Source organism: Salminus brasiliensis, chromosome 10 (assembly GCF_030463535.1).
Source record: "Salminus brasiliensis chromosome 10, fSalBra1.hap2, whole genome shotgun sequence".
Lineage (NCBI taxonomy): Eukaryota > Metazoa > Chordata > Actinopteri > Characiformes > Bryconidae > Salminus > Salminus brasiliensis.
In genome coordinates this window covers 18,065,065-18,324,810 of record NC_132887.1, presented here as the reverse complement: position 1 = coordinate 18,324,810, position 259,746 = coordinate 18,065,065, and the positions used below count along the sequence as shown (strand labels likewise).

The 259,746-nt window shown below is 41.8% G+C and overlaps 2 protein-coding genes across 2 annotated transcripts; one reads left to right on the top strand and one right to left on the bottom strand.

The window, feature by feature from the left end:
- Positions 1 to 17,469: 17,469 nt before the first annotated feature.
- On the bottom strand, positions 17,470 to 147,932 carry crim1 (cysteine rich transmembrane BMP regulator 1 (chordin-like)). Its single transcript, XM_072689568.1, has 17 exons — positions 146,754 to 147,932; positions 136,289 to 136,462; positions 91,680 to 91,922; positions 89,243 to 89,363; positions 87,575 to 87,696; positions 61,553 to 61,735; positions 57,083 to 57,280; positions 43,302 to 43,430; positions 39,277 to 39,433; positions 33,808 to 33,929; positions 32,201 to 32,413; positions 31,186 to 31,401; positions 26,674 to 26,895; positions 26,236 to 26,424; positions 23,890 to 24,003; positions 22,712 to 22,899; positions 17,470 to 21,834 (listed from the first exon to the last, which is right to left on the bottom strand). Exons 1-17 carry the CDS (start codon positions 147,055 to 147,057, stop codon positions 21,658 to 21,660), a joined length of 3,072 nt encoding a protein of 1,023 aa, XP_072545669.1. The 5' UTR covers positions 147,058 to 147,932; the 3' UTR covers positions 17,470 to 21,657.
- Positions 147,933 to 171,529: 23,597 nt separating this feature from the next.
- On the top strand, positions 171,530 to 218,764 carry LOC140564795 (proton-coupled folate transporter). The gene is made up of 7 exons (XM_072690447.1): positions 171,530 to 171,763; positions 174,800 to 175,532; positions 178,059 to 178,156; positions 186,582 to 186,720; positions 191,174 to 191,257; positions 201,600 to 201,756; positions 218,615 to 218,764. The coding sequence occupies exons 1-7, from the start codon at positions 171,647 to 171,649 to the stop codon at positions 218,664 to 218,666; spliced, it is 1,380 nt and encodes a 459-aa protein (XP_072546548.1). The 5' UTR covers positions 171,530 to 171,646; the 3' UTR covers positions 218,667 to 218,764.
- The last annotated feature ends 40,982 nt before the right edge of the window (positions 218,765 to 259,746 follow it).

Genomic DNA, 259,746 nt, shown 5'->3' with positions numbered 1-259,746 from the left:
ATGCAAGCCAGTGTCAGTGATCTTGGTTGATTGATTTCTAGTAAGACTACATGGTGTACTTATCAACAATAAGACTTATTGGCCAGTGGTGGTTCAGGTGTTATAGCAAAGGGTTATTGATCAAATGGTTGTGGGTTCAATACTCAGATCTGCTAAACTGCCAATGTTGGGCCCTGGAGAAAGGCACTTGACCCTTTCTGCTCCAGAAGCACTGTAGCATGGGTGACCCTGCCCTCAGACCCTGGCTTTTCAAGCGGTGTGAGAAAAGAGAACAGTTTATGTGTGGGCAGTAGTGGCTTCGTAATTAGAGTGCTAGGCTATTGATACTCAGGTCTGCTAAGTTGACACTGTTGGGCCTGTGAGCAAGGCACTTAACCTTCTCTGCTCCAAGGGTGCTGTAGCATGGCGGACCCTGCTCTCTGACCCTGGCTTTCTGACCTGGGATATGCAAACAGAATTCAGAATTCAGTTGTACTATCCTAGTGTATAAGTATAATGACAACAAAGGTCTGCAACAAAGGGCTCATTCCTTCCTTTCACTTTTTAGGATGAAACAGATATGCAGGTCTGAAGAAAGAAATGCTGGCAAAATAAGCAATGTCATGGAAGAAAAGAACTGATGACACATATAGGGGACATTGCACCAATTTATTAGTTAAAAATGAGCTGACTGCAACATGACACTGAGTGTAAATAATGGTTTAAACTGCAGCATTATTACCCAAAATCACACACAAGACATTTTGTCATCTATGCTTTGTGCAACGACACTAAAACATACATCATTAAAATACTTTTTTAATTATGAATTAACCTGATAACCTGAACACATTAACACTATTCATCCATTTCTGTCTTTTCACTTTTCACAAATTTACTGATGTGCTAATTTAGTATTTTTGGCATCATAGCTATAGACTTTTTTAAACAAGCAAAATGAAAACTGACACCTACCTACCCAAAATAAAAACCCTTCCACTCCTATTTAACTGTGTTGGTATCCAGTTATTTACAGGTTTTCAGAGGTTTTAAGAAAATGTTGAGTAAAAAGTACAGCTTTGTCTTGTGAAATGTAGGAAGTAGAAGTAAGTATTAAGTAACTGACATACTCAAGCAAAATACTTATTCTTTGTTACTTGCCATCTCTGGTGCTAAGATGCTTACGTCTATAGAAACGTATGACCTATTTGGTCATTATTTCACCTGTCCACTGGGAGCGCAGTTGAGCAAATACATACAAAAACACACACAGGTCGTCTACCATGTACCCGAAGAAGAATTAAAAAATCAGCGCTGGAAGAGAGCGTCGGAGAAAACCCTGCTGTTTATTCATTTTTCTGGAGCTTGTAAAGGAGATGTTAATGGACAAGCGGAAAGAGTTCCTCATTTTATGAGGTTAAAGTTAGGTAAATAATAAGGGTTAAGGTTAGGTTTAGATGTAGATTGAGGTTAGTGGTTGCTAGATGGTGTGTTTCCTTTGAACTCAGCCATACCAAATGAACCAAGGAGGACATTTTAACTAGTAGTGTTTAATGACTCAAAGCTCACAATAATCACAATGTTTTTCGGATAAAGCACATGTGGAGAAGGGTGGAGAGAGCACAGAGGGTAAAGGGCCTTGTTCAAGGACCCAACAGCCTGGGAATCGAACCTGTCATCAATAGCCTGAAGCTTTAACTGCTGAGCCACCACTACCCAATGAACACATTGATAAGTATTATTATTATTTAAAATCACTACTTTTTGTATCCATGTATTTGTTAGAATAATATTGTTTTCTGAGCTGATAAACAATTACTGTCTGGCTAAACAGCTTCAAAGACCTTTGGGAATACTGTACCCTCCTGTTCCTTAATTTCATCAATTCCTTTAGTAAATCTAACATTCACTGTATAATGTATTATTACAACAGACCAAGCACTTGTGTAGAAGCTGTTTAGAGGATATAGATAGAGGAAATTCTTCTCAGCATGTGTCTTTCTTTGTTCCCCATACAAACACATAGGCAACATTAGATCAGTACAGAGGAAACTTACCCACACACTCTCTCCCTCACACCTTCACACAAACACACGCAATACATCATGTGCACATCCACAGTTTGCCAAACCCGAGACCAGCTCTCAGATGACTGGCTTTTCCTCACAATGCACATTAAATCCTTCTGGCAGTGACCAATACAGGGCAAAGTGTAGTAAAGCAGTAGGCAAACAAACAGCCAATAGCACTCCATTACTATACTGAGTAATATTCATAGCTTTATGAGTAATGATCAATTGCAAAAAACAAAATTTTGATTTCTAAACACATTTTCAACACACACACCTATGAATGAAAGTCATGATGATCTCCCGAGATGTGATTCTATACCAACTCATATTCAGTACCCACCTTGGACGATTACAAAAGATCATCCATATGGACAGTATTCAATAGATGTTGCTGGCCCTGGGGGGTAACGTTAATGTGACTGCCTGTATGAAATGGAAGAGTAAAAATATCAGCTCATATGATCAGCCATACTCCTGCCACAGTGTTTCTTCTGTATTAGCTCTTTGTTTGCACATTCTCTTAAAAAGGGCAAAAGGTTGAACAATGCAGGAATCAGGATGTTGAATGTACTAAAGTGAGATCTGTACACTCAAAATACAAAAATAGGAAATAAAAAAATTCAACACAAAATTAAGTTCAAGTAAAAAATTAGAAGCCAAATTAATTATTTTTGTTATTTGTATGGATGGTTTTATTCTTTTTAAATGCATCATTTTGCATAAGCGCAACAATGGACACATTGTTAGTTGTACCTGAGTTGTATCTGAGCCACCAGAACAAAAAGAGGAGTAGACTGTAATGTAGTGTAAAAATGTGTACTGGATCTACTTAAAAAAAAAAGCTGTGACATTTTGTATGTATATCTTTTATAAACAATGTTAGAATGTTGTTACATAAAAGCTACAACCCTTTCTTTGTTAGACTAACTCAGCTGTGTACATATTTAAGTTCAATCAGCGTGTAATAATTGAGTTTAGTCTGTTGGCAAATGATTGATTGGCCTTTGCAAGCTTAAGAACTTATGCTGTGTCCTAATTCTTTTCTAAGCTCAGTTTTTTGTGAATGTATATATGGAGCAATGTTCACTAAAATATCTAAGAATTTTGAGTACACTAAAAACATGCTCAAGTTGGAGGAGTCCTCTTCTTAATGTCATGTGTTTTTACATTAAATGTATTCAACATATTTTTTTGTAGTACACAGCTCCAGGGGGCTGGGGTTGTTGGTTCAAACCTCCCTCTGGTCTCTGTCTGTGAGGAGCTTATGTTCTCCTTATATATATTTAATATATATTCTCCCTCTCTCTCTCACTCTCTCACTCCCTCTCTCTCTGTCTCTCTCTCTCACACACACACAAATATATATGATTGTATTTATTTATATTTTGAACATTTACATATAAAACCTGGAAGCTTTGCTGATAGCTTTGGATATTAAATAAAATTCTAGAGACCACAACCACAAGAAATCGGTGTTCTACACTGGAGCAAATTGTATAAAATCTTTACAGCAAGGATGTTTTTGCTTGTTCACACACAAACAAAATTCACACACACATACACACTAGTGATCAAACACACTATGAGCACACATGCCCAGAGCAGTGGGCAGCCATTGCTGTGGCGTCCGGGGAGCACAGAGGGTAAAGGGCCTTGTTCAAGGACCCAACAGCCTGGGAATCGAACCTGTCATCAATAGCCTGAAGCTTTAACTGCTGAGCCACCACTACCCTACTTAATGAACACATTGATAAGTATTATTATTATTTAAAATCACTACTTTTTGTATCAATGTATTTGTTAGAATAATATTGTTTTCTGAGCTGATAAACAATTACTGTCTGGCTAAACAGCTTCAAAGACCTTTGGGAATACTGTACCCTCCTGTTCCTTAATTTCATCAATTCCTTTAGTAAATCTAACATTCACTGTATAATGTATTATTACAACAGACCAAGCACTTGTGTAGAAGCTGTTTAGAGGATATAGATAGAGGAAATTCTTCTCAGCATGTGTCTTTCTTTGTTCCCCATACAAACACATAGGCAACATTAGATCAGTACAGAGGAAACTTACCCACACACTCTCTCCCTCACACCTTCACACAAACACACGCAATACATCATGTGCACATCCACAGTTTGCCAAACCCGAGACCAGCTCTCAGATGACTGGCTTTTCCTCACAATGCACATTAAATCCTTCTGGCAGTGACCAATACAGGGCAAAGTGTAGTAAAGCAGTAGGCAAACAAACAGCCAATAGCACTCCATTACTATACTGAGTAATATTCATAGCTTTATGAGTAATGATCAATTGCAAAAAACAAAATTTTGATTTCTAAACACATTTTCAACACACACACCTATGAATGAAAGTCATGATGATCTCCCGAGATGTGATTCTATACCAACTCATATTCAGTACCCACCTTGGACGATTACAAAAGATCATCCATATGGACAGTATTCAATAGATGTTGCTGGCCCTGGGGGGTAACGTTAATGTGACTGCCTGTATGAAATGGAAGAGTAAAAATATCAGCTCATATGATCAGCCATACTCCTGCCACAGTGTTTCTTCTGTATTAGCTCTTTGTTTGCACATTCTCTTAAAAAGGGCAAAAGGTTGAACAATGCAGGATGTTGAATGTACTAAAGTGAGATCTGTACACTCAAAATACAAAAATAGGAAATAAAAAAATTCAACACAAAATTAAGTTCAAGTAAAAAATTAGAAGCCAAATTAATTATTTTTGTTATTTGTATGGATGGTTTTATTCTTTTTAAATGCATCATTTTGCATAAGCGCAACAATGGACACATTGTTAGTTGTACCTGAGTTGTATCTGAGCCACCAGAACAAAAAGAGGAGTAGACTGTAATGTAGTGTAAAAATGTGTACTGGATCTACTTAAAAAAAAAAGCTGTGACATTTTGTATGTATATCTTTTATAAACAATGTTAGAATGTTGTTACATAAAAGCTACAACCCTTTCTTTGTTAGACTAACTCAGCTGTGTACATATTTAAGTTCAATCAGCGTGTAATAATTGAGTTTAGTCTGTTGGCAAATGATTGATTGGCCTTTGCAAGCTTAAGAACTTATGCTGTGTCCTAATTCTTTTCTAAGCTCAGTTTTTTGTGAATGTATATATGGAGCAATGTTCACTAAAATATCTAAGAATTTTGAGTACACTAAAAACATGCTCAAGTTGGAGGAGTCCTCTTCTTAATGTCATGTGTTTTTACATTAAATGTATTCAACATATTTTTTTGTAGTACACAGCTCCAGGGGGCTGGGGTTGTTGGTTCAAACCTCCCTCTGGTCTCTGTCTGTGAGGAGCTTATGTTCTCCTTGTGTTCATGTAGGTGAGTCCTGGAAGGCTGTCAGTAAATAGAAGTGTTCAAACTGATGTTTTGTCTTATGTACATTTTCTGCTGAATGTCACTGGATTCAGTTTGTATTTTGACTTATGAATGGCCTCGTAATTCACAGGGGTCAAAATAGTCAAATGAGTCAAAATACAAATTGTGTGACCTAATAAACTGATATCATAAGACTGGCAACCTTGTAAATGGGCGCTTGCCGGCTTCCTCCATGTTTTTCAAGCCAGATAAGGATGGGTGGAGTAATGGGGCATTTGAGAAGTGTTTTATACAGTGACTGACAGGAGGCAACAGTGTAAAAATAGACAAGGCTCTAATTTCAAACAGGTCTTTCAATCAGGACCCTAATGCAAAATGATTCTTTTTTAAATGTGTTTTCATTTGGTAAGAAAAGGCAAAGGAAACTGATTGAACAATTGAAAAAATGTAGTCGTTGACTTTCCTTTGTGCAAAGTTATTTCTAGCTCTAGCTCTGCTAGTAGCATAGATTTAGCTATATTTGAATTTCAATTCATTAATGCTCTTGTAATTCAGAAAATCCATTCAATAACAGTAGAAAAGTTAACTCAGGAAACAGCATATTTGGCTTGGTACATTTTTGTTTACCACAAACAAAAATGCGACAGCAGTGATTTTCAGAACTCCAGCTAAGACTTCCTAATATGAGCAGCAGGGTAAATACAGAATGATGCAGGACGTCAGAGGCCTGTAAAGCACTGTTAGAAAGTTACAAATATGACTGGTGTAATTGTGAGAATGACTTTTACATAAAACGTTTAGGTGAGTGGCTGCGTGAAAGAAAGTTAATGCACAGTGTGTAGCACCGCTTAGCCAAACAGCTTACTTCACTACCTCATGTTTTATCAGCATTAAGTGATCTTTAGGTTACTGTGCATATTGTGCACTTACACTATTAAGACAAGTAGCCTCCACAATACATAAGGCACAGGCACAGTATAGGAATTGCCAGTATTGCAGTGAGTGTTGGCGTTCAAGGTGATATCACTTTAGAAGTCGGCAGCAGCCTTGAACTAAGCCCGTCCTGATGATATGTAACTATAAAGGTGCCTCAGTCTGACAGCTATATGTCATTCCCTCTCAAACCTCCTCTGATCATAAAAGCAAAACAGTCCCTGCTAGCAACAACTGCCTAGAAGCCCATTACACACATCAGTGTTGTTTATGTGTGCAGTTATGGATGAAGATATCTTCAACAAGACGTTCCTGTTATATTATCTACCCTTGTATTGACCTCTGTTGGGGTGTTTTTTGTTTTGTTGTTGTTTGACTGTAGCAGTATTTTAGAGTAGGGCTGAGCGATCACTTTTTTATTTTGATTAGACAGTAATACCAGTTTTAAGAACAATGTTTGTAAATAAGGAAGGTTTATTTTGTAAGACAGCAACTATATGTACAGTGAGTCCAAGAAGTATTTGATCCCTTGCTGATTTTCTTCGTTGGCCCACTAATAAAGACATGATCATTCTATACTTTTAATGGTAGATGTATTCTTACATGGAGAGACAGAATATTAAAAAGAAAATCCAGAAAATAAATCTAAGGAATATATATTAATTGATTTGTATTTCATGGAGTGAAATAAGTATTTGATCCCTTAGTATTCATTAGCAGTTCTGGCTTTTACAGACCAGTTAGACACTCCCAATCAACTTGTTACCTGACCTGAAGCCACCTGTTCTCACTAATCACTTGTGTGAAAAACACCTGTCCACAGAATCAGACAGATCACACAGATTTCAAGTCTCCAACATGGGTAAAACCAAAGAGCTGTCACAGGACCTCAGAGTCAGAATTGTTGACCTTCACAAAGCTGGAATGGGCTACAAAAAGATTAGTAAGGTGTTGGATGTGAAAGTAACAACTATTGGTGCAATTATCAGAAAGTTTAAAGAGTATAACATGACAATCAACAGACCTCGGCCCGGTGCTCCAAAGAAGATTTCGCCTCGTGGGGTGGCAATGATGCTGAGAACAGTCAGAAATCGTCCTGCAACCACTCGGCAGGAGTTAGCAAATGACCTGAAGGCAGCTGGGACCACAGTTTGCAAGGAAACAATTGGCAACACTTTGCGCAACAATGGATTCACATCCTGCAGTGCCCGAAAGGTACCCCTGCTGAAGAGAGCACATGTGGAGGCGCGCCTCAAGTATGCCAATGATCATTTGAAAGATGAACCAAGTTATTGGGAGAAGGTTTTGTGGTCAGACGAGACCAAAATTGAACTTTTTGGCCTCAACTCCACCTGCCATGTGTGGAGGAAGAAAAATGCTGCCTATGACCCCAAGAACACTGTGCCCACCGTCAAGCATGGAGGTGGAAGCATAATGTTTTGGGGGTGTTTCTCTGCCAAGGGTACAGGGCTACTTCACCGCATCACTGGGAAGATGGATGGAGCCATGTACCGCACAATCCTGAGGGACAACCTCCTCCCCTCTGCCAGGGATCTGAAAATGGGCCGTGGTTGGGTCTTCCAACATGATAACGACCCTAAACATACAGCAAAGGCAACAAAGGATTGGCTCAAGAAAAATCACATTAAGGTCATGGAGTGGCCCAGCCAGTCGCCAGACCTCAATCCGATCGAAAATCTATGGAGGGAGCTGAAGGTCAGAGTTGCCAAGCGACAGCCCACCAACCTTCATGATTTAGAGAGGATCTGCAAAGAAGAGTGGGCCAAAATTCCCCCTGGTGTGTGTGCTAAACTTGTGGTTAACTACAACAAACGTCTCACCGCTGTGCTTGCAAACAAAGGCTTTGCCACTAAGTATTGAGTGTGTTTGGCAAGAGGGATCAAATACTTATTTTCCTCATTGAAATACAAATTAATTAAAATATATTCTTTAAAATTATATTCTGGATTTTTGTCTTGATATTCTGTCTCTCCATGTTAGAATATATCTACCATTAAAAGTGCAGAAGGATAGTGTCTTTATTAGTGGGCAAACAAAGAAAATCAGCAAGGGATCAAATACTTCTTGGACTCACTGTATATGCCTATTTGGCCTATAGCATCAAGTGCTGATGTTTGTGGCCACATCAGTGCAATAAGGGAAGTCATTAGGCTGATAAAAACAAAAACAGCTCATCAGAGAAATAGCTAAAACTATAGAAGTGGCCAAATTAACAATTTAGGGAATGTATTTATTTATTTATATATTTATTTATTTTTAAAGGAACATGCTGGCTAGCTCAGCAACACAAAAAATCTTTCTTGGGGAAGAAAAACCAGCCACAACATCAAGTTAAGTCAAGAACACTCTCAAGGAGGTAAACATATAATTCTTAGAGTCTGCAACTAGGAAACATATGAATACAGAGGGTTTACTTTAAGATGCACTTTTGGAACAAAGTCAATCAAGATTACTTTGGGTTTTGAGAGAAAGACAGAAAGAAAGGGTTCATGGTCTAAATCATTCAACATCAACTGTCAAACATGGTGGAGGGGTAAATGGCATGGGTATGTATGACTACTAATGAAACCGGGTCACTGGTGTTTATTGATGATATGGCTGCTGATAGAATAGGAGGAAGTGTGTAAAGCTATACTGATCAGATTTTATTAATGTGTTCTACAAAACCCATAGAATGTTGCTTTACCATATTTACAGATTAATAATGACCCAAAACATGCACCCAAGACGGACAAACACTGAATGTTCTTATGTGGCTGGCCTCCACCCAACTGAGCGAGGGTATACTACCACCATAACTAAAAGTGGCTGCAGTAAAGGGCTGGGAACAAGTCATAAGCGGGGTCTGCACTTCAATATCATCATGCTTCATTTCAAATCTAATGAGGTGGTATACAGAGGCAAAATAACACATTTTATATCATTTTAAAATACTAATGGACCAGTGTGCATATGGACACATATATCGTCACTTTCATGCAAAACCTTGTATCGCCATTTTTGGCACATTTCACTTTTTTTTCACAATTACAATGTGCCAAAAATAATGATGTGTCATGATGAGTGGACCAATAGAAGTGCTGCAAAATGACTTGGAAGGGTTCTTCCTTCTCCTGTAAAGTTGCCATTTTGGAGATAACACAGTGCGTAACACCACCATCAATAAGAGTCCTTGGGCAAGACTCCTAATGCTACATTCCCCAACCTGTGCCACATGATTCAAAATGTAAGTTGCTCTGGATAATAATAAATTTTTTTACACCCCCCATTTTCTTAAATGGAGATGTCAGGGCTGTAAGTATCAGTATCACAACATTAATCCCCCCAGTCCTACACTGGAGGAGAATGACGGCTGAACTTCACTGAGTAGCACTAAAGTCCAGACAGAGGCTGGAGTGCCACTGCTCTACTGTGGGAAAGTGTGTTTCCAGCCAGTGGTTCAGTGAGGCCTGCTGACCGGCCGCCTGTCTGCGATCATGTGAATAGTCTATAGTCTGAATTCTCCAGGAGTGTGTGTGTGTGTAAGAAAGGCAGTGGAAAGTCTTTGACTCAACCTCAGTGGGCAGGGTCAGCTGATGGGGATTTGGGGCGTGAGGCACCAGGCGAGATGGTCAGCTGAGGAACTAAACACCATAGGGGAGAGAGGAGGGGTCATTTTGGGTGTGTGTGCATGTTTAAGAACGAGCTAATCACTCCGGCACAGGGATAGTTTTAAGACGGCTACATTCCATCACTGTAATGAGACATGTGAGTGAAAATAGCATGCACTGCTAACTAACAGCGGAGATTAGGCCACAAGTGTCCGATTCCAGAGTCCAGCAGACCAGACACACCTATTAACCTGCTAACTTACTGCTGGGTTAAATCTGGTGTGTTAGAGAAGAGGACTCCTCAAACTGGGCTGGACTGGTGTAACTGGGAATAAATGAGTCTACTGAATTGACTGATTTGAAGCACTTAGTAGATGAGCAAAGGCACGTCCAGTCGACGACATGGAATTAACGTAGAGAACTTAAACACTGAGTCAATTGAGAATTTCTATAATTGTTCATTAATCATAGTCGAGGTCAAATGTTCAATTAATCATAACATTAATTTGAGGTCATATCAGCCTGTGCTACTCTGTGATGCAGTGCTGGGTTTTTGTTTACAGGGTCTTGGGTTCAATACTCCAGTCCACTGTTTGTGTTAAGCAAGGCCCTTAACCTCTCTGCTCCAGGGTAACCATAGCATGGCCTCTAAACTGGAATATGCAAAGAGAAGAACTTATTCTGTGCAATGGAATAACAAAGTATTATTATTATTATTATTATTATTATTATTATTATTATATTTCTTACTATGAGACTTGCTGTTTGTAGACATTTTACTGATACAGTGTTCTTATCAAGACTTATCTTACTGCATTGGTAGATCTGATCAGTTTCTTCAAGCACACTTATCTGCCAAGTGCAGAAAGACTCTTTTTAAATGGCTTAAACATCAAGAAATTGGTATTTTGGCAGAATTGTTGGACTTGTGGGGCCTAGTCACTTACCTATGAAGATGTGTAATGTCAAGCTATGCAAATAGCACTAAAAATATATATATCAGCTGAACTGAGGGACCTTCAAAACAGGTGGAGAAAATGGCAATTTTTGGCTTCTGTGAAAAACCATTACCCTTTATTAACCATAACCCAGTGGCTGTGACCTCAGAAATCCAGTGGCCTAAACCTTTTAGTTCCCCTCCACATGCATGCACACACACACACACACACACACACACACACATGCATCAACAAACTAAAGGCCCATTCTGCAGCCTATACTGTAGCTAATGTCATTTAAGGCAAAAGCAACAGACGGAATGAAATAGTGCTGCTCCGGTGCTTCCTGTGGCCTCAAATGCAAAGCAGCCTAAACCAGTTAGTTCCATAAAAAAAACACTACACCCCCCCCCCCCCCCCACACACACACACATCACCCCACCCAGCTCAGTGCACAACCCAACAGCAACTTCATATTCCCCTGCGCAGGCCTTACCAGCCTCAAACGATGCGAGTAATTATCAATAATGGAATGTGATGATTAAACTTTAAAGGGCTGGCTAATTGAATCAGATGTAATGCGGCGAGCAGCTCTTGTTGGGGGTACTTTGCCGCTATAGGCCCGATGCTTGCCAGCAGGGAGCGTCAGGCCTTGGCTCCGTCTCGCTTCAGCCAGTGCTGAGCCGCTTGTTACATTAACATGGAGCTTCTGTGACAGAGCCGGCATTAGGGACAAAGTAAGAGGATTAGCTGATGGACATTTCTGGCATGCCTGGTCAATTATGAAAATGAAAATGGTCAAAAGGGTCAAGGCTGGCATACTTTCTGTGTCGCAAAATCTACTCCTGCCATACAAATACACATGCAAGCACACAGATGCATAAATAGGCATGCGCGTGCACTCTCTCTCTCTCTCTCTCTCTCTCTCTCTCTCTCTCTCTCTCACACACACACACACAAAAATTGGACAAAAATTGGGCACATACAGAGGAATATTGTAGGTGGTGGTGTTATTTGACTGTGGCTTGTGTGAATTATCTAGATATTCAAATATCACTGTTGCTAAAAGTAACCTTATACAACTGGGTAGAATTCATAGAAATGACTTGGACTATTGCACATGGCTTTGATTGTACAGACATCTAGTTTTGTCTTTCCATGCACAGAATGTTTCCCATTTCACATCGGGGGAACGTTTACTTTAAGTACATGGATGGCAGGAATCCTGACACAGTGGAGAACCCCCAAAGGCCTTCTAGGCCTATAGAGGAGACCTAAAGATTTCATGGAATTAGAACAGATACAGGTCAGTATCAGCTCTGTCCACTAATCACACCTCTCTTTCTGAATCTGTGAAATAACTCTACCACCTTCTTCCACTCTTCCGTAAAGCACCACACACTGTTCACTCTGTGAGGCCCTGTCTCAGATCACTCCCTCCTCCCTATGTAGTGCACTTTATAGTTTAGTATTGTGCACTATGTTCGGCGTATGTTGATAGCGTCTTCTCAGAAAGAGTAAACTGTGCAGGTTAGTCGGGACAGGAGACCCGACAGATTCTTTGTGGAGACTGAACTTTAGGAGTGTTTCTGCCTGCAGCTCGTAGCTGTTTGTAGAGACAGCACTCCACAGCAATGTGAATTACAATCTCCTTTCAGTTGATTCAGTCCCCCTGAACACATTCTGCCCACTTCTGTTTGACGCTTCCATTGTCACGTCCAGTGTCAATCATTTGACACTGAAAAACAGAGGATATTTAGCATTTTTGTCTTGTTTATTTGCGTCGTGTTAGGTGTGTAATGCATCTGATTACCGCAATTAGAACCTGACAGAAGGTTTCATAGATTTTAACATTCCTAAATGAATGCCTTTGATCCCTACGCATTTTCACACATCTAAAAGCTCAGAAACAACAGAAATGGTTTTCATAGGCATGGAAAATGTATTACACGCACTGGAGGGAGGCATCATCTGTGCCACCGTATTTTCCCCTTTTGGTCACGTCACAGTTCTGCCAGCAAATGAAAGCACAATTTCTTTCTTTTTTTTTTTTGCATACCTTGGCCTATATTTCTACCTTAGCGCTGTACGACAGCGAGAAATGGAGCATGAAACTGAGTCTAACTAACCCTGAAACACATGAGCCTAACAGACGACCAGCAGAACACTGCATGTCTGCACAGCCCGGCCTTATCCATCCACTCTACACACCTCTTCTATTATCACAGGAGACCTCAATTACCCACAGGTGTAGCTCTCTATGGATCAGTACACTGCTCGATATCGCACAGCATTAAACCGAACTTAATTAAGTCGTCTATAGCATGACCTTCTACCAAAAACATATATCCTGCTGTGGTTTCAATTCTCTCTGCACCGCAGCTCCTCTAAATGCCACTGTCACCCCAAGAAAGCGCACCCCCCCCCCACCCCACCCCTTTTCTTCCAGTCATCCTTATACTGCTAAAAGCAAACAGGGTGGAAAAATGAAGAAACAGTGGGACAGGTCACAGACATTCAGATGCACTGCATATGGTTCCTCTTCCTCATTCTTCAGCTGAAACGAAGACCTTCAAGGACAGTTCAAGACAAAAAAAATAATGTAGACAATTTCCTCTTCACATCAAATAGTGGCTTTGATATCTGAGGTTTGCTCTGCAGCTACAGTGATAATGTAGCTAACAAGTAATTCAAGCTTAGACCCTAGCAGTTAGCATCTAAGACAGGAATTGTCTTTATCATCACATAGGTGTGTGTGTGTAATCTCTCTCTCTCGCTCTCTTTCTCTCTCTCTCTCTCTCTCTCTCTCTATATATATATATATATATATATACAATATATATATATATATATATATATATATATATATATATATATATACACACATACAATCTCACCAACTATGGACATTGTGCCTGACTTTGAGTCGTTGTGCCCTTGAGATTTCCATACAAACAGTACACTCTATGGCCAAATGTTTGCAGACACCTTCTTAACTAATGTTTTTTTCATAATCAAGGGTATTGGCAGCAGAGGCAGGTGCCTTGAGTTGACTTGACTGGAGACAGACACATATTTTAGGACTTGAGACTTGCTTGACTATCAATAATAAAGACTCGACTTGACTTGGTATTAATGACATGAGACTTAACTTGGACTTGAGACAGACTAGAGACTCTAAATGACTCTGAATGTTTTTTTTAGTAAATATTTACATTGTTCTAGATTTGAAGGAGTTAGGGGGTTGTTTTTGTTGAAAAGTGTTTCAGAGGTTTCTGTTGCAATGCGTGTGGCAACCTGTTATTCCAGCGGAGCGCAACGTACAAAGGAGCTCGCTATCATGGAAGCGGCCCATCCAAAAGTGGTTAAGTTTGGATTCAAGGCGTTTGATAGCAATGCTACTAGTAAAAAGAGAACAGTGATCTGCAAGGCCTGCAGATCATAAATCAGTCCCATGACCACCGCATCCACCTTCATCTGTCACCACAAAAACCACAGAGAAGGGTGGCTATGGGACTTTGTCTTTTCAGCTCACTTATTGGCTAGTCGTGCTTTAGCAAGAAAGCTAATATTTAAGTTTATTGACAAAACTGGAGTTCAGGGTATGAAATGATTACTTCCATAGGAGTTTAGGCTTCTGACAGGCTGTAAATCTTTTGAGCACATGTCCTAATTGAGTCCTAGCTTTACTGTCTGCAGCTCCAGGTTCATATTATTTTAAGGGTCTAAAATAAGACTTTGACCACAACAGATCTTTAGTGCCCAGATTAAGTAAATGAATATGGACAATTTTATTATTTTTTTTTCTTCTCAAAATCAGCGCCAGTCGCATTCATGTTTGAGCAAGACCAGCATTTCTTACAGAAATATATTGGCCCACGACTGCATTGACTTACAGGTGGCATTTCTGCTGCATGAAGAACAGCACACATTAAGCCTGAAGTGTAGATCGATCCTGTGTGATTGATATAGCTGTTTAAACTTGAGGCCACTTCCTTCCATGAATTTTGAACCATTTGACTACTTCTGTGTCATATAGGAATCATGCTGATGCCTGTAGAGCTGCTCTGCAAGAGCTCCTCCAAATGGCGGTGAGCTGCAATGTTCAAGCACCACAGGCCTTATTTTTGGTGTCAAGTGTAAATCTAGGGCCTCAGTGTTTTTAACTGTACAGAGCTGCTGCTGCTGTTTCACCGCTGAGGAGAGTCACCTTCACACATTTAGTTGATGTGACAGTTGATTGTGGGAGATTCTAGAGCCTCGAAATCATCAGCTACCCGTAGATCCTGTGATGACATTTTAGGATTGTTGGAGACTTCTTTACATAGCCATTGTGGTCTGCTCTGGATGATGATAATTCCATGTACATATAATTCAAGTATAACCGTCCCTTAGCCTAGATTAGCCTTGTGGCTTCAGTGGAAGAACAAAGCAGTAGCCTGTGACCTCCTAGGGGGGGTCAAAAACCTCTTTGGTACCCTGCATGACCTAGTGCCCTGTCCATGGTGTATTCTAGTGCACTAGGTCTTGCAGGGTACCACACACACCCCATTCACTCATACCTAGAGGGACTGTAAAGCACAGACAGTCATTCTACAGTGTGTGTTTTTGGAAGGTGGGAGGAAACTTACGCAAAGAGAACACACCAAACCCCTCTCAGGCAGTGACTAGAGTGAGGATTGAACCCACAACCCCTGGCCTCTGGAATCATGTGGCGCACACAAGGTCATGCATCCATGTCTCTGCTTGTTTTATTAAAACTGCTACAGCCACAATCAATTAACAATGGTAGCATTTATTTTTTTATGTTCTAAAAATGAAATGCACTATATGTTCAAATGTTTGTGGACACCCCTTCTAATGCTCTTGTTGCTGCAAATGCAATCAAATCATCGCAGCAATGTTCCAAAATCTAGTAGAAAACCTTCCCTGGACAGTAGAGACAGTTCCAATCAGTGGGTGTCCCAATACTTTTGTCAACCAATCGCAAGTTACGGCCAGGCCACCCCATCTGTAATGCCAAAGAACAGGACCACAGTTTGTGCCTGCCAGGACAAGCCTTGGGTCAGTCATGTTACAACAGTCATGATGGCCTGGGGTGAGGGGTGACCACAGGCTGCAGTGGCACTTACTATCCACAAGGAGGCCTGAGTCTAAAATCATTCTGAGAGCTGCTGGAGTGAGGAAGCAATTTAGGATTGCGAGCGTGTCTTACTTGACTAACTACATCTGGGGTTAGGCAAACCTGTGTTAATTGGATTTTTTAAAAGCTCTTGAGGAATGTCCACATTTTTCAGAAAATGCAAAGCTGTCCATAGTTAGAGAATCTGAGCTCTAGTCCAGGAAACATATTCATACCCTAATACAGTAACTGTTGTGTCTGGCTGTAGGACACACAACCAGCCAGTCACATGGATGTAGGATGATTGTGCCGATGCTTGGGCTGAGATTTACAGGCTTTTCTTTCACTTCTGCAAACATTTCACAGCTCTCTGTCTCCCCTCTGTGGTTCATGTGGGTAATCATCACCATACTGTGCATTTCCAACCTGATAGTCCTGATCTTTACCATGATTTTTACCATCCAGCTGCTCCCATCCATAGTGTAAATATTACAGCCACTTCCATGAAAGCACCCCCTTCAGTCTAATCAAAATCCATCCACAACTGCAGCTAAACAATTTAATGCCCCATTTGAGCATAACTGAGTGTGCAAAATCAGTGGTTATGGTACTTTATAGCCTTTTCTTCCTATTCAAGCTGCATTTTCATTCAGTGTGGGCTGCACCACCATGACTAGACCCCAAGGTCTTCTCTGGGAAAATTCTCATGACACATATTTAGAACCGCAGAGTTAAGACAACCCCTACCAGTGACACTAGTGTGAAAATCCTGGCTACACTGATACAACGGCGCATACACTACCATGCCATCACTCAAAGCATAACTGATCATCGGCGGTCCTGTGGTCAGAAACTGAGCTAAGATGAAGTGGGAGGCTGACAGAGACTGACTAGCACAAGTATAATCATGGCATTTAGCAGATGCTTGTATCTCACAGTCAACTCAGAAAATGTTTCAAAGATCCAAGCTTAACTCCAGATACAAAAGTCTGTGTTGAGACCTAGATACAAGAGATACACTGAGCAATACTCAGCAGTTAGATATGTACACTAAACTGTGCCTGAATGCCACAATTCAAGAATTCAAAAATTGTGCAATCACAATATCAGTAATTGCTAGATTAGTGCCAAATTAAGTGCTCTTCAAAGAGATGGGTCTTAGGTCAACGTTTGAAGCCCACAACCTTGATACCACTTCAGCTGTGCAACAATTCTACATGTTCTTCTGAAAATGGACTTGTGTCCTCTCTAATCGTCCCCAACTGTTCGAAATATTGATTAAATCGCCCGAATGAACCCTTTAGACCCTACAACAAAAACTAGCCTGATTTTAAACTCCAGAGGTGCAGTGAAGAGAAGTAGATGGTAGGAATTTCTAACCGAGAGAACAGGGAGTGCAAACACCAGTGGGAGACACTTGTATAAACAGACCAGTGAAAGAAAATCAACTGTTTAAAAAGTATTTATTGTGCTGCAAAGAAACAAACAAAATAATACATGAAAACTGAAAAAAGATCTGCTGTGCTACGGGAATTCTGAGTCAAATCTTCATCTACCCTCTTTAGAAATCTGCAACATCATCACCAATATCGACAATTCTTGCATTTTTTTTACACAAGCATAAAACACCAGTAGTACACAAACTCGAGACGGGCTCTGTGTTTCTATTTTTCTTTTCCTGTGGATAGACTGAAGAGTGAGAAGGAAGAGGGGAGGTTAGGAGAGAAGTTTCTCCGAGTTCATCAAGCTTACTTACTGGAACGTAGGACTAGCTCCCAAACGTATTCCCACATGGAAATAGCAATGTTCCAAAAAAAAAGGAAATAAAAAATAGCAGGGGAGGAAAACAACAGCCTAGGTGTGGATGAGAAAAGCATGTGCTGTATCTCTGAACCATTGTGAAGCGTTCTTGAGAGACCAAGACAACAAAACAAGTTGCATGATTTCAGCTGTCTGTGTTTGAAACTCCTATACACTCAATTGCTCTGCTCATCAATAAATTATTAAGGTAATTAAAAACAATAAATTAAATCTTTCATTTTTTCTCTTTCTAACCTTTTTTGTCTTTTTTTTTCTTAAATTCTGTTTTGGCGAGTGACACTCAAGTATTTACAACAATACTTGGAGAATGCACTAAAAAAATAAAGAGTTCACCCTGCGAGACCCCTCTGGACGTGCAGATCCGCCCTAAGCGGAGGCAATCAGTGGCTTTCCTCAGTCATTGTCAGATAAAAGCTGAAACCTGCTCAGAAGGACTAAACAGGATAGGAAGTTGCTTTGTCATGCGCAACGTTACATTTGAACTTGAAAGTGAGCCGCTCATCCATTAGCGCGCTCCTCGTTAATTATGCATGCACCTCGCTAAAGTCTGTCGGATTTGCTTTGTAGAGGCAGCGTGGCTTTGTGGTTTTATTCTACAAAACAATCCTTCACAGCGCTCCATTACGCTGTTTGTTTACTGCAGATCCCGGTAATGCTTTCCGACCTGCCGTGACTGCGAGTCAACTTCCAATAAGTTGTCCTGTTTGCGTGGTGGGGAGTTGTGTACTCACAAAAGTGAGGCCTTGGCGGCCCTTTGAGTGCCGATAAAAGGGAAACGTCCCCTTTCAGCTTGCTCACATCATCCCGTCTGGACCTCTAGACAAAGCAATAACGCCTACCGTCACACCTGCTCGAGATCTGACCTATTCGTGAACTGTAGGGGGAAACTGTCCCATCCTGAATTAGTTTTGGAACCAATGAACCATCAATGCTCTGCACAGGGTCCCACAAGGTTCTTAGGAAAAACAAAAAGGGCAACTTTTTCTATGAAAAGGACTTTTTTTGTTTTTTTTTTAGAAAACTAAAGAAAAAAGGAAAGTAAGGAAACAAAGGTTTGACGTATTTCTCTATATAAAAGTGCCAAGCGGTATAATTCTACAAACATTATCAGACAGGAGATTTAAGGTACAACCAACCCCTCCCCACCCTCCTCTTTTCAACAGCTTATGTCTGCCAAGGTTCCAGTAGTTCAGAAGCCTGCGAGGGACCCGTGACCGAGAACAACGGAACAACTGGCGACCAGCAACTCAGACCCTGCGTTTCAGTTTCAGCATTTTTAACACACCCTCGTCTGCTTCCCCCTTACGACTCGGAGCTGCACTTAGTGCCAACTTAGTGCACTAAGATTGCAAACTGTGTAATTTGTGAGTTATTTTGGCACAAAAACGGTGGCTTCAGTGAATGATCATAAAACATGAGAGTCAAGCCAGCTCTAGACTATCCTAGGTGAGCTAATAAGGGAGATTTCAAACTGCAATATCATTCTTATCATTCTTATTTAGTAATGCCAATTCCAACCCACAAGTCTCGCCCGGTCACACGGTGCTATTAGCGCTGGGGAAGTGAAGGCTATATATGCATTCATGAAGCCTCGCCATTGTCCAACTGTCCTCACTTAGACAGTTGGACCACAAACCGATCACTATGTGATGATGTATAGAGTGTACTCTATAAGAGCTTTTAATCTGGCTCTGCATTTTATACATTCTATTGAGTTACTACCCCTAATTCAAGACATACTGTATTTACCTGCAAAACAACTAAAATTGCCATGAGCCATCAATTCCCATATTGGTGCATTCCTACTAATACAGTAGATACTCCCCCCTCACCCTTAGCCTTATAGTTGCAACGATGGAACAATGAGGGCAAGTAAACACAGGGGTGTTAAAGACGGTACTGAAACACAGGGAAACTGTCAGACAACAGCAGAGGGCCTGGGACACCAGAAGCAGAAGATAAGAGACCAAGCTGAAGAACACACCTTCCGGCCACATTCGAGCCCAGGGCCAGAGAAAAGTCGAAGAAAAAAAAATGCAAAAAATAAAACAAAAAAGAAACAAATAACAATAGAATGAGATGTTCGTCTTTTTCTTTCTGCCTTTTTCCATCAGTCTTTCTTTTGACTTTCTATCAAACAAGCAAGGCAATGGAATGCCTGTCATCATCAGTTTTCCATAGATAAAAATCTTTTTTTTTCTCAGTCATAAATACATTCAATAGGAAAATGAAACAGAACTTTACAGGTGAAGCAAAGTAAATGTGTGCATGCATGTGCGTTTGTGTGCACACACGTACATACATGCTAACACAAACATACACACATACGAATATACTCACACAACAGTTCAGGTCTGTTTTTTTTTTTTTTTTGTCGCAGCATTAATATGTACATAAATGTTCCTATAATGTGTGTGTGTGTGTGTGTGTAGGTTTTGACTGAAGCCAATTTTTGAAGTAGACTGCTTTTTTTCTTTTTTTTTCCAAGCAGGGAAAAAAAAACAGAGAACAAAGGTGCTTCAATAACATTCCGAAGCTTCCAGAGGAAGAGGCAGGTTCATAATCAGTAAAAAAACAAGGGAAAAGAAAATCATTAAAGAGCGTTTTGCGTCTCAAAACCCCCTAACAGAAGTCGTTTGATCATCTTCTCTGATTCTACGTATCCTTGCATCATTGTTTCCTAGAGGATGGAATTAATACCTACTATAGTTCAACCCCTAGAAAACAAGGCTTAGAGAATCAAAGCAACAAAAAAGCAGCACTTGTAGCATAGACTCATCAGAAACCAGTATAACTACCTGTTAGATTACCTTTATACCACGTAACAACCCTTTTGTCGCAAAATATACCGTTGCTTGGAGTGTGAGGAAGAGTGCGTCTGCACTTCGTCGCAAAATAAAGAAGCTGATGATTGTTATGTGAAAAAGGGGCGAAATGCTCGTACGTCTAAGCAGAACTACTACAAACAGACCGACATGAATCCATCTAGCAGGCAGAGCCATTGTCCACTGAGCTGCTCTCTCAGTCGTCTTCCGTTCGTCTTTCCGAGTGGCAAATAACTGCCATACTGGAACGCCGTGACGGGGCGAGAAAGGAGGGAAGGGTCAGAACTCGTCAGGCCTCGACTCTGCTCTGCTTTGCTTGTCTTCTGCCCTTCTTTGCCTCCATCCAACCCCGGGGGGCTCTCCCACCAGAGAAGCTTTGGTTCAGCGTTCGCACAAAGCACTTGCATCAAGAGTTTCTAGTGTCTCTCTTTTCCTCAAATGGTTTTCTAGTTTTCCCAAAAAAAAAGGAACAGAAAAAAGCAGGAATGCACAAAAAATATCACTTTTGGAAAAAACCAAAAACACCCCAGTCTGTCCTAATCCCAAATATGTACGTTTTGATCTCCTAAACCTCCAACCACGCAAACGCACACTCACTCACACCCACTCACACCCACACACACATTCTCTAATGCACAAAAATATTTCTGGGAAAGCTTTCAGCTTCTCCGGTTCAAATAAATACACTCCCCGCAGTGGCCGGCTCGGTAACGCTATCCCGTCCGGATGAGACCGTCTGTTTATCTGCGCACGTTTCGGAGTGACGTTCTATTAACATGGGTATTATGATTGTTCTTCTTTCCCAGGGCCGCCACACTGTCCTCTTTTCTGTGTCCATCACTGTAGTCTGTAGCAGTTGGTTATGTGCATATTTGGGCAGCAGACCCTGATGTCATTCTTCCTCTCTCTCTCTCGTTCTTTCTTACTTTCTCTCTCTCTTACTCTCTCTCTCTCTCACCCTCTTGCACTCGCTCTGGGTCTCTCGCGCTCACGCAGTCTGGTAGAAGTTGTCCGCCTGCAGGTTATTGTGTTTGGGCATGCTGTAGTAGCCGCTGTAGCGAGAGTCCGGGTCGGCGATGCGGAGCATGCGCTGTGAGCTGTCCACTTGAACCTTTGTCCCCTTCTGGCAGTCCACGTACACCAGCTGGTTATTCAGACACGTGGGCTGTTTCAAGTAGAGACAAACGCACACAAAATGAGCTCACACAACTTCCTTTTTTTTTTAACTCTGTGGTCAACGCTAAGGATGGCCTGATTCTATCACAGTGATCAGTTCCAGAGCCAATCAAGGCTTATTTTTAATGCAGGGGTGTGGAACTGATAGTCAGAGTCTAGATGAGTTTGGTGGTTAATTCCCTGCTCTAACACCCCATTTGAGTGTGGTAATTAACTGCCATAGATTTGAGCGCAGCGTAATAGAACAGCTTAGGCTCCAATTCTGTGAGCCCTTGTTAAAGCAATTTGACCTTACTGCACTCTGCTTGCACCCTAGATGTAGTGTTAGTCTTACCAGCAGAGTAAATGATGAAACTTTCCTAATTTTATTAAGGTTGACAACAAAATGAGCTAATCAATAAACACATTTATTAAATAAATGATCTTTATTTACATCAACTAAAACTACTTGACATTTTATTCGGGGTAAACTACACCAAGGTTAGCCTATGGCTAAAAATGGGCTAACATATGAATAGATTAAAGCTCTGACTAATTCAAAAGGAAGTAACAAGGACCTCATTCACAATTGGCAGCAGCAAAATGCATTTCCTTAAGAGGGTTTAAATGTCGGCAGTGTGGAACTACTTTTGAGTGGGAAATGAAAATACCAAAACCATTTCAAATGAACAATGGCAGTGTTTTAACTGCAGGCAACAGTAAAGTACACGCTGTGATTCTGTATGTAGACCCATGTATTAGATGCTTAGTATTAAATGACTTTGATTGACAGCTAACCTAGACAGTAAACAGTAGACAAACATAAGACCAAATGTGACTGAAATCTTTTTAAACAGATACTACTCTATAGGTTAGAATGGACCTACCTTAGTGGGTGTGCGGTAGCAAGGCACAGGGATCCACTGCTTCCTTTGATTGATCAGCAGCAGGGTGGCAATGGTGAGCACCATCATGAGGATGGGCAGGGCCACCCATGCCCAGTGAAGGCTGGGATCCTCACTGGGCAACGGTGTCTTTCCATCCAGATATGGCATCTGCAGGCTGCCGAAGTCACCTGCAGCGATCAGACATTCATTAGCATTCTCACACGTAAATGTGTCTACAGCAGAAGATTTTAAGCATCACACATGCTTTACGTGACTGGACAAACTGATGGAATTAGCACTTTGAAATAACACAGAATACGGAGTACAGGAATGTATTTCTACAGAAACTCTTCCCTATGGACAGTGTCTACTAAACACACTAAAGACACTCCTTCTAATAAATGCATTCAGATACTTGCACCCATTGTTGACACAGATGAGTCAATGCACAAACACACAGCTCGTCTAAGCCCTATAGAGAAGTATCGCCAATAAAATAGTACTCTCTGGAGCAGATAAACATTACCCTATTGGCAGCATATTGGCCAAATGCCAGGTGTGGGCTAGAGGGGAAATAAAGCCCCCCAGCATTGAGCTGTGGAGCAGTAAAACTTCTCTGTGGAATGATGGTGCTCCATCCAATACTTTTGGGATGAGTTGCAGAGTTAGGGATAAGGTGGAGTGGTGGTCATTCAATGTCCGGACCCAAGTAACACTTGTCACTAAATGCAATTAAATCCCCACAGCAATGCTCCAAAATTTAGTAAACAGCCTTTCCTGGACAATAGAAGCAGTTGCTCCAACAAAAGCAGGGTAATAAAATAAATCTGAATTAATGGACCAGGTGTCCCAATACTTTTGTCTGTACAATCTTACAGATTAAGGAGATCAACTTATTTATAATTATGGTAAATATGGGTGATTTTCTAATGTTATTCTGAATCACATCATACTGTAATGTCTGCACTGCCATAATCTTGGTAATAATGGCTCATGTTGTGTTATGTCTGTGGGAGTGCCTATTTAACATATAAGGAAAACTAAGAAGTGCCTTAGCATTTACTGTCAAATGCTGACTGGTGTATGAGAGTGTATACAAACATGAGAGTAATCACTTCAGCTCCAGGCTAATAATAGTTCGAGGTGTGACTAAAGCTAAAGAGAGTTAGAGCTCTGACCTCTGAACTGGGGCATGATGTCATTCTCGCTGTGTGTAGGCCAGGCCGGCCGATGCCTCAGCCTGTCTCCATGCTGGTCCGTCTTCTCTATGGGCACGTTGGTGGGGGCAATTTCTGTAAGGAAAACAAAAATGATTTTACTTTCAACTTTCAACAGTAACTTCCGACCATAAAAAAAAAAAAACGGTTGAGCTGAACCAAACTCCTTACCATAAGACACTGATCCTATTTCTATGTATGAGGAGAGACCGAATTACTGTTTCAGCAGTACGTTATAAATCATCAATGATGAAATCTGACAAAAACCTCATCAACAGTTTGCATTGTTCAGCTCAAGAAAGCAAGCAAGAGAACACTTGCGGTTGTGTAATTGTGAATAATATCATAGCTGTGATGATCTACGGCACTCGCCTTCAGATTCTGCCTGCGACTAAATCACAGCCTTGAGTGTATTTGTGATGATACACTCCCTCTCGTTACCTATTGCTTAATTAAAGGTCTATGGTAGTTTTCACAAAATGCTTATGAAGCTGTCATGTAGCCTTATGAGCACTACCCTGTGGCATGATTTAACTGTGTAAGTAATGAGAACATACAGTTTTAAACACAATTTTCCCACACACCAGATAATCATCGAGAACAGGTGAACCAAGTTCAAAACTAACAGCAGAGAAAGGGGGAAAGAGACAGTTTTGTGTCTGCATGCTAGCTAGTTTCTTTTTTTTTTTTTTTTGCAGTTAAGCATCTTTGAGAGATCAGTCTTCTATCGTACGTGGGTTGTGGGGTTAAAATTAACCCATATGAACCAGCCGATGAGCAAAATTAACCACCATCAGAAGACTCCTCTTTCATCTTCCAGTGTCATTCCCTTTTCTCCAGGCGAATCTGGATACTTGTGACGGCTCTGACCGTTAACTAAGTCTGTTAGATCAGGGTTATGTAAAAGAAACGATTTTTAAGCCACCACAGATAGGTAAAAAAACATGCCCAAAACAACATCAGTACAAAAGAGCAGCAAAAGACTGTCCTGTGTTCCCTTCTTTTCATTAATTGGCTTGAAGTAGGTTTGATGCTTAAAGCTGGAAAGAAAGCAGGGTCGCATATTAAAAGCACTGCGCCGGCCTCTGAGAGACGTGAGAAAGCCGCCAAAGGGTGTGTGTGCGCCAAGCAGGGCACACTCCAGGAGCACGCAGTGCCTCTCTTCAGCTCCTCATTGATCTCGCTGCGAGTGACACAGCAATAAAGAGGGCCATGATCAATGGTTTTATCTCCCAAACGCACAGGGAGCTAATTTAGGCCCCCCGACCAGACACATCTGAATCCCTTTAAATGATTCATCTTAATGAGCCCACATTCTGTAAAGCCCCACTCAATTAGAGTAAACACTACTTTATGAGAGGGTGAGAGAGTGAGTGAAAAGGAGAGAGAGAGAGAGAGAGTGACAGAGCGAGAGAGATATGAGAGAACTAAAAAAAAAATAGTGCAGCTGCATGGACTGGTTGGCCAAAAAAAAAAAAAAAAACAGTCTACTGTGCGGTTACAATGCCTGTTAAAAGGGTTAACTGAACAGCCAGGAAGTCTACTGGATTGTTTTTTTGTATAGTAATACCAGCACTGTGTTGTTATTTACTGTAACCCACTGTCATTGTAGCTACAACATTCATTTTAAATGTAGAAGATATGACATTCACAGTTTGTCGCTGCCTTCTGGGGCTGTGGGTTGATAGATCTGTAGTTTGTTTATGTATGACTTGACACACTGACGCCCTGAAGACTTGGGATGTGATATGATGCGATACTACATTTGAATGAATGTTTACTGTTAAGACATGGTGTAATAAGCTCAAGTCAGCCCTAATCCTCTACAGGCCCTTTAGTGTATAGTGTAGCTTTTCTGGCTGCCATTAGTGATATGCAGTCATCATCATCACATAATCCACCAGTTATTAGAATGATTAATAAATCAACATTAATCAACGTTCATCAACGTTCAGCCTTTCAATGATTCCTAAATACCTAACCTGAAAAACTTGCGCTTGAGTGTTGAACCTTCAGCATGGAGCTGAGGCTCTTGGCGACCTGCAGCCTGAAGTGTCTGTTATGTGTATATTGTCGTCTCTGATTTTCGAAGGCATGATATGCTGTGCTTGATGTAAATTAGGCAAAATATTTAAATATCTTCCCACATCCCTGATGGTGATGCAAATACAGCTCATTTTATTCATATATTTTCAGAATTTCAATAAATGCTCGTGACAGCCCAAGTTGTTTGGCCTGTAGTACAGATCCCAAGAGTGAACAAGTTTCCAGATGAACCCTGTAGTGTCGTGTGGGGGGGAAGCTGACCTGGGCACATGGAACAGCAGCTGCCCTCCACTGTGATGGGCTGGCTGCAGGGCAGGGCGGGGCAGCTGACGGTAGAGCAGAGCGTCTGGCCCTGCAGGCAGTAGCAGTGTGTGCAGCTGTCGATGTCCCAGCGCTCCTCGTCCACGTACGTCTTGCCGTTAAAGTGGCACACGGCCCTCGGTGTGGCATCTAGCCGGGGAGACGTGCGGCAGGAGAAACAGATGTTAAGTGTTGCCGCACATGGCGCCCACGTAAAACCCGGCCGAAGCCAGTTGAACACGTCTAAGCAAAGCGATTACAGCTCTGTCTCCGTCTTTGTTATGCCTCTCGCTTAGTGTTTGCAGTTTGACATACAGATGGTAATGCATATTGCCAGGCCGTGACAGAACATGGTGTAATGCACAGTGATGCCAGCCGATGGCCGGCATGTTAATGTACCTAGGCAGTAGGGGCAGCACTGGCCCTTACGGAGGACTGGCCGAGCACAGTTGACCGGAGGGCAGGATTCAGAGAAGCAGCTGATAACTCCGTCCAGACACACACAGCTGGAGCAGACGTTGGGCTTCCAGGACTCGGCGGCCAGGAAGATGTCGCCCTCCTCATTGCGGCAGTAGCTGGGCATGCTATCATTGCTAGGGGCCGGCGGGGTGACCGGCTCATCTGAAAGACAAGACAGAGGCACTTAGGATGGGCGTGGGGAGTACAACAAATTCAATAACTGACGTATCCATGCTCTGCTCAAAAAACAGTTCCTCTGTAGCTACAGTTGCCACAGTGGACCAGCTTTACAGAACGTTTACAAAAATTTGGGCACTAATGAGAAACGTTAATGTTTTTCCCACAGTTAAAATCCATCGTTTTTTTAGGCTGTTTACACTGTTTTTATGTGACCTTTATTTGACATTTGTCTGAACAGTTCATGCTCCTAAACTCACACACATGTGCCAAAGAGCAATGCTTCATATGAGATTTCAGTTTCATCTTTTTTCAGCATCACAGGAGCTGTCGAGTTGTTTCAGTGGCTGACAGCTGGGCTTATCACCAAGATTGCACCAAGATTATTCAGCCACGGCCACGTCTTTGGTGTGTGTCCTTGGTTTCTTTAAATTTCGCTTTTAAGCTTTTTATGTTCCTTTGACGCTGCAGCAGCGTCCTCCTGTGGCCGTGTTCGGACAGTTCTTTAGAAATTTCTTCAAACACAGAGCAGTTGCGGTATGTGCCTTCTAATTTTGTTCGAAAAGAGACATCACCCTAGATATTTATGAGGTCTGTTGCCTTGCTATCCCACCACTGAAAACCTCCCTCACTGCTGTCGTCCATTTTCCCTTCTCCTCACCGTTCACACTGCCACACAGATAACACATCTGTGCTACGTATGATGGAAAAGATTTGGGATTTGGGCCACTTTTACCTGCAGCGTCAGTGTTTTTTTAATGTATAATTAAGTAAAAAAAGACATGCTACAACTCGAGCAGATATATTAGGAACAAATAATGAGCACACACTTTCATATCTGAGGATGTGACTGCATCCTACTGCAAATGCCATGTTCTACAAAGTGCATACAGACATAAACAGAATCACAGTGTTTAAGTATATATCATCAACAAGTGAAAAAAATATGGCACAGCACTGACATTACCAAGAACCTAACGTACCTCCAAAATTGATGAGAAAACGGGAAAACTGGCCAGGGAGGCTGCCAAGAGGCCTACAGCTACCTTAAAGAAACTGCAGGAATTTCTGGCATTTACTGGTGCCTCCTACATCTAACAGCAATCGTATATATTTTTAATACATATTAATGAAATAGGGAGGCAAAACGGAAGCCTCTTCTCTCAAAAAAAAAACAAACCCTGAAAACATCCAAAACTGTCTAAACTGTGCACAGAGATTAAGTCAATCTCCCAAAACTATGTGGAAAACTGTGTTGTGGTCTGATGAAACCAGCATCAAGCTTCAGGCAACCTTTCTTCAGCCGGAAAATGGGACTTTAATCAAGGTGAGGGGAATCATGAAAAGTTGTTTTAGACGCAACACTGCAGGCATCCGCTAGGAAGCTGCAGATAAAGAGGAATTTCACAGGAACTTCAGCACGACAGCTACTCAAAGCATACACCCGAATCAACAAAGTAATGGGTTCACCATTCCAATGTAGATGTACACTGTGTGCAGAATTATTGGGCAAATGAGTATTTTGATCACATCATCCTTTTTATACATGTTGCCCTACTCCAAGCTCTATAGGCTTGAAAGCCAACTATCAATAAAGTAAATCAGGTGATGTGCATCTCTGTAATGAGAAGGGGTGTGGTCTAATGACATCAACACCCTATATAAGGTGTGCTTAATTATTAGACAACTTCCTTTCCTTTGGCAAAATGGGTCAGAAGAGAGATTTGACGGACTCTGAAAAGTCAAAAATTGTGAGATGTCTTGCAGAGCGATGCAGCAGTCTTGAAACTGCTAAACTTTTGAAGCGTGATCACCGAACAATCAAGCAAGAAACGTGTTGAAAAAAGGTGCAAAATAACTGCGCATGAATTGAGGAAAGTCAAGCGTGAAGCTGCCAAGATGCCATTTGCCACATTTCAGAGCTGCAACGTTACTGGAGTATCAAAAAGCACAAGGTGTGCGATACTCAGGGACATGGCCAAGGTAAGGAAGGCTGAAAAACGACCACCTTTGAACAAGAAACATAAGATAAAATGTCAAGACTGGGCCAAGAAATATCTTAAGACTGATTTTTCTAAGGTTTTATGGACTGATGAAATGCGAGTGACTCTTGATGGGCCAGATGGATGTGCCCGAGGCTGGATCAGTAAAGGGCAGAGAGCTCCACTCAGACTCAAGGTGGAGGTGGGGTACTGGTATGGGCTGGTATCATCAAAGATGAACTTGTGGGACCTTTTCGGGTTAAGGATGGAGTGAAGCTCAACTCCCAGACCTACTGCCAGTTTCTGGAAAACACCTTCAAGCAGTGGTACAGAAAGAAGTCGGTATCGTTAAAAAAAAACATGATTTTCACGCAGGACAACGCTCCATCACATGCATCCAAATACTCCACAGCATGGCTGGCCAGTAAGGGTAAGGGTAAAAAATGATGACATGGCCCCCTTGTTCACCTGATCTGAACCCCATAGAGAACCTGTGGTCCCTCATAAAATGTGAGATCTACAGGGAGGGAAAACAGTACACCTCTCTGAACAGTCTGCTGCACGCAATGTTGATCGTAAACAGATCAAGCAACTGACAGAATCTATGGATGGAAGGCTTTTGAGTGTCATCGTAAAGAAAGGTGGCTATATTGGTCACTGTTTTGTTTGTGGTTTTGTTTTTGAATGTCAGAAATGTTTATTTCTAAATTGTTATATTGGTTGACCTGGTGAAAATAAACAAGTGAGATGGGTATATATTTGTTTTTATTAAGTTGCCTAATAATTCTGCACAGTAATTCTACACAAACAGATATCCTCCTAAGACAGCCAAATCTAAAAAAAACCCACTCAAACTTCCAAAAAATCTTAAGCTTTGATATTGGAGTCTTTTGGGCTGATTGAGAACATAGTTGTTGTTCAATAATAAAAAGAATCCTCTCAAATAAAACTTGCCTAATAATTCTGCACACACTGTAGATGCCCTTGTACTTTTTTATGAAATTCTGTTTTTAGATTTCGATGTAAAATCTGTTTTTAACTGTTTTTTTTCACAAAGGTAAAAAAGTTCAATTTACTTTATCTTTTTTTATCGTTTTATTTTTTATATTTTACGCAGGAGTGCAGATTCTATCTACTGTACTAACTAGCTGTAATATAGACTGAAGCAGTTGGGCTCAAAGTCACATTAGAAGCTAGAATCACCTGGAACTCACTGGCTACGTGGGGTCTGCCAGAAGGACGCACACACTGAGTGGCCTTTAAAATGCTGCTGATTTGTTCCAGAAATGGGTGCCGTTAACCTTCAAGGATTTACAGCTGGTCTAGTACTACAAATAATAATTCCTTGCTGAAAACGTCATTCTCACCCTCAAGGTCACTTACAATAGGATGCAAAAAAAAAAGGCCATGAGGAAGAGAGGTGAGAAAAAGTAAATCTAACATTGGCTCTGGAGGAAGAACTGTCTGAAGGAAAATATAGAGGATTGTCATTCCAAAGGGATGTGGCACTGAAACACAACACTGCATTTTCTGAAACAAAGCCATGACCCTTCCTCCTTCAGCTTCCACAAGGCTGCTTCCTCACGCTCCACCTGGCTGCACGGCCCTGACTCAGGCACATCAATATTCATGGGCCCTTCCAACAAAGCACATCAACCTCCCCAGGTGTCTCCATTCTCCCACTCCAGCTGGAGACCGCGGGCTTATCTCAGTGTGAGGGAGGACGTGTCGAGCAGCGCCGGCCACCTTGGCGTAAATGAGTCGGTTCATGTGTTCTCCATCTCCAATGAAACGAAATGCAGTATTCTTGCCCCCTATAGTACTGTACTGACTCTGACACTCAGTAGGCGTACCATGTACCACTTCCTCCATGCACTATTCATAAGTAGCCCCACTGCTCTTATGCATTATGCACAATCTTCTTGCGAACTTTTCTTCATGCCATGGGTTTCCGCAATGCCAAATGTGTCCGGGAATAACAGAGACAACACAACACTGCCGGCTGTCAACAAACTGCGCCGAGCCATTGTGCTTTCACCCTTTTTGCTGGTAACTGTGACTGAGTCTGACTATTAGAACTTCCCCAGCCTTGCTGTGGTCTTGGTGCTCTTCTAACAAGCTTCTAAAAGGGCTTGTGGCAGAGCAGGAAAGCCTTGCAGCCATGCCTAGGGCAGGAGCAGTATTTCCAGGCTGCCCTCTAAAAATAACTAAAATTGCACTTGAATATAAAACAGCTGTGGTTTTAATATTCCATACGGGCTGGAGTGGAGCTAGAAGAAACAGAACGTCTCACCTGGACAATGTGGGCAGCAGGAGTCCTGTGTTCTTATTGGGCTCTGGCAGAGCAGCGGCGGGCACACCTCGGTCTCGCAGAGCACGCGGCCGACATGGCAGGTGCACTGTGTGCAGGAGTCGATGTTCCACGTCTCGCCTTCCACAAAATACTCCCCACCTGGCGCCAAGCATACGGACGCCTCGCTCAGCTCCGGCTTGCGAGAGCTGGATTCATCTGGATGAGGCATGGTGGAGAGGTGTTTTTAGAGCATTCCATATCAAATACTGGACCACAGGTAGAAGGGGGGGTGGCATAATGTAATTTTACTACAAAACAAATGACTGAGATGGGAGCGAGTACTGAATTTATGCACTGCTGTGACCTCCAACAAATGCAGTGTTAGTCAATCTTATAACCAACTTACAGTAATAATGAAATTAGACTAAAATCACAGAGAAACATTACAATACATTACAACGCCTCCTCATGTAAACATACTCCTGTCTGAATAGGGCTTTATAATGTAATTAATAAGACAGAACATGAACAGAACAGAACACAAGTCAAGTTGTTTAAGACTAGCTTATATGGTTTCTGACACTGTATGACACACGTTGTCCATAAAAACTATTTTCTTTTGCTATACATGTTACTTTTGATCATATTACTTTACATAAATTACTTTTGGACTAAGTGGGAAATGGTGTAAATTTGATTTTTCATTTCTCTGCCTTAAAATTAAGTTAAACAAGGTAATACACACAATTATTGTTCTGTTAACATACCAATAACATTTGATGTTTTAAGACCTTGCCTAGAATATAAGTAGACTTGCTCTTTAAAAGTTTACAGTAAAATTAAATGCTGTTTGTACCACAAGGTTGTAAAGTCTGGCATTACAGAAGTACAGTATGATAAAAAAGCCTATATAATGACGTAATGTCAGATAATTCGATCTGAGATGGCATATCAGTATTGATGGTTATCAGTATCCGGCTGATATATCAGTATCCAAAAAGAAAAAGGGGGCAACCTGGACAGGTGGGGCAGCACTGGCCCGCACGGATGCTGGGGTTGTCACAGGAAGGCACTGGGCACGATATGAGTGCACACATCTCTCGGCCGGCGTGGCAAAAACACTCCCTGCAGCCATCGTGCCAACTCTGACCATTCTCATGTCTCCGGCCATCCATAGAGAGACACGAGCCCAGTTTAACCGAAGGGCCGACAGAAGACGAGCTCTGGTCTGGAAGCACAAAACACACAGTCCATTGAGCAAATACTGAGTCACTAATGAGTGTGCTTGAATTAGGGCACAGTTCAGACATCTTCGGAAATCTCTGTGTAACAGTAAAGTCATTCATTCTAGCTCTTATTGAAGAACTTCTTCCCTTCAAAACAAATGCAACTGCAAGCTGCAAGGCTTCTGCCAGCTGTATTTATATTTAAATTCTTGCTATTTGACCTCATCAGCGAGGCGCCACCGCCAACAGGGGGCGGCTACACAATGTGTAATAAACGCCTTACACCCACAAGTCCCCGTCCCGGTGCGCTCCCTCTAATCTCACTGTATCTGCCAACAGCCTCTCCTCTAAGTGCTTCTCCATAACGGCGGCAGCAGCCAGAAAGCCCCAGATCAATACCACTGAGAGAACTCACCTTGATTAAAATCCTGCCTGCGAGATATGAGGTGGATGTGCTTTTTTAGTAATTCAAAGAGGGTAAGATTTGGGGAAAAAAGGGAAAAAAAAAAGTAATTCTTTGCTTCTCGTTAATCAGATCCTGGCTCTGTGCTCCTCATGAATATTTCACGTGCAGAAATCCATAATTTAGGGCAAATCAAACGAGAACACAAGGTACATGATAAGACGAGGGAGGCTGAAGCCGGCCTTTGCGCGCAACAGGAGGATTTGCCAAGAAAAAAAAATATGGCTGAGCTGAGACAGTACAAAACCTGATCTTTCTTTGATGTCTGCTCACAACAATGAGCAGTTCACTCTGCAATACTCTCTCAACAACTCTGACTGCGGCAACCGCAGCCGTTCAAATGTATGCAGCCATGACATCTCAATAAAAGAGCGTTGGGCCTGCACAAGGCCGCTACTATCCTCTGGACAATGAAGATTGGACATTACAAGGTTCTCGTAATGCTCGTTTTATTGGATTCTTACAAGCTTACATAAATCTCGGAGGACTGATTTGGAAGCTGAACCTCAGCCGTTATTTGTGTTGGCGACTTGCGTCATACAGAGCAGCACAAAGAAGAACTGTCTCCCATTAATATGGGCCGGCTCACAGCTGTGCTTAAGTTGCTTTTACGAGAGCTGTGCTGTAATTAAACTGGAGTAGACCTGTTTTCGGCACCTCTGCTGCACTTTCAGGAAGACAAATGACACTTCTTTTTTACTCCAAAAAATTTTCTGTAGAAACACTTCCAACAGAAAACCCCTCTAAGCTATGTTTGTCCACAAATGCAGCCAAAATGTAAATGGGCATTTTTGAGAATTTGCATATTCTCAGACGTGAATTGTAGTATTCACTGAGCTGTGCAAACTCGTAATTGCACGCATTTCAATGAAGTGCAGAAATAATTAACAGGTTTAGTTTCAGTTCCAAAAGTGCACACAAACAAAAGCTTACCTCGACACTGGCATATCAGGCAGCCCAGCTCGTCCTGCTGGAAGCCCATTGGACATGGCTTGTCACACGGCAACTCGGGGCACTTCTTACAGCGACAGGTGTCACAGCCGTGCTTGTTTTTACTGGCAGAGAAATGAAAGGGAAGATGTTCAGAGGGCTTTGAAATGTGAAAATCTCAGTAGTGAGCTGTTTTTTATACTATATATAACACTATATAACAAATATAGAATATATATAATAACAAATAAACAGACATTATTTGCAAGGAATTTCAAAGTTAATTAGATGTCCGATAAAAATGCATAGATGACACGGGACTGCCAAAACTAACTGCTGCAATGGTCTTTTTACAGTGTTATGCTATGCGTTTCTATGCTATGCAGCTTCTGAGGTAAAATAACAAGGTTATAAATGTTACATTTATACGAAGAACAACTCAAAATACCCAAACTATGCACTCTGATATCACAAGGCCTCATTCCCGTAGCACTCCGTATTTCCTAGCTAGCAGAGTCCGTGATGTGCTGCTCTCCAGTATTGCAGATGCAAATTGTGGCAAAGACAACACCAGCAACACTTCTCCCAAAGTGGCCATTGACTTTTATAGCGTCCAAGCTTTGACCAGGGCTTTCACTAATGGGTTGTGTTAATGTAAATTATGGGGACTAGTATGATGGAAACATTGGATACACCACCACCATGCTGCTTTTATATTACTGAAAATACTAATTATTTTTAAATTTCAAGGATTCAATTTAAATTCTGAGAATGTCAAGAGTATTCAAAGGGGCATCAAGGCAAAAGCTTCAAAGGCTACTTTGAAGGCACTTTGTGGTCACTGTATAATTTGATATATCGGTGCTGTCACGCAAAAACTGTACCTCCAAAATGTCAACTTTACAGGAGAAGAAAGAAGAACTTTCTTTCAAATGGAAGTCAATGTCAAAGGATTTTTTTCCAAGTCATTTTGGAGCATTTCTATTGGTCCATTCATCATGAAATTCTGATACAACTGCTAGATTTAAATGAAATCAAAAATTAAAAATGGCAAAATGGAGCTACATGTTTTTTGCAGGTGGACAATGACGTGCTATTTCAGTTTTGACATATTCTCACTGTTATTCTAAAATGTGTAAAGAAACAAAAGGAGTGGGCGTGTCAAAACATGGCGTTATAGCTGAACTGCTCAACCAGTCAGGGCATGGTCAAGTTTTGAGTCACTATATGACTTTCTAATAAACTGCTATAACATCGGAGTAGACTTTCTCATTGCTAATGTATACACTGATGCATTTATATTGTGCCTGCATAACACAGCAGGTGCTGAAGACACAGCCCAATGTCATCAGTTAAGACAGAAACCGAGAAAGAGAGAGAGTGAAAGAGAAGGGGGGGGGGGGGGGGGGACTTGGTGTCTTTGATGACCTTACATGTAGGCATGTCAGCAGATGGCACATTAAAAATGACTAACTAAAGGGACGTATCAAACGCACACTTCACCCGGGCACCTTTCTCCAGCCTGCAGTCCACAGGCTTGAGTCTCCACTGCCCTCCACACAAACACACACACATGCACACGCACATGCACGAACACACTCCCTGCCCATCCTTTCTCTTATCTCATGAATAATAGCCGTGAGAAGCAGCCATGTGCAATGTGCATTCCGTTTGGTGATAAGGGGCTATCAGGTGTGATTTCACTGCTGGGGAATATCAATAGACTGTGCAGGAATAGGTAGACAGCACGTCTCTTCATGCATTATTCACGCACTGCCGCTGTGCAGGCTTGAACAATGGCCATCACTTTGAGGGAGCATAAATAGATATCTAAAATTAGAATCTTAGATGCCAGCATCCCCGCTCACACACGTCGGCGGAATTGACAGGGGAAGCGGAGACGGAGCGCTGATGACGACACACTGATGACAAACAGAGGAAGCCTCACTTTTACACCACGGCACCTGAGATATTCACTGTGTCATCGGAATATCAGAATCATATTAGTTTTACCCAAATACATTAATCCTTTCATACATCAAACTGGATATATCCCACATATTACTCAACTATTTTGCCTTAGGTGAATATTTATGATCATTTACCAGATCAACTTAATAATTGAGAATAATAATTGAGTTTCGTTTGTTGCCACTGGACAGTAATTGGCCCATTCTGGCTTAGAAATGGCGCACACAAAAAATAAAATGCAGTGATGTTGGATTTACTCATTTTCCTCATATTGATGTTTCTCAACAAGTTTTTTTTTAATATAGTGGCTGGCAAGATGCCTGTTTCTGTACTGCTGAGTGTGACTATATGCTGGCTGAGGACTGCAGTGTTCACTCTTGCATTACCACAGGGTTATACGATCAGTGTTAGCGACAAGAAAAAAAAATCACTTAAGGAACAAAAAACTTGAATAAAACCTGATTAAAAATGAAGGTAAGTCACCTTTAGTTGAGATTGAGGGGTTATGGTAATTTAAAAGATTCTATTACTGTATTTAGATCTCATGGGTTATTCAAGCCTTATGGTTCTAATATGGTTAAAATGTCTAATATGTTAAGCAAACTTGTTAGCAAACAAAGCTTAGCTAAGCTCAGCTTAGACTTTTGTACAAACCTTAATTTAATTTATGTTTTGGGAAATTTAACCAAACTGTCATGGTTGGACCTCGCAGTGTTGTGCACACAGTTGTAAGCTACTGACAAAATGCGGTAGATGAAGACAGATGAACGCAGTGTAGAAGTAAATTTCACCAGCATAAATTCAAAACGGAAACCTTAAGATGTGAGCCTGTAAGAGTGGCCCACTTCGGTGACCCTCACTTACAGATGCTCTTGGAATGTTTGATATATCAATGCATTGACATGACTCAAAGCATGCTGATTATCTGCCAGTCACGTCAGCAGTCATATGTAGATTGTGATATGAACTGAGTTATTTAATTGTAATATGATATGATGTTCATATTGTGCAGCACACGTGGGAGTTTACAGAGACGATCAGGCAGTTAACTCTACCTGTGTTCTCTCGGCCTGTGAGAGCGCCTTATTCATAATTCTAAAACATCACAGGAGTCGTTACACTGCTTTGCAGTGCAGATTCAATTTATCAGTCATCTGAACGGAAGCTTAGACAGGGTCGGATTCCTCCTCCTCTGCATAATTATGCTCTGTGGATATTACGGGTTTGTAATAGGACTGATCAATGGAGCAGTGTAATCGGATAGCCGTGATGCTGATCGACCGTGTCGTGAAAGAGAATTGCTAGAGAACCGGCTAGGTCTAATTTCATTTTAAACAGCTTGCTAGATAATATGAAATAAAGTTTAAAGATAATGCTTTATTTTCCTTTATTGTTATTGAGTGCAATAGTGGCAGTAAAAGTCTCCTTCAGGAGTGGTGATTAGTTTTAATTGTTTTTAGATATCGCCTAGGTTCTAACAGGGCTGCACCGGTAGTGTCAGCGGCACCTGATGGGGGGCCAATTTCACATTAATGTGCTTGATCCTGTATTAGACTTAGTAATATTCATTTACAAGTTAGAGTAATAATTATATTGTCCTATGATGACAATCACTGATTATGTTCTTTTATAGTGGCATCTGTCAAGGAGAGGGATATATCAGGCAGCAAGTGAACAGTGAATTCTATGAAGTTGATGTGTTTAGAGCAGGTAGAATAAGCCAGCATAAGGATCTGAGCCACTCTGACAAGGGCCAAACTGTGATGGCTAGACGACTGGGTCAGAGCACCTCCAAAACATCAGGCAGGTCTTGTGGGGTGTTCCCAGTACGCAGTGGTCAGTACCTACCAAAAGTGCTTAAAGAAAGGACAACCAATGAACTGTCAACAGGGTCACGAGCACATAAGGTTTACTGATACGATCCATGAAGGGCAGATATCACAGGATATCTTCATAGGTATTGTGGAGTCCATGGGATCTGTTGTGGTGGCACAAGGGCGACTTACTCAATATTAGTGTGGTAGTGTTAATGTTATGGCTGATCTGGTGTGCACTATTTTAAATATTGTAGAATAGCTCATGTAGAGGTTCCTCTTTGGTTAACTTGCACTGGATCAGATCTAATTAATATGCATTACATTATAAGGCAATGAGTCACAATGGGTCATTAACAAAATTACAACAGCTTGTAATGTGCCTCCAAATATTGTTTTCCCCACAACTGAATCATTTCCTATCTGCCACTGCATCATCTTAAGCAGTGCAAAGTCACTGTACAGCTGAATGCACTTGGAGGAGAACACTAACTCTTACATCAGCTAACAGGCGCCTGCACTGGCTAGCATTGTGCTGAGTGATAAGGAGAGTGTGAGGCCAGTCATGCTCTCTTGGACTCCTAGCTCTCTGTGGCATTCCTCAGGGGCCCTCTCGGCCATCTGTTTTAGAACCACGTCTTAAGTCCACAGGACGGCACGAGAAATCTGTTGCAGGTACCAAAGAAGAAACGCTGCAAGGTAATTCTGTGTCTGGGCTGTATAGATGGCTATGATTTGTTCTGCACTCTTAGTTCAAACAAATCACAGTTGGAAGTGGATCGAGCCTGACCTTCTGAAGGCGCCTAATTGTGTGGCAGCATTGTCGCTTGTTCTAATGGCAGAACAATCTACACTAACAACTGCAGCAATTGCATCCACTGAGGTGCAGCGGGGCAGGGATGACTGAGGAGGCGGAATTCCAGCGAGGCTCTTTTTAAGACTTTTCAAGGCTTCATTCAGACGCTGGTATCAAACAACATTTTGGAATGATCAAACAGGAAAGTGTAGAGAGACAATTTGCACAGGGAAGCCTTGTTTAGTCTCATCAGACAGGTTTTAACAGTCATCCTCCTACACTCCCTCAGCTGCTAGTGTATGAGCCATGGCTCACTGTGAGTGTGTGTTAATGTATGTGTGTATAGCCCCCCCATTAACCTGTCGACAGAACGACTCTGTAAAAGTTTCTCAGAAATGCTTTGCTGTAATTGATATGAGCGTACACAGCAGACTGGCAACGGGTTTATTTGCAGCAGCGTAAAAACATGCTGTTCTGAAGATTAGGCCTTCAGTTCCACTATTACAGACCATCCTTTACCCGGGCCAATCGCTGGCGCTAATCTGAGCCCGAGCCTAATTACCTGTCAGATGCGGACCCGCAGCAGCCTGGTCCGAAACACGACGCCTGCACCGGGGAGCAGCGCTTAGTCATTCAAAAATCAAGCCGAGCATGCAGGCAAATTGCAAGAAGGCGGTTTAGCCTGCTGGTGACAGCTCTGCAGTTGCGCTTTACCAGGGGTGGCATGTCAAAATGAAGGTGTGAAACAGATTGAAATGTCTCCAAGAGGAGGCTTATGAGAGAGATAGTGGGGTTGACGGCAGCAGAGAGAAAGAGAGATAAGATATGGTGTGGGGAGGTAAAAGGTTTAAAGGCAAGTAGGATGCTATTTCTAAAGACCAGCAGTCTTACACAAAGCCAAAGGGGCAGTCCTTGGCGCAGGCCACCGGCTTGCACTTCTTGTGTCGCTGCCGGCACTCGCACACGGCGCAGCCATGGGCGTCTGTCTGAAAACCGAATGGGCACTTCAGACTGCAGTCCGAGATCAGGCCTCTGCACAGCTCCTCTCCTGAAGACAAGAACAAGCCAGACGTCAGGTTATTTAAGTGACTGACATATAACATACAGAGGCATAAAATACAGCTTTCAGCTCGTCAGAAATTACACTAGGTAAAGTACAACTCCGTAAAAAGGGCAAAAAAGTAATACACTATATTTTCCCCTCATCCTAAAGGTTAGCAAATTAGCACTGTGCACACTGCACCTAAACGTTCGCCTCAAACCAGGCCGACTTGCCCATCCTCTAAACCCAACATTGCTGTATAGTTTTATGCAACAAAAACAGTCACATCTCCAACCTGTCTTTATCCCTTAATGGCTTTTCACACAGCAAGTGACAATTTGCTCTGCTTGCATCTCTCTACTTCCTGTATTAAAGGTCAGAACTCAGAACCTGTTTGCATCTATCGTGTGGTAACCATGGTGACTGCAAAGCTAGTTCAGCTAACACACACTTTAAACACACACACAAAACATTTAATATGAAATAATTAAATTATAAAATAATAAGCATTAAAAAAAATATGCAAAGCTGAAATTCACCAACTTTTCCCCTCCACAAACCCGCAATCTGACTGGCTGACAGCAGCGTGACCCTCACGTCGCGACCACCAAAGCTGAAAACTTTTTAATTTGGAGGCGAGCAGACGTATTTTTGGGAGGAAGTGTGGTGGGTTCACGGGTCAAGCTTGCTTGCCGCACCACCTGCCACTCCACCCGCATTGCATCGCCTGTCGTCTCACTTCTTATTGAAACTGTAGAGGGAACATGCAAATATCACATGCCTTTTTTTTCATTAAACATGCTGTTTTTGTTACTCTTACAAGGGCCCTGAAAAGTCACGCTGTATTAAATTCTGCATACTTGAATAATGAAAGGCCATGCGCAACAGCTACTTTGAGTAGGGAAAAACAGTGCGTTTCATTTGGAGGTGTTTCAATAGGCTTGTTAAACCACATCTGAACCAATTTACTTTAGAGTCATATACTACCGACAACACTCAATACATTAAAGCATTCAATAAATAAATTTATTGGTACTAATATATGTAAACGAGCCACACTATAAGTCTAAATGTTTGTGTACACCCCTTCTAATAAATGCATTAAGATACTATTATGTGCTGCCCATTGCCAACAGAGTGGTGCAAATGTGCGCACACTGAGGTTGTCTAGTCTCTGTAGAGAAGCATTGCTAATAGAATAGAACTCTCTGGAGCAGATAAACATGAACCTACTGGCACCATACCTAATGCTAGGCATGAGCTGGAGGGGTATAAAGCCCCAGTACCAAGCTGTGGAGCAGTGGAACTGTGTTCCCTGGAATGACAGTGCTCTTTTTTAATAGACTTGATTTCATAAGAAACAATGAATTAGCAGCTGCCCCAATACTTTTGTCTGAATAGTGTATGCTTTAATAGGCTGCTTTGCATTACAAAAAGGGTGGGGTGTAGTTGTTGTAGACAGAAAGATGGATTATAAAAACTCTTTTTTTCTTTACATGCTACATCAAACTGCTTCCTTTCAAGGCTTATTTTGCATAAGCTTCTGGTACTTGTTAGCCACATTAGCCTTGTAGCTAGTATGTCTTCTTAGGGGTCACATAGTAAATTAGAAGTAAATAAACGGTGAAACAAAGGGCTTTGTCTCATACAGTCTCAACAAGCCAGATGAAATGCTGGAAATGTGATAGAAAGGGCGCGCAGCATTGGAAATGAACACCTGCTAGGCCTTTTCCTTTTAACAGAAGCACACTGTAAGAGTTGCGAGCCCTTGATGTGGCTAAAGAACATCAAACATACAGAGTTCTGTGCCACATATCTGGTTTATCAGCCCCGTTCTCCATCGGCTAATTCAGTACTATCCTCTTCTTGCCTTTGATATGTGTCAGCCTCACACACTCCCTCTCTCCCTCTCAGCATACTAAACAATGGGCTAATCCAGCATCCTTTATTGCGAGCACCTCTAAGCTGCTCTGCTGAATCCACTCCTGCCTTGAGAGTTTGCAGCTAAACACTCAGTGACAGCTGGCTCCCTTGTCTCCTTTGGCCCACCTTCTTTAGAGGTCCAAAATAAGGGGATGCTTTTAATTCTTTTAGACGCTCACAGTATTTTAGACATGAGACGACCCAGAGAAGATTCATCAGCAATTAAAATAAATGTTTTTAGATAAATGTATCCAGTTATTTAGAGCCAAAGTTTAGCAAATTAGCAATGTGAAGACAAACCGCATCAAGATGTTACAAAGTCTTTATAGGAAAGTCTGTTCACTTGACCAGTCTCTGATCTCTGAAGGGACACTAAAATACTCAAAATGCTGACAAAATGCTGACTTTCAATGCATTTTGTTGAAAGGCAGGACTTTATGCATAAACAGATGCCATGTTGAGTGTTTTGAGAGCCCCCGTTCATTTAACCAGGGACCAATCTCCTCATTTATAACGCCTCTGGTTGTTAATAGGCCAAAATGCTACATTTTCCACTTATAAGGTTAAAAAAGGTTAAAAAAAAAACAGTCTCATATTTTTCCTATGACCATTTCCAACCTCTGTTTATACTTGTTTGCACTCTGTTTATACTCTGTTTATACTGCAACTGTGTCTATTAGAGTGCTATAAGTGAATAACCTCAGTTATGAATGGCTCCTCAAGTTTGTGGTTGATTCAGAAAGCTGTCCAGGCTGAAACACTCCTATAACTCTGGTGTGAATGGAAAACACTCCATTCAAAACACTGGCTACTTAGGTTAACTTTTCTAGACTACAGCAGCGTTTTATCAGCATCAACTAGTGTCCTTATACTTTGGTCGTTTACATTTGACTCATGCCTTTAGAACCAGAGGTTCTATAGTGTGAGCCTTAAATGCCTCTGCCTATTTGAGCATTGTTGCTGACCATACGATTCAGTTCATGGCCTCATTTGACCCATCTTCTAATGGCTAGAATTTTATGAAACATTGAAAGGCTGGACTTTATATAATGCACCTCTCGGTCTCTGGTTTCATAAATATGACCCTGAGTTTAGTGTTCTTCAGTGGTCTTCCCAGTCACCAGACCTGAATCCAGCAGTGCACCTTTGGGATGTGGCAGTGCAGGAGATTCACAGCATAAAAAATCTGCACGAACTGTGTGATGCAATCATGTCATCATGGCCCAGAATCTCAAAGGAATGTTTCCCACATCTTGTGGAATCCACAATGACACTAAGAACTGAGGCTGCTTTGACAGCAAAGGGAAGCTCTACCCAGTGTTATAGTGTAAGTGCTTGATGAGTTTATGGAATTATGTATTTATGTTTATAACTGTGTAATGGAAATCAAATGAATAGCAAAATTAATTTAATTAAATCATGGAAATTGCTTGGTTTTGCATATGCTGTCAATATACCTGTAAAATGTGGGAGCCTATTTTTTAGAGCACAAGCTGCATAAACTTTTGAAATGAATGTGATAGTTTAAAGAGACAGTCTTTTAACTATCATACTCATTTGGTTGCATATATTTGTATGCATTTAGGCTGGGAAGCTTGTGTGTCTCAAACAATGCAGAACTGAATTTATGTTGCTTGTATCAATTAACCTGATTTTTTTAGCAACTGTTACAACTAACACCACCATCTGTTACAGTTAACCCTGCCTATGGGGTAAGCTGTTACGTGCACACACACTTTGTAGATAACTAATAGTGGGAGCTAGCACAATTTGCTGATTTCCTTGCTTTAACAGAGCTCCTAAACCTGCCAAATAACAGGTGAGTTGAATCAGGTGTGCTTGAGCAAGAAAAGCACAATACTGTGCAGGAATCCGGCCCCCCAGGACTGAAGTTCCACACCCTGCTCTAATGCAGTGTCAATCAAACATGGCTTGTAAAATTAAGGCTCACTTGTTTTGCAGCTGCAGGTGCGGCAGCCATCCTGGTCAAGCCGGAAGCCGTACGGGCAGTCCTTCACTGTCAGCGTGCAGTTCTCCAGTATGCCACAGGCAGGGGGCGCCATGGTGATGTAGGTGGGCTCTGAAAAAAAAAAAGAAGAAGAAAAAAAGTCATACACACAAATTCCCCCAGTGGAGGTGAGTCAGGCTGAGTAAGTCAAAGTGAGTGTATGTGCATGCTCTTGCGTATGTGTGTGTGTGAGAGACGGAGAAAGAAAGAGAAAGAGCGAGCTGTGAGGGAATGTGGAGACTCATACGGGACGAGGCTTATGAGTCATGGGAGTTGAAAGCAATTTTCCACACACCCCTCTTCTTAGCTTCTGTTAATGGCTGAGAGCAAGATGACAGAGAGCACAACAACGAGTGACGGGAGAGAGAAAGAGAGAGAGAGAGAGTGTGTGAGTGTGCGTGAGAGAGAAACAACATATGCTGAAAGGCCCTTATCTATTTTCTGCTTTCCTTTCGTGCTCCACATACCGACATCCCATTCTAATAGGGATTCCTGGTGGTTATAATTTATTTGTTCAAATCCATTAAAAGATTATGGGAGGTTTTTAATATGGGCGAGCGAGCGTGCTGTATATCAGCGGTGCACGACCCCGGCTCGCGGTTTTAGGTTATGACAGTTCTGACAAGCCGCAGTGCCGTGGCTGTCATCGCCACTCTAAATCACGGCGCGCTTCGGCCCAACACTGCCAGGGAGCCCGAGCGGCCGGCCCGCTAATACCACCAGAAAGAGACGAGGAATCAGAAGAAGAGAGACAAGACGTTAAGGTCACTATCCGTGAGATGCTTTACTGAACACATACCTACAACTGACACGTGTAGCTTTCACCACGAAGGGACGCAAACAAGGTGGGACACATCTGTCGCGCCTACGTTCTGCAGACTTCTCACCTCAGCAAAAACTACAGCATTAATACTTAATGGCCTCTTTCAAATAGTGCTGAACAGACACCTCTGAACAGGAAAGTGCTCACTTCTGGTGATTCAGATATAGGTTTTTTATGCTCATAAACCGGTAAAGACTTTTCTCACAGCAATATGAGCTAAACTACTGACTGACACTCAAAACACTGTCAGGGTTAAAGTAACAAACACATGTAAAATGGAACCCAGAGTAACATGTATAACACCAAAAACTAACGACAGCCAGTGCTAAAAAACAAAACATATCAGCTAATTAAAGCTGCATTATGTAGCATTTTTAGCTTAAAATAACTGGTCCAAAATCATTGACCTGTAATAGAGAGAATAGCATCTCTATCATTGCTACTCTGGGCTCGGCACAATGCTAACAGCACTACGTAAGTTTAGTGAAGTGCGCAGGACAAACTGCGTAATGCTGCATAACCTGAGTCATATTTGTGTAAAATCATTTAAGATCCGCCTCAGACTACATGCCTCTGTCACTTTCAGTGACGATTCTATATCTCTCAGCTCATCCAGAAATGCATGTGTACAACGTATCCTTATATTTGGGGCAGGGGTGGCTCAGAGGTTAGAACACCAGACTATTGATGACAGGGTTGTGTGTTCAAAACCCAGGCTCAGGTATCCAGGGCTCTGGTATAGCCTGGGCGCCGCAGTGATGGCCACTGGGTCACAAATAGTGTCACAAATAGTGAATATGTTTGGCTTTGTCTTAGGGGTGGTCACAAAAGGGGAATTCCACTTCCCGACTATAGGTGGAGTGCAGGAGCATGAAATACCAATTCTTGCATAATGCTGCATTGACAGAAGGCCTGTTTCACATGTCATTTGGGAGAGAGTGTGAACAGATTATAGCCTGTAGACGTGAAGCTACATCAAGAGAATACACATCTGTTCTGTGTCACAAAGCAAAACCAATTAGTAAACAAAAAATGTGAATTCATCTCATGCCATGCTTGACCAAGTAGTGATAATTACTGGCATACTCTTTCAATGTGCAAATGCTGTGTATTAGAAATGTGTATTGGCAAGAACCTGGTGGTACAATATGATGACGATACAGATGTCATGACTCAATATATTGAGATACTGTAAGCAAGTTTTAGTAAAAATGTTATAGGATAACAAACACACCACCTTTTTATACTTTTTATACAATCAGAACAGTGGGACCTGAAGACAGAGTACAACACTGCCATCTAGTGGTTGGGGGTTTAAATACAACACAAAATGAACCACTGTCTGCCACCAACCTTAACATCTAAACCATTCATTAAGAAACTGAGTTTGAGAGTTGATACAGTATTGCAAAGCATTTCACGATCCTTCAGTATTTTTTTACACCCTTCATGTATGAATGGCGAACGTGTGCAAGCTGCAGCGCCAATCATGCAGAGGTAGAATATGTAAAAGAGTCTTTAGCTTTCAGTGTTTATGCTGTGGGCTCATGCCAGAAACCCACACTTCACGAGATGTAAAGACATTGATCTGTCACTTTTCTCAGCAGAAGGATTATTCATTAAAGAGCACTTGTGTTTGGACAAGCCTTTAACGGCAGCAGATCTACCAGAAAACATGTCACATCACATGGTTAAGTAGTAATTAGTTTGATGGGTGCTATGCATCGCAGAACTCACATTTTCAGGTTGGTGTTCACAACTAATTGCTATGTTTTTTTTCTTGTCTCTGGGAAATTTCTGAAATGTTCCTGGTATGCATTGCATATTCACTACTGTAGGTACTGTACTGTTAACACGGGCTCTGAAATGAAAAGCAAGGCAGTGTGGGGCAGTTTGGGGAAGGTCGACACTCGAGAACTGGTAATAATATCTGCCAATTGACAGTAAACAACTGAAAGGCCTGTATAAAGGAATCTTTCCCCTTACTTTAAATGTTAATCTGCCGAGGCATGACATTTCATGTCTTCCAAATCCAAATTTTGGGGAATGTTTAATCCTGAAACTTGTTTAAATAATGAATAATAATAATAATTTATTGTTATTATTTATATATAATAAAACATTTGATTAAATTAATTTATCACAACAGTCACCACTTTCATATCAGTCAAATCCGACTTTTAAGTGGCACAAATGTAATTTTTTGCCTAAATGTATTATTTCTAGGTGCATAAACACCAAAATCAGATTTTTGCAAAACAGAATTCATTCCTTTTAAACTTAACTGCTATTAACAAATAAACTGACCGGTGTCCAGTGATCTACAAACATGAAACTAAATTGCTAAGGCAGAAAGATTAGATATAAGAAACAGATTGGCACTGTGCAATAAAGTCTAATGTGATTTTTTTGGAGCTGTGTGAACACACAAATTTGGAAATCAGTCTCGTTCCACCTTAATGTGAAGATAATAAGAGTAGTCAAAGGCTATTAACAAATTGCAGAATGTCCACTCAAAGTGAATCACCAAAACAGAAAGATGAGATGAAAACCACAATCAGAATGTAATGTGAACTCAGTCTTACAACAGAACACCTTTAAAACAAACGAGGTAGGAGCGCAGCGTGGCCATCCGTAGCGGCACGTCCTGGAGTGACAAAGCACTGATGTTATGCGGCGGCCGTGGCCGAGAGGCAGCTGAAGCATGCCGGCTATGTGGGCCAGCGGTCAGAGGTCGTTTTGTTGATAATTCCCACAGGCTGTTTTGTGCGGAACAAGTGGAACAAGTAAGGAGGCTGAAGGCAGAGGAATTGCTATTATTTTTAGGACGAGAAATTTAATTAAGCAAGATCAGATAGAGGCTCAATATGACAAAGCCTCCTCTCCGTTCCTCTTTTTCCAGACCATTTTTTTCTGTCCATGTCTCTCTTCATCTGCCTCTGCCCTAGGTTATTTTGTCTCCATTGTTTATGGACCTTTTTTTTTTTTTTTTTTTTTTTAAATGTACGGTTATTATGAATTAAAAATGAGCTCTCTTTCTCTCTCTCTCTCTCTCTCTCTCTCTCTCTCTCTCTCTCTCTCTCTCTCTCTCTGGCGCTCCTGAGGCAAAGCTGCAGAGTTTTTTCTCTGATTCATTAAAAGGGCCGCTTTTCATTAAGGCTTGGGGAACGCTCAATGCCCTTTCCTTGATGGAGGCTGAGTGAGTGAGTGACTGTGTGTGTGGGAGCCTTGAGCAAAAAACTGAGACAAAACAAACACACAAATAAATTAAGGAGCAGATGAAGAAATATTCTTGTGCACATACAAAAATAGAGCCTGCCACACATATATGCACTGCTTGAGGTGTAACTCAGGTGTGGATCCCTTGGCGTCTGCGGACTTCACTAAGCGAGGTGTGAGCTCATAGCAGCTCGTCCCAGTCCGACAGTGCTTAATTACACACCCGGCGTCTGGCGCGAAAACTCCCGTCGGACAGGGAGAGGGGGGGTGTCACCTTGAGCGAAATGAGGTCTCCCAACAAATAACATTCAGGGAATAAAAATGCATGAGCACAGAGTGACCGGTGAGGGCTGAGGATCAGGCCTGGCCACAGCCATACAGAGCAGAGCCAAATCCACCAGGGGCCAGGGTGCAGTTGTTATGGCTGTGGCCCTCAAATTGTGTACAGACTGATACTAGGAGTTTTTCCCCCCTTAACAGTCATACTAATTAATTTATTTTTTATAGTCTATATATGAAAATGTAACATTTAGCAACAGTTTTTTTTCTTTTATATTTCATTCAGGAAGCGAATACGCAAACCAACCAATACACTTTGTATAGTTTTTTCTCCGGTCTCAGACAATGATATTCTCTACAACACTGTCACCCAGTGGATATAATCAGCACTACACACTCTGTTCAATGATGGGAATAAGGTCAAACAGCCAGACGTAGGTTTTACTGAGTTTCAATTACAGCAACCATAACAAAGGTCTACCAAGCGGTCACAATGCCTGGTGAAGGGTTAAACACATTCTATTGGCCAGGTAAATGAGCCAGTCACTGTGAAGCCATTGACACCTTGCATCAATGTACACTTTCAGTGACTGAATCACGTTAACACACTCAAAAGTTTGCATTACGATCAGATCACTCGACGCATACTGACAGGTGAAAGGGAAAGGGACCTTGACCTCGTTCAACACAGACCTGCAGACAATTACATACGTAATGCAGCAGAATGACGGAGTGACGCACAGCAAAGTTAAACCAACCAGTCTTGACCTCTCTCTCTCCTGTGTCCTTTGGACAGCAGTGACACTGCAGAGACCACAGAAGCTGCACGACAGCCTTCTCTTACAGATGCAGACGAACTACTGCCTGTTTTAAACAGTTTCCAAGATATTTGTCCAACCGCACCTCATAGGGATGCATTTTAGTGAACAGTGTAAGTGGATTCTATCCAGTTCCATGTTCCATGATCCAGACACAAAACATGTGTTAACAAAAGTGTGAGCAGGCTGTATGTCACATGGCCTTTTCAGATTTCCTCTACTTAGTAAATGAATAAAGGGCTAAAGAAAAAATTTATATGATAATAATATAATAATATTTATGTATATAAATATAATATAACTCATAAATAGTGCAAGAAAATCCAGCATACCCAAGACAGAACAGTAAAACTGGCCAATTTCAACCCCCCTAAATAGTCTTTTCAGCTCATAAGAGAAAGCCCTAGTTAAAGCTGGCGTAGAGGTAAATATGGTGTTGTTAATACTGCATTGCCACCCATACCAACTTCTTTCAAACTTCCTTTAAGAAAATCTGGAGTACCAGAGTCAGCTGACCAAACTGGAGCTATTTTGCTATTTTACTAGTAGTATTTGAAAACTGGGGATGCAAAGTCGGCTCCAATCTCTTCAGCTTGCTAACAACACCTTTCGCTGATAGGACACAGCAAGGAGCAAAATCTGGTAAGACGTGTGTGTATATATATATTAGGGCTTTTAACACGAAGTTAACACGATAATAACGCATTAACGCAATCTTAATTTAATGCGCAAAAAAAAGAGGGACCATCTGACTTTGCAGTACAACAGAGTGTAGCAGAGAAAGCATGCAACTTTTCAGGGCCAGGAATGGGGAATCACTGACACAATAGCACTAGTAGTCAGTGGTTTCAAAAACGCTTGAGACTTTTGAGGTCCACACACTCTGTAATTCTCCTTCTTGTGTAAGTGCTTCTAGCACACAGCAGAAAAGTAACACTTTCAGAATTCATACCGAAGTCAATAGCCCCACTCTATGATGCTGACCTGGTCACAGCCACACAAATACATGCACACACAAAGGAAACACACCCAAACACACCTTTACTCACATTCTCAAGAGGCTGTGTGGATGCAATTTTGAGCAGCCTATCATTTCCCTCATACTGCCCTCTCTCACCTGCTCCCCAGGTGCCGGCTAATGTACAGTGCTGGCAGCCGGAGCAGCAAAATGGCTTTTTCGCGACATAACCACCTCCTCTCAAAGTGTCACACACACATGCACCCAGGCTTATGTAAATGAGCGAGGGGGAATGGACAAAGAGTTCTGTAGTCCTTGCCAACAGGTATGGCTATTTTTAAAAGACATCTGTCTAGGGGAGAACGGGCATCGTTAAGGTCCCGCCTCGTGCAATTATGGGGCCGAAAATGGCAGGCCTGCATGAATAGGGGCTTTAAGCGAGAGGCAGCCTTGGCTAGCAGTCTCCCTCCTCGCCTCCTCCATTCTCAACTCGCTGTTCTGGAATCACAATGAAGGCGCTAAAGCAGCCATTGCACTGGCCAGAAAAAAAAGCATGCAACAAAAAAGAACAGCAAGGTCAGAAGGGCACGGTGTAGCACACTGCATTCAATACACAGGTAACATAATACAGCAAACGCCCTGCAAATCAATACGCCCTCTGTCCATAAGAAAGCCTTTCCAGAAAGGAGAGCGTGCAGGGCTGAGCCCGGTGCAGTGAATATACTCTTTAAATGCAGCCAGGGTTATCATTATTTAAACAGCTGTCTTTAGCACAGAGCCGCGCAGAAGGAGATGCCCAAATACACACTGTCTTACACTGAAACATAGGGTGGTTCATATCAATTACCGAGCCGGGGAGGCTCCTGAGTGGGCCGCACCGCCGTGCAGCGCAAACGTGCAAAAGCACACTGGATTTCCCTAAGCTTCCACACGGCACAGTGATGAGCAGCAGCCAGACACAAGTCCCTTTGATCCAAACCAGACAGCACATATCAACCAGGTGGGGGGGGGGGGGGTGGAAAGAAAGAGAAAGAGCAGGTAAGAACGGGAAAGAGAGAGATTAAGAAAGAGAGAGGGGGAAAGAAAGAAAATCAGAGAGGTGGAGAATGAAGGTTAGAGTGGAAGAGAGAGAGAGAAAGAAGGAGAAATGGAGTATGAGGGAGGGAGGGACTCAGACTATACTGCAGTTCAAGTGTTCATCTAGTGTAATGGGGCGACGGGGCTCCACCTGCCTGTTAGTCTGGTTCTCAAGAACTGTGTGTGCATAGGTGTGTGTGTGTGTGTGTGTGTGTGTGTGTGTGTGTGTGTGTGTGAGTGCGTGCGTATGAGAATACATACAGTACATGTGCTTATGTGCTCTCCACAGTCCGTCAGACCCACACCTCTAATTGCTTCACAGGCAGACAGCCACATTAAAGATTAATTCATGTGAAAAAGAGGGAGAGAGAGAGAGGGAGAGAGAGAGGGAGAGAGGCAGTGCTGCTTGTGTACATGAGGAAGAAGGCCTGCGGGCACACTGCTGCCTTCCTTCATTTATCCTCCTTTCTTCTTTTCCTCTTCCATCCCTTCTTCCAGGCCCAAATACTCAGCAAAGCTGCCCCAGTCAGATGACCCCAGGCCATACGCTGCTGTAATTGGACCCTTTGCATCCTGATTATAACGGAAAGTTATGAACGGACAGGAACTGGGACACGGTGTTCCGCGCAGTGTAATATTCATTTTCCAGCTATATTTCCCTCTTGCTGATGTATTGATCTGTAGAGAGGGACGTGCTGTGCTGGTCTGGATGTTTAATTGGAAGCAGGCCGGAGGAACAGAGACCACAGCACACACCAGACACCAACCCCATTACACCTGCTCACAGATATTCATACAGGAGTAGTACTGATAGTCACATCTAACACAGCAGCGATCGAGGAGGTTTACACGCCACCACCACTACATCTCTCCAACCCTAACCATTACACTCTATAGCCATGTCAAAAGGTTAGGACACCCCATGAAAAGCTTTGTCTTCAGCATATTCAGTTGTGCTCTCCCTGGGCCCTGGCTGCTGAAGACTAGCAGTATGACTGGGATTAAAACCAGCGATCCTCTGCTCACAGTCACAGCGCCTTATTCCGCAGGTCCAGGCTGGGCCCTCCTGAAGTTTCTTTTATAATTATTGTAAAAAAAAAAATCTTCCAGTTTATTTGTTTATTTATGTTACCCCCATCTTTCAATACTGCTGAAATGAAGATCAAATGCTCATACGTTTAAATACCCTACATGGGCAAAAGTATTGGGACACCTACATATTACACCTACAGGACCTTTTATGACATTCTGTTCTGAAACCATAGAAATTAATATGGAGTTGGTCCCCCCTTTGCAGCTCTAACAGCAGGTTAGGAACTCTCAGCAGAGCATTGGAGACTTTTATACACAGTATGCGCACTCTGTGACACTGCTCTGTAACTTGCCTGAGTGGCTGTGTGTCTAGGAGGAACGACATTTCACCACCTGACTTGTTGCAATGTCTGCAATCCTATTACAGCACCACACTGGAATTCAGTGAGCTTTTTAGAACCACCCATTCTTCCACTAATGATTATAAAAGCAGACTGCATGGCTAAGTGCTTGATTTTACACACATGTGGCAATTGGACTGAATAAAACACCAGAATTACACGATTAAGAGTCCCAATACTTTTGTCCATATAATGTATGATAAAAAAAGACAAAGGTTTGCATCAGGCGTGCTAATATTTTCACATGACTATGCACATACTGCCTCACCCCCATTTCCTCACAACAGTAAGCCAGTGGTTCTCCATCTCAAGTATGAGGAGCCCCAGGTGGTTACATAATTGTCTGATTGTTGTTATTTGAGCTGATTGCAATCATTTAAGTTGACTGCTTTCATTAAAATTTTCACAGTGGTAAGCTTTCTCAATCAAATGTTTACACTACATTTGGATGTGTCTACATCCACTCGGTTAAGGCGAATGTGTGTGAATGTAAGCTTTAGCCAGTCACATCGATGTTGAGCAAGATTGAGGAGAAACAAATCACTACAAAGCTATACCATACAGCTCTAAAGGTCCCAAAGTACACGGCCCTGCCAACTGTGCTTGCAAAGGTCTATCAAGTTACTGCAGGTTCAAGTGCACACAGCAACTGCCAGCCACATTTGCTTACAATACCAATTCATCGAGTTTTCTTGTAAATAACTCACTCTCTCACTGATCTACATGTAGCAGGCTGAACGTTCTCCACAAGGGGGAGCAAAAGAGCACTATAGGCAAAACTATTTACATTATTGAAAGTGAGAAAACTGGCATGAACCCACACAAGCAAGATCTCTCTAATGCACACGTTTACAGTTAAAAAGCCTCAAAAATGAGGTCCCACTGTATTTGAAGTGTCTGTTATAACTGTGTAGTTACACATTAATAAGCCAGACAACAACAATTTATCTACTGGCGATGTCTTCACTGTTGGATGGCTTGTTTTGACTCATGTAATTACACGAGCATCTCTCAACAGCTGTCTCAACATGTGGTTATACATGTGTAATAAGATTAGGATAACTGCATTTATATGAACTGCTGCTATTCCTTTTACAGCTATCCAGATACACTTGTGTAATTACAAGTCAAAAGTGAAGTTATTTACATAAGGTGTACTACTGTAATGCGTCTGTAATAACACATTTATCACCAGTAGTTACATCGTTATTACATGGATTGTTATGTGTAAGAGACTTAATCTAAAGTAAGACAGAAAATTGTAAATTTTATGTTACTGCTGCTCCAAGATGTTTGCAGAGGTGATCACAAACTATGAAAGCTCCTGTGGTGCTTCACATCAGCGACACTGCGTGTTCTTGTTTAAACTGGGAAGACTTAATAGAAGCAGTAGCAAAGGTGAGCTGACTACATGATTCGCAGCATTTCGTTCTTTGAGAGGATCCACCCGAATAACTGAGGCAGCTGAGATTCCACATGGCATAAAACATCAAATCTATATCCTCCAGCTTGGGCTGAGAAAATGCGCCTCCATTTCTCTGGCTTTAGCCATTCCCAGAAGACATTCATCATCTCACATAACTGCCACTCACCCTTCAAATGATTTTCCTTGCTTGTGTGTGTGTATGTGGATGCCTCTGTGGATGCATCTCTGTGATCAGCCTAACTGAACCTTGCGTACAAAGTCAAAAATAAAAATGTTCACTCAAACAGCATTCCCAAATTAAAAAATCCATATCAGTGTTTGTTTAATTAAAGCTTATAATTTGCAGTCAAACAGCGCAAAGCTTGCACTCCCCCCCCTCCCCCCCCAAAGTACTTTGGGGACAAGTCAGGGATGAAGTGAGACGGTGATCATCCAACATCCTGATCTCACTAACACTCATGCCACTGAATAAATGTAATCAAAACCTCACAGCAATGTTCCAAAATCCAATGTTCCAAAAAGAAAGCCTTTTGTGGACAGTAGAGACAGTTACTCCAACAAAAGGATAAGCTAATAATAATAACCTTGTTTTCAGAAGAAACAATGAAAAAGCAGGTGTCCCAATACTTTTGTCTATATAGTGCATGTGTGCTCTTGTTTACATGAGAGTCAAAACCTTATTTTAGCAAAAATGATACGATTTGTGTGTGTCCCTCAGTTTGACTTACCACCCTTACCACAAACTTGTTTTGTGTCAAAATGTTGATGTAATTGACATCAAATAAAGGATGTGACATCATTCTAGCCATCGGAGCAGCCAGGAACTGCCTGACCTTTCTTTTACATTGTTTATTTACTGATTTTTCATGTTAGACAGGGTCTGTAAAGCTTATCCCAACCACTCTGTCACGTCAAAAAAGATAACTCCGACAAATTTACTCTAATGCAAAGCAAATGATATCTTAAATCGATTGGCATGTGCACTACGTCAACAACTTGCCCACATGAAGAACTGTGGCCATTTTAGGATAAAATTTACCACCCTGTAACAGACCGCCCAGTCACACTGTATTGTGAATATGGCTCCCATGTCTGAATGAAAAGGATACTATTAAAAAGGATTTTACACCTGAGGTGGGAATACTGTGATGAACCTATCTTTCATGTTTTGTTTGCACATTTTGAAAATTGCAACGTGCATATGGCACACATTTTGCAGAATGACTAATGCTCAATTTGTCAGCCATGTCAGCGTCAATGTCGTGCCGAGAATGGTCCATCGCCCCAGTAATATGTGGTCAGCAAGGTCATATAGTGGTTCCATTCCACTGATGGACGGGGTAGAGCGTGGCTGACAGACTGCAGCCACAGAAAGGCTACAGTCAGGAACCGCAAACCTACATGTTCGTGTTTCATACAAAGTCAGTAGGTGCAAGGTAGGTGTATGTAATAAACACTGTAGATCAGTAACACTAATGCAAACCTTCATGGATCATGGGGTAGGAAAAGAGTAGGTGTGTTCACTTGCTGTGACATGGTAGAAATATTTCTTTGTGGATGGACATTAAAACCCATTAATCTGCAGGATGTCCACATGCAGACCCAAACCTCAACTGCTCAACATAATAACTACATGTCTTACATAGTTTCACAGTAAGCAGCAGGTAACAGGCAGTTATGCAGTGTAGGGGGTTAACAACAGAAAGTGTCCCACAGAAAAAAAATAAACACACACACACCATGCACTTGATGCGACCTAGTAACAAATGACCCACATACATACGCACACACACACATACACTGACCTACAAACAAAGCCAAAATGAACAATGAACACATAAGAGAGGGAGAGGGGCACTGTAGGACATGATATAAGACATGATACAACAAACACTCTTAGACACACACACACAAACACACAATAGTTGTTCCAATACCAGAATTTGCGCTGTTGTAGTATCAATAATGAATTAATTATAATAATTAATAAGTGTAGTATTACAATGCACCATAGCCAGAACCAGCCAAGAAAACCTCTAATGACCTGAACCTAAAGCTGCCTCTACACGATGTGAAGTCAACAGAGGCATTTCAATATAGTGTAGTACTGGGCGATATGACCTCAAATCAATATCACGATTCATTGAACATTTTACTTCTACTTTATGCTGATAGTTTTTAGAAACACAGCACCAGCTGTCTTCCCCTGCATGTTTTAGATATGCAAACAGGCACAATTCTGCCAGCCAAGGGTTCTCCAAAATTAGCATTTACAATTCAAAATTAGCATGCACAATTTATTCACAAACACATACACTGCTGTTCTTAAGTTTGAAATCATATGTCATATTAGATCAGTTATTTATATTCAAAACAACTCTAAATATCAGAAACTACATCTATTCAACATTGTTTTTTTTTAAAGTAAGAAAATATCAGTTTATAGAAGTACTGTGATAAGTTTAGCTGTACTGTATCGATTATTACTACTCATAAACGAGTGGTTAACATGTAAAGATTAGTGACAGTGGTCCATAAAGTCCAAACACTTTTTTTAAATTTAGATTTTATGCAGATGATGGTGTGTTTTTATACCAGAATTTAATTGGATAAAATCCCAATATATCATAACTGCTGTATATTGAATCATAACATCTGTACCGTGATACATATATCACCAGATTCTTGCTGATACACAGCCCTATTACAGTAAATTGGGAACAAAAAGAAATTCTGAATGATAAATCATTTAATGTAATTAATTATCTAATTATTTTGAATCTGTAGATGGCATCACCTTTTTGGAAATGTAATCATTCTGAATATTTATTTATTACAATTATATTATAACAGTCTTGATGTAATAGATTTATCAGTCACGCTGGAATCATCCACAGCTCTGTTCATCAGTCTGAACACATCTCAAATATCAGACTCTACTTTCCTATTATATATTTAAAACCGGTGGAGGTGCACAACACTGCCTCACTAGAACTTTCCCTAACCAAATGTCTTTCATTTTTATTGAAGACATTCCTTCCAAACTTTTCAAAGGCTTTTAAAAGCATTCGTGCGAGAAGAGAAAATCACTACTTTTAAACTGTTCTTCTCTTCAAATGCTGAGATCTCTGAACATGATCATTCCACTTATTATGATGGGAAAACTGCACAAAGTATCAAAGCTGGAAAGACCTAGCCTTTTGTTATGATCTTCCACTGAAAGCAGAACGCTAATGCACAGACATAAACTTACTTGACAGTGTGTTTGTGTTTTGTTTTTCAAGCAAATTACCTCCAATTCAAGTTTTCTACCCCTTTTAAACAGCATCAGGTATCAATGTACTACCTAGAAAGTTCACATTCAAGAACATGAAAACACGGATTGCTGCCGGATGGAAAAAAAAATCTTACCTTTCAATGGAGGTCAATTAAAATTTAAGATTTAATTTCAACTCAATCTGGAGCATTTCTAAAGGTCCATTTATCATCTCAATAAGTTTCAAATTATGTCAAAAGTGAAAAAGTTTTTGCAGGACAGTGACGATATGCCTTTTTAAATGTGGTCATTCATTATGGTTAAAGACGCTGCAGTCTCCACCACTAGGGGGCCTGCAAACTTTTAACACATCTCATAAGACCAACACACACAAATACACACACACACAGACACACACCAAAAACCTGTCCTTACCCTCGCACACAGGGCAGCACTCTCCGGGCACGGTGACTGGATTGAGGCAGCTATGGCCGCAGGCGGCCGCCACGCAGCGGGCCTCTCCACTCACACACTGACAGAACGTGCAGTCATCCTCACGCCAGTGGTCACCATGGGCCAGGATCTGACCGTTCACATAGCAGCCTGCAAAATTTAGAGCTGGAAAGATGGGATCTGCACAGAGAGAGAGAGAGAGAGAGAGAGAATAGCTGGTGAAAAGAGAATTCAACATACTGAAGGCTGATATGATGGGGCATGTAAACAGCATCAGTAAAAGCATCCAATAAAGTGCTCCACACTACATTACATCAACTATTCAACCCTCAGCACTGACAGTAAACCCAGCGGCGCTGGTGTAGGTGAGTGAAGCTGCAGCAAAGCCTCTCCAACAGTTTGACTTCACAACCTAAAGAGGCTCTGATCCATGGCACTGCAGTCTCTTTTTATGAGTCAGCTCTGCAATTGGTTGTACACAGCCACTATGTATAGAAAGACATGTGTTTTGGCTTAGGGACTAAAGTTAGGTGGGGGGGTGAACATGTTTGATGAGTTTGCACCTTTAGTTGGCCCTTTGGGTCTGTTTCCAGAGGGTATCCGGATCTACTTTAACCGGATTCTGTTTACACTTCAGTAAAATGCATGGCCAGTGTGACCAGATAAGATCTGATTTAACTTTCTCGTATAAAAAACCCACCAACACCTACAGTTTACTTCCTGTAAACACCAGGTTCTACAACATGGTGGAACAATAGATGGTTCTTCAGAAAGCTGGAGAACAGCTCCATCAGAAAGTGCAACAAAGTATTTAAACCACCACGGAACAAACTTTGTAATACTGCTCTCATCTACCAGTAAATAAGCACAAGCACAAATAGACACACACGAGGAAGACAGAGCAAGCACGATAAAGCAAGATCCACAGTAGTTATTACTCATAATAACGTTTCTTTCAACAGCCGTATTTACGCTTACCTGACGGAATCCGATCACAGAAACGCATGCCGTTTACACTTGTCTTTTTAAGTAATCGTGTGCGTCTTTGGGGGGGTTTACACCTGACTTATCATGCGGACAAGTAAAATCCAAACATGATATGAACGCCACAAACGTTAATGTGTTAGTGCCAGGTGTAAACAGTCTTTGTGAAGGGATATCTCTTCTCAATGCACTGCAGTATGACAGGTATAACAATACAGGGGTTCCGATTCAATATTTTGCAGTTATGCAAAACATAATATTGTGATGTTTCGATATATTGATATTTTCTTACACCCCTACCCTCAACGCCAACCCCACGTTTTCCATTTTTGGTATATCCGAAGTAATCTCACGCTGCTGATTTTCAGATTTTTCCCAGGATGGAAACTGGTGATATCTACTCTCTGTCATCTTGCTTCTCTCTGCCATTTTCTATGCTGCATGTGTGTGTGTGTGTGTGTGTGTTTGTGTGTGTTTGCTGAGTCTGACAGGCAGTTGAGGAGGAAAGGAGATGCACAAAGGCAGGTGAGCTTCTTCATTCAGTACCACTGTATTTTAATACCGGCATTGAGCAAATGTACATGGTCAGATACCCATCACTTTTCTTACCATGGTATACTGTAAAACTGGTTTCCGCTGCAATCGTAGAGGTGGAAAATTCCAAGTGATGCAAACCAACAAACTAACACAAGCCAAAAGTGTTATGTGAATATATCAGCATGATCATAAAAACCCACTCTGCTGAGAGAGGGTTTTATCCGCTTTGTTGGATCTTCCACTGCTCTTTGCGAGTGCAAAAACGTAACAGAGCTTATAAAATTCACTGCAGTAAAATACACTGAGCAAATATTAGGAGGGGGGTGGATGTAATGGTAACTTCATCTTAATTAAGCAGCCCGAGTGCTGCAGAATCATTAGGAAAACTCATCTCCACATGAACACAATCTGATAACTATAATATCAGCAGGCAAAGGTAGCGAGCTAATAGAAAACAGTAATATGGCGGGAAGAATCGTCTACCCAGGAGAGGCGCCGAGCAATCGAAATTACATGCTCCCAGGCAGACTATTAGGGCTTGTCTACAAAGTAAAACAACAAGCAGTTCCCTGAACTAATTAACCCGGGACGCTGGTTTAATTGGGAGAATAAAAAGTATGCGAAGAATTCATCACGCGCTGCTGCCAGGTTTAGTCGTCAGGGTCCTCGCTCATGCTTCATTTTTAAGGCCTTTCCTAACGCACTTTGTTTTCAAAAAAAATTCCTGCTGCCATTTAATTGCTCCACAGGCTTGTTCCGGTGGCGGAGGTGTTTATTAGCATTCTTGCTCGCAAAATCCGAATCAATTTGAGCCAGACAATAAATGGGAGGCGCAAAAAGCCCTCGGGATGCAGCGTTCATTATGATTCCTGTGACTGTAGCTGTGTTTGTACTGTTGATAAGTGGGGTCAGTTCATGAAGAATGTGTTTGCTTTTTTTTCCCCTGGAGTTTTTGATAAGAACTTTGTCCCACAACTTCTAGCATCAATTTGATCTTCTTTATTTTTGAGGGTGAGCTCCTAAATGATAAACAGCAGAAAGCAGGATGAGCAGCAGCTAATCAGAGCATAAGAACACTCTTAGGGAGCCAGGCATGAGCAACCAAAACAATAACAAATATGGGGAAAGGCTTATTGGAGAGAGAATCTCTGAATGTAGGCTGAGGCTGAAGCTCACTGGCACTGCTGCTGGGCTTTGAGCCTCGGAGGCTGTTTACACTATAACAGGCATTTCGATGAAGGGATCACATTCAGATTTCACTTGACCACATGAAAAGCTAGATGTAAACACCCCCAGGGCGCACTGTGATCGGATTACGAAAAAACATTCAGAGGTGGTCAACGATGCATCTCCACCACATTTAACACAAGTGTGGACGTGTTTTCCGTGTTCCAGACAGTTAGGCAGCACAGATAGCTCTACCTAAAAAAAGTTAGAACAAGTGATTACTACTGTAATAAGTACTGGATTCTTGCTCTCTCTCTTTTGCTTCCAGTATCTCCCTCGCTCTGTGTGTTTGTGCGTGAGTGTGCTTATTTACGGTAGATGATCGACTGCAGCTGGCAGTATCATTAAGACCCTGTTTACACCTGGTCACTTTGTGCTTCTTGAGTATCAGGATTTTATCTGGATAAGGCCGAGCCACGTAAAAGTGCAAGTGTAAAAAAGACATTTAAACCAGATACAAATCCGACCACTCAAACCACTTCAGGAGGGGGTCTGAGACGCATTTGATCCACATGTTATAACCGTCCCTCCACCCATCCCTCCAAGACTCATTCGACAATCAAAACCGGTTGTAGTAATTGCAGAGCAATGAGACAATTCTCATATTTCGTCCCACACAGCGATTTCAATATCAGTCTGACTAATACGGAGACGCATTGGACTATTGAGTGTAAATGCATGTGGCTAAAATCTTATCAGGATACACTCCAGATGCTAGTCACATGAACCAGGTGACCAGGTGTAAACAGGGTCAAAGTGAGGTTCTGTGTGGCTTAACTACTCGTCCACATTGTCTGATGAAGCTGTTAGAGGAATGGGCAAACCTGAAATTGTTCCACTGCCTTGTGGAACCCCCTATGTTCCTCAAAACCATACCACTTTAATGCAAAACTGTCAGATACAGGAAGTGAAGCAGAAACTATGTATGTGTGGATGTGTTTTTTATGCGGGAAATTGGATCTGATCTGGTCACACTGGGGACGTTTTTTTTGTGAAAGGTGTAAACAGAATCCTGTCAAAGCAGATTTAGATAGTATCTAGATATGAAAGGCATGTTTATGGTAGGTAGGTAAACTTTAGAGCTGAGCGATATGGTAATATTCTATATCATGATATAACATGATTTATTTTTTTCGCAATACACAATATTTATCACAATTACATGTAATGACAGACTAAAAACATTGGTAGCGACAGATTCTTAGAAACTCTCCCGTACTGAATAGAGTGATTTTTTTATTCAGCATCTGCTGCACTTTATCTCATTAAACCAGGCTAATTACACTGATTGTAATGAAACCTGCGTCTGAGCAGTGTTTATTAAGTACTAACAGTATCCTCCATGTGCTTAAAAAAGGCTGTTGTTATCACGATAACACACTTTATCACAATATGATACAATATTGTCATATTGCCCAGCTCTAGTGAACTCTCAGCTCTAGTAGAAGACTCTCATGTATTCCTCCTCTATCTACTAGGGCTATGGAAAGTGAGTTTAGAAAGTTTAGAACTGGAGGAAGGTGGAAGGTACAGCACAGAGGTGGCTGCCCACCACTCTGGGCTTGTGTGCCCCCTGCTCTAACCACTAGAATGAATGTGTCACACTGCCACAAATGGGTTAAATGTGGAGGGTGAATTCTGTACAGCAGATGAAGCATTCCTTTAATCATTATGACGGCGCTTTTCATGTGTGCATGTGGTCACCTTCACAGACAGGGCAGCACTCCCCCTCAGGTACGTAGTAGCGCTCGCAGTGGAGGACCCCGCACTGCGCTGTGAAGCACACAGACACACCTCCCTGGCAGCGGCAGAAGCGACAGGTGTCCATCCTGAACATGTCGCCATCGTGGTACTCCACACCGTTGAAGGTACAGGCCAGCTTGGTCTCTGAAACAGGAGAGAGAGAGGGGGGGGAGATATTGAGAGAGAGGCAAATGGTTAGGGGGTACACAGGGGCCCTCTCCATCATGGACCCTGTGTCCAAGAGCTTTCAGCAGCCGACATTCCAGACTGCCGATGCCAGTCACTATGGCAACACTGCAAGGTGCAAAATCCACCTTTCATCTGGCGCGTTATGCTGCCTGCGGTTGAGAGGGACGCACGTTCCTGCTTGAAAAGCCATTGTCTCCTTTCATGTCACCCCCAAACAATATAAGCATCATTCCGTAGTAAAGGCAGCATCAGAGCTCCAGCTCAGATCCTGGAAATGGATCATGGTTTGTAAACAAATGACTTGAAAAAATGCTATCAGCTCGTGCCTCTCTGTTCTCTCTTACGTTGGTGATGGATGATGCTGAAGTTGCCCTTGAAAACACGCTCTGCATCAGGAATCCTCCGTCTCTGTGCAGCCCCAAGGCCGGCCTGCATTCAGCGCTTCCTTTGACCGTTTCAAAGCAAGTGGTTTTATTAAAAGCCCAAGGCCCCCCAAAAAACATATCCCTCAATGCGGTGTAGAAACGAGTTTTGGCACCCTGTCTGCTGACGCCGCATCACCAGATCTTTAATTACAGATTCCAGAGACTTGTGTTGTCAATTAGTAGTGGTTGGATGCATTATACAACGATCTGAGCAGAGTCTGCACGGCTGTCGCGCTAGCCAGGAAAGGCGGCTGTACGGATTTGTTGAATTTGGTAATCAAATCTATCTATCTCCCATCTGTTTGCCACCCTGTCCCTCTCTCTCTCTCTCTCTCTCTCTCTCTCTCTTCCTCTTCAGATCCCACCCCTTTGACGACTGCTATAAATGAAAAGAACCTGGAATGGTCTGGAATGATATTTACACCCGATCCTGGCAATGACAGACTTCCCATTATTTGCTTTGTTCAAGACAACAAAACAAGCTGTAATTATTTACATCACAAAATAAAATAAAGCGTAGCTTCCAGCCTCTGTGCATTCAATACTAAGTACCACGAAGTGCTAAGTATTGACCAGCGTCTGCTGTGGGCCTTCATAATGACAAATGAGCATAAATGACACAGAGACTTTGACAATGCTAGCATTACTCAGGCAGACAGATGTTGTCACCAGTTTAATCAAACGGTTTCCACTTTGTAATGTATTCGACAGGCTCACATAGACTGATGTGTGTTAATCCAGCAGCCTGTATGAAGATAAGGTCTATGATGCGCTAAACTCCAAGCGGCCTACTCAGGCAGACCTACACAGGCCTACAAACTTCAGTCTAAGTCCAGTTTCTGTAGCGCCTTTTCTAAATCCAGTAAATGTTTGCCTTTGATTGTTGTCTCCTCTGAAAAACAAGGCATTTACAAAACCCCAAATCTGTTACATAACAGTCTTGACTCATCTTATGTACATTTTTGGCCTTTCAAGCACTAAATTAGCGACATGATTTTGGAAATATGATTTTTTTTGGTGATCAAATGCTTAGTTTCCATTATGGACAAACATTCAGCATGATTTGCAACATAGAATCATGCAAAGAAAGCGGTAGCTATCCACCCACAAGCTCCCACCCCAATGGCCCTCATTCATTTCCAATGAATAAGCTAGTGATCTTTTAGCGCTAGTCAACCCAGCCAACCTAATTCTTTTACTTGTGCAGTTGAAGTTACAGTTGGAATCGTCATTCAGAAGAAAATACTCATCATCAACATTAGAACTAGTGTCCCCAGGACTGCTGACAGAGTCAAGAAACCGTTGGTCCAAAACCTGTATACCTGTATACATGCGCAAAAAAGTATCAGGACTACAAGGGGTTGATCTGAATCTGAAAATAAAATGATAATAAATTAGCTGATGGTTAGAATTTCTGAAGAATAAAGTTATAATATTCCAAATGTTTTGCCAATTACATATGCATGTATGTATGTTCTCAACTGACGGGATTACCATGTTTCCCAGAGTTTTTAAATGCACTTCCCATAAGGAGCAGAGTACCACATACTCTGCTAAGAAAATCATCAGCACATCACACCTTCAGGAAAAATGACTCGGCAGTTGTCCAGTATAGTGAGAGATTGTAATGAGTTTAGACTTTCTGAGCAGTCCTGCTCAGTCAGAGTGTGGTTAGGGTTCGGGAGGAATGCAGGGTAATTAGTGAGGTGGGCCTGAGAGGTGGCAATACAGGCATCCCAAACCTTCCAGATGTTCGCAGCGTGATTTCCCAGCCTCACGGGGGCAGTTATTTATAAACGAGACAGTTGTTCTCTGCCATGCAGCACCAAGGTCCACCATTAGTCCATCAAGGACACTTGAGGGAGGAGGGCTTGGAGCTGTGCTAGCCTGTAGACTAAGAAAAAATGTACAACAAACAAAACAGATGGTCCTTTCCCGCTGTGTCATATTGACTGTTCTAAAAAAGAGTGAGCAGCTCCAGTTTTTAACACCATTTGAAAGTGCCAGCTGCCCTTTAGATTGTGTGAACATTTCATGATAATAGACCAACAGAGACGGTCCTCCATTTCTTGGAATACAATCTTGTTACGCTAGCAGATCGCAAGTAAACAAGGTTGGTCTTCTGTAAAGCTGCTGTTTCTGAAATCCAAGGTTTTCTCACAGCAGCACCAGTGAGTGCAGTGCAAGATATGTGGCGTGGCGCTCTATTTTTACCACCACACGTGACCTCGGTAACAGCCAAACTAACCGGACATGCTAATGAGGTCATGTTTATTAATTACCCAAGCTTAGTGCCTGTTTGGGTGCCAAAATGGACCGAAAATCAGAGCTTTGGATTCTAATTGTATTGATCAAATACAACAACAAATGAACAACAGAACAAAATGAATAAAATATTCAGTAAACATTAGAAACATGGAATCAGGCCTAACAACAATTATATCCTTTTGACGGTGTCGAGATTCTCGCCAGTTCTTGACACAAAGTGCATGTTGAGTTAATAACTTTATTGCTCATTTTTTCAGGATTGTCAGGGCTAATCCAGGCATATTTCAATGGACTGGGGTATCAGCTGTTTTAAGACCAATCCGGTTTGGATCTTTTGTTTTTATCGTTCTAGCAAAGAGCCATCTGCTATTAATGGACAGGTTATTAGGATAAGGGCCAATCCAGGCATATTATAATGAATCCCTATAGTGTAAATTATTTATCTAAATTTTTGTAACTGAGTGTCCTGCTATCCCTTTCTGCTATTACACTGTGAATTTCCCCACTGCGGGACTAATAAAGGACTATCTTATCTTATCTTATCTCTTATTTTTAGACCAATCCATTTCCTATCCTTTGTTTTTACTGTTTAGCAGAGTGCCCTCCGGCGTCCTTTAGGCGCCACTAACAAAAAGTGGATTGGGATTGTGCATGATCCAGGCATTTTGTAATGGTTTGTGTATTGGCTATTTAAAGGCCTATCCTTTTTCGATCATTTGTTTTTACTGTTGCTGCACAGCGCCCTCTGGCATCCTCTAGTCGCCATTAATGGACATTATTCACAGCCTGCAGAAGTAAGAAGCATTCTTAGAAGATCACAGAACAGTTAATAGTCTGTAGACTGGAACCATGTACAGTGGAACATGAAAACCTAATGTAATATGTGTGGTTCTTGTACCTTCTGCCTTTTTACTTTACTCTTACTAAGTAACATTTTTTTAAATCAAATAGTTTAAAATCAAAAGTTTTGAAAGAAGTCTCATCAATGAAGATTTATTTAATTGAACAATAGCAATAAAACTATGCAGACATAACCTTGAAAAGATTCCAAAATTTTTAGTTTTTTAAACTAGAATGGCTTTATAATGATTAGACACCAACTATAATAATATAATAATGAACTGTTAATTTAATTTAATGATTAATAAATGCTTAATAAATCATGAAATTAAGCGTAATCAAGTCATGACATAACATTTTCTGTCTAGAGCTCGCTTTAACAAGTGGAGGTTTCTCAGACAGCCAGCAATCTCATGTGCTTTGCCACCATTAAAAAAAAAAACCCAGCAAGCAAGTTTGGCTCCAGCGCTCCTGTAGCCTCATTCCTGTTACCAAAGGGCATAACTTTCCTAGTAGCGCAGAAACGCTCAGTTCGGACCTGGCCGCTATGGCTTATCCGTATTTGCACCACGAGCAGCTCGTTGAATAAATATGCTAAGTGTGTCATGCTCAGATTCCTAAGCCTTTCTCCCGTTCTTTTAACAAAAGTGGCTGCCTGGCTTCTGAACTTCCTCCATCACAACGGATTATATGACTGAAGCAAATTGCTTCATAGTTTTATGTAAAATTCTTTTCCTTGGAATCCTCTGGCACGACAGACTGTGCTTCATGCAATGGGAACAAACACGAATGCACCAACCCCCCCCCCCCCCCCCCCCAACAGTTTAGAACGTCCTCAGAACAGTAATCCAGTAAAGGCTCTGACCAAGAAAGAATTGCTGTCTAAATTTCCTTTGTCAAGGACATTACAAATGGGCTGCTTGTGTTTCGCAAAATAAACTCACCCCTACATTCCACAGTTATCTCAACGCATTCGAAGTATGCAAAAGCTATGCTGAGAAATGCAGTCTCGTGTATTGTTTGCGAACACCTTATCCAGTTGGGGCAGCAGGTTTTTAACCTTTACAAATCTAAAAAATTTTAATCTTTACAAAGCTACTACCGTCATATCGCTAAACATTCAGTAACATTCAATAATTACATCATAAAAGCAATACACTGCTATCTAGCAAAAAACTGGTATCTCCATAATTTCTGTCTGGCGTCTATCTACTTTTAAATTTGGTCAACATTTTATGGTGAATGGGCCAATAGAAATGCTCCAATCCTTTAGATTTCATTTAACAAATTACACTGACATTCTACTTAGGCAAATATTCTGTATCAACAGGCCTCTGGCTCTCCACTTCTGAGACATTCCTCAATATGTTCTGATGTCATAAAATGACCATTTTAAATTGTATCGACGAGGGGTGTGGGGAGCTGGATTGGGTAATAAAACGTCCGCTGGCACATTCTAAGTCAGGAGTACTGAGAGATTCCTACCGTTCGCCTCCTTTCTGCAGAACCCCATTACAGCACAGCAGGTAAAGTGCTAAGAGAAGCTCCCATAGCTGTGGTTTGGTAGTTATTGATATAGTTTGGTTATTTTTGCTATAGGTTTTTAAAGAAAATCACATGCTTACAGCCTATAAACTGCTGCTTGTCCAAATATTAACAGACGTTCCATGCGGGAAGAGACGCGTCATGGCCTTGTCTGTTAACACAGAACTGCACATTAAAAGAAAACACAGTATAAGGGACAAAAAAGATTACAACACACATCCAGTCACTTCTGGGGGTAAAAAATGCTCAGATGTCATTTAACAAGCCTATTTACCACCCTGTTATCTTGCCCTTTAGAATGAAACACGCTGTTTATTCTTTTGAGAAAAAGATAAATAGATTTTGGCTGATTAATGGCGCCGGCAAAGCTTGTGGAACCTGCATATTACAGCACCCTAACAAGAACACTGTCATTATTGCTCAGTATTATAATGATTTGCAGTTAGCGAGATAAAGAGACTGTAGTCAGGGTAGCTTTAGCCTGGCCTCCTGCCTACTGCCTTGGGATTGGCTTTCTTGAATCTTATTTTCTCAAGGATGATGTGTGTTTAGATCCTGTTTGATATTCTGCTAAGATAGTTCTTATTGGAAAGAAGAGATGAAAGACTAGCGTTAGCTTTTAGCTTAGTGTGGGTCCCCGTTTGAGCTCCTCTTCTGCGGACACTGGCTCAGGAAAAGCTGCAGTCACAAGGCCTGATTTGTGTATCAACAAGTATTCCTTGAGCGTGGTGGTGATGTGCTTCTCGTCGGCATCAGCATCACATTCAATTGTTTTGGTAGCTTTGACTAGGGCTTTCGCTAGTGAGCTTGATGCATGTTCTTTTTAGAGGCGTAAATGTAACCGTTACAAAACAGTCTTTGGGTTTTAGGAATTGCCTTTAGGAGTTGCCCTGTTGTTCAACTCTGTTTTTAACAGCATTTGAGGTTGATGGTGTTTCGCTTCCATGTACCAAACACTTATAAACCCATTATTCAACTTTGCCAAGAGAAATGCAGTTTGACATTCTAGGGTCTTTTTAAAGGCATGTGCAGTGACAATTGAGACTTACAAGGCAGTAACGGTTAAAAATGGAAAATTTGTGTATCAGCAGAAGCGTAGTAAACTTCTCATCAGCACCTGCAGAAGTCCAATTGAGTGTGTGAGATGGATGTTGCTGACTGTGAAATCTCTCAGAGCCGCTCAGCCATAATCCCATAAGCGGCCCACCATGCAGCCTAAAGGCAGGGGTCCAAAACAACCCACCCAATTCCGGCTACAGAGTAGGCCTGGCTTAATGAAATTCAGCACAAAAACACCTTAATAAACACCTTTGTAATCAACTTTTCCACCAGTCAGTGCAGTCACAGCATTTGGCACCACTGATCCACCATCAAGTGCCAAGGGCGTGTGAGTTAAAAAAAAAAAAAAAAAAAAAGGCTCCTTCCACAGTTTTGTCTCAGTTAGGAGTGTTTGGTGAGAAGAACGATAGAGGCAACTAAAAACAAGAGTTTCACTGCTGTGCCACAGGCGATACGTTCTATTATCAGTAAGGCTTACCCAGCTCTGTCCTTTTTTACTGCTGACCTACACTGTCTTATCAGAATATTATGACCGCCTTCCCTTATAGTGGGAATATCCATCCATCCATCCATCTGACAAGGCAAACTGGTCCACAGTGGCATGTCGAGATTACCACTCTCCTGGGTTTCTGTTTCCCTCCTGCATTGATGGCCTATGAGGCACCACTGTTATGCTGATGGAAGGCACTTAATGTGCGAGAACTCCACTCTCTATACACCTTTACCACAGGAGCTCAAGAACATCTTTGAAGGTATCAGTTTCTGAGATACTACCTTGGTATTCCCACTATTAAGTAGGTGGTCATAATATTCTGATATGACAGCCACCAATACTTCCAGAATCCTGAACAACTGCCATAGTGAATTCATCTAACATCCTTTATACACTACAGTAGTGTACTCTCATAGTGTCACACTTTTTGCCTGATGTTATGCAGCACAAACTCAAACAAACAGAACAGCTACACATGCAAATGTTTGTGGACACCCCTTCTAATGAATGATTTCAGCTACTTTAAGTTATCAATATAAAAATCTCATGCAATCATCAACCATTAAAATCCACCTAAATGCCAACCACAAATAATCAAGATACCCCATTTTCCCCCCAGTTACATCATGGGCAATCCTGTCCAGATACACTCTTCAAAATAAGGTGTTTCAAAAGGAGTGATGCCACAGAATCCTTTTGGTTGTCATGTCTGCTTCTGGTTTGTGTAACCATGTGCTCTGTTTGTGTCTTGTCAGTTCAAGCCCCTCCTGTTCATTAGTGTTCCCACCTGTGCCTCATCTGTAGCCACGCCCCTTGTTAGTCCCAGGTGTTTCTCGTGTGTCTCTTGTTAGTCTGTGTAGAAGTACCCCTGTGTTTCAGCCTTCCTTTGTCTGGTCTTGTGTTTGTTAACATGTCTGTTTCCATGGCAGTTTACTGCTTGTTAGCTTGTGGTGTTTGCGTGTGTCTTAAGTTTGATTTCTTTGTAACCTGTTTGCTTTCTTTGATAGTTTTAGTGCTTGGTGGGTTTGTTTGGTTTGTTTGTTCTGTTTCTGTTTTATTTAGTTTGTTAGTTTTAGTATTTGGATTATTTTCCCAGTCTGTGTTCCGTTTGTAGTCTGTTTTGTTTTGTTTTCATTGTTTTAATAAAGACCTGCGTTTACATCCGCCTCCACTTCCAAGCTCTAGTTGGTTCTGTTAAGACATAATGTATGAGTGTGAAGAACCTTTTAAAGGTTCAATGAACATTAATTTGAGCTTGTGAAGGCTTTTTACCAATTTAAAGGTTCTCCACACTCACATAACACTATTACAGAAACGGTTCTTCTATGGCATCGCTCCAAGAACCTTTTGTAGCACCTTTAGTTTTTGGAGTGAAGCAGCTAAATCTCAGCACATCTTTATAAACCATGGCTAATGCCACACCACTGGATAGCTCAACACGCCTGGAGGGCAGCTCTGGCTGCCAATTCCAACAGAAGCCCCCATTGGCAAGCACCGTACTGAGTGATGGGGAGAGAGGGAGGGCCAATTATGCTCAATTATAACTCCCGGACACAGATGGCAGTGGCACTGCAAGGGAGTCAAACATGCAATCGCTTGAGGAAAGGGCCAACACTTAGACAGTCACACCACTCAGTAGCCTGAAATTTGAGAGTTCATGATTAACTGAATCGGAATTGAATCAAATTATTGTGATTTGCACTAGAAAGCTGCATAGGACACTCTCACAAGACCTTAACCTCCATGTTTTGCATTCCTGTATAAGCTAAATTATTTTCTTATAGTCAGTATAGCTCCATCTCCTTCCATTCTGTCCCATCGCGCCCGGCGATCGGCATCTGGAAAGTGAAACCTCCTGGTCTCCTTGACCCCATGGGAGCACTCTCTAGGTCCGAAGAGCACTGAAGAAAGCATGGAGTGGCAGATCTGCAACCTATCCAACTGCCCAGTCTCTCCTCGTTAACTGGGTAAATTAAACAGGTCAATACTTACTATGCTCGCTTTTACATAACCACTCGCAATGTCGCTCACATGGATGGAGACATGCAGACACTGATACAGATACAGACACAAACACACGCATGGCGAGCTTATCTTCAGACAGAGCGTGTCTGAAGCAGAAGGAAGCATGCTTCATTGATACCGCTGCTGTGTGGAGGCTCTTTCTGAAATCTGCAGACAAAAAAAAAACAGCCTCTAATCTCAACCTCACAGTTCCCGAGCTACGAACACACCGAGCTCAAGCTCCAAATAACACTTATTACCACTCTGAACCTGTCACCCTCCACACGCCAGCAGATTTACATAACATTGCCAGTAATGTACTTACTTAGGCAAATCTTGCACAGGCTCATTTAAAACCTTAATGTCGAGAGGAGATGGAACTGAATTGGAGCTAAAGGGTCGAGGCACACAAGGTGAGAGTCAAACTGTGAACCTGTAAACTAAGCTGATAAAAATGCACACACGCAAATTAGTTTTGTTACCTTGTGGGGACATGGGGCCATGTATATCACATACACAGTATATTAGCGCTGCTGTAGCGAAACCTCATATACTCATTTTGACCTTTTAGAAAGCTTTGCTAGCTACGTTTTTACACATTGTGACAATTTCATGACAAACAGACCAATAGAATCAGAATCAGGACGTTTCAGAACTCATTGTTACACTACCTTCTATTAAAAGCAGAGATTACTTTGGGCATTTTTGGTGCTGGCAATGGTGTATGAGGATGACTGTACGTCACACAAATTAGTAAAATTCAGGTAATGCATCCATGCTAACATAGAACACAGAACCCACAGTCTTTAAAAAACTGCTTTAAATGGTTCTTTGAGCGATGCCACAGAAAAATCACTGTGATAGAGAGTGTGAGTGTGAAAAACCTTTGGTAGAGAACCTTTTTACATCAGACCTTTAAACTATCTTTACTAGAAACATAAATCTTTGTGGAATCAAAGTGGCGTCACTCAAAGAACCATTCGTAACGCCCTTATTTTTAAGAGCACATATTGTTTTATCACGTGATGTTAAGGAATCAAATTTTGCGAGGAGGAGGAGGAACATGCCTGAAGCCCCTCCTCCTCCCAATGTAACAACCTGTAAATTCTATCTCTACCTTGTTCACGTGTTTTCACAGCATGAAGGTTTTGCAAGCCAGTACCACTCCGTCACTGCCATTTCACTCAGCCATATCTCTCATTCCTAGCTCCACTTATCAGAGGGGGGTCTAGCCTTCTAACACAAAGCAGAAGCCAACTGAATCCTAATCTTACAATCTCCTCACATATCATCATATGCTGATGGCATGGTCTGAACTCGCAAAAATGCCTGATAGACTAATCCATACATTACCTACCTTCAAACAGTCTTAAATAACACTAGACTGAAGAAAACCTATTTGTTGCCATGAATGTCAACTTTTTCAGTATAAACCTAAACAGGAGCCTCATTTAAGCTGTCTTCACACAGTGGATTTCAGAAATTAAATTTCTGAACTTAAACTGTGGTGTGGTTGAAGGGCTGCAGTCCAAGTTTTCGTTCTTTTCCCCAGAAGAGCAAAGGGTTGCATCACCACAGGATTGTATTTACTTAAAACTTTTTTCCATTAACTGCTTTACTGGACATTGTGTTCAGTGGGATTTAATTTACTGGTCTTGCTGAGTTTTACCAGTCAAATATCAGTATTTACCAGCTAACAGATTTGCAGACCCCCACCCTTTTCCAATAAAATTCCCATGGGATATATAACAGACGTGATACATTCATTACATTCAGTTGCAGATACTTTAAATTGCACCTACAGTGAGTCCAAGAAGTATTTGATCCCTTGCTGATTTTCTTCGTTGGCCCACTAATAAAGACATGATCATTCTATACTTTTAATGGTAGATGTATTCTTACATGGAGAGACAGAATATTAAAAAGAAAATCCAGAAAATAAATCTAAGGAATATATATTAATTGATTTGTATTTCATGGAGTGAAATAAGTATTTGATCCCTTAGTATTCATTAGCAGTTCTGGCTTTTACAGACCAGTTAGACACTCCCAATCAACTTGTTACCTGACCTGAAGCCACCTGTTCTCACTAATCACTTGTGTGAAAAACACCTGTCCACAGAATCAGACAGATCACACAGATTTCAAGTCTCCAACATGGGTAAAACCAAAGAGCTGTCACAGGACCTCAGAGTCAGAATTGTTGACCTTCACAAAGCTGGAATGGGCTACAAAAAGATTAGTAAGGTGTTGGATGTGAAAGTAACAACTATTGGTGCAATTATCAGAAAGTTTAAAGAGTATAACATGACAATCAACAGACCTCGGCCCGGTGCTCCAAAGAAGATTTCGCCTCGTGGGGTGGCAATGATGCTGAGAACAGTCAGAAATCGTCCTGCAACCACTCGGCAGGAGTTAGCAAATGACCTGAAGGCAGCTGGGACCACAGTTTGCAAGGAAACAATTGGCAACACTTTGCGCAACAATGGATTCACATCCTGCAGTGCCCGAAAGGTACCCCTGCTGAAGAGAGCACATGTGGAGGCGCGCCTCAAGTATGCCAATGATCATTTGAAAGATGAACCAAGTTATTGGGAGAAGGTTTTGTGGTCAGACGAGACCAAAATTGAACTTTTTGGCCTCAACTCCACCCGCCATGTGTGGAGGAAGAAAAATGCTGCCTATGACCCCAAGAACACTGTGCCCACCGTCAAGCATGGAGGTGGAAGCATAATGTTTTGGGGGTGTTTCTCTGCCAAGGGTACAGGGCTACTTCACCGCATCACTGGGAAGATGGATGGAGCCATGTACCGCACAATCCTGAGGGACAACCTCCTCCCCTCTGCCAGGGATCTGAAAATGGGCCGTGGTTGGGTCTTCCAACATGATAACGACCCTAAACATACAGCAAAGGCAACAAAGGATTGGCTCAAGAAAAATCACATTAAGGTCATGGAGTGGCCCAGCCAGTCGCCAGACCTCAATCCGATCGAAAATCTATGGAGGGAGCTGAAGGTCAGAGTTGCCAAGCGACAGCCCACCAACCTTCATGATTTAGAGAGGATCTGCAAAGAAGAGTGGGCCAAAATTCCCCCTGGTGTGTGTGCTAAACTTGTGGTTAACTACAACAAACGTCTCACCGCTGTGCTTGCAAACAAAGGCTTTGCCACTAAGTATTGAGTGTGTTTGGCAAGAGGGATCAAATACTTATTTTCCTCATTGAAATACAAATTAATTAAAATATATTCTTTAAAATTATATTCTGGATTTTTGTCTTGATATTCTGTCTCTCCATGTTAGAATATATCTACCATTAAAAGTGCAGAAGGATAGTGTCTTTATTAGTGGGCAAACAAAGAAAATCAGCAAGGGATCAAATACTTCTTGGACTCACTGTATTTACCAATTTTTGTGACACTGATGTACAAATGCACACAAACACACAGCTTGTTTGGTCTCTGTAGAGAAGTACTGCCAATAGAATAGGACTCTCTGGAGCAGATAAACATGAACCTTCTGGCACTGTGCCTAATGCCAGGCGTGGGCTAGAGGAGTATAAAGCCCCCTAGCATTGAGCTGTGGAGCAGTGGAGCTCCACCCAATACATCTGGGATGAGTTGGGGAGTTAAGAGGGGGGGTATCCAACAGCCTTACTTCACTAAAATGCAATCAAAGTCTCACAGCAATGACGCAGAAAATTAAAAAAAAATCTAAATTCTTATGAAGATATTGGTTAATGAGGCTTAAAGTGTTGTTTGTCAGAAAAGTTATTGATGCTGGTTAGAAGAGCACGTTTGTCTGCTGACCTCTCGATGAGCTCGCCTGATTGACTGTGAAAGAAGAACTGATTAGATAAGCTGGGCTTTATCTTTGATGGTAGCTGTAAATACTGGGTTTTCTCAAACAGAGCTTTTTCTTTACATGACCATGTTTAAAAGAGTACCCTTGTTTTTGTCCAGTCTGTCCTGAAAATGTCCAAAAACAAACACACACACAGTATGTACACACACCAATATAAGGCAAGCGCTGCACAGTCAGAATACACCCCCGTATTTCCCCTCAACACCATATCGAAACGCAAACACCCGCACGGCGAGGCTCTGGATCACAAAGACAACCTGAAGCCTGAAGCCTAAAGTGACTGCTGTTCCCAGCTTCTAATAGCCGGCATTTTCCCAGCAGGCCGGGGGGCTGAAGGGAGGGGGAGCTTTCTGCTATATTTTTCTTCTCCTTCCCTTGCAGCTCGGGCACCACGCGGCCCACCAGCCTCAGCCTCCCACCCGGCCTGCAGCCCTTCCACATATCCCACAGGCTGGCTGTGTTTTGGCTGCAGCTGCTTGCGCGACAGACTAAATAATGCGATAACGTACACAGCGCTGCAGGTGCTCCTCGCCCCGGCAGGCTCGCCCAGCTCAGACCATGCAAATCACGGCTTCCACGCAACACCTGCAAGTCAACACAAACTTTACAAAAACGCTTTTGTGGGAATGTTTTTGAATGTGTTACCACCTGCAAAATAGCGGGCAATCCACTGAGGGGGAAGAAACAGATACAAAAAAATAAATAAATAAATATTTTGCTCATAAAAAAATAGATAGCTTTGGGAGAATTACCGTAATAAATAAGTGCGTTCTCTTGTATTGCCGGTTTGGCAGTAAAGAGCATATGGACTTACTTTCTGTAAAACTGAAAGCACTGTCCCGGCAATACTGCCACACTCCAGGCATCTTATCTCCTACTCAACACTCAAAAGCCATTGAATTTATTCTTCTTTAAAGGGTAAGAAAACTGTCCTATTTTTTATTTAATGTCTGTAATAACTGTGTAATTACACATGAACAATCCCTGCAATAACAGTAAATAAAGTACTGATGACGTATTCAAATACTGACTTTTACAAATGGATGACAGTTCTACAGCTTGTGTAAATACACGTGTATCAACTGTAGCTTAGGCTCATGCAGTTACACAAGTATAGCTCAATAGCTGCGGCAGCATCACCTTCCATGTGTTTATACACATGTAATAAGATGTGTTTATATGAACAGCTCCCTTTCCTTTTTTACAGCTGTCGAAAAAGTAATCACAAATCCCAACTGAAGTTAATTCTAATCTGTAAATACATAATCTATCCAACTGTAATAGCAAATTCATCACCATTAGTTACATTATTATTGCATGATTATTACTGTGTTGAACTACACAGTTCTTACAGACACTTAGCATGAACTTTCAAATCATTAACAAGACCAGTGGTTCACTGCCAATGATGAGCAGCTAGGGAGGGAAAATTATTTGAAGCCTGAAACGCAGAACCTCTAATTGATGCAATCTTGCCCATGGCGATTATTTCAATTATTTTGATTTGTGTTGTCTGAGTCTGAGTCTGCCCCGTCCAGTCTGCGGCATTGAAGCAACATGGTGGAGATCTCAAACACAGAGCCAGCTGCGCAACTCCAGCAGCTTATATAATCAGTCATTAACCGTAACTGGGGTATTTGTTTGAGGTCCCATATAAAAAGGTCAACCACAAAATCTTGTTATAATATACAGATTTTTAACCAAAACATCATATTTAAGCTGAGCTTGCTAACTGGTCTGGTAAAATGGAAACAGCGAGCTAGTCATGTTTATCTTTTCAGTGCAAGTCAGGGTAAAAGGTTTCTCTTTTAGATCTAATGGAATTCATTCTTTTATAGACGACAAATGGAAAAGTTGGGAATTTTTATTTGGTGCTTATTATGTTGCCCGATAAAGTCAAGTACTACTTCACTATGGTTTAAAGCAGCATTAGGTGAGAACTTATGTTTTTTTGCTACGGAGTTTGCTACTTGGCCGCCCATACAGATGGACGTGTACAATGTACACATGCATTTGATGGCAAGTGGAAGTGAAGGTAGGATGACTTGGAACAGTTCACCAGAGAGGTCCTAACTAGTTACATAGCACTGTAGCAGCATTCCAGCCCAGGGTGACAAAGACAGACGCCATTCTCCCTATTACAAGTCAGTGGAGCATCAACATGATTCTGAAGCTGTTATTTTAAGGTCAAACTGATACATGATGTTACTTTAGCATGATAGATAAATCATGTCAAAGACTGTAGAAGCTCTAATGGTCATTTTGTGAGATGTGAGCTGCAAAATGATTTACATAAAACCTCCACTTACTGAGGAACAAACAATAAGTTCCGTGTCAATTCAGATTTCAATACAAGGCAAGGTGTCCTGTCCTTATACTTTTGACACACAATGTCTTAAAAAAAAGTGTGTGTGGAGGGAGCTATCAGAAGTGGCGAGCAAGCACAGCGCCCTGTCAATCACGGCAAGCTTCATAGCACAGCCGTAATGCAGCTAGCCCTGCGGTGACTCGTAATCTACCTGCCGCTATATCCCCTTCCTCCTCCGATTGAGCCGGGTTTCGCTCGGCTCCCTCTGAAAATAGAGAGGCTGGCGGGTACACACTTCTTGCTACGCCACATTGCGACCTCTTTATGCTGCCACTCAAAACATGGCAAATGTTGTGTTGCGTACATAAGCCCAAAAGCAAAACACAGCGCTTTAAGGTTAATAAACTATTCGAAGCCTGGGCCACCGCTTGAGCTCCTTTCTTCAGAATAATATGTTTGCGTGTGTGTGTGTGTGTGTGTGTGAGTCTTAATCCAAGCCCCGTCTTCTGAGAGAGGGCCTCCTTGTTCTCCGATTTCCACATGTCTCTTGTGACAGAACAATAGGAAAGCATTTACAGGGCTAATCCCGGTGCTTACTGCTTAGTCGACTGCAATGTAGTTAACATCCACCAAGCTCCATAAGAACCCTCTCTCCACAAAGGGAAGCGGAAGGCCGAAATTCTACGCTGGAAGCATGAAACTGACCTAACCGTGCTCCGTCCACAAATGCATTCTTTTGTAGCTGCTGAGGTCAGACAAGCTTTAGTGAGAGCTGAGAAAAAGCCAATTCAATGTTGAGTTTTCAGTTGAAAATGTCACTAAATACTCAGCTGGACTGTGGTTCTGTAGTTAATTGAGACTAGGCAGGTTTAGAGAACAGTGATCACGCCAACTAAGACTGGACAATATTGTAAATTCAGACAAAAATCACAGAAACGTCAATTATCATGATTCAAATTCAGTAGTACCTGACTATATGGCTTTCAGCTCCCTGGTGATAATATAATTGCCATATAATTACTAACTGATCTAGCTTCTAATATTACTGATCATTTACAGTTTCAATTATCATAATTCTGCACAGACAGAATGTTAACTTCCCATAACAACCAGTTCTTGGTGTTCACTTTGTTTGAAACAGGCTAAATACTGCCAAACTGACCCTTGTTCTGGACAAGCTGATCAGTTTTATTGTTAAGTGAAAAACAGGCAGATCTCATGTAGCAGAGTTTCTTGGTTTGCATGAACCCAAGCATTCTTTAAAACGCCATTTCCTGAAACAGTGCTATCTGTTTATACTAATACTGGGTTGGGCCTCCTTTTGTTCTCAGATCAGCCTCAGTTCTTCATGGCATGGATTCTACAAGATGCTGAAAACATTCCTTTGAGATTCTTGAAATGTTGACAGGGACATTAAACACCCCACACATTACACCACCTCCACCAGCCTGGACTGTTGACACAAGGCTAGTTATGTCTATGGGTTCAGGCTTTTGGCAACAAATCCAGACTCTACCATCTGTGTGCCGAAATCAAGATTCATCAGACCAGGCTTTGTTTTCCCAGTCTTCAGCTGTCCAGTTTCAGTGAGCCTGTGCACGCTGCAGCCTCAGCTTTTTGTGCTTGACCGTCAGAGGTGGAACCTGACCTGGTCCGCTGTTGTTGTAGCCCATTCGCATCGAGAAAGCACAATGAGCTGTGCTTTCTGAGATGCTTTCCTTCTCACCACAACTGAAGTTGCTGACCTGTATCTGCCATGTTTGATTAAATACACTGCGCTGCTGCCACACCACTGGCTGATCTGGTAACTGCATAAATGAGTAAGTGTACAGGTGTTCCTAATGATGCCCTCGTTGAGTGTATCACAGTGTGCTTTTCTGAATAATTCACCCGAACTTAAAAACACTGTCTAGCTGCGTGTCTCATTACGAAGAGAGCATAATTACTTCTGTTTAATTGGATTTAGTGCAGCACATTTTGTGAAATGCTGAATAAAAATCAACTGTACTTTCATTGTTATATTATTTTTATTTTTAGCCCAAACACAGTTCTTTTCTTCTGTCTAATGGAAATTGCGGGTCTGGTGATCTATTTGGACACTATATGTCCGAATATTTGTTTGGACACCCCTTCTAATGAATGCATTCTTCATTTTTGAACGAATTCTTTAAGTTACATCCAATGCTGACACAGCTTTTCTAGAGAAGTATTGCCAATAGAATAAGAAAATTAAAGGGGTGTAAAGCCCCTCTAACCCAAGCCTGAGTTGGGGAGTTGAGGATGAGGCCAAACGTTTCACTTAACAACCAAATTTAGTGTTAAACAAAAAGAAATCAATCTATCAAAATGTGTTCCAGGGGCTTCAAAGTTTGTCCAACGTACCAACACTGGCTAGGTGAAGAATGCGTTCATGGGCGGCGCACAGAGAGGTCAACAAGAACTCCTGCATCCTTTCCTCATATGTCTGGAAAAGGCTTACATAAACCGCCAATCATCCTCTTGAGTGCGACAGCCCCTCTCTGAGCAAACATTAGTGTAATGACTGGCCTGTGTACGGTAGAGCTGGGTGAGCGCAGGCTGACAGGTGGAACATTGTGTGTGTGTGTGTGCAAGTGTGTCAGCACACAAAGGCTCCTAATCAGGCTCCTAAAAATATTGCTAATGACGTGCCGAGATCCACAGCACCTAAACACACCAGAGCAGAACAGAAAGGGGGCTCTAAATCACAGTCCCGTGTTTGTGTATTCACTCGTAAATAACATTATCTCCCCTCCTCAGAAATGCAGCGATTCTGCGATAAGTGGAGTCAAGGCAGCTAACGTGACAAAAGTGGAAAGCTGTTTTTTTTTTAAATGAGCAAACAAATGGCAAGAGATCTGTTATTTAACAGAAACAGACAGAGCTAGCAAAGAGAATGAACAGCAGACTGCCCATTCGCACCAGGCAGAGGCCTGTGAACAGGGGAGATTACGAGACAGCGGGGGCACACACTTAGTCCACAAAGGCTGGCATTTGAACTCAAAAGAGCTTGGGTGATTAACACGCACATTCACACTCGCATATATAAACACACATGCAGCGCTGTAAAAAGGCCAGACCCTCCTCCATTTACTTCATTTCTAGTCAAAACAGCTGTTAAGTTCTTCATTTTTCAGATGTTTCTGAGAAGATTAGATGTAAGATAATACGCTTGCATAAGGGAGAGGAAAGTCAAAAGAAAATGGTGAAAAAAAACAGATTTTCTAAAACAAGCCCAAAAAAAAGATGAACAGATACAGAGAAACTGGGACCCCTAGCAACCATGCAAGACCTAGAAGACCACCAACACTGCTCCTATCAGATAGACAATACTTAAACCTTTAGACTTTGAAAGAGAGGAGAAAATCAAGCCCCCCTCCACTTTCGCTTCAGATTTGCTAAAACAAAAGAAAATCCTCAGGTGTGTGTTTCTGTCCATTCTTCTACTGTGAGAAGATGACCCTGAGGGAATGTGGAGAATGTGGAGCTGATTAAGAAACCCTCACTGAGATAAGGAAACAGACAACATTTACAAATCAAACTACTAAAGCTGCTGATGGACTGACTACCCAGACCTCAACATCACGGAACGTGTTGGGGATTACATGGATTGCTTCGAACCTAACGAAGATTGCAAGTTGAACCTATCGTTTCACAAGCTTGTGTACTCTGCAGTGTACTTTGAGCGCTCTAGTACTGCAGGTGGCGTTATCTTATTCTACTGTCAGTCTGTCATGACTACTGGAGAATTGTTTTCTCCGCAAGACGTCCTTTAGACTAAACTATGGATGTGGTACTCAAAAATGCAATGTCATGTATCTTGGTGATATAAATAACTATGTTTTGGATAGTGATAGATATTTAACAATGATCCCGTTGATAGCCAGCAAAAAAGCAATAGTGTAAAATGTAGAGCAGCTCCCCCTACTAATAATTGGAGAAAATGGACAATATATGACACCACAGAATCAAACAGGGATGAATAGATCTGACTACATGAATACTGTACCCTCAAACACACTCTGTTGCATATAATTGCAGGGGTTGCGTATAATTTGTTTACAATTATTTTGTGAATACTATAATTATTCTTCTTATCATTGTTATTATTATTATTAGTTGTAGTCTTAGTACTCTTGTTTCCTTCTTTTTCTCCCATAATGCTGTCATGATTGTATCACTCCCTCTCTGTATTCCTATTAAGAATGTCTCGACCAGGTTATTTAACCTGCAGATCAGATCCAAGTGTCTTAAATCTGAGTGTCAGCCGACACTGATCCGATCTTTGTGTTTGTATAAATAATACAGCCACACAGTTTAGATCAGATGAGCTGCTGATTACTGTTTAATGATGTCACTGTTACTGTTTTATAGTGTGTTTAATATCATATAATCCAGTCTGACTCTCCTCCCTGACCCTCCAGCTCCAGTTACTTGACAACACTGCAGTCGACTCACTTAGTGGTATACTGTAGTGGTACACACTCTGGACTGATATCTGTTGTTGTTTGGAATGTAGTGTTCTAGGTCTAGTTTTATAAAGTGTCAGATATTACGTTATGTTTTCATGTTCCACTGTAAAATAGCATCACATTGCAGTCTCTGAGAATGTTCTTACTGCTGTCGGTTGGGAATAATGTCCATTAATAGGGTATTGAGGACACCAGATGGCACGTTGAACACTGCTGTTAAAACTTAGTCTCAACTAGATTGGAATTTAAAAAGCAGATACCTAGTTCATTCACATATGCCTGGATACACTGGATTGGACTGGTATATCCTTAATATCTATGTATGTTGCGGGGAAAAACACTTAAAAAAGACTAAACTATGGAGGTGTGAACAAATACCAGTTTTTTGGTATCTAAAATTGGTAAACTAAAATAGAAGTGAGCACAGTAGATACTGGATGTGATGGTATATTTGGTTGTTGGGGTTTTTAAGCATTTTCCAAATGTTAATGGACATTTTTTAAATAGGTTGTGCTCAGTGCTGCAGGCTGATTCATACATACAAAAAGCAATTTATGACACATTTGAGGAAAGAAATATCAGGAATATCAACAATTTTCTGTTATTTATTTTTTACTAGTAGTAGTGATGGTAGTAGTAGTGTCTGTTAGTGCATCAGCTAATGCTTCTGGACACATCATCACAGTCAGTGATGGTCCTGGAAGCATCAGCAGAGAGATAATGATAACAACAACAGCAACACCTTTCCCCCGCAATTTGTTTCAGATGGCAATTTGCTTCCTATGGTTCCTAACCCTAAAGCGGATGTGGGAATAAGCACAGTGATGGTGTTCGCGTTGGAGCTTCATCATTGTCAAATAAAAAGTAAAGCAAAAGGAACCTAGTTCTTTTTCACATGTTTATCTGAATAATAGGATTCCTGCACAGGCCGTCTCTTTGAACCTTTGCACTGTACAGTCCCCACACATACACACTCACACGGTTATATTCACACACCCACTCTCACATGGGCAAAGCTAATCAGCCCCCTTATCTGCTCTCCAGGACGGTGACATCACTGTCTGAAAGAGAAATCTGGTGAACAAACACAGTGTCTGAGAACACTCACGCCCTCGCCATCCCAAACACAAAGCCTGATGTGCGAGTGTGTATGTGTGTTTGTGTCTAGTGTGTGTGTGAGAGACTGCACTCTCTCTCCGGCAAACATCTGCAGATGACGGAATGATCTAGTCGGCGGTTTGTTTGGAGATGGCACGGCTGATCCACTCAGCTTGTGTGAGTGTGTGTGTGTGAGGAGTTTGGAGTCCGTTTTTGTTCTTGAGAAGGGGCCAAAAACAGACCACAGAGAGGCTAGCAAACTCCACCACCCCGTCACTTCCACTGCATACTACCGGATACTACCACCAATCAGCCCAACTACAACCCTAAATCGCACAAACACACACTTGCTTAACTGCTCTAAGCCAGAAACAGCAGTCCTCCTGAACACAGGCTACACTAAGCAGATCTTATCAGAGCTGGTTGATGTATGGTTGGCTGAAGAAGTGAGACTGATCTAGAACAGCTTGCTCTTTCTGTGTGCATGCACCCATGTGGACCGTAGCGAAGCAGGTGCGGATGTTTTATCGGAGCCATACCGGTGTCAGGACGATTACAGGATACAAGTGAAAGTTTGAGAAGTCATTTACACAGGTTTCCCTTTAAAGCCAATCAGTGAAGATGGCTTGCTTCCTTCTTCACATTTCTGCACAGCACTATTTACAAATATGGGTATGGATGTCTCTGTCACACAGAGTGTTCTCCCTCCTGCCATCAGGAAGAAGGTACCGCAGCATCTGGTCCAACATGACCAGACTCTGCAATAGCTTCTTCCCCCAAGCCATCAGACTTCTCAACTCCAGAGACTGAACCCAGACAATATGGGAAGCATTTTGCACAAATAACCTTACTACCTCACTGGACTCAACATTTATTGCACACTGCATAATTTGCCCACTACCCCTAATTTATTTATTATTCTTTGTCTGTATTGTGTTGTATTGTCTGTCTGCACTTGTACTGTGCTGCACTTGTGTTCTGTTGCCATGTTTGTTGTCAGAATCTTTTGACTCTAAACTACACTCTAGTGGATGTACTGGACACCCAGAAGTATGTGGGCAGTAACGGGTCCATCGTTTGATTTGAATGGACGTATGAATTTGTGCACGTGCAGCTTAATCCATGTTCACACAGTGATCAGAGTTTTTGTTTTTGCCCACAGTACTGTTCGGTATCGAGCATCGTGATGCCTAACTTGGTATCTGGAATTGTGCTAACCCTAGTGGTTCATAAGTGTCTGCCTATCTCAGTGGTGTTTACTACCTTGTTGCGTTACGCTCATTTGTAAGCACTGTGCCAAATTCTTAAGGTGGGCAGGTGGGATTCTGTTGACTGCAGCATGGGGGGTGATGATGTAAATGGGCCAGCTGTTGCTTATTGATCTACGTATTGGTTTTCACCCGTGGAGATGATTTCATCCTCTCTATCAATCTCTCTCACGCTCTCTCTCTGGCTCTGTCTCTCTCTGCCTCCCCCCTCCGGCTACGGAATATTAACACACGCTCAGAGCTGGATGTAGTCACCAGCAGCCAGATGTTCAATCAGGGTGTATTTCTGTTGCGGGGGCTTTGATGCTCCCGTCGCTGATATCCAGACCCTGCCTCTTTGTTCTCTAATCAGCCGCCAGACACGGGGCGATTTCACAGCACGCCGCAGAGATGACACACAACCTGGCTCGTCATCTCACCCAGATGTTTGTTCTTGTTGCGCCTGTGTTTGTGCTCATGTGCATATCAGTGTGTGCTGAAGGGAGTGGCTGCTCTGTCCTTTTCTTATCCGCCGAGCATCAAACACAGAGCACTCTCATTACATGCCCTTTCTCTCCCTCTCTCATGTGCAGCATGCGCCTCAGGCTTCACTGTAGGATAAACAGAGAATAAATAAACACCTGCAGGGGAACTGGAATCGCTTTCACATGTGCTGCCAATTTCCATGTGCCACTCCAGTCTCCTTCAGTCCCTTTATTAAACCCCCTTCCTGGTAGATTTCATATGACATCACTCCTCGTATTGACGCAATAACAGCCTAATACACATACCGCAAGTGTAATGTGGTCTAGGGTTGGGTGTGTGTTAAGTACTAGGTGTGCCTTGGCAAGAACCTGGCGAAACGATACATATGGACATACGGAGCTTATTCAATATTCAATATATAGCAAGATATAATACGAGAATAACCCCCCTTAAACACTAGCACAACTTTGTGGCATGGACTGTATTAGTTGAGGGAAGGTGTTCATCATAGAGCTTAACTGGTCCACAGTGGCGCATCAATTGCTCTGTACCACTTGCCAGATTCGGCGTTTCCCTCTTGCATCAATGGCCTGTGGGTCACCACTGTTATGCTGTTGGGAGGAGCTCAATGTGCAAGAAGTCAAATCTCTTTACTACAGTGGCTCGAGAACATCCCACAAAGTTAGCAGTTTTAGAGATGCTACCACCCCTCCGCAGGTATCTAGAAAGATACACTATATGGACAAAATTACTGGGACACACCTTTTTCACTTGATTCTGGTGTTTCATTCTGTCCCATTGCCACAGGTGCATGAAATCAAGCACCTAGCCAAGCAGACTGCCTTTACAAACACTAGGTTCTAAAGAGCTCACTGAATTCCAGCGTGATACTGTTAATAGGATGTCACAGTTGCAACAAGTCAGTTTGTGAAATTTCATCCCTCCTAAATATTCTACCCTAAACCATGAGTAGTTTTACTGAAAAGCAGAAGTGTCTTGGAAAACCAAGTGGTAGACCATGTAAAGTTACAAAGCAGGGTCTAAGTGCTGAGGAATATAGTGTCGAGGAGCTGCAAAGAGGGACCAACTCCTTATTAATGCCTATTTGAGATGTCATAATGTGAAGGTGTCCCAATACTTTTGCCGACATAGTATATCTACAGTGTAAGTTATGTGAGTTGCCGTGCCTTATCAGTCTGAGAGAGTTCATGTTTTGTATTCTTTTTTATGTCCTTGTATTTTTCATTATTGGCCCAGATGTGACTTTAAAACAAGTGTACCTTTAATATCAGTATATTAAAGAGTATCAGACAGCCCAGTGCAGCTAAAGTTGACTAACTGCTGAGCTACTGACGCAAGTGTTGGCAATAAAAACTTGTCTGAGAGAGCAAAAATCTCGAGTTACTGGTGTTGGAGTGACAGAAAGTTGAAATGAGAGGTTCTGCCGTCTTTGGACTCATAGCTGGCTATCTAGGCTTAGAAAGTTAGCTTGTCACAGCAGGCTAAACACCACAACACAGACTGTGTTCTAGCTTACTGAGGTTCACATCACCCATGTTTACAGGGTAAGGCAGCATACCTAAGAGCACAAAGTCGATTGAATGGTCTTACAAGTGTTCTCCAACTGCTTTCAGGCACATTTAGTAGACTGATTCATCTAGGTTTTCTTGCTCCCCCTTTTAATCGAACTAATGCTGCCCTCATTTAGAGATTTCTAAAAACCACAGTGTACGGTATTACCATTTTACCACCCAACCCTACTACTATCCCTAATACATGCTGGATACGTGGCTTTGATTTGGCATTCAGTTCTTCTTCTGGTCTCTTCAGGTTGTTTCCCCACTGTCTTATTCCCATCTTAGAGACATACTCTTGTCTCTCTAACACTCACACACCTTCCTCTCTCTTTCTCATCTGTCTGTCTGTCTCCATTTCTCTCTCTTCATCACAGAGGCTGTCCAGGCTTTATTAGTGTATGTGTGTGTGTGTGTGTCTGTGTGTGCAGGAACGCACAGCCCTCTAATCATCCTCCAACTGCTTTGGCGAGTGTCTCTCTGTGAGTTGCCTGTCCTGACACACACACTGTGCTAACAATTCGTTTAGCAGACCCTTATCACCACTAACACTCCCCACCAACACACATACACACAAACACACACACACAAATACTGTCTCCTCACTGCCTTGACACACCACTGGATGTGATGTCTGATCTAGCGGTCACCTAAGTTTAGAAACAGCATACCCCAAGTAATGGGCTCCACTACTGCACTTCCAGGAACAGCCAAACAGACTAAATGTAGCACTGCTGTGGAAGCTGTGTAACCACTTAAGGGAACACAACACGGGCCGTTTCAAATAAAAAAGCCTTGCTGTTATTTTTCATTAAATCATTCGATCACCCCTGTCCGAGCTGCACGATATACTGTTTGTTAATCATTATCATGGCATTGGTCTTTCCTGTGATATCCCAGAAAGCCTCTATTTTTAAATGACCCTCAAACAAATGATGAAATATTTTAATATTACATTATATAAATAATATATAATATTATATTATTTCTGAGGGAGTCTGGGTGAATCAGTGTGTTCACATGCATTCAATATGTTCTTTTTGACAATGCTAATTATTTATTTTTTTGTGCAAATAACAACCTTCCAAGCAGGCACTGGACATCAGTTAGACGTAGGACAGACGTTGAATTTTAGCTGGAAATGAAAACCCAGCGTTGCACAGATGCTTCATTTTGGTTGTGAAATCAAAGTCACATATTGGTCAAAAACCAACACTGGGTTGTCATCAAGCTCCAGCGTTAGACAGATTTGGGTACTTAACATTGTGACATAAACCCACTTACCCACTGACAACATCTAACAATGTTAGAAATTCGCGTTTGTGTGGCCGATAACATTATGAAGTTTAGCAGGCGCAGAAGTTTGGTCACCTTAATACAATCAAGTCCATCAAAACAATAGACACAGCTACTCCAACGAAAGCAGGATAAAAAAGAAACAATGAATGAGCAGGTGTCCCAATACTTTTGTCCATATAATGTAAACACAATGTGCACCATTTTGTCAGTTTGGCACAACTCCAATACCAAATGTGACCAAATATCATGGACAGACATTTAAAAAAACAGAGCTCAGGAAAAAAAAAACAGGTTCCTACTTCACTGTGGGAGCTACTTATGGCTAAAGGGATAGTTAAAGCTTATGGCTGTGACTGTTTAGTCCATCTCACTATGATGAAGAACAAATCTGTGAAAGCGCTGCCTAAAGAACAGCAGCAGTGTTTACTTTTGCCAAAGGGCAACAGGGTAATCACTGTAATGCAGACGAACAGCTCGTTGTTTCCGAGAAACAAAATGTGATATTTAAAGCTTGCCAGAAAGCCTCTCTGAGCTGTTTAAGTGAGCCACTGTGTATTTGCTTTGCCTAAAAGAACACATACATGCACACAGACACACACACACAGACACATACACGGGTCAGTTTTATATGTTCTCATGCTCGGGTCACTCTCTCCCCCCCCCGCTGGCGAGTGTAAACTGTGTAAACTGCCTCTGATCTCTGCCTCTTGTCCTGTGGTCAGTGAGATTGTCTCGGCACACTTCACCTCCATGCCTCGCTCACACACACATACTCACAAAGCAAACACAAGACTTACCATTAACACACTCAAACACATCACAGCACCGCCCCGGTGTTCCGTTGCCACGGGAGACCAAGTGGGGGGACGTTACAGCCGAGCATTGCGGGAAGGTGCAGACGCTGGGCAAACACTCGCACCTGAGAGAGAGGGAAAGCGAGAGAGAGATAGAGAGCGAGAGAGGGGGAGAAATATGAGAGTGCGAGAGAGAGAGAGAGATTGAGACAGAGTGAAAAGAGGGAGGGATGAAAGGGGAGATGAGAGAGAGAGTGTGTGTGATCAAATGCAAGAGAGCAAACATGCAAGTGAGAGGTAAAAGAATATAAGAGAAATGAAAGAGCAAGAACAGAAGAGAAAGAAAGAAAATGGTGTGTGTGTGGGAAAGGGAGAGTGAGAGGTAAAGAAATATGAGTGAGAAATATAAGAGCAGCAAAGGAAGAGAAAAGATGAAAATTGTGAGAGAAAAACAGCAATTGGATAGAGAGAGTGTGGTGAGAGAGCGGGGGTGGGATAAAAGTTAAAAAAGGTGCATATAACTTTAGTTCTATAACACAATACTGATGTCATTCACTTTCTGCACAGTAATACTACAGTATTACAGTGGACAGAGCTCTACGTTCAGACTGGGCCACCATTTGGAATTGCTTTCTACTGAGCTCTATAAAACCTCATTAAATAACAGCATTAAAGCAGACACTGAAACACTGCAGTGCTCGGGAAGCAGACCTGCACAAAAGCAGCATGGAGACGAATGCTGTAAGAGTTGAAGGAGAATGAGTCTGGAGAGTGTAGAGAAGGTGCTGCAGTTCTGTGTTAATAAAACAATGTTATCATAATGTATTTTTCATGTCATTCGATACTGATAATCCTCAATGCTAAGCCTGAACATTATTCTGAAGCCTAAAGAAAGCTAAAGGCTAGGCTTATTCTGTTTGCTTGGAAAACTCTGCCGATTCCAGACAGCAGAGGATGTGGGTTTACTTTTTATTGCCACAACCTGCTCTTTGTCCGAGGCTTCCTTCTCATAACCCCTTTTACTTGCCATAATGTCAACACTGAAAATTGACAGATACACTCTTGCAAAATCAGGTGCTACAAAGCATTCTTTGAGCGGTGGCATAAAAGAACCACTTTTGCTTTTATAAGGAACGATTTTTGTAAAAAAAAATTGAGTCTATTAAAGCAACATTATGTAGCACCATTTACCTTACAATAACAGCTTCAAAATTATGGTGACGCTCCACTGACTTTGAAATTGGGAGAACAGCATCTCTATTGTTGTTATTCTGAGCTCAACACACTACAGAGTGCACTATGTAACTTTGGTAAAGCGGGCTTATGAGGAAAACGTCACACCTCACCAAATGCTGCAAAATGCTATAATATAACTTTACAGCAGAGGCAACAGGGGCAGGAGTCCAGCACAGTTTGCTGATTTCCTTGCTCTAACAAACCAGGTGTGCTGAAGAGCTATTCACTTCCCGACTGTAGGGGGAGCGCAGGTGCAAGTAATACCAATTATCGCATAATGCTGCTTTAAAGGTTAAATAATTCAATGTAAGCATTCTGCACCAATTTGAAGGTTCTGCACACTCACATCTCTTTTACGAAGTGGTTCTTCTATGGCATTACATCACTTCATAATTATAATTATGATTATTATCATGCATGGGGTGGGGGTCTCACCTTGTGGGCAGGGTGCAGCAACCATCTGCCGTCAGTCTAACTTGTGTCTCGTAGCTGTCGGCTGGACACTGGACCGGCTGGACGGGGGGACACTCCACTGTGCCGCAGTCCACGCTGAAAACTGAACACATGAAACAAACATTCAGCACAAACACTTCATCAAATACAGGCTCTCGAAGCCCTCAGGCACGACTGCACATGACGTGCCTTTGATTTCATTTAGAGCAGCTCAGCGCTGCTTAGAGCAACACGTATGGAGCCGCCAGGTTAAGTGTCCAAAACTGGAAACAAAAACGGGAACGATTCCAGCATCTGCCTGCCTGTCATTCTGCTTACTACAGCGGGCAGGTCTTCACAAGAAAACAGGAGGTTTACATGGCCATGTATGTATACATGCCCACACACACATCCATTTTGGCTTCCCTCCAAGGCTTTGGCAAACGCATGTTCTTTTGCTTGCTAGCAGGAACAAACAAATGTTTTTGCTCTGATTAAACGTAATTGACCACTCAGATTAACGCTTGCTCATACAGAAGACTGAAACACTCATACACTGGCCTACAACTGGCAGCACTGGCATCTTCCTACTGGTACTTTTCAATTAAGCCATTTGTTTCTGACATAAAGCAGCTATTTACTAATACTTACTGTCTATCGTCACTGAAACACAAAAACCTTGCATCTCCATTTCTGACATTTTTAATTTTAACATCATTTAAAACTATCGGCTGTACTTTACATTGCGTCAGCATTTCATGACGAATAGACCAATAGAAATGCTCCAAAATGATTCAGAAAATGTCTGTTTACATTGACTTTCACCAACCACTGATCACTCAAACCACTTCAGGAAGAGGTCTGAGATGCATTTGAGCCGCATTATAGCAGTGTAAAAATATCTGTCTCTCCTAGACACATCTGACCACCAAAACTACTCCGAGTACAACTGTAACATCAGTAATAATTGCCACACAACAAGCTTATTTGCACATTCTTATGTTTTGATCTCAAAATAAACATGTATCTTTAATGTGAACATGTTTTGTGAAATGGTTTGTTCTGTAAAAAGACTTTGGTACAGCACTGGTGCGAAATCAGAGGGGGAGCTGAGTTTTGTGGTTTGTAGGACGGTGGTGGGGACACGTAGCTTATATTATTAATATCATAAAAAAAGATTTTTGAGTGGAGGCACTTTGAGTGGAGGTTTCAGATGTTTGCAAACATTCCCATACTTTTAAAAACTCAACGCACAAAACGCATCATTTCCTTTAGGGACTGTCAGTGATGGTTTGACAGTAATGTTTTGTGGCTTGGTTACAAAGTTCAACACTAAATGTTTTCATACGCAGTTAATGTCACCGAAAGAAAGAAGCACAACCTGTACATTATGAATGAAATTCTAAAATGAATTTATGTATTTCTGTACTATGATCATTTGTTGAATTATGCCACAACAGTTATTCACAATCCTTCAACTTTCTCCTTTATTATTACAACATTTATTATTACTGAGGGGTTTTGTTTAAATATTTAAAGCAGCATGAAGATCAGACTTTCAGTGACACAATGGAAGGAAAAAATCTGCAATTGCAACAGACAGAATATTTTTTTATCTTTACACTGAATCTCTTCAATGATAGATTGTGCATAATATATATATATATATATATATATATATATATATATATATATATATATATATATATATATATATATATATATATATATATATATATATATATATATCAACAGAGAGAGATTTTAAATCTTTGCACTGAATCTCTTTAATGACAAATATATTGTCTATATAAATATGTATAAATACATCAAGGAGCCATAAGATTAGTACCGCCTGCCAAATATCCCCCTTGTGTTGCCACAACAGATCTGACCATTCAAGGCATGAACTCCACAAGACCTCAAAAGGTGTCCTGTGGTCTCTGGCACCAAGATGTTAGCAGCAGATTCTTTAAGACCTGTAAGTTCTGAGGTGGGGCCTCCATAGTTCACTTTTCACTTGTCACTAGTTCACCTTTGGTAGGTTCTATCCACTGCATACCGGGAACACCCCACAATATCTGCCTGATGTTTTGGAAATGTTCTGACCCAGTCATCTAGACATCACTCTTTGACCCTGTCCATGTACATTTTTCCCCGCTTTAACACATCACCTTCAAGACCTGGCTTTTCAATTGCTGCCTAACATATCCACCTCTTGACGAGTGCCACTGTAGATGAAAATAATCAGTGCTTTTCACTTCACCTGTCAGTGGTGATAATGTTATGGCTGATCGGTGTATTTTTAAATAGCTATAGACAAATACATTTGTACATTTGTATGTTGTTTCCTCTCACTTCTAAGACCAATTTGCATTCAAATCATTCTGAACAGCTAAGTGTGACCAAACAGTGTGTGCTCTCTCGGTTCATTCCATACCTGGTTTGCACTCGTACAGGTCACAGCACTCTCCAGGCTTGCCTGAGCTTTTGGACACCAGGATGTTGAGATAGCCCGGCTGGCACACTTTCCTCAAACACCCCGCGGGGCTGCACACACAGCGGCTCGGCAGAGGGCAACATTCCCCTGGTGGGGCGTAACCCTCAATCAGCACTGAGTCCTCCGGGCACCGAGGAGAAAACTGAACTTCACACCTGGCCTTGGAACAGTCCGGCCTCTCCTCTGTGGACAGAGAGAGAGAGAGAGAGAGAGAGAGAGAGGGAGAGAGAGAGAAACCGAGGGAGAGGGAGGGAGAAAAAGAGAGGGAGAATGTATATAAGTGTGGTTGTGGTGGACCCAGATGAAAAGTTTCTATCTAAAGATTAAATATTCATAACCAGTGACCTCATGCCCTCTTTTTTCAGTAAAATGACAAACAAAATAATAGAATGTTACAATAAACTGCTGCTGGTATGAGAAAACCTCGTAACGTTTCATTCATTTAACAACAACAGCTGACAATCGTAATTACGGTCTACCACTGGTCCATGTAAAGAAGGGGTGGGAAACTCCAGTTCTGGAGGGACGCAATTCTTCACTTTTTTGTGGGTTTCCTGCTCAAGCACACCTGATTCACCTCACCTCTTAATTGCCAGCTTACGTAGGTGTGTTAGAGCAGGGAAATCGTTCAATTCTGCTGGACCCCAGCCTTCAGTTTCCCACCACTGAAGTAAATGGACCTAAAACACCAGTACTATTTCGGTACCACTGGAGCCTGGGCAAGTGTGCCCCAATTTTTTATAAGGGAGGAAACAAATGTATGCTTTTGTTTCCCCTATTCTTACTGTAAGGTGGTATATGTTGTGGTAAAAAGAAATTCTACAGCAGTTATTATGTAGAGATACTTATTATCTCAAAGTTTTGACTAATTATGTTTAAAAATGGACAAAATATGTCTAAAAATGTTTTGACTGGTTATGTCTACAAAGGGGGCAAGTCAGAGCTGTGCACAGACAGTTGGAGAAAACACTCATACATATAAAGATTTCACATACTTTTCAGACCCTTGTGTTTCTCAGCTACTCAGTTCCTGCACCGCTTATGATACTAGCTACAGTACTAGCTGGTCAAAAGGCTAGCAGGAGCTGATTCACTGAAGGCATTACACCAACACATTAGAGGGCACATGGTCTATTAGGGTCAAAATACACCCAGTTATGAACACACACTTTCATTGTTCTAGACAAAAAAATGCTCATGCTTGACATTTCCACTTTTCCAAAATGAAAAGGAATGGCGAATAAAAGATGACGAGAAACATCAGAGATCACGGGACAAAAAAGAGATAAAACCAAAGTACTCTGCCTCGACGAGCCCAGCGCAAATGTCAGTGGGAGGAGAGAGCACACATGCCTTCAACCCTTCAACGCTCTGCCACACTAACACAGCACTGAGTGAAGTAGACGAGTTATGAATGCAGCTCAGACTCTTCTCCGTAAACCCTGAAGGAGACACTGCCAGAACCTTGCTGCTTGCTGGAGTTCAGCCAGAGCACAGGGTGAAGAGGCTGCAGCACTGCAGGCCTGCAGGGATAAAACCACACCATCATGGACTTGGACTGTGGTCTTGTAGACTACTGCCCACAAAATGCTCTGGACACTTCAGAGTAAAAAGTAAAGTAAATGAGGCAGAACTACTTACAACAGTACGTCTGATATCCACAGTGACTTTAGGCAAGGTCACGCCAGACATTAGCAGTGTGTGTCACCTTGTGAAATCGGTGCTGACTGGGGCTGGACCGGAAGCCTGGTCACCAGCCTGGTCGAAGGCCTACACTACTGTTAGCGTACTGCTGATATTAGCTAAGTTGTCAGCCATGAATAATAAAAAAAAACTATCTTAATTATGTCTTATATTTGATATCTGAGATCTGATACTCTTGATAGGGCGGCGCTGCACACCTAGTCACAGCAGAAAGTGTAGAACGGTTGTGGTTGGAATCCTGTGTGGAGCTGTGCCTAGCCTGGAGCTAACTTGGCAATTAGCAAGCGAATTAACGCAGGTACCACAAACAGTAAATACACTAAAGTGAACATAATTACACCATAAAGTCATGATTATATACTCATCACAGTACAGTACCACATACACAGGTTTTAGCATAGAACTACCCGTAACTTAGCGATTAGGATGTTACCACAAACCAATAAACACAAAGTGAGCGTAATTATGCCAGATAATGACACACTCGCTGATATACATTGCGCCACATCGAGTTTTGCTATAAAACCGTACACATACCGGCCTACAGTAAACAGTCAAATCACAGTGATAATACAGTCAGTCACCTTACAGCCTTCCAATGCAGTCCTCCACTTTTATTCCTTTAGATCTAATGGGGAAGAAATGGTTGTGCTTAGACACTTCTAACATTAGCATTTACCTACTTAATGGCTTTTCACGGATGGACTGCTCCTTCAGAGGTCAGCGCAGCCGGAGCAGCAGTGCAATTGGTTGTAGACATGAATTCAAGTGTCAGAGTTCACCAAAAGAAGTTTTTTTCCACATTTGCAGAAGTCAGACAGAAGCTCAGAGTGTACCAATAGAAAGGGTGGCTTAGAGGTTAGAGCACCAGGCTTGTGGGTTCGATACCCAGGCTCAACAAGCTGCCTCTGTTGAGCTACCATTGGGTCCTTAAGCAAGGCCCTTAACCCTCCCTGCTCCCCGGGCGCCACAGCGATGGCTGCCCACCACCTCGGGCATGTGTGTTCATTGTCCACTGTGTGTGTTTGCACACTAGTGTGTATGTGTGTTAAAAGCGGAGGCCAAATTCCATCTGGGTTCAGCGTAGTGCGCTTGTGCAGATGGAGAGTCAAGGCAGTGGTGTTACCCCAATATACTCTTTTAACACACAGATCTTCAGGGTTATTTTAGTGATGACAATGACTCCAAAAAAAACACTGCTGGAAACATTTTGTAGATTTTTTATTTTTTTTAAAACATGGCTCTAAAAATGGCTCTAAATAACACCAAAAAGGGTACCATTATCGTCATGTGTCAAAGCACTTTTTCAGTACCGTATAAGCTCTTTCTGCTGAGAGTGTAATACCAACCGCAACCTATATTCTTTTTTGAACAGGTTTTCGATATCTCATAGCCACTCTACTGCACATAATTAAATGCTCGGTAGAAACTGGCATTTTCCCAGGTGCTTTTAAAAACTCTGTCGTCAGAACACTACTCAAGAAATCCATTCTGGATCCATCAGCTGTGATTAACTTCCAACTTGCCATTTTAATCACTGTCTTAGAAAGAGTAGTTTTGGAACTGTTAAAGGACTGAATGACAATAACATACGTGAGAAAACTGTCTGATTGCAGAAAGCCTCACAATACCGAACCTTCATAGTGGTCTAAATGTCTGAATCGAAATGTTAATATTATGTTAAGGTCTGGCACTAGTACTAGATCTTGGCACTGATTTATGATCTTAATCTGATCTAATACTGGTATATATTGGAAAAATTGTTAATGAGGTCATCTTTACCTCAATTAAAAGCATCCTAGGTTTTGGGACGATAAAGGGCTGACGTTTTTGCCTTGTTTGTAATGTTTGGACCTGTTATGCTACCTCACAAAATGGAAAAACATAGAACTATAACTCTACCAGCACGTGTTCTACTAGCATCAGCATCAGTGTATATAATAAGAAATAAACTTGGATAAAAGAACATAATACACTTAGTTGCTCTTTTTATAGTCTACTGTTGGTTTCATCTAGGATAACATTTATAATTGATGGCAATTAAAGCAATTAATGATAAAACTCTTTTGTTCTGCCTCCAAAAAGAGCCACATTCAGCAAGCAATTATAAAAAATGAGCTTAAAAATGTATGTAATTTTCTCTTTTGAAAATAAATACCTTTGATTTGATTCTGGACTTATTTTTCTGTGTTTTGAACATTTCTCCTTTGGTAATTTGCAGTCTGAGCTGCTTTACATGAACAAACACAAAAATATATATTATTATTATTATTATAATTATTATTATTACTGTTGCTGCCTTTTTAAAAGACGCAGAAGGACTTCCAGTGCTGCCAATGCTGCAAAAATTCAATTACTCCCACCATCTCCTTGAACTCTGTAGCATTGGCTCATAAGAAACAGAGTGTGTTCCCCATAGATACTGTACAATGACAGATCCCAGCTCTGTTGTTTTGTTTCATATTAGCCGTGCAGAAAGACAATCCCATCTAATGTACCAAATGCATCTATTATGCAGAGACAATATGGACCATTACTCCCTTTTGATGTGTGAACAGAGTAGAGTCCACCGTGGAGCTGCACTGTGGAGAGAGGGTAATTACCTCAAATGAAGGGTAGCCAAAGAAAAAGAGAGAAAGAGAGAGAGAAAGAGAGGGAGCAAAAAGGAAAGCATAATGCCTTCAAACACACAATAAGAGCAGTGCAGAGACACCTTCATTTAAAAATCTGCTCATATTTAAGTGCTGTGTTTATGTGTCATTATGCAAGTGCATGTCACAGGGCCTTTTGTTCTGGACGAAGAATTGGAGAAAATGAGAACAGCATTATGCTCATCTTAAGGAAAACGAGGCTCGCATTTGGAATGACTAGCAGAGAACGAGGAGGAGAGGTGACATTAAAAAACAGCTCTGGAAGAAAGACGTGAAGTTGCAACCTCTTTTTATTATGAGCCCAGAAACGAGGACGTGAAATAAAGCTTTTCGAATGAGAAAAGATGTTAGAATTACAAACACACTGGATTCCAAGGGAACAGCAGTGAACACACACACACACACACACACACACACACACACACTAATTAACTGGGCCTGAGGACACACAACCAGGGTGCAGCCACTTCAGCAGCCGAAAAGTAACTGAGGGTGAGGAGCCGTGCTCAACGGATTCTCAGCCATAAATGTTAGTCACACAAGTACAGTTTTTTTTCACTTGCCGCACCCCCACCTTCCTGCCGGTCCGAACCTTTTCCAACCATTTTCAAGCCCACTTCTCTACATTTTAAGCCACAGCTACCTCAACACACTCTTATTAACTTAAACCACAATGTTCTGCAGCTGATGTGCACGAGAGCTTGGTTCGAGCGGTAGCTGAAAAGCCTCAGAATGCGCCGATAACAAGTCACCGGCCAGAGAGCGCTTCTTCCCGGGCAGAACAGAAGAATGGTGTCCAGCGTTTGGCACAGTACAGAAGCCTTTCTCTGTGTTCGAAAGCTGAAGTGTGTTGGGGAGCGTGTCTGAAGTGGGTTATTTGTTGAATAAAATAAGCATCTTGTTAATGCCGGAAAAGTCTTGTCTAAACCCTGCTCTGCCTCGCTCAGAGCTCTCCTTCCCTTTTTTCCAACTGCGCTTTCCGCCGGCCAAAGCCCATCTCCGCAAATGCTTCACCCAAAGCATCAGCAAATGTATGTTCGCTCTTCGTATGTTCCATTTCGTTGCTGATGCGTGGCCCTGGTCAGACTTTCAATCAATTTCACCAATTTGGTTCCTGTATGAGCAACGTCAGCGGCAGGCCCCGGCACTGACCCCCAAGAGCCTTTCAACATATTATACCCACATGCCTATCTGAGCCTGTTTACGGCTAGATTCTGGGTAGGATCGCGGAGCGCTAATTCCCCCTCGTCCCCGCGTTTTTTGTTCTGCGAGCGGAATATGGTTTCAAAAAGCAGCAGGAATGTGGAAACCCCAGTACGGATCCATTATGATGCAGAAATGGCCCTGCCCGGGTCGCTTTTGGTGCAGGGTGGTTGGGGGGTAAATTAGGCCCGTTAATGGCATATCGGTGAGAAAGTGGCAGTAGAAAGATAACACTGCTCCATCCTAACAGCCCCTCTGCGGTGAGAGCTATTGCTTGAAAGCCTTTTTTTCCATCTCACTGCCATTTCTCTCTGGTGTTTTTTTTCTTTTCTGATAATGACAGCTGTTCGCCACCGATCACATGCACACTGTTGCCAGGCATCTGCCGCAGCGCTGGAAGCAGCTTGTTACATGCAACTTCAATCCGGGAGCAGCCACGTCCCCCCCAGCGGCTCCTGTCAGCGACACACCTTTGGCCAGGAGAGGAAACTTGCACTGCACTGTAATGAAGCCCAGACAGGTTGAGCACACAGAGGGGCTCACTGCAGACACACACGGCACATAGGTAGCTGATGGTAAGGCTAGTGCCTGACCTGGACGAATGAATGGCAATGCTCTGTTTAGAGATCTATAATCAATGTGGCTCAAAGCTGAGCCAACTGATCGACTTACCACTAACTATCGATAACAGACATGTAAACAGAAGCGTGAACATGCAGACGCTTTCCAGGCCCTGATTCGTATGTCCTTGTTTTTCCAGTCAATATTTTCAAGGGCTAGCAATTCGGACTGCATTCTCTCTGCATTCAACAGGTAAATTGTTAATAAAAGCTTTCACAATTTTGTAAGCATGTGAAACATGCCAAGTGCCTAATAAATAATAAATAAATAATCTTCACAGGACTTACAATTTTAGCCCATCTCCACATTATTTCCACACTAAACATGTAAACAGGTGAAGCTTTTTCATAATGAAGCCACCTTTGTGCCAGTCGTGTCCAATACCACACTCTACTTTACTCAACATGCTTTGCTAAAGGTGTTACCAACAGTAGTGTCCTAATTTTCTGTAGTGTTTTAGCACGCTAGCCTGCGATTATGATCTCAGATCTCAGAGCCAGAGCCTTTTTAAACGGTTGAGACATTCTGTCTGGACTTGTGGAGTGTTTGATATCTTGTGGAAGCTTATGAGTTAAGCTTCCACAAGCAGCTATCATGATTTTGTCAGTTCCGTCCTGATTGTCTATCCGCACACAGATAGAGAGATAGATGGATAGAAGTACTTTATTGATCCCAAAGGAAATTACACATCCATATAAATGCACTTCATCGTGTCAGTGCACAGTGTCAGTCCGGTGTCTTTTAGGAGGCTTTACATAGGCTTTTTATGGAACATTCTCTTGGCGGATGTCAGGAACAGTAAATGCTAGATTCATATTAGAGTCAGACAGAGCTGCGAGGGTCAGACAGTGCTACGCAAACACACTATATGGACAAAACTACATAAAAGGACACACTGCTCATTCACTGTTTCTCATGAATCCAAGGATATTAAAAGAACAGTTTAACACGTTTTGTTAGAGTAACGTCTTCTGATTTGATTGCATTTGGCGTCAAGAGATTAAGTGAAGTCAAACTTTTGGATGCTCACCACCCCACCTCACCTCACCTCACCTCAGACAACACAGTTCCGCTGCTCCAATAGGTGCCAGAAGGTTCATGTTTAGTCCTATTCTACTGGAATACTCAACAGGCACTAGACAAGCTGTCTGTGTGTGTGCACATCTGTGTCAGCAATGGGTGCAACTCAAAATAGCTGAATGCATTGACTAAAAGGGGTGTCCACAAACATTTGGACATGCTTAAGAAGCATGTTGAGCAGGCAGCGTGTACATGTGGATGATCTATCAGCAATCACACTCAGTGTATGATGCATTGTTCATCTTTTATTCTTCAGTCTGTGGTTCAGGATTCACATTTGTTCTGGAAATCTGGAAGTTCAGATTCATAATCTTCAAACATTTCTGTATTAAAAAATAAAAACAGTGTGTGTTTCTCACTGGTTCACTTTATTTCCCATTTATAACAGTTTTTTGAACAGGATAGGACTATGCTACATTCTGAATACGCAGAAGAACTACACCAGGCTCTCAGTCAGCACATATGATTACAGTTTTACTGCACCCCCAGCGTTAAGTCCAAATAACAAGAAAAGTATTTCAGCCGGCTACAATTACAACAAAAGCAGCGAGATGCTGGTAGGATTGTTTGGCTTAACTGGCACACACAACAAGCCACAGCATGAGTGTGTGACCGGGGTGCTAGCTGCTTGCCATACTAGAAAAATGCCATCTGTTTACCAATACGTTCCTCACTAAATTTTATTTAGCTTACTTTTCATTTATTTGTTGTAAATAAGGTTTTTTGCCCACAGTAGCACAAACAGCAAGCAAAAGCAGTCCTACAAGCTGAATATTGAGCCGTAACATAAGGAAAAATACATACAGATCTTTGTTTAGAGTTTGTCCTGATTTAGCGATATTCCACAACTGCTTGACGTCCTTTTACTACTACAGATGCATTCCCAATAAAAGCCTTATTGCTCCACAAGCTCAGTTTTGATCTTATTTGGTGTTCTTGTATCAGTACTTTACCTGGATCTAGTTTTTCAGCCTTTGTGGTTGTGTCCCATCACATCATAATAAACCTCTAAAAGGACCTGCAGATGCAAACTGTGCCATCACATTAGCTTTCCCTGACACAGGGTCCAAATCTGATGGTGATCACTTCAACAGTGATGCCAATATCAACGTGCAAGAGCAGTGAAGTGTGATGTAACTAAAACCGATATGTTCTGATCTGCCTGTTCTCATCGTGGTCATATGATTGCATATCGTCAGATAAGGATCTGATCTGGGAATTACATACATTTTTCCTTTTCCAAAATCAGATCTTTGTCTCATTTTGGCAATTAAAACAAATGTGATTTGTGTCACTTAAACCCTATAAGGTAGACGTGACCTTCCAACAGTAACACTCGAGCAGTTGCTTAATGTTGACCAATTGAGCCGTCCAGCGCTTGCAGAATCGACCCACACAAAGCTAAGTCCCCACATGCATCATCCCAGTGGCGGTCATTGATAGAGACAGGGCTCTGGCTGAGAGAGGCAGGTTAGCTTGGCACAATAAAGTCATTATTTGATATTCCACAGCGTTGGTGCTGCCTCAAGAATCCTACCTGGGGAAACAGAGAGAGAGAGAGAGCGAGAGAGAGTGAGAGAGTGAGAGAGAGAGAGAGAGAGAGAGAGAGAGAGAAAAAGAGCCCCATGGGATAATTCCAGATAAGCACGCACACTGTTCTTGCCATCCAACCGGCTTCTGTATTTGCAGATTCAAATTCCGAAAAAAGCCCACAGCAGTCAAAACGCATGAAAAGGGCTTATTTTATCTTAGGAAAATTAATTTACAATGTGCCAATCAAACATTTACTAACACACGGCTTGCAATCTCAGCCATCTGTCTCGCTGTCACAGGCATCAATGGGCTACATAAGGAAACAATCAAACAAGATTATTCATCGAATATTCATTGATTATTCATTGAACTTTAGTTCGATTCTGATAAAAAATGAAACAAATAATGGGATCACAGGGTAAAATGAGAGAAATGTCATTAAAGTTCAGTCACCCTTGTCATTCTTTGTTACCCTCTGGGCTTTGAAAGGCTGCTTTGTGGATTTCCTCCAGTGCATCTCTGGTATTCTGTGTTATACAGCAAAAGTTCAAACCGAATCGTACTACTTAACACAGTGTGGGTATCAAAAGGTCGCGCAAGGCTCTCCACTTAATAACTTCACTATGAGCTAAAGGAACATCAGTCAAGATTCAGGAAACACTGTTAAGAGGTGGTGTTAAATGAACCCAACAACACTAGAGCTTTTCTTCCTTTTAGATCTGCCTTTTTAATTAAATTCAATTTATTGTCATTATACTAACACAGCGTTGGACAGTACAAAGAAGCACTGTTAGGCTTGTAAGTGTCTTGCGCAGGATAGAAAAGGACATGGCCCATAGTGCAGGAAGACCACACAAAACACAAGACAGGGTGCACAGACAATAAGTACGAAGGCAATAAATACAAATATGTGCAAATGTGTGCATGAACGTTTGGCATGAAGGCTGGGTGATTAAGGTGCAAACTAAGTTACTATACTAATAGTAAGCAACGATGTGTTGCACGCTCCCCACATCTACTGCACATTCTTCTTGGTACAGCAGTGCCAGAACAGGCTCCCTCTGCCCACCATCAGGCCCCTGCAACTTTTCCAAAATGCAGCGGCACGGGTCGTCTTCAGCGTTTCTAAATTCAGCCATGTCACTCCACTGCTGCGTTCTCTTTACTGGCTGTAGCTGCCCGCATCAGATTCAATACCCTGACGCTGGCCTACAAAGCCAGCACCATGAACGGGCCAGCCCCTTCATACTTGATGGCAATGGTCAAAAGCCGATCCGCACCAAGAGCTCTCCAAGCTTCAAGTACGGCTCGGCTCGACCCGCCATCCCTCAAAATCCACGGAAGACAAGCGTCCAGGGTTTTTTCTGTCCTGGCACCAAAGTGGTGGAACAAGCTTCCGCTGGGAGTGCGAACGGCAGAGTCGTTCGCTGTCTTCAAATGCAGACCCACCTCTTCCGAGAATCCTTGGACGAATAGTAGAGTGGTCACAGTATTAACTTGTGTTTAGTAGTGTCTAAACTTAGAGATATCTTTGAATTTTTAGCCTATTCAAACTAGCTGAGGTTATTCTCGAGCAAATGGCAAAGCACTTTTGTAAGTCGCTCTGGATAATAGCGTCTGCTAAATGCCTTAAATGTAATGTAAATGTAAATGCATCGAACTCCTGTTTCAACACCTAGAATTTGTCTCGTAATGATTTACGGCTGTGAGAATAGTCGAGTGTGTTCTCTGTCCGGTAGATCTCTATAACAAGCTTCCTCCCAAGAGTTTATCAGTTACTACCTGTGTTAGCTAGTAAGCATTATTAGCTGCAGCTGACCAGTATTACAGGTATTTCTCTGAAGGAGGTTCAGTCAAAATTCTATTTTACAGAGCTCTCTGCATGACCAGGATTGATCTACTCCATGTTAGGTCAATTCGGTCCCACAGACAGTTCAGCGTTTACATACCTGTAACTAATGTGCCAATTCTAATCATGCATCCAACATCATTCCCTTAATGTGTAATAAAAATAAATAAATTAATGAATTAATTAATTAAAATCATTTCCAGTGCTTCCTGTTTATCACATTTCTCAAAGTTGTTGGGAGGCAGTGTGTTTTTGTTTTTTTCTTTCACAGCGTTACAGGGAATGGGACTGCAGCTTTCTGTGTGTTTGTTTTAGCTGAACAGATGGAGATGGTGAGGGTGGAGTAACGGAGCATACAGTGACTGACAGGAGATCAGCATAACAAAGACAAGGTCCAGACAGAGGCGCTGTATTTCAAACAGGTTTTCTCAGGCATCTAATTCGTATGTGCTGTTGACATTGCTTAAATAATACACTTTTATTATATCGTAGCTGTTACGCCAAAAAGCTCTTATCTCTAAACTTGGCAACTTTACAGAAGAAGGAAATCCCCTTCTTAGCTTTCAATGGAAGTCAATGTAAAAAGGTAGAGTTAACCAAGTAATGCTCCTCCTTTATTACTGTGTGGGTTACAAAAGGTCGCAGGAGATTCCCTGCTTAATAACTGAATTACCTGGACTGGCAAATTGGCAACCACTCTATAAGACCTTGTAGACACCAGGACTCCAGGAATCATGTGTACCTGTGTGATTTTAAGTAGGCTACACTTGCGTATTTCTTGCACTAATGAGCTACGCACTGAGTGAAGTGTGGCCAGCTTGCGCTCGGTACGCTGCTGAGAAACACGAGTCTGAAAGTGCCAGAGCCGCGCAGCGCTAAGCTGCCGAAATGAATCGCCTCTCTTCTCCCATCCCTCGCCTCGTATTTCAGCCGGCGGTGGACGTGCCATGCAGATGGAAGCAGCCAAGGGTATCCATGGAGAGAGATGAGATTAAAATGGGCCTGCATCGATACAGCCCTTCATTGACTTATTAACAGCCCTGCTTAATCTAGTCTGTCAGAGGGAGAGAGAGAGCGCGCTACAGCCTAATATGCACGTGCTGATGCACATACACACACATACACACACACACACACACACACACACATATAGCTACACATTTCCAGCAAACATATGGACCTGCAGAGCCTCAGACGAATTCCGTCCACATTTACGGTAAAGACTCAGCTGTGACCGCAGCTGTGACCAGTGACCGGTGACCAATGCGTGGTGTTCATTGAACTTTCTAAGAATTACAACACTGCAGTGACGGTAAATACCACAATAGCCGGATTTATTAAGGTCATTCTAATGGTTTATGGAAAACGACAGCCTTAATGCATCTGGCCTGCTTACGTAATTGTGTAAAACTAGCACTAATGAGTACAGTGTACACACACATTAAATCAAGATAACTCAGATGGCTCAAGGCCTTCCTTTTACATTAACCATTTGAATGAACTCAACAAATCAGCTTTTACGCTGCAGCTAGGGCCTTCCCGAAAGCCTGCCTTAATACACCTGACTGGCCTTAACTTAATTGTGGAAAACTCGCAATGAAAAGCACAAGGTATGTGTAAATTAAATTACGACTACTCAGCTGCCTCAAGGCTATCATCTTCTATAAAACACTTGAATGAACTCGGCAAATCAGGGTTTATAGTCTTGTCTTCCCAAAGGCCTGCAAAGAGTTGATTTTTTTACTAAACACTGATCCAGTATTTGCCTTAATAAAGAAGAATTACACAGATTGTTTAACATTCCTGCATAAGTGAGCTGTTAAGATCTGAACAAAGCCATTCCAAAAGTTGATGTGAAATGGAAAATGCCCTAGAGAAAACCACACCACAGTATGATCACAACAGTTGTCATAGTAACCAGACGCACCAAGGCTCCCAAATGTCTCCTAATGCTACATCACAGAGAGCTGTTATATCATGGTAATGAATACACTGACGTATGCCTGAGATATTGTTTTGCAGTAGTTTAGTTTTACCACCAGTGTTTTGGTCTTAAATGTGCACACGTCTCCACTCTGGTAATTTACATTTACAATGTGCCAATCAACCAGAGCACTGGTAGCAGCACTTGGTATCAGACGATACTCTCTAATATCGGAATTCAGATATCGGCATCAGTACTGGATGCACCGCTGGATGCAGCGGTGCATCCCTACCGTTTTAAAACCATGCACAGAGTAATAAGCTGATGAACCAGCGTCACGACGGACTCCGCCTTGAGTATGAACGAGGCTCTCCATGCTCTCCAAGAAAGCGCATGATTACCAAGGCTTCGTTCTGACCTCTTGTCACTAAGGCAACCTTTTTCTCCTCATCACTTGTTTCTCTGGCAACCAATTTGAAGTGCGCTTGCTCACCCCTGAAGTGGGGAACTCCTATAACGGCTCCTCCGCTGGCTTTCTCCAGACTGCCTTGAGTACCAGTTTAGTGAAAGGGGCTGAGAGAACGATGGAGAGACAGAGAGGGAGAGGGAGAGGGAGAGCGAGACCTATGCAGAGAGACTGAGTACAGAACACAGAATCATTAGACAATGATGGACCGGCCCTTCATAGCTCATTCAAATACACATCCACTACATGAGCCGCAGCTGATTTAACGTATGCATCAGCGATAAGTCACAGGTGACTTTTTCACCATCTCCACGTGCGTTCAGATGAGAGGCCTTAGATGGTAGGTCACAGGAATGCTCTGGGCTAAGCTAATGTTTAGGGCAGTGCTTTTTAACCCTGGAGGAAACTGCCCTGCACGTTTTATGTACACAATCCATCTACATGATATGGACAAAAGTATTACTTGCTCATTCACTGTTGCCTGCAAAATCAAGGGTATCAAAAAGAGTATATCCTGCTTTTGTCAGAGTAACTGTCTTTACTGCCCAGGGAAGGCTTTCTACTAGATTTTGTAGCACTGCTGTGAAGATTTGATTGCATTCAGTGACAAGAGCGTTGTCAAGGTCAGGTCATTGAATGGTCACCATCCCACCTCATCCGCAACTCCCTAACTCCTTCCAGTGGTGGCTCAGCGGTTAGAGCGCCGGGATATCGATAACAGGGTTGTGGGTGCGATTCCCGGGCTCGGCAAGCTGCCACTGTTGGGCCCTTGAGCAAGGCCCTTTACCCTCTCTGCTCCCCGGGCGCTGGAGTTGGCTGCCCACCGCTCTGGGTGTGTGTGTGTACTCACTGCCCCTAACACATGTGTGTGTGTGAGTGTGTGTTCACTACCAGATGGGTTAAATGCGGAGGACACATTTCGCTGTACAGTCCACACTGTACAGTGACAAATACGTGCACCTATACAAAAGTATTGGATGGAGAACCATCATTCCAGAGAACAAATTTCTACTGCTACACAGCTCAATGCTGGGGGGAGGCTTTATACCCACCTAGCCCTTGCCTGGCATTAGGCATGATGCCAATAGGTTCATGTTTATCTGCTCCAGAGGGTTCAAGTATTGGCAGTACTACTTTACAGGGACTAGACAAGTTGTGTGTGTGTGTGTGTGCATTTGCACATCTGAGTCAGCAGCTGGATGCATTCATCAGAATACACTGGTCTCAAGCCATGATTAGTTGAGTTGTGGATTATGACACTGTATAGAATACTGTAATCCACTGCTTTAGCCTTGTATCTGTAGTAAAGTTAAAGAACAGCAAACATGTCTAGATTTGGAGGTAACAGGGAAACTTGAGTTCCAAGTAATCTTACATTTCATAAATAGCAGATTGCATGAGTAAGGAAGCGTCCACACATAAATGACCCTGAGAGCACATCTCCTGAGTGGCATCCATCACCTTTCTCCACTCTGTCTTACACTAGACTGTGCCGCTCTGAGACCAGCTCTCCGCCATGTCACTGCAAATGAGGTCCAACCCTAGACACAGCTCAGTCACAGTGGCCAGCGCGGGGAAACGTGCTGAACAGGACTGCGTCTGTCTATCACTGTCAGCTTCTCATTAGCTCTATCAGCACTGCACTCTCTCTGTCTCTCTCTTGCTCGCTCTCTCTCTCTCTCTCTCTCTCTCTCTCTCTCTCTCTCTCTCTCTCTCTGGAGAAGTGCTTTATTAGCCCACAGAAAAGGCTCCTCGGTTTGTTCATTACTGGGCCTCCATGCTGATACAGGCCTCTGCTCTACTGCCAATGCCTTTAGCATGACAGCAAAAATAGAATGGCTTGACAGAATAGGACCAAGCATCACTGTCATAATATGATTTGGTATCTATATACACTAATGTCCAAATGTTTGTGGACACACCCCTGGACCCACTGCTCTGGATTGATGGTGCTTCATCCAATGCTTTTGGCATGAGGATGAAGATTGGGGGAGTTAGGGATGAGGTGGCATAGTGAGCATCCAACATCCTGACCTCACTGATGCTTTTGAGCATGTGTTCCAATGTCTCAATACTTTTGTCCACATTGTGTGAATATGTAAATATATTTCTAGAGGTAGTTACATCAGCTAGCAGAGTGAATATTTAAAGGCGATGGGCCTGATCCTGGAGAAAGACTGCTGATATGACGCTTGCTGGTCTCTCCACTGTCCGACCGCCTTACAGATGTTGATCAGCTTTTGTTCGTCAGCTCTGGTGGGCGGGTGTCCAGCACAGTTTGGTGATTTCCCCAGCTAATTGCCAGGTAGTAGATGTGTCTAAGTTGTGCACTGACCAATACTCCGCCAGACGTTGAGGTTTTAGGACTGAAGTTGAAGATCTCTGTTATTGACACTCCACGGGGACATCAGGAACAGACACAAACTTTAGCCAGGTTAACTGCTTTGAGGAAAAACTATTGCAGAAAGAAGCACCGGTGAGATCGCCACTGAATGCAAGCTCTACCGCTAACTGACAGTTACTGGTGTAGGAGCATTGGATTTGACACCAAAGGCACCAGGCTGACAGCTGGAATCACGAACGGGTCAATCTTCTCTCCACACGTTCCGCCTGTCTGTAGAATATAGGAGCAGGTGTCAAGGATGAATGTGTGGAAAGAATACAGATTCGCTTAAAAAAGTACAAATAGGCGTGACTGGAAGACGCCCACGAGAAGGCCTCCCTGTCGATTCGGTGACAGCAGCGGCAGAGCCGGACAGGCCGCGCGCTGGAACGTTTGGAAGGGTGCATATGTTTGCCACCGCAGGTGAAGACACAGCTCCATCTCCTTAGGCTAATGCTGTCATCTGGCTGACAGGTGAACCACTGTCTGTCTGTCTGCCTGCCTGACACACTTGAGATTGGGAGGGGTAGAATGGAGAGTAGGGGTGTAACAACTTGTTTTTGCACCATGGTACACTATATGTCAAAATCCTTGGAGACACCCAACTTTGAGCTGCACTCATTGCTGACGCTGATGTGTAAATGCACAAACACAGCTTGGCTAGTCCTTGTGCAGATGTATTGCCATTATAATAGGTCTCTCTGGAGGCGTAGGCTAGATCTTTAGAGCAGTGGAACTGTGAGGCAGTATTCAATCAGATGCAAAAGTCCTTAAAAGCTCCTGAAAGTCAAATCAGTCGGAGAGTTTACTTACCCATATCTACCTAAATAGCACAAATAGACAAATTCTGTCCATTTGCTTGCGTTTAATTTTTTGTTATATTTTAATAAATCACAAATCATAAAAATCACACTTCTGAGTCTCTCTCTTGCCTCCCAGTCTAACGACTACAATTCCCTTCAACTTGAGGACACGTCAGCCTTCATCCAATCATGAACAGTTCCTGTTTATCATTTCCAGAGTACTAATGCTTTTCACCTGTGTCTAGTTTAAATCGGTGTATATAAAGCTGACTTCTCCAAGCTCACCTGGCAAAGTATTGCCAAGCTTCTTGTACTTGTATTCCTGGGTACCGACCTTGGCTTGTTGTTTTCCCACCCAGCAAAAACTTGACATCTTAACAAACGTTGATGTTAGGTTGAAACTTTTTTTAAGATCATTAAAAAAACGTCTAGACAAAGATGACCCTCTATGTCTACATTTGTTTGCAAAGTGAAAGTTAAAAGATGTCGCTTTCCGGTTGCTTCAGCGACTTCAACCCAACCTTAAAATTTAAAAGCTGCCTCCCGCTAACCAGATTTAGCCCAAAATACAACGTCCAAAGGACGCCAGGGCTTCTCCCTGGTGGTCCGGCCCTTTGTTTGGCAGCCTGGCTGGTTGTTTGTTCATTTAGGCTTTTGGCTCTTGTTCTGTCTATGGTTTATGGTTCTTGTTTGCTCATGTCTGTTTTGGTTGCCTTTGCATTAGTGCTCTCACTTGCTCTCTGCCCGGTTAGCTCGTGTAAGCTCTCGGGCTTAAGCGTCCGGCCTGTACTTCAAACGTTACACACCCATGTGTCTTGTTTTGTATTTTTTGTTCCCAGAAGTCATTAGTCCTCCTCTGAAGGACTAGAGAGTTCCCCTCTAGAGCGTCTCAAGAGTGGAATCATTACATTTACATCAATTTGTGTAATATAATACATTTGTTTTGTAGTGTATATCTACTGTACTGTACAACACGATTAACAGCGTGCCTTAAAAAAACTCATGAAAATGAATATGCATATCGTAACACAGTTAGGACAGGGTCTGATGGAGAAAAAGAAAAAAGAGAAAGCAAGAACGAGAGGGAGAGAAAGAGAGCAAGAGCTTCAGACGAGATAAAATGGGAAAAGAGCCAAGTGCGTCGATAGGTGGAAGCCAGGGGAGTTGTAAAAAGCAAAGCCGAGCAGAAAATAGACATAGACAGAAAGAGTGAAAGAGAGAAACAGAAAAAAACAACAAAACAGACAGAGGGAGGTGAAAAGAGAGCAAAGGAGAGAGTAGAGAGCGATGCGCAGATCCCTGACCCGTAGCTAGGCGGGGTGAGGATCAATGTGCGTCGGGCTCCGGCAGTCAGGCGCAGGAGTTTTGCATGAATAACGCGGCCTCATTCTCAGCCTTTGTTCTGCTCGGGATCTGCATCCGGAGCTTCCGCAGAGCTGCGCTCAGACGCACCCTGCGCTTATTTGTGTGTTTATTTGCTTTATTTTGTGGCGGCAGCACTGGCGCGCAAAATCATGCTAATTTCCTGACTGCTGAGTGGATGTGTGTGCGGAGTGCTGATTAAATATGTGGAGCAGGGAGCTTGTGTGGGGCGTGTGTGGTGCGTGCGTGTGTGGGTGAGATACAAAAGAAACTCCTCTGCCCCCTTGTTGCATGTCTGAAGTGTACGAGACGACACGAGGCCCGACAATTCCTGCGCCGGAGGGAATGAGTTCGGGAACAGGGAACTCTCACCCAGACCGCCGCACCTCGTTAAATCATTACCCCTCTGCCCCTCAGTTCCAGTTGAGCCCACTGCACTTACACAACAGAAACTTCTGATTATGAGGCATCAGTGACGGGGGCATTTATGTGATGCAGAAACTTTACAGAGCTTTCCCCATGGTGCAAGGAGTTCATCTCAAGCACACTTGCTTTGACTTGCTGATTTGTTTTGATTCCGGGTGACAAGCTGTCGTCCATAAAAAGATGTATCTGCATGGCAAGACTGACAACTGTCATGCATTAGGTGCTAGGCTTATTTAATTAGGTCTAATCTCACGATTGTCTTTTCACACACATTTTTAAACCCTTATTTGTCTCATTCTCCTCGCAAAGACTTAGTAACCTTCCTTCACCAGCTCCAACTCCGGCTATTACTGATTAAATGCACTCCTTTACAGCAAAACATTGAAAAGTCTTAAACTTAAAACAGACTGTAAAGTAAAGATTAACAGTGAATATTTATAGTGAATATCTATGCAATCACTTATTTTACATTATTAAATTTTATTAAATTGATATTGCTTTGTAGAGAATCTGGAAAAAAATTAATGATGCCGGACAATGATACCATTTATAAAAGTAAAAAAATAAGTACAAAAATAAAAAAAAAACATGGCCATGGCCAAAGGATGGCCATACTGTTTATAGGTGCTTTCGTCTGACATTCTTATCTGTTACACAGGTAGGAGAATGTAGTGTTTGGAGTCTTGCCCAAGCACTGGTGCAGCTTGCTGTGCTTGCCCAGGCTGGCAATTGAACCCTAGTCTGCCACAGGGAAGACAATTGCTATCACCTATGCAATGGGGGAGGGATGTTCATGACTACATGACTCAAACAGTCAAAAACAGTCGAACAATCACACTTGCTCTGAAGAAAACTGGGGGCCGCGTGCATTCCCATGCTCTGTAGTGAGCCTTATGCAGGAATCAGTCCAGGCCGAAACTCATTTCAGCACAATTGCGGGGCTCTAAACTACTGTAGCCTGAACGGTAGATGTGTTGGCTTATGGGACATCACAAAACCAATGAACTCAAAACAGCCCTATTTTTCATATACGTGGTAAAGTGGTATTTTTGAATTTGGTATTTTTTTAAGATAATTCCGCTTAGCACACTTTAAAACACTACAGTTCACTTAATATGAAAAAAAATAAAACAATAAAGAGGGAAAATAGTGTGAAACGTGCACGATTTGAGCTCTTTAATGTAAATTAAATGAACGGAAGTCACATAGAGCAAGCTGGCCTATAGGAGTTACCGCTCAATAAACTCAGCAGAGAGCAGGAAAGTGTAGGCATGTCTGTCAGGCTGCATTACTGTTAAGGGCTTAGGAAGGTGATAAAGAGTAAAAGCAACACCTGAGAGTCTGTCTGGGCCTCTCCCTCTCTCTTTCTCTCTTACTCTCTTTCTCTTGGTCTCCCCCTGCCAACCAAGCAACACTTTTAACAACAGGTTTACTGCTTCTGAGTTATTTGGTGTGACCTTGCTGAAGGTGTGCAAGTGCGTGAGTGTGTGTCTATGTGTGTGTGCATGGGTGAGGCTCATCAGGAGCCAGACGGATTAGTGAGTTTCTATCTTATTAAAAAACTTCGGCTTCTGCAAAAAATGTGCAGCGTGTGTCTCTGGATTAGGCCGGAGGTGCAAAGCGAGCAATTTCATCACCAGCCAAAACCGCCTCCCCCAGCTGTTTTTAAACCTTCCTCTGTTCAATGAAAAGATAAAACACCCACAATATTTCCTCACACAAACACAGAAACCCACGGCGTGCCTCAGAAGCGACACTTTTGGTTAAGAGACACCCCTCTGCAAGACTACAGCTAATTGCGAGACGCTCAGAGAAAAGGAAAAAAAAAAACAAGCCCAGAACAATCAAACGGATCTACAAATGTCTGATTGTGTTTTGCATGTGAGGTTTCTTTTTTTTTCTTCATTTTCTTCAGATATGAAATAAGATTAACGTGGTTCCAGAACCAAATTCCTGAGGGGATTAAGTGCGTCTGAAGAAAAAAAAAAAAAAAAAAAGTGAGAAAGCTGGGCTTGATTCCTGCACTCTCCAAAACCCTGCAGTGAGAAGCCATTTTAAGACAAAAGCCAAGCCCATGCACTTCATCATTCTGTCTGCAGTGGCTCCCTCGGACTGTATCGCGGCTTGTCTTAATAAACACCATTGATTTTCTCTGGAATTTTTCCCGCCTTTAAAGTGCACCTATGCATTGATCATGGCTTCAGGGTCAGCTTAGCTTGGGCAAAAGTGCTGTGAGGCGACTATCTCGTACGGCCAACAACTACAAGCCGATGAAAATCTCCCCCTTACAGATGCTTTCGTCCTGAGCACGAGGTGCGGTGCTGTTATCTCTACTGTAAGTGCATCGTCTTTCTCCACAGGGTTTCTTATGAGCACATATTAGAAATAATGGAAAACAAAAAGGTAAGTGCACGCTCTTGTGTTGTTGTTTTTTTTTTCTGCTCAGATAGGGCCAACGTAAACCTGGGGGTCATTTGATGGATTAGGATAAGCGCACAAACAGCGAAAGGATGCTAATTGGAGGTTCGTCCACGTCTCTGCTGCCACTGAGGCCCAGGAAACTGACTCACACACTTCTGCATTAAAGATGGCTGCAAGTATTCAAGTACCCTGTAAAGCAATCAAGGTGTCAGTTTTTGAATACTAAAATCGAATGTTTTGGGAGGTTTTGAAAGTATGCAGGCAAAACAGTGATTTTTCTGTTTTAACAGGACTGTAAAATGCGAGGGTTTTGCTTGTATTTCCCCTTGGACTCTCCCCTTGTCTTCTTTCTAATTCCATTAATCTTGTTCTTGTGGGCACATAATGTACAAAGTATGCCCCATGAATAACTTTCCAATAACCAACAAACAACAGACAACCAATATATTTTATCATATTTCAAGATTTTCAGCGTAAACAAGGAGCCCCTAATCCTGGGTAGTCTGTCAGAGAAGTAATAGCAGTACCTTTACTGATGTGGTCTGTCCTGCTCACACAGCTCTAAAGCCACAGGGAGCCCAAATCCATGTTTTCTTTCTAATTAGGTTAACGTGTCTCTTATGGGCACTCAATCAACCAGCATAGCCAAAAGCTGGCAAGCTAGCTAACATGTCTACCTCTCCTCTACTTCTACCTCTCTATCATTTCACCCATTCCTTAGTTTCTATATGCATTCATCCAACCAGCCATACCAGCATTGGGTGAGTGTGTTCCCTGTGTTTGGCGAGTGTGTTATACTCTTATGCACTCCTTGGCTGCTAAACTGTTGTGCTGCTATATATCCAGCCTCCAAATCACTGGTAACACCAAAACTATTCAGATACTCCAATTTCAAAGTTAGTTAGTTAGTTAGTCTGACCACACATCCCTATTTTGCATCTCACCTTCACACACAGCACAGAAAGAAGAGGGAATGGAGGAAAGGAAGGGAAAGAGGAATGCTTTCAGAGTGATTCTGTCCTCAGCTATGCGCTCCACCCACGCACGGTGGGAATGGCCACATTTTGGTCATTTAGGCCAGGCTGACACCCACCTACACACACACACACACACACACACACACTCTTTCTTGCTCATCTCTCATCCTGGTAGGCTTGAGTCTTGGTAAGCTTTAAGGACCAGTCTTCCAGAAGAAAAATAGCATGCCAAAGAGAGCGAATGTGTGCGTGCCTGTGTGAGTCAGAGAGAGAGAAAGAGTGAGAGCGAGAGAGAGAGAGAGATGGGGGGAGCCCGGCTCAGCCGAAATGAGCTGGTAAGATGAGTGCTTCAGATGGAATGGCAAATGAAAGTGCTCATCCAAGCGAGTGAAATAAATAACAAGGATGTAGTCCAGATGAAATTGCCACCCGGTATGGAGAAATGACTTGAAAGATTAGTGTGTCTCTAACATGAAGAAGGTAGGGGGGATATGGGGGGGGGGAGAAGAAAAGAGAAAGGAAAAGAAGCTCAGGGATAATGACCTCATCTCCATGTTCAGGCAGCCAAGGCCAAATTCCCTAAGGAGGGCTCGTAACAGCCATATGCATAACTGGTCCGCTTAAACTTCGCAGAGAGGGAGCCGCCAGCCTCGTCCGCGCTCCGACAGGCCTGCCGTTTGGTGGCCGCACTGCGGATCAGTGCGCCCAATCTATTACGAGACGCATTCCAAAAATGACTCGGCAGATGATGAGGACGATGCTGAAGAACAAAGTCGGCGGGCGAGATGACCGGGGGAAGTCGTGACAAACGTGGCATGGTTCATTATCGCAGTGACAGCAGAAAGGGCGGTGGCAGCCATCTCATCTGCACATCATTAGACGCTGATAAGGGCTGTGTTCAGCAACCTAACGCAGCAACGTAGCTATGAGGAGCGTGCAGGCCTGATAAGGTCCTGCTGTCCACACTCCTTACATACTACATGCACAAACTTTACACACGCACATTATATATCATAAACACGTGTCCCCGACCTAAAAGTCACACGTGAATCCCTTTTAGTCAGAATTACAAGTGACACCTTCACTACCTGAGTTTCTGACCTGCTAGGTCAATGAGGATGGCAGTTTTCTAGGCCTCGGCTGTTAGTGATTTAGTGCTGTTTTAAGACATCTGTTTACATCTTTAACTGTTGATTGCATCTGGCACGTTTTAGGAACAGCGCTCACTGTTATCTCATTAACAGCCCCCAGTGATGCTAAAAACTCATTAATCTTGTTAACTCACCAGTCAACCATTCCCTTCAAACCAAAGCAAGGTTGCTGAGTAGTGCTGGTTCGACCTGCTCAGCGTCACCGGTAGACGTGCCTGTAAATAGCCGTCTATGGCAGCTGAACAAAACACCTGACACAATACAATCCTATACATTCAGGCTAAGCTAAGCAGCTACAGAGACCATAGCATGTAAACTGTTCTGTATTGCCAGATTAATTACACTTTTGCGGCCAAATGAAAGATGATGGTACACAAAACCACATTTTTTTTACTATACTGCGTGTTAATTATGTTGGTTTACTTCACAGAGAATAAGCTTTAAGTCGTGCTCTATTATAGTTTGGCTCTTCAGAGTTATGGACCACCAAAAAATTGGCAGGCGAACAAAACTGCTTAGTAGAAGCAGTGGTAGTATCTCTGTAAGGTCAGATGCAAGATTTCAGTGATGCTACTTGGGTGTTTTCACACTAGCATTTTTCCAGACCCAGGAGCGAGTGTCTTAGAGTCTGGTTCGTTTGGTCAAGTGTGACAGCTGTTTTCAAACCTGTGAGCGGCCCAGAGAACCGATCTCTGGTCTTCTTGAAATCTCTGGTCTGGGGTTTGCTGTAAGCAGACTTTGGTCTGCTGGATGTGTGGAAGCTATCCGCTCCTGGCGCTGGGTACGAGGTTGCATGATTGGTACATTTTGTCCTGTGACTGCTTCGACTTATGGCCTATATGACTAAAAACCTTCTCTTACAAGAATGGTTCCTTGTTTCCAGGTGTTCCTGCACAGTGAAATGCTTTGAAAAAGAGTTATTCTTTGTCACTTTTTCGTATCTAATGGAAAATAATGATAAACAATAAAGAATAAACCTATGTCTTTTTGATTTTTTAAAACATGCAGAGAAATGTAACATTATGCAATCTATCCATAATATTTATTATTATTATAATAGTAACACTTTTTAGACAGTCCCTTATTTTGAAGCAGATATAAAAGCAAAACAGTAACATTGTGTGCACTGGATTTCACTGTTCACATGCGAAGGCAGAAACGCAAGGTGCCGAACCCTTTGCGCCTTGCAAACGACATGTCCTGCCTGTTCCAATGGCTCTGCTGTCGCATTTGTCCTTGTTCTCTCTCTCTCTCTCGTTCTCCCTGTCTCACCCTCAGGCTCTCCTCCATGTCTCTGTCCGTTCTTCGGCTCGTCCTTGAGGCCCTCGAGTGGCACTACCTGCGTTCCTCGGGTGCTGCATGTGCAACCAAGCGGAACAGTGCGCAGCCCACAATACACACTCCACAGAGTATTAATAAACTCGTATCTATGTATATAAATAAATGACTTAATAATTGAGGCAGAGAGTGACCTCTTACCTTCTAATGGGTAACAGTGGGGAAGGGGCGTTACACAGACCGGCCAATACACTGATCAACCATAACATTAAAACCAATGGCAGGTGCAGCGAATAACATTGATTATCTTCATCTTCAGTGGCACATTGTCAAGAGGTGGGTATATTAGGCAGCAAGTGAACAGTCTGGAAGTCGATGTGTTAAAAGCAGAAAAAATGGGCAAGCGAGGATCTGAGCCGCAAAGACCAAATTGTAATGGCTAGACGACTGGGTCAGAGCGTCTCCAAAACATCAGGCAGGTCTTGTGGAGTGTTACTGATATACAGTGGTCAGTCTCAGTCTACCAGAAGGACAACCACTGAAACGGAGACTGAGAAAGGCTCACTAATGTTAATCATGGAGTCTTCACCTCTTAATTTACAGTACCTAAAAAAAATGCTGCTACAATCTTGGTGCCAGATACCATGCCTTGATGAGTCATTTTGGTGCCACAAGGGGGACCTACACAATGTTATGGCTTGATTTAAATGTGGATGGACATGGATGGAGAGAGGTTCAGTGTGGTTTTTTAGCTTTAGTATTCAGCTTTTTTTTCAGGTGTCCAGCATAATGAAAACCAATAAACATTCTGATGTTGTGAGACCATCTGTCTGGTCACCTTGAGGAAATGACAATGATCATTTTATTGTAAAATAACCAGAAGATATCCTTTTCTGGGGTAAAGCATTCAGCCACTAAGACTCAAAGGAAACATCCCACAAAGAAAGGAGCACACACACACAGGAGAGATAGAGCAAACGTGTGTGTGCATCTGTGTGGCTAATATTCACTAGCCGCCTTTTTGCATTTTTCTGTCTTTCTGAACACTATGTGGCAATAAGAAGATAAATGAGTTTAGGAGCAGCCCTGTGTGCACATATTGAAAGAGCCGAGGCTCTGGAAGGAAAAAACACCCCCCTCGTGAGAGGCCCTCCCACCCAAAATATTATTATATCATAGCTATTACCACATTTCAGAAGTATTACTGCTGCTCCATGAAGTTAACTGGCAAAACTGCAGGTCTAGTACATTTACGCTATGCATATAGTCCCTTATCTTTCAGGTCGAACAGGTCTAGATACTGATTGAAACACTGATGCTGTTATGACAGCTGTACATTCAAGTACGACTCCATGCAGTTAAGCGTAAATCGTATTTCACTCCTAGCTGCTGAAATGCGAGATGAGGTGCAGGTTAGTTTAACCTCCATCATTCAGGCTCCTTTAACTTGCTTAAATTTGCATCCACAAGAGTTGGAATGCCTGTATGCTCATGTTGGCTACAGAAAGACTGATCAGCATGTACAGTCAGACCTTTCTGTGTCCTACATTATTTTCTATCACTAAATAAAGGTGTCTATTATTGCTGGAAGCACCGCGTGTGTGATAAAATCATGTGAGTCATGTGTGATTTATATCCCTATTTATGTGTTTGCTTATTTTAAAATTCACTGAATGTCTAGCTTTGTTAAAGGTGCTCTAGACTGGAAAACTGCATTTATACTGTCTCTGGTGGAGTTCAGCAAATGGAAGAGGCATATCGTGAACCTCAAAGACTGTTGTGTCCCCTTAAAATATTGGGCCGCCTTCAAAACCCCCAAACTGATTCGGAAAAGTTTTGACTGTTGAGCCCCCAAAACTGACACATCCAGCCCACTAGTGAAAGCCGTTATCGACTAAATGCAACAGCGATTTCAGGAGATATGAAGCAAGGATGAAAATGCTAGCGCTACGCCAATCCAATGGACAATGGATGACCAGAGCATGCACTGCTGTGCTGACCAGACCGGACGTGCTAAGAAAACCCAGAGAGGACAGCAACACTAAGTAAGACTCAAGAATAAATAAAAAATATATATGTGTGTTTGTTTGTATGTATTCTTGTTACAATACAAGGATAGACTATGCTGGGCTATGCTAAGCTATGCTACGCTTTGTAGGTGTGGGCCTTCTCATTTTTGTACACAAGCCCACCACAAAAGAAAAATTAGTTTCATTCTAAGGTAAAGTAACAGGGTTGTAAACAAGACGTCTGAGCATTTCATGCCCCACGCAAAATCCCACATTTACTATTTATAACTTATAATACTAATTAAATGCATTCTTAGGCACCTTTCAATCATATTCTTTATACACGACAGCAACAGCTATATTTTGGCATATTTTAAAGAAATCTGCATAATTCCATGGCTGAGATCTAAACAAAGTCATTCACTTGGTTTGCTGTGAAATGGTTACTGTAGAGAAACGTACCATAATACATGTGAACAATACGTTTTTTTTACGGGATACAATACGGGAATAGAAAATGAACATCTTAGGCCACATATCTTTTCTTAAACTATCATTAAACAGTGTATCAGATGTCAGACGGCATATTCATACCCATTTCATGTCATACCTTTCTCTAAAGTAGCTTTTCGAGGCACTAAAGACTTCAGACGTCTGGTTCATATCACCACCTGTGAATGATTCCGCCCCTGTAAATCTCTTTAGAACATAGCGTTTCACACCAAACCACTCTGAAAAACACAGGGAATAAGAGGGACTTTGCTCAGTGAGGTTCTAGGATGCTAGCTCAAGGGTGCAGCTCTTCAACATTAACATGCCATGCAGAACCTACATTTCTTCGATTCTGTTCATTAGCTTCCCAGTGACTTCAGCTGAAAGGTATCTGAATCTCCTATTACATCATCAACCAGCGAAACCGAATCCCACTGCTGTCCTTCATAACAATGTTACATCAGCACGGTGACTCTGTTGTGCCCGGAATAGCCAGGCATGTTAGCCTATTTTTTGCTCATGGCACTGCATTTGTGGTCCTGCGGTGCAGTGCAGTTAAAGACCGTGAGTGGAATTCGCTTTGAGAACACATAACACCCCGGCATTCACAAGTCACCAGCACCTAGCTCCCAGTGAGGGATCGTCAGGAACGTCGGCTGGAAAATGCTAAGTACGGCACTGCTAAGTTATTGCAGGCCGTTCCAATGGCAGGAGGGAGAAAAGCCCTGCCAGAGTCAAATGGCTGACTTTATTAAAATGTTTGATCTACGTAAAGCCTGAATTGCTCCCTTGTTCATCCATTTATCAATCGCTTTTCATCCCTTGCTTACAGGCGAACGGGCTGCTGCATCGAAACAAATCCCCCCAAATCATTCCTCAGCAGTACTGCATTCCCACACATACACACACACACACACCTCACCTTCAGCAGCTGCTGGGAAAGAAAAAAAACAAGCTCACTGGGTGAATTAATCATATCAATAAAATCCCAGCAAGTGGCTTGACGGAGATGGATCAGTTGATTGCCAGTGAAAGTACTACCTGCAGAACGCCAAACTTTTTCTCTCTCTCCTTCTTTTTCTCCACCCCCCCATCCTCCCCCCCATTTTTGGCATGCCTTCCCGTTTTAATCTCTCCAGTGTTCGACTTGAATCTGTTAAATAAAACATTGCAATAATAGGCCTCCACAGATCCTGTACCACTCCCTGTAGGACCAGCGCTCATGCAAAACTATCTGACCAATATCACTCTATTAAATCTGACTGTGCACCCTAAAAATCCAACCCATCACTTAATAATAACATAGTCCCGTCCACTAACACATCACTTCTCAATCAGTAATGTAGTCTGGAACTATTTCTTTCATGATTTGAATGTTTCATGAGCTTCGGTCAGCTCATGCTAAAGGTATTACATATTCCATCCTCACTGATGACTCATCATACCTTGAGGTGCTTTATGATAAACGGAAACGGTCTTAAAGAGGTCTACCATTGTGGATGGTGATATCACACACACACACACACACACACACACACAGATGAACACTTTTCTTAAGGCGTTGCACACTTGCGTTTTAATTTTTTTTCCAGACCCGGGAGCGCTTGCTCTGAGAGTTCGGTGCGTTTGCTCAAGTGTGAAAGCTTGTTTTCAAGCCCAGAAATGGCCTAGAGAACCAATCTCTGGTCCTCCTGAAATCAGTGGTCTGGGATTCGCTTCAAGTGGACTCTGGTGCAGTCTGCTGCATGTGCGGAAGCTAGTCAGTCCTGGTGCCACGTATGGGGTTGCATGGTCCATTTCATCACGTGACTGCTTCTACTAATCGCCTGCATAGCTAACAAACTTCTCCTACAAGAGCCGCTCCTTCTTGGAGGTGTATGGTGAAAGGCCATGACTCCAGAAAGCCCTGTTCATCGCTTCTTGAGTGTTAATATCCAAAGAAAAAAAAGGAAAAGTGATAAACTGATGAACCTCTACCAGTCTGCAAACATTCTTCTGTGTGAAAGCACACCAGTGATAACGAGCCCAAAATCGTTCATGGGTGTGGACTTGTGTATTCAGGACTAGTGTGAAAACAGGTGAATACTTTAGGTACAGTTCTCTCTCTGTTTTAGCTAACATTGGGGTGTGATCTAACACATCTAACCTTTTGTTCATATTTTTTAGAAGTATTTGAGCAAGACTGATGATATGATTACACAAGCTACCTGTAACACTGCTAACTGTAACACATTTCTATGTGCTTTGAACCAGACAATCGCATCACAGGGTTGTGAGTTCTATCCCCAGGCCACTGTTGGGCCCTTAACCTTCTGCTTCTGCTTCAGGGGTGCCATAGCATGGCTCATATTAACCACAGAGTTGTGGGTTTAATACTCAGGTTCTGCTAAGCCACCACTGTTGGGCCCTTGAGCAAGGCACTTAACCTTCTCTGTTTCAGGCAGGGGGGTTTTTGGTGACTTGGTGGTTAGAATGCTGAGTTAGTGATCCTAAATTTGTGGGTTTGATTCTCAGGTCTTTTAAGTTGCCAGTGTTAAACACTTGAGTGAAGCTCTAAATCAGGTTCTCTAGGGACGCCATCGCACAGCTGACTTTTCATTCTCACCTTAGATCTCTAAACTGACATATGCCAAGAGAAGAATTTTGTACTGTATAAAGGTAATGACAACAACGATACTTAACTTGTGAAATATATATGGTTTGAGACCAGAGACTGTCTCAAACACTGCATGAAAGCTAACCCCACTATGTGGAGGCTGTACCTTATAATATAGGATTGTATAATATGATTATATAAATAATATAGGACTGAATTCTGTAATCAAACACATTTCTAATGAAAAAGGTCATAGTAAATATTTGGACACTATATGTTTAAATATTTGTGGACATCTCTTCTGTGTGAATGAATGCAGTCAGCTACTTTAAAGTTGCACCCACTGCTGACATAGATGTGCAAATGCACACACACAGCTTGTCTAGTCTTTGTAAAGATGTACTGCCAATAGAATAGGACTCTTTGGAGCAGATAAACGTAATCCAATTGGCACCATGTCTAATGACAGGCGTGGGCTAGAGGGATGTAAAGCTGCCAACTGTGTTCTCTGGAATAATGATGGTGCTTCATCCAATACTTTTGGGATGAGCTGGGAGTTGGGGATGAGGAGGGGTGGTGATCATCCAACATCCTAAGACTATTGTCCCTGAAAGTAATCAAATTTTTTACAGTAAAGCTAGTAGAATGCCTTTCCTTAACAGCAGAGAACAGTGTTACATTTACCCCCCCCCCCCCCCCCTCTCTTGGTCATATTCCTCTCACTTCTGCAGTTATTTGATGAACTGGTGTGACTGTCAGCAAAAGAATCAAAGCTTTCAGACACTGATAACCAATGGTTAAGGTGATCAAGCCTTTTATTAGTGTCAATACCAGCATCCCTTTGAAGCTGATTATGTTCCTTGTGCAAAATCTCCTACAGCAATCTCTAAAAATACCTCCTGCCAGAGTTAATCAGCAAATATCTTCATAAACCATTAATCTTCTGTATTCAAATGTGCATTACAAGCCTCCATTCATCATTTCACCACAACCTCTCGTTTTATGACAACCTGTGTCAAAGAGCCTCTAAATCACTGTCTCGATGGAGTCTGAGCGTGGGATCAGAAGAGGATTTCTCCGAAAGGATAGAGGAAAGATAAGAGCCTGCAGCCAGCCCACTAGCTTTTAAAAGATATCGAGTCTTACGGTGAGAGCGCCGTCTCTCCTCCGTCACGACTAGATGATCTCAAAGTCCTCTGTGCACTCGCCGCCGCGCTGGATGTTGACCCCTGATTACGCATGTGATCTTTACTGCTCAGCGAAGTCCGCATTTATCAGACACCTCACGCTGGAAGATGCTTTGAGGTCTTTTCATGGACACACAACCATTTTATTTTCAAAACTTGCGGGTGGACTTTTTTCTCATTCAGGTCGACGCCTCCACAGTCTTTCAAGGTGCATTAGCCTTACGCGCCGCTTCGCAGAGGGAAGTCCAGAGAGGAAGATCAGGCTGCAGTACAATAACAGCAGGAACACGGCTTGCATACTAGTCAACAGCATACGGATATCCAAGGGTAGAACATGTAATGAAGTACTATGGGACAATGAGGAGGAGAAATGGCATTGTGTACTGCTCACACTTGCTCTCCGTTTAAGTAAAGTAAGTCCATCAATTCTCCCTCACTCTCAGTTGCCTTCCTTTTCTCCCACAGAATTACAGTGACAGAGAAATGTTGTGACCAATAACACATAATTGCTGCAATTTTCCATTATTGCTAGAGTCCCTGAGAGAGATTGGAACGAGGATCATTTCGCCCATTTCCTCAGATGACTTCAAGCACATTTGTACATGAACAATTCTTAAATAGACAAACATGTTTTCTGGTTAACACTGCAAAAAATCCACATACACAAACATATCATTGCTGGCTAAAAAACATGCATTCAAATGTTTTTTTTTTTACATTATTTGCACACTGCAATTGAGTTAACGATTTTCACTGCCAATGACCGTTGTGCTAAATTTCGCTGTCAGGGAAAGTAGAGCAGCAGATTTTGAATAAAAGTGATTACACTTGAAGAGTGTTTATGCAGTTTTTGATGGCATCTGGCATTTTGCCAGTGTCAAAACATAATGATTCATAACGTGTAGTAAGAAAATGCCATTTTGTCCCACCTTTTCCTCAATTTCAGCCCTTTTCATTTCCCACCCTACTACCTACTATAACACGATACTACCAGCGCTGGAGGCCGAAAGGCTAGAAACATCCGAGGCACCATGGAGGACTAAGCACTACCGCTACTAATAACTACAAATTCTGTCAATTACCAAGTGACCGTGACTGGGTGCTGTCCTAAAACTCTAAGGGGCATAGTTGATGGACAGACCCTTGATGCTCAGGAGAACCAAACACAACAGCACATGCGGAGCAGGAAGAAATACATGATTTGAACTGTTTTTTAAGCAACATTATGGAACATTGGAATATGGAATTGGGCTCCCCTTATAGTCAGGATATGTCTATTGCACTTTGAGCCACCACTAAAGGACACATATTTCTGGACAAGCTGAGAGCTACACAACCGTCACTAAGAGTGCAAGAAGCATGTGGACTGAGGTGGTCAGTGATATTGCAGGAGTTTACATAATTATGATTTGAACTATGCAGCGTTACAAGGTATGATTTTGAAGCATTGATTTTAAGGTTAAAAATGTCTTTAAAAAGTTTAAAACTAAACACAGGTGTGTGGTACTTACTGCTGGTAAAATGGTAAAAGCTGGTAAAATTGTAAAATTTGCCGTTGCATAAGTACAATGGAACTGAGTTGGTTGGTGGCATAAGCAAAAATGGCAGAAAATAAACAGGTCTAGAGGAAAAGCGGCTCAAACATAGTCAAAGAACTAGAATCACAGACATTGCATTAAAACAGTTCTTACTGCAGACTCTAAACTGTTTTGTTATGTCCTGAGAACTCTCAGCTTTAAATAATGTCTGTAGTAATGTCTGGTGCCTTGAGGATGTCAGAAAGTGCTCAGCTAGAGCGGTGGATCATGACTGGATCAGACTAAAAATTAAGGCATTAAATATGCCTGGATCAGCCCATACAAAAAAAAGCCCATAAAGATGACACACACACACACACACACACACACACATACACACACACACACACATACACACACCCAGCTTCATCTCTCCCCTAATCTTCACCATTAAAATCTGCAGCAGCTTTCTCTTGTCAAAAGCCTTCCTGTCAAGAGCAAATCGGTCACACATGACGACAGAGCGCGGCACAGTGGGAATTCATTGTGCTTCTGGCAGTGGCCACATTCTTCTTTAATGTCCTATATTCCTGAGATGCTCCGCTTGTTCAAAGGAATTCACCCCCAAATTGAACACAGCCTCAAATAAAGACAGACAGATGTCACTGCAAATAAGAACGGCTTCCCTCAGCGCCAGGCTTCGAGTGCAAATGAACAGAGCCTGGGTCTGAACCGCTGTGGGTTTAGATGCACTAGTGGGCCTGTTTGGCAGGGCCAACTCCATGCTGGTGTTTAATATTTTCCAAAGAATTTATCTGTTGGGCTCAGCGGGCATTATAAACAGGGAGGATCCCACGGAGGCAATTTGCAGGGAGTGTCTGCAGGCTGTGTGTGGCCTGGAGAGAAGCGGCGTGGGACAGCCTGTGCCGGCTGCTTATCAGGAGGACGAATATGATGGCGGGTATTAGTGGGCATTAATGAGAGGGGATGTGCACGGCTTTGCCCGCAGCCCTGCCCAGTGCCTCCCTCACGCTGCAGGACAGGATCGCCCACCTAAAGCAGCGGGAAGCCTCAGCTGGAGCTTCCTGAGCATTGCTGCAGAACAAAGAGGTGCACACACTGGCCTCTTTTAAATATCTCATGTATTAGCAGACCTATGAAAAAGCTGCAGAGTGCCTCAGAAGGGCCTGAACACACTGCAGACCATCATAACTATTTGACACTATATAATCATAACTATTTCACAGGAGGCCCAATGATGAGTGTATACATATTTACTGCATCAAACCTCACAGTCTTACTGATGTCCTTGTTTCTGCTCTGATATACATGATATGAACAAAGTATTGGGATAACTGCTCATTCATTGTTTCTACTGAAATCAGGATTCTTAAAAGAGTTTATTATGCTTTTGTTAGAGTAACTCTCTCTACTGAAGGCTTTCTACTAGATTTTGGAGCATTGCTGTGAGGATTTGATTGCATTCAGTGACAAGAGCGTTAGTGAGGTCAGGATGTTGGATGATTAGCGCTCCACCTCATCCCCAACTCATACCAAAAAAAGTATTCCAGAACACAGTTCCAGTGCTCCACAGCTCAATGCTGGGGGGGTTTATAAACCCTTTAGCCCACACCTGGCATTAGGCATGGTGCAAGTCCAATGCTACTGGCAGTACTTCTCTACAGGGACCGAATGAGCTGTGTGTAGGTGTCCACAAACATTTGGACATAGTGTAGTGTATCTTATTTTCAAATATTGCTGTCGCAGACAACAAATGGCCCTTTTGCCACAATTCCCTCTTGTTCCAAGATGTTTTATCCAAAAAACAGACAGATAACTCTCTCGTCTTGCTAGTTTTGTGTTGTTACACAAGAATGGATAGACTTCTTCTTTCTCTTCATTTCCTAAGAAAAAGGCACACAAAGGGCTGGCAAATACGGCTAAATATAGCTTAATCATGGTAAAATACATCACAGCCGTTTCGTCTGAAACATCAGAAATGTTGCCTACTCAGGTTTCTGAAGCAGGAAGGCGTCCAGTAAAATCTAGCCTTCTATTTTATTGGGTGAAAATACGAATAGCAAATGAAAACACAGCAAAACGTCACATCACATCTAGCAGTGAGCTGTCGATCAATGTCAGGATGCATTGTTGCCTTTGTGATTCAGGTACAGGGGCCTTTGTCCCTACACTTGTATTGGCATCATTATTCTTAATATTTCATTGTTCAGGCCAAACTGTTGGGCTTTGATCTGATCTCTATGCTACTGGTCTCTAGTCTGGACATATGCCTTCAGCCCTGACAGCTCCTGCCGCAGCACATCAATTGTCCTAACCCTACGTCGCTTGCTGAAAATGGAGGGAGTCCGTATAAGAGTATAAGAGTTTTCTGCTCCAGGGTTTTTTGGGCTGGCAGGGCAGTGATGGATGCGGGCATGTGGAGCGAAGGCGTTTTTGCATGGGCCGAGCGAGCCGGGACACAGCTGCCCAAACCCAGTAGCCCCACAGCACGCATAGATCAATGGGGAGCGACACGGCATGGAGCTGGAGCTGACAAGAAGATAAGCACCACTTCGGCAGGTCTATCTATCACACATCTTTATCCCCCCTCCACTAAGGGGTTACTTTCAATGAGGGGACACCTTTCCACGCCTTATGGAGGAGGGTGCATTTACATTGTCCTCAATAACTTAATAACAGTCATGTCATGAAATTATAATTACAAGTTGTTGCATTTGCGTGGCCACTGGCTACTGGTAGACTGATTATAGGAAGTACATATATGACTGACTACTGGTATGGACTTATCACATAGTACACCACCTTTCAAAAACATTGGTCTACTTTACATGGTTGCAGTCACTACAAACTTCCCCTAGTTTAGATTTTATGACTTTGTCAACCCCTGCAATACAATCATCACAAGGTAATGAGGAACATTCAATTGCCTAAGATTAGTTAACCTCACATTGCCTCACCTCTGGTAGATGCCTGCATTTAGAACCTCTAACCGATGTAATCGCGCCCATGACAATAATTGGTGCGTGTTCATGTACTGTCCTCTTTTAAACAAATCACTGCATGTCTCTGCCCTGTCTTTTCTGCGACATGGAACAAACATGAAGGAGAGCTCAACCACTCAGCCAACTGAGCAACTTCAGCAGCATATAGACATATTACACTAAACGTAATCAAGGTAAAATGTGGTCCAGTGGATTAAGGTGCTGCCACTATGATCAGAGGACAGGTCTGAATCCTGGTCTTGCCATCAGCAGCTGGAGAAATTGGCTATACTTTTTTCAATGGTGGTTTGATGGCACTTCGTCCCTACATCACTTAGAATGTGATGTTGGTCAGCACAGACGTCTGTTAGCTGCTGTATCGGAGCTGGGAAGGTTCCGAGCTTTCCTCTGAGTGTGCTGGCTGTCTAGCGATGCTGCATCAGAAGCCATTAAAAATGTTGATGTGTTGGAGGAGACATGGAAACAAACTATTAATAAAAAAACATTTTTTACATTTATTTGAGGTCATAACACCCAGCACTACCCTTGTATATAACACCTTTCTAGCTTGAAACTCGAGTCTTTGTGTTGTTTGTTATTCCTATTGCCCAAATTACGGTTCTGATTATTGCCTAGCCTATAGTCTTGGACATACAGTACATAGGGTAAACCGCATATACTAGTCTTCTTTCATAAAACTAGAACATGCACAAGAAATGGGCTAGCATGAGATGTGAGCCAATCTGAGATAAACACATGCTCACAGCAGCTTTTAAATAGCCCTTTATGTTTATGGACAGAGTTGCAATAAGAATTTCAAAGAAGAAGACCCCACTTTGGTTAGTCACAAGGCTCGCTTGAGTTCCCTGCAATTAGCAAATTAGCTTACACAGTACATTTAACAAAGGTATTTGTGAGCTAATGTCACTAGACTCTTACCTTTTCCTTTCTGTCTATTCATCAATTCACAATAACATGAAAAAGAAAATACAATGACCGTTTGACTCTGACTTTTTTAATGCGCTTCCTCCTTTTATGTAGTTGAATCAACAGAACGTAAATGGTAGCCCATTTTATCTAACCTCAGGAGGCCAGCCATTAAGTGGGGGATGGAAGAGAATTTTATCTTTCCATAAATCACAAGAAAACCAGCTCTGGAATAATAAGAGTCTCTCAGAGTCGTTCCTGTTTCTTCTCTTACAGAGTGCTTCAATTAGATGAGACGTCAGTTCATTTAAAAGTTTCTCTGCCGACGACCTAACGTGAATGCTCCATAAAGACAGACGCTCCATAGCTAGCCATCTGGCATTTGTTGCATTCATTTCTGTCTGTCTGTCAACCTCGCTGAATCAATGCTTTTGACCTTTAGGATGGCCGTCATATTGAAAGCACCATTCGCCAAAAAAACACATGGAAGGCAGGGGGCACTGAAATATGGAAAGGGACAGGGGAGCGTCCACTCCCTCAGGGCAGTAGATGCTGTAGAGAGTGCAGTGGAGCGGTAGGGCTGCAAGGAAAGAGTGCCTCTTTTATAGACTCTGGAGGGATCTTAAATTCAATACACCAGTCAATCGCTCTCTGTCCCTGTTCTATAAGATATAGAATTTAACTGAGCGCTCTGCCTTGTTGATAACGGGAAGGGGTTTTTTTGGGTGGATTGGATCTTCTCTTCTTCTGCCTCCAGACACACAGACAATTTTGAGGAGGAAAAAGAATCACCCACACACTGATACTCACCTAATGGCCTGACTGTGTTGGTTCTACAGACAAGAGAGAAGTGTGAAGAGCTCTGCAGGTATGCTGTTTGTGTGTGTATATGTGCATGTGTGTGTAATGAGGCAGAAAGAAAGCGATGAAAAAAGAAACACAAGAAGAAAGAGAAGAATGAGCACATGAGGTGGAAGGGAGGAGGGGTGGAAGGGGTGGAAGGGAGAAAGCGACGAATCCAGCTTTGAAAAAGAAAAGGAGCTTGACTGAAGGAGCTTTGCAATGCCATACATTCCAGACGATAAGCCCAAACATGCTCTGCTGGAGAGATCCGCGACAAATATTTGGTTACGTAATGCACGTAACCATTAGCCTGTTGATGTGATCGTGCTTCTGGAAAAGCAGGGATGAAAGGCTTTCTTGACTTGGAGCAAAAACGATTACGAGCTTCATGTCATTGCAGTGCTGCTCTCTTGTCCTCCAGCTCAAGGACAGGTCTCGTGTATAGGGGCCATGAGTCATGATCACCACGTGGACAGCAAACACTGAAGCCCCTCCTAAAGCTTCGAAGAGCCCACTGTTTTCTATCTCATCCGGCCTGATTTCAAGTCTTATGTTTATTCTAAGGGCATTTTCTCTTAATTTTGCTGTTAAAGGCACTTGCATACAAGATAATTCTTACGTTTTATATCACAATGTTCAGAACTATCTCAGTTTCCTCTATAAAGACACCATGTGACCTAGAGCATAGTGTGAAGATATATTCTGACCCTAATCTGAAAAACTGAAGGCTGATTTCAGAAATGATACCTTTACTCGTGTGGACAAACTGAGTCTTAGCTTCACAGAATTAGTGAAGTGTATAAATTAAATAATATATAAGTGGTAAGAAGCAGAAGACGAGTTTTCCCATTTTTTCCCCCAATTTTGTTCTGCCAATTGCCCCACCCATTCAAAACTCCATAGTCTTTGTGGACCCCAGAGGGTTAAGGTCAATAATTGCTACAAATACAGGATAGCTGATTCAGAGCATATTTCTGGCAGAGGCTGGTCTAGACAAGCGGTATCATATCTAAATGTGTGGTCTGTAGTCTATTTGTAGCACCACTGAGACACAAAGTTCCTTTTTCTGTCTTGGAATCAGAAGGCCTCTGAGTGTTCCTCTGAAACATCTTCCTTCCTCGTCTCAAGAATGAGCACATTCATGAGCAGACATACATAAATTTGGGTCTTTGTTTTGTTTTTTTCTTCCAGCAGTGAAATTTTGTTGCAACAAGATGCGCGTCTTTCTCCACTCTTTCATTCTCTGCTCTCTTGCAGTGCAATTGCCAGTCAAAACACCACATGACCCTCTGGGGTCCTCCACAGTCAACAAACAATAAGCTCTTGTTTTGTACATTTCCTCTTTTTATGCTTAGACTTGCTTAGTGCTTTGGCTGCTGAATTGAGCAGAGAGAGAGAGAGAGAGAGAGAGAGAGGGAGAGAGAGAGAGAGAGATAGAGAGAGAGAGAGAAAAAAACAAGCTCCAGCTTTCGCCAACCAATTCAAATCCTCACAGGCGCTCTTAACCCACACGCGTGCTTTCGTCAAAACAAACGCAAACAGGCTCGCAGCCTCACCCTGCCGTATGTACAGAGTAAACAGGCCAGGCTGACCTCCACAGAGCTGTTGTGGGTTGACAGAAGATCGCACGCTAGCAGCACTTCACGGTGCACAATCCATCCGTCACCTCGCCTCTTGAGAGGTTGCCATTAAAAAAGGGCCTAAAAACTTTGCGGGTCGACCCCAGTAAAAGCATTAAATGCCAACTCTACAGCGGAGGTTTTAGCTAAATGGGATCAACTACGTAAGGCCACGAGAGAGTTGTAGAGCCTCCTCTGCATCAGCTTTTATCTCTGTTCGGCTTGGAGAGGAGCTGATGCATCCGGTTCCTCACGAGCAAGCTGACAATAACGGCCAACAAAAGATGAGCAAACCTCCACCCTGTTCCGTGGAGGGATTCATGCAGGGAATGCATTCGCGCGTAAAGGTCCAAAGAATGTTGTCACTCATAGAAGACATTTTCATTAACTCAAAAGCTGCTTTCGTTGGGTTACTGTTTGGAGATGCAGATCCTTTACAATGACTATTACAGCTTCGACAACTCGAAGGAAAGCCGAACAGAAGCCCACAAAGGTCCTTGACAGAACAGAAGCCTTTTAATAAGCACCAGGCCTTGATTTTACATATCATTAGTGACAAAACAGCAATGAATATTCCTCCCCGGCCAAATTCATTGTAAGAACTCACAAGCGTTCAGGAACGCCCCTGTCTTGGACTGGAAAATAACTTGCAGATCAGGCTACACTCCAACTCAGTGGGGAGGACAGGTCCGTCTAAAAGGCTTTCTCCTCTTTTCCAATTGAAGGACAAACGAGTGGCACGCTTGAACGCTCCCCCGCGTGATTCATCTTTATCAGTGCGTCACACCGCACCTTCAGCACCAGCCATCGCTGACGGACTCTCCGAGGGACCCCAGAATGTCAACAGCTGCCTGGCAAACAAACAAAACATCTCAGCCCCCCCAGAATATCAGCAGATTTGCCATTTTGTGTCCGAAACCGTTTGCTCAAACGCCTCCGCTCGGTAATCTCTGGCCTGAAGGTGGAACCAGGGGGAAAAAAATGAGCTTATCACAAACACAGCAGTTTCGTAGCAATCATAGGGAAGAGACGGAAATGAAAGAAAGTGACAAAGTGACTTTCTGCAGTGAAGGCAATCGTTATGGGCAATCACCGGTCTAAATGTCAACCTTTCAAGGCCCCTATTTTAAGTAACCATCCCTCATTTTTGTGTCACACAGCTAAACAACAATGTTGCGTCACTTTGGCACCTAGAACAACCAGGCCTCTGGAACTTTTTTCTAGGCAATACCTGGCTGCATACTGTGGTACAGGGCCATCAAGTGACAATTCGTGCCAGGACCATGTTTCTTTGATGATCCTCTGGCCATTACACTACACTATGCCAAAGACATTCTGGTGTCTGACTGAGGAATGCATGTGGGTTACATGAGTGGTACAGAATAATCACTGCTCTGGATTCCTGTGAACTGCTCACTGTTCCACAGGACAGTGTAATTTTGGTTTTGGTAAGTGAAGCTGAAGTGAAGCTTTCAAGGCAGCTGATTTGAGCAAAACTGGCGAGACCATCTCAACATTTTGGCAGGCTTGCGTCAGCCTATGGCCTGTACACTTCCACTCCAGGGAAGCTGCCAATAGCATTATCACAGCAAATAGAATAATGACCCCTGAGGTCTGGCTGTGAGGGTGTGAGGGAGTGCTACTTATTGGAAAATGGCCATGCTGCAATTGGAGACTTCCGATAATTTGATTCGATTGACTTTGCCTTATATACAAAGGACACAGTGCCCCGTTTGCTGGGTGGAAGCAAGCAGGGCAGAAAGTGAATCACTAGGATTCAGCAGGGCCTTGACTAGGTCATGCAGGCTGCTGGAAAAGCCTCTGATTTTGTGGCAGGCTAATCTCAGGCCCCAGAGATGTTTACCACTCGACTTGAGTAAAATTCTGGGAGCAAGCTCCTTCTTACATTACAGAAAAATCTTAGGCCCAAGATATTTCCTGGCTTGCCATCAGACTCTGGGGTATTTTGTATTGAGTAGTGGTGATGATGGCAATGATGGGAAAAGGCCGGCAATCTGTGTGGTGAGTGCTTTGAAATGTGCTAAGTGGATGTACAAACCACAGTTCCCATTCATTTCGAATTAGGATAGTCTGTGCAAACTGCTGAAAATAAGAACTCCTCAATAATAAGGACTTATTGCTGCTGCTACCGGATTTGCTCAACTGGTCCTTTCTTCGAAAGTGAAGCTGAGTACATTTTCTTCTACTAATAGGCTGCACCTCTTCGGTCCGGACTGCAACTAGCTAAGGTGATGGAATCAATGGCAGTTTGATATCACTGCTAATTCTCTGCCTCTGGAGAGGGGAAGAAACCTCTACCAATGCCGTGGCCTTTCAGGGGTCGAGGCATTCCTGCAAATGTGACAGAACCTAGTCTAATTATCACTTGTTTCTTGAGCGGAGACGTTCCAATTTCCAAAAGTCTAACGAGTCCCGCTGCCCAGACAGATTGATGTGAGCATGTTCAGGGAGCCGCAGCAGCTCTAAATCTTGGCTCCGTCGAGTAGGAGGTGGACCACGCTCACGCTGAATAGACAGATGTCCCCAAACATTCTCATCCGCCAAAGTCAGGGGAGGAGAAAATAACACACAGCAGGAATGCTGAGGATCTGTTTACAGAGCTTTCAATAGCCACCAAGATTAATTACACTCTGCCGCCACAAATAATCAATTAATGTACACGCCAATGAACAGGAATGGCCATCTTTAAACTTTAATGAACCTTTTAACTGTTGCTCCATGTCCCACTGTAGCCTTGAGGTCTCTGGGAACGGTCCACATCAGCATGGCTCAGCCCTTTTCAAATATGCCTTGCGTGCTCGGCTTCCCAGGACGAGAGCGAAGTGAAAAGTACAGTACTTTATGCATTCCGTTGCTCGCCCCCCTTCCCACCCATTCTCTTCTTGAAAACAGGACATTGTTGAGCCGAACAGAAACATGTTGCTTTTGGCATGAGTGCCTGCTCTCTCCCCGCACACAACAGGGCCTGCAATTAGCATGGCCAGCTCCCCAGAACAAATATTCTCCACTGTAATCCTGCCAGAGCGTCAGAGACACGGCTCTGCGACAGGAATGCTAGGCATTTCCTTTAATGTGCTTTGGCCTAGCTGGGTCAGAGGAACCAACGCGCGCTGCGCAGCAGAGAACAAAACTTCCTGCCTCTCGCTTTCTCCCCTAAAAAAGAACTCTCACTCTCGTCTCATATTTCTATCCCCCTAGACTCTCTCTTCTTATCTGCAGCTCTTGTCCACAGTCTGCCTTTTAAAAGGTAGTTTCTTTCTCACACTCGAACACAAACACACACTGATGTGCTGTATCAGTGTCTGTTTGGCTGGTTTTATCTAAGACCAGTAAGACTTGTGACCTAATATCAAAAGCAAATAGTGTGTTCATAATCACACCCCTATCAGGAGTTGCTTTCTAAAAGTAGGTTCGCTAGCTTACAGAATTACCCCAACCTACGGATCAGAGGGCTAAACTGGGTCACTGGAAGACTACCATTTACCTCCATGTTAATTTCAAATACAGACCCTCTCCACAGTTGTAGTATTTTCCCATGGCCTTCTCATTACCCTGCAGCCGGTTCGACTTAGGCCAAAAAGAGGGCCTATCATCAACAGTAGATGACATACGGTCAGTCCATCAAAAGTAAAAGACCAAGTGTCTTTTATTTGTTTGACTTCGTGCACAGAATCCTGATATTCCCGTTTTATTTCCAACCTTACTCTCACTGTGATGCCTTTTTGTTTTTCCTCCTCAGTAAGTTGGCAGTCATGCCTGGTTGAGTAATGCTGACTCATTATGGCATGGTCAAACGTTAACTCTCCAAGCACACGGACGATTCCATCAGAAGAAAATACATAAACTTGATTGGCATGTCTACTGCACCTCCATCTACAGCTCTGCGCCAGAATGACTTAACTCTTAAGGTCAATCTTTACCGTCCACAGCCTGACTATGATTTACTGCTCTGACATTTTTTCACACCATGAGAAAATCTTGTTAGCCATCAAAGGTCAACATATTATTCCAGTTTTATTGAGGATTGATTTCCTGTAGTAGGAATGGTCCAGAGGAAAACAGCTGTCATTAGGGGGCCATTGAGGAAAGCTGAGGAACATCATTATCAGTCTCCTTCTGCCCTTTCAGGTGTCTTTCCTCTTCTCGGCTTTTAGAATTATTACAGGCTGCAAAGACTCTGTAGGTCAGAGCACCTCTCAAAAACATGGCACGCACTGATTCCCTGCCGATATTATCGCTCTCGTATCCAGCACACGCCCTTCTGCATGCAGGATCCCTGTAAATACATTACATTCCTTCGCTAGGACGGAACTTTCCTCCGACGAGATGACCTTTAAGGACGGGCCCATTTTTCAGCTCGTTCTCATTCGGTTCCATGTGCAGTCCTTTAAATGCAGTTCTGTCTCTTTCCGCCCCTTTCGCTGTCTGCAGCGCGTTGAGGAGTGGACGTGGGAGTGTGAGATGGAGTTTAATCGCATTATGGAAAAGGTTCCAGTTCTGTGTGACAGATGCAATTGTTTAATGTAAAATCAATAAGATCTCACTATGTCTTCAGACTCCGAGTGCAAAACGATGGGCTGAGCTGATGCATCTTGACAGTAATGTTTTTCTTATGTAAATGATAACCACCGAGCGAATACCATTACGACAGCGCAAAAAATGTGCCCCCGCCCCCCCTCCCAGCCCTCACCACAGTGAGCACAAACAGATGCATGAAGACACGGAAAGAAAAACAAGTCGGCTTTTACGCAACTGCCAAAAAAAGAAACACTTTCAGAAGCAGGAAAAAAAGCAGAAAAGGCCTGTTCTGTTCTGGAGTTGCTGGTAAAGGTAGGCTGGCTTTTCACATGCCTAGTTAAAGAGAAGCAAGAGTGTACGCAGTACGGCCTCGGTAACACAGGACAGCAAACCATGAGTGGCACAGTGCTGGTGTAAAACCGAAATTGAAATGAGATACTGTCCATTAGTTATGAGGAGAAAAACAACACAATGGAACCTGTAAACTAACTGGAAAAGGACTATCGCCACGGAAAGGAAAAGACAAGAAGCCGGCAGGCATGCTACAGCAGCACAGAGGTGCCAGCAATAAAACAAAGCGGCAGCCGAAACTAGACACAATCTCACTTAACACGTGATCTCACTGCACACACACCCACAAAAAAGTAGCCCGACCTAGACACAACATCACAACAAACAGTGACAATCGTGCGGCCGACAATGACTTCAAACCCGAATCAGTCAAAACAACATAACAGCTACCTATTATTAAGACAAAACACTGGAGGGAAAGCTTTAGAGAAAAAAAACAACCACAGCCTGCCGCGGGCTGACGAAAGTACACCTGCCACAATAAAACAACAAGGGCCATCACCCGTTGCTAGGACCGTTGCGATAACAAGCATATATTTTTCAGTTTAATTGCCAGTGTGCTGCCAGTCCAGGCTGAACACACAGGTGCATGCAGGGAATGCAGAGTGTATCCATCAGGGACTGCATTCTTCAACGGAACATTTGCATCCTGATAGCCCTATATGGGGGCTTATCAGCTTTGGGCAAATAAAGCCATTTGTTAGTTTAATCACAGACGTCTAAAGAAACTTGTCATGTAAACAACATGGACCCGAAAAAAGAGGAAAGAAAAACATTGGCTCTTCCCGCCACACCTCTCGCAAAGGAAAAAAAAAATATGAAGAAAAGAGCGTATCAAAATGAGATAAAGAAAAAAAAAAGTCTGGCCCCAGGGATTTCCAGGAAGTCATTATCCAGTGGTTGAGCAACAGCAAAAATGCATTAGAGAAACACTGTCAGGTAAACGTGCTTTGGGTGCCACTAGCTGACAAATTTGTTGAGAGTAATTTGTTAATAAACAGTTCAGTAGATCCAAATTAATATAATTCCAGGAGAAAAGACAAGATAAATAGGACAAATGGAGGCAATACGACAAACAGGGAATAGGACAAACATCAGCAGTGTCACACAATGTGACATTTCCATTCTACCTAAATCTGATTCCCGTTCATCAGATTTCTGACTAATTCCCTGAATTAGTAGATTACAGTTTAAATCATTCCTAAAACGATGCCAGGAGTTTAGTTCTCATTTGATTCATTCCTGATCATCTCGGAACTAACAAGGACGCCCATTTCAATTACCAAGTTAATCACACATCATTTAGCAAAGCAGAAGTGTGCGTTATACTCAATCCTCCAAAGGGAGGGAATGCTTCTTGAAATGAGACGCTCAACACCCGGGCAAAGACGGGAGATGAAAAATCGCCGTCCTCCATGACCATTAATCAGCTCTGTAATGTTTATTTGGGTAAGCTCACTGAATTGAGTAGCCAGGGGGTGTCCAAATGAACGGTTTAAGCCTGACACGCATCAGTGGAGTTTGACGTTGCACAACGCCACATTCGGAACGCTATATTAGAACATGACCGTGCATGCAGGCGCTTCTGAGTTAGTTATTCACGCAGCGAGGGAGAGAAAGAGGGAGCGAGAGTACCTTCGATCTTCCTCAGGGCTGTCTGACAAGCTTCCTGGCTGGCGAACTCAAATGGGTTGTTGCATGTCCGTACGCTGTCGCATTCACACTTCCCGTCGATGATGTTACAGCCCGTAACCAGGTTCTCATTGCACGGCTCAAATCCCAAGAGCTGGTCGTCATCCCAGTTTTCATCTGAGGAAGGATCAGAGAGAAACAAGTATTTCATTCAGTTCAATGGAACTTTGAGGGATTGAAATGTTGCCTATGGTTCTCTACGCTACCGAACAGAAGGAAAACGGCAGAACTGGGGTCACTGTACGTTAAGCTATAGCTCTGCTGCTGAAGTAATGAGGCTAGAGAAAAGCAGGTAGCAGAACTTTTTCCAAGACCAATTATAAGTGACTCTGAATGGCAAACGGCACCTGGAAGTCTCAGGAATGAGAAAGAGAAAATACAATCCAATTACTCACACCGTAGACTGCTACCGCATATAATATGTCTTTTTTCTGCGTACTATATTGTGACATTTCAACATAGAGCAGCAATTTTAAAAACAAGAATGACCCTGAACCTTGCAACGCTGCAATCTCCCAGCAACATTATGAAGTGTTATTTACAGTGCAAACACACATTATTGATATGGGGCCTGGTGTTTCAGCTTACTGTGTGCCCACCTTATCAGCGTGCGTGTGTGCGTGTGTGTTCAGAGGAGGTGGGAGAATACACTTGGCGGTATATGAACATTCTACAGGTGCCTGTGCATGCACCGAGGTGCTTTTGCTGGTGTGTAATGTGTGTCTTTCCCAGAATCTGCCTCTGAATGCAGCCAGCCCGCCCGTAAATAAAGGCCCATAGATTTCTATGGACACTTCCTGCTTCGTGAAGGTCATCGGGTTGCCTAGCGAAATCCTCCTTACCAAACAATGGCTATATAACACGCTGAGTAACAGGACAATATCAGACTGCTCAGTGACTTCACAATAAATTGCCTCGTGCATGATTTTTCCAACCATAGCCAACATCGATCTTGCAGCTGGCCACGGTTACATCAGATATGTGCTGCTTACTGCCCTTAAAGTTGTCCGGAAATGCCTGCACCCTCTGGGCTGGACCGAGCCCTGTCAGTGCTTTGTGCGAGGAACAACAAGCAGTGGGAAACTGCTTGGACGAGTGTGTGTATAGCTACTGGTGGGAGAGCAGCACGTGGCTCCCAAAGGCAAGCCAGAGATTCAGCCTTTGGGATCAGATGTGCTGGGTGTGATCACAGCTGCATAGAACAACGCCCTTAGTGCGCACTGCTATGGATACAGGACCTGCCAATGCTGACCAGACGTGGGAGTGCTGTTCGCCTACAGCTTGGGTGTGCAAGTGTTGGGGATGTAGAAATTCACTGATGCATCGTCATTGTCCAAAAATGGCCACTCGACTGCATCAGTTTTGGCATGTTAGAACTGATTATAGTTATATTCAATAAAGTGTACCATCATTTTGTGGCCAATTCTCTGGCTATTTTCAAAAACAAAAGATAACCAACCAGACTGCCAAGTGGCAGTGGTCAGCAGGCCTAGGTGTCAGAGAAGCAGGAGTGAGAGGAGGTTCTTCAACTTCTTTAGCAATAGTCAATACTCAGTAAATGACCACTCCTGGTTTGGAATGAACTTTACCCCCATTACATCATCTCCACTTACCATATACAATCTCTTTGTAGTTTTATAATTACAGACTATTGTCCATCTGTTGATCTGCATACTTTGCTAGCCTCCTTTCACGGTTGTGGGTCATTTTCAGTACTGCAGTGACACTGTGATGGTTAGTGTGTGTGTTGTGCTGGCATGAGTGGATTACAAACAGCAGTGCTGCTGGAGTTTTTAAACATTGTGTCCGCTCACTGTCTACTTTTTTAGACGTCTAACAGCTGCATAGTTTGTGTTGGTCATCCTCTAGTCCTTCATCAGTGGTCACAAGATGCTCTGATTCACTGCAGTGCTGAGAAAGATCCACCACCCAAATAATACCCGCTCTGTGGTGGCCCTGTAGGGTCCTGACCATTTGAAGAACAGGGTGAAAGGAGGCTAACAAAGAATGCAGAGAAATAGATGGACTACAGTCTGTAATTATAAAACTACAAAGTGCTCCTGTATGGTACGTGGAGCTGATATAATGGGTTCTTCTAAACCTGGGGTGGTCATAATATTCTGATATGACTGTTTATCACATAGCGGTGGGCGGCAACCTTCCCTTGGTGGCAGCAGCCCAAAGCAGAAAGCTCTTTTAAGTGGCTCTTTTCTACCCTGCCTCCTACTTACTAGACTCCACACACACTGATACGGAGGACGGATAAACAGTCTGTAGTTCTCTCTAGCAAAACAAGCTCTACTACTGCCAAAGTAGTCAAAGAACACTTGTTCAGCTATATAGAACCTTCTTTGCGATCGGTGTGGTAATGGCAAGCCTTTGCTCTATCAAATCTAATTGAAGTGGTTGGATGGTTTGATCTATCTTAGTGTTTTACATAACTGATTTGGTCCAAAATTGGATTAATGGTGAAGATTCACACCCCTGCGAAAACAAACATAAGCTTGTTTGTGTGTGTGAGAAAGAGTGAGAGCCCACGGTTGTGAGCTGATGTTTAGTGATGCATCCTTGTCTTTTTCACCTCCACCATGGGAAAGCGAGGGCCACGAATAGCTGCTGTCAACAGCCGATCCTTCAGTAACTAAGCCAGGCTCTCCAGACTGGCCCTGGGTCACTTAGCGGGGTGAGGAGGTTCGAGCCAGTGCAGTTCCGGCCAAACATGTCTGCCAGTAGCCTGGCATGAGGCTCATATGATAAACATACCCCTGGTGGTCTGAGCCACACACAGAGCCATGGCCTGGCAACCTCACTGACAGAGACGTTTTACTGTGGTCCCTCACCTCCTCAAAGCTTCCACGCGAAGAGCCGCCTCGGATGACGGGTGCCGTTATAAGTCCCTGAGCCATGGTACGCTCCAGAAGAAGTCGTATATAGCTGCTTAGATTAGATTTCCATTCCCAGAGTCCAAGGACAGAACATCTTTTAAAAGCGTGGTTCTGTTTTGACACCGTTGCTGAGCCAAGTGCACTACGAACATACACCAACAAAATGGCCAGTTAATGGAAACCACATTCTGTTGAGTTGCAAAGGAGAGTATGACAGTTCCATTAGTAGGTTTAAGGATAAGGTGACAGTTTTATTAAACCAACATACAAATGAGAACCCCGCACTTCTATTAAGGCCCTACATGGAGATACTGCATGGCGTCTTGTTTAAAAAAAATAAATACTTTTGCATTCCAGTCAAGGCTGGAATGTTTACCACTACCTTGCTTCAGCCAGATAAATAATGAGGAAAAATGCAGGCTCTCACATTACCTAATATAGATCGACCAGTAAACAAACAGGCAGCTCGAGCTCTCCATTAAAAAGTATGCGAATAACACCTGAGGGTGAGTCTAGAACAAACCCACAAATGATGACCACAAGCAACCAGCTCTCTAACTCCAGACTGCCTGAAGGGGTAGAAAATTAGTGCAGTCCAAGCACAAGTGAAAGGCTTCTGCATCAGTGTTTTCATAATATCTTGGCATGGCATCGAATTACAGCTTTTCTTTTATCAATAGCCAGTATATCAATGAGCCCTGATTTTGCTGCCATGCACCACAGTTGCACCTGCTTGATCTCTGGGCTGGAGGCCTTCCTCAAGCACAATGCCTTTGCTCGCTTGCATCTGAGGAAACTATTAATTACTTTGCTGTGAAAAGAATGGATTTTTAACACGGACACCATTATATGCAGTGCAAAAAACAACAGCAGGAGTGGGAGCGACGAGGCAAAGAATATGCAGATTACAAACACAAATGGGCGAAATCCATGTTGGCATCCAGGTTTCGCCTTGAGGAAGCTATGGGTATTTCAGGCCACGCTGAGAAGCATTTCTCCCTAGAAGCAACAACCCTCTCTCTTAATTTAAATAAGGGAGGTTTTTCGTCACGGCTCCGCTTCTCTAGCCTGCAGGTTTTAAAGCAATAACCCCTGCAACGTTCTGAATTTTCCCCCACAATGCCCATCCACCATGAGGACACCAGCTACTCCACAGAGCAAAGAGGAACGTCAGTGCCTCAGAGAAGAAGAAGAGTGGAAGGGACTAAACAGGGAGGGAAGCATTTTCGCTCGTCTTCCCAACAAAATGAATCTGGCCTTCACTGAGAGAATAAGAGGGGGGAAAAGAAGCAGGGCAAAAGGGCAGACATCCACAGTGGCTGGCAGTGACATTCAGTTTTTAAAGAAGGGAAGTTGGGGGCTTTGGTCTAAAGAAAGGGTTTTTTTTTCAGGACCTGATCACAAACCTGCCATGTCTTCTAGAATTACAGCAATAGTGAGGGGAGAAATAGTAGAGCTACGAGCACCCGCACACTATGGCAGCACACAACAGCAGTGTGATAATGGAAAAAATAGAAGTAAAAGTGCCGGCTCAGAGAGTGCTTTGAAACTGCCAGAGTAATCTGCTTCCAATTGAGTTTACTTCTAACATGAAGGCTCTACAGGAATCACCTAACCCTTGTTTTGATGGGTCATTTAGCATTTTGGCAGAGGAATTCCATACAAAAAAGCCCTGCCTGACATTGATTAAGAGCAATGTGGAGCTCCTTTGTTAACAGACAGAGGCCTGTGTATGTGTGGATGACATTAATGAGGACAGACACGCCTGCATTCTCCAGGTGTTCTCTCTGAACAGATTGCAGATAATCCGCATCCCGTTCTCCCCTACTCTCGAATCATTTAACAGATAAAGACCGCTGATCACTCTCCCGGCCAGACGCATTATGATTTTAGCGCAAAGCCATTGCAATACTGGCAGCGATGACTTGGGCGACTTGATGCAGGGGGCTGAAGGCAGAGTATGCAAACAGGTCCAGGATGCTAACAAGCAGCTTCTGGGACTGGAATCGCTGCCCTGTTCAGCTCATTCCAGCTGCATTTAACGTACGTCGTTAGCACATCAAACATGCTGCACTGTTAAAAATAAAGGTGCTGAGGGGCTCCAAATGGTCCAGAGGACTAAGGCGCTGCCAGCGATCTTCGTGGTTCAAATCCCTGGCCCTAGCCCTGGCATCGCCTTAGTCGATGGGATTCAAACCAATACGATATCTGCTTCAAATCCTAGGTCAGGCTGCCTGCCACCAGAAGCCAGAGCCCGAGAGAGCACAATTGGCTATGCTCTCTCCAGGTGGGTAGATGTCTCTCTCTCTCTCTCTCCCCACATCACTTCAGTGTTATTCTGGGTAGAATGTGCGTCTGCCAGCTGATGCATCAGAGCTTGATATTTAATTGATCCACCATTACATGTGATGGGGGAAAGTACTAACAAGTGGGCGGGTCACTGACTATCTAAGATTGGGGTAAAAATAAAATAATAATATTAATAATAATAAAGCCTGCTATAAAGGGTTATTTGAGTGATGCCATATGAGAACCCTTTTTGTAAGAGACGTATGTAAATAATCTTTTAAATGTTTAAAGAAGTCCATATGAAAGTCCTTCACCAACTTATATGTTCTTCATAGCTCCTTGCTTAAAATGGTCTTCTATGTTACCCCTCAAAGAACTCTTTTTAGGACCTTTATTTAAAAACGTGTAGCCATGTGTGCTCCAAAGAAATCTCAAGCCATGCAAATAAATTCTCTTTGTTCCGCCCGAACCCTTGTGCCATCACATGCTAAGAAGAACAGAGTGCAGAAGGCAGCAAAAGAACGCTGGAAAGGGCATAGATATAGCCACACAGATATACACGCTTTCCAGAGCCAGTGTCTTGTGCTGTATGCTGTTCTTTCGAGCTGGATTATTGCACATAGTTTTTAAGGCTCTAAATTGTTTGGCATCAGTCAGTTGGGCTGACATGCAGCCAGAGGGCTGAATGCTCAGATAGGCTGCTACAGGCCAAGCGCACACATTCCTCTGGTAAACTGCAAAAACAAGGGAAAGAGGATGTGTTTTGAGCGCGCTCTCGCTCTTTCTGCTCCTTCCTGGCTCGGCACTGCTGGGCCGGCCTCCGCTGCACCCTCCAGCTGCACTCAGGAACAAGCGAAGCCATCTGTGGACAGTTTCTCTCTTTTTGATGCTGGCTGTAATTATTTTAAAATATGTAGGGACACAGGATCAACAAGGCAAATGTCAATGGCTCTTAAAGGTACAGGCAGTTCTAGGAACCGACTCTCTGGAGCCTTCATGCCGCACAATGCTATCTTTGATTTGTTTGGGCCAAGCGGGCTCTTTGCAATAACAGGGCATATTTGAAAGTGAGCAAATTTGCTCAGCACTTTTGAAAAAAAATTCTGCCAGATTGGATCCTGTGTAAACATCCCTTTGATCGCATTCACGCCTGTATGTTTCGATATGAAAAAAAAAACAAAACACACGCACACACACACAAAGAACCACGTTCATGCACACAAAGTAATTCTTTGAGCTGTCCACATGAAAGGAGCGCATTGAATTCAGAATAATTAAATTTCCAAATGCTTTATTCTTCAGTCTTACTTTCATACCCTTTATCTCGAGTGGTTAAGTGAATACGACAACACTCTTTGTCAAATGAGTCTTATTACTATAAGAATAGGCCTCCAAAGCACCATTCTCTTGTAACATTACTCTGCCTGTAATGTCCTGAAATAGAGCAGAATGCCTCCTGGCCAGGCAGGACACTGACCCATGCGTCCTGACACTGCTTACCCAGCTGGCCACCAACGCCGTTATCTGGCTGAATGCAGCTTGTGACACTGGGTGACCAAAATTCCAGAAACATTTTTTAATGTACAGAATTCTGTTTGTCACATATTTCTCTTTTTCTCCCAATTTGGTACTGCCAACTGAGCCACCCTAGCACAAGCAATGCTCTCGACACTAGGAGGGCGAGGACTTAACACATGCTCTCCTTCGATACCTGCGAAGCCAGCAACTGCCTCTTTTCAAACTGCCGCTGATTTGGTCAGCCAGAAGAAAGTGCCGGTTCCCTAGCCAACAGCTGGACTGTGCCGGCCAACATCTCTTCAAGACAGAGCACTCGATTGGCCGTGCTCTTTAGGACTCCAGCCGCTCATGGCAAAGCAGCATGGCATTAACGCAGCATTAGACCACTGAGCTACTCTGAGCCCAGAAAGCCAGCGTCAGTTTGACACAGAATAGTGATGAAAGCTGATGTGATGTTTTGTTGGTTTGAAGTTGTGAAGTGACCAGAATTGCTCCAACATCTTCCAAACGCCACATGCCAATGCAATGTTGACATTAAATAAGGTATTGCATAGTTGTGCATATGAATGCTTCACCAGCATGGACGTTACATTAACACTGAGCATGTGTCCTACACTCACTCACTTTCTCATAGCCCACAACCTGCCGTCACATTAGTCATAGCTCCTTATTCTCTCACTCTTTCTGTCCAGTTATTCTTGTTGATCTGTCAGTGCCATTCTGTCTGCTGTCGACCAGAGGAGGATGGGTTCCTCTTTTGAGTCTTGGTTATTCTCAAGGCTTCTTCCTCTCGATCTGAGGGAGTTTTTCCTTGCCACTGTCGCCTCTGGCTTGCTTATAAAAGACTGAGATCTCTGTAAAGCTGCTTTGTGACCCCATTCATAGTGAAAAGTGCTATATATATAAATCTGAACTAAATTTAATGTTGTTGGTTTTGGGTCATGGTGTTAAATGACCAAAATATACATTTACATATGTCTAACGTTGGAGCTTGATGTCAACTCAATTCTGTGTTCTGACTTTGATTTCCAACCAAAATACAACGGCTGTGCAACGTGGGTTTTTGCCGTCTACCCAAAGTCTTTGCTAAATTTCAAAGTCCATAAATTTCAATTGCAACATGGTTCTTTATGGAATCAGAAAGTCCTTCTATGGCATATAAACCATTTAAAGCACCTTTATTTATTAAGAGTAATGTTATATATGATTAAACTAGTATAATGAAAAGTACCAAGAGCAAATACATGGTGAACACCAAGGATATGACTGCATAATCAGAGCACAATCATAGCGTCATACACCCCGTACCTTAAATTACATTAACTGACCTAACAGATGCCTCTTGTGAAATGCTCTATTTGGCACAGACCAGTGAGCATCACCATGACTGACAGCCATACAGCCATACTGACAGACTGTGAAAGATTCAGACGAGCATGGCCTGCAGGGGCCGGTGCAGGCTGCATGTTCGGTGTGCTGGGTGGTGGACTGTGATGCTGTGGCATGGCCTTTGGTGATTGGCTATCACAGAGCCAGTACCTAATGGAACTCCTCTGTTAGAGCGCAGCAGAGTGAAGGCAGTGTCCCGGGGGAGCCCTCGAGCGGTCCTGTTAACGGAGGACGTGGAATATCACCATTCTGCTCCCAAAGCACAGCTCACCAATGGGATTCTGACAGGGCCCACTAGGAGAGATGTGATGGGTAACACGGGCCTCCCAGGATACTGTCAGGGTGTTTCTGGATGACAGCAGCCTGTCTAGAGCAATCTCATGCTTTTGCAAGTTACAGGTTTGGACATGGATCTAGTGGTCAGCCTAGGGGGAGAAATACATTGATTGGAACATGGTGAATGGACTGCAGCTACCATGACTCTATGAATCCTGGATGTCACAAAATTTACCACTTAAGACCAGGGGTGCCCAATGCTGGTGCTGGAGGACTGCGGTCCAGCACACCTGAATGAGGTGATCCGTCAGTGACCAGGTTAGGAGCTAAGAAATCCAAACTGTGCTGAGCTGAGGCCTCCGGGGCGGCAGTGGGTATCCCTGTGTGGAACACTCACTGACACTTGTCCAGGGGTCAGTCAGAAAACCTGGCGCTTAGTATGACAGCACATCAACTACACGTAATGGAGACTTTCGTTGGAAATACCCAGCAGGATCTTAAGCAGGTATGAGGTTGGGATTGATGCTACCATGGCATGGGATACGCTGGCAAAAGGCCAGTCCCTTCGGTTCTCACTTTGATCTCGCTCATTCCCGCGACAGGCTCGGCTTTGACACTTTATGCTGCTCTGTTTCTTGGCTTGGCTACACTAGTTGTCACCTGAGAGACTGCATGCTGAAGGGTCGAGACGCCATCGGCGTGTTTTCATAACCAGCCATGTTGAAATCTGAGCCAGGTCCTCTCTGACCAAAGAAAAAAAAAACACAGCAGGCCTCTTACGCCTCTCGCTTGGTTCACAACACAGTCTCTTAGTCATGGTTCTGAGGTGTGGCGCTGTGCTGAGAACAATCTGAGTTCTATTCCAAATCTCTTGGGTTGCTGCTGCAAATAATGAATCTCTTTTGTTCTCCAGTCCGAGCAAGTCCAAGCAAACCCACGTGGCTCAGCTTGCTCAAGTTCACAGGCCCCCATGCTGTGGGATCTGTGTGGAGTTAACGGGGTTCAGCTCAACAGGTGAAATGCCATCTGGATCCAAATTCACCCTGAAGTTCGACGAACGCACTTTCGGTGCTGAGCTGAACGCCTGGACGCTCTTAAAGCTACAACGGCAATCGCATTAACTGGGACTGGGCGAAGCGTGTTGAGTGGCGTTCTGGCGAGGGGGAAAACACACTTGTGACTCGAGGCTGACGTCCCTTCTGTAAAAAATACGGTCTGACGCGCAGGCCGAGGTGCATAGCAGACATTCCAGCGAAAAACCAACAAGCCTCGGCGGAAAGACTTGGGGCTGGCACCACGTCCAAAAACAGCACGGAATCCGTTAGCAATACCCCAAAGAAATGGAAAACCGACATGCTGCAAACACATTAACTAGCCTGCTCGCTCCATCTCCCCTCCTCTCCGTCTCTCTCTCTCACACACACACTCACACACACACTACTGCAGCCTACTGTATATACGCGTTAGGGCCAAATGCTTAAGCTGGAGCTAGCCAACCTTCACCAGCAATAAGGGCAACTTCAGTCAGCACGGCGCTGCGGACTCGTTGACAGTCTGTTTACACCAAAAACGGCCTGAAAGTTCAGACTAACAATGTAACCATTTCTGAGGTAAAAAGAAAAAACTAATCAAACCCAAATACAGCTACTTTCTGGTCAACAAAATCAACAATTTACTACAGTTTCCCTTCGGGATCCTTCTGTTTTAGGATCAGTTTCACTTCATCAACTTCAACTAAATGATTTAAATGTGATTAAATGAACACAAATTTCACCAAAGCAACTTATTCGTGTGCAACCACTTGACAGATCTGCACCTTGAACCTGGAGAAGACCCTCAGAAGACCCCTTGGTTCTAACACACCAGATCCCCTGAGCTGAAGTGGGTGTGTTACAGCAGGCAATGCACTAAAATATCCAGCCTAGGCTGTAAAACACTGTTCCACAGTGCAGGGAGGGATGGAGAGGGGCTTCTTTCTGCACAGTATTCAGAAGCACACACGTATGTCCGCACACACACACACACACACACACACACACACGCAGACGCACCTTCGCAAACTCCGACCTCGTACTGGGTGATGGAGGCGCCGTCGAGCGGCGGGCGGATGACGCAGCGCAGTCCCGCGTCGCACGTCCCGTACAGCCCGTACACGCCGCCGCAGCTCTCGTTCTTCTGCTTGGCGCACACGGAGCAGCAGCCGCAGATGCCCAGCACCACGGCGCCCGTGCACTGTTTGGGCTCCTCGCACTTGGACTCGTCGCAGGGCAGGCAGAGGAGCGCCGCGCCGCCGCGCAGCACCAGCACCAGCACCGCCAGCTGCGAGACCAGCACGCATTTCACCAAGCGGTGCATCCTGGAAAACAGGGAGGCCGTGAAGAGAAAGAGAGGAGAGAGGGGAGAGGGGAGGGGGGGAGAAGGAAAAGTAGCCTAAAAATATTCAAACGTATATCCAAAGCCACCGCCGGCTCCCCAACCTCCGAGGTTTTCCTCCTCTTCTAAAAAAAAAAGAGAGAGACAAAATAGGTGCAACGGCGGGGATTCCAGCAAGGCGATCAAACGCGGTGAACAATGGCTCTAAACGAGCGTGTAATGGGAGGGGGCTGCTGGTTTTACAGCGTCCGTTAAGGGAACGAGGAGGCGTCCGCGCGCCGTTAAACTTTTTCTTCTGCTTCTTCAGAGAAGACGCTCCGAAGCTCCGCTCGAAGGCGCGGCACAACGCGGCTCTTAGCCCACGCTGCTCACGGCGGGCATGGCCACGGGCTCAGCGCTGCTCCAACACCACCAAAACTTTCCTCTTCGCCCTCATGCGCCTCTCTCTCTCTCTCTCGCTCGCGCTCGCTCTCCAAGTCCTCTCCCCTTTTCTCACTTTCGCTCTGTGTGTGTTTTTTTTTTGTTGTTGTTGTTACAGCTAGCGGAGGAGAAAGCTTGGCGCTTTCTATTTCTTCCTGTTCAGCACTTACGGAGAAAAAAGCCCCCCCGAAAAAGCACGATAGTTCCTGTTTCGAAGAGAGAAAATGAGGAAAACAACAACAAGCGACCGCCGTCTGTAGTCACTGAGCTGAGCGCGCGACTGACGAAGAAGCACAACGTTCGCAGCTCTCCGCTTTCCTCCGTGTCTCGTGCTGCTGATCGAGCTCGCTCTCTCTCGCTCTCTCTCTCTCTCTCTCGCTCTCGCTCTCTCTCTCTCTCTCTCTCTCTCGCTCTCGCTCTCGCTCTCTATCTCTCTCGCTCTCTCTCTCTCTCGCTCTCGCTCTCTCTCTCTCTCTCTCTCGCTCTCTCTCTCTCTCTCTCTCGGCTCTGCTCCCTCGCCGTGACCTCAGGACGGAACCACTCCCATCTTGCGTTGCTTTTGCTCCGTTCAGGCCAGATATGGAGCACAGGAAGCGTCTGGCCGCGCAGAGGGGCGAGGAGGGAGGGCTCAGCAAGCCGCGTGGTTGAAGCCCGGTGCGGGTGGGGAATGTGGGGGCCCCGCGTAGCTCCGAAACAATCACATTTGCCTCTCTCTCTCTCTCTCTCTCTCTCTCTCTCTCTCTCTCTCTCTCTCTCTGTCTGTCTGCCTGTCTCTCTCTTTACAGTAAACCATTTTTTGTACAGTTAGAAAAAAAGGAGGGAGGGTGAGGGGGGGGGGGGGGGGGGGGGGGCTAGGGCATGTGGCTGCACATTGAGGCCTCCAGAAAAACTGAAGCACTGATGTAGAAAGTCTTGTGTAGCTGATATGAATGGCATTATTGGCCCGAAAAGAAGTCTTTTAAAAGGCTCATAAAAGTAAGCATGTTTCTAACATGAGGTCATACTCACAAGAAAGCCTTGATGTCTATCCTGAGATCATGATACACACGAGACCACCTAAAAGACACTGCAGCATAACTGATGTGACTATTTAAAATAATTGATTTTCTAAGCAAAGTCTTATGCAGTGATGTAAAATGAACATGACATTATCCCTGTGGGAAAGCCTCTGTGTTGACAGTAAAGGATATTTAGTGTTTATTGGTTCACTGGTGAGCATATCTACCAACAGTGTAACAACACCATTCAGTACTCAATACAGTACCATTCAGTGCTGATTGTACTGCAGAAAGCATAAGCAATAATCAAGAAAAGCCTACTCCTCACATGTGTAAAAGGCTATCACATTTTAACATGCTGTACATATTTGCTATTGAACAAAAAACAATAAACAATAAAACAATAAACTAAGCATAAGCATTAGCATGTTAACATAACGCACATTGTCAGACACCTCTTATTTTTGCTGCATAGAACAAAATCTGATCAATTCATAGCAAAAAGCACCAAAAGCACGCCCTCAATCTGTAATCTGCACAATGCCCATATTAGGAGCTCTGTCTCTAAGCTGGATTTCTGCATGACAGAAGTGTTCAGAACCTGATGCGCTAACACTGCTGCACACTTAAGTGACTGGCAGCCTCGTTGTGACTCCCGCAACCATACAAAGCCAGCAGCTCTGGGAAGATGAATGCTAGCCTAAAGCCAGGCAACTGCTTCTTCCCAACCTATCAGCAGGAATGATCCAGGAAAATGTTTACCCCCGGTCACTTAATGTGACTAGTGACTGCATTGTTTAGCCATATGCATTTACATGCGTCTCCGTTTAGCCAGACTGAAAACCGTTTGCCGAGTGGGATGGATTATGATGTTTCAGTTGTATTGGGAGATGTTGTCGATTGGGTCTTGGGGAGATGGATGTGTTTACAGTGCTATAACATGGCTCCAATGCGTCTCAGACCTCCTCCTGAAGATCGGTATCTGTTTAAATGCGACTGTTGATCTGTTGATCTGTTTACACTCACATTTTTATGTGACTTGGTGTTATCCAGATGTAATCCTGATACTCAAGACGCATGACATGACTAGGCGTAAACAGGGTCTATTAACCTGCAAGCTTAAACTTGCAGTCCCTAATAGGAGCATGACATCAACTACAATATGACGCAGGACTTTGGACGTCTGTTATGAATTGTGTAAAGGGTTACACCCCTAATATTATTGCTTTGGTGTACTGTACGTGGAGGCATGTGAAATATGAGCTGAGCCTTGTATAACTGAAGTGGATCTGTACTGTATATGTATTGGTTTTCAATCAAAGACTGAAGCAAGCTAAGCAGCAAGGCTATTACAGGGTGTCCGACATGAGGACGTAGTGTTTCAGATATTTTATAGCATGGAAGAAGAGAGGAAAGAAATACAATTACCCATGAGAGTTTGGGCAAAACTCAATACAGCGCATTAGCCCAGGCGGTGTTAAGGGATTCCATATGATATTGGGTTCGTGCTTGGTCTCATTGATCTCTCCTCTCTGCTCAGCTCCTCTCAGTTACCCCCTAAAGCGCTATCAGATGTAATAATCCTGCAGGTGTTGAGTGATACACAGGGGCGTGATCCAAAAACACAGCCCTCTTGTTGCCTTAAGAAACCATTAGCACAGACATCTCGGGAGAAATCAGATACCTTTGGATTGTATGTGCTGTACTCCCCCCCCCCCTTCTGCTGACTGCCACGGTGTCTTGCTCCTGGCTGGGAGCCAGATAGCAGTGGCCTTTGAACTAGCTGGCCGAGTGTGTGTGCCAATGTCAGATGTGGTCTCGGTTGCTGCGGTCAGGGCCGGGGCATTGTTCTTGGCTCAGTTCGTTGGGCCAGGTGTGTGATAGCTGGCAGAAGGCATTGTTTGGGGCCCATAATCGTTTTGTCCGCACAGGACATGCTTGTCCCCAAGAATCGAAGGAACGAGAGCATTGCGATTGATGTGGAGATGCAGTTTTATGGATCAATAAAGCACAATCTTGGTTGCCTCCACCTCCAAATTCGTTTTCGCCATGTTTCTTTCCCTCATCTGACAGGCGTTGGAGATCTCATCACAGATAAGTTTGAGAGGATTTTTTTGTCTCCCTTCACTGATGCCAAAAAGCTCAGAGCATTTGGATACAGTAAGACCCAGTAAAGATGTCTGGGGAACACTGCCAGGGCTAATACTGAAGCAGATATTTGTATGTGATTACAGTAAGTGGCATATATTTAGATGTCAAATGACTAATCAAGGGATTTATTCTAGCAGTTGCAAGCCAATGGTGTAGCAACATGATGTTAGATAACCTCAAATAAATGGTATTAAAAAAGAGTTTCTTTTGTTAGAGTAACTCAGTATCTCTACTGTCCATGGAAGGCTTTCTATTAGATTTAGTAGCATTGCTGTGAAAATTTGATTGCATTTAGCGACAAGCACACTAGTAAGGTCAGGATGTTGGATGACCACCACTCCATCTCATCCCCAACTCAGATAACATGTGGGCCCATGTGGGGCCTGTATGGGTAGCCCAACTGGGAAGCAGAAGGTTTTATCCATTGGTTCCATGTTGGCCCCACATATGGGTGCACAGTGATAGGACCAGAATTGGTTAAACATGGGTTATACACTAGCACATGGGGCCTAGATGGGACCCATTTTGGTCTCTGACCCAATATGACCCTAAATGGGGCACATTTGAGAAGCCTAAGTGTACAAGCCCACCTAGAACTCGCCCAGCCCATGTTCCACCCATGTGAGCGCCACATGAACATGTTGGCTGGGAACGGATGCAGCACCATCATTCCAGAAAACACAGTTCCATTGCTCTACAGCTCAATGCTGGGTGCTTTATATCCCCTTTAGCCTATGCCTGTCATTAGACAAGGAGCCAATTGACTCATGTTTGTCTGCTCCAGAGAGTCCTATTCTATTGGCAGTACATTTCTACATAGACTAGACAAGCTGTGTGTGTATATTTGCACATCTTTGTCAGCAATGGGTGCAACTTAAAACGGCCGAGTGCATTCATCAAAAGGGGTGTCCACAAACAAAAGGACAAATAGTGTTCAACTACACCCCAGTAAAGGGGAGCTGTAAGGGAGGGCTTTCTGTGCCTGATAACATCCCAGAAACCAAATCTGAAAGGTCAACTCCAGTCCTGTAAAGGGGCCCATCAACAGGTGCATCACCACCACTTTATTACAGAATGATGATGCTCCACAGGTTTGTACACCAACATAAAAAAACAACCTACAATTATATATGAAATATAGGCCCATGCTATTTTTTCCCGGGGGCCTCCCTAAGGCAAAGGCCCTGACTTTGTCGATAGGAGTTAACTGGAGCGATGTTCTGTGTCACTTTAATTTGGATGTGTCTAATTGCATAACGATGTTAGGCGCTGGCTAATTGAACACCCACTGTTCCAGCACCACTGTGTTTGTTGTGATAGTAACTGGGGAGAAAGCCACAGGTGCTCCTGCACCCTATTGAATTAGCTCTGACGAAGCAGGTCTTATCAGCCATCTGACTGTAGCAGGAATACGACCCCTGCAAGTCCTTTCATGAAACGGAAAAGCATTATGAACACCAGAGGACCAGGAGGAATGTTTCTCCAGCTGACGGCTTCTTGTGCAATCACAGCAGCCTTGCCCGCCAGACCTCATGCGTCATGCTCTAATGGAAATAGACTTTGTCAAACGTCTCAGGAGACGTTTCGGATCTTCTGTCGTCTTTAGGCCGTTGAAGTAGCCCTCTCATTCAGGTCAGATCCGTTGAAACTTTAGCCGTCGGCCTCCCAGACACGCAGGGCCACCCCTGCCGAGGAGCGAGATTAGATTTTATGCTAAAAGGAAGCCAGCGGAGCCCAAATCCCAGCATACTCCTCCTCGGTCAGGGCTCTCATCCTGGTTCCTTCCTATTATGTTGTGATGGCGCGGCGCGGCGGCGCTGACACGTTTACCAGTCCGACCTGTCGCAGTGAAATCACGCACCACTGAGTGCCATCGCCCGGCGACAATGAGCGAAAGTGCGCCTGCTGTGATTCAGACATCTCTCATCTGCTGTTTTTATTTTTTCAGCCAAACATCAAGAATGCGCAGCTCTCCCCAGCAGACGCTAGCACGTGGACTTGCCGCTTACTCAATGGCTTTCAGTAATCATTAAGTGCTGTTGCCTCTCTTTCCTCTGTGTCATCATGTTTTCGCAGGCGCTGATTGACAGCTGGCCATTGTGGAACAGACAATGTCCTAGACAGCGTATTCTTTTATCTCTGAGAGGCGATCCTGGGATGCATTGTGCCCTATGGGAATGCTAATCTCTGTGGCATCTCCTTTTATGGGTGCTGCTGTACTTAAGCAGGCCGATTTTGATATTGTCTCGCAGCAGCAGCACTTCACAGAGGTCAGTGAGAAGAGGGCGAGTGAGGCGGCCGCTTGGTTTATGGAGATTTAATTCCTGTTTGCGTGTATGTGTGATCCGTGCTTGATCCCACCATTACCATTACCATCAGCACCATTTCAGAATTCTTTGCTCTCGGTCCCCCACAGCTGTCTACTCTATTATGTCATTTGTGCTAAAGCATGTTTGGCACCTTCGCGCTTGCACACATGCGCCACTAGGGCTGATTAGGGGCCAGCAGCTCTAATAGCAATTGTTGCTTTGTATCAATTCATTTCATTCCACTGCTCCTTTTGCAGCCTGGAGTCTTACTTTGGCATTTACTGCTCCTCTTCTCTTCACGCTTACTCTGAAACAATTGCTTAGATTAACGGTATATCTTAAATTAAATAACAAAAGCCAGTGCCAATAGACGTCACTCTGAACAAAAGATAGGGGTGTGAAAACCAGAGAGGGGAAAAAAAGAACAAAAAAAGCAAATAATTAATGTCCACACAAGGAGTGGCGGTTGAGATTCATGAGGCAATTTTATTCCCCAGGCCTGTAGAAGGCGCGGGCACCGTAAACGCCGGGCCAGGGAGCAGTGTCGGAGCACAGAGAGGCGCTCATGACGGCCAGTAAAGTCATTGTGACTGGAGCATCGGCACTGCAGGCAGTGGGCTAACTGCACCATTAATCATCCACGCAGGCCTGCACATCACCCCCTCAATGCACGCTAGCAAAAAAGCTAGCCGTTTATCCGAGAGTGCTCTGAAAAGGGAGTACGGAGTTCAGAGGGGGTCTTTTGAAAGCCCCTACTTCTCTCTTTTTGTTGGGGCTATCAATTCGCCACTTCTCTTTTACAATTTGCTCGTTCCTGAGTTATGGCTCCATACACATATTGATATACTGTCGCTAACCTCTTTCCTGTTCGCCTGTTTTGACTATAAATGGGCCTTTTTTTTTACTGATGCACTTTAACAGGCTTCGTTTTAGGACTCACTTAATGAGAAGAGCCAATGTGGAGCCATTTTTGCCTCCTCGCAACGTATTTGGACTGTTAGAAGTAGGGGTATTTGCCAGCAGAGGCCCCCATATGGTCGGTGCAGAAAGCAGCTAATGTCTCACTGTAGATGTTTCCAGACTTCCCTTTTCATGGCCGAAGAATTTAAACCATGAGCCAATCCTCAGGGAATAACCCAAGCTCTTTGACGTTGAAAGAATCCACATTGAATAAATGTTTTGTGTTGACAGAACAATTACCTCATAATTGAGTTTGCGGCTTATTGTCCGCGAGGCACACAGAGCCCGGGCTAATGGCTTTCATTCGACTGACAGCCAGCATTCATCCGCACTCATCAGAGCATTCCAAACATCTCAACAATTCCACAGTTCACTGAAGTTTCTACCCTGGAATGCAAGTAATATGAGGATGATAATTAATAGCATAACTGTGTGTGCTTGGTGTTTTTTGGCCTGTAAAACACACAGCACATCGAATAACCTTCTGTGTCCTGATCTTCCTCCCATCATAGTCCTAAGCCATTTTTTGGGTTTTGAAGGGGCTGTCAATGTATTCTGTTAATCTGCACATGCCCTTAGCTCATGTGCCCTTACTCATATAAACAATAAATGTGGTCCTTTTTGAGTGTGAGATTTTTGTTGTTTGGATTTGAGCTGGACGAGACTATACTGGAAGACACTGATGTCCAGCAAATTCTTGGGCCAACTGAAAGTAGAAGTCTGCATTAGCATGAAACTGAAGCCCAGAGACCTGAACTGACCAGGTCTGAACACTATGATAACTTTGCATGATAGGCAGAGAGAGCTATAGAGAGAAAAATAAGCGCACGAGAGAGAAAATTCATGAGTGTGTGAAATTTACATAAAAACACTGCTTAGAAAACAAACCAGAGTGCAATGTTGAATGAAGAAAAAAAACGTCCTGAACCTGACCTTGTCAGACTTGGCTCAGGTAGCAGATCTCTAGTCAGAATTATGGCAGGTTTTTCATCAGCGGCTCTTTTCCACAGCCCTGCCCGTCAAAAAACAAAGCCTCTTTAGTTGCACCTGACTGAATGCCAATGAGAGAACCAGCTAACACTGCTAACAATTGATAACACATTGTTTAAATATAGCTACATAACAGTGCTTGTTATGTATTGCCCTTATTAAAATAATTGTAACTGACAGATTGCATAAAAAATACTTACTTTATTTAACGCCAGTTTCACAATTTACACAAGTAAAGCTGGTAGTAGCATTTCCTTCTCTCCCTCTACTGTGACTGGATGTCCAGCAGAGTATACAAATAAATCAACCTCTTACATAGTACTTCCTACACTCTGAATTTCTCGCAAGATGTGACCTTTAACCTTTTAACATGGCAGACGAAGACAGAATCAGTACTAGATGGTACATAATTCTTCATTTTTAACAGTGCGGCTGCTGTTAGTGGTTGTTTTGCACATTATTTTATTCTGTAATCTACATGCATTTAACGTGATATAGAACAATGCTATGTATCGTTCTATCCCTAGCAAAGTGGCTATTTCACTAGAAAGGTGCAAATTATTAACTGTACTTTAGCTGTCATTTTTTTCATGTTGCTCCGACAAGTAATTGAACAGGACTGGTTCGTAATTCCAACTTCATGAGCATGTCACATTCAATTCAGACTAGCATATTAACGTATCCTTAATCACTGAGTTGCCCAAACCTTGAATACTAAAGTTTAAAGGAGCATTATGCAAAAAAGGGTATTTTTTGTTTCTGGGCTCCCCCTAGAGGGGAAGTGTAATTCACTTTTACACCACTGTCCTCACCACCCAGCTCCCTCTCATGGACACACATTTTACATGGGTACGCATTTTACCCCAACACCCAAGTTACATAGTGCAGTAGCAGCATTCCAGCCTGGAGTGGCAATGATGGAGATGTCATTCTTCATATCATTCTTCTCTCTTACAAGTCAGTGTATCATTAAAATAACAATTATGTTACATAATGTTGCTTTAAAACTACAGCTTAATGTGATCACTAGATGCACAATTTCGCAAGCTTTAGAAAATGCATGGAGTAAAGACCAACACTGTAGACCAAGGCAAGCTTGTTTGCCATGAGACAGAATACTTTTACATAAGGTCTTTCAATCATTCAGACATCTTGGCACTTTGAATTTACACAAGGCCTAAATTTACATGTGGCAAGTGGTTGCAAATGAATAAAATGTGTGAAGCCAAAGAAAGGAATTGTGTTGTGTTGTTTCAACTTGACACATTTAAATCATGTAAATTCATCAAAAGTGCCATTTTTTATCAGAGTACATTATGGGATGATTCAGTAAGGATTTAAAAGGTTTCTTCACCCTTGATGTGATCAGAGTTTTTTTCTTATAACTTGCGCAATGGCAGCATGCTGTGCTATGCAGTCTGTGGAGAATCCTGAGTAACCATTTCGGGAGGCCAAAATGATTTTGCATGGTTCCATTTTATAGCTTCTATCCAAGACCTTACAGCATTAACCCCTTTAGTAACACATTTGGCCAGCTGGGACAGTAGGGCTTGGTTCTGTGCTGCTAAAATATGCATTTGCTGGGCTACCTCAAGGGCAAATAAATATTTGATCATTATTCATTTTCAAATAATCTATACATCTCTCTGCAGTGCCATACATATGCACACACTTCCATACACACGCGTTTGCTTTACTTGCCAGAAAGGTAACGTGGGCATGACACAATTTATAGCAAGCATCATATTCCCATTTATCATACTTGACCTTGAAATCACAAAGACACGTTTTCTGAGTTTTCTGTTAGTGTCCTGGATTCAAACATAGTCCCTCTTCAGGAGGCCCCGACAGCGGCTTGAAAGAGCTCTTTTCCACATACAGCAACTGTACATTTTTTCCCCCTTGTCTCTCGCCCTCTTTTTTTTCAGCTCGTTCTTTTTCATGAGCACATGACGAAAGAATGCGCGGAATGCCAGTGAGCGGCGCGCCAGCAGTGTTTCCAGTAGCACCAGCCTGTGAGAACTGGGAGGGGGTGGGCTGGCCCTGTAGTCTGGACTCTTTACTGTGTTTGGGGAAATTACGACTTTTTTCCATATAAAGAAGTGCATACCACAGCCTGACCAGCAAACATAATCCCCCTCTCACTCCGAGGGGAGAGAGAGAGAGAGGGAGAGAGACAGAGACTCAGAGATAGAGATAGAGGCCAAAGAGAGATAAAGAAAGAGAAAGAGAAAGGAAGTGAAAGAGGAGGAGGTGGGGTGGACAGAAGCAGCAGTAGTGTCAGGACACCATAAGGGGTATTTTCCTCAAGCCCAGGCTAAATGTGTGGGTGAATAAGGGTCATTCACAGTAGTTCTAAGCAGACAGCCGCCAATAAATGCTGTGGATTAACCCCACCTGAGCATTCTACTGCATATCACCCCTCTTACCGAAGTGCACTTAGAGAAGTTAGTCCCATTGAGCTCATGCTTCAGGCCTCAGACTTGCAGGCCAAAGAGTTATGGCCTAACCACAAATGTAAGTATTATACTGAATCATCTGTCATTCTTAATCATTAGCCAAAATGATCCATTATTAATCAGCCAATTCAATAAAAGAGCTTCTATAAAGATGGTAATAAACTCACATTCCTATGGAGGAACCCACACAAAATGATCCATTTTGGAAATTTAAGCCATTTTCCTGTGTGTAGATCCATGATGACACCCTCTGGCTCTGTGCGCTTTCTGCTCTATAATAGACATGGCTAAGACTTCATTCAATCTTGGTCTGAAAGGAGATTAAATTGAATTTTACAACCTCTGTAGATAGAACTCCAATCACATTTTCGTCATTATCCGACCTTCTCAAATCCAGCATTGCAGAGGATTTCTGGCAAAGTCTTCTTTCACTTCACTTCTACAGTCCTCCAAGGTTCACTACTGGGCCCCTTCTTAAAACACATTAAATGGTCGATTGCATTTGTACCGCAACAAAAACGAGACAACCCCTAGTAAGCCATGTGCCCTCACAGTCAGAGAAGGTTATGGCTATCACCTATGCAAATGTAATATCTGTCTGTGTGATGAATTGTCTGTATGATTGCTGCAGCCACGCTCCATCTGCTTTTGAACTTGATTCCTTCTGTTCCTTTCATCAAATCTCCTGGAGTACTCCACACACAGCTGCCTGGAAGAAGCCTCCAAGCACAGCAGCCAAACAAAAAAAAACACAACACCTGCACAAAACAAGAAAGACTATTCTTCTGCTATCTCCTCCACCCAGTCTGGGGCATTTGTGCTGTGTTCATGAACTCATCCAAGGGTCCCACTTGCTAAGTCATCATTACAAAGTCTTGTCCTTTGTGTGTGTTTTTCAGTCAAAGACTTTGCAGAGAATTTGCTAGGCAAGCCTGTTTGGTAAAATGCACTGCTTATGTTCACTGCTTATCTGACCTTAACTAGTCTTCTAAGGACTCTCCCACATGTAACTAGAGGTCACAGATGGAGGTAAATGTCTATGGCCTTAAATTTCCGGTATTTCGCGTTACTGCGTTTCTGATTTCTTGTGCTTTGTGTGGATTTATGTCCAAACCCCAACACAACCTGCCTGATGTTATGAAGACGCTCTGTCGTCTAGCCATCACAGGTTGACTCTTGTCAAAATGCCTCAGATCCTTATGCCTGCCCATTTTTCCTGTTTTTAACACATCACCTTCAAGAACTGACAGTTCACTTGCTGCCTGATAAATCCATCCCTGGACAGATAAAAGGGTAAAGGTGCACATATTTGTCACTGTACAGTGAAATGTGTCCTCTGCATTTTACACATATGAGGTAGTGAACACACACATACACTAGTGAACTAGGGGCAGTGAGCACACACACAGAGCGGTGGGCAGCCAACTCCAGAGAAGGTAAAGGGCCTTGCTTAATGGCCCAAAACTGGCAGTTTGCCGAGCCTGGGCATCAAACCCACAACCCTGTCATCAATAGCCTGGAGCTATAGCTGCTGAGCCACCACTGCCCCATTACACTGTTATTGTAAGTAAAGATAATTATTTTTCCCCACTTCACCTGTCTGTAGTATTAATGTTATGGCTGATCTGTGTAAATGATCACTGTTCCTCTGCTCTTGTAACACTCCTGTCTTATGATATTATTGTAAGAATATTATAAGATTATAAAGAATATTATGAGAATTTAATCATTTCAAGACTTGGGTTTTCTAATTTTAAGTAATTATTTAGTAAGTAATTTAATCTTATAGTAATCTTACAACAATATCACAGAGAGAAATGTGATTTTTTTTTTTGCCTGATTGACAGGATAAGAGCTGGAAACTTGTTTCCTGCTTAGAAGGACACTCATGTGCAACCTTGCTACACTACGTTTGAGTAGTCCTCCACGAGACCATCCTAAAAACAGGCCTGGGATTCTGCAGCTTAGAAGATCAAAACAAGTTGAAGCACAGGGAGCTCGCTCTGCTGAAGTGCAGCGCTAGGGAACGGCGGAACAGGGGAGGATGAGTCGCCATTAGAGAAATCACAAGGGCTTATCCTTCTCCCGACACTTAATGAACAATGGCAGCCGGGCTCAAACCTATAATCTGCTAATGTGTTGTGGGCTTTCATACCAAGCTCCAGTGAACAGCTTTTGTCACTGCTTTCCTCTCTCTCTCTCTGTCTATCTCTCTCTCTGTCTCTTTCTCTCACTCTCTCTCTTTTTTGACCCACGCGAAAAGTACCACGAAGCTTCTTCCCGGCATTAGCGTGGAAACGGGCAAAAAAGACATGCAGGTTTTGGAAAGACTGGTTTTGTAAAATCACTGATCTCTGTGTTACTCTTATCAGTTGAATATCATTTGTTGATGATCCGGTATATTGAACTGGACGAGCTACGTGATAAATGGAAAATGGCTTTTCCTAGGCCATTCCTGGATGTCGGGTGTAAGCTGCAAACTGTAATTTTACACACACACACACATTTGTAGGTGATGTAGGTTTGGTGCGACCCCATGACCTTCATGATCTATTGTCGTGGATCCAGTTGCCATGGCGACCACCGTGCATGTAGCTATATTTTGTCTGTTGGTTTTAGCCTTTATCTCCAGCCATTTGTCAACAGGCTGAATTTGCCTACAATGTTCCTATTTGCTTTTCACAAATGGACACACACAGGTTATCTCAGGTGAGCGTATGATTCTGCGTTCACCTCTGCGCCGAGTAAATGTTGCGGTGGCAGGAGGGCACACAATCAGTATTCTTTTGGCACCCTTTAGCCAGCTGGAGCAGGCACCCCCTGTATGCATCCGCACCCCGTCCCTGTTTAAGCCATCATTTGCTCACAGTCATTTATTTCTCATTCGTCTTCCTCTCTCCATCCCATCTGTCCTGCCTGCTTTTCTGAAAGCCTCTCTGAAAATGGTACGCCGGCTTTGGCTGACGCTCAGACGGCTCCCTGTGAATGAAATGCATCTCGCTGCGAGAAACAGCATGATTTCCCCCCGGTTCTCATGACGGATGGACGTGACAGCTATAGTGGCTCTATATAGCTGTGGACGGTTCAAGAGTTAGACTGTGATATGCAGAACCTACTGTAGGACGAGCACCAGAGGACTGGGTGCATTGTATAGTTGGTAATAGGCCTCAAAGGTAGCAGTGTGGAACATAAGGCACTGGAAGAGACAGCATGCCTCTGTAATGGCCTTTAATGCAACAGTACATCTACATTCTTAACCGTTGCTCCTGGACATGCAACCTGGGTGCCCTGCATGTTGGTGTGTAGTGGGCAAAATCGCTGTAGCATAAATTCAAGACTGATGAAAATCCCCAGCAGACCTTTAAATGACCTTAAGATGACTGTCCCCTGCATGACATCTCAAAGGGGGTTATCACACAAGTGATTCTCAAGGGTACCACATAAGGATGCCACTTAAGCCCGCCTACATGGAACTAGAGTCAAGTTTGCTTGGCGGGGGTGTATGTTTCTGACCTCATGACAAAATGGTTTAAGTATGACTCCTTAGCAAACGTTTATTGCATCATTATATTTCACCATGATTTGATTCACTTAAGCTATTTGGGCCTGAGCATTTTTAAATACACAAGAGTGACTGGGAGAAGTGATCATATAGTACAAGTGGAATACACACATAGCACACATATATATTCATATTTCTATATATCAATATTCAAATGTGAGTACACAATAAACTACATATAAAGTCGCACATTAGAGACACATTACAGATTTGATTTTTCATTTCCAACTTCCAACAAATAAGAAAATAAGTAAATTTCCATTAGGAAAGTGATGCACATTTTTAATTGCACTCTCTAGGGTGGCGGTGCACTGTTCTACTGTGCGGGAACAACTGCACAAATTTGACCTTCATGGAAGAATCACCACAAAAAAACCTTTCCTGCATCCTCACCACTAACTTCAGTGTCATATTTTTATTTTTAAAGGTACACCTAAAACAAGCCAGATGCATTTTGAACTTTTGGCCACGAGGAGCAAAGTTATGTTTGGAGAAAAAAAGAATTTCCTGAAAAGAACACCTCTCCAACTGTTAAATGTTGGGCTTGTGTTGCAACCAGTGGCATTAGCAGTATTGCATGGTTAAAGGAAAGACTGAATACCAGCAAGTCATTGATGCAAAGGTTGAACCATCTTTTAAAAGGCTGAGGATAAAATAAGAAGACATCCAGGACTACCCAAAGAGCTACAAACTGAAGCTTTAGGAATGGACCTGATGTACAATGACACTGCATTAGCACATGCTAGCTTTTATGCTGCCAGCACTGGTAGCATCACATGATAGGGGAAGTCCTAGCAACAGGCTGGGATAAGAAAATGCAGTCACCTTCAGGTTTTTCACTTCTGTTTACTGGTCATTGTGAGCATTGCCGCACTGCATGATCCTCAAACCTGACCGGCGGCTGGACAGAAATAGGAAGTGGATCTTAAAAGTACAGTAAAACATTCTTACAGTAACAGGAAATGTCAGCAGGTTTCTCGAACACAGATTCTGTGTACAGGTTATATTTTTCAGCTCAGGGAAGCGTATTTCTTTCTCAGTGGCAGCAATATATGCACTAAACCTAGCACAGAAGCCCATTTTGCCCATTCTAATGCCTGCTTACTGCTGTATCTTTGGGTAATGCTGCTTGGCTGAGTGTATGTGGGTGTGTACGAGTGTGTGTGTGTGTGTTTGTGTAAAAGAGAGCGAGTCTGTGTGTGTGTGTATGTATGTGATGAGCATTATTAGAGCAGGGCTGCAGAGCTGCTGGCTGATGGACGCTCCCACAGGACCAGGTGACCCGACCTTCATGTGCGCCTCGCCATGCTCAGCATGGGCTCCAACAGCTCGACTATGTACCAGACACAGTTCCCCTGACACACACACACACACACACACACACACACATACAGACATACACACTCTAATTAATGCTGATGATGAGCTAGAAATCTGGACCTCTGCATCCATGTGTTTGTGTATGTACTGTGTGTGTTAGAGGGAAAGGGAAAGTGTATGTGTGTGTATGTGTGTTTGTAAGATAGCAAGAGAGAGACTCCATGTTCATGCTCGACCATTAGTGACAGCAAATGACCTTTAGCTAACCAAATGCATGCCTATCAAATGTAATGGTGGGAATGCTGATGCTAAAATGTCCCTTGCAACATTATGGACAGAAATTGTTCATCATAATGGAAAATCTAATTTTACTCACTGTTTTAAAAGGCTTGTAAGACACAGTCTTGTGCAAAAGTTTGTACACCCATAATCAAATGTTGCATTTTGATTTTTTGATTTGCACATTTTTAAAAAAGAATAAACTCCTACACACTCATATTTACACTCAAGCATATTTACTGTTTATTTATTTCATATATTGCAAAAAAAAAGCAAGAATTAAGTGTAGAGTACACAAAAGAAATGGCACATTAAATGTGTTATGTTTTTGTTAAGTTAAATTTAGTAAATATAAAGAAATTGGGTCTAAAATGTCCAGACAATTATGTTATTTAATTTTTTTACATGAAGAAGAATGATCCATTTATTTACTTAGAAATGCAAAATGTGTCTTTTCATCAGGGTGCCAAAACGTTTGCACAAGACTGTACATTAAACTTATATTACCTTTATTAACATGTGGTCCAATTTTTTAATGGTTTTATGTACATGATGATTTCATACTAAATTAAATCACCTGTTTGCTTTTTGTTTGTTTGTATTTGTTTGTTTGTTTTATACATATAAATGTCCTCTGTAATGGTTGGATGTTGATAATTGTGTGTTGGTTTAAAGAGGCCCAAGCTGAAACACTTCTTAAAACTCTAGAGCTGTTAGATGAAACGTCTGATATGTGTTAGATGCATTGATTTTGTGATTTCACAAACACAGTTTATTTCATACAAGATGCTTTTGCACCTTTTTTCAATGAACAGACTCTGCTGACTGAGAAGAGAACACTGGTTTTTAGACACGGAACATCAGATTTACTGTAATTTAGATTCACTGTATTCACAATCAAGTTGTTTTTACCCAAATGAATTAAGTCTGTTGTGAATAAAACTGGATTTATCTCACATATTACTCAATTGCTTTGAGTTACATTAACATCTGACATATTTGAACTTAGAATAATTAAGTTTAGTCTGGGATACTGATTGGCTCATGCTGGGCACACTGTTTAATGTACTCATTTCTCTCATATTGAATTTTCTCAACAAGTCAGCTTAAAGTTATGAGTGTTTTACCTGCTTTATAAAGGAAGCACAGAATAGGGCAACCAATCAAAACAGAGGGTTATATACATATATTTTTTAAAAGGGATGAGAACAGCCTGTGTAATTCTGGGCCCAAGGAGAGGTTGGAAATCAGTGTATGCTTGTATAAACTCGCACAAACATTATAAGTGACATAACTACATTGCTTTTCACTTCACTTTTGTGACAAACAACTTCGCACCCATCTCCCCCCTTCTTCTCTGAGGCTCACCTCAGCTACAGGTAGGGGCTCGGCTTCATGCACTTATCAGAAAGCCACTGCAAACTCCAGCCTAAAAAACCTCTGAGTTTACCTCCCCATTTCAGCCTTCCAGGGCGTGGTCCATACTAACCAAGCAGGCATGGGTGACAAAATAGTAGGATATGGGCCCTTTGACACATTTAGAAGTCTCTCTCTCCCTCTTTCCCTCTCTGTCTCTCATCCCTTGTGAGTTACTGGGTAAATCTCTGTTGTGATAATCTGGGTATGAAGCGATGAGGCTATTGCTGATGTGTTTTGTGTGAGCTGTGGACCCTGACAGGGCATGAGGCACATGTAACGAACGAGCACTAAGTTCCTAACAGTGTGTCTGACCTTGCAGCACATTTGGGGACTGGGCTCATGAATATACCGCTGCTTCACACACGCATGGCCGGAGGACTTATTCCACATCGTTATCACATAATGCATGTGCTTTACAGATGTCATTATCGGAAAGTAATTCAGACGGATTGCATTCCCGTGGTATTGGTAAGACAGAACAGAAAATGTGAGAGCCTCAAGCTGTTTCAGTTCATCATCCTTATAGCCTGCTTTGTTGCGGGTACTTTCTTGCCATTTTACACTATAGGCGACTTGACTCTCAACACATGTCTCACTGCGACTTAAGCGGTCTTTGCAAAAAAAATCATAACTGCCTTCATAATACAAGTGATCTGATGGCTGTAATAAAAACGTTAAAAGCCCTTGATGCACAGGGCAGAGCATGATCCATTGATGGCGTGTTATTAAGTTCCATTTCTCATCTCAGCTGAGTTACACATTAAGTGATGGGAAATGAACGCAATAAAAAGTAACTAAGTGCAAGATCCCTCTTCAACCACACTGCTGCTCTTCTAGCAATCTGCGGAACACTGGGTTTTGATTCAGAGTGAAAATGCTGAACTGTGGAACTTATGATTTCGATGATCAAACTCAAGCGCTAAGAGCGATCAAATTGTGATGTGGGACATGTCTGCTCGGATCTAATGATGCCCTGATTTTTATTTAATGATGTCACATCTCACGTCTAATTGTCACTGTCAGAGGATGTCTTCATTAGGGTTTCAGCTCATAAGAGCCCTACAAAGTGCCTCGCATTAGCTAGATTACACACACACACACACACAGACTGTTTTTTTAAGTGCTATTTATCAACAGTAAATGTTTTTTGCCCACCAAAAACACTATAAAACTTATGAATAAATCCCATTAAACATAAATACAGTAGTCGGATTGTGCTGTTTCTCAGTAAGAACACATGTTTAGCTGCTGACTTTTCTGTAAAATCCAGTCACTGTATAGCTTTGTTCAGTACTTATTTACCCTAATGGAAAAAATTGATTGATCACGTAGGTACTAGACTGCATTTACATATACACAGCTCAGTCATAACATTAAAACCACCTCCCCAATATTGTGCATGCCAAATCAGCCCTGGCCTGTTGAGGCACGAACGCAGTTTGTACAGTACTGTATGTCTTCTGTGGGGTAGGACCAGTTGGACGTGTCGTTGCTCCTTACATGCAACAGTGAATCTTGGATGCCCGTGAAGCTTTGTATTTTGCCACAGGATTGCCGTGCTCTGGCCAAATTCAGCTAACCATATGGCTTGGAGGCGCTGATCAGACAGGTTTGGTTTCCACTAAGAATGGAAAATTTATCATTTCTCACATCCCCAAGTTTGACTCAAAGATAATGCAAACAGAGTGGACATTAGTATTCCTTATTATGGTTCTCATTCCATTATCTGTCCTGTCCACACACAATGATTACAATGACACCACTATTAACTTTCTACCACTATTAACTTTCTGTTGTATCTGGTATCTGGTTTAGTAATTTTTATCATTAATGTTTAAATAGTTCTGACCAGAGGAGGATGGGTCCCCCTTGTGAGTCTTGGTTCCTCCCAAGGTTTCTTCCTCCAGCTTTGAGGGAGTTTTTCCTTGCCACTGTCGCCGTTTGGCTTGCTTACGGGGGTCTTTGATCCTTCATGTTATTTCTTCTTTCTTCTCTGTCCTTTATTAAGTATTAATTATGTAAAGCTGCTTTGTGACGACAACAGTTGTAAAAAGCGCTATACAAATAAACCTGACTTGACTTGACTTGACAATGAGACACTAAAGACAATGACAATGTTGTCAAACCAAGACCTGCAACTCAATGTTATGTAAATGATGGACAGCAACACACTGAGACACTGACACTGAGAACCCAAAATGCCCAGAATCATTTGTTTGCAACCACAGGTAAGGGCAACTACAGAAATCAACTTGTTCAACCTCCTCAACCACCCAAGTAATTACTCTTGCTATTACAGTTTCTTTAAGGCTTTTTTCAAACAGGACCAGACAGGACACCATCCCCAGTCAAAAAGGATGCTGTCTCGGAACCACTGGCTGCTCTCCAGGGTGCTGAAGGTACATCTACTAGAAGACATCACTAGAACCCTGCCTTGGACAAATACATGTCACATATATATGGAACAATGGTTAAATTTTTTAAAATATTAAACAAAAAAAAAAGTAAATGCTTAATGATTCTTAGTAAATATGGACCCTTACAGACCTTTCATTCTGTGATTCTGTGTTTTGCTTTCGTTTGCCCAGGCGAAAATATCATCTTGTGAATGTGGTTTGTGACTGTGTTTTGGTTGTTTTCACTTCTCTCCATCATTTCAGTCATTCCAGTAAGTAAGTGCACAAGATGTTTGTGTTTTTTTTAAAGAATTAACACTACATGCCCCTGTATTTGCTTTTGTCATGCTAAGTTTCTGGGCTACTGTTGATTCTTTTATTTCAGCATTCGTATTGCTTGCTTTTCTATCGCAGACCGATCTGTACTCTTCATGTTGATTTAGGACCCCTGACTTCAAAGGCAAACACCAAAGGAAAGATCAAAAGCTAGACTGCTTACTTGTGTATAGTCAGTGCTACCAGACACACCAAAGAAACACCTGGAAGCTAACAAACCCAATGCCCGTGTTCAGCTACATCTAGAGTATGCAAATGTGTCCATAAAGATGCATATATGGATGCCTATATTGATCAACTGTACCTTAGTGAATGAGACTGGGTGACAAATGAGAATCTTCTATGTGTTGTACAGAAGTAAGGAAGGGAATTACAAAATTCTAGAAAAGAGCGAGAGAGCGAGAGCGAGATAGAGAGAGAGAGAGAGAGAGGCTAATTGGAGCTTATTGCATGTTTTTAAAGGGCTGGCCATTATCCTTGACAGCTGGACTTTCATACATAGAAGAAATAAAGCTTTGGCCATGTAGGAGTACTTTTGAGAGCCAGGAAGGCTCAATTACCACTAGCCGTCAACACTGCAGTCAAAAGGAGAAGCGTGAGATCAATGTGGACAGTGACAATAGTAAATGTACATATTGATGTCATTTGGTGGGTGCACTCATTTCCCTACACTGGTTTTTGAAGGCCTTCAGTTGAAGGCCGGACCACTATGGAACAGGAATGTATTTGCTGCCAGCTTCTGTTTATATTTTAGATTTTATATTTCTCAACATTTTACCAACATGGATTCATTTTTAAAAGAAGCAACTCCTCAACAGGCCCCTGGGCTCTGTTTATTATTCTGCATTAGGATTTATTGCTGGTGAATAATTAAAATCCTTATCATTATGAGCTGTGTGTTAAGGTTATGTGGCTCTCCCTCTCTTTTAGGTAAAACACAATGGATTTATTTCTTTTAAAAGACCCTTACTTTAATTTTTTTTGTTGTTGTTGTTTTTTTTACCTCTTTACATGTTGTCTCCTCTTTTACTTTACTTAATTGTTGTCTTATAATGCAGGAAAATCCAGGTTCACCAAAACTGGACAGTTGAAGCCTGAAAAACTGTATCCAGATCTGACGAATATCGATCTTTGATGATGTACACAGATGGTAGAGTCAGAGTTTGATGCCAACAGCACGTATCCATGGACCCAACCTGCCTTTTGTCAACAGTCCTGAGTGGTGGAGGTGATGTAAGGAGGGGGGCATTCAATCATTGCATGAATGCCACAGCTTATTTGAGTCAGATATGTTATAAATGAGGAGGCCTAGAGCCTGCTGGTTGAAATAATATGAATATATAATAATCATATAATAATATGAAATATGGTTCTCATAACTCTCAACATGGCGTCTGTTTATTGAGAAAGTCCCACCTTTTAACAAAAAGAGCCAACCAGCTTGCTGGTTACGTCGAGAGCAGAGGAATCCCCCTTGACATGGAGATTTGCACATGCGCAGTGGCCAGAACAAGCCAAAAATGTTTTTTCATGCTTTTTGTGCATTTTTGAGCCGAACGCCACAAACTATTTATGAGGTTAGTCCAGTTTTATTAGTCATTTAAAATGTGCATCCCTTTAAGGCCAGAATTTAATTAATCTTAATCTTCTAAGACTACTTCCAGCATGATAATGCACCATGTCACAAAAGCAAAAGTCTTCTCAAACTGGTTTCACAAACATGACAATGAGTTGTGTGTTCTTCAGCGGCCCTCCCAGTCTGGGATCTGAATGGACTGGGATGTCCCAGAATGGGAGAAAAGGTTCTCGTGGAAAATCAGCTAAAATTGCATGATGCAGAATCTCAGCTCGAATTGAGTGCAACAATGTCTGCCCAAATGGAAAGACTAACAAGCATCCTTTCAAGCTCCATAATGATGATACCTGAATGTTCAGGCCTCAAAATCACATACTCAGGAGTGAGAGGTTCTATTATGAAAATCAATTTGACTCATAAAGAGTGGCTACGTCAAAGGCTTCAGCTCTCTAATGAATGGCAGGCCTTTCCAGTCTTTCTGACTGACGGTAGCTCTTATTTACTCAATTCTGCTCTCTGGAGAGGTGATTGTGCGTCACACACTGCCCTGCCTGACTCACTCGAACTGACCACCTTGCTGTGCGTTCATCAGAAGGCTCATGCCAGACTGACCCCCTGCTGCACTACAGCACGTGCCGCACTAAATACATCAGCCATTTAGAAAGGGCTGGCCTATTAATCAGTATCCAGTGCTGCATTCCAAAACCTGTTTTTACAATGTGATCATACAATGCTTATGTGCCTCGTTCAGAACCGCCATTGTATGTTACTGACATGTAGGTATTGTATCAAAGGCTGGCATTCAGTCATTATTTTAGCCTTTAAACCTGTAGAACTCATTTCATTCAGAGAATTATGTACAGGATGTCATTACTCAGCAGCTGTGCTTGTAGATATGTTAACTGTCATTATAACAACTGACAGGACACATTGACAGATGACGCCTAAATAACCTTAAAGAAACATTTGTAGCAATTGTACCTTCCACTTTATCTTGCCACACCCACTTTCAAGAGTGTGTTCCTTTTGCCTTTGTGTTTGAATTTCCAGGATCAGATGGTTTATGGAATATAAGTCATATTCCAAATGAATTCAGTTCGTGGACACTAATCGTTAAGTAGCTATCTATGCTAACCCAACACTCCAACAGGCTATTTGGAATGAAGTTATGAAGGGTAGGAAGGTCCGGTAAAGCGGACGCATCGGGTGCTTGTGAGGCTCTTTGGTTAGCTCTAAGGCTAACGTCTTACCTGACACCACAGCTTCATAACTGAGCCATTTCTCTGGGTAAGGGTGTTCTGGTGTTGGTTTCCTCTGTACGAAATGGCAAGAATAAAGACGTTTGGGTGGATGTTTTAAATTTAGCATCTTCAACCATAGACACAGGTCCTCTTCTTTGGAAGATGGTGGATTAGTTATATGGTGCCCACAACACTTACATTTTTTTGTGTTGCGTTTGTAACATTGTTATCCAATCAAAACTCCCTTCTCTTATCACTGGAATCTACATCAACGGATCTGCTGTCACACCTATACACAAAATAACATAAAATAAACAAAGATGCCCCCCCTTGTTGTCATGAAAAATAAATAGTGAATAGAATGGCATCTCTCTCATGGCCACTCCAGGCCCAGGATGCCAGCTAATGCACTATGTACCTTTAGTCGAGCTACACATGACCTCTCGCAGGAACTATGTAACACTGTGTAACCCAGACGATATTAGTGTAAAACCTTGTCAGTGAACATGTTTCTTTTACTACTTGTGTCAACAAATGCACATTTTTGGCTGTTGGTGAGGGGGAACTTAAAGTGTGATTTGTATTTACGGCAGTGGTGTAAAAGTGAATTACACTCTGCAGTTCTTGAATAGTGCTGCTTTAAATGTTGCTGTTGGGGGATAAAATAAGTACTTAAGTAACCTTCTGTGTCATAGAACAGAATCGGTGACACTAAAACAGTGACATTATAAATTTGTGATGATCAACAGAGTTTTGGTGTTTTTTTTAATTGAAGTATTGTGGGCAAAAGGTACAAAATGTTCTGTACCATAACATCATGATAATCTTATATCCTGCAGCATTTTTTTAAATGAGAGGGTCTAGCCCTCTCTAGGCCTGTGTAGATACAGCCACCTCTATACTTAATAAACTGACAACTAATAAACTGAGCCAAAACTTATGACAGCCTTTATTCAACTGCAATAGCCAGTGAAAAGCATAATCGACACCTGAGCTTCATTAAAGCCCAATCTAAAGTACAGGCACTGGAAAGCAGACTCTGAGCCCCAAGCTCAATGTAAATATTTGCAATAAAATCAGCAGGTGTAAGGTCTCTGGAGGGAGTCTGCTCACTAGCCAGTGCGTAAGATACATCTTTGCACATAGGGTCCCCTAGGTCTCTTATCCACTGCAGCATTTACATTAAAACTTATCCTTTGCACACATTGTGCGCAGTGTAATAATCCAAGTGCTTATTGAATTGGAATTCAAGGCACTGCAGGTGTAATGGGATGAATCACTGAGGAGCCTGGTGTGATATTTTCACTAATGTGTTATTCAGTCATTGCAGATGCTTCTGCAAAGAAAGTAGAAAGACACTAATAAAAACGTGTGTGAGTGTGTCATTTCCATTCAAATAAAGCTATTACTGTTCTTAATATGGGAGAACTACATGTACTGTCGGTCAGCCAATAAGAAATGTGTAGCTAATCCAAGCAATGAACAAGTGGGTTCGGCTTTGGCTTATTAGGGGTTAACACCACTGTTGAGCTCTGCCATTGAATATTGCATAACATGCCATTGTAAAGAACGGTCTGCTCTCTTATCATCTAATTTAGAGTTGGCTTGATTCACACAGTCATTATCATGAACTCAACCCTGCCACCCTCCTAGTGAGACTGTGTTAAACCTCCCTACATTTTTATGGAACATTATAAAGAAACCTCTGACAGGCTGTAATAAGGCCTTCACAATTGGTTTCAATCATTTTCGCACCTTTCTCTTTCTCGCCGCTTTGTACGATTCTTTTTGCGTAAAGCAAAGTAGCATGCGACTCGCCGACACGAGGCAGCTGTGGGTCATGGTTGCCTTTGGTAGCACAGAAAGGCCTGTGAAGGTGGCCAGGGAGTGTTCGTAGGTATTTGGTGTGTGCAATAAAACAGCCTCCCGAGCAATGAACATGAACAGTGTGTTTTCCTGATAAGAGAAGGTCATGACTAAGGCTTTTCCTGCTTTCGGTGGCTGACTCGCATGTGACTGTGACTTCACCTAAGCAGAGTGTTATGAGAAGATACAAGAACTTCCCTCACTCAATAGCTGTCTCTTCACGCACCCTGGAAATGGAATGACTCTGCTTTGAAACCTCTGCAAAACATATACTTTTTGGACGGTGAACATGCCAGAATGGCTGGAGAAGCTGCGGAGGATTGTTACAGTAGAGCCGGCGATTTTCTTCTACATGACCAGCATCTTCATCATGCTGCCAGCATATCAGCAACTGGTCATTGAGAAGGTAGGCTGCATCAGTCACTTTGGACTGCCTGTGTCTTGCGACAAACTTTGCGGAGAAGGGAAAATGGAATGGGAGAGAGAGAGAGAGAGAGAGAAAAAGGAGAGGTAGATTAATCAAGGCAGTCCTGAGGAACAGTGTTTTGCTCAGTGTCTCGAAAAACAGGTCAGCAGGGTGCAGTCCTAGTCCTAGAGCAGAAGACGGAGGCGCTTAGAGCTGAGCAGGCTAAACACAGCCCCAGCCGATTTGGAGCGCAACAGCGCTGCTTGAGATGTGCTCAAAAACCCAGAGCTGCAGCAGGCATTAATCAGCCTGACCATGACTCACAGTGTTCCCAAAGCTAAACTAGAAGGCTTTGTAATCTTCTGCGCTCTAGATTCAATTATCGCTGGTGGTCATTTGTCTGGCTTATGCTGCTGAGCATAAAAGTTGGTTCAGGTCTTATGCGTGATGTCACCCCTGACCTCGTCTGCGACAGGACAAAAGCATAAAGCATTGACACGTCTTCCTACATCTGTTTTGTGCCACCGGAGGAGCAGTATATTCTGCAGTAGCTCCTTGTAATTTTCATAGAGATGTTAAGCTGTTTCCAGTGCCTGCTCTTGTCTCCGTGCATTGCTCGGAGCAGCATGTGGCACGCATCCTCTGCCTCCTTTCCTCTTCCTTTTCCTAGCCTTCCTATGAACTCTGCCTGCGTGCCCTTGCAAGGGGGTGGGTGAATGCATTATTGGAATGTGCACAGCTATTGCATGGGGAAAGTTTAATAGTTCAAATGCACTGCTGACGATTCTGACGTGTACAGTATCTTTTTCTTGTATATTTTGTCCTTATTATCCTTTATTTTCCTTTATATTTATTGCAAATGTAACATGTGATCATTTGTGAAAAGCCACAAGTAAAGGGTTTGTAGTTTCTTGGTGGAGTTACCAGGGGATGCAGGTCTGGGGGTCACTGTCACCTGTGATCCCTGTATACTGTGGGAGCTTGAGATCATAAGAATCAGATTACCAAAAAACTGTTGGTAAACCACAGAAGAAACTGGATGCATTTTATGGCAAATAAATTGATGAAACTAATTACCAAGGATGGCTTACTAAGACCGGCTTGCTCATTAAATATGCATACATAAATATGCATGCAGGTTTTCAAACTTACTTAACAAGTATTTGGAAACTTAAGGTAAAACTGAAGAAAAATCTTCTCCTGATATTTATATTACACATTTGCATATTGTTTTTAATGTTTTACTTAGTGTTGTTGCTGTTGACTGTAGTTGCTGTTGACCATGTGCCCAGGACATCTGTAGTAGTACAGTAACAGCTTGTGTCTAACTTGAATTAAATGTAATTATTTCTTTAGCTTTCATTAGTTGAATATGACCATATGAAGCTGAATGAACAGGTAATATATAAAACAGTCAGTTCAGTTAATTAGAATTCCCTCAGAGCACTTCAGTGCGATTTACTTCACTGAGCACATATTACTCAGTCAAGTGTCTTAGAAGCTGAAACACTTCACTGACATGGTTGCGTGAACCCACTTGACCTTTTTTTAGTATTTTGAAAGCAACATTATGTAACATTTTTACCTTAAAATGACAAAATCATGGTGATGCTCCACTGAGCTGTAATAGGAAAAATAGTGCCTCTATCGTGGCTACTCTTGGCTCAGCCCACCTACTACTGCACTATGTAACCTTGGAGAAGTGGGCAGAACAATGCTCACAAGAAACATGCTGCTGATGCTGCATAACCAGAATCATACAAATATGAACATATAGTTAATATTTAAGCCTGAAGCTTATATTATTCTAGCAGAAAACACTATAAAGATTAATTGCAAGGCAAATGAAACATCTAATATATCATGTTCTCCTAACTGGTACATTATGATCCATGTATATATGGTTAACTCAAATTACAGAGGTGGGCCAACGTGACGTTAGGAGCCTTGCCCAAGGACTCTTATTGGTGTAGCGCAGCATATTCACCCAGACTGGGAATTGAACTCCAGTCTCCAACATGGTGTGGTAGCATACTGACCAGTAGTGGTATTATCTGTTGCACCACACCATCCACACATATCTCTTGCAATTTGAATGGCCAAAAATTGATGCCTTATAGATCTTTAACTACATGCAGTTATTAAATAAAAAAATATTTGTTATTGAATATAAAAAGTAACGTTTAGCAAGAGAACCTTTAAAGTTCCACATTCTTCTTGTCTAATATCCTTTGAATTTTTATATTTGACAGTTTTTGCACGTCACCACCCCATGTACTGCCTCTTCCCCAGACATATTGATCAATTAAGGTTTTTATGGAAAATATCTATTGGACATTGATCTAAAATAAGTGGTAGACTGAAGCTTTGGCCCTATCATCAGGAGATTGCTGGCTAGCGTTCTCTTCCAGCGTTCTCCTCCAAATTCAATTGTTCAAGGACGTTGCATTATGCCAGATTCACACAAAAAGACTTTTCGCCAAATTTTTAGTAGGTTTGATATCTGGACCTGTCGGCAACCTTAAACACTGTATAAAAAGGGCTGTGACTGGAAGTTAGTGCTGCGACTAGCTACAGGCAATGAGAGTGCAAGATATGCAGAGGAGAAAGCTGTGGATGAGTTTATCCATGTTCTTATTCACATTCTTTTCTTGTTTGTCTGTATGTTTCTGGTTACAAGACAAGAAGTTGTGTAGTGTAAAGGGTACAACAATCTGACGACTCTGAAGATGTGCGGTGTGTACATGGTAATACAGATAGTTTAAAAAAAAACATGGTTTTCTGGATTCATTTAACTCTGAGAAAGCACATGCTGGCCTACACCCTACCAGCGCTGGTGGAATTGTGTGATGAGGGGACCTATCTAGTGCGTGGGAATTGGAAATGATTAAACAGGGAAGAAAAGTGTGGACAAATCCAGAAAAAAGAAAGTTCTTTTCTTGCAAAGAAAACTAGTAGAATGTGCTGCATTTAATGAAGCAAAAAATATTCCACAATAAATGCTCACGATCATTCTTTTTTGTGTAATCTTTAAAGGTGTGCAAGGAACTACATAATAACACCTGTGGCCATCATGAAGAAGATGAGGAGGTCGAGTCTAGGTCCTCCTACATTCTGCTGGTCTACATCACTGTCCTCAGCTTGGTTGCGATCCTTCCAGCCATACTCCTGGGCTCATGGTCGGACCAAGTCGGCCGCAAGTCTGTCATGGTGCTGCCCTTCATACTGTCTCTGCTGAGTGGTGGGGTGTTGGTAGCCATGGTGGTGGTGGAGACCATGAGTGTCTACTGGTGCCTGTTGGCCGCCGGCTTCATAGGACTTATTGGCGGCCATGCCTCAATCTTTCTCAGCTCCTTCAGCTACCTGGCCGACGTCACCACAGACTCTAGCTCCAGCCGGACCCTACGCATGGCCGTGGCCGAGTCCATGATCTTCGTCGGTGGCATGGTGGGTTTCCTCCTGGGCGGCTTCCTGGAGCAGGAGTTTGGCTTGTTGGAAGCTTTCGTGGCTTACCTTTGCTGCCATGTTATTGCCATCCTCTACATCCTGCTGTGGCTGCGAGACCCGAGACCACTCAGCAGTGCCTTGAGCTTCCCTTCTAAAGAGGAAGGGGGGCAGTCAGATTGTGAGAACAGCCAGTCTGGGCCGTTCCTTCTGAAGTATGCCAAGCTGTCGTTAAGAGCTGTGTTCAGAAGAAGGTCGGGCCAGGATAGGCAGAAGCTGCAGCTCCTCATCCTCTGCACATTCATAAACAACTTGGTCGCTGTCGGTGAGTGCATAAATCTCTGGTGCAACAAAAACAGGGAAAGGCGTGTTTGACCGACCTAATACTGAACACTGCTAACTTTTCAAAAGCAAAAGGGCTTTAGTTTTCTGGAGGCTTGCATACAGGCAGTGGCATGACTGCAACATCTTTTTCTTAAGCTTTTCCTTCAGGAAGAGAACAATTTGGCTTTGAATCAACTTTCGACTTAATATGAAAGTCAGTTCCAATTTTGGTTAGGTGTGACATGCTAACTCTGAGAACTGATCAGACCCAGTGAGCACTGACTGACCTGAGACGTCTATGGATGTCCAGTATTGGGCCAGTCTATTCTGATGTCTTATGAAAAAAACGTTGCCCAAACATGGCTGCCAGTAGTCAGGTATGTTATCCTGGAAGCCACCAAAACCAATACATTTTTTAAGGTGCCACATGAATTGCATTTACTTTGACATAACCAAAACAGAGCTTTAACGCCCACCAAAAAGTTAAAAACTCATAACTGTTACAGTCTTGGCTAATCTTATTTCTGTCCTAGCTCACTAACAAAAGCCCTGCTAACCTTGTCAAAGCTGGCGAAGCATTAACACACAATGGTGGTACCAATGCGAACCAGACCTTGAGACCACAGCTTTTCCATGTTTGATTAAAACTTAGCAAGGCAAAGAAGAAACCAGGGAAACAAGTGAGTAACCTTGCTAATTACAAAAAACAATGACAATGTTATTGTTGTAGTGCAGAACAAAGGTATGCTGTGTATGCTACACTATGCTATGCAAGGTGATGCCATTACGGTGATGTAAACCAGCCAATAAAAGCAGAGCTAACCATTTTTTTCACAAGTACAGTGTTTTATTATGAGGCAAAATAACAGGGTTGTAAATAGGCATGTAAAACCACACCTGGTGAATAAATGCATCCTATGGCACATTTAAATGACATAGCACATAGTCTACTTGTATTGTCAGCATCCAGCTAAGATGTCCATCAAAAGACCTATTTAAAAAATGTAGACATCCCTTCTAAGTCTTGTCAAGTCACCCATTCGTGTGTGCTCACCGGTGAAACACTCTCAAAATCTGACTGAGCCCTGGAATGTTTTTTAATAGCTTTACTTTATTGGCCGCTCTTTGCAGAACAATATACATATGTGCTTTGTTGTCTACTCATACACTATATGGCCAAATGGTTGTGGACACCCCTTCTAATGAATATATTCTGCTTCTTATAGTTGCACCCATTGTTAGCACAGATGTGCAAATACACACACCTAGCCTGACTAGTCCGTGTGGAGAAATACTGCCAATAGAATAGGACTCTCTGGAGCAGATAAACATGAACCTGTTGGCACCATGCCTAATGACAGGTGTGGGCTAGAGGGGTATTAAGCCCCCCAGTATTAAGCTGCAGAGCAGTGGACCTATGTTCTCTGGAATGATGGATCTCTATCCAATATTTTTGGGATACATTTCATGTGTTGGGGGTGGGGATGAGGTGGAGGATCTTCATCAACATCCTGACTTTGCTATTGCTCTTGGTGCTGAATGCAATCAAATCCTCACAGCAGTGCTCCAAAATGTAGAAGAAGGCCTTCCCGGGACAGTGGAGACAGTAACTCCAACAAAAGCAGGATAAACTCTTTTATATCCTTGATCCTTTGGAGGAAACAATGAATAAGCAGGTGTCCAAGTATTTTTGTCCATATGTCCAAGAGTACGTGCTGATATCTACTGTAGATACAAACCACATGCAATACAGACACAAGACCTGTCATAACTTCAATTATGAGACACAAGTTTAATATTTAGACCTGAATGCTTCACAGTGAGATGGGTCTGAGCTGTTCCATCACCCAGAAGTTCTTGGTGCATTTCTTCCATGCTTCTGGAATGATCCTATTGAAATTAAACCCATTAAACGTTGTGTTCCTTTGTTTTTCAGAGACTATGGCTTGGAAAGTAGATGAGATCCTGCTTATGGATCAAGTAATGGCTCAACATTACAATCACTTCCAATTTTGGCTCAAAGCTAAATGCTTAGTACAAAAACTAGCAGGAGTGGAGGCACGCCTCAACCTTTTACTGAGCCCTGAGAGAATGAATCAAGCACTGCTCGTATCGGGTTAGGCTGTTATAAATAAAGGTTGATGTCAATACTCATGATGGCTCATTTTTAAATATGTTTGGGCGATTGCAAGCTTATTTATTGTGGCCAGACAGCGCAAAAACGTCACTTTCAAGAACTCTTGGTGCACCGTATGTAATTAACTGACCTAATTCTCTGACTTTAAGACGAGTTTGACTGGTGATTTATCAGACGGGCTAATGCGTACGCATTGGCTGAGCTGCCTGTTTGTGTTGATAATACTTCTAAGCTCTTTCAGGGAGGTTTATAAATGCTCCCCCTCTCTCTCTCTCCCTCTCTCTCTCTCTCTGAGTGTCAGTACTCCTGAGGCCAGAAGGAGATGGTGGGGGTGGGTGGGCTTGAGAGAGAGTTAATGATATGTGCTTTTATGTGCTTGTGTCTCCCCAGGGGAGCAGTCTATCTTACTGCTTTATTTGAAGTATAAGCCCAGAGAGTTCACCACAGAGATGTTTGGGGCATATAACTCTGCAAGAATGTTTTTGTTGGTAAGTGGCTTTCCTTCCACAGAATTACACTCACTTTGATTGCTCAGGTCTTCTTTAACTAGATCAAGGTCTGGATTGCCACACATCTCAAACAGGCCTGTGGTGGTCCACATGGTGACTTCAGCCTTCCTTTCTGTTTTTTTAATTCTGGGACTCAGGAACACTTTTTTTGGGAGGGCAATGTCTTCCCTCTTCATTACAAGGGTGCTGGATAGGATGATATTAAGTGTGCAGGAGTGATCAGCCACCAAACAGCGTAGCCTATATGTGGAGTCATTTCAATAAGTATGCATAATTCACAGGTGGGAACACACATAAAATAGCAAAATCAGACTTTTAAATCATTGTTTTAAAGGGTTCTGTCACTTTATTTATCTTGGCATTGTTGGATGAGTTATTGATATGAGTTTGGCATGAGTTTGGTGCATGGGAATGATATACCGTGAACTTTAAACACTGTAGAACCCTAAAATTGTTTTATTAAAAAATGAATGCCCCTAAAATTTTTGTGAACATAGCTCTATAGTAAAAGCCTGGTGACCAGGACTTCAGGAGAATATGGTGTTGTTGATACTAGAGAGCAGGACCTCACCATTTTGCCAGTTATGGGAATACCGGGTGCTGCGTGAGCCAAACCTCATGTTGCAACTTTTCCTGCAACAGCGTCCACGTAAGGGAAGCTCAAACTCAGCATTTCACAAAGCGAAAGCCAGGGGCAGCAAACAAGAATCTGCAAGGGTCTGTCGGTTTTCCGGCTCATGTTGTTTTTGTTACCGGTAAGAATCGAGAACCATACCAGGTAAATGAGTGGGAGTAGCAAGTCTAAAAGCTAACTGGGAACACTCTCTTTAGTTTGCTGACAGCACATTATTCTGAGAGGACACAATGAGAGTTAAATGAGTGTTAAAACCAGGCTATAATGAGGTTCTGCAAGTATTTAAACCAGCCAATAAAAGCAGACCACCTTTTTTTTCGTTTACAAGTCCTCCGGTTAAAGGAAACCAGCACGTTTTGTTCAGAGGCAAAATAACAGGGTTATAAATACTTACTACCAATCTAGAATACTTATTAAATGTATTATTTGGTAACTTTAAGAGATAATTAAATAGATCTATCTATCTATCTATCTATATATATATATATATATATATATATATATATATATATATATATATATATATATATATATATATATTGTTCTTTACATTATGTCAAAACAATTATGATGAATGGACCAATAAAAATGGACCAAAGTTTAGTTTAGTAGAAACAATTCTCAATACTTAACCTTAAGGATTACATTTACATGGAGTCTTGCGGTAATTCTCTTGTACATGGGGGCTCCTCTGTGATATTGTTCCCATCCGGATTAACCAGGTCTGTGTTTTTCTTCGTTGAGGAAATTACAGGCTCTTATTGGAAAAATGTAGTCCACCGTTTTAGGCTCTGACTGTGCGATTCAGAGCTGCTCCAATAGATACTAAACACTTTCTCTGCATACCAATGCTTCATCCCAATTGTGTATTACACACTAATACTACGAGACAAAGACTTCACAGCAAGTTTGTCAGGTTAGTACATACTAAACCGCTTTCTACTACTTTCCACAACTTTTCATTTTGCATTGCATTGTGGGATAAAAGTGTCCATCGTAACCACACTCACAAACCAACTGGTCCGAGGTATGTAACTTGGATATTTGACACTATTATCTACTGTATATTCCTAACGTCATATTTAAAAACTAGTCAGTATTAGTTATTAGTTTCCAATTGGGACACACCCAACTTTCTGAAACCAAAACACAAAATGAAATTCTTACTTTGCAGTTCCTCCATTTACCGACATAATCTTATAAATATCAAAAGAAAAAAAGAGAAACAGAATAAGTATATATATATATATATATATAAATATAAATATATATATATATATATATACACTAAAGTAAAGCTAAGTAAAAGAAAAACACTAAGTAAACAAACTGAAAGAGTACAAGTGCATATGCATCCATCTGCATCCATCAGACGTCCACCTGAGAAATGAATCTAATCCGAATAGGGCTTAACATTTACAAGTTAACAATGTTTTTTACTTCTGTTGAAAAGGCAACATTTCGAAGATATATTATTTTGTTGCGACAGCAACACGCTTTCTCGTGATTACAATGGTTCCAGACATATACTTAGTTTACAACCACTGAAAAAGTGAGGCATTGAATTGACTTAATTGAAACATGTACATCATTTCCACATGAATAGAATATATTATACCAACACACTTTCTCTTTCAGTTCGCTCACTTTTGCCGATAATTGTGTTGATGTAGTATATCTTATTGATGTGCAAATGATGGGCATGTTGGAATCTCATTTCACTCTTTCCAGGGTAGAAGATGACTGAGGACATATTTATTAAAGCGAGGTAATAAATATCTTAGCCCCAGGAAGCAGATGATCTTGCATTACCTTTCCTCAGAATGGAAATGTGCAGAACTCATATCAGCACCATTCCTGATTTGTGAATGTGCTGGCTGTCATCAAGGGCTGGAAGATTTCACTGCACTTCATTTTACTCCATTAATACTTCATCTACTAGTCCATTCAAAAATGATTGACAAGCATTGGGGTGCAGTTCCAAACCTCCAGTGTTTCCCTGATGTTAGACTTTACCACACAATTCACATTCTACTCCACACTATTTCAAAGTAAGACTAGACAGAATCCAGACACCGCTGTAGAACTCACACCAGGCAGAACTCTGATTATTATTTTACTGCTGTCTTAAAAAACACCTTAAATCAGGTACCTTTATGAGACACCCCTGTTTTAATCCATGTAAATTCAGTGGTGGCAAAAAAACAGCTTCGGTACTTGATTAAAAGCAGAGATAACCTTTGTAAAATAGGACTCCATTAAAAGCAGAAGTCCTCTATTTGTATTTGCACTTTAAGTATTTTAAGTTTTTTGTATTTTGTATTTGTATTTTAAGTACAGTACTTTGTGTTTAAATATGCAAAGTATCAAAGCCAAACTGCCAAGCAGTTATACAACCCAGCCCACATACTCATGTGGGGCTTACATGGAAGCTACTAGGTGGGTTAAATAAAATACAGGTATCCAATGATTGTGGACACCCTTTCAAATGAATGCGTTTAACTAGTTTAAGTTGCAACAGTTGCTAAAACAGATGTGCAAATATTCTGCCAATTGAATAGGACTGGAGCAGATAAACATGACATCTACTAGGCATGGGCTAGAGGGGTGTAAAGTCTCCAAGCATTGAGCTGGGGAGCATTGGAACTGTGTTCTCTAAAATGATGGTGCTCAATCCAATCTTTTGGGATGAGTTGGGGTGGTCTACGCAGATGTCCCAATACTTAAAGTTAAAGTAAACTCTTAGAACATAAATAACTTAACTCTGTTAGGAGGTAAATCCCATGTAAATGTATTATTCCAGATTCTTATCAGAAAGTGTTGCTGTGTCCTTTTGGTGTCCTGTCTGTTTACTGTGAGGTTAGCTGGCTGAAGATTGTAGCTGGGATAGCTTTTAGCCTAGTATCTGCTTACGACTGGTTTACTTTCTTAGGGAATGAGATTTGGTTCATGTGGCAGCCAGACATGCTGCTTTCTGCTATTACTAAACCCAACATTTCCCTGAAAGGACTGTTGCATCTTTACTTTACTGGAACTTTATTGCCATAAATCTTAAAATAAAATAAAATAAAATGAGTCAAGACTGTTCAGTAACAGTTTTGGGGTTTTGCAATTGACCTGTTTTGGGGCTCTGTTTTGCTTATGCGAGATATTCTTGTGAAGGATGAGACAACAGTATTTGAGGTTCACTTCCATGTACCAGACTCTCATTATTCAGCTATAACAAGGTACATACCGTTTTCCATTCTATGGCACAAAACTATGAAAATGTGACAAACAGGTAAAATCTTAGTCGCTGTGGTCACACTGTGATGATGTCATTTTGTTTCACTGGACTCAGTCGTATGGAAAATGAGACAATCAGTAAAGTGCTTCTCTTGGGTAATGTCACGCTCTAGCTAAAGCTGGCAAGGCGGATATATTTGAGTTAAATTAGATATTTAATTCACTGCCCCTCACTGAGTAGACACGAGACAAACTGCTTGATGCTGGGACATAAATGGCAGCACACTAGTAGAGGTATTTTCTCTTTTTATAATAATAAAAAGCATTTAACATGCAGTACACACACTGTATTGAGGATTACAATAACAGTCATTGCTTAAAAACTAAAAGAAAATGTGTACTTCATTACTGTCCAGTGCTGTGTTAATGTTATTATGAACATTTCAATTGGTCCATTTGTTGCAAGACTGTCAGAGCAATGCCACAGCCAGTTGTGTTAGTTTGAAAAGACGCAGTGGTTGGAGGAGGCACATGCTAGGCTTTACCCTCCCAGAGCTGGTAACACTGTGTGATAGGGGGAGTCTTAGCTAGTGGGTGGAAATTGAAAATAACTGAACTGTGGAGGAAACTGTGAGAAAATGTCATGACAGCAGGGCCACTGTATGCAGTTCTAGGTAGGTAGGTGAAGAGGAAACAATCCATCTATTTCGCTCAGATTATGTGCTGTAGAAAACTTTTCTGGTTCTATGCCAGTGATTTAGCGACCTACATCATGTGCAGTAGGTGCAATATGCAAATGCCCCTATAGCTACAGCAAATCACCTAAAGAATCAAGCACCAATAGCACTCCACAGCACAGCCCTGTTCAAAACAGACAGTTTGAGTGCCTGATTTATTAAATGATAACGAGCCCCTGCCTCATCCCACACGCCACCTTTTTCATTTGCACTAGTTAACTAACATTTACTTCACCTTGAGTTCACTTTTGACAGCACAGAAAATTATGTGCTTTCAGATACTTTTTTGGTTCTTTATCAGTCAATCAGCGACCTCCGTCATGTGCTGTAGCTGCATTATGCGAATGCTGTTATAGCTAAAGCAAATCATAGTTCTGCTGACCTTATAAATACATTAGTTATCTGGTCTTCATTGGTAATGCCATGCTTTGGAATTCAAAACATAAAAAAGGAAATTCAATGGTACAATTTATCGCTCAGACAATCTAGCACCTTCCACAGAAGATATTAGGATTGTAATATTGCAATCCATTATTATGTTTTTGCGATACTGTATGGATTCTCAAAAACAGTATTGGTTTTTAAGTAATAGTTTACATGTGAAGATAGGTGGCAGACAGTGATTCATTTTGTGTTGTGTTAAAACCTCAGCATTTTAACAGTTTTGCCAAAATTAGATTTAAGAAAAAAATCATCTTGGTTACAGTGTTACAATATATCACAATTAATGGAATCATAACCCCTGTATCACGATTTTGTATCATATCGCCAGGTTTTTACCAATACCCAGCCCTAATAAATACTAGAACAATCTGTACAGTGCTGAAGGTTCAGTAGTTCAAAACACATCATTGATTGATTGCCTGTCATGAGCGACTCAAGCTCTTTCTCTGCAGCTGCATGGGCTGTACAGGTCCATAGTTAGTGCTTGTCTTTGTAAAGTGGCAGGAAGCTGCAGGGGGCTGTGTTTTTCCCTGGCCGTCAGGGGAACCCTACCTACTGATGTGGTCAATGTGAACGGGTCAATGCTGTTCCTTAGAGTGACACTTAAACAAAGACTGCTCATTAAGGAGCAGGGCTCTTCCTGATCGGAGAGGTGATGCCTCTCCATTTACAGCATGTTGACTCCAGCGGCCCACAATGCACCACGGGGGCTCCGATCGCTCAGCGGCCTTTTGTGTGGCGGACAGAGGCATCGATTGCTAGAGAGGCTATTATACACTCTGTCTGTGGGAGATGGCTGCTGGAGGTCTTCTGCCTGATACACAAACACTCAAAATAAAAGCTTTAATTAACCACCAATCAAAGCACTCTTCAGGGAAAAAAAAGAAAGCATAATTTATGCCTTGATGAGAATAAGAAAGAGAGACAGAGAGAGCGAGACTTGCTGTAAATAATTTTGTAGCTAACTGCAAAATATACTATATTATTTAAAGGGTCACGGTGCAAAGGGCAAAAAGTCTCAAGTCCATTGATACACATCCTCCTAATAGTTAAGATCTAAGGCAACAAATCCTGCCCAGGTCCAAAAAGGCCAAGGGTGAGTTCATGGCTCAGTGCTCATGCAGTTCATAAATGTCTGTGGTTGAGATTGACTCATAATTAAGGCAGCGTGGAGCTGGTGAGGAATTATTAAACACTGCAGGCCCTAATGACTTGATTAAAGTAAAAACAAGCGATGTTAACCTTTTCCAGGGAATGCTTATGCATTCCCGCTATGTTTCCTTCTGCAAATTTATGAAGCCAAAGAGGTCTGATGATGCCAGCCACCCGCCAGCTGGGGGGTGGGGGGTGGTGTTGGTTGAGGGCGTAATTAAATCAAACCTGTCTGCTTGAAACGGATCAAAGTGGTCACATTGTCCTTGACACGCGCACAAACTGCTTGCACATTCGTGTCCATATATGCTCAATCACACGCAATCGCTCATGAATGCATTGTACTCAGACGCACAGATTAATACGTGTTGATTGTTTTTGACATTTTCATCAAGTGCAGCCTACGAAGGTTAATTAATTCGCAACTTTGGACCATAATGAATCTAAAGTGCCTGAAATATTTATAGCATTCTTGTTGATGAAGGGCCAAACAGAAGTCCATTTAGAGCGGCGCAAAATTGAACACCGAAAAAGGCTTTGGCAGGGTTCATTAATCATTAATACTAAATATTTTGTTACAAATGCAACCCCAGTTTTTAATGATCAGCATCTCGTCTTATTCTCTAAAATACTGCTACTGACAGCATACACACATTATCAGCCTGTAAACGTATTAAAGGAAATCATTGGTTGGCAGTTTTGCAGATACATAGTGTTGAGCTGTAGATACCCCAAACTACTAAACTATACTGATGATTAGTAATCACTAATGATTCTGTGTCTGATCAAATGATTCTCAAATGAGTCTATGGCTCATCGGTTATTACAAACTTCTATTGTCAAAGAATAGCCCAGTATAGAAGTCCCTGTAGTTACTGAACAACACACCTTAGTGTGCATTAAACCTTACTGCTTTGAGGGGTTAAAGAACTAAACAAGGGCACACAGTGTCATTGACATGAAGCATCAAAAGCTACTTGAGTATGAATAGCGCACCCTTGTGGAGAACTGTCATGCCAGTAAACGTCAGTGAGTATGTAAATGGTTTCACTATTTTTAAAGGTCAATAAACCCTTTTCTAGTACTATACAGAGCCATTCTGACAAGCATGTTTAGACAGAAATGTCAATTTTCTTGTTGGATAGGATTTGGCTCCTGGCCAGACTACTGAGTCTTTCCTATACAAATAAATATGCCAAACTAGTTATTTGCACAACACCACAAGAGAACCATTTTTCATTTGCCAAAGAACCTTCCCATAGAAGATTTTTTGAAGAACAACGTTTAGCAGGTGAGATGTGTCAATGTGAATGTTTTTATATTATCATCCCCCTTTTCTACAAGCTAACACAATTCCCCGGGGTCCTGTTCAGAATGGCAAGTTTGAGTGTCTGCTTCTTTAAATGATAATTAACCACTGCTTGCCCCTCCATCATTTTCATTACTCATCCACATGAGTTTGCACTAGCTAGCTGACATTTACTTCACCTTGAGTTCAGTTTTCTCTCACATACAAACACACACAAACACATAAAATCAGGATTGATACATTGGTAGTGGGTGTTGCTACTCTAATGGATAACAGTATAATTCTATTAAGATGGTTCGTGACGCACAAAGACTCACAATCGTCCCTTTAACACATTATAATCTGCCATCAGAAACATGTTTATGTCCAGTTTAGCTATACACTGTTAAAAGTGTAAGATCCTTAAGGAACCTTTAAAGGCTCTTCACTGTGGAACCTGTGGATTAACCTCTTAAGATGCTTTGAGGAACCTTCAAGGAACCCTTTTCTTTTTCTTGAAGGTTCCACAAAGCACATTAAGAGGTTCCCCCAAAGTGTCAAATTGAAGAACCTCCAAAGGTTCCTCATGGTTACTTTAAACGGTAATGCTAAGCTTTATTATCATGTGGCATTTGTGACTTCTGTGTGCTACTTTCATAGCACTATATATAGTAAACAATATGTTGGTTTTATCCTTGGATTTGCTTTGACAGTTTCTGAGAATCAGAGCAGAACTCAGATCACTAAGGACTTTTCTTTTTTTTAAAGCAAAATGACAATAAAGGACAGCTGAAGTGTGAAGCATGTATATGCATGTCAAATGTTATTAAGGAAGAATGGTAGATAATGAATTCAGAACTTGGCACATTTTTGCTTCTGCATTGGAGGGTTGATGTGGATGCTGCTCTTGTTTTTCTCTGTTAGGGCTTTGGTCTTCTAGGTCTGTTCCCTCTGCTGATGCGTTGCTTCAGGGAGATGACTTTGGCCAAACTCAGCGCTGTCTTCAGGGCTGCCTCCTACGTCCTGCTGGCTTTTTCCACCAACACATGGATGGTCTTTCTGGGTGGGTTGCTATCCCATCCCTCATCTCCTAATGCTCATTACATGACATGTTGTTTTATACACACATAACACTTTGCATGACAGCACACACTGACAACAATACATAATTCTGAGACATTTCACAAGGTTGGCGTGAAGCGTTAGTGTGTCACATGACGTGAGCGGTCAAGAAGAAGGATGCAGTAAGATGATTACATCGGCCTCCATATTAATAGCCTGTCTACAGACAGGATGTCCAGAACAGGAAAAGGCATTTTAACAGTTTTTGTCTTTGCTGTTCAGATATTCACATTAACATTTAGTTCAGTGAACACAGAATCTAGCATTACAGAACCTGTATGTGGTCATGTGGTTGATTTAGTGATTTGTCCAACAGAACAATAACTGTCACCCAAACCTACATCGTACAGATGTGTCATCTTGGTGTCTAAAGTATTTTCATATGCAGCTACATGTCCACAACATCCTGAGTGTGGGCCTTTCAGCTCTTTAGGTCCCCATTCTCATAACCAGGGCTCTTTTTTATGGAGGATGCGAGAAGAAAATGGCAAAAATCATTATTTTGTAAAACTGACCCTTTCCATTTCCTTGCAATGTCATTTTGGGGATTTAAAAGTGTAATAACTATAAATTAATAATATAAATTAGAAATAAGTATAAATTACAGTTATAAACATGTTTTGATCTCTACATTACGTAAATATGAGTTACATCATTGCTACCATGCCATTTGAAAAAAAAAAATGTTCTATGTTCTGCTCAGTTTGATGGAACAGCATCTTTCAGTTTAATTAGTTCAATGTTTGAGCTGTAATACGACTACTGAGAACATTAACTGTTTAAAATCTGTGTAAACTACTGACCCACACAGTTGCCACACAGAACCCTGCAGCAAATCTACTCATTGCTGGCAGATCAAATGAAATATTCAAACAGATCAAATTAAGTATATAAAAAACATCACATATTCTCTGTTCTGCTCAGAGGCAAATGTTTTCCTTATATCTGTACTACTTGGATATCCAACATTGAAGCATTGGGCGTCAGTAGCCTACAAGACCAGCGTGGTCTCAAGAGGAGTTCATACAAACGTGACTAAAAGAACATTTCTGGATTTGTACAATTTGTGCTAAATATAGTTTGATTACTGACATAACCCAGACAACCAGAAATCAAACAATTTAAACAGGGATTGTTACAAAACAACCAGTGACATTTTATTACCTGAACCTACACCTTAACCTAACCTAACCATAACCTACTACACCTAAACCTACCCTAACCTAACCTAACATAACCTACTACACCTAAACCTACCTTAATCTAACCTAACCATGACATACAACACCTAAACCTACCTTAATCTAACCTAACCGTAACCGACTACACCTAAACCTACCTTAATCTAACCTAACCATGACATACTACACCTAAACCTACCTTAATTTAACCTAACCGCAACCTACTACACCTAAACCTACCTTAATGTAACCTAACCATAACATACTACACCTAAACCTACCTTAACCTAACCCAACCATAACCTTCTACACCTAAACCTACCTTAATGTAACCTAATCATAACCTGCTACACCTAAACCTACCTTAATCTAACCTAACCATGACATACTACACCTAAACCTACCTTAATCTAACCTAACATAACCTACTACACCTAAACCTACCTTAATCTAACCTAACCCTAACATACTACACCTAAACCTACCTTAACCTAACCCAACCGTAACCTTCTACACCTAAACCTACCTTAATGTAACCTAATCATAACCTGCTACACCTAAACCTACCTTAATCTAACCTAACCATGACATACTACACCTAAACCTACCTTAATCTAACCTAACCCTAACATACTACACCTAAACCTACCTTAACCTAACCTAACTGTAACCTACTACACCTACATCTACCTTAATGTAACCTAACCATAACATACTACACCTAAACCTACCTTAACCTAACCCAACCGTAACCTACTACACCTAAACCTACCTTAATGTAACCTAACCATAACCTACTACACCTAGGTCTACCACAACCTAACCTAACTGTAACCGACTACACCTACATCTACCTTAACCTTACCTTAACTTAACCTACTACACCTAAATCTTCCTTAACCTAACCTAAAATTAACCTACTACACCTAGATCTACCTTAACCTAATATAGACTGTAGTTAACTTACTACACCTAAATCTACCTTAATCTAACCTAAAATTAACCTACTACACCTAGATCTACCTTAACCTAACCTAAACATAACCTACTACACATAAACATAATTCTAAACTCAACCTAAACATAACCTACTACACCTAAATCTACCTTTACTTAACCTTAACATACTACACTTAAACCTACCTTAACCTAACCGTGACCTACTCTACCTAAACTCAATTCTAACCTTAACCTAACCAAGGATGTGAAAGTCTTGGTGTTTCTGCAGGTGTTTCTGCCCATTCTTTCCTTTTTAGAAGCTCCATAATGGAGAAAAGCAGAATGCTGTGGCGCCTGTGGCGATTTGCGTGATCTGCTTGATGTGGACACAACCCGATTAACCTATATATTTACAAATTTATAAGACATGTATGTTGCTATATAGCTTTACACTATTTGCTTTTTTACTGTGGTCTCCCATGTGGAGTGATGGTATTTTACACTGTGCTGTCTGCTCTATACTTTAAAGAAATAACCACTGGGATCTATGTATGGAATAAAACTCATAAATAAGGTCTTTAGAACTAAGATTTGCTCTGATTTAATTCTCCACCACTGCTCTCCCAGTGAGGCAGAGAAGATGGTCATTAAAATGGCCGCTGCTAGAAAAAGGTCATGTGACTAAAACAGACAAATAGCCACAGAATACAAAGTCTTTAGATGAATAACTGAACAACAAGCCTGGGGTTCAGGGGGCTAATGGGCGGCACAAAGATCTGCTTTTACCCCGAAAACACTGAATTAACAATGATGAAATATTAAACAATTACCAGGTAAAAAAAAAAAGAAAGAAAAGTTTAAAAGACCTGGATGAGATCTTTGAATAAAAGTATTTTTAAGTAAGATATTATTATTTTGGTGACGATTGGTGATAATTGGTGAAATGACTAGGGCAGTTGCCAGGATAACTGATTGACTGAAATGCATATTTTGGTCAGACACTACAAATTACTTTTGATGAGTCCATATATATATATATATATATATATATATATATATATATATATAATGTCCATACATTCCTGCTTAGATTTAATACCCTCTTACTCAGTACACAAACATATTGTGGCGATTACAGAATATATTTTTAGACGTTTTTCAGTTTTTGATAAAATGTGAATCTGGCAGTTGTTCTTAAACATTGTCTCAAAATTGCAGAATAAATAGAGAAGCAGAAATGTAGCAACATTACTTGGAATAAATTCTTTTGACATTGATTTCCATTGAAAGTTAAGAAAGTTTTTTTTCTCCACTTGTAAAGCTTTCATTTCAGATATACAAGGATTTTCTGTGACAATATAAAAAATGTTTTCCTACTTTGGACATATGATATAAAAGTATGAGAAGACACTCAGCGCTCAGTAAAATGTTCCAGAATGTTCCTGCTTGACCAGATGTTTTGTAGTGCTGAATTCAGCCTCCTTTTGGAAGGATTCATTTAGTGCTGTGAAAGTGGCACTCTTCAGAACATTACCATTAAGAGGGGTTCCTACACCACCGTGATGTTCCCTGTAGAGAGCCATTGTTGGAAAAGAGGGGCCGATCGGTATTGATATCCTTAATTACATAAATGGTTGTGGAAATTGTTATTCTAATCGACATGGCAGACTGGAGCGCTTTGAAGAGGAGATGAGTGGCAGCTATGGTGAATAATCAGCAGCTGGAGGAGGCATCTGCATTCTGCTCTTTCTTCCTTTAGCTGGGATAATGAGGGGCACAGCGGCATCACGCAGGAGTCACCACCTCCATTTCGATGCCGAAGCATGCACACGCATGAGTGTGTGTATGTGTGTGAGAAGGGGTGGGGAACGAGCTTGCCTTATCCCAAATAACCATGGCAATAAGCGAGCATTCTCTCTGTCATTTTTCCGGGATGCTTCTTCCCTGCATACTTGAGCAGTTTACTGAGATGACTGGGTTTTCCGTTTGTAGGCATTTAAAATGGGGTTAGTGGCTTGGGTTGACTCCTTGGAACCACATGCATATGGATGAGGTTCATGAATTATTGAACATCCTAATTCTGACCAATTTGCACATTAGGATCTATGGTACGTGCAGCCCTCAGCTGCACTCCTCACAACGTTAACCGCATACATAGCTGTGTTGTGAATATGTGTACGTCGTTACTCTGTTATAGCGTAATAATGTGTCTTAGTTGTGCTGAGGCCTTCAAGCTCTTAAAGCTCTTGTTTTGCATATCTGTTTTTTCTATAGTGGCTGTGGTGGCAACTCCTGCTGGGATAACGCAAGCAGTGATTCGTTCTTTGTCTTCTGCCATTGTGGGACCTGATGAACAAGGTGGGTTCTCAAAGTAATACATTCGAACCCTTAAACTCTCACTTATGCCACATATGCACATTGCCTACATATGCTTTGCAAAGGTATTCAACCTTTAGATGGACCCGGATTACAAATAACACTTTAATATTTTGTGCTGTCATTTTTTATTTAAGGACACTTTCCTCAAAATGCATGAATTTGAAGTAATACTGGTTTTATGTAAGAAACTATTCATACATACTGAAAATGGATGTTTGCATAGCTCTGCATTTTATACAGATGATATATATACAATTCTGAGGAAATGGAAGCTGTATTGTACTACCCAGCCACTGCAAGACCTTCTCTCAAAACTTGGCATCAGAAATAAAGAAGGTCATTTAAGGGAAGCCACAGATACGCCAACAATCACATTGAAGGAGCTACAGAGTTCAGTGACTGAGAGTAAAGTGAAGATGCACTAGTCAGTTATATTCAGAGCTGTGCCTACAGCTGGCCTGTATAGGAGAGCGGCTTCTGAAATAACATTAAAGAAGAAAAAGTGACCCACCTAAAATGTGAATTTGAATGGGATTGCATGTGGAGGTGGGGGGAGTTTCTCAGTCATTTTTATGGACTGTGCGCTGTGTCAGTAAAGATTCTAGTGTTTTTTTCCCTCAAAATAACCTCAGCTTATAGGAATCCCATGCAAATCGGCAAGTGGGTAAAATTATGTCATACCATACCACGAGTTTTTGCGACTTTTATCCTGTATGGTGGTGCTTTAGGCTGGAGGCATTTAGTTTTGTTTTTCATGGAACAGATACCTTGGGCTCTTCAAGTCAGGTCCTGCCAAACCTCAGTCAAATCTAGACCTCATTGTGTAGCATAGCATATAGCCTACAAATGTAATGTATGTAATTATGAACATATATCTGCTATTTTCCAATCACATTTTAGAGGTGAAGCAGTGTGTAAATTGAGTAGCCACTTCCATCTCAGTTATTTATGCCAAGATTTCTTTTCCCTTGCAAATCGGCCCTAAACTTTACAGATGTCCTGTAGTAAAATTATGTTACTCCTTCTCCCCATGTTAAACTAATCATGTCCAAATGGGCTTTAGTTGAGTTTTTGGGCCAAAATTCAAACTTTAAGCTGAAACTCAATCCTGACCGTTCCTCAATGAGCACAATCCCAATACTGAAGTTTGGGGGTGGCAGCAGTACATCAAGATGAGGTTGCTCCTCAGCAGGGATTGCATATTGTATTAACATTAATGGACAGATGGATGGTGCAAAATACAGGATACACCGCAATACTGCAAGCATGGGAGAAACTTTCAACAACACAGTGATACCAAGCACAAGGCCAAAGCAATACAGGAACAGTTGAACAACAAAGAGTGAAACAATGTTCTACAGTGATCAAGTCAAAGTGCAAATCTCAGTCCAGTGATGAATCTGTGGCACTATAAGTGCACAATACAGTCCACAAGTGTCATCCAATCAACCTGAAGAGCCAGGGGAAAATCTGTCTGAATAAATGAGTGAAAATTGCTCTCAAATATTGGGCAATTGTGCAGCTATTGGGAACATACCTCAAAAGACCTAAAGCTATAATTTTAGCAAAAGGTAGTTCTACCAAGTGCCAGTGTGAAAGGGCTGAAAACAAGCAGCAATTCTTTATGTATGTTTAAAGATTTTCTGACAAATAATGACTTTTGAACTTCACTTTGGGTGGCAGTAAATATATAATGGCTGGAGCAGTCTGTGTAAATGTCATTTCTAGTTCAGATGGATCTAATGACTTTTAAGAGAGCTGAATAATAAATATCCCTGCATATCACATTAAAACCTATTATTTAATTATGCATACACACTAGGGGTACAAACATATGAGGCCATGGGTGACAAATCCTTTTTCCTTTTTCCTTTTGCTAAGATTGTTTAACAAATGTCTTAGTTCTTGGTATGTTCTCATTGGGCTTTGATGACCTATTTAGACATGCTGTACATACAGTGCATTACCATTCAACATTTTTACATCAGTGGCTTCAATGCATGTCCTGTGCTCCTTCATTGGTTTCAACAATCAGTAGGAAGCTGAAAACAGGGGTAGATGACTGAGAAAGCCTAGTCACATCAAGAAAGAAGTTGGTGTTGTTATTTGTACTCTTGAATACTATTAAATATACAGTGTATGCATGTCAAATCGCTGCTGTCCAGTGAAAAACATGGTTCAAACACTATAGCTGTTCTGTACACTGTGTAAATCATTCTGAGTGAATAGACCAATACATGTGCTCTACATTATTTGGAATACATTTTTATTTTTTATAGAACAGTTTTGACTTCTCCTGTAAAGTCACCATTCAGGAGATGCATGTTTTTCATTGGACAGCGACAATATGCACTTCCATATACAATTCTATTATTCTACTCATACCTATACACCTATACCCATACACTCCTATACTGCAACTGGTTCCACACCTCAGTTTTACCTAACTATGTACCTCTCAAAACTATAACATTATTAAACAGCAAAGTTAAGTGGATAAGAAATAAAGGCTCTTTCAATTAAGAACTCAATAATTAGCCTGCAGTTTAAAGGGTTAACTCAGTCCAGCCCTGCCCGGCAATTACGCCTGCTTTCTTCTATCAGGAATTTACATCTTCAAGAACCACAAAACGAGGCTAAATGAGAGTCCTCAAGAAAGAGTATTTTAACCTCCGTTATCCCGAATGGATCAGACTCAGGCTTTCATTATTAATCTGTAGCGTGTCTGGCATGTGTTTTTGCCTGATAATGAAGCTGAAAGATTCTAATCTCTGTTTTCCTCTCATGGCTCCTTAATGAGAGGCACAGCTTGACTCATTAATTGGATGAAAGTGAACCACTGAATTATCGAAGGTTTGAAGATGTATTTATTGCCTTTGTTGTTGTTTTTAAACCATGTCAGCTGTCCGTTACTAATGTGACCCTCTTTAGTCTTCAGTCAGGTTTCGGACTCCAGCATGAAACCTGAATATGCCACCGATTCAGACAACATAAAATAGTGTTTGAGGTATCGAAGCACCTTACATAAGAACTGGACGTCAAAGAATATCAACTGGTATTTGGCTGTTATTCAGAGAGTCATTAAAAGTGACTGATAAAACTAAGCAAGTTACCACGGATGTAATGGGATTTAATGACACAAATGACAGAAAGCAGCCAATAGAGTGTGTGATTATATAGGCAAAATGTCACCTCAGCAGAGTCAGCCTAAATTATATGATTTTTTACTGAGAGAGGAAGCTTCAGCAGCTTTCACTGAAAATTGCTCTAAAATACTGTTTATTTTCTTCAACAAGGATGTTGTTTAAAAGCAGCACATACCATATGACTACTTTTAACATCATTTAAAAAAAACGCCAGCTACTGTTTACTTTATCTGAACATTTCATTGCAAACAGAGCAAAACTAAAATCCACACCCTTTTTATAGCCCCCTATTGATTATCTGCCAATATTCAAATCATCAACAAGCTCATCTGATTCCCAACAGTGTCAGTGAAAAGATTAGGATTAGGGGCAAATTGATCAGGGTAAGGGTAATATCTTGAGTCGTGTGTCCATTTTCCAATCAACTGGATTCTCCACACTTCAGTGCATTGAAATGACCTTTAATAACACTATGATGTAACTGATGGCTGTAACAACTGACACCTTTCTAACTGTGCTCTGCAACTTTACCATCACGCCTTGCCACCATTGCGACAATATAATCATTAGTATTCTTTCTACAGATTTATTTGTGATTGTTAAATCTCCGTTGTTGCCTTACATCTGTCCTCATCCTACCTCCATCTTTCTCTTCATTCATTGTCATTTTCTCATCAGCAGAACTCTCTGGCTTGCTCTCTGTCTGTCTCTTTGCCCTCATTTTGAAGGTCATTTTCCTGGTCATTGCAGTCTGCAGCTGAAGGTATTTGGTTGAGTCAAAGAAAGCAACACATGTCCTCGCCATCTTTGACACGTCAGTTTAAGGGATGTTATACCTATGTTATACAATTGCAAGTTTTTGGTTGCAATGCACTCAGCTCGGTCAGCACAGTGTGCTAATGTAAGTTTCTGCAGTGCAGAACCTGGTTTGAGTTTTGGTTTGAACATAATGTGCATGAAACTTACAAAGAAACTGCTTTGTCTGCCAGTAAGCTTTGCAAAACAACAGCGTACTGCCTTTACTTTTGCTGTTGTTAGTTAAATAGCCTTTAGCTCGCTAACTAGCAATCAGAGTACAATAGAGAAGATGTATCAGCAGTGGAGTAGTTTGCAACCTAAAGCCCAGCAAATCCATTGTTGTTATTTTTTAACTTTTACGTATTTTGCTGCTCTTTTTGCTACTATAGTGCAAGTAGTTGGCTGTTATTGTAATTTCATATTCTGGAAATAGGATTTGCAAGGGAAAATGCATCAGGTCGCAATGACTTTAGGGCAGGTTTTGCTTCTCAAGTCAACTTTTGTCTTCATTCAGTACCTTGTGCCTTTGAGGGTTTATTATCAACTTCATTTCAGTTAATAAGATAATGGAAACCCCCTAAAGATGGCGTCTGGGATTCCCCTGAGGGGAAATGGCAAGGCCAAGTGGATGAGAGGAAGTTAAAACTGGAATTAAAATGAGTGCCAAGTCTGGCTCTTTTTTCTATCTGCCTTTCACTGTTTGTGTTATGGCAGGACAGGACAGCCTGGTTTCCAGCTATTCTGACATTTCTATAACTGTAGTTACTAATAATAGACACCTATTGTGTCAAGAATATTTTAGGTACTTATTTATTTACATTCAACATTATTTACATCAGTGAATCTTGGTGCATCTTCTTTTTTAATACAGGTTTTTCTCATTGTGTGACTCAACTTGATACATTTGAAGCAAAGTATTTGTAATAATCCATAATGACTTTAATTTCAGTATCTTTGATTCATTAAAAAAAATGGAAGCAATGTGGCAAGTCAACTGGAAGGGTTTGCAGTGGGGCTGTGGTGTAGTAATATGCCTTATCCCCCTTAATAGCCTTCACACAGTGGGCAACTGGAGCGCTTGCTGAGAGGCCAGGTTTAGCATGTTGCAGCAACAGCTAATACTACTAATGCTAAAACTAAATCTTTCTTAGTGAGCTTCCCTTCCTCTGCTACACTCTTTAACAGCTCAGCCATATCTGCACAGGTGTGACTCTCATTCACTGCTCTTGTTTGGAGCACGTGAGACACTATCTGGCACTTATCAGTGATAAAAAGTGCAGTTAAGGAGAGATAAGATTATATGGCAGTGGACGTCCACATGTCACATTACAGCTATCCTACCTGTTTTCTTCAGTGATTCCATGACGATTTTGGTCTTGTCGCAGAGTGTGGGGATCGGTTTACTTATTTTAATCTTCTGCCAGAGGAGTCTCATGGTGCATGCATGTTCATCCTGCACAAAGTAAAATACATCACATATGGAATATGTTAACACCCTCAAGACACACTGTGTTCGGATTATGATCGGATCACTCAAACCACATTCAGAGGTGATCTGAGGCGGATCTTGTCCAGATTTAATCTTGTACAGATTTTATCCAGGTACAGTCAGGCTCGTTCTTCTGCTGATGAGTGAGTTGCCTTGCAGTTTAAACTGTTGTCTACAGGCCCAATTCTCCTGCCCAATTTTAGCCCACTCATTAGTACTCTCTCCTTATCAAGTGTAACGCTCCCAACACTGGGACAGTGAGGGCTGACATGACATGGACAACCAGCCACCATCTCTTTTCTAGCCGTCAATGCAACATCGCCAAGCTAGCAGATGCCCGTGCTACCCAGCATTAAACCTTAGTGATTTGGGGAACACATCTACCCACTGGGAGAGAGCAAGGCCAATTGTGCTTGCAATTCCCGGCTTCCGGCTGCTGGTGGCAGGCAGCATGACCCTAGATTTGAACCAGCGAGCCTCTGGTCATACTGGCAGTGTCTCAGTCTGCTGATCCACTCAGAGCCTGTTGATGAGTCTTTGTTTTTGTTTTTGTTTTTTTTACTGGAGACGTATTGCTAACAGAATCTGGTCAAAGTATATCCAGATACTATCTGGCCACATAATGCATGCTAATGCCAGGTGTCAATAGGCTCTGTTAGATAATGTTCACTGCATATTGGGTAAATACATCATCAGTGAGGCGCCACATTATTAAGACAGAAAAGTTGATGAAATGCCAGAAATGAAGGCTATTCATGAATCTGCAGGAAGAGGGTAAAGTTAATGCTTTTTTCCCTTTGCTTCTCCATTTTACAGGTTTTCATATGACAGCATGATTTATAGTGTCAGATTTTCAAATAGAATGTCAGTATTCATATTTTCAGACCCCTCAGCTGAGGAACTGCTCTCAGCAGCTTCTAAAAACAATGAAGAAGCTCCAGTAAAGGGAATTTCTGTGTGTGGCACTGCTCAAATGTACTAATGATTATGCATTTGGAGAGTCCTTTCTGATCCAAGTTTAATAAAAACCTCTTCTGTGATCATCTCTAAAGTTTGCTACATTCTCTATGCAGCGGCGTCATTTTTCTGGGTCACTGTGAGCGCGCCGTATTTCTACAGAGGGACCACAGAGGCATTCTTGTTTTCGTCTTCTGCTAAAACCTGCCTTTTTCAGCCTCTGTTGCAAACCCTGTCTCCGATGAGCTGCTTCTTTTCTGCTGCTTGTCTCTCACACTGCACATGTCACCAAACACTTCAGCGTTAGCGTTCAGGAGCGCTTTCAGCTCCAGCTCGGATCAATAAGGATTCCGTGTTCGAGGCACTTAAAGGCCGCTCACACACGCGGCAGCTCATTCTGCTCCAGTTAGTCAGAGCCGTCCCAGCGCTCACTACAGCACGGGGAGATGTTTTATCAATGCGGATCAAACCATTATTCATGCCGCCACTACATACCCTCCGCTGCACGGACTCCAGCAAGCACTGCCATTATTCAGCTGCTTCAGGACAGGAGATAAACAAGAGCAGCCTGTGCTTCATTTTGCAGCTACACCCAGCATATGCTCAAGATAAAGCATGGGTTAATAAGGGTCACTGGTCCATGCGGTAAAACACGTGTGAAAAACACAAGCTTGTGCATCTCATTGGAATGATTACTTAACCCTTAGGAGTCGCAGTTATTGCTGACAACAACAAAAGCATGGTGTAATAAACACAATATGTCTTGAGAGGCTGTGCACTAAAGGGAATTTACCACAGGTGGGCACAGCGTAAAGCAGAGTTAAACCCACTTAACCTGTGATAAAATTACTATAATATATGGCCTAGAGGGAAAAAAAAACCTTCTATATCCATTTTTGACATTTTTGGCTCTTTAATGTAAGTAGAATCTGCCATAACATTAGTACAATTGACAGGTGAAGTGAAAAACATTGATTATCTTCATCTACAGTGGCATCTGTCTAGGGTGGCAGCAAGTGAACAGTCAGTTGTTGGAGGTGATTTGTTCAAAGCAAGAGAAATGGGCAAGCACAAGGATCTGAGCCACTTTGACGAAGGCCAAACTGTGATGGCTAGATGATTGGGTCAAGTTGGGTTTTTCCTGTATGCAGTAATCAGTACCAACCAAAAGGGCTCCAAGAAAAGAGGTCATGGGCACCTCATTTGCTCATTAATGTGATCTATGAAGACCCACCTCATCTTACAGAACTTAAAGGATCTGCTGCTATCGTCTTGGTGCCACATCTTGTGGAGTTCGGGCTCAATATTAGGCAGAGGGTGCTAATGTTGACATCATGATGATATTATTTTATAAATAAGCACCTTTCAAGGTACCCAGCCACACTGCACAAATAAGACAATTACAAAGATATACAAATAAAAAATATCAATTATAAAACAAAAATCACAAGTAAAATAAACTTTAAAAAAAGTTATGTTAAACTTGCGTAGTGTATATACACTGGCTCTGTGGGTATTTATAGATCTGAAGGAATGGTATGGAGTTAAGAGACAATATGGTGAGGCCCATGGGTTAGACTTGAAAAGGAGAACGTGATCCATTCCCAGGCCTAATTTGGTAAAGCCATACATGAACTGAACAAATATAGTATGTGACGATTGATTTACACCCCTCATGGAGTTAGACAGTGACATCCTATATATGGAAATAGTGCAACAACGCATGACCTGTAGTAGGGTATAAAATGTGAGGTGTTCCTCTGAGAGCAGAGGGGCACAGAGAATTGGCAGGCTCTCTCCACACTGTACTTTTGAATAAAATGTTTCATCATTGCAATTGAAAGACAGTGGTCACGAGTCTCCTTTCAAGAAGAAGTCCTTCCAAGAACACCACGACACTTGAATAATTTTGTTTTAAATCATGATGAATGGACCAATAGAAACATTCCAAAATGACATGGAATAAAATGTTTCTCTCCTGTAAAGTAAAGTCATTTTGGAGATTTTTTGCCTGACATTGATCATATACTCTATGTAGGTAAAGGTGCACGTATTTGTCACTGTACAGCAAAATGTGTCCTCCACATTTAACCCATCTGTTAGTGAACACACACACAAACACACACACACACACACACCCAGAGCGGTGGGCAGCCAACTCCAGTGCCTGGGGAGCAGAGAGGGTAAAGGGCCTTGCTCAAGGGCCCAACAGTGGCAGCTTGCTGAGCCCGGGAATTGAACCCACAACCCTGTTATCGATATCCCGGCGCTCTAACCGCTAACCACCACTGCCCCATATAGGATTGGAAAGACACAAAAGTTGTGTTTGCGCTGATGATGGGGTCATACACACAAATAGACACATGAAAATTGACTATTTATGAATAGGGAAGTAGGAAGCAAGCGGCCGGGGGGCACAAAGGAAACATGTCCCATCCAATATTTAAATGGGCACATTTAGACACAAATAAACATTCTTGGAGGTTTTATCTTTTTTGATAGCATAGCACCTCTTGTTGGAAATAAGATTAGCCTGATCATCATGATTAAGATGCTAACCAATAGCTCAAAAAGGTTCTAGTTTATTTATACAGTGTTTTAACATTTTTATTCATATTGCAACTTGTGGAAAGTCATCTCCTTTCATATTTGCTCTTCTCAGCAAATTGCTTCTCGCAATGTCCGACTCTCCCCTACTTTCTCATTAACGCCTTGCTCATAATAATTATTAAAAGTATGAGTGAAATACAGTACAAAAATAAAGTTACACACTGTCAATTGAGTAAAACCACATATAAAAAGCCATATAGGCATCTTGGCTGAATACAGCAGGCCTAGGCCCACACATCTTCATCAATGGTCAATCAAAAACCTACTGACATTTACTTTCACTATGTATTTATAATAAATGTTCAATTGATACTATATGTACAATATGTGGACAAACGTATTGGGACATTTGCTTGTTCAGTGTTTCTTTCAAAATCAAGGATATGAAACCTTGATGAAATCCTGCTTTTGTTGAAGTAACTGCATCTACTGTCCAGGGAAGGCCTTATTCTATATTTTGCAGAACTGCTTTGAGGATTTGATTGTATTCAGCAACAATAGTGTTACTGAGCTCAGGATGTTGGATGATTACCACACCACCTCATTCTCAACTCCCCAGCTCACCCTAAAACTATTCCATATCATTCCAGAGAACTCAGTTCCACTTCTTCACAGCTCAATGCTGGGGGTCTTCATACCCCTCTAGTCCACACCTGGCATTTGGCATGGTGCCAATAGGTTCATGTTTATTTGCTCCAGATTATCCTATTCTATTGGAAGTACTTCTCTACAGAGACCAGACGAGCTTTGTGTGTATGTGCATTTGTGCAACATTCCAGTTATCAGTAACCAACAGTAATTTGGATTTCTTAGGTTTTAGGTATTGTAGTCAACTTGTAGTTTTTTTCTACTGCAGTGTTTGAATGATGCCTATCTGATACCTCAGTTATAATTCATGTGGTTCATTGGTTTTTGTAGCCTACTCTACTCCCCTGTCAACAGATTCGGTCACCACCATGCTGCTATTGACTCATTATTGCTTACTAAATGTACAGCCCAACTACAGCAATGTCATTAAGATGTTCTATAAATGATGTTAAATGTATAATTGAACACAATTACATGAGACATCATGTTGGTCCATAAACCTCTGTTTGTTTAGAGGGCAGATATATAATAATAAGCCAGTGGAAAGGAGGCAATGAAAAGTTACATTATTCACAGATTCACTTGAATGGTTTCTATCCAGGACAGGTAAGGGTGATTACATTTCTTGTCACCTTTTTGGGGTTGAAATGTTTTCTGCACTTTAAGCTAATAATGTTTTTGGGTCTTACAGTAGGCCCACATACCGCTCACTGGCTTGACCTTACCTCCTCAGGTGCCATGTTCTCCTTCTCAGCCTCAGTGGAGGCCACCTGCTATCTGTTCGGTGCCATCATATTCAATGGCCTCTACCCACAGACTCTGCCCACCTTCCCTGGCATGCCCTTCATCGTCATGGCTGGCTTCTGCATCATCGTCCTCATTTTGATGCAGTAAGTGACACCGTATCTGATGCAGATTTTACACATTTTCTATATTAAGATGCATCATCAATGGTAATAGCGGCATATTGACTCACAAACATGATGTTAATGTTTGTTGACATGCATAACAATCCTGGCAAACCTCATCGTCAAACGAGGTGACACTGTAATTATCTCATATTAATGCTGATGCTCTCCGAGCATTATGAGTAATTGCCCTACAACTCTAATGATTTTAGGGGGGATCCAGTCATACGTACATATATTTCAATTGGAAATGTTGAAAACAAACACTTTTAATGCTAAGAGTTAGAAATGAGTCTCAGCCTCAAACACACACACACACACACACACACACACACAAATACATGTTGTTCTTTTAAGATTCCTGCAAAGAAACCGCAGTATAATATGCATACTGGATATGTAATCACTTGCTAATGTGCTGTAATTGCGCTGAGGAGGAATTGTATGTGCTAATTTCATTTTCCTCAAGCGTGGGTTGCGCATGAGCATCGTTTTGTCTTAATGGAGGATAATATCTCTTGAAGCAAAGATTTCCTTCTGTTTACCTCGTGTGTCTTTATTGCTTTTATATCTGCCCTCATTTTGAAACTCTGAAAAATTTGAAAAATGTGAAATATTTTCATATTTTCCAAATGCAAATTGTGTTTATCGCAAATTGTGTTAGTGCGAAACACAGAGCAGTTTTCATATATTATTTGTCTATATGAGCCAATAAAAGCCGTGACAGTGGAGTCACATCAACTGGAGACGATAATTACCAGCCCAGTTCGGCCACATGCGTTTTTCCACAGTTGAATGTGGGACGCTGATGTTACTTGGTCCCCGGTGGAGAAATAGGGACAAAGTGGAATTGGGTATTGATCTGCCTCTTGTGTATTCCTTACATTCTCAGCATTCTGCACAAGAGAGAGAGATGACACACATTGTGATCAAAAGATGACTGGACTGCCCAAGTTGAATTTAGCAATAAAATCACAGTGATTTTCAGGCTCCTGAGTGGTACAGCTGTCTAAGCGTTGGCCCTGTCATCAGGGGATTACGAGTTCGATGCCTCGGCCAGGAGTTCAATGCTGCATATTTGTGCTTGCTTTCTTCGGAGGGGTAGGAAGCCACCCAAACACTTTACCCCTGTCACCCAGCCAACATGGGTGCCTGTTAGCTAACATTCACCATGAGCAACCTCCTCTAAGTTTTTAGCTGTCTAGTGATAGTGTGTTATTTGTACAATGAAAACATGACTTGTTGTTTCATGTTCCATTACCCACCACCCAAATACTATTGGCTCTTTGGTGGTTTTGTGGGGTCCTGGCCATTAAAGAACATAGTGAAAGGAGGCTAACAAAGTATGCATAGAAACAGATGGACTATAGTCTATAATAGTAAAACTACAAAGTGCTCCTATATTGTAGCTTATGTAATGGACAATGAGTGTATAAACAAGGAGGTGGTTTTAATGAAGTAGCTGGTCAGTGCAGATTTCCCATTTCTAAAAGCCCAATGTGATCTCAAATCAACACATCTAATTCACATGTGATTTTTTTCAAACGGTTTTACATGGTTTTTTATCACATTGAAATGTCTTTTGATTATTTACATGTGTAATTTATTTTTTCCATGTGTTTTGTTTCTAAGAGGATGACTCTCCCAGCAGAAAAAATGTAATGCACAGCCTTGTGTGGCTTATTGCTTTTAACAGAATTATAGCAAGATACACTCAGATAAAATACACAAGTGTCCATTAAATACTTCAGTATTTTAATAATGGAGGGTTATTGCTAATAATAATTAATGAAAAAAAATATAATGAAATATAATGAATGAAGAACCTGTAGGCTATTTTGCCTATGCAACCTACAATATAATAACACTGTTGTGCAAACCAATGAATATAAGGTGGATGACAAATGACAATGAGCCTCTGTGTTTATCACCAGCATTCCAAAATGACTGAAGTGCTTTTCCCTGCAGCTTCATACTCAGTCTTTTTTGGGTTGAGCAGTTCCTGACATGCCTTGTTTTATAATGATCTTCCCATTCCTTCCAAATGAAGTTTCAGTGTATTTTTAACAAATCTATTTCAAAGTACGTTCCACATAACCTTGCTTTAAATTGATTCCCTTGGGTTTATGACTCAACATGTGGATGTGGCGTAAGTGTTACTTGAACAAACATCAATTCGTCTCTAGCATTGCAAGGAATAATAAAGTGCCTAATGTGATTCAGAGGCATATTCAACAGGTTCCATGGGCTGTGTAATGAAAGTTTTCACCGTATTTATCATGAAAGTTCTCATTGTTTTAAAAGTTGGATCAGTATTTCACTCTTTCCATCCTAATATATCATCACTGGTAAGAAAAAACTCGGATCTCAAAAACCAAGAAGAAAAACAGAACAGGCTATTCATTTTGACCACATCACTGTACAATCATATAGCTGCGGGGCTGACTGTAGGTCTTCCTGTATTACATGATGTTACAGGCACTGGGAGGGTGGATACTAGCATGTACAGCCTCTGACTCACATGAAGTACCTCTGCATCTTTTCATGTGAACTTCCACAAATGCAATGCCCATTAGTCATATTGGCTAACAGTCAGCATAACAGCTGGCATTACACTGAGTGAAGAGTGTATGTGAGTGGAGAGGCATGGTCATCCTACCAAACTCAGAGAGAGTGAGGTCAGATATGATCTCTTGGGGCCTGTCTACACCTGGCATGTGTTTTGTATCTGGGTAGTATCTGAATAGACTTTGACTGGATTCTGTTCACACTTAAAATGCGTCCCCAGTGTGTCCAGATAAGATCTGATGTTACTTTCCTGTGTAAAAAGCATGCCAACACCATTCAAACCATCAACCATCATTCAAATTTTGCTTCCTGTAAACAGTGGTTTCTCACCAGAATGTCCTGCTCCGGGAGACTGTGAACAGTTTAGAGGAACGGTGGTGGTTCTTCAACGCGGTGGAGCAATAGATGGTAATTTTGCATTCCCGTAACGGCTCTATCGGAAAATGCAATGGACTATAAGCACGAGCGGCGAGAGCGCACACACACATATAAACAAAAGAGAGCGCAAGTAAGAGAGAAGTCAAGATCCACAGCAAAAAATTAGTCGTATTAAAGTTTTTTTGCAACAGACATATTTCTAGAATCCGATCACAGAAAATGCGTTCTGTTTGTTAAATGTGGACGAGCTCCCTCTCAGACCAGCTCTGAATGTGGTTTGAGTGATTTGAGTGATCCGATCATAATCCGATCACAGTGCATCTTGGGGGTGTCCGCACCTGGCCTTTCATGCAGGCAAGTGAAATCCGAACGTGATCTGATCACCAAAACACCAGGTGTTAATGCCAGGTGTAAACAGACTCTTGGACACAGTGATGAACAAAGTTGGGCCAACAGCTGCACCACTCAGTGGCCTTCCCATTTGCTTCTGTAATGAGTAGTTTTGAGTCAACGTGTTTTTGGTGCTTTTCTAAACACAAATTAATCAACAGTATAATACAGATGTGGTGGACAGAGAATTGGTTAAAAGTGCTAGTCAAATGTATCTTAACATATTAGAATGACGAAGGTTCGGTTCATGAAAGTGACATATTGTGAACCTCAAACACTGTTGTGTCCTCTTTCAATAGCAAGACTAATTCAAATATAATAGAGAAATTGGAGGCATTATAAGAGATGTAAAAAGTATTTACTCCAATAAAATTGACATACACCCAGCCCACTAACTAAAGCATTTAGAGGATAACTGCAACAGCTGCTACAGGAGAATATGGAAGTGAGGCTGAAAATGCTCAAAGCAAATGCTAGGCAGATCCTATCAGGAATAGTGGCTGACTGGAAACTAAAAGCTAAGGCTAGGTTTTACATAAAAAGGGTAAATGGCTGACCAGAGGGTAAAAACTAATGCCACGTTGGAGAAAAGAGAATTGCTGATCATAGCTTAAATGCTAATTCTATAGCAGAAGGGGGAATGGATGAACGGAGCCAAAAGCTAAGGCTAACCACATCTGAGAAGGCAGAATGGCTGGCTATTGGTAAAAAGCTAACCCTATAGGTGCAAAGGAGCAAGCGCTGCTGTGGTTATTTGTGTCTCTTAAGCTAGCCAACCACACGCTGTAAGCCATACACCCAGAGCCCCAAAAAGAACAGCAACACTATCCAGTAGGGCTCAGGTATAATTACATAAAAAATGTATTCATGTTACAGTTCTGCGATATGACTAAGCTAAGTTAGGCTGTGCATTGCAATGTGGCTGTGGGCTGTTCAACAACTGAAACCAGCCACAAGCCAACTTTTAAAGAAAAGTCAGCGTGTTTTATTCTAAGGCCAAAAAAGGGCGTGTACATCTGCATTTGAGCATTTTTCTCCCCCCAACTAAAGTCACTTACTTACTATTTATACATCATATGTAAATTCTCTATAAATTGTAAACACTCTAGAAATGTAAATACTTAAAATGCTCAATAAATGCATTTTTTGACACCTTAAAAATCTGCAGTATGAAGAGTCTTGGACTTGCACTTTTTTGTTCTCAGAGCATCCTTGCCTGTGTCATGATGCTAGCCTGATTTGGCAACAGCAGATTAACTATAATTAGACAGTAAATGGATTTCCATTGTTTCACACCACACAATCACCAGAGCTTGCTTCCTGCACACACTCATTGTCAGAAACACTCATTCTTTCCACATCATTATGGCACATCAGAGTTATCAGAAAACAGCCCCTGACTGCTGGAACTTAACTGACGCACACGTCAAGTTGGCGATAAACAGCTCTAGCACCTCCATTACCAGCGCCTAAATTGTTTCTGACGCACAACTGATGTTCTTCTGCAGACTCTATAATTAAGTGATAGTCTTTCGTCATAAAGGTATTAAGTAAAGCACCCCTGCAATAAGGGCTGCGTGCGGTGGTTAGTGAAGTGTGGCATGGTTATTGTAGCCAGGCTGTAATTATGCCACTAATGGGCTGCTCCCTGGGGCTGGGCCTACTCAGGCCTTTCCACATGCACAGACATGGATCCACACACACACACACACACACACACACACACTCACAGACACTGCAGACACACTCCTTGCCCTCCACACTGCTTTCTGAAGGCAATTAAGTCTGCGCGACGCAGCGGCAGCCACACAAAGTCCATAATGGCCCCTCGCCAGCGCACTGCTGGGGAGTGATAGGTGTACAATCAGAGACTCGCACGGCAGAATGACAGCAAATGAAACATTTTAATAATACCACCATATTAGAGCCTTAATGCTACCTTTTGTCACTCATATTGCTGAAAGTGAATTTGGTTGGAGCCAAGTTGAGTGTAGGAAATTACAGTGCTAATGGTGGTTGAAATGACCTGTGTCGAGGCCCGGTTGTCGGACACCTGCCATATCAGACAGCGTGGATTACTTGAAATGGCTAAAGGATCAATTAGTATTCTCAGGAATGAGGAGACACCATTTCCACCACCATCTTCTTCCACCATCACCCGTCTCCCCGACGCACTCAGCCTTGGACGTGTGTATAATCTGAAGTGTATCAAAGTGAAGAAGCATTTTGGAGCAATCAGAATGGTTAAGGTCGACATGTGGTTAATAATAAATGCCATCAAAGGAGAGCATTGTCAGAACTTGTAAATGTTCCTTTCCAACATGAAATTAAATTGTAAATTTGTAACAGGCTTGTTACTGAGGACTTACCTCAGCCTGCTAGCTGTGGTTTTTTTACTTAGTGTGGGCGCTTTGCACGTATGTGGGTGTGTGGCTATTTAGGTGAGCTTAAACATGCCTCTGTGCCAGAGAAATTGCAAAGAGAGTGATTTGTCAGGTCTGTGGGTCTTCCTATGGCCAGCCTGCTGGAATATTAATGAGAGACGAGGGAGAGAAAATGAGTGAAGTAATGATGGTCGTGTCAGCACAGCAGAGTAAAGAGCAGACTGGCTCCGTGCTGCGACTAACGCAAAGCCAACTTGTACAGAACCCCAGTCCAAAATGTACTTAATGAATCCATCAGTGTCTCTCACTATGATCCTCAACCACTGCCTCAACCCTTATACTCTTCAGAAGTGCCAAATAGTGCATTTATTGTTGAAGTTTGTTAAGTGTTGTTAAATGTTAAAGTATGTTAAATGCTCAATAGTGTTGCTGCCCTCTCTGTGTCCTCTCAGTGCAGTGCTGGATTAGCTTTCTTGCACAGCGCTTTCTGATGCTAGGTTTTTTTGGTAGTCAGTTGACGTAGAACAGTTTGTTTTTGAGGTACCAGAAGTTGGAGCGACGAGATGGTCAAAGCTGGTTGACTAGTGATGGCTTTTAGCCTAGCACGGATACTCACTTGCTTAATTGGCATATTTTCCCAAAACGGACATTGCATCTGAAAGAAAGGGTTTTACTAGTGGACTGGTATGTATGTAAATATTGAGTGTGTAAATAAAATTAGCAAAGATTTAATGCAACATTTAACCATTACGTAACAGACAAATCCACTACATAACTGTTTTGGGGTTTTTGGAATTGGCCTGTTTTACAGCTTCATCTGAAAGACAAGACAACAGTGTTTGAGGTTTAGGATATGTCTATTCCATGTACCCAGCTCTCATTATTAACTATACCGAGGTAAACATTTTGACATCCCTAGAGCTCCTTTAAAATAAAACTTACTGAATGGTTTATTGGCTTAGATGTAAAGTACAAGGAAGAACAAATATTGTTTTACAGATCTCACGTTATGTGGAGGTTCTCACACATCACTCATTTCCATGTATAAAAATAGCTCTTTAAAAAAAGTTTCTCAGGAATTTTATGAGTTTCAGCAAAATGAAATCTCCAAGGTGTAAACAAAAAACAAAAGTCATTCAGTCTGGTTTGGTGTGAAGACACTTACGGAATCAGAATTGCTCATAGTGGTGATGATAGGAACCAGACATTTTGAATGCCTCCAGATCATAGAAAGCTATTACATGAAATGGATATGATTATGCTGCCTGAGACCTGAGACATTGTTTGACCACAGTTTTGAGGAAAAGTTTGGCCTACAATGTATTGGACAATTTCCAATATAATAAAATGAATTAATTTGTGGGTTATCGCAGTGCATTATACATGTATATATGTATGCATGTAACATTACATATATATAAATTCACAGGTCTTTTTACATTTGCATTATAGACATCACATTTTCTGATTCCCATCAAAACCACTGCAAGAATCAGCATGGCTGTTTTTCTACAATTTCACACCAGTCCACTCTACATGACTATATTTACATCACGATGATTAAATTATGAAGACATTTTGAATGAAAAATGAATGCCTTCCCTGTTAAAGGCCCTGGGCGTGATTCTGGAGAATAACTGCTGATATTTGAACTCAACAGCAAAACAACTACACCCCTGCATTCAGTGCTCCTTCAGAAGCTCTGCCCCCCTAAATTCGTGCACATTACGCGTTGCCTTTGGGCTTGTGGACCAAAAGACAGCAAACACAAACACTGCATCCCAAACACACTGGCTACCGGCCCTGTCCAACATCATTAGGGGAGTGTGTGTAGTGGAAGCATGCCGGCTAAAGGCCTTGTTCAACATTGCTACCACAAAGTTAGCATGCCAGCTAACTGCCTCATCCAAAGTCACTACTGCAGCAATAGCACACTGGCTAACGACCTCATATGCAGGAATTTAAATAATCTCACTGTGCTAGCAAACAGTTTTACATATTTTTAGATGTGGCCATAAAATCCTTTGCAAAGGTATGATTAAATACCATGATATAACCCAAATTACATGGGGTTATATCATGTAATTTAGCTTTAGTTAAGTAAGCATTGGCAAACTGTTTATTGCTGCTGCTAAGCAAACCTGCTGTGATTATCTATCCCAAACATTTACTAACAATATTGACCAATTTCTGAAATTCTTCTTAATAATGCATGTATTCAACATGTAGCTAGCTAGCAAGTGCCAGATACACATCACCCCCTGCTTCTCCTTTTCCCCATCCTGTGCATAAACCACTGCTGATTGGCTGATGTTGTGTGGCTTGACCTGAGTCACTTTCCCATTCCCGTTTCCCATTGACAGAGCCAGGGCTGAGTATGAACCCCAGACTTTTTCCCTGCGTGCAAACAGACCAGAGAGCTAGCGAGCCACTAGCAAACATTTGCTGAATTTTACAAAAAGTGTAGTGACTTGAAATCGTATACAGTGCCTTTAAAAGACCATTCACTGGTACGTTCTTTAAAGAAAAGAGGTTCTTCAGTGGCATCACTCAAACAAACCCTTTCAGCATCTTTATTAAGAGCACTTCTTAAGCTTTCAGCTACAGGCGGGTCAAATGGCTGTGTTTTTCTTTTAGCCTTGGTTTATTTGTTCTACAGCTAACTACTCAAGCCAATAATACGTCTGCAGCTGTATTTATAATTGAGGAAGAGGCAAGCATAGGAGAAATGATCAGCATCCCACACCAGAGCATCTAACTTTCTACTAAGGATGAAGGATTATGCATTTCTTTGGCAATTTCATTTGTAAAAGGATGAACTTGTTGCTGGTGGTGTTTACAGGTGCAAGAAGTCACAGCACAGACTGGGGAAGTTAATAACTATGCTTTGAAAAAGCTAATAACGTGTCTCCAGTCTGCACTCAGTTAGAGCCAGACAGCCGAGCAACTTCTTTACTCTAAAAGTTGCATTGCTGTGTGAGTCACTGTGGCCTCAGTGTGGATTTACAGAGGCACTGTTAAAGTATTGTCCTTGTTCCAACAAAACCTTGTAACTCTTTTTTTCCACTGGCCTTTATATTGTGTGAAATGGGCCAATAGCTATGATCCAAAAAGAATGTAATCAGTGTGGTGGTAGTTACTCAAAAATGTAATCCCACCGCTCAATACAGGTATTACTCTCCAAAGCCTACAGACACCTGAACCAATTAGAAAGCACACAAGAAAATGTAGTAGTCATTCAATATCTTATTTAGAAATAAATGAATTTATGGCCTGTCCCCTCCTTGCATTTATTCTAAACACACTAAGGTATGCTGATTAAGTTGATGAATGGTTATTGTGGTTAGGAAATCCGATCCAGCTGATCCTCCAAATAAACCATTTATGAATAATATGTAAAGCTTACAGAGCGGTTCCTGAATGAAGATCATTTCTGCCATGTTTAGGTAAGGTTGGGGCTCTCTCAGCATCAGCTTCTTCAACATGGGGGTCTCTAGCAGTTTCACAGTAGCTTGTTTACATGCTTTGCAAGATTCAGGAGCTTGCTGAGTTTGTGCAGCTTACCACGTTCACACTGCTCTGCTCACATTTACAATTAAGCCCTTAAACAGCCTATGGTCTGCTGGCGGGCTGATGGTGTTATTACAAACTGCTATTATCAAAGAATGGCCCCACCGGTTAGAACAGCCGTCCCTGTATTGACTGAATAATATGCCTCACTGTGTAATAAGCCTTTCTGTGTGGTGCAGTGGTGCAGTCACCTGGCACAGGTTGCACAAGGACAGGTACAAATAACATATGACAACATACATGTTTTAAATTAACATTGGGCCCCATTCACCTTATTCAACCTTCATTCAGTTTTCCTATTTGGAATTTGTTCAGTTTACAAGGGCAGTGGGATCCATTATTATAAGATTATTATTATTATTATTATAATTATAATTATTATTATTACTATAACTGCAAACAGTTTTAAAAACACATCATGAATCTTATGTAGATTTTTTCGTTAGGACCTTTCTCAAGAACAAATTCAAGAAAACAGCAGGCCAAAGCGACCCAAATCCGTCCATTTCGGCCATATGTGACACAGATATGTTATGTATAGCAGTGTGATTGGAAAAAAGCACACTGAATCTCACTGAATCTGAATTCTCAGTTCCGATTTGGGTGACTCTTAAATGTAATATTAAAATCTGATACATATCCGAAGTGCGACATCACACCTGCACATTAAACCAAAGGAGAAGGGAAAATGGATGACAGACAGCAGTGAGGGAGATAGTGAGGTAATAGACCCCCCCACCCCCTCCAAATATTTGGGGTGATGTCTCTGTGGATGTCTCTAACTAAATTAGAAGGTACAAATCGCAACCATGAGACATTTATGAAGAAAACGCAGCCTCTGTAAAATAAAAAGCTTTAGAAACGAAGGACTTGTCACGGTGTCTGGTAAGTCTGGAGAGGCCACAAAGAGTTATTGAACGCATCCTATGGCGAACAGAAGGTTGAGCTTGTCCCAGTTCCATGCGGATGGTTCTGGACAGTCCTGTAACACAAACTAATGGAGATTTGCTGAACTTCTTACATTGATTCGGACACTAGATTGATTCGGCCTGTTAAGTCCACACAAATCCACTGCTTGAGCAAGCCTTTTCTGTAGGCCTGCTTCAAGTACACACACACACACACAAAAAAAAAAAATGCACACAGCAGCTGGTCAATACTTTTTTCTCCTTTAATTGTTTATTTATTTCTCATTCCTACTGAAGGAGCAGTTATTGGCTTTAGCCTGGAGGAGAGTACAGTACTGAGATCCTTGGAGCGCAACATAGGGCTAGTTTCCATGGCTGCACCGCAAATATGAGTGACAGTCTGCTCTCTGAACACACACAGAGGGCCTGAGTGCCATGCAGGTTTCCCTTTTAGCTGTTATTAGGTGAAATGGATGGAAACTGCAGCCGAAACGATGGGCGACCTCGACGTGGCCCGAATCTCGAGCAGCCGCTCAGATGTTCCAAAATTCACTTTGTCATGCAAACTGTTGTTTAAATCAATCTTTGATGATCCTCTTGCTCATGGGCACAGGATGCATGTGTTGCATTTAGAATGCACTGCAGACGACTCTTCGTATGGCTTCCATTAAATATGCACGACGCCGGAGTCTCTGTTAGTCTGTGGGGCCCTTGTTCTCTTTGGATCATGAATAATTATGCTCTTTCTCACTCCAAACAACAGTGTGGTGAGGTGCAGGTGTATAGGTCTGAGAGTGTTATGCGGCGCATTTGCATAAAGCACGTAGAGAGGTGGTATAGACTGCCTAATGGCTTGTGTTTAGATTGCTTTATGTTTCATTATGCAAGTGGGGAAAGTGAGTCAGAATAAAAAAAGAGAGCAGCAGTAGATAACAACAGATCAAGTTCTCAGTGTTTTTCAAATTAGGAGTGCAGAACATCCATTTTCCATTTTAATATATAAGATCACATGGATGAGGAGCTGACCCTTTTGTTCTGAGTTCTGAGTGTCAACCTGAAATCAAATGTGTCCGTTCATGTTCCAGCTCATATTAAAGACATTGTTTAGCAAAAAATCTAATTAGTCGGCAGTCGATTAGCCAAAACATGTATGATACTACTTTAGTTCACGACAGGAGATACTAGGTTAATGCTGATAACAAACACTGTTCTCTGTATATAAACGACCTAACATCTCTCAACACACTCGAAATGCAATCCAGATCTTCATTTGTTTACTGCAGCCGCTTTGCTGCTTCCTGTTTGGTTCTGGAGAGAGCTCAGCTATTGGTTATTCAGTGTCCATGCCCCACTTTGCATGAGCCAAGTCCAAAAACACAGATTTTATCAGAGTGTAAAAACAAGAAGAAGATACTCCAGGCCTTGCCCAGCATCGTTACCGTAGTGTTAGCCTTGCTATCACAACACCAGCCTCGCTATTGTGCCGACCGCCGACCTTTTCATCTCTATCATGGCGTTAGCAGTGCTACCACGTTGCCTGCCAACCTCGTCCAGCATCACTACCGTAGCATCCGTGTTCATGAGGTCTTGGAAACCATTCTTTAGGCCGTTTGTGCTTAGAAACTAGTAAATATGTGGCCTACATCTTAAGGCTTTAGTATTTTACCAGGTATGGTCACGGTGAAATTGTACATGAAACAGAACAGATGTCATTTTATGCCACAGAGCCTTTTCCACAATAAAGAGCAGGTATTTTGGTCCCAATCTCCTGGACTGAAATTCCATTGACAATTCTATGCAGCCAATGATCCAGCAAAACTAGGCTTGTCTAGTTTTTCTTGTTTTGCTTTAATCTTTGTGACTTTTAGTAGATTAAAAGGATTATTTCTCAGTAGTTAGGCCTACGTGGAAAACTGCCTGGGTTATTCTTAAGTAATGCGAGTGAGGAATGCAAATCTGGAGCCACTAGAGTTTAAGAGGTTAATAAATAACAAGCTTTTTTTTGTTTGGAAAGCATATTCTGCATACCTTGCTGGCCTGATTTGGCAACAGCAGTTTAATGAGTTATTAGATAATGCATTATAGGAACAGATTCCCATTATATCATCCTCTCTTCACCTGTCTTGAGACTCATGGAGGGAATCAGAAGTCTCCTCTCACTCGTGCTTTCTCTGTGAGTATGCTGTGGCTCAGTGCACTCCGCTTTGTAGCTGTGATTAAGGACAGGCGGTGAGTCTGAAATGAAGCCTCGGCTCTACTCGTGGGGGCGAGGAACAACAGAGGCGGAGGCCTAGCCTGATAACTCTCTCATTAAGAGTGGAAATGAAGGCCCGTCTCAGCGGCTGACAAAGCCCGGACTGAACGCGTTGACACACCTGCACATTTATCTGCCAACGGCAATTAGCCACGGACGAAGCCGCCCACTCGAACCCCCCTGCTGACAACGACAATTAATTACATTTTGCCGTTTGCTTTTAATTAGATGTCAACCTGAGGCTGCAATGTTTCTGCCTTTGCCCCTGGCGGTGGGCGGAGCCTTTTCGCACGTTTCACGCTGGAGTGTAAACAAACATCACACACTCTTAAGTCTTTTGTAATGGGTGTGTGTGTGTTGTCTCTTCATGCCCTGGACCTACAGCTAAAGCCCTACCAAATCTGTCTCAGTTACGGCATGCCCAGAAGAATGACTTGGGCAAAGAGTTTCTCATTGTGGTGTTTAAGGAGAGGTGTAAGTGCACTTTCTGTGTGCCCTTAGTCTGGCCTTTGTCAAGAATTGCAACAGTACCCAAAATTTCTTTAAAAGGAGGGTGGGTTTACAGCAGCCTGACCAACATAATATGAGAAAATAATGCTTTTAATCTCACAAGTACACATTAAATTAGACTAGATGATAATTTATTAGATTCGATTAGATTAGAATAGATTCAGTTTAACAACATTTTAACTTTATTAATCTCTATAAAAGTGTAATACAGCATACAATTGTGATTGGGACAGCATACAAGATGTGATTTAATTAAATTAATTTGTACTTTTTGCTATAACAGTTTACTATAGCATTAGATTAGATTAGATGTGATTTGATTACATTAAATTTGTTCCTAATTGATCAATACAAAAGTATAATACAACATTAGATTAAATTAGGTTAGATGTAATTTAATCAGATATCATTTGTACTTGATTGATCACTAGAATAAGACTATGAGGCAGTTCCATCAGATCAAATTTGTATTTTATTGATTGCTACAAAAGTATTATACAATGTTTGATTAGACTAGATGTGATTATATTAGATAAACTTTGTGCTTTATTGATCCTATGAAAGCAACACTAAAATGCAAATAGATTTGATTATAGCTACATTATTGAGTACTATAATGCAACATTAGATAAGATGTAATGTGTATCACAATCAAATAATCCGTATTTAATATCTACATTGTCATGATCAGTTAATTTAATTAAAATATCAAAAAGAGCAGTCAGGTCACCCAGCTTAACAGAACTGAGCACATGTTCTCTTTGAGGAAGAACAAGACCTGTGATGTTTGGAGGACCATGCTTCAGCTGTCTGAAACCAGAGGCCAAAAACACACAAGGCTAAAAGAACGTCATTGTGCTATCTGCTACACTATAGGAGCTGCAGTACTTATTACAGGCTGCGGCAGTTTTTCACAGAGAAAGTTGGCAGCCATCAGTGCTACAGAGCACAGAACAAGAGATGGGTGTGGGTGTGTGTATGTGGGGGGGGGGGGGGGGGGGGCTGAGCTGCCCCTCACTTTGCTCTCTGACCTCCCTGTGAATTATTTAACGATTGAAAATGGTCTCCTTATTGCACCCACTAGAACGAAGGGCGTTCTTGGACTGTGAAGTGAAGAAAATGAAACTCAATTTTTCACATAGGACTTGGTTTTATCGTGGCTCTATGATAGATAGTGAGGCATTAATGTCTTGAATAGCCAGTTTGATTGAATCAGTTGCTCAGGCTACTAAGCAGAATTACACACAAAGGAAAGCAGGGATAGCTGTTTCATTAGTTGCTTGTCGCACTCTTTAAAGCAACACTATGAAGCATTTTACATCAAAATAACAGCTTCAAAATCATGTTGATGCTCCACTGACCTGTAACAGTGAGAATAGTGTCTCTTTCGTTGCTACTCTGGGCTCAGCACACTGCTAACTGCACCATGGAATTTGGTAAAGCGAGCAGGACAACACTTACAAGAACTGCATAACACTGCATAATCCAGGTCATCTTAGTGTAAAAGCCCGTAAAATTACTCTACTGCCTCCATACACTTTTCTTTTCACATTTAGTGAAGATTCTGTATCTCTCAGCTTGTCCAGAAATGCATGTGTAAAGCATGTGCTTTATTGGTGGTTTAAAGCATGAAATCCACTCCCTGGCTGTAGAGGGAGCCAGAAATGCCAATTGTCGCATATTGCTGCTTTAAGACTGCTTTCACATCACAAGCCTCATTTCTCAGTTCTGTTTTTGATCAGTCCTCAGATTCAATTCTGCTGACTTAATGGTATACATTTGTGTTTATAACGTGAACACATCTGCACCCTCAAATGACCTGCGTACACACATTCAGATCAGGAATGAACATACTGTGTAAGACATGAACCTATGGCTTCTACATCCAAGCAGGGCTTAATGTGTCCGGTAGGGACCTGTGAACATGGACGGAATCTGAAATGACTTAGACATATAATACACTGTTTTGGTACAAAGCCACTGTTTTGTGTCTAGTCCAAGTAGGAAAAACCTTTAATTAGCTGTTCAGTTACTGAATGATGGAAAAAATGAATTCTGATGTTTTTGGTTTAAATCAATGTTGATTTTCCTTGTTTATTTTTTTTATGTAGTCTGTTGCTTGTTTGTTGCTGTAATTAAACTCTGTGGCGCTAATTCTGAGATTGATTTGACAATCAAAACAGGCCCTGAGGATTGGTCATTAATATGTATGAGCTCATTAACATGCTCATTTTGATTGGCTGTTACTGAGGTCACATGTAAGAAAGAAATACTGTAACATCAAACAGGGTGCGACGCACAGTGACTTCATTCTGCTTTGACTTAATAATGTAAATGCAGTCCACAGGTCACTAGCAGATAGGACGAAATAGGACATATATACTATCCCTGTCATGCAAAAACCCATACAACAACTTCTCTGTGTTGGAAGAAGTTTGTAAATTGTTGTCACAGGAGGACGCTGCTGCAGCGTCAAAGGAAATTAAAAAGCTTAAAAACAAAGTTTAAAGAAACCAAGGACACAAACCAAAGAAGTGGCTCTAGCTGAATAACGTCCCCTTTTTTACAGCAAGCTCAAACGCATTCTCAGTGATGAGTCCAGCTGTCAGTCACGGAACTCCTGGATAGGTCCTGTGATGCTGGCCAAATGAAACTAAATCTCGTGTGAAGCATTGCTCTTTTGTGCATGCACATCAGTTTAGGAACTGTGGACTGTTTGGACTGTGGACTGTGGAAAAGATGTCCAGAATAAAAAAAAATGAGAATTTGGTGAGGAAATTGGATATAGGTCACTTTACCTGCTGCGTAGCCTTTGAGACACATAGAAAAAATAGGAACAAGCAAGGGAACCAGGGCAGAAGCATGGCATGAACACTTTGTTACTCAAAAGGTAAAATTATTTTGTGGACAGATGACAAATAGAGAGAACACTTTACTGTCTCAATGGAAAAGCATGTATTCATATATCAGAATATTTATTGATTTACAATTACAATTACAATTACTATTATTATTATTATTATTATTATTATTATTAGTATCATCATCATCATCATCATCATCAATAATAATACACATCATGTTAAATGGCTGCAGATGTATTTAAGGACTCTGTTGTTCTGCAGTGTCTATTTTACTGCACTAAAATTACAAATGAATAATTGCTCCAATTATAACTGTGTTCATGTTTCATGAACTAAATGCATGATATCCAATCTAGTGCCAAACACTGCGATTAGCATATTGCTATAATGAATGTTATGATATGTAACATCAGTATCAGTATGATGCACTGTAATTTTCTATGTTCATGTATGTCCCTATTAAATAAACATTAAATACACAAATAAATAAACATTGCATAAAAAATGTCTTCGAGACTGATAACGTGTGACAGTAAGCCCCTTACTGTGTGGCACCTTATTTCACAACAGGGCAATATTGTCACAAATATGCAGGGTCTATTAGACGGGTAATAACTTTGCTCATGATTCATTTATCAAGCATATTTTCCATATCTGTTTGTAACTGACATGTTTTTTTTTTTTCATTTGCAGTATTTTTGATTGTTTTCTAACACATATAGTGTCAGGGAACACTGACATTGTGACAGTGTACTCCGCTGTTGTGATGGGAAATTAATTTTTCATGTGAAATGTTGAAATTCTGTTACATTGGCCAAAAGTCACTGGCACGCTTCTCTGCCAAGGCACCTTGAGCTGTTTTTGAAATTGTGAAAAGCTTGACTTTGGCTGAAACCCCAGTTTTCTACATACCTACAGTTTATAAGCCATTGCCTATTGTCTTCTGTGTCTCTGCCTCTATGTCTCTCATTCTTTAATTTTTCTCTCTTTCTCTTTTTCTCTCTGCTGTCTCAGGTGGATCAGCGAGATGCCAGTCACTCATCGACGCCTGTTGCTTCAGGACTGATTCTTTCTGTACCATCCATAATGTCACACAGCTTCCTAATGACTGATCACAGTTTGCTATTTTATGATACAGCTGATTTTGACACTTTGTATATATTAAATAAAGTCAGGCCAACACAAAATATTAAAGTAACTGATTAGAGAGCATTTCTGAGTTAGCTCAACTTAAGTCAAATGTTCTCTTAACTCAAAGTCTAAGTTTGGTCAACAGTACATTTTGAGTAGAGCATGAAAACATTAAGAAAATGAGCTGCAGCTGAAATTGCGGAGTTTCTTTCTCCTCTGTTAATTCCTGTCTGCAGGTTAGACACATTGAACCTGTTTACATCTGCTCACTTCTCTGAGATAAGCTTTAAGCCACATGCGTTTACACTTGGCAGTCAAATTCATTTGTGGTCAGACTGAAATCCAATCAAAAACAGTTATTTATCCGTTCAGCCTTTTCCTGTTTTGCGCTAAAGATGGTCGTTGTCCCACAATTCTTAATTTTACATGCCGTCGTCCTCCATGACCACCTTTTTCACAGACATGGATCACGTAGGTACTGCTTCTCAGACCTCCTCTTGAAGTGGTTTAAGTGATCAAATTTGTATCTGTTTGAAATGCATCCTGGGTGTGTTTAGACTTGCATTTTTATGTGGCTTGACCTTTTCCAGACATAATCCTGATACTCAAGATGCATAAAGTGACCCGGTGTAAAGGGACTTAGAGATTTTTGACAGTGGAGCGCTGAGCCTTTGCTGGGATTTGAACTTGAGAAGCAGGCAGTTAGACTGTTGCGCCCCTCTCTGAAATTACACTGCTTAAAAACTAGTAGTAGTTCTGAGTAAATTTACATTTCTGTTCCTTCTAAGACAAATAGTTTTAAAACTGTTGGTCTGGCTTACTTTTTTTTTTAATTTGTGTGTTTTTACTCTCACATATTTAACCTAACAGCTTAGATTCTGCATATAAAATGAAGAGATCAGCTGGACACCCCTCAGATTTCAGGTAACAGGCAAATCTCTTTATATTGTTCTGTATATAAATTGCACATACTCAATGCTTTTAAAAAAACTTGAACACAAAGTAATGAAGTGTTACTGATGGAGAGAAGTATCTTCTGTGTGGAATACTCTGCAGAAGTCTTTCAGAGCAGCATGGTTTGATTGATTATGTGAAGAGTGCAAGCATTAATAACCCCATAATAAAATTAGAACAGTGAAAGGTCAGTGCCATACTGGGGAGAGGTAATTGAGAACTGCAGCTTTAAACTGTTCTCCCTGATAAGACACTCTCTGACTCTGCAATTAGAGCAGAGGACCCTTCCTCACCAGTTTCTTTCACCTCCGTTGTGGAGGCCTGGAATCGTTCTCCAATTAGGGAGATTGCATTTAATCATGGGGAGCCAACCTACTTTAAAATCATGTCCCAATTAATTGGGCTGCAGATACTTCTTTGTAGGTGTTCCTGAGCGACACCAGAGCAGCGAGCACTGTGATCTCCACTTAGGTGCGAGAAAAACCACTAACGCTCCATTGAGCTTCTCCAGCTAGTCCTACAGTCTTTGTGGCATTGCACTCTTTAGGGAGCTCAACCTAACACAGTGTAAAATGTAACACATTTTTAATTTAGTTAAAGGGGTTCAAGCAGAACATGCTTCTGGACAGCTTCTCACATTTCCATAGCAACATCATCTGTGAATTTTCACAGCTATGGAGAGTCACTGTGAAGAGCGTGTGTAACTTGTTTTTTATCATATGTGTTTTTTAGTTTAGTGTGTTTTTTAGTTTAGTTTTTTAGAGTACTGAAAGCCTGTATCAGTCAAAAAATTCACTCCTACATTTGTCACTGTTTTGAAGCAACACTGTGAGAGCTAGCCAGGCTGAAGTACGACCTCCACACTGCGGGGTTAGTTTAACATGGTGTTGATACAACTAAGCTTCCCAAAGTAACGTTTTGGAGGATTTTTTAGGGACCTTCTGATTCACAAGAAATTACTATAAATGTCTTGTAAATAAAGTCATTTTTATTGCAACAATATTTTCTTGTATTCCTTTGTCTTCATTATTCTTATTTCTTATTTTTATTCCATTTCATTTTATTTATTGTTTATTATTTATGTTGAAATGTTTATTTGGTCAGTGTGTGAAACATCCCTTGCAATTAGGGGGTTCTCTATGTTCCAGTGCTGGCTGGCTGCCAACTTTCTTGCCTGAGCAGTGCAGATGGTTTTAACATCCACAAAGTGTCCAGGGCCCAGTTTCCCAAAAGCATCTTAGTGTTAAGATCATCGTAACCAGTACAGAGAGAGTGTTGAGTGGCCCTGTCCCAGTTTTCACCACAAGCACCTCCTGGAAGTGCACTTTTCTGAAATTGTCAGAAGGTGGATAAAAGAGGCGTGAGCTTTCAAGACGTCGAGGAGATGACAGCAAAATTTGGACACACTTCGCCTCACGTCCTCTTCACCTATATTCGATGCTGCTGCTTAGACGTCCGATATCATGGCAGTTGCCAAAATGATGAAGTTTAACCCTCTGGTGTCTTTGGGCACTTTCTTAATTTTTGCATATCTTCTGAAATTCGCCTTTAAAGGCAACTGCATATTAGATACTCACATGTTTTATATCAAAATGTTCAGAACAACCTCAGCCAGAACTATCTCTGTAATGACACCCCATGTGACCTTGAGCACAGTGTGAGGAGATAATCAGGCCGAATTGTTTTGGTTCTTGAAATGGGTTTGCCAAAGTCACAAAAGTAGTAAAATGCATGAATAATATAGTGTATAAACATTGAGAGGCAGAAGACTTTAAGGTAAAGAAGACTTTAGTCGGTTTCACATAAAACCACAGACGGATGCATGAATCCACCAATTATAGATGACGGACACAGGAATCCAGCAGTTAGACACGGCGAGAGGCAGAGACGAGTATCTCAACCCATCTTCACAGCCTCATAACTCTGGATGTGTGTCATGTATGATAATACAGTCAAAAAGACAGGCTCAGACAGGCTCTACAGATTCAGGAAAAGTTTGAACCACATTTCTGTGCTGTTTTATCGCAATAATTTTAATAGAAACATTGTGGAAACAACACATTTTCCGGCACATTCGTAGCTTCAGAGGGTTTAACAGGTGATGCTGTTTTCACTGCTACTAAAATGGATAAGTGGTTGGCAGCAGAGAATCATTTCAAGGATAATGAAACTATGCTTTTTCTCCTACCTGTATTGAGTTTTCAGCTGCATGACCAGCAAACCCATATCATTCCTGATAAAGAAAAGGATAATAGATTCCACTTGCACATTTTCAGGTGGTTTGTGTAAGGAAGGTCACAGGATCACAGTAGAACATGGGTAATTGCCTTTTCACAATAGTGTGGTCTGAGGTGAACTTACGAGAGGGGTGCATCAAGTGCTCATAGGGGGGTGCAAGTGAGCACCCATATTGGATTTCAATTTCAATAAATGGGACACCCAGCCTTGTGCACATAGGGGGATGCAAAGATGCCACAGTGATAATTGCTCAGTCACTTAAGAATCACCATTGAGCTGAGATACTATCGGGAAACCTGATGTTCTGATAATTGATCTAAGATTTCCTAGAAGAGAACAGCTTTCTGTTTTTCATTTCAAAGTAAAGCCTCAGCAGCATCGAGGGAGGTTTATGCAACTAACACAGTGCACAAACTCATATCCAGTAAAGGCCAATGAAGTCTCCAGATTAAGAATGACAGAGTATTGTGATTAAATAAATGACTTTATCAAAGTTGGCTACCATTCTGAAGGTTGATTGTGTTTAGAACTTGCTGCACTGTGCCTCAGCTAAGCTCCACTACAGCAAAAACCTAGATATGATTACTTTCAACACAGCGGATCAATACACTTTTGATTTTATTTTATTTTATTTTTTTTTGTGCAAAGGCAGTTAAAACACCTAATCGCTTTAGGCTCCTGGAATGTCTTTTATGATCAGTAGTGTCGAGAAAGTCATTAGGACAAACATGTTTGACTATGTCAGCCAGGGCATGTGTGCGCAACATGTGTGGTGTGTTCTCTTGGAAAGGTGGCGGGGGGTACTTAAAATGACTCAAATGTGGAATAAGCTTGACACCTCCTTTAAAACATGTGAATGGTTCTTGTTCACAAAAATCCCTGCTACTGGACTGCTGTCGGGCTAGTGTAGCATGTTTAAGCTGTGGAAACAGATCAAAAATTTTTAATAATTATATAGACAAAAGTATTGGGACACCTGCTCATTCATCATTTTGAAATCAACTGTCCAGTGAAAGCTGTCTACTAGATTTTGGAACATTGCTGAGGGGAAATGGATTGCATTCAGCAACAAGAGTGTTAATGAGTTCAGGATGTTGGATGATCATGACTCCACCCCATCCCCAAATCCCCAACTGATTCCACAAGTACTGGATGGAGCACCATCATTCCAGAGAATAATCTTTCCCATCATTCCACAGCTCAGTGCTGGGGGATTTTTTTTTAGCTCTCTAGCCCATGCTTGGCATTGCTCCAGAGAGTCCTATTCTATTGGCTGTACATCTCTACTTCTCTGTTGAAAGTGTGCTACAGAATATCTAGACAAAACTGATGAGCCTGAATATGGGTTAATTAGCAGGCTTAATTACTGGCAATGCCATTTGCTGGCTGTAGGCAGTGTGACCCAGGAAACTCTGCTGACCTGATTTTCAAAGGCAAGGTTGGGCCCCCAACCCCCTCACTCGCCAGCAGTTGTTCATCGTTCATTGACAGGTTTTACAAATAGTGCAAAAGACATGTACTCCACCGCACTGATCTAACAGAAGGTATGAGTATGGGGCTTTTATCAGCAAAAATGCTGGACTGGAAATCTGAGAGAGAGAAAAATGAATCCCATCCAATGAATAACCTAACACTCTTTGATGTGATGTTGTTAGCAATGTGTTTCTTAGTAGTGGAGTGTTAAAATAGTTTTCTTTTCCATGCTCATTTAGATGCCAACATGCTTCAATGAAAAATAGCTCATTTTAAAGCTTAGTATTTATAAAGCAAAGAGACAGATTAGTTTTAGCCGATGCTCAAGATTTTAACATTGGTACAGGTTTCTGAGAAGAGAAGAATGTTCTAGCATGCCATCTCTACTGGCCATGGGAAAGGGGAAAAAACCCTCTGGAAAACACTTTAAAGCACTCAACCTAAAAACAACCATGCCTGGCACTAGGCATGGTGCCAGGGGTTTTGGGGCCTAGGAAAAGATATTACACTAGGCCCCACAGCTCCAATAATTCTGACAAAATACTCAATTTTGCATTTGGTTATCCTGAAGAACAGGTCCCTAATTTCTGGCCTAGAAAACATGTGTGATGTCCAGCAAGGAAACTCTTGGAGCTCATATGCTGATAAGACAGGTAGAACAACAAACCCCATATGACTGCCAAGAATCTGCAGAAAAAAGTCAAAATGGTGGTGTACCATTTCACTGTGCAGTGTTGCTTGCACCAATATAATCTTGTTGCAAAAAAAACAACAACCTAAGCCATTTCTCTGCCAAACCAGCCACAATGAAACCTATAGTCCATCTTTGCAGTGCAGTGCACAAAGATTCAAACCAACTCCTATGACCCCTAGCAGTTACAGGTCCCTGGCCTCTACTGTCCTTCATGTGTAGGTATTCTGTCCCATTTGCCAATATATCAGTTGTTCAGCATGATAATTTACAAAGACACTTTTTAAAACTGCAAAGCAATTTACTGTATCTGACCCTGACAAATAATTTAAAGGATAAAGCACTATTCTAGCTGGACTAGGTTTACCGGGGGATGGTTGCATAATGTCATTTGTAAGGGATTTGACTGTGATTGGAATTTGCCCCTGTTTAATTTCCTAAAATTACCATAGATAGCCTGTATTGAGTTAGTTATTGGTTAGAGATACACATCACACTTAATAACTGTAAAAGCACAGCACCCTGGTTTTTATTAGGATTCTACCACGAGGCAAATTTTTGAGGGAACTCCAGCGGATTACAGAAGGTATTTCTTCTCAGAATGATTACTTATCAGATATTGCAAATTCATGCTGGATTAGCATCATGGATCTGGCTTGTAATTGCAGAAATTACAGTATCACCCCAGGTAGACTAATCCAGTAGAGCTTAAGTCTTATCTATAAATGTAAAGCTTAAGTCTTATCTATAAATGACATTGCTTGGCTGAATTAGAGAGTATTTGCCTCAAACAGCTATTGTCTACCATTCTACTTATCGTGTGTTATCTGCAGACTCTGTGTTCAGGCAGCGTGGGGGCGAAACTGCTTTGATTGACATCTCCTGCTGTAGAGAGCCAGTCAGATTTATTGTGCTGTAAGGCTTTATGAGGTAAAATTACAGTATGTGTGTGTGTGTGTGGTATGGGGAGGATTCGGCTGTGATGGTGTTTCTCTTAAAAAAAGGCATCTCAGATACAGTGAAGGAGAAACTCATTAGAGTGATGTTTGGTGAGCATGCACGCACACACACAAGCACCATAGACAATTCTCTACAACGCTAATTATAATTGCTGGACCCTCCGCAAGTATGCGCAAGATCAATCTAATCACTGCAGCCCAAGTGAAAAGCTGTAATATTCTATTCGAATGATCAGAGCCTTATCTAACCAGCCTTATCAAGACCATATCAGTAAACACTCATTCAGAGCGGGGCCCAAACAATCCTGAAAAAGTAATCTAAACCTGGAATCGTAATAGGCCCCATTTTCAGCAGCTCGTTTGGTGCTGCTGCTGCCAATGTAATCAGGCCAGGAGCTGTGTGCACATCATAAAGCCAGGCCAGGGCACACTCTTTACTCTCTGTTTGTGTTACAGGAGACTGCCCCCACTGCCCTTGGGGTCCGGCGACAGATGACGCTGACATCTCCTATAATGAGAAATATAAGAAGCCACTAATGGCCCTGCATACGTTCTCAAGTGGCTGCAAAACTCATTTGATTTTGAATCCTCCCTCTGCACGACGTCTGCTCACCCGTATAGAAAGAATCATTATTTTTCAATTGACTCCCCTTATTACCACCATGATCAATACGCAGCAGCAGAACAGACTGAATGGACATCTGGGTTTTTTTCTTTTTTTGCTCCGCAGCTTGCAGCTTCATTGCATCAAAGTCCATCCAGCTGCTGACCAATAAAATTAGCGTTTAGCAGTAAGGAACCGCAGTGCTTCCCGGCACAAAGCTCAGTCTTCAGTTTTGCACGCTGATCCCAACCTTGTGAAAAAGGGTTTGCGCAGAGCATTACAGGGTGTTATATGGCAGTTTATGAGCAGAGAACTCTTTAAAAGGTAGAGAAGCGGAGGCATTCATTCACTTGATTCTGTCAAACTCACTCCGCACACTCTCTCTCCAATGCCAAAGTCATAAAGTGTCTCACATTCTGTGTCCCCTCAACCCTGAATTTAATCAAATACGTGTGTGTGGCATTTACCATCATATCTCTGAAATATTTGAAGAATGGCAGTGGCAAAGAGAGCGAGAGGGAGAGAGAGCCAGAGTGCTCGTCACCTCAATATTCACTTGAGGAGACACAATCATGTCTGACATGCACTCAATCAAATGTCTGACTAGTGTTTCCGAAAATAGATGGACTTAAACACAGAGACCTCGGTCGCTGGATTACTTCAAATGTGACAAAGCTTCAAAAGTACAGCAAATACTGTAAATAAAGCCTACAGGAAACCAGAGCTGTCATGGTACCAAAATTTTGATTTGAATACTGATACCAATTATAGCATCATAAAACAATGGCCAACAAACTCTCACCATTGTCTGAACCATTGCCCGGATGTATCAATAATCTAATGAACACTTACAGGTTATCTAGCATGTGGCTTTTATTAAATGGAGTTATTTAATAACTAAAAGTTTGGGAGAAGGACCACGCCCCAACTCCTCCTCTTCATTACTATGTGCTATATAGCTGCTCCTATCCACTCCACCCAATTATACTCATCATCTGCCTGGCAAGGGGGGTCTGGCTTTGGGTCTAATCAGCTCGCAGCCCCCCAGAACTAAATTTTCTCGGGTTCTCCTCCTCCTTGCCTCAGTCAAGCGTGGTCCGCACTTCGCAAATACAGTTTTTTATGTATTAACATAATGTGATGTCAAATGTGATGTCAAATCTTATTCAAATGAAGTTAAGTATACTGAAAGCTAGACTACCCTGCTGAAAAATTCAGCTCAACCATTTTTTTTCACCAGATTGGTTTCAGACAGCCTAAGCTGGTATTTGAAGGTAAAGGTGGTTGAAAAGCTGGTCATCCGACGAAAACATGCGCTAGTGTATGTTGCCTTTGATTTTGCTTGCTCATACTGGGTCTTGCTTGGTTAACTAGCTTGATCATTCTAGTCAACCAATCTGGTGAGACTTGATCACACTAGTTGTGTACCTTGTTCAGCTTGATCATGCTTGGAGACCACTTAAACCATCAAACTCAAACAAAAAAAAAAAAACATACACTATGCTGGTCAAGAGGTAATATGGTAAACCAACGTAGCCATCTTTCCCAGCTTGAGCTGGCCAGGCTGTTTTTATTCAGCAGGGTATTAAACTGTTGGCCAAATAGCAGTACTGAAAACACATGTGCATGTACAGCTTTTAGCTAATGCTCTTACACAAAGTGACTTCTATTTTGACTCAAGTTACACAGGTAGTTACACAAATGTAGCTTTAGGAGTCTTGCCCAAGGACTCTTACCGGTGTAGCGTGGTGTGCTAACAACCACATACTAATATGTGTATAATCATGTCATACCAGATGTTTTGTAACTTAGCTCAGAAGCTTCTAGGGCTATCAACACTCTTTATGCTACACAAACAAAAGAACTGTAGCAAACAGACGTGTCATGTGGGCAGCTAATCACCATCCCATTTTTGTTTGTTAACCAAGCTAACAAGGCATCAGGGATTCTGATTCAGGGGTTCTCAAAAACAAAGAAAAACTATCGACTCTGGCAAATGAAAGAGTCCAGTAACGCAGCCAGCAAATCATCGCGTTATATTTTATGTTCATTAGCCAAGCTAAAAAGGCGTGGGAGGCTAACCACAATTTTGAAGCACTTCTTTATGACACTCATTTGGCACATGATGCTAGGATGATATCTGGTTTCCTCACTTGGATCAGTGTCTTGCTAATTCATGCAAATTGGACCAAATCAATCAAGGACTGTTGCCACCAGTATGGCAATGTAGTCAACAAGTGCTTTCCTGAAAAAAAAAAAAAAAAAACACAGCACAGCGCTTATTCAATACGGATAGATTGCAGTCTAATTGAATCTCATTAGTGCTCCAAATATGACTTTAAATGTGGAACGTGATGCAGCGCAGCGCACATGCTACAAATACATATTTATTTTATTTATTCAGCTTCTCATTCTTATTCAGAAGGCCACTACTTCTGCAATCACACAGACTACAATGGAACTGTGGTGGTGCTGCTGCCGTGTCGTTAACGATAACTGCAGAATGAAAAGAGGAAAACAGGAATTTTGATTTGAAGACTCGATTTATGGGTATTCATGTATTTGATTGCTTTGCACCTTCATTTTTCAACCGAGTCTATTGTTTGTAGCATGTGGTTTTTCGCACTTGGGTGTAAGTGGATCTTCAGGGTGGATTTTTTGATGTATAAGGAGTTTTAAACATGTCAAATGTCTTCTATTTTATACTGCACCCACTTTACCATTGGAATCCCTGTAATTGCTCTGCTACATGATAATAACCATGTCTATACTGTGCTGAATTGGACCACACAAATGGCAGGCCAAGCCCACCATGCTCCTTTGTATAACTGACGGGCATAACCTGCACTACGGAGCTCACTGGTTAAGAGCATGATTTTTTTTTCTATAAGATCTTATAGAAAGATGATAGGAGCATCACAGGTCTTAATAATCTTTATTGAGCCTCTAATATATCAGATAATGTACACCCATGAATCCAATTTATTTACAACCTACAGTACCTCAGCAGTTAGCCTCCATTACCAAAACATAACCAGTCTGAATGCCTGTTCAACTCAACCTGCAACATTATATACTGTATGCTATATATGCCTAATATTGTGTAGGTCCCTTTTGTTCTGCCAAATAATCTTTGAGGTATGGACTCTACAGGGTGCCCTGTGGGATCTGGCACCAATACATTAGCAGCAGATCCTTTAGGTGCTGTTAGTTGCAAGCTGGGCTTTCCATGGATCACATCAATGAGCCTTCCATGCCCATGAACCTTTTTACCGGTTCATCTGTTGTTCTTCCTTTGATCTTCCTTGGAACACCCCAAGATGCTCTGATCCAGTCGTCTAACCAACACAATTTGGCTCTTGGAAAAGTTACTCAGATCCTTATGCTTGGCCAATTTTCCTGCTACCAACACATCGCCTTTGAGAACTGACAGTTTACCTGCTGCCTAATATAGCCTACACCTTGACAAGAGCCATTGTAACCAAATAATCAAGGATATTCAATTCACCTGTCAGTGGATATAAGCTGGTGCTATGGTATGTTTACAAGCAGCCGCTACAGTACCCCAGGTGGCTGCTGTTGGGTTGCTACTGGTGGTTGCTAGCATGCATTAAGACAAGAGGGGTGCACATCTTTTACTAAACATGTGCTATGCACAATTACTAAGGAAGTAAAGATAAAAAGGTGGCTAGTTAGTGGCTTGCTGTTATAACTTGGCACACCTACAGTGGGCCGTTTTAGGGCCTATGAGCAAAACAATAGCTGGCCAACAATATTTTTGCCTATGGTGGCAAAAAGCCCAGCAACCTGTTAAGTATAATCTTATAAGACTAAAATGATTCAAATCCACTAATATTTTAGAATGTTTTTAACTAAATATGTAAGTTACACAGTTTCTTATTTGGCTAGTGTTATAAGAGGTACATTTGCATTGATGTTAGGCACCAGTAGGTGGACGGATGTGCCTTCAGATTACCAAACAATTACATTTGCTGTCTTGATTTAAAATAAATAAATAAATATATATATACATTTTTATATGGTGGGGCTGATCATTTGTCTGCCAATGAACAGGAGGGTAGTTAGAGTGGTCAGAACCAAAAGTACTTCCATTAATTGATGATTGAAATAATAAGTAGAGTGGAAGTAGCCTATAGAAAAACTGCACTACACCTTCTTAGTACATTCGTCATCTATAAGCACAATATGACTGCGAGTGCTATGTTGAGTGCTATTTGTCTGTTTTTGCTGTCCTTTTGGTCTAGAATAGTGGTCCTGCCATGGAGTCTCAACAGATAGGCTGTGACACCTCAAATGGGCCATTCTGCATCTGAAAGTTTCTGCTTTTTTAATATTAACTAGTAACAGTATTTTATTATTCCTTCTGGTTTGTAAGGCTTGCGCTGGCCTAGTTACTGTAATCCCTGCTTATGCTTTTGGGATACCAGGTAATTTTACATCCAGGTACACCAGATAACCCAGGTAATTTGCTTTAGGCAAGCATCAGACATTCGACATAATGAATCAACTCATTAACAATCCCATCCTGAGTTAAAGGGGATGTGTTAGAGCACATGTGCAGCACAGGCAGGGGAGAGCTACAGCAAAGCATTCCAGGTACTGAAGCAGCAGATTAGAAAACTGAACACTGAGGGAGAATTCAGTGTGAAAGGCTGAAGCAGAACTGAGGGATGTATATATATATTTGAGTAGAAGTCAAAATATTATAATTTGTATGCGAACATTTACATGTAACTAAATAAAAGTTACTATCTAACAATCTTCTTTTATCAGCTGATTCTGCTAGTTTTTGGACAGCCTTTTAAGACAGGGAACATCTTGCTGTGTTCTTATGTGCCAGAACATACAGCACGTGTTGTGTTTTCTTTTTCATACCATGATTCCATTAACGCATGACGTGTTCTCTCTCTGCCTCTCGCTCAGACCTGAATGCCACATTCATTCTCTTACAATCAGGCGGATCAGTGAGGTACAGCTAGCACAGCGCTCCTTCGCATGCGCCTCGGCCATCATCTATCTGCTCGGCTCATCAGGCCTGGAGATCCTAATGCAATCTGCGGCAGCGCATCATGCTCTTTGTGCAACTTCCATATTGAAGCTCCATTTTCACATTTAGAGCTGCAAAAGCGTGGCGAGAACAGTGCGCTCACACAGGCCACTGCTCAGCAGCAATCTGTACGCTTCTTCTGCATCAGCCCTGAAGAATTAAGTTAAGCAGAGCATCTTATGAAGGTTTTATGGCCTTCACGAGGATATCGGGATCCATTTTGTTTATACATCATGTGTCCTGGTGCATGAAATTGCTTTTTTCCTCCCCCTCATGTTTTCTTTTACTATAAAACATTGAGGTATATACACTCATAGGAAAGAATTGGGGAGCACTGGGAGGAGTCAGGGGGTGGAGGGGTGCAGGACCTTTGATTATGGCTGCAGTGGATGAATTATGAGCACCATTGGTTTTTACCTAAGGCCAGTAGCACCATATATCATTAAATCCATTCAGCTGTTTGTTTTCCTGAATATTGCACTTGGGCTGTTGGACAGATCTGCATTATCTTAAATTACCTGATGCAATTTCCAATTTCATCTGCAGCCAACAGCAAATTGCTGGCCCACCCTTAGGGGTGAAATCCAGATAAGCATCTCTCTCTTTTTATTTTTGCGCACCTACTTGCACGAAACGCAATTTGGGCCGTTAGGTTCATGCAGGTGGAAGGCAATCGAACGGGGCAGTGAGATTAATGAGGCCCTGCCAAATGGGGACAACACTCGAACAATGGGAGCCATGCAACATTGTCATTGTGGGACCATGTGAATGCATCTCTGGGTACATTTGACATTAAGGCTAATTGCACCTTCAGCTGGCATTTGTAAACACCACAGCAAACGTATTGCCGAGTGCTGAATCCCCCAAAACCCCCCTCTTTGGATGTCTAATACCACCCAGCTCATCCACAAACACAAACACAAAGTAAATTATTCTATTCCCAAAGGGTCTATTACGATGCCTAGATTCTGCGATGCAGTATAGACAGTTTATGTGTGTTTATCTGTGAGAATGAAAGTCTGAAAGTGTTGTAGCTTGCAAGATTGCACCCTGATCATTGAATAATTTAGCATATTGCTCTGATGTAGATAATACCTACCCCCACCCCAGGCTGAGGCATACTTCAGTGACTTTTCTATCATGACAAGAATCTCTTCAGAGTTCCTTCTACTTAATTATCTCAGCCATTAGCAGACTGAATCAAGCGTACGGGCCCATTGAAAGATCTCATTTGGAGGTGAACTGAAACCTGCTGGGCTTCTTCTATTCTGATCATTGGAACAGTCCGTTTTCTTAATATGACCAGAAAGTAGCTCAGCGGGAAGAGCCAAGCGTTTCTGGCTGCTATACTGGACAGAACAGGGTCCTTCCATCGCCATTGATACTGATTTTCTCAGTAGCCGTACAGCAGCATGTTCTTTGAGTGACTCTCCAAGCGATGGCGTCTAGGACTTTGATGTCTTCTAATAGCTTTATTTTTAAAAGAAAGGCTGCTCTAATTTGATCCTGCGGGATTAATACCACGGTGCCTCAAAGAGGAAAAACCCGCAGAAGCTTAATTTCACATCTTTGATGCTTTGGATGTCTGCTGTCCACGGCGAGAAGCATGTGCCACTAATGAATCATCAGCATGAATCAGCATATGCCACTAATGAATTGTAAGTAGAGCAAATGCTTAGTAGAAAAGTACAAGTCGAGAAAGGAAAAAAAAAACCCCGCCAGATTCTGTCTGACACGGACCGAACATGGGTGTTTATGCTGAAGTGTGGCAGGACTATCAAAAACGAACAAGATTCCTCAGGAAATGTTAGATATTATGATTTGTACCAATTTCCATGGGAGAGGTCGGTTTACAGAAAGACACGAAATACAGATGGGGGGTTTCTTCAGAAGAGCATGGATTAAAGTGCTGTAGATGAACATCAAAGCGTGCTGGGGGACTTGTGCTCCGTGAGGTAACATGAAAAAGAACTTCCTGATAGCGCGGCTGCATGGCCCATTACGGCGCTCTCGCTCATAGAATTTTAACGAGACCTTCCCCTACCCCCAGCACCTCCCCACCTTCCCGTCAGAGGCGGCAGTTTATTGTCTTAGGGCTGACTTTAATGTGTTCTGAACCCGGCCGCTGGAGGGAGGATAGCCACACCACTCGACTTTAACCAACTCAGCTAAACAGAGTGGCCATGGCTGACCTCACTAATGTCAGAAAGACATTAGGTTTTTTTTATATATTTTTTTTTTATTCCAGAGTGCTCAAAAATGCATTCCAATAATGTGACAACTGAGATGAATTCATGTAGAGACACTACACTCACGAATATGGCACAGTTTTTTAACATTATGAAAAAGCTACCTGCACTGTTTGTTTAAAAGTGCTCCCTCCTCTCAGTAAATCATATAATCAATCATGCCGCCACAAAACAGGCTGATCTGCATGAAGTTATTCATGTGTATAGAAAAATTATGCTAATAAAGGAGAACCAGAGCATAATTTTAGACACTGTATTGCTTTTCAATGCTGACAATGAAATGAAAAGAGGAAGTGTGTAGGCTGCAGTGTGCTATAAGAAGAGGCATGGGCTACAGTGACACATGATTGATGATGCGATACATCCACAGGGTTATCATCCTAGAGCACTTGAAGTGCATCTACACAAACCCTTGAAAATTTCACTTCTCTCTCTCTCTTTCTTTCTCGCTCTCTCTCTATAAATATTTCCACTGATCAGCCATAACATTAGTATCATAATATTGAGTAGCTCTCCTTTGTGCTGCCACAACAGATCTGGCCATTTGAGACATGAACTCCACAGATACAAGATACAGGTATTGTTCACATTAATTCATTGATGGAAACTGTGATCTCAGTGTTTTCTGTGGATGGAAACCCCTTGTTGATGAGAGAGGTCAAGAAGAATGAAGAATGAAGACCCGTTATGAATTCTCAGAGGCTTTTCTGCACGCCACAGTTGTGATTATTTAAGTTACATTAGCCTATCTGTCAACTCCAACCAGTCAGGCTATTCTCCACATCACATCAGACACTTCATATTATCACAATTATACTGTTTATTGTGATAATCCTGTAGACGATAATCGTTTGTCTAAATTTACTTACAAGGTTTTTTCCTTTTGCTCTGAGAGACTTTATCATTGGCCCTGCCCACCTTGGAATAGGACTAGGATTGCTGTAAAGGTGCTTTGTGACAACCAAGGGTGTTACTAAAGATTTATGGAAGGGGGCAAGCCTTTTCTTGGAGGGTCTGGGGTATATTTCCTTCAGGATAAATACCACCCCCCCTCCCTCAACATGTCTGTGCATTGATCATTTAGAGTGGCAAAAAATAAATCAATCAATCAAAATATGGAGACCCTCTAGTATGACTAGCTACACCCTACCAACCACCTGGGGCATTGTAGCCTTTAAAACTATCTGGGACACCATAGCAACCATCTAACAATATCCTACCTGTGCAATCACTTGCACTTTATAAAAAAAAATGCACTTTCTAGTTTTGATTTGTTCCTCTTTCAGTGTTTTCAAGTGAAATTACTGCAACTCCAAATTAGTAAGCAAGATCAGACAGACCAAGCGAACAAACGGCCATGGAAACATATGCATTTTAACACATTTTGCACAAGAACAGATAAAGGAAGGCTGAAACAAAGGGGTACTTATAACAAGGATGAATGAGGAACACCTGGGACTAACAAGGGGGCATGGCTAGAGAGGAAGCACAGGTGGAAACACTGACAAACAGGCGGGGCTAAGAATGACAAACTGTGCCATGTGCTTGTGAGCACATGGTGAAGCCAGACAGAGACACAGGCATGACAATATGTTTCCAATTTTCTCTAAAAATTTGAAAGTTTAAAATTTGAAAGTTTGATTTCCCAAAGAGTTAAACAGCACAAGATGCATCCCCCTATTAACCTTTTAAAATAAGAACATGATTGTATATCAATGTAAATCTTACTCAGATAATCAATGTCAGCTGTTCAATGTTGGGATATTCTCCTGATATATTAATGTTGTGTCAACATCACTTCAATTAATAAAATTAATTAAATTGCTTTAATTAAATACAGACCATTGCTGTGCACTGATAAGCATTTTGGGTATCTTCTCTGTAATTAAAGCGCCACTGTGAATCGCAACTCTGGGAGATCAGCTGCTTAGCAAGGTGCACTGATAACACGATACATCTTGTTTTATGTAGGTTCTAAATCAGTTCATCACTCATTCACAGGGGGTGGTTTTGTTTTAAAATGAATTTTGATAAAGCTTTTTTATATTTTTAACTGCTGTAATATTTTTAGTTTTAACAACGTGGCCTTGGTGGCACTGCCTCATGAAGCTGAAAACGGACAGCTCCAATTATGCCATAAACAAATTAAACTGAAGTTGACCAGACCATTTAATTACTGGAAGGTCAGTGATTTTAACTATTTGCTTTAGTGTTCTTGTCAGTATTGCGGTTATGTTAAGTCTGGGCTACACACACACACACACACACACACACACACACACACACACATATATGTGTGTGTGTGTGTGTGTGTGTGTGTGTATGTATATACAGTAATAACCTGCATGTTTTGGTTACCGCCATATGTTTCAATTGCAATTACAGCATATGTACCGCATCAGTACTGTAAAGCACAATACTGGCAAAACTGCTGGCAGGTAATTATTATAGTTTTACAGGACTTTTTTACAGTGTTAAATGCTGAAATAGCTCATAGTGGTTGGTGTGGTGCAACAGCTAAAACCACTAGCTGTCAGTGAGCCTTGTGGGAGACCAGGGTTCGATTCCCAGTCTGGGTGCGCTACACCGATAAGAGTCCTTGGGCAAGACTCCTAACACTGCATTGGCCCACATCTGTAATACGAGCAACCTTGTCGTTCTGGATAAGAGCGTCAGCTAAATGCCGTGAAAGTAGTGGTTGGTGTGGCGCAACAGATAACACCACTACCTGCCAGTGAGTTACCACACCATGTGGGAGATGGGAGTTTGATTCCCGGTCTGGGTGGCTATGCTGCGCTACACCAATAAGAGTCCTTGGGCAAGACTCCTAACACTACATTGGCCCACTTCTATAATACGAGTAACCTTGTAAGTTGCTCTGGATAAGAGCGTCAGCTAAATACCATAAATGTAAATGTAACTCCTCTATGCCACTATTGACTGAGTGTAATCTTTGAAACAGGGACCCTAGATGAACACTTTTGATGACAACAACATCTTGCTATCTGGGTTCTGGTAAATATTTCAGATTTGTCCAGATAAGTGTTAAATAAATAATTAATTGAATGATTAAACACTTTTCAGATTCCTCCCACAGGAGGCGTTTAAAAAAAGTGCTTGCATCTGTAACTAAAATGCAAATACCAAGCTGTAGATACGAAAATAGACAGCCCCTAAAAATCCAGCTGTGTTTTTTTTTACAACTGGGATGGGGAGGGGAACTTTTCAGGAGTTTGGATGTAAGCTGCCCTGAAGGCTCTTCAGAGAGAGAGTGTGGAGTGCTGCAATATGCTGCTTCCTCCATGGACGCCCTGGGAGCCCGTGACAGGGCCGCTTCTGACGGGTATAAAGTGACCCACTTATAGGAATGTCGCATGCCGGTGGTTTGATGTTCCAGCTGCTTGTGTCGGAGAGGGAGGTGGTGGTAGTAGGGGGGTGGGGTATCACAGCTTCTTAGCAGGTGCTCGGGGCAGCACCATAAGCTGAGATTCACTTAGGATGCCTCTGTAGGCGGTAGGAGTGCAGTAAGCAAGGCTAACACTGTTCACGGCTTATGAGCGGCGAAGTTGGAAATATGGCTTTCGCTGTGCGATCCTCAGGCTCCTGCAGTTGATAAATGGGATTGAAACTGCAATGACTGCTCTGGGCATGGGTGGCTGGTGGTGCCGCACTGTATTCTCTCCTTTAGATCACATGTCCCTTAATGGAGGATGAATAAATCTCCCCAAGAGATCTCAGAGAGTTGCAGAATCGTTCTGCGCCACCAACTTTCAATGTTCTGAATAAACACAGCAACCAAGGGCTATGCAATCAAGGAAAGTAATCCAATATCAAAGTAGGACATCACTTGTTGGAGGGAAGCTATTTAAAGTAGCCATTTCATGCTTTTCATATCCATGAAGAAAATGAATGACAGTTGGCCACTGCATTTCCCCCAGTCTTAGAAATGCTGGAGAAAAAAATAGCAATGACCAGGGCCAGCTTACTGACAGATGGAGCTCTTAATCATGTTATAGTTGGCCATTAACCTGCCAATCAAAGTATTTACTGAACAGAAGAGCTTGTTAGCTAAAAGCTGGAACAAATCTATGCTCTTAGCGACATAATAAAGAACCCCACATGTGAAGCCTTAAGAATTTCATGATAGGCAGGAAAATTGCATTGTTCCATTCTGTCATGTTTATTAGAACATTAACAAAGCTGGGGCTCAAACCAATTGAACCACTTTAACAGATAAAATGTGCTGTTCAGTGATGGCATGTCTCTTGACAACACACAACCTTCTTGGCATGCTAAACTGGCAGCGCAAAGGCCCGCTGACCGCCCTCACCCGCACTCTCCACTGGGAGCACCCCTCTGATCTGTCCCAAAGCATCTCCCATCGTCCGCCTCAAATGAACTTGTCAGACAACCAAACGACATAATTAGGCTTTCCTCAGAAGAGAGGATCTAAACTGCTCTCTTTGCCTGTTTGGAGGGCAGCGAGAGGCTGGAGATGAGAGAGTTACCTGGTAGGAAGTCGTTCTGTCAAAAAATAAAAAGAAGACATGGAGGAGGGGTAAATCTAATGCACTCTACAGAAGTAAGAAATTGTCCTATGATCATATGTCCAATTTAAATAGCAAGACAAACCAGTACTCCATTAGAACTACACGGGTCAAATACCATAAAAGCATTCATTTAAATTGTAGATGAAAAGTACAAGATGAAATGTGCTACATGCTTTTTTCCTCCAAGAATATCAGTGGTACATACTTCCAGGAGTGTGGCTCCAGCATTATTGGAGTATTTTTACTCCTGGCCATGCCCTACAGCTGAAAAGTGTAATTTATGCTTTGAGCCACTGAGACTAGCTGAGAAGTACATAACTGGCACTAAAAGTGAAAGAAAAACAGTGACTGATTCAGTAGAGTAATATTACAGCAATTGTACACCAATATGGCTTACAATATAACATCTGATATAATGTAGTTACATAGTTCAAGCAAGCATTGTCCTGCATGCTGCTTCACCAAAGTTATATATTGCAATTAGCAGCATGCCAAGCTCGACATAGCAATGCTAGAAGTGCTATTTTTCATATTGCAAGTTAGTGGAGCATCAACATGATTTTAATGCTGTTATTTTAAGGCACAAATAATTCATAATGCTGCTAAAAAACAGACCTGAAGATTGGGTCTTCAAATCCCAGGGCTGACTGGGTGCTTCTGGTGATGCCCTTGGGCAAGGCACTTAACTACTGGCCCAGACGATGCTACTCTTAGACTGGACATAGTTAGACAGCAAAATGAAATACAGGCTGCCTCAAAATGCAAGATGCTTGCTGAATCTTCATCATTCAAAATTTTAATGGAGATGTGGTGTAAAAGTTTACAACAAAGTATAACAATGACATATGTTCATGAAATGTTCAGATATGTAGAAATTCCGCAATCATCTAAGCTGCTGGTTTTATGGGATTGAGCAGGATAGCTCCTATCACTAATTCTGGTTAGTTAAATGGGAATTAAGGGGATATTTGGGGAATACAGGGAATTATTCTGTATTATTCAATCAGAGAGATGTGAACAAAGTCGTTCAGACCTCTCACTTCTCACTGTCAATCAGAGTGGTTTAATAGTTTTAGAGAAATGAGTTGCAATTATTCATAGTGGTGTTTATCAGAAGCCTTTAATGCCATTAAAACCGCCTCCAATAAAGGTATTATACTAAAAAAGCACAGGAATATGTTGTCTGCTGTCTGATGATAGTTTTGAGAAAACTTTTTTTGAAATGTTTTTAAAGTCAGTAGTTCTGTATGTACGGTGTGTTGTACGATGCCCAAAGAAAGCTACTTGATTATGATCTACATTAGCTATAAAACCCTAAAGACACATATATGTTCACTGGTCTTTTTCTGTTGTAAATAAAATATCTCCATCTGTGTTGTAGACATTGTTCCCACTGGTTCCTTTCTCCACCACTGTAAAGAACAAGTCTGTATGTACCCATTAAATGCTGTGCACCTATGCTGCATAACTGTGTTCATGTCATGCTTTACATGATATGTATAACCGTTGGATTAGCATGCTCCATGTGGGTATGATATTTGTTTGGTCTGCTGGAAATATGGCCTAATGTTTCTTTGCACTCCCCAGACTCCCTAAACCTACAGCCTGCTGCAGTATGTATTACGGTTATGGACAGGGTGCAGTATGTAGTATTTGAGCAAGATTGTATTTCTCTGATGTCACGGCAGTGTGTCTTGCTCTCGCCTCAGCAGTCAGAAGTGAGTTTTCCACAGGCCATTAACTGGCAGGCAGTCGTTCACTGATGACACGTCGTAGCCCACAGCCATGGTGACATGAGCTCATTCAGGCGCTTTCACATGCAAAAAGGAGAGGACACTGTTTTAACCGGGCTGCCCTCGAGTTCCCCGAGCCGGTGGAGCTGCCGAATACTTATGAGGGCACAGCCGGTGACTCAAGTTCACTTGAGCTCAAAGAAAACTTTTAATGATGGCTGTAAGTCTGAGGGTGGAACTGGAACCCTCCCGTGGGGGAAGAGACATTAGTTTGTAAAAATGTTGCAGGGGAGACAAAGATGCCCTCGGCTAATGGCGCTGGGATGCCTGTGTTGCTGCATGCCGTGTGGGACAAATGAAATCAGAGTTAGCGGGAGATTTACCCAGTTAGACAACTTTGGGGCATGGCACAAGTTCAGTCTGTGGAGTGTTGGACCTGTGGTGAGTGAATGTTCACCATGGGCATCAGATTTTGTCTGTAAGCAGGGCAGGGATGTTGTTCACAGGAAATTCAATACCATTTTAACATCTGTCACAGTTTTAGCCAGTAATAATCGTTTTCCATCTGGCAGTGGAGCTACTCACAGTTTTTACTGTTAAACACTTTGTCACAACTAAGGCCAGATCCACACGTAATATTTTTTTATTCCCTCCCTCCAAAAACGCGTGCATGAGCATACTAGTCCTTGGCAATGGTACCTCATAAAGAAAGACATCAAAACCAAAGAAGAGAGAAGAAAACACAGAGATTTAATCTCAAATTCCACACAATTCCCTATGTCATGTGCCATGTGAATCATGCAGTTACGGACTCTGCCCACCCTCCTGCCAATGCTATCTGCCTAAAGATATTAATGTAAAAAATGACATGGACTTGGACGAACTATCTGCCTCTATTATTATTATTACCACCATCATCCATCATTAATCTTACCATCTCTACTATGATTATATTAGTCATAGTCTAACTATATCAGCACACCTGGTGAGTGGTACAGTCCGACAATGACTTTTATAAATATTTCCGACCAGAGGTGGATGGGTCGCCCTTGTGAGTCTTGGTTCCTCCCAAGATTTCTTTCTTCAGCCCAGAGGGAGTTTTTTCTTGCCACTGTCATCTTTGGCTTGCTCACCAAAGGTTTAGGTTTAATGTTTTGTTGATCTCTTGTCCTCTTACTGTTTACTGATTCCTGTAAAGCTGCTTTGTGACAACGCCCGGTGTAAAAAGCACTACGCAAATAAATGTTAGTTAGTTTCCTTTATAGGGTTAGAGTTAGGTTAGGTTTGGGTGAAGGTTAGGAAAAATTACCAAAAGGATTTATTTTTGTGGACGGGAGGCCAAAATGCAGACATTTTTTAAATATTCATATTTGTGTGGATGGGGGCTAAAACACAAGTGAGTTAAAGCAAAAACGACTTGGTTTAATTTCACTCTCAATGTGCAATGAATTAATCTACAGTGGGGTGTTTTGGGTCTCACGCATGTAAATTGGCCACTGATCATCTCATTTGTATAAGTGAGTATAGAAGACTGAGTATAGAAGAAGAGTATAGAAGGCGAACTTTGAGCACAATAATTAGCTGCATATTTGACATCAGCACAGTAGGAAACATCTAAAATGTATCATGATTGAAAAGGCTTTTATGAATTTTACTGAGTAGTATACCAGTTTGTATATGATGACTATAACAGCATTTATGATATTATTATTTGTTATTATATAAATGACAAACACTGATCAGCCATTACTTTAGCCTGCCTAATATTATGTAGCCCCCCCCTTTGTGCAGCCACAACAGATCTGACCATGTGAGACATAGACTCCACAAGTAGGTAGGTAAGGACCACATAATGTGAGTTTTGGAAATACTCTGACCCAGTCATCCAGCCATCACAGTTTGGTTCTTGTCAGAGTGGCTCAGATTTATCTTAACCTTCACTGTTCACTTTCACTTGCTGCTTAATATATCCATCCCTTGACAGATGCCACTGTAGATGAAAATAATCTCTTTTCAGAATCACTTTTCAGTGGTACTAATGTTATGGCTGATCAGTGTATTTTGATAAGTTAACAAATAAACTTCTTGCCAGCAACTTAGTCTTTAAGGGCATGAAATGTTTTGAATTTCAAATGGCAAACTTTATTCAATTATGATAATGATAATTTCTGCTGACACTCCATGAATATTGTATTGTGTAATGTTGGTGTGTCTTAGCCAGTCCCTGAATGTGGAGGAGCCTGTAGCTACAGTAGTCAAACATTATAGAACTTTCAACTGAATTAATCATTTAAGTAAATGAATTTTTTTTTTTTTTAGTAATTTGCAGTGTAATTCTGCCCCAGAACAATAAGTCATTGGTTGCCCCATATTGCCATGATATTTGTGTTAATTATTGATGTATGTAATTGTTTTATGGTCAGATGACATCACAAGATTTAGAGGTATAAAGGTTAGACGTTCAACTCCAAGAAAACTCTATCAACTGTTAAGCATGGTGGTGGTAGCGTCATGCTCTGGGGCTGTTTTGCTGCCAGTGAAACTAGTGCAGTGCACAAAGTGGATAGGATAATAAAAAAAGAGATTAAAAGAGATTGAAAGAGTTTGACCAATCTAACCAATTATTACTGTACTGTATGGATATTTTTGACCCTGTATTTGTTGAAAAAAAAAAATAGACAAGACATTCATACCAACTATATACTAAGTATCAATATGCAGTCCACTATATGCTGTATTTTGATAAGTATGTGTAATTCTTAAATAATTGGTGATTTGATCACAGTAATTAAGTAGTTTGTCATAATTCATCATATTTGTAAGTATATTCACACCTCTCAATTATGTTTTTCCTTATTTTTCTGATATCTTTCTTTTTCTACATCCAAGGGATTTCCCATTATACTGTAAATGACTATTGATGAATATACTATTGATGCTACTACTGATTGTAAATCATTTTCTAAATCCAAGTAAAATTGCTAAATCTAACTTGCAGGCTTGCCTTCACTCTGGCTACAAGAGACAGAAATTGTTTATAACCAAAAGTGCTGTAAAAATGCTGCTCTATATTTGTTAGCCAGTATTACATTTACATTTTTGCTTCAAATGAAAAGTATATGTTCTCTTCTTCCTCCTTTACTTCCTCCGCAACTTCCCTACTATGGTGAAGAAGTGTCGTTTGTGATTTGAGCCATTACTAAAGGTCTTGTTTTTCTAGACGAGCTGAGCATTACAAAGCCATCACTGAAAGTGAAAGCAGCATGTGGACGCTGTACAGTAATATTTTAGGATTTTACACAAATAATTATGCAGTTCTCACCAAAGTTGCATAGTGCAGTTAGCAGTGTGCCAAACCCAGTTAGCAACGACAGCAATGCTATTCTCCTTATTACAGTCAGTGAAGCATCACAATGATTTTGAAACTGTTATGCTAAGGTACAATTGTTACATAGTGTTGCTTTAATACATGCAGGGGTGCAGATGCTTCACTTGCTCCAACATCCAGCACTCCTCAGTTGGAGGAGATATGAAGAGCTCTGTTTGATTTAGGCAACTGACATGTCCTGTCAGGACAAGGCCTTAGCTTGTAAGTCTATGATTCAGAGATTAAATCTGATACATTTCAGCCCTTAGGGCTTATCTGGTTGTGCCTATAAACCTCGGTTGTGTTCATCTAAAGGACACTTGTGCCCAGGCTGTCGCCAAGCCTTATCAGTTAACATGAGTAACACTGGATATTGTGCTCTGTGTGTATATATATTTGAATCCAGCAGTTGTTCTTTTCATTGAGTTGCGATCAAAAAATGACCTTAATGTTGAAATAAAATGTAATTAACTTCTATTGAAGGTTAAGAAGTTTTTGGAAGTATGGTTAAGTTACCATTTTGGAGACAGGATATCTTTGCGTAACAGTGACAACATACACTATATATCCAAATGTTGGTGGATACCCTTCCTAAAAAAATTTTCAACTACTTTAAGTTGCACCCATTGCAGACACAGATGTGAAAATGCACACACACGGCTTATCGAGTCCCTGTAAAGAAGTATTGCCATTAGTGTAGGTCTCACTGGAGCAGATAAACATGAACGTATTGGCATCATGTCTATTGCCAGATGTGGGCTAGAGGGGTATAAAACCTCCCAGCATTGAGATGTGGATTAGTGGAACTGTGTCTAATCCTTACAGCAATGCTCCAACATTTAGCAGAAAGCCTTCCCTAAACAGTAGAGACTGTTACTCCAACAAAATCAGGATAACCTCTTTTTAATACCCTTGATTGTTGAAGAAAGAATGAGAATGAGCAGGTGTATATACATACATATATATATATATATATATATATATATATATATATATATATATATATATATATATATACATACATATACATACAACGAATGAGAATGAGCAGGTGTATATACATACATATATATATATATGTGTGTGTGTGTGTGTGTGTGTGGGTTTGCGTGTATGTGTGTGTGTGTGTCCTTTGTGGTGTGGAAGGGACAGGCAGCAGTAGGTGCTCGTCACGTGTGGGTAAACAGAAGTCAATGATGAGCCAGCACAAACAAGCCCAGCATTGCAACGGCCAATGCAGCACAATTCACCTCCAAATGCTTCAGACGCTCATTAAAATGTGCTTATGGTATGAACTGGAATTAATTCTTTAATCTGACATAAAGGCTCTCCATGAATTATTCAGCCTGCTCTGAACCCTGCCGCAATTGTTGCTTTAGCGGCATGTGCATGAACTCACTTGGTCGGGTCCCCACCTGTCCGCAGCAACGCACGTCCATCCGTCACCATTCTGCCAATTCAGAACAGCTTAGGTGACCTTTAATTAACGGTGACTTTCAACATTGTAACAATTATGCCCTGTGCACGCCTCACCAGGTTTCATTTACCACCGAGAAGCTTTGTTATGGCTGTTTATAATTGAGAGTGTGGAGGCTTTCATCGTTATCATTAATTGGAAGCGCACATGCAAGGCGCTTGAGCATCCATGTTGCGCAGATTGCATTGTTTCAAGTCCTGTTTGATCCAGAGTGGCTGGCTTGCTGGTTCCAGCCTCAAAGTCTGCAGTGCAACGCAGCGAGAGCGGGAGTGTGTATTCATGCTGAGTGGGGCTAAATTGTCATGCATTGTAAAAGTGGAGAATGACACTAACCCCTGTGCCTCCCCCAGAGAGAAAGTCCTATTCAGCCATTTCCTAAAAATGACACCCTGTCGGTTCTGCTCCTCAGCTCAGAAAAGGTCACATGTATTATATCTTACTCGCACCAGAGGGCCATGAGTACGAACTTTAACACATTCAGCTTTTACTCTTTGTACTCCAAATTAGGTCACTGACAATTCCCATCCATTAGCTAGACTCTACCCCCCCACCACCACTTCAGGTGATTCTACCAGTGCTGGCAGGATAAAGGTTAGCATGTGCTTCCTTTGGGGTAGTGTGAGTTCTGTAATATTTGAAGCTCATTGAAACAAGCAGAGAAATGAACGTGACCAAAATTCATAACTTTAGAGAGGGTAATCAATTTCAAATAATATTACATATATAAAAAAAAAAAAATCCACCATCTTTACATTTACATTATTTAACCACAGCAGCTGCTCTTTACAATGTGTGAATATTTCATGATGAATGGACCAATCAAAATGCTTCTAAATTACTTTGTTATTAGTTTGTTGACATCAGCAAACATTAAAAGTTAAGATTTTACCTGTGCAGTTACTATTTATTATACAATATATATATATATATATATTGGGCATCAATAAAACCATACTTTTGGCATTAAAATCTCATCTTTCCATCTTTCTGGATATTAGATTTTTTGATTATTTTGATATTTTTTAGATTTTATTGTATTTATTTTTATAATGTTTTCTAAATAGTCCCAAACAATAAAAATACAAAACAGTATTTATGCATATTTATTCAAATTCAATGCTCGGGCACCCAAACAGATTGAGAATTGATCATGAATGTGTGTGAGTATGTGTGTGTATGTAGATTATGATGGGCTGGAAGCTAGAAGTAGATCTGTACTTTACTTGTGCATTTATGTCACTTAATACTTTTAACTCTCTACATTTCACAAGATAAATCTCTACTTTTTATTCACTACATCAAAACAGTAGTAGGTTCTAATCAGGTGGCTAATCACATGAGCTGCTGTTGGTGAATCTGAATCTGTTAAAGGTTTGGTTTGTGTAAATCAGAGCTGAGCTTCAGTTCTGTAACCTGTTGGAGGTGTAAATTGTCTCCAGCCAAATTGGTGTGAAGCTACTGAACTCTTTAATGTAATGAACCGCACCCTTCCTGCTGAATCATGATGTTATCACCAGTCTAGTAAAGCCAGTAAATAACTACAGTTACAGTTAAAAGGAGAGGAGAAGTTCTTGAAATAAAAAAAACTAAAATAGAAATAAAATAATAATAATAATAATTTCATAAAGCTGCAATGCCTGTAGTAGAAATATAAGTTATAAATGTATAAACTTTGCATTCTGCCATCCTGCTCTGTCTAACCCCCACCTCAAAATTGTTAACAGCATCCCCCAGTGGGGGTTGTAATAGGGCACTTCGGCCGGTTGACTAATGCTCTCTCTCTCTCTCTCACTCTCTCTCTCTCTCTCTCTCTCGCTCGCTCTCTTTTTCTCTCATTCTTTATTTCTCTATTTCTCTCATTTGTTACACTTACTCTGATCTTTCCATTTATATTATATAGGTAATATCATACATAAGTGTTATTTATAGTATTTGTCTCTTTTATCTTTGTTATAGTCTCATTATTTTACCCATTATTCAACTGTATCACTCCCAATTAAATGGTCTAGCAAAACAAAGATACTAACTTTAATATCACTGCTTACTTTTGGTGTACACCACAGTTCCATTGTGTGCTCTTCCGTGTTATACATTATATGCTAGTCATTAGCTTATACTGCAGTTCTTGCATCTATGCTCTTAACTTTTGCTGTCCTCATTTACAGTGTCCCCTGGCAGCCACTGTGAATCACCCCTCTCGATCCTCTTACAGTCTCAGAAATCCCCTTACATGCTGTAATATCTATCACAAACTAGAAAATAACCACTGTCCCTTTCCTTTCATAATATACTACTTACCCATGTCCCATTTCTTTCACAGTTTGATTTTATAGCTTCTATCGTCCCCCAAACCCCTTCCACAACCGCGTGGAGTAAATTATGTCACCCAGACCAGCTACCAAAGGTTTCTGGAAGTACCCTCAGGACACACAATAAAGGCCTCTGAGCTACACAGCATTCCATACAGACAACCACTACATGGCTACAATGGAAAATGATGCTTTTATTGGACTACCTTGACTGGGTATAGTTTTTAGTGTTTTTCATTTTTTTTTCAATAGCCCTGAAAGCGTAATTAGAACACCCCAAGACTGCAGCCACGATTTTGAGAAGATTTATTGATCTTTTGATGTCCTCCACTCCACTGGTAAGCAAGGCATCCTTTCTCTCTGGTAAAAAATGCAGTCCATTTAATGCAGAAACAAACAATAATAGGAACCTGCTTACCTGTTCTTGATGTGGAGGAAGACTGCAAGGTTCAGGTGTTCGCAACATAATCCTTATACTTGAAACTGGTATTGGATGACATCAGAGGGCAAACAGATAATTGCTTTCTTACTATAATTAACAACATGCCCTAATCTTAATCAATGATGCATGATAGGTCACCCAGTTTACCCATAATGACCATTAAAAAAAAGCTTGATAAGGTCCACAAGTGCCAGTAATCTAATGCAATGTAATATGCACTATGCACATATATCTTGCACTACAGCTGTATGCATACAGTGCACGTATCCAGCATGAATATCCAAAGTTATTATGTCTGTATTTGACTGTGTTATCTCAGTTTAGTCCAGATGGGCTTCCCCTTCTATTTTGAGATTCTGTGTATGGAAAGAATAAAATCCTTAAGGAACTTTTGGTTCTTCAGTTTGAAACTGTAGAGGAACCGGTTAAGGTGCTTTGAGGAACCTTGAAGAGAAGGTTTTTGGAAGAAAAATATTCCTTAAAGGTTCCTCAAAGCATCTTAAGAGGTTCCTCCACAGTTTCAAACTGAAGAACCTCCAATTGTTCCTCAAGGAACGTTTATACTTTTAACTGTATCCTTCACTTATTTTGATATATGATAAGTGCAAATATAAAATAACTGGATTATATTGTTTTATATTATATTATATTAATTTGAATCACAAGCATTTCCCCAAATTGAGTAATTATTCATTTTCAGCTGATAGCTAGGAATCCTAAGACATAATACCACCACTGCTGGAATAATAAAGGATACCAGGTGCTTCCTCAGACTAGTCAGTGAACTACATCTTTTTGAACTGCTGCTGGTGCAACATCATTGGACAGCTGAACACGCTTGGAGGAGAACATTAAACACCAATTCTGATATGTTAGCTAACAAAAAAACCCACAATGCCTAACATCACAAAAGTGATGGAGGAGAGGGAGAACCATCCTACACACCCAGAGAGAGCATCTCTGTGAATCGAACCAGCTATCGCCTGATGATAGAGGCAACACATAAACGACTGTGCCACTTTGAACACCTTTGACATCCTTGAAGATTGAATAAAGGTCATGTATTTAAGTAATGTGAGGTAAGAGTCCCTAAAACACAGTACATCCACTACATACAAACTGCACAACCACTGAAAACGATAGTCGCTAACTTGTGGTAATACACTGAAGATATGAGCAGTCACTGTATGTATATGTCAGGTATTTTACAATGGCTCTGAACATTTCTCAGCCAATCAGATTTCAGAACGCATTACACAGTTATAATTAAGGGATATCTTGTCACAAAGGTTGACAAATGTAGCTTTAGGAGTTAGTATGGCCTGTTATAGCCCAAACCCCAGTCTACCTTTTAGACCTGCTGCATGGAGGACAATAGTGTTCCAGACAATGCCAGAGGACTTGAAATCAGTTTCCAGTCTTACGTTTTGCAGTTCCTGTAAGGTATGACGTTAGGTGGCCAATCAGTCACCTAAAGATCTCAGTCAACTACAAGTGACTGCAAAATCCTGGACTGCAAACTGAATTTAAGGTCCAGAGTTCAGGACTTCTGTTCTACACCATATTAATCATGAATGCCTTTTAATAGTGCACAATTTGCAGGTGAACCCATGTGATATACTTGATGAGAGGCTACTGAGATGGTCCCAACATTGTTAGCTTGAGGGCCGATAGCAGCATGAAGGCATCTTCTACATTTAGGACTGACTCATGTGATAACAAAAACATTTGTTAGAAAGCATTGCCAAAATTATTCATCCTCTCTGCCTTATTAACGTCTAGTAAGCCCATTTTAGTCTTAGGCAGGAATAATTGATGTGATAATCTTTTTAATGGTTCACGTAATCTCTATAATTTAGCACTTAATCTTCAAACATGTCTGAAGCCAGCCGTCATAATTGTTCAGGCACAGGGCCCAAACTGAAAATCCAGTGACCAATCCCCTCGTCCTCAAATTCTAAACACATTATTAATCTTTTCCTTCATTGCATTCAAGAGCTAATGCATTATTTGTCTCAGTGGGTCAGATGTGTAATTATTTTCTAATTAACTCAAGTGAAACAATTAACAGCTGCCATTGCCTGATACAGTACTGCTGCTGCATTGCAGAGCTTTTTTATCGTCGTCATCGCTGCGAGAGAGGAGCGGGACAAGGAGAGTCCCTGGCACGGAGGCCTCCTCTCGCACGTCAGTATCCGTTCTCCATTCAACACAACTCCATTTCAGTCGGAAAAAGCAGCTGGATAGAAATTGGTGTTGTAAACACGTGCCCCAAATCACTCTCGCGCACATACGCACTGCAGCAACAATGCCCAGCAGAATCCTGAAGCGACAAGATTGTATTCTGAATTGTATGACGCCTTTCTATTACAAATCCCATACACCGCCGACGACTTCGTTGAAATGTTGAAGTAAACTCATTTCTGGGCAAGAGCTTTTGTGAGTGGATGGCCGGTTCTATAGAGGCGTGGAAGGATATGAAAAAATGCATTGATGTGAATAATGAAGAAAAGCGTGAAGCTGGCTGAGAGCTGTGGATGTTTTGTTATTTGCCAGGATCAAGGCAGACAAAGCACGTCTGCCAGCAGAGGTTGAGTATAAATAAAAACACAAAAACAAGTGACAGCTGTTCTTGCATGATGTGAAAAGGGTACAGTTTGAGTGGCTCCCTCGCACCCGGCCAACTTCTTTTAAAGTTTAAAAAGCAGCCTGATAAATTACAGAAATTACTGTTTTTTGGGGGGTTTTCCTTTGATGGTAAAAACACAGCATCAAAGTAGTAACGCATCAAAATAGCTCAGAGACAAATGCAAATAATGCGAGGTCCTGCCCAGATGCTCTGTTTATCAGATGTTCTCACTGAGTTGCTGATGGGTCTGAGGGGTTCTAAACGAAGCCACAAAAACATGAAGAAAGCCTCAATTTACAGAAATTTGCATCACAGATTAATGTATTCCTCGCTCTGACTTCACTTCTGATTCAACTCATCAGGTAGTTTTCAAGCCCTTAATGAGTTGAATCAGGTGCGTTAGAGCAGAAAAAGCATTAAACTGTGCGCTACTGCAGTCTCCCCTGATTGTATAGTCTTTGGGGCCTGAAAAGCATTAAAACTCTTAGAAAGTTGCAGATACAGCTCCCTGTATTCTCAAATAAGATAGGTATTCATATTGTAATTAAATGATCAAATCTGCTTCTGACTGAGGTTTTAGGATAATTGCTTACTGCTGATAGTGTGCAGGCATGGTGCTAAGGAGCTGCCTGAAAAAGTTCATGTATATCACATTAATGTAACTAGGTTATCATTAGGTTTACTAAAGGGTGCTTAGTAGAACTAACAGACATTTAGAGCTGAATTAGCCTACTGTAACTCAAGACATTAGCAATAGCTCGGCTACATTACTGTTTCAGATGGTTTATATATAGCCATAACCTATGCTCACCTTTAGGACTGCGAGTGTCACCGGCATGTAATGTGGAGCTTGTGGTGGACATACTAAAGCAACATTATGTTGCAATCTAAAATCATGCTGATGGAACACTGGCTTGTAAGAATAGCATCTCTGTCGTTGCCACTCCACATCAACAATTGCATGTGTACAGCTGTCCATGATGGGGCTCCATGGGCCATACATTTTTATTTATGGCAGTGGTGTTACACACTGCACATTTACATTTATGGCATTTATGGCATTTAACTGACAGTCTTATCCAGAGTCACCTACAAGGTTACTCTTATTACAGAACTGGGCCACTTTGAAATCTTCTCAAAGAACTTTGCAAAAAAAAAAAAAAAAATGACTAGTTGATGGCCACCTTAGTTTATGGATCAAATTGATCTAGTGTGGGTTGTCCCATCCGAGCGAAAGAGAAACAGTTTGGAATGATGTGTCTGCACAACTTCTTGGCAGTTACTAGTAAAACTGAAAATGTAAAATGTAAAATGTGTTGTAAGCAGCCAATCACAAGGGGCACGGAGATTGAGCTATTTGCAGTGTATAATAGTGTAGGAGAAAACCTGCTGATTTTGGCAGCCAAGCTGCAAGAGATCAGGTGGGTCAGTTTCTTACGTAGCACTCTTCATTAAAAGCTCATTATGGTCTTTCAGAAATGACAGTTCAAAAGTTTACTTCTTCCTACGCAGGGGTGAGAGGCCTACTGCTGCGCACCCACAGCCACTGTAAATAACTTAATATTTATTAACATTTTTGTGTGCATAAGGCCTCACAGGACCTGCCATTTCGTTAACAGCAGATGTTCTTACATTTTCTGGTAAACAAGAGCCATAAGGGTGTAGAGGTTATATTGTACACCCAAATAAACAAAGCACTTGAGCATTTCTAATGGCTTCTAAAAGCCCAACTTTCTAGAAAGCTGACATCACACTCACATGGCAATAGGAATTACAGTATATGTAACAAAATGTCTCAATATTAGTTTTCTACATTTTGTGTTTTTTTTCTGCTCGAACACACCAGATTTAGCTCATCATGTAATTATCACGGTCTTCATGAGTAGAGTGGTGTGTGTTAGGCCACACTGAACTACAGGTGTATAAAGCTTAGTTCAAGCTATAAACAAGCTCAAATATGTAACTTGGGTTGAATCTAACTAACACTAAGAGGCACTAATAGGCAACTAATAGGCAACTAACACTGAGCATTTAGTGTATAAAGCCAGCAGGCTTAAAAGATGAGCTTTTTAAAAATAGATAACAGTATGAAAGATATTACAGTTTAATATAGTAAATGTATCACCATGGCTTTCCTATTTTAATTGTGTACATTTCTTGTTCTTCTATAACTCACCAGATTCAGCTCATCATTTAAGTATCAAGCTCTTTATAAATGAGTGGGCCAATGAACTACCTTTTTTTATTGGTTAGTTCTAAATTTAAGATTAAAAATGTAACTTGGGACAAATCTGTAGTCACCTAATGCTGTGTACAAAAATTTTATATAAAGTATATGTATGACGATTTTTTATTTTAATTGTGTACAATTCTTGTCGTTTTTCCTGCTATAACTGGATTTCCTGCAAGAACTGGATTTGACTCATCATGTAATTACCAAGTTGATCGGGGTGTATTAGGCCTGGTGTACTACTAGTGCATGATGGATGGTTCTAAAAATGAGCTCAAATATGTAAGTTTGGATGAGTCACCTAATGCTGAAAATGTAGTGCACAGAGCTTTTTGGCTTAACAGATGAGCATTAAAAAATAGGCAAATGCTTATTAAAGTTACTGGAGTATGATATAGTATATATATGACAATCTTTTATTTTAATAGTGTACATTTCATGTTTTTCCTGCTATAACTGGCCAGATTTAACTCATCATGTAATAACTAAGCTCTTCATGAGTTGATCGAGGTGTATTAGGCCTGGTGAACTACTAAAGCATAATGGTTAGTTCTAAAAATACGCTGCGATGAGTCACCTAATGCTGAAAATGTAGTGTACAAAGCTTTTTGGTCTAACAGATGAGCATAAAAAAGGGATAAAAACCGTATAAAAGTTATTTCCTAAAAACGTTGTCTTCTATGACTCCGGGATTGAGAAAGAGAATGACTGAAGGACAAAAAATAGAAGCCGCATCCCAATAAACAGTCTCATCACATTCGATACGGAGTATTAGAGCCTGCGAATAACCTTCTACAAATAGGCCAGCTTTAATCTTAATCTTTTATGAGATGTCAAGCTCCTCGGGGCTAAGAGTAGTTTTTTGCCACCGCTCTAGTGTGAAATAAGAAAGTGTAATGCCTCGGATGGAAAATCATCTCTGAATCTCATTGCATGTGCTGAGAGGAGTTCTTCTTAAAATAGCCCTTCTGTCTGGAGCAGAGAGGCATCTGTACCAACAAAGACTTGGAAGGAAGCAGAAGCGTGCACAAAGAAACAGTTCCCCAGTATGGAGCATATGCGTTTTGTAATGAGCTCCTGTGAGCATAGCCATTGCACCATGCTAATCAATTTCAGACACGGCCTCACCCGAAGGAATTAGACACCCTCGCTTTCTAGAGTCTGCTTCTGCTGTATGTGTGGATAATTCGCCCGTGTCATGTGCACGCTCTCTTTTCAATCGGCCACTGATGACTGTGTGACCCCTGGCCAGCGATCCTTTCGGGTAGAGAGGGTTTCGGTTATTCTACAGAAGCTCCTGAACAAGCTTTCTTAGGATATCTTCACCTGCTGTGCTCAAGAGCACACAAAGAGGAGGCTCTTTGCTATCCGTAATGTTGTGGCCCCCTTGGACTCCATTTCACTTGCGATTGCCTGCTGCACAGCATACAAATGCTCCTTTTTTTTGCCAGAAGATTTCTCTGACATTGAGCAAGATTCAGACAGGGAGTACGAGATGATTGCTCATACTGTGGATGTGGGATTTGATAGCAGGACTGAGATTGTCTTCAGAGAGAGGTGGCAAGAAGGATAGAAGATGAACAACATATCGGCTTCCAGTTGCAGACGGCCTCGGACCTTGCCAGTACTTGCAGCCCAAGGCCAATTAACCTTAGCCTTTCTCCAAGACTTGCAGCTTCGTGTGGAAGAGATGGACTCCAATAGTTGGTCTGCACGCATCTTGCATCTCCAAAGGACATCGCCCCAGGTCATTTACTTCGACCTCCTCTTTTAGCCGCAGCAGTGGATAATTACTCACAGTACATAATCATGCTGGCCTGATAATGAGGAGGCTGGAGTTGTGTATGATACATTTACAGAGAAGGCTGCTTGAAGGTCACCCTTTTAAATTGCATGTATCAATGCAGTGTGCTGTCACCCACATTAACCCCTTTCTGGGCAGCAAAGTGTCTTTGAAAGGCCAAAGTCTAAGGTTGACAATTCAGGAAATACATGGAAATAAAAGCACCTATCATTAACTTAATGAACTAAAAGTTGGTTATCATAAAGAAGGCTGGTCATTATATAGCACACCTGAAACTAACAAAGTAAGCTCTAACCTCTGAGTTTAGATGGGGTTTCCATGTTTTTAACAGTTTTGTAGTATTACTACAATGTTGCTTTAAAACACTATAAAGAAGGAAATACAATGTTCCTATTTTACATGCTCATTATTACAGATGAACTAGAATGGCAACATAGCAATGCTTAATACAACAACCTTTTCATTTGAAATATTTGATGAATGCCATTTGGGGCCTTAGCATTCACTCCACATGCATGTGTAGAGACAACCAGTAAAAATATTTCTAAATAAAAGTTGCATAAACCTTTGCAGTCTTCAAATGTGATAATCATCGCTGTCAGGCAAAAACCTTGTGGTACATTATCATGAATAATGGACCAATAGATATGCTCCAAAATGACTTAAAGATCTTGGATTTTGGAGTGTTTTTATTGGTTCATTCTTCATCAAATATTTCACTTGCCAGATTTAAAATATATACAAAGGTTTCTTCTATAAAGTTGCTGGAGATAGAACATTTTTATCTAACAATGACAATATAAATGTAAATATTAACACATTAGCAACACATTTATAACAACATTATTAATTAAAAATGATTAATTAACTTTTAGGGCAAATAATATACTGTATATTGTAACTGCCCAATGAAAAACATGCATCTTCAAAATGGTGAACGCAAACATGCTCTTAACTTTGAATGGAAGTTAACGTAAAAGAATGTGAGTTTATTTTTATATATTTAGAGCATTTCTATTGGTCTGTTCATCCAGAATTATTTACAATGTACAGAGCTGCTACAGACTTCAAGCAAGGAAGAAAACTAAAAACAGACAAAATATATATGTTTTTCATTGGACAGTTTTGCTTAACGTACTTACAAAATAATGCCACTTTAAGTGACATGCAAAGTAAATTACATCATTCCTCAACCTTCAGAGGAATACAAATAGGTACTGAACACATCACCAATTTTCTAAAAGTGCCAATGACATGAAATTCTCACCAGATGTTGGTAACAACCCATGCAAAGGAATCAAACCATAGATGTCCAAAAATTGTGTGTGGAGAAAAAGTATTAAACACATGAAAAAAGAGTGTTACAGAAAGCCATGGAAAGTCATGACAGCAGCTGAAATCTATCAGTCATAAGAAAGCCATCCGGCCACTTAGTACAAACTAAGACCAGCTGCTTCAATTGATGGCCTATAAAAAGGTGTCTTATTACCAAGGGGCCACCCAAGAAACATCTCACGACGGGTAAAAGCAGTGAGCTCTCTTAAGACCTCCGCAACCTTATTATTGCAAAACATACTGATGGCATTGGTTACAGAAGAATATCTAAACTACAGAAGGTTCCAGTGAGCACTGTTGGGGCCATTAACATAAGTGGAAAGAACATCATTTTACCATAAACCGGCCACAACCAGGTGCTCCCCGCAAGATTTCAGACAGAGGAGTGAAAAGAATGATCAGAAGAGTTGTCCAAGAGCCAAGGACCTCTCCTGTGGAGAGCTACAGAAAGACTATACTCATCCGCCATGGCCTGTATGCACGCTCACCATGCAAGACTCCTGAAGAAAAAGCAGGCTGAAGAGTGTTTAAAGTTTGCTTAACAACATTTAGACAAGCCTGTGAAATACTGGGAAAATATAGTCTGATCAGGTAAGATCATAATACACGCCATGTTTGGAGGTCAAAAGGCACTGCATATCACCCCAAAAACACCATGCCAACAGTGAAGCTTAGAGACGGGAACATCCTGGTGTCGGGCTGTTTTTCAGCATACGGCACTGACATGCTTCATATAATTGAAGGAAGGAGGAATGGACAAATGTACCTAGACATTCTTGATAAAAATCTGCTGCCATATACCAGGATGATGAAGATGAAACGAGGGTTTACATTTCGGCAAGACAATAATCCCAAACACACAGCCAAGGAAGCTCTTAATTGGTTTCAGAGAAAGTTAAAAATGGCCCAGCCAATCACCTGACCTGAACTAAAATTGAAAAACTATGAAAGGGACTAAAGCTCAGAGTTCATAGAAGGACCCCATGGAACCTTCTGGATTTGAAGAGAGTTTATGTGAATGAATGCATGTGACTAGTTTCTTCATACAGGAGGGGTCTTGAAGCTGTCATCACCAACACAGGCTTTTGTACGAAGTATTAAATAAATTTCAGTAAGTGTGTTCAATATTTTTGTCCTGTGTCATTTCTCATTTTTACACATAACTTCATGTATGGACATTGCTTGTTTTCCTTGGATGGCCTTGGAGAAACAAATAGATTGACACTGCTGTAATATGGCTCTAGTGCTGTAATTTGCCTCTTGTGGGTGACCTCATCCTGAAGCGGTTTGAGTGATCAGAGTGATCTGGTTTAAATGCATCTTGAAAGTGTTTACACTTGCATTTTAATGTGGCTTGGTCCATATGATCCAGATATACTCCTGATACTCAATACTCATGAAGTGACCAGATGGAAATGTGGTCTTAGTGGTAATTTCTTAGTCTGATGTGTGATTAGCAATGTTTTTTTTTTGCCACTCTCTGACGCAACACACATGTGCCCCATGTTCTGTTCGTGCATCGCAAAAGTTTCAAAGAGATCTCTCATTGGTTTCCTGCTGCTCTAGATACAGGCCAGCCTCCGCTGATCTAAAACACACATGGACCGTCAGTGACAATTCAGCAGTTGTGTATGGCTAAATAAGGGCATATAGAGTTTGTGGGGCATTGCTCTTTTCTGTCTTTCGATAAGTCTGATGTGAGCAGAGTCTCAGCTTTTTTTAACTCACGTTCCTCTAGGACTCCCCTGAGCCCTGTCAGAGGGTAATGCTGATCAAACAAAGTTCAGTGTGCGAAAAAGAGGTCAGCTTTCTGAAGTTTCTCTCCTTCATCGCAAAGATATTTGAGGCACGGAGGAAAAAGGGCTCCACATAAAGGCGGCAGCATTAAGAGGGCAATCATGCTGCAAATCTGGGCCTTTGTTTCATTGCTGCAGCACTCTGGGTTCAGCGAAAGCCAGATGGTTTCGCTTAGAAAAGTAGACCGCAGGATGAGCTCACTGCGTTTGTCAGTATTCTCACACACAAACAAGATGACACGAATGAAGCAAGGTTTGCTGAGGTTTGCTGCTGGTTGGAGGGCCTGGGCTTCATCCTGAGGATGAAATGACCCCTTTCTTAAAGATAGGGGCTACAGAATCTACCAAACGACACCCACAAGCCTTAAACAATTTCAAAACACTATCATTTCCCTCTGGTCTTGAGTATTTCACGCAGTCATTTATTATCTTCTGCTCCTTTAGACTGTCGAGTGCTACAGAATGTGGCTGTTATTTATCAATCAGTTAACAGACACCAAATAGCAGCAGCTCAAATCACAAGACAAAGGACTCGGGAGGAAATGAATGCTGTCTCTGCAACAGCCACAGAAAGGGGTACATTAAGGACATTCCTGTGAGAGCCAATGCAACAACGCGATGAATCCCAGATTCCACGTATGCCACATTACTAATTGGTTAAGTGCTCAGCCATAACAAATTGCTCATGAAATGTCGGCCTGCAAGGGCAAAGTTGCTTACTGTAATCCTTGGTGACAAAAACAAGCGAAAGCAGTTCTGCTCTACCTCTAGTTAGCTGCAAGGCAGGGTTGATAAGGTACATTGGGCTTCAGTGCTCTTTGACAAAGTCATTTGATGAAGACAGATGGTGGAACGCAGTGCCAGCCTGGTTGCCGAAACCCCATTAAAGCCATTTTTTCATCTCCAAAGCAGCATATTATGATATATGGGAACGCAGGCCTTTAGGCAATCACCCACCGGACTGCCCTTGAACCTCTACGCACAGGCCGAGGCTCATTCATGCTGTTCTTTGGTCCTCTGAGATGCTGGGAAGCCCTGCCCTTGTCACTGAAGCTCCAAAGAATTGTCCTTTCTAAGCTGAGAACAGACCATGCATGTTAATACATATAGAAGAAGCACTTTCACAGCATGATGCCACTGTGTCAAGTACACTGCAATCTACAATGAGGGAGCTACTCTATTTCCTAGGAGAGTGTGCATACACACACACACACACACACACACACACATATATATATATATATATATATATATATATATATATATATGAAGGTGATGTGTTGGAAGCAGGAATAATGGACAAGCATAAGAATTCGAGTGAATTGGGCCAAACTAGACAACTGGGTCTGGGACTGTTTGGAGTGTTTCAGGTATACAGTACCTTCCAAAAGCAACACCTGTAAACCGACAAGGTCATGGGCACCTAAGGCTGTAATGTGTGTGTGTGTGTGTGTGTGTGCAAAGATGGGCATATATAGATATATACACAGACAAAGCTTATGCACATTGTACGTTCCATAATGTTGCATTTCTATGGATAGCTCCTGCATCGCATAAGCAGTACACACAAATACAAACCCACACACCTCCAGCAAATAGATATTGTCTTCCCATATTAGCAGCAACATGCATAATTCAAGGTGAGCTGCTCCCGGAGGATACTTGCCAGTTCCATCTCTCCGCTCGCACACTTTGCAAGAATGGAACAATGTACCACGCTTACGTAAACAGTATTCTTTTATTACCCACAGCTACTTCCAACCCCTGCGTGCTTGTCAATATTTGCATCCCAGACCAGCAGCGAAATTCCCTTTGCACACAGATGACATTTACTAATCAGCTTTTAATGGCACGATGACATGAGATCATGAGGTAGGCGCCCGGGATGGTTACGGCCGAACTTTAACGATGTGGAAGGGGTGGTTCATTAGAATTTAATCACTTTTTTCATGATGTGTATATATAACCTGCGCATTAATATTTTACCTGTATCATCTCGAGCTGGAGGCACTTTTGGCGTTCATATTTCTGATTCTTTTAATAGAGAGCGACAGTTCTAGTTCAGGATAATTCATGGTACAAAGCAGAGACATCGTCGGAGAGTGCCGTAGCCTGCTAAAAGGATGCATTATTGAAACCCCCCAGAATCCAACCTACCATTGATGAATTATGGAGCTCTACTAAAACTTGAATTTTGCAACTTTTCACATCTTGGAGATCTGATGATATCAAAAGCGAGGCCTCTCCTCTCCTGTTTCCTCTTGAGTGATTCTCTCCTCAAAGATAGCGGAAATATCATGTTCCTTTTAATATGATTTCACACACTTTTTTTTTTGCAGTTGGTTGTAACCACATTTTAGAGGGAGGGAAGCGCAGTGGAGCTGCGGAAGTCAGATTTTATTTCCCCATTTCACAGTTATGCGGAGTGGCTCCTCTGAAACGATGAGATGAAGCCACAGAACATGAACGTTTGAAGGATCACAGCCTGCCTCGCGTGTCACTGTTTGATCTTGCGTCAACTCCTGTGGCATTTGTGGTGGGATGTAGTGTGGCGCATGTTTGCTCTTCCCTCAGTGCTTCCTGCTGTGGCTGTGATGTAGCTCATGCAGGTTTAGGTGTAGCGCTGTGTAGCGTGGTGTTCATCAGTCAGGGCCGCGGTTGTACTCTGCGCCGTAGCGCTCTGCATGAGGCAGTTGTCTTAGTGTAAGCAGAGGAAAAAGGAGAAGATGGAGGAGGGGTGGATTCTCTGTGACACATGCACCGGAAGGGGGGAGATAAATATGCCCCCCGTTGTTTTTTTCTCTAATTAAACTGTTTACTTCACTCTGGGATGCAGTTTTATCACACTGCAGACAAATGCAGCCTGTAGAACAACGGCACTGCATATGTTTACGTCTAATAATCTCAAAGCTGAATAATAAATTATGTTTTCTGCTATCTGATAGATTGAGGCGTCTACAAAGCTCCTGGGGAAAAAAGTTGAGCAAGCAACTCAAGTCTTTGTGCTAATTAAGACATATTTCAGATCACTCCATGTATACATCATGTACGTCAGAGTGCTTCTAATCTATTCAAAATGACATTATGGCCTTCCTTGGGCAAAGGTG

What these genes read in the sequence shown, in the direction of transcription:
- LOC140564795 (XM_072690447.1), top strand. Translation starts at nt 171,647, where the DNA reads ATGCCAGAATGGCTGGAGAAGCTGCGGAGGATTGTTACAGTAGAGCCG. An exon ending in AAACAACTTGGTCGCTGTCG is followed by an intron (nt 175,533 to 178,058) that starts GTGAGTGCATAA and finishes GTGTCTCCCCAG; the next exon opens with GGGAGCAGTCTATCTTACTG. An exon ending in CTGCAAGAATGTTTTTGTTG is followed by an intron (nt 178,157 to 186,581) that starts GTAAGTGGCTTT and finishes TTTCTCTGTTAG; the next exon opens with GGCTTTGGTCTTCTAGGTCT.
- crim1 (XM_072689568.1), bottom strand. Translation starts at nt 147,057, where the DNA reads ATGCACCGCTTGGTGAAATGCGTGCTGGTCTCGCAGCTGGCGGTGCTG. An exon ending in GACTGCCCCTTTGGCTTTGT is followed by an intron (nt 33,930 to 39,276) that starts GTAAGACTGCTG and finishes TTTCTCTGCCAG; the next exon opens with TAAAAACAAGCACGGCTGTG. An exon ending in CTGCTGTTCCATGTGCCCAG is followed by an intron (nt 24,004 to 26,235) that starts GTCAGCTTCCCC and finishes TTTTCCTTACAG; the next exon opens with AAATTGCCCCCACCAACGTG.